Source organism: Podarcis erhardii (assembly GCF_964252035.2).
Source record: "Podarcis erhardii genome assembly, chromosome: 1".
Taxonomy (NCBI): Eukaryota; Metazoa; Chordata; class Lepidosauria; order Squamata; family Lacertidae; genus Podarcis; species Podarcis erhardii.
In genome coordinates this window covers 24,639,620-24,846,911 of record NC_138497.1, presented here as the reverse complement: position 1 = coordinate 24,846,911, position 207,292 = coordinate 24,639,620, and the positions used below count along the sequence as shown (strand labels likewise).

Genomic DNA, 207,292 nt, shown 5'->3' with positions numbered 1-207,292 from the left:
TTGCATGGTGGGCACTTGCCCCCTCCCCTGCCACCCAGTGCCATCCATGCTGGAGCCGTAGTCCAACAGCATACGGAGGACCACAAGTTCTGTGTGTCTACTTTTAAGGCATTGAAAGATGCTGTACAAGATGCACACTTCGTGGGAACACAGGCATAACACAGATTGGCGACAAACGACACCTGGCATCACTTGACGCAGTAGTTTCCAGAGGGCATTAGTCCATTGCAGCAAAAGCAGCCACAGAGCCTTAGGGCACTATAAAGCAGAGACAATGGACCCTGTGGCTCTCAAGGTGTAGTTGGACTCCCAGTTCCCATCTTCCCTGACCATTGGCCATGCTAGCTGGAGCTGACCAGGAGTTGGAGCCCAAGAGCTTCTGGAGGGCTGTAGTTCCCCCCACCTTTGGTAAAAGACTTGCAAATTTATTGTGGCATAAGGTTTTGTAGACTAAAGTCCACTGCGTCAGAGATATATGAAGTACTATCCTGGATTTACTCGTGATAATAACATACGGCATCTGATGGAGTGCACCCCAGCTTATGCCATAATAAATGTGTTAGTCTTTAAGGCAGCACAATACTCTGTTGTTTTACCATGACGGATGGGCTTTTGTTATGCCAGTGCTCCATAAATAAGTGTCAGTTTTTTTGGCAAGCAGCCTACACTTTCATCTTCCTTCCTTAGTTCTGAACAAAACAAGTTTAGCAATTCCTGGACATTTTTCTGTTTTTCTTTTTCTCAGTTAAGGGAGTTTCAGATTCCCTTCAATGCTTGTTGGTGCAGATAATTTTTGCTGGGATTATCGCACAGCATAACAATTCTCTCTGCCAGTTGCTTATTATTATTTCGGTATGTGTCAATAAAAGTGTATTTAGAGCATCAAGGGCTAAATCTATTTCAGTTATTTTAATCCCTTCCAATTCAAGCAAGCCTTCCAGACTGAATATAATTTATGCATACAGTTCTTGGAAATAATTTTTAAATGTGTCCTTGGGAATGTGTTTTTTTTAAAAAAAAAAAAAACACCAAACAAACAAACAGGGGTTGTGCAGAGTAACTGATGAATGAGCCTGGTTTAAAAATGCTTTAAATGGAGGGCACATCAACACACAACCATCCACAGGCTGGCTCAACCACAGCAAAATAACAATCTGGTTGTCTAGCAGCACTAAAATTCTCTGCAGGTTGTATTTCAGCTATGTTTTACTCACCCATTGAAGTTAATTGAGAACTTGAAAGCTCGCCACACTTTTGCAACATTTTGGCTGGTCCCAATAAAGGCATTGCCCAACTTTGGGGATTTGAAGTTTTTCTCATTCATATGATTAATACTGACACTTTCAAAGAGCTCACAACCCTGAAGGGTCTGAACTTCTCTTTGCAGAAGCCATGCTAACCCCTCAACAATTCTTCTTCTTTATACTTAATATAATCCGTGTTTAAACATGTTTCCTCCAATTTAGCTAGGAAAAAAGGTTAGCTTAACAAATATATTGGCTCACCCAGACTCTTTTTAAAAAAGGCATTAAGTTGGTTATTTTTTAACATGATATTTTAAACAGCATGCAAAAGGTAATGGGGGGGTGCATTCTCTGCTCCTCCCCATGTACTATGGAGGAAGACGCTGGAGTTTGCGGCTGTTGATGCATATCTCTGTGGTTGCCCTTGTTTCCTATCCTAGTCCTTTTGTTTTGGCTACTTGGCAAAGGAGCGTTTCCCCTCCCTGGGTGGAGTCTTATATTCTTGTCCCTGTGTGCACTCTCTGCCTGGGACAGGAAGTACTGGAGTCAGTGGTGACTGGGACACTGGGGTTGATGGATTTGGAGCACTGTGGTGTTTTGTGTGTTGTGATGGGGGGGGCACTGGGGGTCCCCTTTGGCACTGTGTGTGGACAGCAAGCAGTGGTGGTGTTGGCACAATCCCTGATCAGTGACATTTGGTTGCATTTCCAGAGGTGTTTGTCCGTCATTTTTATGCCGTTCATTTTCTTATTTACTCTCTTGTGTTTTCCCCTCACCATCCTGGGCTGAGCATGTATAGGACATGGAAGCTGTTCCACCGGCACAGTGGTGGCATCTTTCCTACCCCCTACCCAGCACCCTGATGTAATTGCAATATGAGATTGCTTTGCCCAACTACAGTAACATCAATTCAGGCGTACAGCATTTTCCACAGTGAATACCAATGCAAATAACTGGTTCAGCTTCTTTGCAGTCTCTGGATCCTCCTTTAGCAATCCTTTCATTCCTTTGTCAACAGGCAGTCCAACCGCCTCCCTGGCTGTTTTTCTGTTTCTGAAATAAAAAAGTGCCTTTTTATTCTCATTTGGGCAAGAAAAGAATCCTCCTTGCCATTTATGGTGTCTTTGGCTCCAATTGTTAACCCTGCTGGCACTTGGATCTGAAAATACTTTTCCTATTTTCCTGTATATATTCTAGTTGAGTGTCTATCTTTTTGATTTTAAATTACCTCCAAGCATCCTAGAGAGATTTAACCCTCTTCCAGGAATTACAGCATTTCTATTTCTATCAAAACAATCTTAGAACATGGTTACTGTTTCTCCTCATATCCTTATACTAAATGTATTTGTTTGCTTATTTGGTACATATATCTCCATGATACACATCCTCAAAAAAATAAGACAAAAGAGGCCATCAATCTGCATAAAATTTGCATGTACTAATTTATATGTATAGATGGATATCTAGAAATAATTCCTTTCATTTAAATAAAAATACATCTCTCCATCTTGTGGAAGTTTGGGACTAAGTGACCTGTTTGCCTGCTCATTCTGCTGTCCTCAGTGCTATTTTTCTAGAAAAAAAGAGAACCTCCCTTGTTATCTTATAATGGCAATGGTACCCAATGTGGGGATTCAGGGCACAGTCCTACAATGGCTGCGCTCTTTTCTTTCAAGTCGGAGACAGAGTGTGGCACTAGGGGAGGAGTTGTCGTCACGACACTCCTTGGTGTGTGGAGTGCCGCAGGGTGCAATCCTCTCCCCAATGCTTTTTAACATCCTTATGCGCCCCCTCACCCAACTTTTCCGGAGTTTCAGTTTGGGTTGCCACCAGTATGCTGATGAAACCCAACTTTATCTGTTGATGGGCAGCCATCCTGACTTAGCCCCAGACACACTGATCAGGTGCTTGGAAGCTGTGGCTGGATGGCTGCATGGGAGCTGGTTGAAGTTAAATCCTTCCAAGACAGTTACAGATAGGTAGCCGTGTTGGTCTGCCATAGTCAAAACAAAATAAAAAAATTCCTTCCAGTAGCACCTTAAAGACCAACTAAGTTAGTTCTTGGTATGCGCTTTCGTGTGCATGCACACTTCTTCAGATACACCTGAATATAGTGTATCTGAAGAAGTGTGCATGCACATGAAAGCTCATACCAAGAACTAACTTAGTTGGTCTTTAAGGTGCTACTGGAAGGAATTTTTTTATTTTGTTTTGCCTTCCAAGACAGATGTCCTTTGGCTGGGTCAGGACATGGGGCTGGGGGGGCAACTCCCATCTCTTGCAGGGGCTCAATTAGTGCCAGTGCCTTCTGTCAAGAGTCTGGGTGTAATCTTCAACGCCTCCCTTTCTATGGAAGCGCAGCCACAACAAAGGCAGCATTTTTCCATCTCCGCTGTGCTAAGCAGTTGGTCCCTTACCTCTCTCATCCTGATCTTGCCACTGTGATCCATGCAGCGGTCACCTCCAGGCTTGATTATTGTAATTCACTCTACGTGGGGCTGCCCTTGAAGCTGACCCAGAAACTCCAGCAGGTGCAGAATGCTGCAGCGAGACTCCTTATGGGGTTCTCGCCATGGGATCACATTCATCCAGTGCTATACCAGCTGCACTGACTCCTGGTGGGGTACAGGATCAGGTTTAAGGTGCTGGTTTTAACATTTAAAGCCCTATACAGCCTAGGACCCTTGTACCTGCAGGACCTCCACTCCTGGTATGCCCAATGGAGGACCTTACGGTCCGCAAACAATAACATCTTGGAGGTCCTGAGCCTCAAGATTAGACTGGCCTTGACCAGGGCCAAGGCCTTTTCGGCTATGGCCCCGGCCTGGTGGAACATTCTGTCACAAGAGATCAGGGCCCTGCGGGACTTGATATCTTTCCACAGGGCCTGCAAGACGGAGCTGTTCCTCCAGGCCTTCGGTCGGGCTTCAGTCTGACTCCCCCTCCCCTTTCATAAGAACTTGCATGAAAGTGGCCTCCCAATTCTTCTCACAGGTTCAAGTAAATTCAGCACAAACAGTTGGGCCTGGTGAGCATTTAAGGTCCCCAACCCTAATCTGTGGGGTTGCCATCTGATTGGATTTTATTCTGATCCTTATCTGATTTTAGGATGTATTTTAACTGATTGCCTGATTTTATGTGAATGTGTTATGCATTTGATGTTAGACACTCTGAGCCCGGTTTTGGCCAGGGAGGGCGGGGTATAAATAAAAATCATCATCATCATCATCATCATCATCATCATCATCATCGTCATTATTATTACCCACCTGAGATGTACCAGAACTGAGTTCTGGTGAGTTCCAGCTGAAAAAAGGCCTTGGCTGTCCTGGTGTTAACTGATAATGGGCACGTTATTACCTTACTGGATGAGACTCACAGTGGTTTAGTCACAACTCTTGGTATTTACATATCACCTTTACACAAACTCTTCAGACCATTTTACATAATTGCAAAGAATCTTTTCAATTACCTGGAAATGTAGGACAACGTTATTATTTCCAGAGAGCAGAGGAAGGCTGAGCACCATACTGACTTCATAGCTGAAGTGAGATCTTAACTAGACATTTCCTGTGGCATGGCTCGCAGCTCACACCCTTAGTGATTACACCGGTTCTCATTGTTTATGTGGGGCTCTAGGGGTTTGCAGTCCAGGAACTGGTCAGGCCCCAATCCGCTTATCTTTACATACAGTTTCTTTCTTGTGAATAGGTGCCACAGATTTCACTACAACATTATCATTAGTACACTTAGTTTTTATGGTATCAAGCAAACAGTCCACTATGTTTACACAGAAATGTCCTAGTTCTTTATAGGACTTTCCTTCTGAACTGCAGCCAAAGCTCCATTAAAATCAATGTGTGTATTCAGAAATGGAATTTGAGGAACTTTATGTTTAAGGTTTTGGAATATATGGGTTGTGGAGACATTTTTATGAAATGAGTTAAGGCAATATACACTGAACAATCAGCAAAATTTATAGTAATTAATATATTGACAGAGAATTGTGAAATAACAAGAGGAACTAGACAAGGTTGCCCACTGTCACCTTTATTGTTTGTAATAGTTTTAGAAGTTTTGGTGCAAAGAATCAGATGTAATCAAGAAATTAAAGGAATAAGGGTGGGACAGAGGCAATATAAATTAAAATATTTTGCAGACGATGTGGTGATATCTGTAGAAGAACTAATAAAGACAATTTCGAAAGCACTAGAAGAGATTAAAAAATTGGAGAAATAGCAGATCTTAAAATTAATAAAGATAAAACCCAACTCCTGGTAAGAAATATGGATGATGAGAGTAAAAATAAATTACAAAGTTTATCAGGCTTAAAGATAGGCTGCACCCCTATCTAGACAGGGACAGCCTAACTACTGTTGTCTATACTCTGGTTACCTCTAGTTTAGATTATGGCAACACATTATACAGGGGGCTGCCTCTGGGAAAAGTTTGGAAACTTAAGCTGCTGCAGAATTCAGGGCCAGGTTGCTCACCCTTTTTAAAAACAAACATTCTCCCCTATCAATGCCCCTTCTAGTTCCAGTCCCTTATAGTGACAATGCAGCCTGCTAGTTTAATGTCACTGTGAACACATGCCTCATATAGATGTTAAGTCAGAAACTTGGTGAATGTTGACATTTATAGGAGAATGTAAGCAGGGGAACCAACAGGAAATGTCAGAAATAGTTATGTGATGAACATTTGCACATCCTTGCAACGTTCTTGACATTTGCACTGTTGTGGGCTTCCTATCAGATGTCTGGGATTAGAGCTATCAGGATTGCCATAAAGCTCAGAGAGGTTGGGTGAGTAAAACAACACTCATGGCCTGGCAAATGCCATTTTCCTATAAAATGACCCTCTTACCATTTTCATCTGTAAATGTTGAAGATGAGGATAATATCTGGACATTTTTGTTAAGTCTTGACATTTACTGTTAAGTGTTCTGACATTCCCCTGAGCTTATTCACATCTCAAGACTTACTAGTAAATGTCAGCATCAGCACCTTTGAGACATTTACTGGTAACAAGGTTAGATAGGTCCCTTGTGTCTTCAATCTGTAACCAGAGCAGGTGGATTAAGAGTAGCAGAGAGGGAGGCTGCAGTACTCAGCTTATTGTCTAGCTTCCAATTTCTTTTAGAGACAACCTGAACCTTTTCTTCCTGTCCCTTCCTCTGAATGTCCTGCTGGTGTGGAATCCACATATTCCTCAGCTGGCACCTACTGTGCAACGGCATGGTGGAGTGGACAGCAGGCAATGTCTGGGATTTTATACTGGCTCTGTTGTGAAACAGAGCTCAGATCTAGTTGGAACAGAAATCACAGTCTCAAAAGATCAGATTTCACGTCTCTGTGTTTATTCCCCATTCGAGTCCAGGGGAAACCCTCAGGTTTCTCCTTCCTAGCAGAGCTGAGTTAGTTCAGCATTGTTGGAGTTGAGCTGCAATGGCAGGAGCCGTGGGGTCAGTGGTTCATAAAATAAGAGAGAGCCTGAGCTCACCCCCAGTGGAAAGGTCACTTGGGGACCAAACTAAAGCAGGAAAGTGGCAAGTGAGGCAGTGGCGTAGCATGGGGGTGCAGGGTGGCCAGCCGCACCGGGCGCAACATTGGGGGGGGGGGCGCTCGCACTCGCAGCTCTCTGCCCCTACCTGGCTCACTCACTCTCTCTCACTGCAGCGCTGGCTGTGCGAATCCGATCCGAGGGTGCCAGGCGTGCGGTGCAGTGCGGAGCGGAGAGAGAGCAAGGGAGGGACTATCTGGGGGAGGGACAGTGCAGCGGCCGCCCAGCGCAGTGCTGAGCGCAGGAGAGAACCACACCCGACCAGCCCAGGCAGCAGCAAGAAGAAGATGGCAGCGGCGGCAGGTTAGGGGTTAGGGGCGCAAATTACTTGCCTTGCCCTGGGTGCTGACAACCCACGCTACGCCGCTGAAGTGAGGAAAGGGTTATACTATGCCTCCTCCACAAAATCTTCTCCGGTCCTAACTACTCCTAACTGGAGTAGTGTTACATGCACTCACATGCAACATCGACTTTGGCACTCAGCCTCTTATGTGAAATGTGAAGGTCATAGGATGGTGAGCATCCTTGCAGGGCTGTTGTGCAAACACAGTGGGATGGTTCTAGAGTTGTATGAATGGGAGCATACACATGTAATGGGGCTTTTCTATGTATCCTTTCACACAGCACTCTCACTAAAGCATATCCAAGGATCCCAGGAAAAGCCTGGGGTGTGGCAAGGGAAGGGGAACTGGCAGAAACTAGGAAGATTCCCTGACTCTCAGGTGAGGCTTCTCAGAGGATATAGGGGGTGTTAATGAAAAGGAGGCAGGAAAGCCCCATTGAAGTGGGAGATGAAAGAAAATGAGCAACAGTAAGGCATGGGGAGCATAAAATTTTGCAACAGAATGGAGTAATTGGAAATGAATGGTGAAAGGGACTCACAAATGAATAATTTGAGGCCTGAAAACGTGACTTAGGAGCCATGAAGATGCTGTGTCCATTTTACTCATCTGAAAGACTATTGTGTGTGCTTGTAGTCATTACCTTAGAAAGTTGGAACGCCTAACGGGGAGAATGTCGGCAATGGGACAGCTGCTTCTTTGGCTAAAGGGACATTGCAGAAATACATATGGGGGAAACAAAAAATAACAGCTGATCAGTTCTTTTTCATTATATGGTCATTTATATTAAGCCTTTCCAATTAAAATCTCTCCAAGTCTTATTTTTATAACTCCCAGAAATATTATAATTAGGTTTACAGACAGTACAGATGAACCAAAGGGCATATTTTTAAACATTTGTGACCTGAAGCAAAAATACTTGTGATGCAGGAACTGATAACAGCATAAAGAAATCCAGCTGCTCTCTCAACTACAGACTTTTCACTACAGGGGATGGAAGGAGAAAAAATGCAGGGGGGGGGGGGAGAAGCAAATGCTGCTCTCTGTACATTAAGAAATGTTGTGCATTAGTTGTATGTGGCCATGAGAACCTCTAGCCTACTGGGACAATTTTCAGAAACCTCTTTACAACCTGCATTGTTACCACTGTTGCAAAGAGTATTAATTTTAAAAGGGTTCATGAATAATGAAAATACCCCAACACTGAAGGCAGAACATAGCCATTGTGGTTAGTACCTGTGGACAGCCTTGGTTTGTCTAACTCCCTTTTAATGCTAGCCAAACTGCTGACCATCACTGCCGCTTGCGGGAGGAAATCCCCTTGTTCCTACTATGCACTGTATGCTCTGAATCTTGCAGCATTCAGCTTCGTTGGATGCAGCAGTAGGAAAGAGGAAGCAAAGCATCTCCCTATCCACACCATCGACAATTTTTCATACACCTCAATCATTATTATTGCTGTTATTATATATTTATTTATACCCCATCTTTTTCCCAGACTCAAGGTGGCTTACAGATAAAAATCAGAAGAGAAATCGTACAGCGGCAGCAGGAGGTCCCATTAGCTAATGTGGTTAAGAATAGTTTCATGTTAAGAACAGAACTCCGGAATGAATTAAGTTCTTAACCCGAGGTACCACTGTATACACTTCCATAAGTAAACACACTACTTCTGGTAAATGAGCCACCATACCTTCGGGTAACATAACTTTTGGGTTGCGAACGCGGCAAACCCGGAAGTGTATACTTCCAGGTTTCACCCCACACGCATGCGCAGAAACACTCTCTCGTGTTGCACACGTGCGCAGAAGCAGTGCCTCTTGTTGCAGACTTTTCGGGTTGCACATGAACACCAGAACGAATCAAGTTCGTATCCGGAGGGTCCACTGTACTATCCAAAGCCAAAGGGGCACATTGGGCGCCAGTTGTGAAATATATTGGCATTATTTCCAGATCTCCTACCCCACGAGACAGGGCAGTGGTGCCTTGGGGCTCCTGGATGGGGCTTGCTGGAGGGAAGGTAAAGGTAAAGGACCCCTGGGTGGTTAATAATAACAATAATAATAAATATTATTTTATTTATACCCCGCCCTCCCCGGCCAGAGCTGGGCTCAGGGTGGCTAACACCAGTAAAATTACAATAGAAACATAATGGGGGGGGGAATCCTCCCAATTTAAAATACAGGTTAAAATGCAATTTAAAAAGCAGCCTCGTTTTAAAAGTAGCCCATAAATCAAAACCGTAAGGGGAGGGAAGACATAAGGGTCAGACTGAGTCCAAACCAAAGGCCAGGCGGAACAGCTCTGTCTTGCAGGCCCTGCGGAAAGATGTCAAGTCCCGCAGGGCCCTAGTCTCTTGTGGCAGAGCGTTCCACCAAGTCGGGGCCAGTACTGAAAAGGCCCTGGACCTAGTTGAGACCAACCTAACCACCTTGCAACTTGGGACCTCCAAGGTGTTGTCATTTGTGGACCTTAAGGTCCTCCGCGGGGCATACCAGGAGAGGCGGTCCCGTAGGTACGTGGGTCCTAGGCCGCATAGGGCTTTAAAGGTCAAAACCAGCACCTTAAACCTGACCCTGTACTCCACCAGGAGCCAGTGCAGTTGGTAAAGTACTGGATGAATGTGATCCCGCAGCAAGGCCCTCGTAAGGAGCTTCGCCGTGACATTCTGCACCCGCTGGAGTTTCTGGGTCAGCTTCAAGGGCAGCCCTGCATAGAGCGAGTTACAATAATCAAGCCAGATGACTATGGGGTTGCAGAGTTCCTCTCGCTTCTGATCAGCAAGCTCAAAGAGGCTCAGTGGTTCAGACCACAGTGCCACCCCTGGCAGTGGTGCGGTCTTAGATCTGCTCCATGCTGTCTCCTAAGCTCTGCCTTCCCCAGCTGGAGGCAGCAATGAATCCCAAAGCACAGGACGGGAGCTGTTTCTTGCACAAGGGCCCTGCTTGTTCAACCACTGTGAGAACAGCATGCTGGGCCTTGATGGGGCCACCAGCCTGACCCAGCCAGGCTCTGCTGTGCGGTTTTGCCAGCAGAAGGAGCCCCGCCCCGAAAGCCCCCGCTCTCTCCTCCCTCGGTTGGGGATTGAGCCTTCGCCTCCTCCAGGCAGCAGAGGGCGCTGCCGAGCCGAGCGGCCACTCCTCCCTCGCGGCCCAGCTCGCTCGCTTGCTCGCACCGACTCCGACTCTGGTCCAGGCCTGGGCCTAGCTCACTTGTTTGGTTTCCCTCACCACCACCACCACCCCCGCGCGCGGCAGGAGCGGGACGGCCGCCCGGTCGGAGGCCATGGAGATCGGCACCGAGATCAGCCGCAAGATCCGGGTGAGATGCGGAGCCGCGCGGGGGAGAAGGGCAGCCCGGAGGAGGAGGAGGGGGGGGGAAGGAAAAGAGGGTCCCGTGGGCCCAGAGTCGGAGCCCTGCCGGGAAACCCCATGGGTGATTTTGGAAAATTCAGTTGTTTCTTCTCCTGTCATGGCCGTGTTGTGATGGGAAACACTGCATGAGACCCCAAAAGGCAACACTTTTATTTTTGAGCGACTAGAAGTCGCTCCATCCTGCAATTTCTACAGAGATGCATCTGAACTCAGTAAACAAGCCCCAAAAATCAAGGGGGCAAGGTCTGGTTTAAAAATATTTATTTTATTTTACTCATTATTGATGTTATCCAGTATGGCCTGCCCACTGACAGAAGGACTTTTGTCCGCAGAACAGAGGAAAAAAGGCCCTTCCTCCTCACAAACTGGAGGCGGCGACGGCGAGGCTTCCCCCGCGACGCCCTTCGACCCGGAGTCGTCTCCTGCCCCCAGAGCTTGATGTGTGGCCCACAGGACAAATTCAAGCCCCCCGCCCCCCCCCAACGAGCTTGTGGGGTTGCTCTACCTATTTAGATATTTATTTAGATACCCCACGCACTTGTAGGGCAGAGAGATGTGGGAAGACTTGTGCCTGCCTGCCTGCCTGGATACAGTATTGCATCCCCCCCTTCTCCAAAAAAGAAGCTCATATAATACTATGGAAACACGCATCCTCTTATCCACTCCCCGCTGCAAAAGGCCAAAGCTTTATTGCTTTGTTTTCTCAGATCCTCGGCCGCCTCCTCCCCGTTTTCCTACGTAGCCAGCAAAACAACAACAAAGCCCGGGTTCAAGTTCTCCCCTAAGTACTGAAAGCCCATTGAGTAACTTTGGGCAAAGTCGCTATCTCTCCATCCCTATCATACTTAACATGCCTTACATGTTTTGAGGATGAAAAGGGCAGGGGAGAACCATGTAAATGTCACCTGAGCTCCATGGATGAAAGATGTGGGCTATGGCTATTAGGAGGTATTTGAATACAGTCTACGCTAGAAGAAATCTAATATCAGAATGGGAAATGGGCATTTTTTGTTATTTACCCGCTTAACCAAGCAGCCCCGATACCCCCCTATGTGTTTCAGAAGGTTGAAAGACCTTTGAGCAGATTTTGACGGAGTGGTGCGTGGGAATGATTGTAAATTGTTTTTTCCTCTGTTCTGCTGACAAAAGTCCTTCTGTCAGTGGGCAGGCCATACTGGATAACATCAATAATGAGTAAAATAAAATAAATATTTTTAAACCAGACCTTGCCCCCTTGATTTTTGGGGCTTGTTTACTGAGTTCAGATGCATCTCTGTAGAAATTGCAGGATGGAGCGACTTCTAGTCGCTCAAAAATAAAAGTGTTGCCTTTTGGGGTCTCATGCAGTGTTTCCCATCACAACACTGCCATGACAGGAGAAGAAACAACTGAATTTTCCAAAATCACCCAGTGTAATTTTATGCATTACACAATTCCTAAAGGTAGGGCAATCCTCCCAGGACCTGGACTTGTAGCTCAGTCACCATAGAAACCATAGCACAGAACAAAACATCCTTATGATTTGATTAGGCAGAAAGTAGTAGAGATGGCACAATACCTCAGAAATCCACATAAAGTGGTTCAATAATGCAGAATTTCTCATGTCCATTTGCAGAACAAATTTTGGAGACCTGCACTATTTCAACTGAAGTGTACCAAATCTGCAAATATATTAAGAGGAATAAATATTTCACAGAAAGCTAGTTCTTTCAACCTTCTTAGCCTGGAAAGTGATTTGAATATGTGTAAATCCCAACAGAATGTGTCATTATTTGGTAAATTTTCAATGATTTGCTTTGACTTGTGTGTTGGGCTTGTATGATTCCCTTGTAAAAATATTTTGCTGTGCATGGGTGAATTGTTTTTAAATCATGAATTTTGAGCCACCATGACTAATTTATTTTATTTAAGTAAAGTTTCTCAGTGTTTTTAGGGTGAATACCTAGAAGAAGGTATAAACATCTTTTAAATAAACAAATGGTGCTGGACATCTATTTCCTGAACAGTCATGCACACTTAACTGTAACAATTCAAACATACTGATTTTCAAATGCAAAGAGCCTTTATATAACCTTAGGAGTATGATCTAAAATATTTGAACATGTACCCATGCACTGCAAAATTATGTCTGTTTACAGACAAAATACTGATTTCTATATATACTGCCTTTCATCACAGAATTCAAGGTAGAATAAATAAATATTCAGAACTTCTACAATCAGTGATTAATAGTTACTTGGCAAAATAGTGTTTCTTCATGGAATGGAAGTGCAGTAAATGCCATGTTGTTTAGTAAGTAGAATTTCAAATATTTGTGATTTGAGAACAGAAATCACTGCAGAGATCAGGTTGTTGGAGAGATCAGTGGATGATCCTCGTGAAATGGAGGAGGATGTCTCCCAGAGTATAGCACATGTGGGACCTTGTTAGACCCTGGATTCAGTAGTAAGCACACAGTACACAACTTTGGGTCATGCCTGTCTTCAGAAGTCATATACTTCCCCCCTCCCCCACAAGGTTTTTCCTCTAGCATAGAAAAGCAACCTTTAATACCGTTAATTGCAAACCAGTTTTAAGATGTTATAAGTATAGGCTTTAACATGTTTTTATTCAGATTTCCCTTAAGACTTTTTAGTCAATAATAATTAATATGTTTATTTTTAGAAGCAATATATAATTTTTATCCACCTAGGTATAAAGCAAACGGTCCTTTCTCTATGCCACCTAGCTTTAAGGATACTCACAAAACAAACACACTGAACCTCCAAATCATCCTTTATTTTACAAAATGTTTGCCATGAGCCCAGTTGTCGAGGAGGGCAGGAATCTTTGTATTTAAAAGTTGCTTGCAAGTAAAATGTAAGTGTGCAGGATTGCAGTCTTAAAGCCTTAACTCTCCATGAAAGCTATAGCTAAATACAATCCTTTTTTATAATTTTGTATGGAAAGCCTCTGTATAATGATGAACTTATATTAGTAGCTTGTGTTTATATGATAACAATATGTTTACATTAGCCCACCTGGAGCACAGGAAGGAATATTATATTGGAGTCTACTGTCACTCCCTTAAACCTACCGAAATGCAATCTGAACCCATGTAACAGCTGCATATTGTATTCCTTTTTACGCCTGTTTCCATTTTTCAACTCTTTTTCAACTCCATTTTCCTCTTGATGTTGAATTTTAGATTATAAGATCCTCGGGACAGGGCGCTGCCTGCTGGAAGGTACCATGCCCGCTGATGGCACTGTCTGAATTAATAATGTTTTGCTACCATTTACATCAGGCAGTCCCTCAAGAACAAACTCATTTAAACCTTGGTTTTGAGTTTGAGACTTCTAGAGCAACTTTTGAATGCCTTTTGTTTGAAACTGTGCAATCCTAAATGGCTGCTCTTCTGTTCTTCATATAGAGTGCTATAAAAGGAAAGCTACAGGAACTGGGAGCATATGTGGGTAAGTTTATTGTGCCTTTAGTTGTAAAAATATAAAAACTATGCATTTTTACTCAGAAGTAAGTCCCATTGTATTCAGTGGGGCTTCCTGCCAGGTAAATGGGAATACGATTGCAGATCTAGTTTGGGGTTATTTTCTTACATGTATGTACAAAGACTGTTCACCATTTGTTATTACTACCAAGTATCCCATAATGGTTTATAATGTAAGCAGGTGGCACATTTCCCAGTACTATATCACCATGCTGAGGAAAACAGCACCTATTGAATTTCTGTCTGTTCCACCGTTGTTAAAGGCATTGAGCCAGGATAGGGAACCCATGGCTTTCCAGATGAACTCCTACTCCCATCCACCTCAGCCAGCATTGCCTATAGTAAGGGATTATGGGAGTTGTACTTCAGCAGCATCTGGAAGGCCACAGGTTTGTCAACTTTGGTATTGGCCTGCTACCATCTCTCAGCCTAATCCATTGGTAGGCAAACTAAGGCCTGGGGGCTGGATCCGGCCCAATCACCTTCTAAATGTGGCCTGCAGACGGTCTGGGAATCGGCATGTTTTTACATGAGTAGATTGTGTGCTTTTATTTAAAATGCATCTCTGGGTTATTTGTGAGGCATAGGAATTCGTCCCCCCCCCAAAAAAAAATATAGTCTGACCCCCCCCACAAGGTCTGAGGGACAGTGGACCAGCCTCCTGCTGAAAAAGTTTGCTGACCCCTGGCCTAACCTGTCTCACACTGTAGCCATCAAGATACAGGGGGAAAGGCTTTTATGCGACCCTAATAACCTTGGTGTGCATTTCTGTGTAACTCTCGTGTGTTTTGTTTTTAATTGTAAAGCGCCTGGTTGTAGGTGCTATAGAAATAATAATGAGCAAATATCCAAAGCAGATGTGCCTTGTTTTTCTTCATATATGGTTCCCCTTACTGGTGGGCTTGAAAATAAAATCAGGAAATAAGAAAAGAAAAAGGAAATTCCGTACCACAAACTTAGTAAAGAAAAACCCACAATAAAACATAGGCTGTATTCCAAAACAAGTTAAATTGGGAAAAAGAAAGACCAGGAAGGAAGGGAAGAAGACCCTTCCCAGAATTTCACATTAAGTATTCCTATGCACTTCCACTTGGAATTAAGTCCCACAGAATTCAATGGTGCTTAATCCCAACTAAAGCATGCATAGAATTGTGCTGCAGGGCCTTTTGCCATCAGGGCTACTGTTCACAACCAGCAACATCTATGTTCTAATAAAAGGTACCCCTGCCCGTACGGGCCAGTCGTGTCTGACTCTAGGGTTGCGCGCTCATCTCGCTCAAGAGGCCGGGAGCCAGCGCTGTCCGGAGACACTTCCGGGTCACATGGCCAGCGTGACTAAGCGGCATCTGGCGAGCCAGCACCAGCGCCGCACACGGAAACGCCGTTTACCTTCCCGCTATAAAGCGGTACCTATTTATCTACTTGCACTTAGGGGTGCTTTTGAACTGCTAGGTGGGCAGGAGCTGGGACCGAACGACAGGAGCTCACCCCGCCACGGGGATTCGAACCACTGACCTTGCGATCAGCAAGTCCTAGGCACTGAGGTTTTACCCACAGCACCACCCACGTCCCTCTATGTTCTAATAGCCCACCTTTAATCTGTACCCGTGGGAGTCTTAGTAAAGGTAAAGGGACCCCTGACCATTAGGTCCAATCGTGACCAGCTCTGGGGTTGCGGCGCTCATCTCGCTTTATTGGCCGAGGGAGCCGGCGTACAGCTTCCGGGTCATGTGGCCAGCATGACTAAGCCGCTTCTGGTGAACCAGAGCAGTGCACGGAAACAACGTTTACCTTCCTGCCACAGCAGTACCTATATATCTACTTGCACTTTGAGGTGCTTTCGAACTGCTAGGTTGGCAGGAGCAGGGACGAGCAATGGGAGCTCACCCCGTCGCGGGGATTCGAACCGCCGACCTTCTGATCGGCAAGTCCTAGGCTCTGTGGTTTAACCCACAGCGCCAATGGCCAAAATACATGGATTCTGTTTCTTTTCTTGTTCTATGCCTGGGATAATCTGAAAATTGCCCTCTCCCTTTTGTATGACTGTTTTGTAGTCAAACTCTACAGCTGCCCTTAAAACATTTAACAACCAGTTATATTTCCCTTTCTTTAAATCAGATGAAGAGCTGCCTGATTATATCATGGTCATGGTGGCCAACAAGAAGAGCCAGGAGCAGATGACGGAAGACCTTTCCCTTTTTCTAGGAAACAACACTGTGAGATTCACTGTATGGTATGTTTCTCATCCCTCTAATTCTTTGAACTATAATTCTTTTGTAGTCTGATCCTGAAACCTTCTCCACGACTAGATGAGTGCTTAGGCCAGGGCACATGAATAACCTTCACCTATGCAACATTGCAAAATAAAGCCATCCAAGGCAGATGAGCTCATGGAAATGGCCAGAACTAGGGGGTTCAGCTTATTTTTCAGGTGCTGAGCAAATGTGTTGTAGCATAAGAACTGGTTCCATTTCACAGAAGGAAGAATACTATGGTTTGACCATCTCCTTTTCCTGAATTTGAATGGTAAAACTGATGCATCTTAAAACTCATGACCTAGTTCTATGTACTGAGTCATTTTACGGTTGGCTTTTACCTTAGTTGTCATATGAAGTATAACATCCAGCTTGATGTTGCTGGGAAAACAACTCAGTTTTCCGAGTTTCCCCACCCACCCATTTCCTGGATCCTCCTTTGAAATGGGTCAGTGCATCTGCTGTTGCTACGTGTGATACATGTGCTGTTTGGTAGTCTTCCAATTTTGCACTGAAATGCTGAATTCAAAACACAAGAGGCAACTATGTGGATATGCCTTTAGCTGATGGGATTGATAAAAACGGGGGTCAGAAACAATAATAAAACTTTTTATTGATCCTGTTTATTCCTTTGGGTTGTATGTTACTTTTGCTGGGGTTGTGAATATGTGATGCAGAAGCTCAGTCAAGCAGTTAAGCTCACCACAGGAAACAGCCATGTAGTAGAGTTGTCTTTACTAAGCCAACATCAACACTCACCCATACTATTTACAGATGTTACATATGTCTTCTCTCTCTCTGAGCCCAGAGAGGGTATTTGATTCACACTCCTTGCTGAATGAAGTTCTAAGTCAATTTGCAGAGTCCTGCAACAGCTTAGAGTTCTGTGAGTCCTGAAATTTGGCCTTTCACTCAGACAAGCTCTTTACAAAGTCAAAATAAACAAAATAAACAAAATAAAAAAATTCCTTCCAGTAGCACCTTAGAGACCAACTAAGTTAGTTATTGGTATGCAGACGAAAGCTCATACCAATAACTAACTTAGTTGGTCTCTAAGGGGCTACTGGTAGGAATTTTTTTATTTTATTTTATTTATTTTGTTTTGTTTTGTTTCAACTACGACAGACCAACACGGCTACCTACCTGTAATCTTTACAAAGTGTTTGCACAACTCCACAGTGCTGCAACAGCCAACTTCCAACAACTCACACAGTATGTTTTAAGCTAAGCCCTTTTTTATATACACAAAGTTACTTGCCACAAATCTGCCCAGTAACACAGATAAGAGAGTCACAAGATGCCTGCAGGTGCATTGTGGGGAATGAGTAATCTCTGCTGACTCATGGATAATTAACTTAATAACTGCATTCCTTAACAAGTTTGAGAGCTGATGATTTGTTCTCATCAACCTAGAACTGTATTTCTCAAGCTTGGGTCTCCAGTTGTTGTTGAACTACAACTCCCACCATCCCTTACCACTGGTCCTGCCAGCTAGGGTTGATGGGAGTTGTAGTCCAACAACAGCTGGAGACCCAAGCTCAAGAAACACTGATCTAGAAAGTTTGATGGCAGAGCAGGATCTTGAATTTGGTTTCTAGTATGCCAATCCAGTGTGCTACACTGCATTGCACTTGCCTCCATGCTGATAACTTGCATTAAGAAAGTCATTTGCTCTTTATTCTAAATTTGATGACACTGGTCAACATAACAAAGTAAACTGCATTTGAAACAGATGTTAGCCATTAAAACGTTTTTCTTATTTTTCAGGCTTCATGGTGTGCTAGATAAGCTTCGGTCTGTAACTACAGGTAAGTAAAGGAAAGACAACCTGGCTTATTGTTTGGAAATTAAGCATCTTCAGGAAGGGATAATGTGCTTTCATTTACATTTTAGACATTAAAAATAATTATTGTTGTGTGTCGTTATTTAAGAGTTTAATTATTATGACTGTACAGAAATTAGAATTTTAAGAAACGTTCTCATGCAAACAGGGAAAATATTATTTTGAAAGCATAGATTACTCAATGTGAACTGAAGGAAGTGCATTTCTATCGAAATCTGCAGCGAAACATATTTTACAGTTGTGTGTAAATACTTCATTGAACTTTGCAATAAGATAAGGAATACCTGTATCTCCAGAACCTACCAACTTAAAATCTTCTGAATCGAACATCTTTGAGAGCAGTTTGCCTTCTGTCAAAAGCATTTCAAGTGGAAATGAGGAGAGAAGTGGGGAGGAAGTCCTACAGCCCCTTACAGTCTCAAGTTCTCGACCAGAAAGGAGTGACTCTCGAGTTTCAACCAGCTCCCAGGAACAGAAAATTGCTGCCTCCCGGTAAGGTTCTCACGTCTTAAAATCCGGTAACACATAGTGGTTATTCACTCATTTGTTCATTGCATTTACGTATTGCTTTTCTGCCAAGCCACCCAATTGCTATTTACGGTTTTGAAATGCTAAAATAAATACTATAGAACAGTAATACTGCCTTATTGGACATTATCTTTTGAACAGCACAATTGTAACACCACTTAGAAACACTGATGATTAAGTGGTGTGTGTGTGTGCATGCACCTTAATTAGCAACAACAACATTCTCATATGAAATAAAGCCTTGTGGGAGCCTTCGTAAATGTATTCCATAGGTTGTGCTTGCCTCTCACATTGATAGTTTGGTGCTGAAGCTGATCATCAAACTGGAGGACTTTTTGATTCTTTTGAAAGAGGTTAGGGACGTTGTGCCCCAGAAGTCTCAAGGGCAACCTGGAACAACACAAGCAGCAGCATAAAATCTGTGACGTGGGTTTTCTTGGAGCAGGCAGAAATAATTGTTTTGAATGGGAAAATTTGAATCTGAACATTTCGAATGAGGATAAGTTGCACTGGGAAATTTTCATTTGGTCTAGAGAATTATCTAAATCAGCATGCTTGTTTTACTTGAATTTAGTAAGCTGAGCTGAAAACTTTGAAATTACCAAGCTTGCCTGACTTTATTGGTATCAGTTCATTGTTATTAATTAACTTAGGAAATGCAAAAAAAAAATCCACCAAACATCATTGGCAGAGATCTTACTGTGAGCAGGGAATAGTGGTCAGCTAAAGTTCCTTGATTCAAGAGTTGCCATTAGGTCTGACCAGCTGCTTAGGTGAGGTTGCTGGTAACCATCTCCAGATGCAATTGGAGTCTCAGTGAACAAGTCAGATTAGAAAGTGTTATGCAAAATAATTACTGTAAAAAGAAAACAATTTTTCTTCATCATAGCAAAGTTTCTAACTGAGGGGAAGAGTTTCAACAATTCAAGTTTGAAAGGGGTGTGTATAAACCTGTATGGTACTATACAGTTTGTTGGGTTGTTAGAAGAAGTGAGTGTCTACTATGAAAATAGAAAAACAACAACTTTTTTCACCCTATATGCTATTTTCCGACATGAAATGGACTGAGTAGGTTCTAAACTAAACATGTAGGTTTCACAACTTAAAACAACAATTTGTGCAGTCACTGTGACCTCTAGTAGCCTATGTACATTGGTTTTTTTTTCTGGTCTTCTCAGTCATTCCAGTGGGGTTAGAATTGCCCCAAAGCGGCACAAGCAAAAACAGATTTTTCATTCAATTTAGGATTGGGTTGACCCTTAAAGCACCTTGTAGCAATTCACGCCTCCTCATAGGTGAGGACTACCAGGAACAGAGCTGTGAAAATTTGACAAACATGTTCTTATGCTCCCTTCTCAATTTGGAGGCTTCAAGCAAGCATTTTCTTGACATGAGGTGGAGGTAATATTTTCTCTTCTCATGCAGGCAGCCTCGCCAAGACACCTCCCCATCTCTCCTGATGTCAACTGTGAAACCTCTCAGGGAGCTGTCCCCCTTGGAAGCTGTGATCGACATTAAGCCTGAGCCGGATGACCTCATTGATGAAGACCTCAATTTTGTGCAGGAGAACCGGCTGCCCCGGAAGAAGCCTCTCGTGACGGTGACTTACGGTTCCTCCCGCCCATCTGCTGAAATCTACCGCCCACCAGCAAGCCGAGGTGCAGAAGGCAACATGCACTTTCAGAGAATGCCACAACAGAGTAGCATACAGACTGGCAAGCAGCTCGACATGCAGGGCGGCAGGTCACTGGAAGCCATCCAGCTCTGCGATCCAGACGTGTTTGGCAGCTTGGCTGAAAGTTACAGGCCCACTGCCAAAGGGAATGCTGATAAAATTAGCAGTGAGGTAAGTATGTAAGCCCAAGCTATGCCGGTAATTTAACATGTACTCAACAAACGGAGGTCACCATGGACACTTGGAGTCCCCTGTTCTAAACATAGCAAGAGTGGTCAAAAATATCTCACGCATGGCATCTAAACCTTGTGGCATCCAGATTCTAGTTGCTTTAGTGACTAGGGGGTGAAAAATGTGTGTGTATGGTGTTAGCCTTAAATAGGGTGAGTAGCAGTTGTAGCCCTCACCTGGGCATATCTGGGCCTTCCATGAGTGTTATGTGTCCATTTTTCTTAGGTTTGTTCATTGGCTAATACTAAATAAGAGGATTTCAAGTTTTCTGTCTTTGGGGATCTCTTGTCACACTGATGTGTCTGACTGGAACTCCTTCGTGTTGTAGAATATTCTGGAGAATGCTCCTGGGCAATAGTCTTCAATGTTTCCAGACCCAGGACCCGCCTTTAACCCAATGTAATGCATTTGCAGACCCATTTCTTAGTTTTTACTCAATATTTGTATGGTGCTGTTGAGACCCACCTTAGATCAGGCCACAACCTGATGGTTATTCCCAACCCTCCAGTTGAAGACCAATGGCCTAAGGTCTTCACTTACCCAGAGAGTCAGTGTAGTATAGTGATTAGAACGCCAAGACCTAGGTTCAAATTCCCACTCATCCATGAGCATGGCCTAGTCTCCATATCTAAGCCTAACCCTACCTCACAGGGTTGTTGTGCAGATAAAGTGGAAGGAACCTTGTATGGCACCTAAGTGCCTTGAAAAGAGAGAGGGGTAATAAATAGATAGGCACAGGCTGCAGCACTCTATGAGCTAAGAGTGCACCTGAGTTCACACCCAGCACTCTTGATGCATCAGCTGTCATTCAGAGAAGCTTGACTGCCTTTGCTGACCTTGTCACTGAGCATTTGCTAGGAAAACTGAGAGTTCCTTGGAATGAGGTTTGAAAATAATCGAACTAAGCTGAACTTGAGGGTAAAACTAACTATCTTGTTTATCTGGCTGCTGTTCTTAGAACCTTGCCTGTTCAAGTTGTGTGACTTTTGGTTTCCAGATCCCTGCATATTCTAGAGTCTGTCATTGAATCAGCCTGTGGTCAATCCCAGCATTAGCTCTCGGGTCTTTTGTAGAGCAAAGCACACTATAAGAAAGGAAATGGGATGAATGGATATGTGGCTATTTGCCCCATACTCTAATGGGACAGTATCCTTGTGACCACTTGTTCTATGCACTCGGCGGCTGCTTCCTCCACCCCAGATCTTTTAGAAGGGCATATAAGTATCATTGTTTGTTTTAAGTAATTGGCTTCAGTTTGGGATCCTCATGTCGGAAGCCTCTGGTTCAAATCAGGGGTGGGGAACCTCAGGCCCAGGGGCCATTTGGGTCCCTCCAGGCCTCTAGCCCTGAGATCCTCCCGAGGCCACACCCCCTTCTGAGGTCAAATGCTTCATCAACTCTTCTATGCACCCTCCTGCAGTGGGTGCTTGCTTGAATAGAGAGGACTGCATGAAGAAACTAGCCTACTGTACAAAGGTAATAGATTCATTTTTTGCTTTTTGTCAGCTTTTTCCTCTGGCCTTACCCACTTCTGGCATGGGGCCACTGGAAGATAACCTAGACAGCAATGTGGTCCGCTGACTTAAGTTGTCGTAGCCAATAGCCCCAAAGGAGAAAGAATTTTTGTATACATACTCTGTGTCTGGAAGTCTGAAAGTCGATGAGGGTGAACAAACTGAAACTCCAGACAAGACAGACATATGTATGCCTGTATGTATTCATTGTTAATCATATTTGTTAGACCCCCTTCATAAAGCAAGTTCTCTAGGCATTGTTTACAGTCAGTTAAAAACATAAGAATGATTCAGTAAAAAATAATAATTCAGTGACTCTTAAAAAAACTAACCTAAACTAACTAAAAACTAACCCAGCAAGAAACAGAAATACAGAAAGGCCAACAGAAATACAGAAAGGCCAACCCAATAAAAGAAAATACAGACCACATGAGCTGAAAACAGTGAGCAAAATACTGCAGTTAACACTATCAACTGTAGCACAGGGACTAAACTAATGAGATCTTTAAAAAGGCCTGGGAGAACAAAAAAAAGTCTTAGCCCAGTAGCAAAAGGATGACAAAGAAAGCTTCCTTAGAGATAGTACATCCTGCAAGATGGAGGCACTTCCAGTGGAGAGGGCACACTGAGAAGGGCCTCTGTAGATGACCTCAGGGTTTGGACAGGTCGTGCTGATGATCCTGGGTGAGGAGCTCAACTTGTTTGGATAAGGTTACCCTCCCCAGAAGCAGCAGGTTCACAGCTTGGGTGTGCTGCTAGAACTGTCTGTGCTCTTGCATGTGGAAGTGACAACAGTGCCCTGGATTGCCTTTGACCAACTCCATCTGATTTGCCAGCTGTGCTCTTTCCAGGACAAATCAAATCTAGCATGGTTATTTCCAGGTTGGATTACTCTAATGTGCCTTATGTGGAGCTGCAATCCAGGAATGTCAAGCGATTCAGAATGCTGGGGCCCGTAGGGTCTACCATTTTACGCCTGTTTTGTACAAGCTTCATTGCTACAAATTTGCTTTCAAGCTCAATTCCAGGCGCTGGCCTTGACCTTCAAAACTGGCGTGGGACCAAACCAATGTACCTTGTGGATCATCTTCTCCTCTCTGAACCTGCATGAGATCTTGGCTCAGTTTTTAAGGCCACTTTCACTGTCCTCCCATCAACAGAGCTGCAGTTGGTGTAGTGGTACCAGTACTTTGGAACAACCCCCTTAATGAGCACACACATCAAACTGTTTTAGACCAGCTGACCATTTTTAGTCAAGTGCCTTCAGATAATGTCTGCTGGTGTGTTTTATCGATGTTGTTGTTGTCGTTTCGAAGACTGTATTTTAAATTGTGTTGGTGTTGTATTTTTGAAAGGCATGGAACGGCAGGATATAAATATTTAAATGAATAAATAATAAAATACCGCCCCTTGTCATGTCTGCCTCTCCTTTTCCCATTGTCTCCTCCTCTGTCAAAAATTTGTAAAGCCTTTGGGACATTAAAACACCCTGACACGTCACTCCATATATCAGTGCATACAGTGATGGCGCTAAGCAGAACCACTAGTGGGAAGTGGGAGGCTTCTGAGTTGTGTGTAGTGTGTTATTTTAAACTTGAGTAGTGTGTTATTTTAAAAATAAACACATCAGTGGATTATTTTGGAGGGACCAGCACTAGCTTATTGCACACATGTTGTAGGTGCCCTTCTCAACAAATCCCCCACTCTTAACAGTTGATCATACAAAATTGATAATCCTGCTCTGGACCTGATCTTCTCAGTCACATCTAGCTAATCTCACCATATTTTGGGCTGTCATGATATTAGCTACTGGTTCCTTTCCTCCATGATGGATGTGGCTCTCCTGTCCTTTTTTGCTGTGTGTTAGTGTCTTCTGCACTCACCTATTGTGTAAAGGGGGCAGGATACTATCAATCATTACATTCTTAGGTATAGATGAGTAAGTGGCTGGGAGTAAAAATATAAATTTGTTTTCTTTAGAAGGCAGATTTCTAACTTCCCTGGTTGTGAATGTACATATTGATTTGTGGGGGTGGGGGGAGAGAGAATGCAAGAAGGACTTGCCAAATAACTTTTGTTATTTAGCAGGTGATAATTTATTTATCGTACATGAGTTTCTGGCTTTCCATCTTAGGGCTCATCCAGACATCCTTTCGTGCTGTGTTTCTAGGTACACATTTGTGTTTGAAAGTGCTGTGTCCAAGTCCCTTTTTTCTTTTTTTGCCCTGGCACTTTCCCTGCCCAAACCAGCTATTTACCCCTGAACCAGAGCAATCTGCAGAAAGCCCCTAATTGCTGTTTCTTCTGATCCAGCATTAAAAAGCAGGTTTTCACTGAAAAGGGCCAGGACATTAAAAAAACGCTTGGACACGGCACTTTAAAGATTGGATCTGTGCCTAAGCAGTGTGGAGCAAAAGGTTAGTGTGGATGAGCCCCTAGTGTTTGACCAGGCTCCTCTTCATGCATAATCACAAACACTCATTCTGTCTCTCACCGCTCTTCCTCCCTGTATTATCCTCCTCCCGCCTCGCTGCCTCTGATTTTTGCAGTAAGTCAGCCAATAAATCTGCACAAATTTTGCCCTAGCATCCATAATTCTTGGTGAATAATTTTAGAATTTGGATTCTTTTTAAAATGCAAGCTGCCTTGATGAAGGTGATTGCCTTTTTTTGTTCTTGTGTGTTTTGCTTTTAAAGCTGTATCCTGCATGCATTCTTTCCCTCCAGCTCTTCCTTTCGTGAGTTGCTGATGAAAGTGTCATGGATTTGAACAAAGGGGACTCAGATTGAAATTCCACGAAGCTCATTGGGCAACCGTAGTGATTGACACTCTGCTTTCCCTCCTTCACAGAGCTGTTGTGAGGGTAAAATGGAGAAACCACCCACCTGCTCTTGTGAGCTCCTTGAGGGGAAAGCAGGATGTGAATGTGATAAATAAAGGTTGAAAACCCAACCTGACTCCCCCCTTTGTGCTAAGAACCTCTTATTGCGGTGGGATCCTGAGGTTATCCTGAAAATGGGACAGGTTGGGGTAACGGGAAGAGAAACAAAACAAAACAAAATGAGCTCAGCTCCCCAAGAAAAAGTCAACTGAACACCTGCCATTGCTTTTAAATATAGTGTGGGGAGTTTGACTAATTGATCCACTGGGAACCATCCACCTCTGATTCCAAAACAACTTTCCGAAGCAAAATTGGAGGGGGCAGGTGGATGAGAAAGAAGCGAGGACTTGCTGTGGTAGATGTTGGCTTTGAGTGGTACAGCAGGGCAAATATGATCATCTGAATCACTCTTGGGGTGAAGGGAACTAAGGCCTGAATACGGGCATAGTACCTGTGAATCTGGGTGCTGTTTCTGGAATTTTAACAGCTTGTTCAGTACATTTTTTAAATTATTATTATTATTAATTATGTTGCACTTTAGAAAACGTCATGTTTCTTCAAAGATTAAGTACATGCTTTTGATCCATCCAGTTGTCCCAATTTGCATGTGTGTGTGTTTAAAGTTTTACACACACATAACCATACCTTTCTCTAATATATTCACCAACAAATGTAGATGATGTTTAGGAAATTCAACACAGCAAAACCCAGAGGGAGTCAGGAGCAAGCAGGGGTATAATTGTGATTACTTCAGTTATATGGTGTGGTTTTTTGGGGGTTTTTTGCCTGTTAACAGGCTTCACTCACCATCAGGCATGGAAAACACGTTGGACATGGACATTGGGAAAACCAGCCACTTTTTCTTTTTCAAAGCAAAATCAATTATAGTTACGTTGTCCTGGAAATGCCTGCCTTAAAGGGGATGCTACAAATTTCTCAAACAAAAACGTATAAAATAAATTATCGTATTTCTTGCAGGAAGAAAACTTGAGGAAGAGAAAACTCCCAGTTGTAAGCTCTGTAGTCCGAGTGAAACGGTTCAGCAACGATGGAGAGGAGGAGGAGGAAGAGGAAGACTGTGGACTCCGTCTGGGAGGCATCTCCAGCAGTGTATCTGTGCCTGCAAAACCTGAGAGAAGGTACCTAAGAATTGTGGGGATTGAATTAGGCCAAAGAAAGTAAGCATCAAGATAGATTGTCCTGAGTTCCTGATGTGCCTAAGCTGTTTCTGGGTGTTGGGCCACATTGCAAGATCAAATGATGCCATATACCCAAGAAAATACATTAGAAGTAATTTTGTTGCTTGATTATTTAAGGCCTGGCTTTTACAGTAAATGATTGCTTATGGAGGAGAAAACAAATGCAAGCCCTGGCAACCTGGGAGCAGCACGCTAGTAGGAACTGTTGCCATTGCTGCAGGGTGATCAAGTGGGGAGAGGAATTGCCAACTGAACCAGAAACTGATGGGTAGGAGATGCCTCGGTGAGTGCCGTGTGAACCCACAGTTGCTGGTTGTCCCAACAACCGGGGGGGGGGGGGACTTCCCTTCCATAGAATCATAGAATCATAGAGTTGGAAGAGACCACAAGGGCCATTGAGTCCAGGGGCCAAGCAGGAAACACCATCAGAGCACTCCTGACATATGGTTGTCAAGCCTCTGCTTAAAGACCTCCAAAAAAGGAGACTCCACCACACTCCTTGGCAGCAAATTCCACTGTCGAACAGCTCTTACTGTCAGGAAGTTCTTCCTAATGTTTAGGTGGAATCTTCTTTCTTGTAGTTTGGAACCATTGCTCCGTGTCCGCTTCTCTGGAGCAGCAGAAAACAACCTTTCTCCCTCCTCTATGTGACATCCTTTTATATATTTGAACATGGCTATCATATCACCCCTTAACCTCCTCTTCTCCAGGCTAAACATGCCCAGCTCCCTTAGCCGTTCCTCATAAGGCATCGTTTCCAGGCCTTTGACCATTTTGGTTGCCCTCCTCTGGACACGTTCCAGTTTGTCAGTGTCCTTCTTGAACTGTGGTGCCCAGAACTGGACACAGTACTCCAGGTGAGGTCTGACCAAAGCAGAATACAGTGGCACTATTACTTCCCTTGATCTAGATGCAATACTCCTATTGATGCAGCCCAGAAGTGCATTGGCTTTTTTAGCTGCCACGTCACACTGTTGGCTCATGTCAAGTTTGTTGTCAACCAAGACTCCTAGATCCTTTTCACATGTACTGCTCTCAAGCCAGGTGTCACCCATCTTGTATTTGTGCCTTCCACCTTAGCTTCCGCGCAGTGTTTTCCCAGCAGTGCCTCGCAGGCCAGTGCTGATCTCAAGATGTATTTTGCTGTGGATCCAAAAGTTGGATCCAACAGTTATTTCATTATGCTTGCAGAAAAGGGAATGGGGTCAGAGAGGACTACAGAAGATCAGGAGCGCATCCATATTGGCCTCTGCTGCCGCCACAGCAGAAGCGTGACTTCTGCAGTCGCTGGATGTATGGCAGGGGATTGCAGAATACTGAAGGGTGCCCTCTCTGTGGAGATGAATGCCAGGAGAAGAGAAATCAGTCCTATTTCAGTAATAGGATGCGTGGCTCACAGAGTAGCACAGAAGGTGGCAGATGCAATAGGGCAGCTGATGATCAAATAACTCCAAAAATTCTAATCTGTACACCTCGTGAAGATTTCAGCCAAGCTTTTGAAAACACAGCAATACTTCACTCTTCTATGGTTCTACAATGACAAATTAATTTCCTTGTATCTTTTTTTGTTCAATCCCTCCAGGCCTTCGCTGCCACCTAACAAACAGGCCAATAAGAATTTAATATTGAAAGCTATCTCTGAAGCCCAGGAATCTGTTACAAAGACAACAAATTATGCTGCAGGTAAGTGACTGTAGTTTGACAGGGACACGTGAGCTCCAAGCCCAGTTTAGTAAGCCCGAATGAATCGAGGCACAGGAAGATAAACCTAAACAGCAACATATCCAAAAGATCACTGCCGCCACCTGTGGCATGAGTCATAATGGTTTGCTATCTTACTTCAACTACAGGTGTTCTAAGTTAGCATGTTTGTTTTATCTTTGATTATTGCCATTAGGGTCATAGGAAGCTCCCTTCTACCGTGTCAGGCTATTGGTCCATTGTATTGTCAAACCTGATTGGCAGTGACTCTCCAGTGGCGCGAGACACAAGGGATTGAACTTAAGATCTGTTGTGAATGCTAACCGTGCTTATTTTGCATATGTTTAAGTTTTAACATCAGGCAATACACCGAGCATCTGATGAGGTGGACTTTAGTCCCTGAAAGATCCTGCCATCATTAAGGTGCCACTGTTTGTTGTTTTAACTGCAGTGGACTTAACATGGCTGCCCCTCTGGAAATGGTTTTTGGTTTGACACTGAAAACACCAGCCCCACAGATCAGTTTTCATTGCAAGATCACAAGTGAGATGTTTGCTGCAGAGCTGGCACCACATGGTGTTGTAAGTGAACAGAAGCCCCACTTGTTACGGAAAAGCTCCCACAGTCTCTCTTATGCCCTATCTATGCCCTGGACTAACAGCGCCATCCCAGACATGTCTATTTGCACATTTATTGAAGCTTATTCCCAGGGAAGTGCGGGTTGCAGGCTAAAGCTGGGATCCGTAGTGCTGTGAGGGAACTAGAAGTACCCAACACAGAATTTTCAGTACAATTAGCAGGATTCTTTGGGGGAAACCATGATGGTTAAGTGGGTATAAATCTTACTTTAAGCTTGATGTGCAGATCGGTCCTTAAGTCTCTGAAATATTTCTATATTTCCCTGATGGGATTTACATTCCACCTCTCCTAGCAGAAGGTTTTCAAGATTGCTTACAGCTTTAAGGACTACATTGCAATAGTAAAAACAACCCATGAAATGGAGCATTGAAACCACACATTAATGTTCTAGCATTGTAGCCTTGCTGAGAATCTAAAGCCCACTGTAATCTTCTGGCATTGGCAGGAAGGGCCTTCTGTGGCTCCCCCTCAAGTAAGAAAGGACTGTGAGAAGTGCTGGCAAATCTTCTTGCCCCCTAGATGATGATACTGTATTAGCAGCCAGATGGAAGCATCAGTGCAACCGGATAGCTTATCATTTCTCTGCTGGCTGTCTATCCAGTGTGTCAGCTAACATTTGACTGAGACAAATGTTCTCCAAACCAACACATTCTTTTTTTAAAGAAAAAATTTTTTTTTATTAATTTTCCAATATAAAAAACATACAAAACAAACATCTTATTTATCACCAACATCCTCTTTTTTTTTTACTCCTCTCAGCCTTTCTGATGATTCTCCATTCTATTTACTTCTTCCACATTTCTCAATATTGCACTACCTTAATATCTTAATTATCCCTTATTTTTTAAAAAACAATATTTCTACCTTACATTTTCACAGAACTTCCTGAAAACCTACAAACGTTATTTAATCATCACATAGTGTTTGTATATACTCTGTAAATTTAATCCAGTCTTCAGTGAATCTCTGGTCACGTCGATTCCGGATCCTTCCTGTTAATTTATCAAGTTCCGCGTAATCTGTCAATTTCATTCTCCATTCTTCAATCGTAGGCAATTCTTCTTGTTTCCATTTTTGGGCCAACAATATTCTTGCTGCTGTTACTGCATATAAAAACAACTTCCATTCTTTCTTATTAATTTCATTTCCTATTATTCCTAGTAAAAATGCTTCTGGTTTCTTAGTAAATGTATATTTCAACATTTTTTTCATCTCATTATATTGTTGTCGTTTAGTCGTGTCCGACTCTTTGTGACCCCATGGACCAGAGCACGCCAGGCACTCCTGTCTTCTACTGCCTCCCGCAGTTTGGTCAGACTCATGTTTGTAGCTTCGAGAACACTGTCCAGCCATCTCGTCTTCTGTCGTCCCAACATCAGGGTCTTTTCCAGGGAGTCTTCTCTTCTCATGAGGTGGCCAAAGTATTGGAGCCTCAGCTTCACGATCTGTCCTTCAAGTGAGCAGTCAGGGCTAATTCCCTTAAGAATGGATGCGTTTGATCTTCTTGCAGTCCATGGGACTCTCAAGAGTCTCCTCCAGCACCAGAATTCAAAAGCATCACTGGTGTAACATACCATCAGCTTCATCACATTTTCTTTTATTGTGGTACACGCAGTGAATTTCATTCCTTCCTTCCACAATTTTATCCAATCATTCAGTTGTATATTATATCCAAAATCTTTGGCCCAATCTATCATAACCGATTTCACCTCTTCATCCTTTGTATACCATTTCAATAATAATTTATACATTTTAGTTAAAGTTTTAACTTCATTTTTTTAATATTTTCCTTATCAGCAAAACCTCTTTGTACTATATCATTTTTAAACATTTCATTAATCTGAAAATAATGCAGCCAATCATTAACATATTCTTTAACCACCTCATATGGTTTCAATTTCCATTTACTTCCCACTTTCATTATTAAACTCTCGTCTGTCACCCAATTCCCCCTCATATTAATCTTCTTCACACTCAATACCTCCAATGGAGATAACCAATATGGGTTTTTTGGCTCCAATAGATTTTTATATCTATCCCAAACTTCAGTGAGAGATCTTTGAATTATATGATTTTCAAAACCCTTATGTACTTGCTTCTTATCCAACCACAAATATGCATGCCAACCAAATCTGTTGTCAAAACCTTCCAAATCTAACATTTCTATATTTTCTAATTTCATCCATTCTTTCAACCAACAGAGGCACGATGCTTCATAATATAATTTCAAGTCTGGCAGGACGAAGCCTCCTCTATCCTTTGCATCTGTCAATAACTTAAACTTTATTATCGGCTTCTTGCCCTTCCAGATGTACCTTGAAATTACTCTTTGCCACTCTTTAAATATTGCCGCCCCTTTGATTATCGGAATTGTTTGAAACAAAAACAACATTTTCGGTAACACACTCATCTTTATCGTAGCAATTCTTTCCCAAAATGACAACTTCATTCTTCCCCACACCAAACCAACACATTCAAATGAAAGCAGAAGTATAGACAAAAGACAAAAGCAGAAGGTTCGTGGAGCGATAAAGGGGTAGCTTATTAATTAATGTCTTTGAGGATATTTCACCCCTCCCATTGCAAGAATCTGCTGACAATGTTTCAGAAAGAAGGGGGCGGATTTTGCTCATCGCTTCTTCCGCTCCAGCCTGACTTCAAAGGGAGTCTGAGTGTTATCTGTATATAGATAAGGTGACTGCTCAAGCAGCTGTAACACTCATGCAGTCCAGCGTCTTCGATTAGTCTTTAGTTTTTTCAGTAGCTGTAGAGAATAAAAGAAGTTATACTTCAGAGCTGTCGTTCGTGTGGTTCATACTCTGCTGTGCTCCGCTGACTTTTGGAACTGAGTTTTGGTGCTCACAGCTCTAAGTTGTGAGTCCACAGCACTTAGACCTGCTCCCTGCAGTTGAAGGTCTCTGGGAGTGCTTTTCCAGCTCGCCTGGCCCAGTCGGGGCTGAAGAGGTTGAGCCCAGTCGTTGGCGCTGGCTCAAAGGCGAAGCTGACAGTCTTGAGTTAATTTCCTGCCAGAAATCCGTCTGAAAGCCACACTTTTATGAGGTTAGAAATTGCTGCTTCTTTTGGCCTATTTGTCTGGATTTCTAGAGAATGCAATTAACTCTTGTGATAATGAATCATTTGCTCTTTGCATATCAGCCTTTGATGATTTGTTTCATTTTTATTTGTGGAAAGTGCCAGCAAAGCAGACAGTTCCTGTGGCTCCCAGAACCCGGACATCTCAAGAGGAAACCTTTCTGGAAGTGATGCATGGCCAGAGCCGGCCGTCCAGAGGGAACTCCCAGATACAGGAAGAAGAGCCAAAGGAAGAAGCATTAGGGAGACTTCCAGGTGATACTGAATAAAGTGCTCTGTTCTCAAGGAGAGGTTAATTCTGTTCTCCAGCCCCAAAACATGTGTTATGCTGCAGGCACATGTAATTCTGTTGAATAGGAATCTCAACCCAATAAGCCTCAGATTCTTGTGTGCTCCTCTTTCATTTCCTCACTATAATGGAGGGGGCCCCCACATTTTCTGTTATTGGTGGTGAAGCCCACCAGCAAGGCATAAAGTCTCTTTTCCCACCAATCTGGTAACTGGAATTTAGTGGCATTCATTGCCTCTAAATGGAGATGTTCCAATTAGCTATTATGGGGTAGCCATCCAATTAGCCAAGGGTGGACCTATTTATCCATCTTAAATTTGCCTTAACCCCCTTTTAAAGGCATCCAAGGTAATGTTGATTTCATGAGATAAAACCAGCTACAGAGCAGGGAGGCAGTGCAGAAGCCCAAAGTCCACTTCCAGTCTCTCTAGGAATAATCCAAGAGTAAAGTATTGCTCAAATAGGTCCATAGAGGAAGAGGCAGAAATCTCCTAGCATTGTGCAGATGAGTAGAATAAGTGGAAGCTGATTGTAAGAGAATCCCGTGCCTTGTGGAGGGTGGGAGAGCACTTGTTAAGAATAGAGTTGCAGGAAGTGACTGCACAGCTGTCCATTAATTTGCGTTGCACAGGCAGTAAAATACTTTTTCATTCCACATTTATTTTAGGAACCCAGCAAAGGCAGCTCTTTTCCCGTCTCCAGATTGAACCGGCCGTTGGAGAAGCATTACAAAAGGCACAAGGTTAGCTGTGGTTGTTTAATAAAAAAGAAAAAGAAAGCAGGCTTCCCAAAGCCTCCTTACAGCCAAAACTCTGTATATTTTAGGTTTAAAACAGTGCCATTTAACTTTTATTAGGTTAAAGTCCAAATTGTATTTGAAAAAAAAAGTCCCTTCAGTGTTTTGCTAATGGGAAGGTACTTATTTTGTCACCTGCTGTCAAAGCCAATCCCAAGTGGACTTTGTGTTACTATGTCCGACGTTGATGCATTAATTTTGTGTTGAAGAAAGAAGCTTAAATTACTTTTATTTAAGATTGTAGCAAACTGTGGAGTTCTTTTGAAGGCCTTCATTTGACTGAGTGGTCTGAAGCACAGATCTGTTCATTCTGTTTGCCTTGAAAACCCTCGTGGGAGCTTCTCTGAGGAAAGTCCCATTTAAAGAGATGAAATCAAGCAGATGGATTATTGGACTAGCACCATTTATTTCAGGGAGACTTGCACAGGGGGAAATTCCTGATGGGTCACGTCAAAGGCATTCATTCTGACTGCACTGTAATAGCCACCTTTGTTCAAGCAATGAATCTTAGATAGCTTTACACACAACATCCCATGTACTTAAGAGATGCTTTTAATGCAGTCATGCAATGGCTTGCATGGGTTGGCCATCCCCCCTGTGCCCCCTATTTTGCTTGCTCTCTCTTTCCCCACCAATGCCACTCTTGCTCAATTAACATCCAATACTAGTTGCTTCTCCTGGCGCAGAGCTAGCAGCAGGGATAGGACCATACATGTGCATAGCTCTGTGCCACGTTTAACACTGTGTGCTGCAGCGGTTGCAAGCATGGTTTCTTGTGGCCACTCTTGTATCCATTAAAGGACCGCTGGGCCAGGAGTGACGAGAGCATATGAACTGAATTAGCAGCCTATCTAGTGCAGTGCCATCTTGACTTCAGTGGCTGCTTGTACAGGCAACTCCCCACTTACTCTGAGGTTACATTCTAAGCTCTCGCACACATAAGTGAAATGTGCGTTAGTGGGGAGCCCACTGCAGTAAGTGCAGCTTCCCATCTAACAGCTGTTGAGCAGGGTAGTGTGGCAGCAGTGAGAGCTCCTGTGTGCCATTTGGGGCCCTTGGAGTCTTTTCTTCTAGACTTTTGGCTCACTAGCATCCTATTTGGGCTCTTGGAGGGTCTCCTTACCAGCCACAAGGACTTTCCAGCTCTCCCATCATTTCAGGTTAGAATTGATTGATTGATTGATTGATTGATTGATTGATTGATTTCCTGGTTCCATGTGTATATGTGGTCGCACACAAGTGAGGGGATGCCTGTCCAGTTCTGTTGCTGCTGCAGTGGAAAATATGCCAGTTTAATGCTCAGCTGGGCAGGCTGCGTGACTTTGCTTATCCTCATTAAAGAGCTTCACACTTGTCCCCGTGCTTGGGTTACGACAGCCTGATTCGAACACTTCTGCCATTTTCTCTGGCTTAGATTACTATGACTTGGAATCGATGGTCCACACAGACACCAGATCGTTTATCTTGAAGAGGCCCAAGCTATCTGAGGAGATAATGGTGTCCCAGAATCTGGAAGTGGGTAAGAGGGCCTCGGAGGCCTTACAGGCACTCTCAGGACGGCTCATACAGACAAGGTAAAAAGTTGTTTCTTAAAAAATCAGTAAAAGGCTTAAGAAACTCAAGCTTACTTACCTAGTTGCAGCAACTGGCATACCTGAGTGGTGTGTTTTGGTGCTCAGTTGCATCATACATAGGGAAACGTCAAAGGGGTTGTGTGAATTAGGTCTCTTAGCTTTGAAGATGTGTTTACTCCTTTTCTAAAAAAGATAGCCATGGTGAATTGCTCTAGTTCCTCTCCTTGGCTTTTTTTTACCTGCCTTCAAATGGCTCATTAAATGACGGGGCTGCTTTAGTCCAATAATTCACAAACTGCTAGCACATTGCAACAAATCAGTTGATTGAATGAGCCCAAAGGACCCACCTACAAAAGCAGCTGAGGGAAGGCTTATTGGGTGCAATCAGATGGTAGGAAAATAGCCCTTTCTGGCTTGTTGTTCCTCGGAAACTGGTGTCCAGAGGCATGCTGCCTCCGATCATAAATACAGCTATTGTGACCAGTAGCCACTGACAATCTTAATTTTTCACGAACTTGTCTAATTCCTTCTTAAAACCATCTTAAACGGGTGACCATCACCCTGCCTTGTGGTAGCAAGAAGCCTACTTACTTGTGCCCCTGCCTAAGTCACAGTTCTGAAGGGGCCTTCTGATTGGAAGAGCAATGACTCATACAGATCCTTCGGGTCTCGTATCCTGCTTGGAGACCTCCCAAAGGCATCTGGATGGCCACTGAGAAAGACGATGCTCTGCTAGAGAGGCCTCTAGTCTGATCCATCAGGAATCTTACGTTCTCTTCTTACACAAACTGAGAAGGGAGCATCTTTTCTATTTTAGCTTAGAAAAAAATGCATATCTCAGTTATCAGAAGTTTAAGGAAAGTGGTTTAGAGATAAGAACGTATCTTTAAAAAAAACAAAGTTCAGTCTTTTGTCAACAGAAAACTTTCACAGATTGTCATGAATTGGGTGTGAATGTGTTGTATTGTCGCACATTTAGTCTGCTCTCTGTTTCAGTAGCTTTGACGTTCCTTCTGGGTTCCCCTCTCTCATCTCAGGGAGCAGCTTGTGCAGCCAGAGAAGCCTGCTAGTCCCAAGTTCATAGTCACCTTGGATGGAGTCCCCAGCCCGCCAGGATACTTGTCTGATCAAGAGGAGGAGGAAATGAGTCTCATGGAAGGAGTAAGGCCAGTTGCCCCCAAAGCAACAGCCAACAAGGGATTAAGAAGCCTTCGTGCGCAACAGATGCACATTATATCCAGACAGCTGGAGAGCACCGATGGTAACAGTCCATCCCCAGTGGATAAGCATCTTTTGTTAGCTTTGTTGCAAAGCTTCTTTATTTGCATTGCTTTCTTTGGGCAACTTGAGCTGAGCACAAGGCAGGGAGAAATGCAGTGACTGAACTGCAGGCTAAGTTCCCGTGGCAGGTTTCTTTTCTAACAGACCTCTCAACATTGGGAAGGACACAGCTCTGATCCCCACCCTCAACGTTGTCTAAGCATAATTAGCAAACAGCACAGGCCCTGGTTGGATGCACCACATTTAAGGCAGCGGTTGGGGAGTTGCGGTCCTGCAGATATTGCCAGATTACAACTCCCATCATCCCTGGCCATTGGCCATGCACCTGATGAGGCTTAGGATAGTTGGAGCACAACAACATCTGAAGGGATCACCACTTTTGCCAACCCTGCATTCCTGATTTATTGGAAGCTCATCTGGGACTGAAGCAGCAAACAGGAGACTCCTAAGTCCTGGGGGGTAGCCAGTTATGATCATCTCTACTGTTTGGGCCAGGAGCCTCAGGCTATACAGTTGCCTAGGACAGAAATGCTTCTGTCCCAGAGATGAAATCATGGGCCAGGAGCGATTTCCCCATGTCACATGTGTAACCGCAGCTGGTTGTGTATTGTATTTTTCAATCGCTGCTGCCTTATAATTATTGTTTTTTATTTTAAACAAATATTCTGTTTATTTTTCTTCTCTTGACTTGGAGGCCTAGGTGGGGCAGGAGTATTTTAAATAAATAGCACACCCCATCACATTTTGACACTTTGAGTCTCAAATTTGCATGGTTTTGATGTGGGTAAATAATCCCTGTGATGGAAACAGTCTTAAATTTGAACAGCCAAACCACTTGAGATCAACTGGAGCCTCTTTGCTTTCTCTCTGCAGTGGAGATGGAGGATGTTGGTGCCCTGCACAAAGCGGAAAAAGTACCCGAGCGCTGCAAGTATTGGCCCGCCTGCAAAAATGGAGACGAATGTGCCTTCCATCACCCCACATTGCCATGCAAGTTAGTGGTACAAATGCTTCTTGATGCAGTTGTCCCTCCTGGTCTTCAGGCACAGCGTACACAAAAATTAGCTTCTCCCCCTGTGCTCTCCTCTGTATTAGTCCTGAGCAAAAGCCTCCTCTGCACTGGAATGAAATTTCTGTGCCACGGGTTATGGCAATGGCCACTAGCTTAAAGGGCAAAAGGGGATTGGACAGGGGCAAGGAGGAGGAGAGGTCTGCCATTGGTTATTCATCATAATGCCTAATCGAAGTGCCAGGGTCAGGTCGGTTCGTTTCTGAAGACCAAGTAGAGGGAATATATTTGAAGGGCAATTGTCTTTCTGCCAGGCTTGTGTGTAAACAGGATGCTAGGCTAGATGGGGTCTGATTGAGCAGGCCGCTGCACAAAAGCTTCTGGGAGAGAAGGGAGGTGGGCCTGCTCATGGGTCTCCAGCTTTGCTTCCTAACAGCTGTGGAGTTGGTTGGCTTCTTGCATCACCACAGTAGAACAGGTGTAGCCAAACAGGGGTAGCATAGTCAGGGTTTCATGTACCCAACCGAGGCTAAAGTTGAAGGACCCTATGGCTCAAGGCAGCATGGCCAATGGTCAGGGGTGATGGGAGATGCAGGCTAACAACATCCAGAGGGACACAGGTTCCCAGTCCTCAAACTAGGGCCATCAAATTCCACACTAAAAAAAGTGTTTTCTGTCACCTGTGGGCATTCTGCAAATGGAGCATGTTCACTAGCTTGAATAATGTATTCTAATTTTGCTAGCCAAGGGAATGAGCACAGAGCTATGCCAGACCCTTGACGTTTAAGAATCTCTTCCTCACTTGAGCTCTGCAGTGCAGGGAGAATTTGGGGGAGAAGAGAGATCTCTCCCTTCACGATGGGCATTCAGAGGCAGGTCATCACTGGATCTGATTTACAGTTGTCATTGGCTTTCTATCTAGCAAGCACATTTATTGGACTCCTGTTACCCTTTTCTCCCTCCCTCTGTTAGGCCTCTACTGGGAATATTCAGATTGTCTACTCGTTTGGGGCAGTGACCTTTATTGATGATGCTACAGAGATCACAATTATTGTTATATTCTGGGGTACAAGAAGCCCTTCCTAAACTACAGCTGTTTGACTAGGGATGAGTGTCTGCAACAAAGGGGGACTAAGGGAGTTGAAACAAAGTCATCCGTTGTGCTAACACACTATTGGACCTTCCAGACAACAGTATTCTAAACATTGTGAAGAAAATAGCTGTGAGAAAAATACACTATAGAAGTACCGTATTTTTCACCCCATAGGACACGCCTAGTTTTTTGGGGGGGGAAATAAAGAAAAAAAAATATTTCCCCCCCAGGTGCAGGGCTGGGGCGGGGGAACCCCTCCCTTCAGTTCAGCATTGAGTATGTCCACTGACATCATTGGGATCCATTTTGGCTCTTTTTATGCCCATTTTAGAGTTTGGGGATTTCATTGGAAAAACCCAGACCTTACCAACTTGGCAGACCTTGATTTTGGCACACATGTAACTTTTTTTGTTGCCTTGAACTCTCTAGAATTAGCTTGCAGATTTCTGCCCGTTTATTATTTGAGCATGGAAAGCACTTGAAGCCAGAGGGTTTTTTGAAAAAACAGAATTGAGGTTTTCCTTTAGAATTTTAGCCCAAGAGCACCAATGTCTTGATTTAAGTAAAACTGTATTTGATGCCAGGGATGAGGACTGAGGTGTAAACATAGATGTTATTTTGAAAAAGTGAGTACATTCTAACAAGTTTACCCAGCAGCTTTCCTTTTCACATTCCAGAGTCTTTCCCAACTGCAAATTTGCGGACAAATGCTTGTTCATCCATCCAAATTGTAAATACGATGCCAAGTGCACCAAGCCAGATTGCCCCTACACTCATGCCAGTCGTCGGACCCCACTGCCACCTCCTAAACCAGGTAAAGATTTATTGCTATTCCAGGTTTTGATGTGAGCTTGCTGGGAAGAATGTGCTGGTGACAGCAGAATCTGATCTAGCGAAACCAAAGGCAGGTTGCTTGTGGGTTTCCCAGAGGCATCCAATTGGCCAAGTTGGGAAACAAGATACTGAACTAGATGGACCTTTGATTGGGTTCCTCCTGCCTCTGATAACAATTGGGTTAGTTGTTGATTCTGACCTCCACACACACACACAGACACACACACAGTCAGTCCCTGAGTTGAAACAATTGTTGAAAATGCAGCACAGCAGCACACCAAACTTGCCATTTGCTAACGACAAAAGAAAAGTCCAGCAGTGAATCCACTGTGCCAAACCATAACGTAAAAAGTTTGCAGTGCTCTTCAACAGCTCTGCCTTCCCCCTACCACCACCGCCAAAAAAAACCTAAAACAAAATATGCCAGGCCAACAACTCCACCAACCAGTGCGTTGCAAACAATGGTGAATACATAAGATAGAATCATGTTGCAGCTGTTGGTAGTTGTGACCATTGCAGTCTGCATGTTTCATAATATTTGGTTGCAGCAGTGCAGGCTGCTGAATGATAATTTAAAAGACATCACGAAGTTGTCTTTTTAACGTAAGAGGAGGCAGGCCCAGGTCTCTGAACTCAGCTCTATCCCACAAGGACTGACAACAGCTTGTGGGGTGATGGGAAGGCGCTCCCCTTCTTTGCCTGGCTCATTGCTGCTGCTTCCAGCAAATGTTATGGCTAGCCACTTCCTTGTCCTCCTTGGAGGACCCAAGATTCCCAGTCTCTGTTTCTCCTCCCCCCTCCCCCTGCATTTCAACTTGGAAACAACTTTGTGGTGCAACATGATTTGAGCTGTGTTTTCCCCTTTCACAGACCATGAAATTTTGCAGAAAGCTGTGTTTTGAACACAGATGGAAAAATGGTTATGTGTTTTCTTCAATGTTGCGTCTTTCTGAAGCAACCTGAATTTTTGTTTTGAACTGCTTATTTATCCATTATATTTATATTTGGTCTGTCATAATCTTATGGGATTTGCAGCAAATGGATCCTACAGTCTCCCATCCAGACACTGGCCAGATCCAGACCATCTTAGTGCAGCAAGGTGGTTGTCTCACTTGGCTCCAGAAACAATTTCCTGCAGTTGAACTTTAGGAATTGAAATTGCAGTCTTTTTATTGTTGTCAGTACACGTGAAACCATTCGCTGTTGTGTCTGGTATCAGTCACTTCTCTCCTCCATTAATGGGTTTTGCAGCTCCACCTCCAGCACCGCCAACATCTTCTAACAGCCAACTCTGTCGATTCTTCCCTGCTTGTAAGAAAATGGAGTGCCCTTTCTACCATCCCAAAGTAAGTACCATATTTTCATTTCCTCTGCAGGGGAAGTTTCAAAAAGTTGGGCTGAAGCTTTAAGTGGAACTCATTCTGTGCCCAGGGAATATGAAGTATTAGCCCAGCCCCGTTAAATAATCACTATTAATATTTCCAGCCTTCAAGAGTACCTTATGCTGTGCTTGACAACATCTGTGTGCGTGCATGCATGCACACACACACACATGCATTGTATATATGAACCTGGAAGGAGGGCTAGGCACAGATCTTGTTATACTCAAGAAGTAGTCCTAGTTTGCAATTTATATGCACCTTATTTTAGATTTTAACTATTGTCAAATCCAATTGTGTCCCCCTTTGGAGCAGGTCTGAGGGACAGCAGTAAGGGACACCAGAGGAAAGGGGGAAATAAGTGAAAATGGACTTCCCCTTCCATTGTAGGATTTGGTTGCCGTATGCATATTCATTCCTTGATGTATGCGACATCACATGGTGATATGCATCTGTGAATGAACAGTCGATAACAATCCAGATGGGAATTTCATATCACCTTATAAATACAATGTTTTTACATTGACTCAGTTCACATGTTCATCAGGTGCTATTCATCAAGTGAATTTTATTGAACTGGTCCTAGGATTTGTAGTAGTCAATCGACCACAGAAATCTTCCACCCTATGTTAAGATAACCCAAGTCATATATTTGAAAGGTTGTATTAAAGATATGCTGTAAATAGAAATGTGCAAGTAGTGTACACTCTATGGATTCGACTAAACAAGCAAAACTGAACTCCCTTGCCATTGCCTTTTCTCAGTCCCGTTATTTTCTTAGCATTGCAGGTTTAACACTCAGTGTACCAGAGTCGACTGTACGTTTTACCATCCTTCTGTTTCTGTACCACCACGTCATGCCTTAAAATGGACCCGAACCCAAACTAGGTAATGTATTTCTCTTACTCTGTTAAATTGCACATGCTCATCAAACATGAAAATGCATGATCATTCTGCTTAACAAGCTTGTTAGGCAAAAACTGTAAGAAACTTGAGCAGTTCTTCATCATATGTTGAAAACTCATTTTTCAGAGTTTTGCTCTCCCTAATTTTGAAATATAGGGGATTGGTGATTTTTAGGGCAGAACGATAATTATCATGACACATTTTCTAATTTTCTGTATTTATTTTTTTCAGTGAATAATTTGCACAACCCATAATTCATCATTGTACAATGATGGCGGCTAGTCACTGATGGAACAAGATGCTGTAAAAGCTATTGTATATGCCAGGCCTTGAATCTATATTGTTTCATAAAATGAAGTCGATTGCCTACTTGAAATGTGAAATTTTCAAAACTTGTATATTTAATAACTGGTTTTACATATTTTTACTGTAAAAATGTCAGTAGAGAAGAGGATTTTGCTTTAAGACTAATAAAAATGTCAAGGCACGGTTATTGTCCTACTTACGTTGGGCCAGTAAGTTTCTCCTTTTGCTCACAATTTAACAAATCTCCTTGGGACCATCCATTCCACGACTGGAAAAAATTACTTCATTACAAAGAAACTGTTTGTTTTGGGAAATCGTTGTTAAAGTAATATAACTCATATGTGCTTTAAAGAAACCATCATCTTCAGTATAGATTACCTCACCTTATTTTTTGCCATTTAAATTTCTTTTCTAGAAAATAGTAAGCAAGCTCTTAAAGGTAGGGAAATGTTACCAATTTAATAAAATCTAAAGTATGTGGATTATGATAGGTCTGGGACTGGTCAGTGCCTGAATGAGAGACCAACTGGGAAGAAAGGCAAGATATAAATGGAATAAATTAAATAGAACTATTTTGAATGGAAATCAGGCTGGTGGAGAGATATAACTGCAGGTCAGCTGTCAGCACCCCATCCCAACAGACTGAATTTCCCTCTCCCAGTTTATTCAAATTGGTAACGTGAAGGGGTTGGGCAGTTAGTACTGGTGTCAAAGCTTGCTACGGCTAGCATTTGAAACCAGATTTTAAAGTTTGACTGTAAACCTGGTTAGTCTGGCTAGCTGTTAAGTTATTGACGTATCCTTCAGCTTTGCTTTAGAGTTCACTCCTGGAAGGTAGTTTGTATGAGGGAAAGAGCATTCTGTCTTCTAACTGCTGTTTAGGGAAAGGCCTAAATTGTATCTGTTGCCTTCATTGCAGTTAGTCTGGATGGCTAGTCTCAGGAGCGAAGGAGTATGGACAGGCCTGCTAATAATCTGTGTATTGAAGTACTGGTTTTCCTTGAAACAGTACTCTGCTATAATTATACATAGGTATATCCTGGAATCTAAATGGCAGAAATGGGTGTTCTTCTGGGCTCCTTAGGGTATAATATAAAAGATTAAGCAGTAACATAAATGTATTTTTTATTAAATCTTTTGTATCTTTTGGGGAACTACATTTTCACAAAAATATACAAAAGATAATATTCTGTACAAATATTTACATTAGATATCGGAAAACAAAAGTTAACTCCACATTTTAAACTCAAGTTTGACCAATATATTCTTGAATTCTGAAATTTAACAACCGAGGAAATTATTTCAAAATCTTTGTTTTCGGATTTTTTTAAATAAAAAACTTGATTTATGCAAAAAAGGCTTAACTGATACACTTTTTAAATGACAAATTCTAAGATTATTTGATCATAGGGATTAGCTCTTTATGATGAAAACCCAAAAGAGAACACAATTTGCTACTGTAATAAAGGTCACAGTTAACATACACCTTTGGGTTATAGTTGGACGTAACATTTTGTTGCTGCTGTTAAAGCAAAATGGATCATCTGACAAACACGTTAGAGTGAGATATTGGGGACCTAGAAAATAAATTGTTCCAGGAATTTCAGTGAAATGTGGTAAAACAGACAGTGAAGGGCATAAAAAGTGTGTTGTGTTAAAAAAAATAGGAACCGTGATAGCATGGCATTTCTAGTTAAATGATGAATACTTCAGGGCTTTTGGAAATCGCATATTCAGATACTTATTTGTAACCTTGTTTATGGAAATACTTTCAATTTGCAGGAAGCTATTCCTGTTTCACTGAGGACAAAACTAGCCAGGAGCTGCCCTCACATGAGAAAAGGAGAGGCAACTGCTTCAAGCAGCGGAAACACAGAGGCAGCACATTCCATTGTATATATTTATTTTCCCTTTGTTTCTTATAGAGATCTCCTCTCACCCCTTCTTCCTTGGTAGGGAAGGAGGTGCCAATTTGTGGTCTGCCTCAGGTGCCAAAACGTCTTGGGCTGGCCCTCTTTGGCTGTGGCCTAAAATGGCTGGAAGCAGCCTGGCGATATTAAGCCCTTTGTGGCAGAAGCTGACCTTTAATACTGTGCAGCTTAACCTGCAGTTGCCAGCGCTCACTGGGAAAATCGAAAACAAGGTTCTGTTGACCCAATTCCCACCCACATCTTCTCCAATCTGGCTTCAGACAAACCAACCATCAATAAATCCCTCTAAACACACTTTCTGGTGCCTCTCAGCCTGAGATCCAAAACATTTATTTGGAAGCAAGTCCTGTTGATTTCAGGGCAACTTGATTCAAAATAAGTAGTACAAGGGACGTCAAGTAAGTGGGTAAGTTTAGGTTTCACCAGCATAGTGGGTCGGATAATGCATCCTCTGTTACTACTTGCAATGCACCCTGCAGATGTTTTGTTTGTTGTAATGCCAAAGTTTTCCAAACTTTGCATGTTTTGTATTAGTCCTGTAGAGATGGTCAAATCCAGCCCATCACCACCCACGTGCTAGGTGCTTGACAACTTTCCCCTACTTTGCGTGGTTCTTTGCTTTCCTGTGCAAGCAGAAAACTTAGTACTGTATATCAAATCTGTTGTGGGTCGCCAAACATAGCTGTTGGACTGGATTTGTTGGGGGTCAGATGTGGCACAGAGCTGTTCTCTAAATACAGAGTACTGTATAGGTCCATTTAAATACATAATTTGCCTTCCTTTGTACATCCTATGATTTTGGACCAATTTATTGAATGTTATCAAGTGGTTTAGGATCACAGGTCACTTTACCAGGTGCCAGCTGTTAAAACTGTATTCCCTATTAATTTCAAACACACACAGAGAGAGAGGAAGAGAGACAGACAGACACTGGATGAGTTCAAAAGGATGTCTGTTCAGTCCTACAATTATAAATTTTCAGTAAGCATCATTAGTCTATAGTTTTGCCCTTATTATCTTGAGTCACACTTACAAGAAAAAGCAACTAAAATGTTATATTGTTTGCAAATAAATCAATGTTTTCTAAGCCAAGGTTCTGTATTCAAGAACTCTGCAGCAAGGTGAAGCTTTACATTTAGCCGCACAATTGTTCTTTTAAATTACTTTAGATTCCCCAAGGCTCCAAAGCACAATCATAATGAAATATTTGCAATAAAATGAAAACAAAAACAAAAAAACCAGGTGTTATCATTATGGAAAAGCATTGAAAGCACCAAGATTTTTCAAAAGAAGTGAACCACAAAGTCATGTAGTTTGTGCAAGATTTCATGCATTTGGGGTTGGGGTTAAAATAATAATTTACAGAATTCTCAAAATATTCACCAGCCTTCATGGCCATAGCAGGATACAGTCTGGAGTTTAGAAACTAACATTCATGCACCTGAAATATGAATTCTACACTCAACACATTTTGCTTAAAAAAAATAGTGTTCTACATCAGACTCTTGAGAAATTTTAATTATGGAATTGTGTTTTTTATTCTAAATAATATTTTATTCAGGGGCAGGGAGTTATTAAAGGATGGTCTGTGGTAATTCCTATTTAGGAGAATCCATGAAAATTGAATTTCTAAAATGGCTACTTTTCACTAGATGCAAAGCAAAATACAGAATTAGTTAGGGGCCCATATCTTGCAAATGAATGAAATCAGTGTCCTCTCAGACTAAATGGTTATCCAAATCTCATGGTTCTTGGAAGTGTGAGGCTTGTGCCTCTAGGGGGCACAAACATTTGCCAGAGAGTTTCCCAAGTGCTGGATAGGAGGAACCTGAGAAGTAACAGGCTAGGAATCTGCAAATACAGAAAGCTGTTGTGTGCCACAACCTGTAGACTTTGCAGGGCTGGAGCTGCGCCAGCTTTAAGGCGGTGCAAATGGTTCCCCCGCACAGAGCACCAAGCCAAGAGGGCACAAATCTTAAGAAGATCCATAATCAAGAAGATCCACTTGGAGGCACTAAATTTTGGCCCTGCACAGGCCTTGCCATATTACAAAATATTACCAAAGTCCACCTTTGGCTGGCTATGTCTTTCTCATAAGTTTTTGTTTCACTCCTGGAGCCCCTTAAGTTGTGCGGCAGCTCCCTACTCATTCCCATTCCTATGTGGTTTTTCTGCGCCATTTTTGTTATGAGTTGCATACCTACGCAAGAACAAGTCTGTATGGACTTCTGGGTTTGGTACTATGCTAGAATTTGTCTCTCATTTTGCAACCATAATAGATAGAAAATGCTTGTGGGTAGGGGGGGATATGAATCCAGGGACAGCTGCCTATTTTGTATAACGGAGTAGCAGCCAGTTACAGACTTTGAAGCTCCCCCTACACTCCACAGGCTGTATTTTTGGAGCTCTTTAAGTGTGTTGTCTGTGAACTGCATTTGGCATTAGGGCCCTCCTTCCCAGAGGCCCAGAGATTTCACTATGTGCAAAGGTTATCATGCTGTAAAAAGCATTTGGGTGGTATTCAAAATTAGTTAAACTCAATATTTTTCATTGTTATTTATTTATTAAATTTGCATACCACCCTTTTCCCGACAATCACAGGATGGTTCACAACATAAAAATACAAAATGAGAACACAAAATGCATAATAAAAACAAACCAATAAACCCCCACCCACCCACAAAGACCTTTAGAAGTCCATAGAATGTTAATCAGCCCAAGGCCTGGTTATAGAGAAAGATTTTCACTTGGCGCCTGTCAGGGATGCAGCGGGAGCGCAGGGAGGGGAGGAGATGGAGAGCGAGGGGGAGCAATCCGAGGGCAGTGTAGGAGAAGATGACAGTAGCCCGAGAGATTCCATGAGCCTCTCCAGCGAATCGGAAGATTCACAGAAGGGGGCGCCGATGGCCAGGGCAAGGGGGGCCCCAAGGGGGACACCCCAGAAGCAAGGGGCCAGCGGGGACTCCCAGAGCAGCAGTTGGAAATCAGGGCCAGCTTCCCCACCAGAGCATAGTGGGGGGGAAGGGTCCCAGGTATCAGGGCCAGCGTATTCACCACCAGCGAGAGAAGATGAGTCAGGGTTGACCACGCCTCCGTCGGAGAGCGAGGGAACGGTCGAGAGGAAGGTTACCGGCTGGGCGCGCGCGCCAAGTTCAAATGTACAGGCGAGCGGCACAGCAGGTAGCCCAGATAGGGAACCAGGTCCTAAAGCCCGCCGGAAGGAGGGGCAAGAATCAGGGGGGTCAGCGTCAGAAGAGTCCAGAAAGGATGAAACCCCAGCGGGCAGGAGGGCCCAGAGGAGGAAGGAGCTAAGGAAGAGGTGGAGCAAGGCTAGAGTCTTAAACTGGTGTCAGGGGGGCGGAGACTCAGACGGGACTTCGCCGGTCTAGGCTTTAAGATGTAGAGTTGCACGCTGCGGCTTTGAAATGGAAACTGAACTTCAATAAAGACTTTTGTACATAACTACAGCCGGGCGTTGGTCCTTTGTGAGCTGGGACCTAGGGGCGGCTCTGACAGCGCCTAAAGTTAATGTAATGCAGGTGCCGGGTGAGCCTTCCTGGGGAGAGCATTCCACAAATGGGGAGCCACTGCAGAGAAGGCCTGTTTTCGTGTTGTCAAACTGGACCTCTCAAGGAGGCACACGATGAAGAGTCTCCGATGAGGATCTCAGGTAGGTTCATATGGAGAGAGGTGGTCCTTGAGCTATAGCGGTCCTGAGCTGTTTAAGGCTTTATATGTAGGTCAAAACCAGCACTTTGAATTGGGCCCAGAAGCTAATTGGCAGCTAGTGCAGTTGGGCCAGGAACTCAAACTGCCTTTCGCTGATGAGCAACCTGGCCTTGAATTCTGTACCAGATGAAGTTTCTGAACTGCTTTCAGAGGCAGCCCCACACATAACACATTGCAGTAATCTAACCTAGAGGTTACCACAGCATAGATGACATAGGTTAGGCCATCCCTTTCTAGGAGTGCAGCTAGGCCACCAGCCAAAGGCATTCTGTGCCAATGAAGCAATCTTAGCCTCAAGTGACAGCAAAGGACCCAGAAGTATCCCTAAGCTACATACCCGCTCCTTCAGAGGGCATGTAACCCCATGAAGAGCAAGCAACCTCACAGCCATCTGGTTTAGCAAACCGCCCACTAAGAGTGTTTCAGTCTTAGCTGGATTGAGCTTCAGTTTATTGGTTCTCATCCAGTCCATTACCAAGGCAAAACAATGGTCCAGTACATCCACTGCTACACCTGCAGGTATGTGTCATCAGCATACTGCTGATAGTGCACTGTAAAACGCTGGATAACCCCACTCAGAAGTTTTGTGTAGATGTTAAACAGCATAGGAGATTGTACCCTGAGGAACCACACATTGAAGATTCCACAGGGCCAATGAGCACTCCCCAAGCATCACCCTCTGGAAAAGACCATCCAAGACCAGAACCACCACAAAGCGGTGCCACCCACTCCTAGCTTGGACAGTTGCCCCAGAAGGATATCATGTCCAATGGTATCGAAAGCCAATTGACAAGGACACATTTTCCCTGTCTCTCTTCCAACAGTGGTTCCTTGCTTCCATCATACAAGGTGGCCAAAGCAGTTTCTGTGCCTAAACCAGACCTAAACCCTGATTGAAAGGGATCTAGAAAATCATTTTCCTCCAAGAGCTCCTGGATCTGGTACAGACCAACCCCTTCCTGCTTACCCATCCAGATCTGTAACACAGACCAGATCAGCCTCCTCATCCACAATCAAATCATGGTTGAGAGAGGTGTTATTCAAAGCTGGTTTGGCATTCAACAATAGCAGCCGCAGACCCAAAGGCTGGCTGAAAGGACAACCACAATTTCCCAGGTTTGAAGGAGGGCTGGCACATGGCACAGTCACTAACTGCCTGTGCCGTGTGCCCCTTACCAGGAGACCTGCTGAAATGGATGTATTCACAGAGTATGCAATTTATACATTACTATTTACTGCTGTAATAAAGATGGAGCCATTTCCTTTCTGGGCAAGGTGATCAGGAGGTTAGTAGTTGACCGGCTGCAGATATGCCTGGAGGAAGCAGGCCCAATATATGCCCATTTCAGTCTTGTTTCAGACCCAGTTTTTGCACTGAAACAGTCTTGATTGCCCTAAAGGGACTGTACCCCTATTCATTTTGCTTGATCTCTCAATGGCTTTTGACACCATTGACCATGGTGTCCTTCTGGAATGCCTCAGAAGCATGAGTTGGAGGCACCATATTATGGTGGTTTCACCCCTATTGGCAGAGACTATTGCTCAGCCTCACGGCTTTTGATCTGTGGGGTGCTGAAAGGGGCTATGCTGTCTCCTGCACTATTTAACATCTTTATGACATGGTTTGGAGCTGTCATCTATGAATCTGGAGCATCCCTAGTCTGCCATTACTAACCTCTCAAGAGGTTTCCATGGCTATGAGTGCTTATGCTCTGCTTAGCTGTTCCAGCACTGGATAGCCTGACCTCAGTTGTCCATGCTCTGGTGACCTCCTGCCTGAACTACAGTAATGAACTATACATGGGGCTGCACCTGAACATCATCTGAGGCTGCAGCTAGTGCAGAATGGCTGCTAGGTTGGATGGGACCATGCATCACCAGTCCTGAAAGCAGTTCTTAGGCTGTCAGAGCTACTAGGCTCAATTCAAGGTGCTAGTACTAGCACAAAACTCTGAACAGTGCCCAAAAGAGCACCTCCTCAAGCAACAACCATACAGGGCCCTGTGGGGTGTGAAACACAGAGCAATCAAATATAACATTCTTAGAGTGGACATAAAAAGGGGATGTCTGGACCAGCCAGTCGGAACTTCCTGTTTCCTCCTGGGCTGGGACAAACTTCCTCTACATGTGACCAGAGGTGGGCGTGTCCTCACCTGTGCAGGTAAAAAAATAGCACAGGGGAGGCAGCCATCTCTCTCTGACTCCATTCCTCGAAGAAGCAACATCTCCTTAGCCTGAGATGCTCTCTTGGCTTCCAGCCAAGAGAGGACAAAGGAACTATCTCCTTATGGGATAGATTCCACGTGTATATATTTTGTAACTTAAGTCTGCCTTCTGGGGTCCATCTGTGAACAGAATGTGAGTAAACTCTTTTATACTTTTATACAAGACTGTCGTGTCCATTCTTTTAAAGAGGGAATAAAGGGGAATTACCAGGAAACTTATTTTAAAGGCTTAAAAAAGCCTGGCAAAGACGTTATCCGCTATGTAAGTTTAAAAGGGGAATGTTACTCTGCTAAATTGTAGAACTTAATAACAAAAGTTGGGAAGGATATAATTAAACAATATATTCTCTCCTGAGTCCCTGAACATTCCCACAGGCCCTATGATCAGCAGGAGGGGTACTGTTGGTGCTGCTGCTACCCAGTTAGCCTTAACCTATGAAGTAACCTTGGTGGTTTCTTGTTTGTGGAATGCCGTCCCTGGTGAGATGCATCTGTCTCTCTCATTATGAACGTTCAGGAGGAACTTAAAAACATTCCTGTTCACCCAGGCATTTGACAGCTGAAAGGTACTGTTCCTGGAAGCCTTATAACTACAAGCTGTGAATGTGATTGTTTTAAAATGCTTTTAGACGTTTCAAAATGTTGTTGGATGTTATTGTTTTTAATGTTTGAATATGTTTGAATTTTATTTTTCATTGTATTAAGATGTATTAAGTTTGCTGCCATGGGCTCCTTATTGAGGAAGTGTGGGATAGAAAATAACAAGTTGTTTCTTGGGTGCCTAATATTTGTTCTTACATAATATAGAACCATCATTCACACATATATTTTGTGGTTTTTGAAATGCCTGCTTGGAAAAGGGGACTCATTTTTGTAACTGTTCAATTAGCTTGGCTTCCAGAACATCTCACCATAGTCTCTATATTACGCAAATGCTTATACTTGGAGAGTGGTATCAACAGTTAGTGTTTTCAAAATAAAGTGACACATTTGCGATTATTTCAGTCTGAGCTTTCAGCTTGCCGAATGCCTTTGAAACAACAGTTATTTACATATCCTTCCACCATGCTCATGAAACAAAATGTAGTGCAGGCCCAACTCATATGATCTTCTCTTCTCTTGATGGGGAAGAAATAAACACTTTGTTTAAGCACCTGTGTTACAACACTGTATGCAAATAGTGGAAATATGACATGTGCTCTTCCCTCCACCATGGAAAATAACATTGGCTGGGTAAGCATGCAGATAAACCCTAATTAGTCCATCCAAACATGGTCTCTCATTAAATCCCTTCTAATTTATGGGGTATTAAAAGTGCAAAGCCAAGGCATCTGGTAGAGGGTGGCTGGTAGACCTGCAGGCCTCCAGAGGTTGTTAGACTCCATCAGCCCCAGCCAATATGGCCAATGGCCAAGGATAATGGAATTTGGGGGCTTGTTCTATAAGGTCTAAAGTAACATAACCAGGAGAAGAATTTGGTTTGCTTGTATCACAGTGATTGGTGAGTGCATAGTAGGTTTAGCATGCTCACATGTTTATCCGCATTGTATGAATGTGGATGCTGGGAGGCAAAAAGCCAGAGGTTTTTCACAATGCTGCAGAGAGCCTCTGGCTTGCAGGCTTCCCCCTCCTTCTTCCTTTTCCTTCATAGCTGGGAGGTGGAATTTGAAAGCTTTCACTTCTCTTTGTTTTTTTAATTAACTGCAGCTCATCATTTTGTCCAAACCCCGCAAAACATGGTTTAAATAAGCCAACTTCAAAACATGGGTTATGGATGTTATCATGTATTTGATTATGAGAAGAGAGTTCTGACATGATATGTAATCAAACTGGCTTAAAAAAAAGATGTTACATTTCCTGGATTGCCGTGTATAATTACTGTACATGGAAAAATAATTCTAGACAATACTCAAGACAATTTTATGTTGTTTAGTTACCCCCAAATAAGTTAAACACTCTGCTGAATGGTAAATCAGCATAGTTATGTCAAAAGATGGATTTCCTCCTCCCCATCCACTTTCAAGCATGCTTTCAAGCATGCTTTGGGGTAAATCTGATGTTCACATTAGGGTTCGCGGAACACTAGAACATAATTTTGTGAATGTTGCAATGGGCAGAGTTAATTCTATTTTCACATCTCATTATATTGATGTCCCACAATGCACACATTGCCCTGATTTAGATAACCTGAACCCAGCAGAAGGCTGCATGATTGCTGGGATGCTGAATTCTCACTGTTCAGAGAAAGAGGGAATGGGCGTGCCTGGCCTCAAATTAGATCTAAAATGTTTCACACAGGAGTCAGGATGCTTCTCAGTACTAATCAGTGAGGGAAGTAAAAGAGGGGTGCCAAGACTGTGCATGCAGTTGAATGTGCCAGGGACACATACGTCACAGAAGTGATTCATTTGTCACCTGCAATTCTCATGTATATACCTGTACAGTACTAAGAAGCACAAACCAGTGTATTCAGAATGTATGCTTATTTTGATGCTTACATTTGGTTGTTAGAACCATTTCAAACATACAGGCACTTGCATTTCAAAAATCTAACTCGCCAACTTGCGTGTAATGTTTCCCTGTGTAGATACGATTTTGACACGGGGTTGCTTTGAGAAAAAATGATCCCTCATGTGCCTTCTGAGGTGGAATCTGTGGGTGCCTGTATGCATGAATGAATGGACTAGCTGTAAGATTATTAGCTGGAGAGCAAGAGATTCAATGAGTCTTACTCTGTGCATAATAATAATAATTGGTAAAATATATCTGAATTATCTATTCACTTTGAATTCTCTAAGCAATGCTGTGAAGATGCAATTAATAAATCCTATTGCATCTAATGGCACCCCACAGCTTCATAAATGTATAAACATTAACATGAGCAGCCTGGTCCTCATTTCCAGCACAGCTCTGCAAGCAAACACAGCGATTTATCTTTCATTGAGAACACTTTTATTCACAAGGCAAAAACCAGAGTTAGACTTTTAGGTTGTGGGCAAGGCACTCACAATGTGAGCAAATGTTATTCTGCTCACAGAACTAATTTAATGCTTGTGATACAAAAACACTAAATCAGCCTTGAAGAATGGGTTCACGCATGTCTACTAGCATTCACCAGACATGATTACAACCCAAGCCTTAAAACCAATATAATTCTGCAGGTCCTAGGAACAAACTTAATTCTTGGGACTTTTTTTGTGAACTAGATAAACCTTTTGCTGGTTTATCTCTTTTATTTTCTATTTTATTTTCACCCATTTAAAAAAATATTATAGTTTAAGAGCTGCAAGGTGGCTTTCATTTCAGTAATAAAATAAGGAGTCTTCTATTTGAGTGAGAGTCAATCCCCAGTACTTAAACATTCATGCTGAAAGTAAACACAGCAATGTACAGCACTAGGTCAGAAATAACATCTCTTGATTACAAATTCAGGATCTTATTGGGAAACTGTACACTGAGCCAAAACTCACTTCTTCCTTTCCATGTGTTTCAGCATCTGGCAGTGAGTGGGAAACAGATGTAGGATATCTGATACTGCAGTAATGTGACTAGACTCAATACATTTGCAGTGCTCCATCCTTCTGATAGACTCTAGTCAGTCAGGTGGACTGTTGTCTGTTTTTATCAGCACCATTTCTCGAAGCATGCTGGACACTGGAGAATGTCTCTTTGCAATTGTGGGGCACTAACGCCTCTTCAGTAGTGTCCTCTTTGGAAGGTCTCCATGTCTCTCAATGTGGCATATGTACACATTTCCAGACAAATATGCTGTATTTTCAAACAGAAAGAGAAGAAATAAAAGTTACAGCAAGTTGATAGATTTTAAAAGTAATTTCAATGTATATTTAAAGTTGTTATGCTTGGCTTTTTGCTAGTTCAACATGACTGCTTGTCTTTCAAGCATCTGAGTGTCGGGGTAATTGCCAGCAGGCAGGGCGGGCGACCAGGCAACGACATTATATGTGCCAGCCCATTACTCTTATCTGTGTGCCGCTCCTCAATCTTATTTCCCGATGAGATTCTGTGACTCATGTCCAGAGACACTGAGCACACATTAGCAGAGAAACAACATCAGCAGAAGCTAGGCTCTGGGGTGTGAGTACTAAGCTACTTTATTTATATACAAAATCAGGACAAAGGAAAACATGGCTCCTCTCCTTCTTGTTCTCAGAGAGAAGAGAGAACACAAAAGCAATACAGAATAGAACTTCCGTTCACAAGACTCCAGCAATCAGTGCTGGATGTAAAACACAGACATGTGATTAAAACATTCCCACACGTCTGCACAGCGAGGGAATGGAATACAAACACTGAGTCCCTTTTTAGAAAAAGCAGAAAATAATTTGCTTTTATCTGTTTTTTTTCTAGCATTTAGATAAAGATTTACATACCTGCTGTCATCTCCGCCAGCACTAACAACATATCTGTCCCCACTTGTAAAACGAATATTAGTCACGTGGGCTGAGTGACCTAAAAATCGTTTATGCTTTGCCTTTGAAATAAAACAAAATCTACATGTAATTTTCATTATTTTTAAAACGAGCCCCTAATCCCACAGTATGCATATGTAGAATTATTTTTAATCTATCTCGCCCACAACCTGCTGCTACCATCTACATTACTGCCACACTATCCCAATCTCTCCTGACCCTTTAGAAACAGAAGTGTGGTTCAGCGGCTGGATCGATTTAAAGTTTGCACTGATCCAGCTGCTGAACCACACTTCTGTTTCTATGTAGAGAACTGCAGAACAGTGATACTGCAGTTGCACATGCATTCTTTCATTTGTTCTCTCAGTGTTGTGCTCCTCCACTGGGGAACAGCACTCTGGGGCTAGGTTGAGTCCAGTCTGCTACTCAACTGTCTACAAAGGGCTGCAACTGCTACTTGTTGCAGGCAGCACCTGGGCATGCAAATCCGCTTGCATCTTAGAAGGTGGGACAGCAGTGCAGGCCGGCGCTGCCTTGCCCAATGTTTCCCGATGAGGGGCTGCTTCTGCTGGGGGAATATCAGATGACTGGGAACCAAAATGGCTCTCTGACGGCCAGGAAGACTACCTGCCAAATTAGCCAATGGCCATGTCAGACCTCTTACATCTGGAATCAATAAAGTTGTGGCCTTGAGTCTTGACTGGTTTCTTTACTGGGTCAGGTTGGCAGGGTTGCAGCACCTGGGCACGCAGCAGCTACTTGCAACAGGTTAGTGGCAAGTTGTATGAATGGGGTCAGGAATGTCCCATTGACTCAAACCACCAAGCAAGCAATGATACTTGTATCTTTCATTTTCAATCTTCAAAGGACTCCAGAGGTCCTGTTGAAGAAAACTAGGTGGTAAAGAAAAATATCCTGCAATTTTCCTTCTCCAATTTTACAGTGGTTCACCTTAGTAAAGGAGCTCTCATAATCTTCAATCAAAAGGTTCTTACAAATTTTTCTGGACAAGGGAAGTCGAACAGCTTGACCATGCCAAAGTCATCGCCTGTTACAAGGCTGATTCCCGAGTGAGAAACACAGGCACAATTTACATCGGCTTTCTCAGCATGCCTGGACCAGATTCCAACAACTTCATCTCCTAAAATGCTGAAGCAAAAGGTAGAAAATGGAGCCATTTAAAGAAACATATTTTGATCTAGAGGACTGATGTTAATTTATTTACTTATTTAAAGTGTTTACATAGATCATTTATTCTATTAAGAGTACAGGATGGTGCACAGCAATTATGTCACAGCACAAATAGTGTCAGAAAAACTACTTATACATCCATAAAACAGGAATTGCATAAATTTGGGCAGGAAATGATGTGGCATATTTTAAGAAAGCTTCAGTATGTCTGGATTTACCTGGTCCAACTGGCCCATGTTATTCTATCAATCACAGTTTGATCCAGGAGCTGTTTTCCTGAAGGCACTTCATAAACTTGCCTTTTGTAAGACCCAGTAGAGACCTATAAGAATTAGTATAGAGTGATACAATTGCAGATATTCTGATGATATTTTTGTCTTGAAATACGTTTCTGCTAAGGAACAAATAGGTCAACATATCAAGAGATACTAATCAATATAATTTTCAAAATCAACAGTAAAACTGTTGGTGTATGTACCTGATCCTATGCTATCCTGTCAACCATCCTATTCTTATTCGGCTTTGGTTTTCACTTGAGCCTTGTCATGGTAACAATACTTAACAGAATATTCTAGGAATATAAAAAGTAGTGCATTTCTACAACACAACACAAAAGCTGAATTGTCTTTAAACTGGTTCAGACATAATGACAGCTTCTAAGTGAATAACTTGGAGCCACTCTCAAGCTTACAGTGGCACCATTCATGAGAACCAGCACCTTTGCATGGAGGTTGCAAATGTGGGTGCTGGCTATTGGCATGATAACAATGGCTTGAAAAAGGGTTTACTAATTACACAGATCCTGGTGGCCTGGTAGACACATAGAGGCACTGGTGCTCACAAACAGAAGCTTTGCTTAACTGCGCTTCTATTTTGCAAGCCTATTTGCAGCACTGCGCCTTCCCAATGTGCTCTTTGTTATGTCTGAGCCTGTGTAACACATGAAACAAATAGGAGTTTTTAATTCCTGGACATAAACTAAACATCAGTTCCAAGATGTATTTCTACTTACATGTGAGAGACGATAAACAGAGTAAGATATTGGAAATAGTTATTATTAATTAAATATTTATACTGCCCTTCATCCAAAGATCACAGGGAAGTTTACAATATAAAAACAAAAAAAATTAGTAACAAACAAATTAGTAACAAACCTTAGTAACAAACAAATTAGTAACAAACCTTAGTAACAAACAAATTAATAAATTAATAAAAAAATACAGTAAAAGCTCCCAGTTATATTTACCTGAAGATAACAGCTATCTGCTGAAAAATCCATTTGAATTACAAAACTAGGAATGTCTTTGCAGTAGCTAGCTCGGTTAAGAGTAGGCCCCAATGTCAGGTCATAAAAATCCACTGCATTTTCACTGGAACCCACTGCTAAATAATGAGAATCTGGACTGAACCTATGTAGATAAACAGGTTAAATGAGTTCTTGCTGGTGACATTGTATTAAACAAATCTCAAAATATTTTTTTCATTTACTTTTTATGCCAGATATTTTGTAAAATGATTGTGGTATAAAATGGAGCAAAGATTTAAAGCATATGCTATATAAATATGAAATAAAAGACATTTCAATGCTGCAGTTCTACGTACATACATTTATCTTGGAGTAAGCCTCACTGAACACAGATTTACTTCTAAGTAACAATGTCATCAAACCATGCCTTTCTCATAGTATATATCAAGTGGAGTATTTCCCCCCCCCCTTTAATCACTAACTGAACCTCTCCAAATCAAACTTGGTCATTTCTTAACAATTTTCTCTGCCACAAAATGGTTTTATTCCATTTCAAACATTTTTTCCACATCAAATAGCATCCTTTACTCTACTTGTTATGCTATTCCTGTTTTGTTCTCTGTTCATCTGTACATAGCATGGTATTCAACTACATTTTTACTCATTTAGTCATGTTCATTAATTTCAGTGGGTCTACTCTGAATAAACCTTAGTTAAACAGCACCTCAAGTATAGACTCCACAAATACCACCACTGAAACTGTCAGTAATTTATGTTCTTGAAAACCTTGGGGTTTCACTAGGGCTTTGCAAAATCTGCATATTTTTTTTAAAAAATTCTCTTTCTGGCTTGCACATGCACCCACCAAACAGGTGTCTATTTATGTCAGCGGTGTGCAGTAGAGGTTAGCAGCACAGCACAGCATTGCTGAGCTGGCTTCACATACGTCGCTGCCGATTACCATGAGGGAGAATGGCAAAGCAGTGGGGAGCTCAGTGCAGTGGGCATGAAGCGGCAGAGCCAATCCAAGGCTCCTGCCACTTACACTGTGCCAAGTTCCCTGGTACCTTGCCCCTCCCCTTCAGATTGACTGGCAGAGATGTGCAGCATCGGGAACCCAGGTGAGCAACGCAGACCCACCCCACTGGCTGCTACTGGTTGTATGTCTTAAAGGGGCCTAAATCACTCTGTTCCCTTCAAAAAATGGTGACAGACAGTAGTGTGCACACAGTACATTCACTACCACAAGATCTTGTGATTGCCACCAGTTTGGATGGCCTTAAAAAGGAGTTTAGACAAATTCATGGAGGATAAGGCTATCAATAACTAGATCATGATGGCTGTGAATTTCCAGAATCATAGAATTGGAAGTGACCATAAAAGTCATCTAGTCCAACCCCCTGCAATACAGGAATGACCCATGACCCTGAGATTAATAGTTATTTGCTGGGGACATGACTGGACAGAGTGCTGTCACATTCATGTCTCCTTGCTGTCGCATTCATGTCCTTGTGGACTTCCCTTAGGCACCTGGTTGGCCACTGTGGGGAGTGATTGCTGGCATAAATGGGACTTTGGTCTAATCTAGCAGGGATACTCTTATGTTCTTAATGCTGCATCCTCATGCATGCACATCTACCATATCCAACAAGATGCGGATATAATTTTTAGAGAATCCAGAACCACAGCAGGTAAGGGAACATGATATCTCACCTGATGTCCTGAATGGCTGATCTTCTGTCCCTTTTCTTTCCCCATATTTTCAAAGAGTTCACTAACAAGATAATAAATTCTCCATTTTTCATGCCAATAGCCACCATGTCGCCCTCTGGACTATAAGACACAGTGCGTGCTGCGTGGCCCAAATTTACTTTGTTCACCATCTTCTGTGAGAATTGGTTTTTAAAAGGAAGCACAATTAAATGTTTCCATTTATGTACAATGAATATAGCATAGCAAGATTATGTCACGATTTATTTTTAGCTCTTACGTTTACTTAATTCCTGGAAATACATTTAAAAGAAAATATGTGCAAGTTTTCTCAGTGGATTTATTTTTAATGTATAATTTTTCTAAACAATTATATAGTCTTACTGTAATTTTTATACCTACTTTATCAGCAATATCCCAGAGTCTGACTGTCCCATCTTCTGCAGCAGAAAGGAAAACATCACGAGAAGGGTGTGTTGCTAGTCCCCAGATAGGCCCATCCATGTGACCATTAATTAGAATGTTACATGCTGCATTTTTCTCTCCAACTTCTATTATTTCAGCATTCTTTGTCCCAACAAGAATTTTCCCCTGGAACAATGTTCAGTTAATGAAAACTATTTTTTAAAATAGCATCTGTTGATGAGGGGTAACATGAATCTATGCATAGTAACTTAGAAATCATGAACATATTTCCACTAAAGGAATTGTTGAAATCATGAAAATATTAAATACTAGGGGAGCAGGATCCTTGCTCACTCTGATTGCCAACCTCCTACTATTTCCCCCATGTTAACCCCTGAGCTTCCCTTGCAATTACTAAGCTCCCTTTTCACCTTTCCAGCCCTATTTCTGAAACCCCTTTGTACTCCTATTTTCACCTTCATTCTCATTTCCATGCCTCTTCCTCCCTCCTTGTTTTTTACACCCCTTTGCACTGCCTGGTTTTCACCTCTACCTCCTTCCCCACCCACTTCTCCCACCTCTTTTCAAGTATCCCTTGCACACAGACCATCCCCATTTCCATGCCACCTCCTCCTGTCTTCTATTTTGCAGCCCGCTTCCCTTTGCACACACATTCTCATTTTAAACACTGAGAAAGATTTGAGTAGAGCAAGAAGGAAATTGGGAAAGACTGTGCTGTATCCATATTAGCTTTTTGGTGCTAGCTTGTGCTTCTGTGTTGTAGACACATTCGTTCTTTCTGCTTGTTAAAACTTAAAGAACAAAAAGATAACCCTCATTGTTCCTCCCTTTCCAATCTAATTAGATATCTCACATTGCTTTAAACCACCACTTTCTCTCTCTGTGTTCCTCCATCCCCTCTTTGCTCAAACCTCTCCTGTTGTGAAAACTGCCACTTTTCTCCTATCAGTGCTCCTCCTTTCTTTCTCTCCCTTCCTCAATACTTTCATGCACCAGAGAGGATCTCAATATTGCTAGAGTATTGCCCAAGTCAAGAAACAGCAGTGAAAGGTACAACAAAGAAACTAAATACCAAAAATGCCAACATGCGTATATGCTTCCTCAACATGTTGTGAAGGTCACCAATCTGAATGGCTTTAAATGGGGATTAGACAAAATTCATGGAGTAGTTACATGGAGTAGCTACTAATCCTGACGGCTATATGCTACCTCCACAGTCAGAGCACTGGACTACATAAGCCTTTTGTCTAACAAGCTCTTCTTATCTAATATTTGAATAGAATTTTAACAGCTAAAATTGAGAGTGGCCATGCTATGATGCTTAGAAACAGAAAAAATAGGTTGCTGACAAATAAGCAAAGATGATATAAAACCAATATGAATCAACATGATAGATGTTGTCATCTCTTTAAGGAGACCAGCACTTACTTTGCCTCTGCACACAGAGCGAACACAGTCAATTATCTGTCCTGTCTCTAATCTGAAGGCACGACACCGCCTTAGCTCCTGATCCCATAGTTTAACTGCTCCACCTTCTTTTGATCTAGTGAAAATAAAGAAACATTATAGAAAGAATAGATAAAATCGCTCAATGTAAAATGCATGTGTTCAAATCCCATATTCCATTCATTCAATGGATATCACAGTTGAGATTCACGAATGAATAATTAAAACCGCTATTTTAAAATTTAAAATATTATGTCAGTTTTGCTATCCACAAACTATTTTGCAATGGTTTTAGCTTACTTAAGAGTATGTAATTTTTAGATTTCCACATTTGTCATAGTTGTTAAGCACATGTTTACTATTTTGTAGACGCTTCTGTTATTTTAACTATTTCATGTCACATTGTAGTTAAGGCTAATATGCTCGCCAGTGAGAGCGTGACTGCTCAACTTTTCACTCCCTTGACTTGGGTATTCATTCCCCTAATCTTAGACATAATCTAGTACATGCTTAACTCTTTCCTATGTGAGAGAAAATGACTGAGGGTACTCCTTACTTTATAATACATTTTGTTGCAGTAAGAATATAGGAAAACATAAAAAATACAAGATTATTTCTTAAAGTCAGTCACTCACTTTGAAATGATTACTTTGCTGAAAGGCTTATTAGTATTATGCTAAAGAAGATTGAGTCTAGCAGCAAACCATGCAATACTAGTGGGAAACAGGTGAAATCATTCAAATCAGTTTCCTGTTTTACTCATTGTAAATAATTAGGTAGGGAATTTTTCTAACATTTAACAAGAGTTGCCATGGTTGCTGTGTCAGTAAAAGTCGCTACTTGCTCTCCTACAGCAAATAGAGATAAATAGGTTTAGGCTGTAAATTTACTTATGTACAAATAATGAATTGTATATACTTAAAAGTAGAACTACCACAGTGTAATTTACTTCAACACATTTATGCATTCATTAATATATTTGTAAAATGTATCTGTAAGAAAACCAGACTCACGGCCTCTCCTTGCCTCCTGTTACAATTAAGCCATCTCGTAGTGTTGTGTACATTGCAAATATAGGCCCATTGTGAGCTTTGCCTACAATTCGATTCAGTATATGTTCTTTCCAAACACACACATCTCCACTGATTGTACCTGTAAATGTCAAATTATTCTGAAAAGGAGGGAGGGAATGTGTTCATCACATGATTTCAAAAGGGGGGAAATGCATATATTTATAATGAAACTACAGATGGTGCAGAGCACAGTGGACAGAATACTAACTGTGGTTAACTGCTACAAGAATTTTATACCAGTTCAAAAGATCTTCAGCAAAACGATTTATGTTATCAGTTAAAAATATTGGTTTTACCGTTTCAATACTTTAATGGCCTGGAAACAAAGCACTACCTTCTCCCATAGAAACTTGCCTGCCAATTAAGATTGGCCCTTGTCCAGGTTTTCCTGTTCTCAAAGCCAGTTAAAATGTAATTTTCTCTGGTAGTATCAATATGGAATTCCCTCCCCAGAAAGGTTTGCCTTGCACCTTCTTAACATTTTTTTAGGTGTCAGGAGAAGTCTGTCCTGTTCTGTTGCACTTCAGTGGCTTTCTAATGGTATTGGAGATTTTCTTGTAAATTGAGTGCTCCTCAGAGGGCACATGTTGCAGTGAGATAATCAGGACTGACCTCACTGTTTGTGTGGGTGGGAGCGATTGGATAGCCACAGCAACCCTAATTGGTGGTCCCTCGGTTGCTGGGCAAATCTGGGGAATTTTGTGTATTAACTGAGGGACCTTTATATACCGCTGCACATTGCATCCTCTTTTCGCCTCCTGTACCGGATCACCCACCCACCCTCCCTATATTTAGGGTCTTGCTATGACCTTGCTATGCCGTCGTGGGTCGTCTGTTTTGGGACAGGGGCCTGGTAGGAATTTTCCCATTTGGTTGATTGGCTGGTGCCACTTGGGTTTCGCCTGCCACATAGCAAACTGTCACAATTTTGTAAGGTTTGGCAGTTAGGCATTGGTTCAAGGTGGTCCAGAGGTGGGGTTGGAATACCTGTCCCCTCCAATGCGCAAAGCTTTTCCATTAAAGGAATCCAGGGATTCACCATGCTTTTGTCAACCCCTTTCGGGGGGGGTAGGGCCACACAAGAGTCCCTGGGAGCATTTGGGGTGAGCTTGAGTCTGATTCTGGACCATTGCTCCCCCATGATGTTTACCTGTACTGACAATATGGTGGGGCCCAGTCGTCATTGCTGCCCTGCTGTGGTCATGTGCAGCTAGTTGGGAACCAATGCCTAAACAAACCCCTCACTATCTGTAATCAATAAGGTTGTGGCCAAAATTATGCCAATAACCTAAAAACTAAAATCCGTGTCAATTGTGTCTTTATTTTTTGGGAAGCTCCTGGGGATCTTAACATGCAATTACCGTTTATTCTGTTTTTTATGTGAGTTTTCTGCTGGTTCTGATTAGATTTTCTTGTATCTGTATTTAAAACTGCATTTGACCATTCTGGCAAGATTCAAACATCATTTAATAAATAAACAAACAAAGAAATAAATAATGTTCTGAGTTTATAATATAGAGGAAAAAATGTTCAGATCTGGTACTCAACCGAGGTTTCAATCAGATTCTAGCGAATTATGGATGCAGCACAATATTGGTAACTGCTCATAAAACATTTGCTCCAGAACTAGTTTTTATCAGAGAAGTCTGAATCACTACTAGAACTTTCCTCAATACCCTCAAATGTTTTTAAAAATATTTTTCTAAATAAATCAGTTTTTCTAAATATACAAAATATCTGCATTGGAAGGCGAAGTGTTTAAATACTATTCAACGGCTTCAAAATCTATAATGCAACTTATGTTTGAGCTGCTTAGTCTTTAAAGTAGTAAAGGCAGTCATAGTTTAATGAAATATGGAAACATCAACAGTAAAAAGAGTAACTGTAGTAAAGAGTATGTTTATTTACTTACAGCTCCAAATGCTACAGACAGCATAGTCTGCATTCGTGCATCTTCTATTGAACTTGTTTGTCCTTTTTTACTTAGAAGTGCTCTTCCAGCAAGTGTCCAGAACCTCACATGTTTTACTCCTACTGAAACAAATTGTGTGTCGGAGTCAGGCCTGAATTCTGCTACAAAAATACGCTGATTATGACCAGCTCTACTAGCGATTTTGGCACCTAATAGGAAGAATTAATTGTAATTCAAAGTCACATATAGACAATTGTATTGTACCAATAAGTAGTGATTAATGAACAAGATAAATGTGTTTTAGACAAACAAAATACCTTCCTACCTTCCTGCCATTTCCAAATGGTAATGGTATGTTCAGGATCCAGCCCTACAGACAGAAGAAGCTTGCCAGTGGCACTAAAACTGACTGAACAAACGCCTTTTGAATGGTAGCATCGCAATACAGACAATGTCTGCTTATTCATTGCATCCCATACGTGAATACAAGGTGCTGTAGCTGTACAAATATAAGAAGATCAGTAAATTATTTTGTTGGTTAAAGCTTGTAGGATTTGTAACACTTAAATAATTCAACTAACTTTAATTAAAAGAACAAAACCTGAAATTATAATCTTGCTTTCTGAAGCCAACACTGCAAAAAGTGCTCATTTGGGAAAGTATTACCCAAATCTAGAAAAGATACATCTAACAGCAGAACCTTCTTCTTCTTAAGTCTCATTCAGTTCCCCCTTAACACAAGAACAAAAAACTGAATTTTAAATTATCTATATAAAATTATACACACCCTTACATTTGTTTAATGACAAGGGAACAAAGCATGAATACAGACTGCAGTTCACAAGTTTACAATTTAGACTGCAATCCTAAGTGCACTTACTAGAGAGTAAGCCCCACAGAATTCAATAGGACTTACTTCCAAGAAGACAGAGTGAGGCCTGTACTGTTAATCTAATTTGTAATACATTGTAATACATTGCTTGAATTTGTAATACATTGTAATACATTGCTTGTAATGCATTGTATGAATGCCAGGTAGGAACCCAACAAGTCATCTGTGCAATAAAGTAAAGATATCTATATATGGTACAGGGGCATTCATGGGTGGCAAGAGTCTATAGAAGACTGAAATATATCAGGGAAATATGTTTTCCAGTGCATTTTTCAGCACTACACAATCCCAGGCCACACACTGCCAGTTCTGAAATGTGCTCGATGCTGTTTTGGAATGTGACAATGGTCAACAAGGACCACAGTGGAAATCTAAAAGGCTAGGCTTCTATCCTCATCACGTGTCCTAGGAGGAACATACTATGCTGATTGTGCACTATAGGCTACACAAGTGGCACAAGACATTATAATCAAGGGAATCACATAGATAAGAGTTCAGAAACAACAACAACTGCTCTACATAGGCAAGCATGTGCATTATCCTTTTCTGTCAGCTGTTTGATACACATCTATGTAATATGACTACCTATTCATGCAAGATGAAAACAACTATACAAGATCACAGCTGAGACTATGACTTTCAAAGGAACATAATGATATTTCACAAAATGGATTTGATAGCACTGATAAGCATTCTGGATGGCTGGTAAAAACTGCATGACAATACAGTAAATGAGAAAGATGATTTCTTTATTAACTCAGTCACCAAGGCCTCTTGAGTGAATAGCTAAACAAAATAATATTTATAACAGAAACATTTGTTGTCAGCCCCAATGATTTTCCAGAAACTGAATTAATTAAAAGTTATATAAATAAGAAAATAGGTTATAAAATGTTTTATCACTTATCAAAACACTGGGGTGGTTGTGGTGGGTATAATACAATAAACTTTAGAATGTGTTAAAATTATTCTTTGACTTCATCTAAAGGAAATCTTGCATATTTATATCTTGTTGAATTTTGTGTTTAGTGCTAATGTTGTAGCATTTGATATCATGGAAATATATTCAGTTAACCTACCTACAGTACTGTGCGTAATGTCAAAAAACCTAGTTATACCTGAAGGTGTTAAAATTTAGTTTCCCTTACCTGACATATCTGCTGTGTCTCCTGTAATGGAAAAGCAGCAGAAAAATAATTACAACCAGAATGAAAATAATAACTAAAATATATGTGGTATAAAGTACAAGCTTTGGTTTCAGAATTGTTGTCTAACAATATGAACCCTGTGGCAGGTATATTAAACGGGAACTTACTATCCATATATAATTAGTTGTTATTGCTTCCACTAACAGAATATACAGAGTGGCATGGAGATGCCTTTCCTTGAACAATGTTTAGTTAGAAATTAAACAAACTTGAGTGATGTTGAATTCTCAGTTGCATGGAGAGCAAAATTGTTTGGTTAGAGATGGTTTAAAATAATCTTTCTTTCAACAGTTGGGAAAAAATAGCAGAGGACTATGTGTAATGCCATGGTTTCACATTACACGAGTGAGCCTTGGACTCATCTACTTTCTTTTCCTTATCCCTCTTTCCCCTTCTGCATTAAGATTCAGTTAGTAATTTCTTATTTAAAATAGGTCATAGTTTGCTGAATGGTGGTTTACATTTGCCTTCTAATCCAGAATTGGTAAGCACAGTTTTTCGTTCAGACATGATGGCAAATTCTTTGTGCTAAACAGGACGTAAGTAATCAAACCTGAGCCTGCGGAGACATGGGGAGGAAGAATACAAGTCCACAGCATATTCCTGATCCTCCAATCCATGTTTTGTTAGATCTTAACCAACTCAATGTGTTTGTAAAAAGTATCAACATCCAAAAACGTAATAGATCCAGCAATGACCACTGTCATAATTGCCACTCTTAACATATTTTCTGTGATATTAAGTTCATAGTTCAGATCCAGATTCTACATGTGTTCTTGAATGCAGAAAGAGATCTCAAGGATGCAGGTTCAACACTCATTTAAATGAAACGAGCAGATCTACTTGTACATTCTTTTAAAGAAGCCTCCCTCTCTAGAATGAGAAGTATAGGGAATTCTGTGCATACATTGGTGCACCTACTCTCAGATTCAATTGCTGGATCATGACATCTACCTTAAACTTGTCATTTAAACCATATCATGTTTGGATGTGAGAATCTTCCAGACTGCAGTTCAAAATTCCATCTGTTCTGGCTAAATACTTTGTGTTCTGGTACATATTTAGCATCATTTTAAATCAAATTGCAGAAATACTTTCCTACCCCAAATTATATGATTAGCTTTTGGCAATGATTTTTGTACAAAAGGGACCACTTTCATCCCTGCACAACTTAAATCAACCCATTTGACAATTTGTTCTGATTACTGTGCGCTGGATTGTTTATGATCACGGCTTTTCAATTAGTGCACTTCTGATTTTTATTTTGTTACATATTTTGAAAGCTCAATCTTTTTATATTATCTCTGCTTCAAAAGTGTACTGTATATTTTTCTCTTCGTTTCTCCTAAATAAGTGAATGATCATCAATGTCTATTGAAAACAGTATAATGCTGCAACAGGCAATACTTTATCACATAGCTGCACTGGGTGCATGGTAGAAAAAAAATATATCCAGACCTTAGCACTTGGCAGGATGTTACAGAGGACCAAGTTATCCTAGGGTGGCAGAGTTTGCAGGATTGTTTACATGGGCTCAGTATTGATGTGAAGGTACAACCTACACTGCTGTAGCTTCTCAGTCTTCACAGAAGATATTGTGGAGTTTGTGCACAATGCATCTATCTGCAAAGCGCACAGACCTACTTTGCACCCCTAGGGGGTCCCTGCATTCCTTCGTCCATCTCATAGCAATGGGCATTTTGCTCTGTGTTGTGTATGCTGGACATGATAGTGTACATTGTGGCAGGTGTGGAATCAAAAAAGAAAATGTTTTGTGATTAAATGGGGCTCAATAGCTTTAAAAAATCATTTTGATAAATCTGCAATAAAATATAGCATTAGCATCCTTAAGCATCAATGTGTTTTTAAAATAATTTTCAGTGTTACAAGAAAAAATATAATTGGCACAGGTAACTGAGTAACATTCATACAAACAGAAGCAGCATAAGCAAATGCTTTCTTCTATCTATGAATTCACATGACTAACTGTTCATGCATATATATTAATTTCTTTTTTAAAAAATACAAACATACCTACTTGGCCAGTTGCCACAAGGTTGATAAACTTGGGGTGCTGATTTATAGTGAGGCACAAAATATCATCATTATGTTCCTGGTAAAAAGACTGAGAGCCTACAGAGACAAATACGGTATATTATTTAAAGTACAAATATCACATCTATGAGGGGAAAAGAAAAAAAGAGAGAAAATAAAAACACTGTATCAATGCCAGATGGAATCTACTGTATATGTTTCCTACCTGTTGCCACATTGTACAGAATTCCAACAGATGCAGTGTGATAAATTATATCAGCACCATCATTCAAATAGTGCACATTGTTCCTGCCATCTCTACCACGATAGCCAAACACCAGCTCCAGCACTAGATCCTAAGAAAACAGATTTATGATCACCACCAGCTTCCTTGTGAATAAAAGCAATTTCATGATTTCATCTTTGAACAGCACTGTACAAGCAGTTTAATGAATTTAATTTTTTTTCTTTTAATAGTGTTCCAAAGCATCAAGAAAAATCCTCTAACTCACTTCACCACATATATATTGGGGGTAAACAGGGAATATTCTGCTTGCAGTATTGACCAGCCCGCAAGTTTGCCCCCAAATTCCCCTTTTATTCTGCCAGTCTGTCTGGGCTATTGAAAGATCCCCTTAAATAGATGCAGAATAAATTATCATTTATTCTGCCTGTTTGTCCACAAGGCATTTGTTTACAAAAGCTGTTTAATTAAATTTCTATTACACCCCATATAGTTGGTTATAATGAAGTTTAAATGAGAATGTTAATAAGAATAGCACGTTTTCTTACCTCTATAGGTCTCTTTTTTTTGCCAACGTTATTTGTCTGAAGTTTTTCAGGCTGAGGCAATGCCCTACTAACTGGTGGTCTGAAACAAAGAACTGTGAATAAGAAAAGGTTGTCTGTCACCCATTCAGTACTAAAACAGCATCTTCTGAACTATCGCCTGGGTAGAGAAAGCTGTAAGATACTTTGCTAGGACAGCCTTATAAACAAACCCTGAAAGTTATTACCCTACAAAGAAATGATACCAGTCTGCTGGGGGCTGGCAAAGAAGGGACAGAGAGGTTCATTTCTATACTGATTGAGGAGGAAGAAGCTACCCTCCTCTAGCAGTCCCTTCGTTACTATGTTGGGTACAGTGAAGTCAACAGAGTACTTCATCCCTCTTCAACCAGCTCAGTTACTCACCTGCATGGGATTCCATTCACTCTTGTGTGTGCAATTCCTAGTCACCAATGGCCACCAGACAGACACGTGCTTAAAAACAAGGCTGTGCTTGTACCATAGGGACCATTTTATAAGCAGTTATTTTATTTTGTATATTTTATTACTTCTTTTGATCAATGTTGTATATTTCCATCATGTGGAAAGTAATAATCCAATGGCGCAGTGCACACATGATGGAATACATGATCTTACAAGTCATGGCTCGTAACGAACACACCCATCCATCCCCTTGTATTGTGCAAGAACACAAACCATGAGATTCACATGAAATGCTAAGCCAACACTGGTTTGTTTCCTACACTTGTTCACAGCAAAGCTATCTTTTCTGAAGGCAGCCCTGTTTAGGGAAGCTTTTAATGTTTGATTCATTACTGTATTTTATGTTTGATGTATTACTGTATTTTAATATTTTGTTGGAAGCCGCCCAGAGTGACTGGGGAAGCCCAGCCAGATGGGTGGGGTATAAATCATCATCATCATCATCATCATCATCATTAGCGGTTATTAGCTTTCTGTTGCTTTATAGCACTCATAGTTCCTCTGTTCCTAATCCCCTCATTGTTGTTCTATTATCTGGTCAGTACAGTTTTTATTGTATGCATGCACACCATACATTCATAATACATTTAAAGCACTTGGCATACCACAAAGAATCCTAGGAACTGTAATTTATCCCTCACAGATGTATAGTTTCCAGCACCTATTAAAAAAAACAACTAGTTCCCAATATTCTTTGTTTTAAATGTGCTTTAAATGTATGGTGTATATGCAACATTAAATAAATAAATAAATAAATAAATAAATAAATAATATTTGTGCCCCACCCGTTTGACTGGGTTGCCCCAGCCACCCAAAGACATCAAGGGCCCAACCAGAAAATCATGGTTGTATTTTATAATAGTTTAATGTTCAGTACCATCAAATTTTAAAACATTGCATGACATGCACTTTCCATTACTTTAATGACAAAAGCAAAGAATGAAGACAATTTGACAAACACAGGTTGGTGATGTAACACAGACCACTGATAAAGATCTCCAGTCTTACTGCACTACCTCTGAGATTGATGGCAGTGTATGGGGTAGAGCAATATGGAGGGGGCTGGACTCAGAGGACAAGGCATGGGCTTTGAGTGAAAGGATGGGATTTTGTATGCTATTACTAGGCTCCTGATAATGGAGCAGAGATCTTGGAGACCCCTCTGATCCTTGCTAAACATAAATGATATGATGACATGGCACAGGCAGTGAACATACTGTATATAACAGAGGGCTAAAAAGCACAATGTTGTGGAAGCCACTGCAAAATAAGAAAGGAATGTCTGCTAAGTTTGTGAAAGGAAATCAGTTTCCAAAAGAAGTACCTTTCCTGTGCTCAGGGTTGGTATAAAGTACAAGTTAGTAATTCCTATACTTAAATTGATTCCCGCCCCCCTTTTTCCTTCAATACTTAGGAATGGTAGTGGAAGTAAATAAGAGTTAAGCCTCCAAACCTGCATAACCATATGGCAACCCCTCCTGTTATGGCTAGCTGTAGATTTGTTCTCTAAAGTGTACTAGAATTCTAAGAAACTAGATGAACCAATTCACACAATTAAAACATTTCTAAAATGATACTAAATCTAAAGTTGTACAAATGAGGCTGCAGGTACAAACACATGTTTTATTCGGATATTGCAGAATTGATATCAAGGAAACCTCATTGAACAAGAAAATCAGTAACCCCTCACAAACTATAAAAAGTGAATGTTTATGGAAGTATGCCCTACTGTGTTCAGTGAGGCACACTTCCAGTAACTATGCAATCTTAAATAAGTTATCATCTGAAAAGAGTAGACTTTTTAGACTCAAGATTCATAGCTCTTGCTTTGAGATGGCTTTATTAAACTATGTTTTTTCAGAAAGACGGTTGTGGGGCAGGGGTGCATTGGACTTGCCTCGGGTTGACGGGGCATCTGCTGGGACTATGTATCTGCTTTGGGGGGGGGGAGAGGAACAGCTGTGGTCACTGTGGGAAAGGGGAGCAAGAAAAGGGGCTGCTTCTACGTTGCGCTCCCAGAACAGCAGGAGGAAGAGGAGGAGGAGGAGTGAGGCCTGTGAGGGAGGCTCCTCATCCCACAGCTTCCTCCTCCAGCGAGTGGCTCTGTGGTGGCGGCGCCTGCAGGGCCTCCAGCCAGGCCTGGGCCCATCGGCCGCTTAGGGAAGCAGAAGAAGAAGAAGAAGGGAGGCCCAACATGGCTCTTAACTTTGCAAGGGGGAGAAGTGGAGTCTGTTCAGCCAGCCAGAGGCCCATCAGAGTGATAGACAGACTGATTGCCTGCTCACTTAGTGTGCCCCCTCCCAAAAAACGGACATTTTTCAAAATTAAAAAAATCCACCTCGATGGTGATTTCACCTTTGGAATCCTGGGCATCTCTGGAGAAATCTGGAAGTATGGCAACCGTAGTTAACAGCAACTGGCATACTGGCATAGAGTTGCATTAGGCCGAAAGCTTTGTTTGGGCAATGACACAAACATGACACCCCTATGCCAACAATAACCCATGTGGATAAATATAAGGATGGATCTACACAGATATTTTAAAGAACTATGAAAAAAGACCGCTATAAAAGCTCCCAATGCAATTTACCATTCACTTTGGATTTTAGCTCTACAGCACCATCTGGTGCCACATTTTTATAATGCACATATAATGTTATACTTGACCTGTGTAGCTCAGTCCTAAATTTCAGCCAAGTAAATGATACAGCCTCATACTAAGGGAGGGAAAGGGGTCCCAAACTTACCATTATTTACTTCCCCAAGGTTTTTAAGGTGGTTCCACTTCCACTTAATATATTGGATTTATGCATACAGTTAAACTTCATTTGCTAAGAGCTGATTCAAGCATTGGTGAGGGCATGTGGTATAATCCCAAGCATGCAATCCTCCCACTTCCATATTGAGGTAGTACAGTCCTCATCCTACACCTTTAAACATACTCTATTAGTTTGGGAAGCATAGATGACAAGGAAACAAGTTACCAATTATTCCTTACAGCAGACTCAAGATTTGCCACTGAAACTGAAAATAATAGTGACATCTATCATCCTGATGCCATTTTAAGGTAGCAGCTGCACATGGTTTAAACGAAGAAGTCAAAACTGCTTCTGAAAACTGTGCTCTGTGACAGGAGAAATAACAGCTTCGGGACAGAAATAAGCGCCCATGTCAGTGAGGTAGACACAGAAAGACAATGTAAGAGAACAGAAAAGCAGAAGATTCACCAAAGCAGTGAGTGAGGTTCTGAAAAGCAGCAGATGATGGAGTAAACAGGTTCTAACAGATACTTCAGTACATGAAGGAAATAGTACTAATATCTCTTTGAAGAGCGTAATGCTAAACAGGTAACAAACCTATAGGCAAAGATAACTTCCTGCAGGTTTTTGTTTAGCCAACTACTAAATAAGGCTTCTCTCTAAATATGTTATGCTGTGAAAGTAAAATAGGCGGGAATAACCATGCACTCCATCTTAAGCTGGGATATGAATGTGCTAATAAACAAAATAATAACTAGATTCATAGGGGAAATTTCTATGGAAGCATACCATATGAAAATGTCCTTAAGATTTTCTTGAACTTGTAATTCTACTTTATTTTATTTATGTTTAGTATTTTAAAAATATTGTTAAATTGAGCAAATTTAATGAGGGTCAGGGTGAATAGAAGTGTTTACATTTGCAGAGTTCTATATATGTACAGAAAGTAGCATGACAGCAAGATGTTGAAGGCTGGTAGGAACATGTATATGTGTATTAGGGACACCAAAATGACAAGACAGCTTTGCGTGGAAATGGAAGATGGTGCTGAAATATGAAAAAGACATTAGCAAAGTAAAAGCATTACCTGGAACCTCTTTTCAGCAGCAGAAGGAAGAGAGAATGATTACTTATTCCAGTTTGGTTTAATGATGAATTGGTGAAAAGTGTGTTTTAAGATAAGAAAACCAAGCATCTAAATTTTATAGCAGAAAAGATATTATGTAGAATTGTGTTGAACTGATCCTCTGGCAATATCCAAGTGTAAGAGATTTTATTTTGTGGTTATGTTTTTTTGTTTACAAAGGTAATATTTACAGGTATAAGATGGAGAGGGATTTAAAAAAAAGTTGAGACATAATTTGCAAGAGAGGAGTAGTTTGGCAGCATAAAGAAAAGGAATAGGGAAGTGAAGGAGTGTTGGGAGAAGGAAGAGTCCATAGTGTAAGGAAAATGAGAAGGAATATATTACCTCTTTTGGGGCACAAAAGAGTAAGTTTGCTAACTATTTATTCAAGTTCCTCTATTTGGCAAAGAAGGCTCATCAAGCATGCTCCAACACCGCACAATAGAACAGTGATGCAGGAGAAGAACTTTTACAAGCTTTCAGGAAAATATCTAACTTGATATTCCGCAGGTTTCATTAAACAAAGGCAATATAATTGCAAATAAGACAGAAAATATTTGCTCATATAGCTTTTTAGTACAGAAAAGGATGGTTTTGGAAAACTCATTTTTTCATGCTTCTGCCTGCTTACCAAGTTTCTGGATCACATTATTGTGCGTATGCCTGGGGTGCTCCTCTAATCATTACACTAGTCACTAATTCTCATATCAAATTCTAATTACTTTTTCATAATTCTTCACCTGTTAACAATGAGGCAGCTTTGTAATTTTTTCACTCATATAGCTAATTGCAAGTACCCCAGGCGAAAACCCAAGCAGAAAACTGTACCCAAGACTCACAGGATACAATCACTCCTCCCCCTAGGTTTCGGAGGCTAGAAAAAGGGAAAGCAAAGCTGCACTTGTACCAGACTCAGCACTATCCAACAAAGGGCAGTACAGAGCCACATGCCGGGTTCAAGGCTCTTAGGTTGACATTGGGAAAAGCAGAATTGCATTCAGAATGACACTGGCAATGGGGAACTGAAGAAGTAGTGACCGAGAAAGTGAGTGGGGGAGGAGGTGTGTGATAATCCTCTAAATAAGTATTTACAGTGGTACCTCGGGTTAAGTACTTAATTTGTTCCGGAGGTCCGTACTTAACCTGAAACTGTTCTTAACCTGAAGCACCACTTTAGCTAATGGGGCCTCCTGCTGCTGCCGCACCGCTGGAGCCCGATTTCTGTTCTTATCCTGAAGCAAAGTTCTTAACCTGAAGCACTATTTCTGGCTTAGTGGAGTGTGTAACCTGAAGCGTATGTAACCTGAAGCATATGTAACCCGAGGTACCACTGTATTTACCAAGACATGACAGGGAAATAAATCAAAGTTTTACAGCAAAGACCATTTTTATCACAACCATTAGCAGGAACGGCTTGTACACATTGGGCCATATTCAAATAAATCACAGCAGCAGTGGAAAACACTGCAATGATGCTCACTAGTGCAATGAGGCTTCCTCCCCCTCTTCTCTACCCCCACTTCCCCAGAACCAGTTCTGGAGGATCAGCAGAACAGCACAAAAGGGGAGGAGAATAGACATAGTCACATCAGGCAAGCAGAAATGCTTGCACTGATGGAACGGCCTCCTTTGACTACAACTTTGAATACAACTCATAATAATGTAACTCTTGTATGAGTAATTTTGATGACCTGGTCCTGAGTCTATTTTCCCCTCTGCATTATATTACTATTTTATAAATCCTTTTCAAACAACTCATACAAATTCCAAAATACACAGAACAGATATATGACTTGAAAAGAGTTGTTCTGCTTTGTTGTTTATGCTTAGGTATAAATCACAACACTGTATTTGGAGACTGAAAAAAAATCAAAGTGCAAACTCATATAGAAATCTGAACATGTAATTCCTCAAGGTGTTGGTATTTTTTTTAAGATACCAGCTTTTATCAATAAATTGTCATTGTTCCTTCGCTGCTTTTGTGATGAAAATCACAATACTCTACAAATTTCTATTTGCTCTACACAGAAACTGCAATAGGCACCTATGGCAGATTCTTGATTAAAGTCAATATCAGTTGGAGAGAGTGATGTGATTTTCCAGAAACAGGCAGGGGGGAGTAATTAACCACCTTCCTTGTGTGCCAATATCCTAATGCAGATTGCACATGCACATTTTTTTAAAAAAGGTTAAAGATATATCATACATTTAACATCTAGTTTGGCTCTAGAATCAGCTCCTTAGACACTGAAGCTAGCAATTGAAAAAGAATGAAGGAAAGAAGAGTCAACTCCAGAATGCTGAAACTAATAGACATTGCTTATGACAAGTTTCCTGTCTGGTGCTGAGCTAGAAGCTATACCCTTTATGGCACACAGAAGATGTATAAGGTATGTATATTCATGGACACAAAAACTGCCATCAGAAGAATGTTTTTTATCAGCCTCATTTGACTGCTCTAGAAACTTTCCAATAGCAAAAAGGAAGTACCGTATTTTCCCATGTATAAGACTAGGTTTTTTCCCTAAAAAATAATGTCAAAAATTAGGGGGCGTCTTCTACACAGATACATTTTCTTAAATCTGAGTCCCCCAAAATAGGGGGTGTCTTATACATGGAAGAGTCTTATAGACAGAAGAATATGGTATATTCATTGCATCATTGTATTCCCTAGGATTTTATCTATATATGTATAACTTGACGCTTCTGTAGGTTATAATTTTCCAAATCAGATAAAATATACTTTATAGTGAATGTTTTATATATGTAAGTAAGATCTTACCTTACAACCCCTTGCCTTCACAGGAAGCATAAAAATTAAGCAGGAATATTAAAATATGAACAATATATATCAGAAATCTAGGATAAAGAAAACTGAAATTAATTCAATGGACCAAATATTTGTTAGCCAATTCTAAACTCACATTTCGTACATAGGCATTAATACCCAAGAACGAAATACAGTAAATGCATCAAGTCTAAAGGCATTTGTGTGTAAAATTCAGTGCATGTCTCTGTAAAATATTTGTAAGCAGAGGAATATTCTTTTCCGGGATGTCACTTCTGACTGTTTTCCAAAAGATGGATCTGGCATGCATGTTTGCTTCAGTTCAACCACAGTTCAAAATGTTAAGTGAAAATTTGCCCACAAATATTTAAAGCTGCAGAATTAAACATGCCCACTTAGATGCAAGGACTGAAGATGCCTCTTGCGTACACTTCGAAAATTATTTGGCAATTAATAAAATTATTGTTTAACCCTACCTACTTCTCAAAAATTCCATCCTTTCAAATCTTCAAATATCTCAGTGCCTGGCTGCCTGGCTGCAGTTCTGGTATACAGGTAACTCGGATCAAGGATTACATTCCGGGGAAGGCACATATACACAAAACTGGATATATTTGAACCAGCTTCTTTGAACTGCCCCTGCATGAGCAATATTACCTCCCAAAGCCAGTGCACCCAAATGGGTCTTAGCGTTCTTTGCCCAGCAAGGTAGGGAACTTACTGGGCTTGGGGAGGCTCTTGCCAAATTTGCAGGGTTGTCCAAGATTTCGCAAGAGCCTCCGAGAGCTCAGTAAGCAAGTCTGAGAGCTTAAAAGCTCTTCCCGCATGGGTAAAACCCTGCACAAAAGAGTTTTTAAGTTATCCTCCTTCCGTGCTTTTAATTTGCATTATTTAAACAATGAACATTGAATTTGCACATGTTAACTGTTGCCTGCATTTACACAAGATCACAGTATAGCGGGGAGGAGGGAGTACATCTAGCACTGTATGAGTGTTAGTGCTGTCAGCTTTAATAGCACTGATCACCCGATGGTGGTGGCAGTGAGGAAGTATTATTCCATGCACCCTTGTCCCAACAACAGAGGATCAAAGCTATCACTGACTATTTGTTTGCTACTACTGGTGTTCAGCAGCAGTGTATGTGTGTTATTTACTACTACATGTGAAAATCTTTTACTCTTGGCCAACATTCTTAGTCCATGAAAAGTTAAATGGAAATACTATCCAATACAGTGGTGCCCCGCAAGACGAATGCCTTACAAGACGAAAAACTCGCTAGACAAAAGAGTTTTCCGTCTTTTGAGGTGCTTCGCAAGACGAATTTCCCTATGGGCTTGCTTCGCAAGACGAAACGTCTTGTGAGTTCTTGCGAGTTTTTTCCCTTCCCCCCTTTTTCTAAGCTGCTAAGGCGCTAAGGCGCTAAGCCGCTAATAGCGCTAAGCCGCTAATAGCCGTGCTTCGCAAGACGAAAAAACCGCAAGACGAAGAGACTCGCGGAACGGATTAATTTCGTCTTGCGAGGCACCACTGTATTCAAGCACAATGGTTCAAAACCAAATAGAAAAAAAATATCAGCCCCTTTTACACACACATGCCCCTTAAAATTCTATCTATTACAGTATGCCATAAAATTTCACATTTCCTCCCCAAGTTACCTTTCATCAACTGAAGGCTCTTTTAGCTGCAGATGCGGCTTGATTCCAAACATAGGTCTGATGTTGGTTGATAAGGCTTTGATGGTGTAATTAATTTCATTTTCTCTTGTGACATCACTGTCATATCCTAGTAAAATATTTATAACCACAAGAACTATTGGAACTAAGAAGTAGGTGAATTATTTATTAATTTATTCTATTTGTATATAAGTGCACCAGAGACAACAAACAACAGTAGATAGGATCAAGACCAGCCCTTCAGTAAGTTGAAGGAGTACTTCAGTTCATGGGAAAGCACTTTGCAGAGCCTGCCCACTGATGAGGCAGGGTGAAGCACCCACCTGCCCCACTGCTTCCTCTTCCAGCAGAATGTCCCCCATCACCTCCTCCACCCACCCAGGGTACAGAAGACAAGCAGAAACACCTTGAGGAGTGCTCTGGTTCTTGCCGAGTTTGGCAAGAGGGGGGCACCTGGCAACAGTGGAGGGGTGCATGGCGAGAGGTCAGGGAATGGTACATTCCCATTTTGCCTCAGGTGGCAAAACGGGATGCCACCTGGCACTGAGTGTTTGCAGAAGTAGCTGCAATACTGTGAAAGTTCCTGCTGGTAGAAGTGTTAATTTTTGCCAGTTTCTTCACTGCATGCAGCACCTACACAATGTCCTACACTACTGGGGTGTAGATTTCTAGTGGGCACAAGAAATCAGAAATTTGCCTCCCCCACTTCCATGAGCACAGCTCTGTTAATGGATATTTGGATCCCAGCCAACATAACATAAAATTACAATAAATATAATTTACTTAGGATTTTTAAAGGCATTTAAAACAGTAAACTGGTTTTACTAAATATTTAATTTGCACACATACACACTTACACAAAAAAACCCCCTGGACCTTTCAAACTGACATTCAGATTATGGAAGTTGCATTTATAATGGGAAGAATTAAAACTGCTTTATAAGATTGAAGTTATCTTAAAATGGTTACTTACCCCCATCTTCCTCAGAATCTAGATCAGATTCTTCACTGTCACACTGCCTGCTTTCTCGATGGCCCTCCATCTCATGGGTCCACAGCATTAAAGAGGTGTCTCCACCTCCAACACTGACTAATAAACTGTCATCATGAGTCCAACGAACATTTGTTACATGTGTGCTATGAGCCACATACCTCTTAAACTTCCCATATTTTCCCTGAATATGAAATATACAAGGAATGTAGAAAATTTCATTCATTAGCATTTTTAGGCAAGCCTACAAAGCATCTATATATGAGTCAAAGTAACACTGAACAATATGCTGGGCAGTAGTGGAGGGCCTGGTGCATCTGTGTCATTTACTTAACCTCCCTTTGGCAGCAATGCTGCTGCATATCATAATGGGAAAAAGACAGTCCAGCATTCCTGTTGGCACTGTTGCAAAACAATCCTGGTATGCAACAGCAGTGCAGCTGAAGCAGTGGCGTAGCGTGGGGGGGTGCAGGGGGGGCCGGCCGCACCGGGCGCAACATCTGGGGGTTAGGGTTAGGGGTAGGGTTAGGGGGCGCAAATCCAGGGTTAGGGGGCGCAAATTACTTGCCTTGCCCCGGGTGCTGACAACCCACGCTACGCCACTGAGCTGAAGGGAGGTCAGCTGAGAGCACAGCCCTTCCTCACTATCCACTACTGCTATCCTACATATCTACATAGCTACTATTATTTCAATCAACATTTGATTATCTCCTTCTACCGGTCAACAATAGAAAGTGTCCTTTCATACTGCATCACGGTGTGATATGCTGGTTTGACATCATCTGATAGGAAGTGCCTACAGAGGGTGGTGAATACAGCACAAGATATTATGGGCTGTCCCGCGAATCCGCTGGATGAAATAGCGGGAAAACGCTGCCTCAGGAGAGTGAGGAAAATTCTCAGGGATGATTCATACCCTGGCCGGCACTTTCTTGATCTCCTGCCCTCAGGCAGAAGATATAGAAGCATGATTAGTTGCACCAACAGGGTAAAGAACAGCTTCTATCTATCTGTTAGGCTGCTGAATGAAAAGATAACAACAGGGCAACTGACTTTTGGGTTTGGTGGGTATGCGTCAGTAAACAAGGGGAATTAAGACTAAGAGAGCTGAGTGGGGGGTGCTCGTGTAATCTCACTGTATACAAGTTGTACAAGAGACAATAAAGTATTTCAATTATGGCCAGACAAAGACAAAGGGAGTGTTTAATTAAAGAATAGAACACACAATTTCTCAGAAACAGAATGGTTTGCCAAATTATCTCCAAATCAGATAAACTCAACAAAAGGAAACAACCACAGGGTAGTTACAGGCTGCAGTATTTGAAACATTAATACCCTTTTTTCAGTACCAGAATTACTCCAAACTCCAATGAATGACCCTTAACCACTGTCTCAGCTGCAGAGGTGTTATGGAATGTTTATGAACATTCCAACATATACATGGACGTCTGCTGCACAAATTAACCAGGAAGAGGGCCTTCTCAGCAGTGGTGCCCTTCCTGTAGAATGCCCTCCCATCAGATGCCAGGGAGATAAAAAATTACACGACATTTAGAAAACATTTGAAGGCACAGTCTGACACTGTTCCCCTTTGTCTAGCTTTGACTCCTTAAGATTGCTGGAGGCAAACCCAAGGGAAGAAATAGTCATCCACTTTTTTTTCTGTAGCCTTGCCTCCACAACTATGTGTTGCAATGTGATGCTAGAGGAATATCATTACTTGGGTTATGAGCTTGCATGGCCTGAGGAAGATGGCTAAAGATTTTACTGGAACACTTCATATTTTCATTCTCCCCCCCCCAAATTTTTTTTAAAAAAACAACTGTTAGAACAAAAATCCTGGAGCATTATGGGTGGGAAAAGCTGTGCAGTGGAAATGTGGTGTTAGATGTGTGATTTGAGTTGTTGGTATGTGAATGGGGGATTGTGTAGTATGAAGGGATGTCAATCATATTCTTCTTACATTTGTGTCTTTGTCCAGGAGCTAAGGAGTTCTTACTTGAGAGAGCTCCCATTTTATTTTCACAAAAACTCTGTGAGTTATGTAAGACTCAAAAAGAGTCCTTTGGGTACCAGCAGAGAAGGGCTTTCAACCCAGGTGTCTCTAGTCCAAGTCCAGGACACTAGCCTCTGATTTGATAAATACGTACATGTTCATAAATGAATCTCTTCAACCTGAAATAGCCACTAGGAGTGGGATACTAGAATCAACCAGTGGGCTGGAACCTTAGCTCTATAAACCTCCATGGACCAAGTTTGACAGGTGTTTCTATCTATCATCTAGAATCACAATGATGTCAAGTAAACCATTTTTGCCCATGCAGTATGAAATCAAACCAACTGGGCAAAAAAACTGTGCATAGTACTTTCCAAGTAGCATTTGCTGACTGGCAGTGCCTGCAAAGCCCTTTTCATTCAAGCCCTGTCATCATATACGACACCAGCTGTAGGACAGGTGGGAATGGCACAACTTGACTGTAACAGCCTGGCAGACCAAATGGAAAGATCTGTTAGACCTAGTTAGGGTGTGGGCCAGAAGTTCCCTACCCAAGGTTAAACAAAATCAAAATGGTGACAACTAAGGCCTGCTTCACATATGCATACACATCACTTGAAAATATACCCTATGTTGGACTTCCGATCTCTGCAAGATGGTGAACGGAGCATAGATCTGATTGCTCCAACAGATCTGAGCCCTGCATAGAGTCAGGGGGAAACGCCAAGACGTACCCCCCAAAAGTCTTGAGAGGGTTCTCAAGATGTCGAGGGGTCCAGCAGATTGCAAAGAGCTCTCCCGCAATTCCCAGACCCCTGCGCCAAAAGGCTCAGGAGAGTGGGGGAAAGAAGCAGGTTTGATTGCAGTCTTGGCAGCACGTTCCAGCCACCAGTAGAGATTTTCCGTAACCAACATTCAAGCCGACGGGAACGTAAAAAGATTAACTACTGAAATTAATTAAGCATAATTCGGCGCCAGACGAAGGATTAAAAAGGAAGTCTATTCTTTGTCTTCTGGGTAATTAAAAAAGTGCAGGTGGAAAACTATTATCTTATTTGATATTTACAGTCTGGGCCTGCTGATGGGAGAATTGAAAGTAATTGAAACCCATTCTTTATTGCTTGACATTGCTACAGGATTTTAAAGCTGGCCATGACTTGGTATTTGTGTATGGAAAAGGAAACGTGGTGCCAGGACTCTGACAACATCTGAAAGCCCTTACGCTGCCCTTCCAAAGCTTTTCCCCGGTTGCGGAGAGGAAAGGTTAAGGCAATTTAAATCTACTCTTCTTGGCTTGTTACTGATACTGGAGTATAAAAGTGGAAACTGGATTTTGAACTGCAGCCATCATTAAAACTGAACTCAGCAGAGGAGATTTGGATTAAGATAATTAAAGTACTCTGTTGGGGGAATATAATAAAGACTTATCTCAGCTGGAGGGATCTACAGAGCACTGAACTCAGTTTCCTGTATATAAATCAGAATTTTAAGGAGGGGGGAAAAAACTGGCAAGAGAGGTTGACATACCTATTTATAAGGATCTTCAGGTGCTGCAACTCTTCAATCCACCCTGAGACATTTCAGAAAATTGAGTACTGAATTTAGTACTGTCTCTCCTAGACAATTAAGTGGTAATTCTTATGGATATATTGTTTTGGTCTCTTTTTTTAAGGTAGATCTTCGTGCTTTCAAACTGCTAGGTTGGCAGGAGCAGGGACCGAGCAATGGGAGCTCACCCTGTCGCGGGGATTCGAACTGCCAACCTTCTGATCGGCAAGCCCTAGGCTCTGTGGTTTAGACCACAGCGCCACCCCCGCCCCCAAGTTTTGATTAATTATGTGTAATTATTAGAAAATTGGGTAAATGGAAATGTAAGAGAATGTTGTTTATATAAATAACCAGAAGAGGGGATGGAGAGATGTCTGGAGATTCCTAGAATCTTGAAGAAAAGGTTTTGAAAAGATATTTCTATACATAGGGATTGGGGTTAAAAATGTTCTTTTTTTATTGATGTTAATGTGGAATTAAATTGTTTAATACAATAAAAACATTATTTAACAGAAAATATACTCTATGTTGACTTACAGATGAGCATGTGAATTGTCTCCATTGAAATGCATTGTGTCTGAGAAAATGTGGTACAATATGAATGCTTGATCTGTAGTTTTGATCTGTGTTAAAGCTGATTCACATATACCAATGAGAGATAAGAATACAAGTGTATTTTCAATGATTGTAGGTATGAAAACAGTAGGACTTTGTTATTTAACCCTCATAAGACTCATTATGCAAACACTGCATATTTACTTACTTTGGCAGGGTATCGGAAAAGCTTTACAAATCCAAAATCATCTCCTGTTGCCAAAACTGTACTATCACTGGTGAGGCACGAAGCAGTTACATCTGTAACTTCTCCAATTATTGGCCAAATTCCTTCACAGCAGGAGCCTAGAACACTTGTCCAGGATGTCCAGGAAATCTTTTCTGCCTATAAAGATAGCCTGTTTGAGAAAGGATACTTATCCATAGTTATACATCTGATCTCAGAGCAAACACCATAATCCTAGAGGTATACGCTATTCGCATCTCCCACTGAAATAATTACGCATTACCTATGACAACTGCAGACAAAATGCTTTCAGTTTGAAGGAGGATCTTATGGGTGTTTTATGAGGATGTGTTATCACCCAGTATTTGAGAAAATTTATTCCAATTACATTTTAATCTTCTTACCTTCACATGTCTGACAATTAATATGACTATGGCCATTAATACTGTTTTGAACTATGATAGAACACTGTGTGAATGATACTTTCCCATTGTACAGCAGTACCTTAAATAAATTTATTTTTATCATTTGACAAGATACTTTGACTAATTAAAGGCTGAGAGCCAGCATGTGAATACCATAAATGCAAACAGGAATTTGCTACTGTTAGCTATGCAGAAAGTTTATTGTTTCCATATCTAACAGCAAGAACGGTTGCTTGCATGGTTTGCTTTAATGTCCTGAGGATAAACTGCGGGGAGAAGAATTTACACTACTTACAGCACAAGCCTATGCAAGTTTTCTAGGAAGTCAGCCCAGTTATGTTCAGAGGTTTTTCTTTCTCTCAGGTAAGTGTGCAAAGGACTGAAGCCTTAATGTGTTTGTGTTCTTTACTTCTATTTGTAGGACATAATTTGGGAAGGTTTTCTTTATATAAGGAAATCTTAAAGATTCCCTGACGTACCTTGACTTCCTGTGCCTTGCTGGTGATTAGTATAAACCACATTTGTAGCATTTGAATTTAATTCATATACGTGAGTTTCTTAATCTCCCTGAAAGTGCAACACAGTAATACTCACTATTCTAATCTATTCTGGTCTTGTAAATCTATTTCATTGCTTGTTCTTAGTTTCTAATAGTCTGATTCCAAGACTTGCTGTACCACCAAGATAACATTTCATTTGAGGAATACTGACCAGTGTACCACAACAATGCAACAAACCACAGCATTAAGCAGAGATACTAGCTTTTTTGGTGGTGGTGGTGGGGATATTGACAACAATTTCATTAAGAGAGGAAATACAATTATTTGGTGATAAAAAGCATTTTCAGATTTTGTAGGGGGGGAAGCTGGTATTGCAAATGAAGAATCTATCCTTAATGGCATCTGATAGGACATTTGTAAAATAGGTCTGCCTAGCAGGGTATTGGGATCTAGTAAAAATTTGCTGGTATTTAATTTTCAATTTAAATTTTGGATATCTTGAAAAGAGAAACTGCAGCATTTACTTTTGTGGCTAAGTCTTTGTCCTTCACTAAAGAAATTCCACAATTTCTTTTACATATTGACAAGGACCAAAACAACAAGTCTGAACCGTATATTCTGCCAAGGTCTCAAAACACTATCACAATTGGTAAGGCAGAATTTAGATGTCGCTCACTGAAGGGATTAGAGTTCCAGAAGCTTTGGAGTTTTAGAACAGCAACTTTTGCATTCTACCACTAGGTGGACCTCAAGTCCCACCTGATGTCATCTTACATGCACAAGCAAATAACATACAGGCAGAGACCACCACCCCCTTTACACACATTCAGTATGTGTGCAACCATGTACTGTACAGTATATGCGCATCACAACGAACCTAGAAGTGACCCAGAAACATCATAAATACATCACTGAAACATTACTAAAAGGTGGGGGCAGGGTGGTGACAGAATGGGTTGTCTGAAGGCTTTTTCAATAGGTTTCAATTATACACGATTTCACCAATGTGTGTGGTGCCTCGGGATGTAACCCCACGTAAATGTGGGGCTGCCTGTAGTGCCTTCAAAATTATGTGAATGACAAAAAGAAAATATATATATTATTTACAAAATTGTATTTGAATTGAATGGTAAATCTTCTTACCTCTGTACTGGGAATAATCTGTTTTTTCCCCCGAGGAGCTTCAAAAAACAACTGTTCCTTAGCACCAGTGTTGACTTGTAAAAGCTTGCCTAAAAAATGTTCAACAAATACAAAATCTCATTGAAGACTTTTTTGTTTGTAGTTTGTTTACACAATATTTATTAATTCACTTCCTATGAAAATTTGTGAGAAATTCATCACTATCATCTGGAAATGCTACACAAAATTCATGCATAGTTTACACTTTCCAAGCTACAGAAATATAGTCATTTTGAAGCAATTGTATTTCTTACCTCTTACATCCCAATCAATGTGTGTCACATAACTGGAAGAGCCCTTGCAGATTCCAACCCGCTTACTGCTCATTACATTGTAGATATCTACAAACGTATCATACGATGCTACAGATAAGTATTTTCCAGCGCCTAAAAGGCAATCATAAGGAGATGAATACTTTCCCAAGTAACCTGATTTTCTACAAAAATAAATGTGAATCACATAATCTTTGGAAATGTCTTATTTGTAGTTTTGAGGTATGGTTTATGTTTCATGCTGTCTTGTTAGCATTTGTTTGCAAATTATTGCAAACCTATGCCAAAGGGAGGGGGGAGCAGCCTGCAAGTAAAAAAAAGCAATTACATATGGAAAACATGTAAGAATAAATACTGAGGCAATAGATATCTCTAGATAAGCCTTATTATTGTAAATGTGTTGTTCAGACATTGTAAATATGTCACTGGGAAATATTTTACTTTTTTTAATGTATTTGATTTTCCCCAGGAAGAGCAGATCTTGATTAATGGGGAAGAGGGAATACAGGCTGGCATTTTGATACTAGCAATGTTATTGCATGCAAGAGGAGCACCCATCCCACAATAAATATCCATCTGGAAGAATACTATGAAGAACAAAATGTTACATGGACTGCAGATGCAGATACAACCTTAATTAATCTTCAGTTACTACCCAACCTAGAAGTAATTTATGATGGGTACAGACTAGAATGCCAAAAGCATTCTATTGCCAATCTCAGAAGGCAAATTCATACACTCTGAAAAGTGTTTAATGAATATAATGTTACGCGGGGTTGTTGTTGTTGTTTTTTTTTTGGGGGGGGGGGGTTCAGCCTTCATGGTGCCTTCATGATGCCCTTGTAATTACCGGGATCAGGGATCCAGCAAGGGTTAAAATCTAATGCACGTAAAATGTGGGCTTCCTTAAATTCCAATATATTCCAAGAGTTCTTTCCAAAAGTGCCAACATTTTCCAACATCCGCTTTCTTAAAGATCTCTTCTCTCCCTCAGCATTACAGTGTAAATGTAAGGAGCTTTCAAATTGTCCAATATTTATTTCCTCAAATTTTAAATGGCCTTATTACCTTCTCTCCCTCGCATCCCGCACTACTTTGTATTCTTTTCTTTGGTTCATTTTATTAACAGTTTTTTTAAAAAAAAATGTCTTTAACTGTGCATTTGTTGGGGAAAGGATACGGGTCAGTGGCAGAATGCATATTTTGCATGCAAGAAGTCTGAGGCTCAATTCCTGGCATCTTCACTTAGGGCCGGGGAACGCCCCTGTCTGAAACCTTGGGCAGCCACTGTCAGTTAGTATAGACTACACTGAGCTAGATAGTCTGACTCAGTATAATAGAGCTTCTTTTTGATATGTGAACCCAGCACTGGAGGACTCAACCAAGACAATTTCTCCCCAAAGTGGTGTGATTCAAGATTTCCAATTGTGTCCTGAAAATCCTCCAAGCATACAGCTACATGAACATTCAAATAAGTGCATGTGTGTTAGGTCTGCAACACTTTCCCAGCCAGCACCCTTACAGCATAGTAATCTTAATTCTGAAAAGGCCTTAAATTGACAGCAATTGAGTGGGAAAAATCTTGCCATAATGGCATTCTACAATTCTGAGTGACTTATCTGAAGCCGATTACAGGCAATTCTCAATTTGTGTGTGTTTGATGCATATATGATTACAACCACTGTGTTTGACACTGGAAGAGGGCAGGGTGGGCTTACACATGCTCCGCTGATGTGCATGATGACCCAGAATATAACCCCTATGTAAAAGGGGGGGGGGAGTTTGCTTGTACTTACCTGGAGAAAATCGTATATCTGAAATAACGTCCTTCCTATGATGAAAAGAAACAAGATCCTCCAGAGTGTCTGAATTTACTATTAAGAAACTTCCATCATTGAGACCTACTGCTAATGCCTTCCCATCAGGAGAAAAACAACAAGATCTTCCCCCTGCCAAATGCAAAGAGACATATTTTAGTTCTAACTGGAGGCCTGCAGGCATTATTTTGCTGAAAATGTGATGTATTATTATGTTGCACTTTCAAGTGTTCAAACTGTTACATGTACTTTCATTGATCCTTCATCTCTACAAGATAAGTCAGTATGGGGAGTAATAATAATAATAATAATAGCAGCAAACTTCACACAACTTGAATCTAAGTTTGGGTAACCTATTTCCATATTACATTTTCAAAAGTTTAAATCTTTTTTACATTTTATTGTTCTAATACTAATATTATTTAATGCAACGTCACTTAGATTCTAATATGAGTGAACGGCAAAATGTTTGCAAATTTTGATGAAAAGCACCATCATCTTACCCTTCTTCAGTTTTCTAACAGCAAGCATGCAATGGCTGGGGGACAGATCCCATATTCTTAAGGTTTTATCATCACTTACAGTGGCACAAATAGGTAAATGAGGATGGGTAGCTAAACCCCAAACTTCTCCTTCCATGTGACCCTATAACAAACAAAAACAATTCAATTTAATTTGCTATATTACAAACAAGAATTAAAAACTGATTTAAAAACAACAGAGGATGCAGCCAACTTATTAAATCACACTAGAAATTATTATGAGTTTGAGGACTATAAATTACTATATTTTATTGATTGTAAATAAAAAATCTGAACTTTTTTTCACAATGCTTCACAAGCCAATTGGTGGCCCATGGGAAGTGCTGCTCAAGGTGCTTTGAAGGCATTACCAATACCAGTAGCCTGCAAAGCCCCTTTCTGCAAGTTCCAGCTTTACCTGCCCCACACCTAGGCATGGCTAGACTAAAACAGCCTCATGGGCTTGGTGCAGGGGCAAACCTAGGCTTTAGTTCACCCAGGTCAAAGACCCAGTTCGGTGTGCACACACACCACACACATTTGCATACACACACACACAGAGACTGGGAGCATCAATGGCACTCCTCCGGAGGCTTCACCTGGGGCAAAAAACCTGGCTAACCCCCATCTCGTAGATACAGCACTAGCTTGGGAAAGCTAAAGGTTCTCCACTCCTGGCCACAGACATTACTATGTACCGTAACTGTTCTATATATTAAGAACTTGTACTTAAGCTTGCTTTTCCCTCCTCCCTCCCATTCCTTTTTCCTCATTATTATTATTATCATGTCTTTTTCATGGGAAGAGACCATCTTAGTAGTGATTTTTGTAAGCTGCTCTGAGAGCCTTTTAGGCTAAATGGCAGGTTATAAATGCCCCCAATAGGCAATCAAACAAACCCACCTCATCCCCATCCCCTGCACAGTTTTGCCAATCTTTTAAAATGGATTTTCTTCTTCTGAAGGTGATGAACATGGGGGAAAACAAGAGAGATGACTGGACCAGTATCCAAGTTGCCAATCAGTAAGTTTGTCAAATGCTGAAGGCAGGAGAAAGCCGGAAATGTTTGTTTGTACACAGCCACAGCCTTACCACATTGATCCTAAATTGGCATTTCACACCACCAATTATGAAACATTATTATAGCAGCTGTACTTTAACATTTCAAAACTAAAAATGTTTTTAAAAGAGAGAAATATATGGTTAATATTTACTGTACCTGAACAAGCAATGTTATTGGCCCACTTTTATCAACTTCCAGTATTTCACCATTCTTTGTGCCCACTAAAATATGACCATGTCCTAATGATATGGCACGTATAGAAGGGTTATCTTCTAAAAGGAGACCTAAATGAAAATATGTATATATATAAGAGCTCAATTTTTGATGAAATCACTATTTTAATTGGAAAGCTTATTATTTGCTTGTTTAATTTCTGACATAATCCTGGCTTGAACAGAAAATTCAGACTTCCCAGTCTCTCTCTCTTATCTTTGGCTTCTGTTATGCAATCCAGTGCACACTTACCTGGAAATAAGTCCAGTGGAATTCAGTAGAACTTATTTGGGAGTGGACATGTATGGGTTTTCTCTTTTCAATCCACTTTTAAACATCTTCCTTCTGACAGTTACAAAGGGCCATATTCTCCTCCCCCCAAGCCCCCCCCATCTGCTCTGGAGGTCCAGGAGAGCCCCCAGAACAGCACATGGGGGAAGGAAAGGGAAGATTGTTTTGTCAGAGATGCTTGCATTGATAGAACCATCTCCTTAGCATGAAAAAACCCCCCACACAAATAAACGGTGTCTTAGCTGAAACTTGTTTCCAATTTTGCCTTGACCCACATGATAATATACAGAAATCAATATATAGAACAGCAATCTAAGCTTTAACAAAAGTTCAGACGTATGATGAATGAACTAAATAAATAAATGTTACCTTTGGAGCCAGGGGCCAAGGCAGCCCTTTTGATGGCATATGTTTTGAGACACCGTTCAAAGGTGTCATCCCAAAGAGCCACAACTCCATCCTTGCCTCCAGTTACAAATCCCTGAAAACATTAGAAATATTAGAAAGTGAACAGCAGAAAAGTTCTGTGGTACAGTAAACTTTAGTATAATAATAATAATAATAATAATAATAATAATAATAATAATAATAATAAATTATTATTTATACCCCGCCCATCTGGCTGGGCCTCCCCAGCCACTCTGGGCGGCTTCCATGGAAACCAAAAATACAGTAAAATATCACACGTTAAAAACTTCCCTGAACAGGGCTGCCTTAAGATGTCTTCTGAATGTCAGGTAGTTGTTTATCGCTTTGACATCTGCTGGAAGGGCATTCCACAGGGCGGGCGCCACTACTGAGAAGGCCCTCTGCCTGGTTCCCTGTAGCTTTGCTTCTCGCAATGAGGGAACCGCCAGAAGGCCCTCGGCGCTGGACCTCAGTGTCCGGGCAGAATGATGGGGGTGGAGACGCTCCTTCAGGTATACTGGACCGAGGCCGTTTAGGGCTCTAAAGGTCAGCACCAACACTTTGAATTGTGCTCGGAAACGTACTGGGAGCCAATGTAGGTCTTTCAAGACCGGTGTTATATGGTCTCGGCGGCCGCCCCCAGTTACCAGTCTAGCTGCCGCATTCTGGATTAGTTGTAGTTTCCGAGTCACCTTCGTAGGGTGACTCGTAGGGTGACTCGTGGGGTGACTCGTTTCCGAGTCACCCCACGTAGAGTGCATTGCAGTAGTCCAAGTGGGAGATAACCAGAGCATGCACCACTCTGGCGAGACAGTCCGCAGGCAGATAGGGTCTCAGCCTACATACCAGATGGAGCTGGTAAACAGCTGCCCTGGACACAGATTTGACCTGTGCCTCCATGGACAGCTGTGAGTCCAAAATGACTCCCAGGCTGCGCACCTGGTCCTTCAGGGGCACAGTTACCCCATTCAGGACCAGGGAATCCTCCACACCCGCCCGCCTCCTGTCCCCCCAAAACAGTATGTTATTTAAATATGAATGCTGCTCATCAATCATCCCAGTACTGCAATCTTGGACAGCATATCTATAGCAATCCTCATTATCCATACTTCTGAAGTCATGTAGAACAGTAAATAAATATGAATATGGCCAAGATGTATATTATTTAACTCAGATTAGCAGGGGTGATATTTCAGAGATGATTCCAGCTTCATTCTAAAATGTGTTAGAAATTCTATTCAAATCACCAAAAAATAGATTTAACCTTAATTGTCCTGAGAGCAGTGGGACTACCTGTGTGCTTTCAATTTATTTGCACAAGTATTACTTTAAAGCAGGCTAGTTAATTTCTTCATTGTAAAAAACATCATCCATATTAGACTGTGCAGCATTAGGGGACACTAGAATGCTTTCAAAAGCACTTCATTATATGCCAGGTGGTTCTCTTGTTAAAAAAAAAAGAAGAAATCTTATTGGGCCTGACAAAACACCAAGGTGTGCCTAAAGCAGCTCTTTAGATATTGGCTATACATTTTTTAAAATACAATAAATTATTATTGATCCATTTTCAAGATAAGCTACTCACTTTTTCTAGTGCATGCATACTGAACACAGGGCCATCATGTGCTTTCACAGTTTTTATGAGGAAGAGATCTCTCCATATGCATACATCCCCCGTTGAAGTTCCAGAAAATGACATCTCTTCTGTCCAGCCATAAACTGCACACATCATTGTATCAATCTTCCCCATTGGACCTACATAGCCCTTTTTCCCAATCAGTCCACCACCTTAAATTAAAATTAAATAATAACAATAAAAATAATTATTCGGTATCTCTATGAACCTAACTATGTATCTGTATGGTGTAATTTTCTAAAAGACGATACAGGAACATTTTTAATGAAGTTTAATTTCTTTTTTGTGTGTGTCACTTTAATTTATTAAACATGCGATTTCTTTTGTTCCAAAATTGAGAGAAAATGTGTACATCAGCAAATGGACTTAGACAGCACAATAGCTCAGTTGGTAAAGCACGAGACTCTTAGAACTCAGCTAGATCAGTAAAGAAAAGGCAATTTATATGCATTGTATATGTGATATAACACTGTGCCACTAGATGTCTCTGTGGAGTTCCATTTTTCTCTACCTGTAAATTTACAACGTGTTTAACTGAAACACTTCTTTGATGTGTTTAGATCTAGCCTCAGGGTTGTGGGTTCAAGCCCAATGTTGTGCAAAAAGATTCTTTCATTGCAGAGAGTTGGACTAGATGACCCTCATGGTCTCTTCCAACTCTACAATTCTATGACTGTAGTCCTATGCACACTTAAGGATAAGATAAGAACATAAGAGCTCTGCTGGGTCAGACCAAAGCAACTTGTTTTCACAATGGCCAAACAGATGCCCATGGAAAGCCTGCAGGAGAGGAGCACAGGAGCACTCTCTCCATTTGTGCTCCCCAGCAACTGATATTGAGGCATACTGATAGTCTTCTCCACCATGAGTTTGCCTAATCCTCTGTTAAAGTCATCCATGTTTGTGGCCACTACTACAAGAGAGATGCAAATAATTAATTTGACTTGTCTTACCTGCTCTTCGCCAGAATTTTATGTGTTTCATTCCAGCTGTAAGAAGTTTATCAGGCATATAGGGGTTAATCTTGACAACAAATATCTTGTCTTTGCTCCCCCTAGAACAATATACAAAATATTTTGACTTTTGATTTGTGGGGAAAGCTTTCTCCGTGGCAATAAAGTTAAGGAAAACAAAAATCTTGGGTTGGACCAGATGAGCTTTGAGGTCCTTTCCAACTCTACCATTCTATGAATTGTTCACACTCAGTAGTGAATCGATGTGTTGGGGAAAATGGAAGAACTGTCTATTTTTTACTTTTAAAAACATGAAGATTGATCCAGCACAATGCAGTGTTTTTTTATTTATTTTATTGTATGCATGTGAATTAAATGGTTCACAACGATTATATTCAGTTATATTTCAATAACTTTTTCAAGAGGTTTGGATCATGTTTACAATACAGTTATGGTATGGTAGACTCTGAAATACTACTTTCACTAGCCTATATTCAGTATTAAGAATACCTCTGCTCTATTAACACTATATTTTTACTTTAAAAAGCCTAGTTCACAAACTCATGAATCAGAATACACAATCGTGTTGAGAAATAGCAGTATGAAGTAGTTTCTCAGCCTGCTAAGAAAGAGTTATCTATGTCTGCATTAAATGATGCATATAATACCTTCCTTTGTTAATAATAAAGGCTATAAGACTTCTGACCATCACAGTGGTGATGAGTTATGGTGGCTTCTAGTATCAGCCCTTTTATTCATATTATTTGCTCACTTTGTGGACTCCACCTTTTGGTCAGGGCCCAGATCCACAAGATGGCTATGTATCAGAGTGCAGATATGGTTATCTTCTTGCACTTATTGGAGTGGGGGCGCCAAAGTATGGCTCCCCACTGGGTACTCTTATCCTACATCTGGGAATGCAGGACTTTTGTGAGTGGGTCCAATGAACATACAGTCAAACCTCCATTGTTGAACGTAATCCGTTCCAGAAGACCGTTCGACTTCCAAAATGTTCGACAATCGAAGATCAAAGGGCAGTTGGCAAAATCAATGGAGAAAAAAATATAAAAAACCTCCCTGGAAGCTTTTTTGCTTCCAAAAATCATTTGAAAACCAGAGCAGTCACTTTCGGGTTTTCAGCATTTGGGAGATGAAACGTACAATAACGGAGACGTATGGGAATGGAGGTTTAACTGTATAATGTGCATATAAAGTCAAAATGCGCTTTCAATTCCTGGATTAAATGTAGGGTATCATTCATGCAATTCACACCTATGCCCTAGGCATGCTGTACAGGGGTCAGCAAACTTTTTAAGCAGGGGGCCGGTCCGCTGTTCCTCAGACCTTGTGGGGGGCTGGGCAATACTTTGAAAAAAAAAAATGAACAAATTCCTATGCCCCACAAATAACCCAGAGATGCATTTTAAATAAAAGGACACATTCTACTCATGTAAAAACACACTGATTCCTGGACTGTCCGCGGGCCGGATTTAGAAGGCGATTGGGCCAGATCCGGCCCCAGGCCTTAGTTTGCCTACCCATGTGCTATATCCGCACTTTGCTGTCCAGCGGCTCAAGAAGACACAACCTCACTTTCGCACTGTGTATAGGTGAAGGTCATTCAAACCTCCTCAAGAGTACTTGTACTTTTCATCCTGGCCACTTATGCCTTGATTTGTTTCCATAATTAAGCTAAGCTCTTACCTGACTGATGAAAGCTTCTCTCCTTTTCTCCAGTCCCAAAGAACAATAGTGTGATTGTCATCTATTCCAACGGAAGCTAACCGTTTGCCATCCGCTATAAAAGAAAATTATAAGAATGATGGGCATAATCATAATTCTGTAATCAGCAGGATGTGTTAATGTCTATGGAAATCTCCTTCATGTTCAAATCCTCATTCTCACTCATTTTTGTATCTAAGCAGGAGCTATGTTGATTAGGGTATACTCTGTATACCCATATTTATTCTTTTCATGACTTTTTCATGTTCATTAGGAATATCACTCATTACCACTTTCCCAGAGTCCCTCCAAAATTGGACGTTTGATTTTCCATTCCCTCCTTTCTAGGCTTTCTACATACTGATTAGCAGTCACTGGACACTATTAAAATATATATCAAAACATATATATAGGCCTTTGATCTGTATGGAGTCAACTGGTTCTGAATGGACTGTACTCTCCTAGAGTTAGGCAAATGAGTACCAAAGACAGGGACATTCCAGTGCTGGCCACAAATTTATGTAATATGACCCCCACCCCAACCTCAAAGGACACAGGGCACCTTTATTAGTGACTTTTACCACAATCATTTTTCTTCAAGCCTAAATCAGAATTTCTACAGCATAATGAGAGGAAACCCTGAAAATGAGGCTAATCTCCTCAAAGCAAAGAGCAAAATATTGCAGTTGTTCTTATAGCAATGTAATAGTGATCTATTCTTAGGACCTAAAAAGCTGTGTCACATTTCTAACAACTATAGTTTCCAAGTGAAAAGGTGATCAATCATAAATACCTGAAAAGTCAACAGCACAAACACCATATTGATGATAGCCCTTTAACACAGACAGTGGTTTGATTGTCTCTGTATCCCAAATATGGATTGAGCAATCACGACCAACCTTAAACAAAAGAGACTGAACACATTATGCAGAAAGAAAACTAACCAACTAAAAAAACTCCAAGAGGTATAATGCTTATTTGTCCATAACATGCATTTCATGTTTCTTTCACATGGTTATAACACTAATTTGGATACAAGAAATAAAATTATGGTTCACAGGTCTCAGACTATGTTCTTATTCTGAATGTTAGCTATGTGTATAAAGAAGCAGAAATATGCAGGACTATTAAAAGAGCACCCTTTTCACCTTTGTTTAATCAAATTGGGGTTAATTCAACTGAATTCAATCTTTTGCAAAATGTCACATTTTATCAGTATCTTCATCAAGCACATTCTATACTATAGCTACAAATATGAATGCTCCTATTTCAGATATTCTATAAACACTAGCCATTCTATACTTCAGTAGTTCCAGTGTCCACACGAGGGCACTAATGTACACGCAGCTGCTTTTGCATACTTTGATGTAAGTCATGTAATGAGGAATCTCCCAAAAGAGGAATACAGCATTCCTCTATATAGAAGAAAGCAGGAAAACTCTTGCAGGGAGAAGTATGCAGTAGTGCATGATGCAGGTATAAAGATTTTGCAGAGGGATAGTAGCCATGTTAGTCTCTTGCAGCAAAAACAAAAGATATTTTTGTTAGTCTTTAAAGTGCCACAAGACTTTGTTTCACACTTCCAGCATAAGCTCTTTCATAGTTGAATAAATCTATGCCTACTTGTTTTTACTCAAATAACCAAGCGGAAACCTGTCTTCTACAACTGTACTGCTTTCACATGCTTTTCATAGAGGCATATTCCACAGAATTATGAAATATAAATTTATAAGCTCACTAAAACAACACAGGATTTCTAGTTCTCCTAAACATGAATCCTACCTGGCCTGTTGCCACATAGTCCTTTAAGGGATGAATAGCAAGACACAGAATATCATCATCATGACCCAAATAAAAACGTTGTGTGTTCTGCTGCCGATTGTATACTACACCCACTGCTGCAACATGGTACACAATTTCTCCAGTCTGAGTGTAAAATAAATTACTGCGACAGTCATAGCCTCTGTAACTAATAAAACAGTTAGACATTTAGGCATCATGACACAGTACAATCAACTAAATATTTTAGTTTTTATAGTTACATACTGCAAAATGATTTTGATAGTTCCATCAAAAGTACTCCAAAAGAATAAAAATATCTCTAGTATGGGAGAACAGTAAATCAGGCAAGGTTACATCAACAATTTCCCCCTTCAAGTGATGATTGTAGGAGGCATAAAGAAATTTGAAAATAACTTGTATGGTTAAAAATATATTTCAATGTTTTTCTCTGTTTCTGGAGGATAAACTAAGAATATTATGTAGCTGGTCCTTTAAAATGTTTATTTATTTAATTAAATATTTAATAGTTATAATCTGCACTTTCATAAATTATAGTAAAAAAGCTTAAAACTTACAAAATGTAATAAAAGCAGTTCATAAATATCAATAAAACATAATTTTTAAAAAACACCAGTAGATACAGGTTGGTTGTAAAAAGAAATTGATGTTGTGAAGGCCTCTATGAGCAATACAGTTTTCATAAGATATCTGAAAGGAGGCAAAGGCAGTTCCTGCCAAACCTATACTGGTAAGGGGTACCACAGGGCCAGGCTGCCACTAAAGGCTCAGTGCCTAATGAAGGCCAATTGAACTTCAAGGGTGTGTTCTGCTTCTTTCTCCCATTTCTCATAGAACTAGTTACTCCAAATTAACCATTTACTAGAAGAATGTCCAGTTAACCCTTCCTTAACCCACAGAAATTAACCATTTACTAGAAGAATCCTTAATTTGTCCTAGTGATTCATTGAATCCAAGCATTAGACAAACAAAACTTTCACAAATCTAGCAAATTCTTTAGTTATGATATTCAGAAAGCTGCAACTGAATTTCTCTATCTTGTGCATAGGTTTTTGTTTTTTTTTAAGGATAAATATTACTGCATATGGGGAGGGTTTGAAATGACCTCATGGTTCTGGAAGAGAAAGGTTTAAAGTGTTCTACCCTGCATCATTTCCCCTAGTTATATCCCCTCCCCAAAAAACTGCTATTTACCCTCAGGGCAGATCAGGTATAATACATTTTCCCAGTATGGTCTTTCTATGTTTTCACCTGCAAGCAAATAGTATTTTTTTGGGGAAGGGGGAGATTTAAATCAGAAAAAAATGGAGTTTGAGGGAAGGAGACATACTTTCCCCTCAGCACTGTGGTCCCAATCCAAATGGCCCCATGAATGCTTTCGTGTTTTTCTAAAAATAAAAAGTGGCATATCCAATCACAGATCACATCTAGTTTGGCCCTTAAATGTCTAAATCCATGTAAAACAAAATAATCTGATTTGCTTGCTTTTAGGCAAAAAGATAAATTTACAAACCCATGAACAAAGTGTAATCTTATACTATTGATTGGAGCCCGTTCTCTTCTTTTTGAAGCTGCAGTTTTTCGTTTTTCTTTGCATTGCTCTTTAAGCTGAGGTAGATCTTCTTTGTAAACCTTAGCAGAGAATATAAAGTTCTCTGTAATTGTGCATATTTGAAAAGCAAATCTCTCTGAGGAATAGAGGTTGATAGATAATTTTCTTAGCTTCCTACGTGAACTGCATATGCCACATGGTTGCAATATTAGAACTGAAACTTTGATTTTTCTGTTACTATAATAGTATCAGAGTATTTGGACATAACATAATCAGAGTATTTGGACAATCTTTCTACTAGCTCCAGAGGTTTAAATGAGAGAGTTCATAAAACCCATTGGTAATATTGGACAGCATTAAGATGACCCACAGCTCTGCTGAAGCAATTCCGCTGCAGCAGCTGGACATACAGCCATGTCTCAGCAAACCTAAACGTAACAGGGAACCAGTATACTGCATGAAATATGAGTGGCGCAACAACTGCCAATGCTGGTTGCACCTGATTAGAGCAATTATAATAACACCTGGTGAAACAGGAAGCCATAGGATGCCGCTGTTGTTTTCTAATATCATTATTTGTTTATTGCTGTTTTCATATTAAACTCTGTAAAACAGCTTACAAAGTTTAAATTATAAGATGAAGTAATAAATTTTTAACATACCAGAAGCTGGCTCCTCTGCTTGCTTAACTTACCAACCCACCAGGCCCCTTCTAAACCCTTGCCAACCCTTCTCACTGTACCCTTGCCAGAGCTCTCCTCCCTGTACATCAGGGGTGGGGGACATTTTTGGCTCCTGGGCCGGATCTGGTTTATTTCAGCATTCGGCCCTCGGCCCTCATCTGCTTTTGGGAGCTTATGGTTCCAGGCCATCAGCTACGATAACTGTTCTGATCAGTTCTAATACAGTCTGTGAGTTTTGTGGTGTCAACATTCTATAATCCAGATATACACAGGGTTTGTTGCAGCAGGGTGCATTAGCATATTTATGTTTATAATGTAAGACAATACCTGTCGACGGTATGTGATTTGTGTCTCTTGTTCAATTTCAGAGTCCAGCTCTGGAACATCCGATTGATCAGAATCAGATTCTTCACTATTAGAGTCAACGAGGCTTTCTTTGATAGATAGAGAAATAAATAAATAAATAAATAAATGAGTAGGTATTGAAAACAGCAGATACAACGTAAAGGTAATAAAATTACTCAGTTAACTGCACAGTCCTAAGCATGGTTACTGAAAACAACTGTGATATATATGCCTAAATAAAAAAATAGTAATTTCCCACCACTTGTACTCAATGGTCCAGGACCAAAACAACAGAAAACAGAAAGTCAAACCAAAACTGAGAAAACATTGGAGTATTTACAGTCATCCAGATCCAGAAGCAGAAGTCCCAACCATCACTGTAAAACACCTATCACTAACAATATTTTAAATTATTTTCCAACTCGTATCAAATGATACATCACTCACCTTGTGGTGCTATGTGAAGAGCATCCTTCAGCTTCCTTTCAGGAACAAATTTCCACTGGAAAACAGAATGGTCTGCTCCACCAATAGAAATAACCCACTGATAATCATGTGACCATCTGACATTTGTCACGTGTGCTGAATGACCAAGGTATTTCTTAAATTTTGCCCCTATTAAAAAAAAATGGTTTTATTATGTGTCAAATTATGTATCAATTTAAAGAGTTGTTTTACACTATGGCTAACCAGTTGTGCCTTGCCCAAGGAGATCTATGCTTTTGGTTATGCAAGAGGTGAGTCCCAGTTTCTGCTAATGGTTCCTCCGCAGTTTCATTCCATCAATATTGTCCCTGAGGGGCACCTTAATTTTCAGGTTTTCCAGGCAAATGCACTGGGGTGGAGGAGGTAGAAAAACCTCATTGCACAAGTAAAAGTCTGCTCAAGGTTTGTAGTATCCCACTGAGTATATTGCAGAATATCTGACATGCCAGCCCAGTCAGTTACAACTGTGTTACTTTGTTAAACGAGAGCAACAAACTACCTTTATCAACCATTGCTGTTTTGTATATGAAACCCTTTTCAGCCAGTCAAGGATATTTGACTGTAACATCCCCCCCTCACTTCTACCATACCCTTTTACTATGTGGAAAACAGAACGTGACATCTGGACTTTGGGGGCTTATCTGACTGCAGCATCTCATTGACCCCAAAATCTCTTATCTGAAACATAAACAAGGGTCGCAAATGCTAACAGTCATTTGGATAAGAAAAAAATTCCACTATTATTTTAAAAGGTTTTTTTTTCCATTTAAAAGGCCAGATTCTAACTTACGAGAACTTTCCATCCTGGGTATTCTGTTATTTACATTCCAAGCACACACTAAATAATTACCTTTTCTTAAACAAGGATACCGAAACAATTTTACTATTCCATAGTCATCAGCTGTAACTAGAACTTGGCCCATAAAATTTGCATCTACAGAATTGATATCATTGATCTCTGAATATTTAGGCCATATTCCATTAACTTCAAGGCCTGCAACTGAAGTCCATGAAGCCCACTGGACACCTTTTAACTCATCCTTATTCATCACTTCTTTTCCACCTAGATATAGAAAGATACTTGTTTAATCATTCACTCGATTTATACGGGCAATTAACATATTAACTGGATTGTATTCAATATTGCACAAGGAGAAGGCTGCTTGTGCAACCAATTCTTCCCCCTCCCTTCCCTGCAGCCCATCATACCCCTGCCCCCATAAAAGCCTCTCTAGAGTGATATGTCTTATGGAAGTGCAGTAGGAGGAAGGAACTGGTCAAAATCAGTTATCTTCTGCAAGCAGTCTAAGATTCCTCTGCCCACTGATTAAAATTGTTTGGAGAGAAATGACTAGCTGCAGTCACTACAACTACTTTACCAGGAATGTGCTATGTTATAATAACATTAGGCAACCTAAGCACAGAACTCACTACCTATTTTCTTGAATAATTGTAATAGTAGTCGATTATCTCACCAGGCATCCTGTAAAAAAGCCTTTTTCCACTGCCATCATTGGTCTGCAAGTGTTTGCTGTCCAATGACCAATCCATATGAGTGATGAAACTTGTTGATCCAATACACTCTCCAACCTTTTTGTACCGCTGAACAACACCATAAATATCAACAGAACTGTCATTAGAGCCAACTGCAAGGAAATTTCCATCTGGTGAGTATTTTAATTCATGAATAGCTTCTTTCCTATCTTTAATATGAACAACCTCTGTCATATCTCTGTAACACAGAAAAAGAAAAATATATAGTTTAGTCATCGTCTGTGTACAAAGAAATCCATCTTTACTCCCATCAAGTGAAGAAAAGCCTTGCAAATGGAATATCTACTTAGCAGTGCAATATATAATATACAGCTGAGGCATCTACACATTAATAAGGAAGCCTCTATTTACATGTGGATACACATTTGCCCATCTGAGGACTCAGATTACAGCAGAATGCCTATGGGCTTGCATTAAAATATTGTTTGCACACCTTTCTTCAAATTATTGAACAACACCACAAAAATCAGATATCTTCAAAAGTGCCAGCCTTATGATCCACAGGGACACACGTGCATTCACAAACAAATGCATTACAAATAAGTCCAAATGGAAAAATTTATCTGGCACTGATGCCATGCTAGCAGGTGGCAGAATTTTACAATTCATTGTAAAAGCAACTTAATGGCAAAGTTTATCTTTGTTTAAATGTCTCCAATGCATAACCTACCTAACTCGAAGTACTGTGAAGGAACCGTCTTTCATTCCAAGTGCAAGATGAATTCCATCAGTGCTAACAGCTGCACAACGAATTGGCTCTTCCATATTGCACCGTGCAATCAATGCATGATCTATAAGGCTCCATATTCTGCAAAAATAAAGTATTCAGGGTAAACAAAATACAATTATCATACATGCAGAGAAAAATGTAGTGGGTTGTCTCATCTTTTTTTAAAAATACCCCCCCCCCAAAAAAAGCATGAGACTTATATTCATTAGCACCCTGTACTCCAAGACTGGATTGAGGCCCAGATCCAATTCACCAGATCCAATTCACACATGCCCAAAACATTTCTGAGTGTCACAGAGCATTCAGAACCTAATATGACTGGCTGTATGGCGAGGTGCCATCTAACTATTTTATCAGGCTGCAGAACCATTTTCATCTAGCACAGTCAACTGTTTTATTATATTGCCAAGGTCAGTCTCACTGCTATTTTAAGATACAGATAGGTAGCCGTGTTGGTCTGCCATGGTCAAAACAAAATAAAAAAATTCCTTCCAGTAGCACCTTAAAGACCAACTGAGTTAGTTCTAGGTATGAGCTTTCGTGTGCATGCACACTTCTTCAGATACCAAGTTATCTGAAGAAGTGTGCATGCATGCACACTTCTTCAGATACCAGTTATCTGAAGAAGTGTGCATGCACACGAAAGCTCATACCTAGAACTAACTCAGTTGGTCTTTAAGGTGCTACTGGAAGGAATTTTTTTATTTTGTTTTGCTATTTTAAGAGTTAAAATACAGTAACATTACTGAAGTCACACTGGCACCCCTGGGGCTTTAGCACAATTGTTTCCATAATTTGATGACAGGGCTATGCAGTTGTCTAAAATTTTCTTAAGTGGCCAGTCATTTTACTTATTTTTCTGTAATGATTTTAAAAGCTTTTTATCTTTCTGCACACAGTCCTGATGTTTTGTGAGGATCATATGTAAATACTTTGATGAATAAAATACATGTAATAATCATTTACTTAAATGTGATATCTAAAACTTAAGGTGCATATTTTATACCAAAGCAGCAGATTATAACTTATCACAAATGCAAAAAAATGGTTTTGTATTTTAGAATTAAAAGTATGTTTTACTGTAGATGCTCATGTGTCTTTTGAGAATCCATGGGAACTAACCTGACTGATCGATCATCACTTCCCGTCATAGCCAAAGGTTTTGTAGGATGAACTGCCAGGGCCCAAAGCTCCCCTTCACAGTGCCCTTGCATAATAAGAAAAGGCTTATTGCGTTCATGCACCACAATCTCAAAGATTTCACTGTCTTGTGTTCCAACTAGTATATGATCTCCTCGCCAACAAACACTTCTCACAGACAGACCTGTGGAAAGTAAGTATGCAGCTTTTACTATACATATGTTTAACAATGACCGCTCCCCACTTAAAACGGGGGGCGCCTTTTGCGTGGACGCGTGCAGCCCTGGATCTGGAGTGGCCCCATCAGCATAGGCTTTGCCTTCCCTCAGGTGGGATACCTGGAGGTCCCCGCCTACCCCAGTGAGTTGTCCAATCCCACCTGGGGGAAGCGTTGCCAGGGAAACCAGGCCAGGTAAGGGGAGGGATTACCTGCCCACACAATAGAGGGTGGATCTTAATTGTTAATCCTCACTTGGCTCCAGAGCTTCTCCCACCCTACCCACCCTCAGTTAATGTCTTCTTTTGCAGGTTAACTTTTCTTCATAGGTTTTGCAGGTTAACCTGTCTCCACAGGTATGCGGGCGCTGCTACGATAAGGTCACTGTTAAAGGGCCGGAAAGGAATTTCCCTGCATTGGCAGGTTTCGCCTTTCCCGTAGCAAAACGTCACAACTTTGGCGGTATCAGGCCTTGGGCGGAATCCTTTAGTCCATCTTCCTCTTTGCGGCGGCGATACCAGGGTTCCCCGTTAAAGGGGTTTTTGAAGGGAGGCTTTGGCCGTACGCCGAAAGGTCGTCATTGCTCTCCCCTGCGGCGGCGTAATGGGGGCGGCTATCTCTGCTTGAACATATGTTCTCCAGAGCCGGCCCATCCCCCCCACACACACTGGATAACCCTGATGCTCCCTAGGTCCCCGGCTGGGGACTAGGGAGGGAGAACGCCCAATGCCTGAGCCAAGGTCTACCCACATTTGAAATTTAATAAAGTTGTGGCCAATTTAATCCCATAGCACGTTGTCTAGAGTCGTTATTCCACATGACGGGGGGGACCACTCGGGATCTGGGGACTCCGCCTGTCCACGCAAAGAAAAAATTACTGTGAAATCATAAAATATTCCTGAATAATGTTCCTGAAAAAATGGAAGAAAGTTAATTAAATCACATAGTACACATTGAGGCAAGCCCCCTTTTACCCCAAATGACAAATTTTATTTTTACATTACAATAAATAAAAATTAGAGGCCTGCAGTAATGTTTTGGCTAGGACTACAGTGGTGCCTCGCAAGACGAAATTAATCTGTTCCGCGAGTCTCTTCGTCTTGCGGTTTTTTCGTCTTGCGAAGCACGGCTATTAGCGGCTTAGCGGCTTAGCGGCTATTAACGGCTAGCGGCTTTAAGAAAAAGGAAACAAACTCGCAAGAACTCGCAAGACTCCAGTATACCTGAAGGAGCGTCTCCACCCCCATCGTTCTGCCCGGACGCTGAGGTCCAGCGCCGAGGGCCTTCTGGCGGTTCCCTCATTACGAGAAGCAAAGCTACAGGGAACCAGGCAGAGGGCCTTCTCAGTAGTGGCGCCCGCCTTGTGGAACGCCCTCCCATCAGATGTCAAAGCGATAAATAACTACCTGACATTCAGAAGACATCTTAAGGCAGCCCTGTTCAGGGAAGTTTTTAATCTGTGATATTTTAGTGTATTTCTGGTTTTTATGGAAACCGCCCAGAGTGGCTGGGGAAACCCAGCCAGATGGGCGGGGTACAAATAATAAATTATTATTATATTATTATTATTGCGAAGCAAACCCATAGGGAAATTCGTCTTGCGAAGCACCTCAAAAAAAGGAAAACTCTTTCGTCTAGCGAGTTTTTCGTCTTGCGAGGCATTCGTCTTGCGGGGCACCACTGTACTTTGCTCATAAGTTAAGTCCAACTGTGTCAGGCCTGGTCGTTGTCCTCTTCAGATCACCACACGAACGCTTCTTGTTCTTTTATAACATTTTATTGATTATTAACAAAACAATCTTATAAACAGTTCTTAACTATTATTCCTCAGAGTCACTTCTTTCAGATACCTTCTGAGCTCTGCTTCTCCGTGACCAGCCACTCTCAAAATGGCGAACGCGCCCTTCCCTTCGCTTTCCCGCTCTTTTTTCTAACCTCCTGGCTAGAGCTGGCTTGTATTTCCCCTCCTCCGAATCTGAGCTAGAACTTAACCCTTGCCTTTCCTGTGAACAGCCAGTCCCTCCTTGTTGTTCCTCTTTCTCCCTTCTATTGATTCACTGCTCTCCTTCCCCCCTTGGGGAATGCTTTCTCCCTCTGATAAACTGAAAACTTCTAACTCTTCCCTGGCATCACCCCCTCCCCTAAGCCCCCTTTCCTCCTCCTCGCTCTCCTCTGTTTCTGAAGGACCGAACCCTATGAACTCTTCTTCCTCGCTATCTGTCTCTTCAAAAAATTCTTGAAGATGCCAGTTATGGGGTCTTGGCTTGTGGGGATATTTTCTATGAAATTCTCTCTGCAATTCTGGAACGTTAATTTTTTCTGCTGGTTCCCATGAGTTCTCAGACTCATCTAACCCTTTCCATGCAACCAAATACTGTAATTTCCTCCTACTTATTCTCGAGTCTAATATCTCTTCCACTTCGGTCTCCTCTTCCCCCATCATGGTGGGAAAAGGAGGTGGTTCCCTTGAAATTTGATACTTATGCGCTGGTACAAACACTGACAATAAAGATCTATGAAATACAGGGTGTTAATTTGAGCCTTTACTTGGAAAGGTCCCAATCTCCTTGGTTCTAGCTTTTTACACCTCCCTCGTATTGGTAGTCCCTTGGTAGACAGCCATACCCAGCTCCCTACTTGGATTTCTTCCCCAACTTGCCAGTGCCTGTCTGCAGCTCTCTTGTAAGCCTCTTTAGTTTCTTCCAAATCCTCTTTCAATATCTCATGAATGCACCTCAACTCCTCTATGATTTGTTCTGCTGCTGGTACTGCTAACTGCTCTTCTTGACCTGGGAATGCCCTTGGGTGCAAGCCATAGTTTGCCACAAATGGGGCTCTGCCCGTAGACACATGCATTGCATTATTATACGCAAACTCTGCTAGACTCAACTTCTCTAACCACCCACTCTGCTGATAACCAGCATAACACCTCAGATATTGTTGTAGTGTTGCATTCGTTCTTTCAGCTTCCCCATTGGTTTGCGGGTGTCTCGCCGACGTGAGGCTTAGCTCCACATCTAGTAACTGCATTAACCTCCTCCAGAATTGTGATGTAAATTGGGCCCCTCTATCTGAAATAATTTGTGATGGCATACCATGCAACCTAAAAATATTATCTAAAACCATTTTTGCAGTTTCCTGTGCGGTTGGAATTTTGGCACATGGTATGAAATGTGCCATCTTGGTTAGCATGTCAACCACCACAAAGATCACGGTTTGCCTATGCGATGAAGGTAGATCCGTTATAAAATCCATAGACACCACATCCCAAGGCCTTCCTGGCGTGGGCATAGGTTGCAACAACCCTGTGGGAGCTGCTCTGGGTGCCTTGGCTCGTTGACATACTTCACAACCTCTTACATATTGCGTTACCTCTTCCCTCAACTTTGGCCACTCTTGCTCTCTTCTATTAGATTCACTGCTCTCCTTCCCCCCTTGGGGAATGCTTTCTCCCTCTGATAAACTGGAAACTTCTAACTCTTCCCTGACAAACTGAATTTAACTTTATCTGCGCCTTGCACTTTGTTAAAAGGGAATGGAGGAGAAACTATAACTGCATCAACCCTCCTTCATCAGTCTATCCTATCCTCAGCTGTTGTCACAATCCTTACAAATAAACAATTTGTTGTTTATTTCAGAAGAAGCTTCAAGGTTGCTCATCCTAGAGTATGCAAGTTTCTTTACGATTCTACCACAACCATTTAGGACCATATTGACTGATGGGAGTGTGCTGTGGAAGCTTCTGCTCCTTTTTCTTTTATGGAGATCATGTATGAGCTGGGAGAAACTCATGATCCTATGGACAGTCATATGGGAGTAAGCTCAGTTGAATTCAGTAGAACTTATTTGAAGTAAACATGCACAGTAATTAAGAATCTCTCTCTTTCTTCGCCTGTTTCTTGCTGTCTCTTCCTCTTTCTGACACGTGCTATTTATAGCAGTACATGCAGGTCCTGCTTACTGAACACAATGAGTTCCCTGGAAATCATTTGTTAGGCGAGCATTCCTATGGGAACACATTGCCCGAAACTTACCCTGCAAGACCACTATAATAATAATAATAATAATAATAATAATAATAAAATTATTAACGCTGGCCACGTGACCCAGAAGTGTCTTCGGATGGCGCCAGCTCACGGCCTCTAGAGCGAGATGAGCATGCAACCCTAGAGTCGGATATGACTGGCCCGTACGGGCAGGGGTACCGTTACCTTTACCTTTTTACCCCCACCCACCTGGCTGGGTTTCTTCAGCCACTCTGGGCAGCTTCCACAGAGACCAAAAATACACTAAAATGTCACACATTAAAAACTTCCCTGAAGAGGGCTGCCTTAAGATGTCTTCTGAATGTCAGGTAGTTGTTTATCGCTTTGACATCTGGTGGGAGGGCATTCCACAGGGCAGGCACTACTACCAAGAAGGCCCTCTGCCTGGTTCCCTGTAGCTTTGCTTCTCACAATGAGGGAACCGCCAGAAGGCCCTCGGCGCTGGACCTCAGTGTCCGGGCAGAACGATGGAGGTGGAGACACTACTTTGGGTATTCTGGGCCGAGGCCGTTTAGGGCTTTAAAGGTCAACACCAACACTTTGAATTGTGCTCTAAACACTTTGAATTGTGCTCTAAATGCATGGGTCTTCTCACCACACAGTGCCACTACTGTGCAAAGAGAAGTTTTAACATTGCACTCCATACATAGACATCCATTAGACCCCTGCTCACATGACATACAACATCCATAATACTCAGAAAATCCACACCAGCGTTGCTGTTCTGGAGTAGGGCTATGACTCCTCAATTATGAGTAGGGCTATGAAGGACAATGGGCAATGAAAAAGGTATTCCTTTGATAATGTAATTAAAATACTGTTTTGTTTTGTTTTGTTTTGTTTTGTTTTGTTTTGTTTTGTTTTACCTTTATATCCCTGGTCTGTTTCCCTGAGATCAATCACAGTAATTGGTTTAAAATTTAAATCCCAAAGGCGAACACAGCCATCCCTGCCACCAGTAGCAAAGCCTTCTTCACAGGCATTCATGCTGAAAATTCCTGCCTAAAGAGGAGTAAAGAGCATATTTAAGTATGCACACAACTTGTATTAATATTTCTTTAAAAAAAATCACGAGACAAAATATTTTTCCTGTGTTTTCCTTTAGAATATGCTATGTGTTTATACAAATAACAGACTCTTGTCTTTAAAAAATAATAATCAGAATTTGAAAAGAACAACTACATAAAACTCTTATCTGCTTTTCTAAGAAAGCCTGCTTGTGAATGCAACTAGACCACACAACTGCAAAATATATCTGACAGTTTCACTTAATTGCTGTGTAGCTGAACGTAGCTGAACGATTATTCAAATTGTTGTCTGCACCTTCCAAATGCTGGTGTCTGACTGATCCAATATTATGACACATGACCTTCATGATCAGGTTATTTTTTTCTTTAATTAAATTAAATTCATATCAAGGCAATGCACCTCAAAAAAATTTATTCCCTTTAATCGCCATGACTGGAAAGAAGCTAATCACAGATCCACTAACACAACTACATGCAAACTCAGTGAAAAAAATACAACAATAGAAGTTAATATGTTATGCATATGAGTCCACACTTCTGTGAGTACCCAAGCCTGAGCCTTTCTCACCACTCTAGCTCTGTGAAAATGCTGCCCTTAAGAGTTGCTGCCAAAAAAGGCCCTCTGTAGTGTCCCTTTTAAGGAGTCTGAAACCAAGTCCAGAAACATAGTCACCATCACAGGGAGATCAGGCAGTCTGCTCTCTTCCCCATGTCATCCTCCTATCTGGATTGAGAATGTCCTTTAGGAACATAGTAAGTATAAGAAGACCCTGCTGCATCAAGCCAATGGCCCATGTAGTCCAACATCCTGTTCTCACAGTGGCCAACCAAATGCATGTGAGAAACCAACCCTTTCCCCTCCTTTGTTTTTCAGCAACCGGTATTAAGAAGCATTGCTGCCTCCAACTGTGGAGACAGAGGGTAGCAATCATGGCTAGTAGTCAGTGATAGCCCGCTCCTTGATGAATTTATCAAATCCTCTTTTAAAGCCTTCTAGGTTGCTAGCCATCACTGCCTCCTGTGGGAGATAGTTCCATAGTGTAACTATGCGCTGCATGAAGAAGTACTTTTATTTATTTGTCCTGAATCTCCCAAAATTCAGTTTCATTGGAAGTCCATGAGTTCCATTCTGGTTTACACTTGTAAAGAGAGACAGCAAAACAGTGGATGTTCTGTGTTGGCTCACAAGAGGGTTAAAGCACTCATTTAAGTTTGCTATATTGTTTCCACTTATATTTAATTAAAACTTGCCCAAGCAACATGGTGATGTTTTATACAGGGTGCCTGTTATCTGACCTCAGCTTTGGCTTCAATCCACACAACTTGAGTATTCACCTCTGTTAAAGAATACTGAAATAAATTATTCACCCACTAAGGAGGTGTAGTATATACATTCCTCATATAAAAGTCCTACCAAGTGTAACCATGCAAGACCAAGATCGTTATTGTTTACCTGTTTCCTGTTTTATATCCAGTTCCTGAAATGGATCCATTTTTAAAATTCTAAATCCAAAAGATTTCATATGTTGATATACAATACACTATTCTATAGCTTGGGAAGGTCACTCAATACTTTTGCATTTATTTCAGGTTACATTACTGCTCTAAAACAAAGCTGCCCTTGAAGACCATAGAGCAGTAAAGGTATATAAGTTTAAAGCATGCTACAACAGTGGTTCAATATATATATTTATATTTCCATCACAGGTTTGGCAGTGAATGCTTACAATGTTATCTTTCCCACAACTGCTTGGATTTTGGACCGTGTGTGTGTGTGTGTGTGTGTGTGTGTGTGTACACATACAACACAGACATAAATTCAAGTTTTTAAAGCCCACTTATTCCAGCTTTCATTTTGTTGGTAGTTTTAGGATGATGCAATGGCATTACTTTTAAATTTAAAGTGGTGAGACGTTTGCTTGTGAAACATTGAATGTTGGCCCATGTTTTTAAGACTTTTTGGCACCTCGTAAAATATTAAATGGGTTTCATGAAGTGGTGTTCCTCTTCCCATTGTTCTGAACCTATTTACAGGTTATGTGGAATGAAGAATGATGAAAAAGAACATCTTCCTCTCTCCTTTTTGCAGAAAAGACATATGCTAAGGTTCAAATACTGAAGAGGGCCCTATGCAGTGTCTGTATGAAATACTACATAACAGCCATATGCAAGCTACTCTGCTGTTTGCAAGGAAAACCAGGATATAAAATACAACCCATCAATGAAATGTCACCACACTATGCTTCCATAAATTGCACACAGGTGTTCAGATGAAAATTATATGGAATAACTCTCTCATTGGGAGTTGTGAATAGCTGTGCTCCTCAATTTGCACACAAATCCATCAGTCTTGCCTTTCCCCTACCGAGAGTGAAGCAATAACATCCTGGGAGTAGCACACAAGTCGTACAGATACAGCTGAAGATTCCTTCCTGAACACCAATGCACTTAGCCTTCAGATATCCCAGATAAATAACCCATAAACATCAATCTGCAAGATGAGGAAAGACTGCAAACTTGTCCTAATTTCTGCATTTTCTGGTATATTCAGCCAGAAACTTATGAAAGGGTCTGCCAGAAGTTAAATTGTGACACTCAACATCTGATAAAGTCCCCTGCATTTGTTAACCAAAATGCAATCCATTTAGAAATCTGTGTATGTCACACAAAATCTTAATTTATCGGTATTTCACTGGTCAATCAGTTTTCATATGAAAATGATACTTACAGCATGAGCTCCTTGTATGGTTCGGATAAGGTTGATTCCTTTCCATACATATATATCTCCATTAAGTGCACCAGAATACGTTATTTCATCTCTTGCACAGGCGAGGCACAATATAGTTTGGAGATCACCAGTCTTACCAAAAACACCACGCTTTGGTGTCAATGAATTGCCACATAAACTCCAGAACTGCAAGATAAAGTGATTTAATGTAAACCACACAGAGCATTTTAAACAATTACAACAAAAAGTTTTGTGATGTAACTATATGCAATTCCTAAATTTTCCACACCACAGACCACTTGAAAATTGCTGAGGTTCTTGATGGACAATCTAATTATTGGGAATCTGAGGTGAGATACCCACGCAGTGGAAGTTGGTCCCAGTACCAGTCACCACACAGAAGCAGCTTAAAGTACCAAAAGCTTACTGTTGCAGAAGAAAAGGCTCAGTAAAACAGTTCTGGATGTAGATACAGGTATTATAGATACATACAAAGTATCTTCGTTGCTCACACACTAACTACAGAGCTGACATTCATTAATCACAGATAAAGTCAGGGCACTGGGCTGTTACCATAATGGCTGGCTTGGCCGACCTTGCATCTGTGATTACCTCGTTCATGGGGTGATTTACACTCATGAAGGAAATCAACCCATTCACATGTCCAGTTACTCCAACAGACATTGCACTTCATGCTTCTGTTCCCCAACTCCACTTAATGGACAGCTGTTTGTGGAGGGAAGGCAAATTGAAGCATGATAATGTCACAATATAGTAGACATTATGAGGAAAGTTGAAAAAAGTAGTCACAAAGCTGCTATTATTGATAGTAGCTATGTGGGTCTAGTAACATCGATGTGTGCCCTGATGCTATGCAGCATTTGCCCCCTTGTTTCATAAGGAGCACAAAAAAGAGATTTACAACTTTATTCCAGTAGCAATTGGCAGAACAGGGGCATTTACCTGACCTTTCATCATCTGCATTGCTACAGCTTACTAGGAAGAAGAGGGATGATGTAGTGGTGAGGCTGGCATGATGCAGGAGTGGACTGGCTCTACTGGTGCATTTGCACCATGTCAACACTGCAGTGCCTTGCCCCTCCTTCGCTCCCTTCCAGTAAGCTGCAGAAGCAGCACTGATGGGAGCTTAGGTAAATGTCCCCACACCGCTGGCTACTATGGTGTGATCTGATGCAAGTTGCCTTAGCCTAGAAGATGAGCTCAATGTGATTTACAGTCAAATCAGGGATCATATAACTCCAGATGTAGGTTGCAATCCTAACTAACCGCATTTCCTGAAAATAACAAACTCTAGTTGTAAACTAACATGATTTGCTGGTCAGATTTACACCTTTGTTTAGGAAATGTATGTAGCAGTATCAATGAAAGTGTTGATTTAAACCTGCCTTTTTCTTGCTCTGAACTGAGAATTGACTTGCCCAAGGTCATCCAGTGAACTTCATACTTGATTGGGATAATAAATGCAAGCTTCATAGGGCAAATGGATACACTTCGTTTTATTATATTAGAAATGGAGAATTGCTACATCTGATCAGTACATAAAGGGCAGTCTTGCTAAATACTGTTATAGTTTGGGTGGGGAAAGACACCCCCATACACCCAGTAAATTGATGAATGTCATTATTTGGAGAATTGGAGGGAAGATTCCAGGTGAGTGGAAAAATACAAACTAAATTTCCTTACTAATGCCAGGACATTACCTGGTATAGAGGTGTTAACAAAAAGTGTTGATGGCCATATCAAAGGGGAATCCTTGAACCTGGGCGGACAGGAATTGCCAAGGTAACAGGAAGGGGGCAGGCTGTGCTCACAAGGAAAAATGTACTTCTAAAAAACTACGTTTGGGGTGAGGAGGAGTTGCTTGAAGCAGAGTTTGTGGAGGGAAATAAAGGGTAGAACCACATTGGCACTTGCTGGAGGAGGGTGCACCAAGAGACCAGGAGCTATGACTAACTGCTGCTTAGGCCCCAAGCTTGCTGAAGCTATGAGAAGGGTAATGAGAGACATTTTTGGGGCATAATGTTCTGCACACACCCCTTGGAAGACTTTAACTGTGTATAGGTGTAAAATAAGCCATATATCTTAAAGCGCTACAGCCTCCACTTTGACCTGAATTCCCATGGAAGCATGACTCTGGGTGAGTGACTGGAAACTCTGGAATTTTCTACCACTTGGCAGAGACTGGGGTAGCATGTAACAATACAATTTGTTATTAATATAACCGTAGATCAGTTTCTCCAGGATTAATTCAAACCCTTGCTACTGTGTTATGCTGTCATTAACCCCCCCCCCCAAAAAAAACCTATTAAAGACTCTCCTAAGCTATTCAGGGATGCCTCAAGAAAAAAAAGTAAATATGCATAACCAGAAATAGCCTGATTTAAATTCAGTCCTACCCGAAGGAAATCCATCTCTGTGTTACCGCTACCCAAAAGCCCTATTGTTATTAGATTTCATGGAACAGATAGATATTTGAAGCTGAACTTACCGCCCAAAATTCCATATTAAAACCTGTTTGGAAAGTCAGCAGTGGGTGCAGGAAATTTATGTAATTGCTTCTCCTGTCATTGCTTTGGCCTGTCTGAATTGCATGAAGGAGGCAACTTGGATACAAAGGACAGAACAAGACTTATTGTACTATCCCAGCAACATGGCCATTTTATGACAATCAGCATGGGATACATATGACTAGCAGATTACCCCCACTAGGAGAATGAAATCCATCACTGCAGTGAGTCCTAAAGACTGCCTAGGACCTGACAAGATAATCACTTTATTTTCTTCAAAGACATCAGGTTGCAATATGAGAGCCTATGAAGTATCATGTCCTGTCATTGCTACTCTATTTGCCATGACAAATCTTTATCACTGTTACCACAGTTTATCTTTGTTATAAAACAGACTAGACTGAGCTGCAGAATTTAGCAGGAATATATCCTTATTAACTCTAGATCTGCAGCATTAACCATTCATTACCATTTTGTATCTTGACTGCTAATATCAGGACAAGCCACAAGAGGGTTAATGGTCAGAAGTAACTAGGCTAAGTGGGGATGCATTTGTTGCTGACTACAGTCCAGAGTTAGTCAGTGATCCTTCCTGACCTCAATTAGTCTTTAGTACTCAATTTTCAAGAATGTTATCTCCAGACAGGATATATGTTATCTAATTGTTGTTTCTAGCTCCATGCATATTTCCAGTTTCTTGGTAACTTAGTTAGCATACCAATTTTTGACTAATTTGTAAGTACCAGAAGAACATACACTATAAAAGTGTTTTTTGCTAAAATTTTACACTTTTAATAACTTTCCAGTGCTTATCAGATTAACTCTCCTTAGCATTTCTAGTTATATTACTATTTCAAAACAGTATTCTCTCAAATAGTTGAAATATTCTACTGTTTTGGCCCCTTGACAAACTTCCTAAAATCATAGCATTTTACTGACTCTCGCAAGTATGGTATTTCTGCAAGTTATCCATAGCCCAATAAAAGCCTTTTCACCTAGAAAACTTAAACTACATCTCCACAATAATATATGGATCTTTTTCAGTTTGGTTTTCAATCTAGTTTGGGAAATAAAAGACCCTTAATCACTTTTGTCAAGGGATAGGCAGGGGAAGTACAGCCCTATTCATTCTCCTGGATCTCTCTGAAGATTTTGATACAGCAGCTGAAGTAACTTTCTGGACTGCTTTGCCAGGATGAGACTGGAGGAAAAGTTCTGATGTGGCTCCAGTCGTACCTGGGGGTGGAGAAGATCCAGAAAGTGATTTTGGGAGACTGCAGCTCTGCCCTGTGGATTTGTTTTATGACAGGTGTAGGGAGCCTTTTCCAACCAAGACCCCATGGGCCACCCATCTGTCAATCAAAGGGGCTTGCTATCAGCATTGATCAGCTGGCTGCTGCAAACATTGAGCCCCGCTGTCAATTCAAACCATGCCAGAAAATGGACATAATCCATTCACATCCAGAGATTTTTGATAGGGTATCAGGGCATAGATGGCACCCAGCCCTCTCTCATTTCCATCTACCAATCCTGGGGAGGCAGCGGAAGATCAGAGTCAGTGCTTGGCAGAAGTTTTAGACAGGATGAACCAAATTTGAACCTTAATCCAGACAAGATGAGGGTAATATTGCTTGGGGGTTCCGATGATCTTGGATTAGGTTTCAACCTCTTCTGGCTGAAGTTGCCACAGATTTACTGTTTGAGAGTTCTCCTGGACCTGCCAGGTGACAGCAGTGGCCTTGAGTATTTCCCCCCAATTCTGCCTTGTTACATCAACTGAGACATTTTCTACATTGAAAACTTGGCATACATGTAGATCTTCCAGCATTTAGTCAGTAGCTTATTGGTATGATTCATCAAATTCTGGGGTGTGATGAGAAATTTCCAGTTCAAAATTTTATGGAAAACCCACATAATCATAGACTGACATGTTAATGAGCTAATAACTGTTCACTGAAATTGCTATTCAATTTACAAAGTTGTTTGAAAAATTAATAAAACATATAGGGCAGGCATAGGCAAACTCAGCCCTGCAGATATTTTGGGACTACAATTCCCATCATCCCTGACCACTGGTCCTGTTAGCTAGGGATGATGGGAGTTGTAGTCCCAAAAACATCTGGAGGGCCAAGTTTGCCTATGCCTGATATAGGGCAATAGTCAACTAGGTTTCACTCAGAGTAGACCTACTGAAATTAAGGAATATAACTAAGTTTGGTCCAATATTTTTAATAGGTGAACTCTGAATAAAACAGTTGAATACCATTCAGGCAAAACATATTGTCTTACCTTAATGTGTTTTACACCACAGCTGACAAGTTTGTTTGGTTGGTACAAGTCCCAAGAAATATCAAATATCTACAGGAGGGAGAGAAGAAAATAATCAAAAGTTTGAAAATGTATTTCATTTAATCTGAAAATATCAATGAACAGAGAAAGGTGATCATTATATCTAATTTCACCATAGGTTTCCAATGACCTGTGCAATGTTAAAGTTTTTACATTATTTTCAGTGGTAACTGATCATCTTAAGGTAATTAATAATATATTAATATGAAGTATACTAATGTATACTTTTATTTAATAATTGTCTCCCCAGTTGCTCCCATGGTTTCTGTGCCCAGTAAGACATAGCATGGTCTTGCTTAAATTTGGACTCTGCCATGAAATTCACTATGTCATCTTGGGCAAGTCACTGTCTTTCAGCGTAACTAACATCACAGACTAACATATCTGTGAGACATAATTGTAATGGAAATAGGCAAACTTGCTTCATGCCACCAGTACTTTAAACGTCATAATAAAAATAAAATGTATAGATGATTAATTCAGGTATTTGCCATAACTAAATGAAATTCCAGGTACTGATGATTGTATACTTCTTAATACAAATTGATGTTAGAACCACCTTCACAACTTAATTGTGAGTGCTGAGAAGCATCTGGCTGACTACTATTGGAAACAGAACACTGGACTGAGTAGACCTTTATCTGATTGACAAATGAATCTCTTATACTCTGAAATCTGCAAAGCTAGAGATGAATAATCACAGACTGAATGTCATTTAAGATCCTAGTTAGAAAACCGACATGAAATCCAAGTTCCTTGTTTTGGATGTAACACGGAACTGTAGTTTAAGCTAACCAGGATTGTCACACTCATGAATAAAGGAGCATGGAGTGCCTGCGCAGTCCTGGTGCCCATTCCCAGACTGCTAATCTATGTTTTAGCAAACTGGTGGTTGTACTTCCAAACCTGGCCTATAAGATTTGTGTCGGCGCATGGGATCACTGGGTTGAGACATCCCAAACCAAGTGTGTGTGTGTGTGTGTGTGTGTGTGTGTGTGTGTGTAAACAAATAAAGAAGCAAGGGGTACAAATATATAACATTACAAAAATGCTATGATGAAATATTAAGGTGCTACTTATTTACTTTATTCCAAGAATACCAATATGTTTTGAGCAGCGAACTCAATTTGCCATTTCACTTTTAAAAAACAAAAAACAAACCACCCTCTGTGTTCTAGTATAGTCATCAAAATATGTTCTAACCAACATAAAGATACACCCAGAAAACAGATTCCTAAAATACATGCAAAAGTTTTGACAACCCAAAATTTGATACACACTCTTATTTTTAAAATTAAACTTACCCTGTCTGTATGACCAGGAGCCATAGACAACATCTTTCCTTTTCTCCAATCCCACACACAGATTGTATTTTTTGAATCCAAACCAACAGAAAGTAAACGCTGAACGTTTCCAAAATGTTAGAAGAGAATAAAAGAAGATATTAATTTAAAATAACAATGTGCTCTGTACTTTGTGAGTGGGAGAACTCAACCAAATTATAATCTAATGACACACATATTTGAAAAAGTCAGCCAGATACTACAAACTTCCTAAAGACAGAGGCTAGGATCCAAAGGGCCATAGGGTTGTTGTATTTGGGCTACAGAGCTTCCTCTCCACACCTGTCATTCTTCTCAACAAGGAGTTCATTTATAGCCTCTGATGAAAAACAAGAAGTTGAGAAGAAAAGAACCAGTAACAGGTTCAACAGGATTAAAAACATGTTTGAAAGCCTAAATATGGAATAAGCATTAACCAGTGTTAGCACTGATGCAGATATAACATAATACCACAGTTAAAGCAGATGAGGGTCAGGATAGTGAATTTGCTCTAGAGAGGAAGAAAGGAAGGAGGAGGGGATTGCAAGTTCCTGAGGTTGGCTTCTGGGATGCAAACCATGGTTTTCAGGAAGCTGGCAATCTAGATGGAAGCACTTGTGCATGGGTTCTTTGGATCCTACCCAAATGTATTATCTGACAGAAAGAAAGTGCCTATTTTAAAGCACAGAAAGAACATTTTCAATAATAAAGAGAGAAAATGAATTTCTGCAGCGGCTGTTTGAGCAATGCTCTCTCCAGGGAGGCTCACCTGGCACCTTCATTACATATTTTTAGGCATCAGTCAAGAATGTTCCTCTTTTCCCAAGCCCTCAGCTAATTAAGCAATCTATGGCATTTTAAATGTTTGTGTGGGGTTTCTTTTCCTTACTGTGTTATGTATTTTGTTTTTATTTTGTGTTTTATCTTGTAAACTGCCCTGTGATCTTCAGATGAAGGGCAATATACAAATGTAGCAGCAGCAGCAGCAGCAGCAGCAGCAGCAGCAGCAGCAGCAGCAGCAGTAGTAATAATAATAATAATAATAATAATAATAATAATAATAATATGATGCTTTGACATGTAGGCATGTTTTTAATTGGTGGTGAAAATAGACCACTGTAGATGTCTGCCCAGTTCTAGAGGAAAGTCTGTTCCTCAATGCCAGTGCCATTACAGAAAAGGTCCATTTTAGAATTGCCATAAAATGGGCTAATGTAGGCTGTGGCGCCACCAGGAAAGTTTTCTCTGAAGATAAACATTATGACAGTTTTGATTTATTTTATTACCCTCGCATTACAGTGTGGAGTTAGATGATACCATGCTGGCAACTGAGAACAGGCATGGTTCTGTTTTACATTCCCTTGCTTCTTAGCATTTTATTTGTCCTAATCTCGTGCCTAAATTAGGTGATGAAATCAGTTTGAACCCACAGTAGTTTGTGGAAGAAAGCATACCTTTTCAGGGTATGAAAATAATTCCTTACCTCATTGTTTCATTTCTTCATGAGCTTCTATGCCAGTCCAAATGTTTGTATATAGATCCTCCCTGCCAAGCAGATGGAAACAGTACACAAATCCTTTTGGGTAATATCATTGCCTGTATACAAAGGGCTTGCCAATTCTGTAAGCTCCCACAACATTTTGAAAACAGCCCATATTTCTTGTGAAAAATGACATCTTATTGAATTATCTTCACATATTTTATATGTAATTAATTTAAATTAATTCTATAAAGGTTATATTGATTCTATATAGAGGCTGGCATAGAGAATCTAAAAGAATAAAAATTAAGGGAAAGAAAAAATAATCCCATTTCCTTATTGATCCTCTAGGCCAGTCCAGAGGCTGACAAACTTCCAAAGCATCTTTCCATAGCACTAAACTGGGATTAGCATCTTCCAGTACTGTGCAGTGTGCTGTTCCTAAATTCTATCAAAGATTTATGTTCCTAGTAGTTAGGAAAGGCATGAAGCAATGACAACCAATTATTCATATATGCAAATTATCAGCAGTGATGTGCAAACTCAAAACTGTGCCAATAATTCTTATTTCTTTTAATATATTTCCAAGCATCTCCCTTTCATTTCTCTACATTATTCTCCAGATGACAATATCTGAGCTTACTGTGCAAGCAAGCCCTTTATGTACAGTACATGACACCAGACATCACTTTAAAGTATTTTGTACTATCCATTCTGCAGTTTAGGTTAACCCATAGCCAAATATCTGGACTGGCATAGAGGATCTCAGAGAATGACACACAAGCATCTAGAAATTTGAGAACCCTGTTCCATGAAACATTGAGTCCAGCTCTCTGTATCCCACAGTAGTCAGTTTGTTGCACCTGGAAAGCACACGAGGTGGACATTAAGGCAAAAGTCCTTTCCCACTGTTATTCCTTCTACTCCTGCCAATCAGTTTAACTAGATAGCCTTCAGGCCTAGTATTATGAGGGGCGAAAGGTTTACTAACTCTGCACACCATGCAAAAACATCAACCACATCCCACCCCCTTATTTACCCTTTTTCTATTCCAACAAGCCCCAAATGAAAGGAAAGGTTCTCAAGCAGCCAGATCATTTTGGTACCCTTTTCTACACATGTTCTACTCTACAATATTCTTTTAGAAATGTGGAAACCATAATTATGTACAGTATTCCAAGTGTGCCCACACCTGGCACTAAAATACAGAGAGTTTTATTTTGTGATTCCTTTTCTTTGAATTCTTATCATGGAACTTGCTTTTTTACCCTGCCACATGCTGCTAGATTGATTCTTTATTGCACTAGCCACCATTACCTCATGGGTTGTTTTTTTCTGGTGACTTGCCACCAGTTCCAATTCTGCCAGTGCATATGGGATGGTTTTTTTCACTCAACCCATTTTGGAGAGATCCTTCTGGGGCTCTTTGCAATCCTTTTTGTTTTTACCACCCTGAATAATTTGATGCCATTGGTCATCTTGCTGCTCATTCCTAACTCATTATTTATGAACAGATGAACAGATCATGAAGTGTCGGTGGGTTCAGGCATGACCCAAGACCAGATTTCAGCTCAAAAGGATTTATTGTAACACCAGGAACAAGAAGAACAAGAATGGCAAACAGGGGCACTCCCCTCCTATGAAAGGTCACCTTATGCTGTGACTGGCAATTCATAACACTGGCCCTATCTCAGCTGCCTGCCAGCTCCCAGCATATGTCATTGGAGGGTTTTAGAATCCTCTCTGTCTTTTGTTATGCAGATCAAGCTCCTGAGCTCCAGGAAGCATTGTGGCCTAGGCCTACAATGTCATGCATATAGCCTGGCTTCAGCCTACAATGCCTACATACATAACAGATCACACCTTATTCCTTTGATTCTGAGAACTATCTGTTCCTATTCTCTGTTCCCTATTCTTTAGCCAGTTACTGTTAGGACCCATCCTCTTATCCCACATCTGCTAAGTTTTTTCAGGAGTCTGTGGTGAGATGTTTGTAGAGATTCAAATATACAATGTCTATTGGATTGCACCTATCAACATGCTACTTTATGTTGTTCAGTTGTGTCCGACTCTTCGTGACCCCATGGAGAGCAACTTACCTTTGCAAAAAACATTTTATTTCTCCTTCAGCAAGACTTATTATTCTAATGCTCAAATTTAGGGAAATTTTGTCTTTGAAAATCCATACCAGAGTCCTGAAGCAGCAAGATCTTAGTGGGCCAAGTGAAGTTATAAAAATTAGGATTGTACTCATTCACCTCATTCAGAGGTTTGCAAACACTGAAAATACACAAGACTTCCTGTGTATCATTTAACTGTACCTTACTGATATCTTCAAAATGGTCTATTGAGAAAACGTATTCCCTTTCCTGACTCTCCTCCTTCCCACTTAAGTTTTTGGTTTTGTCCCTTAATCCAGTTCCTTGATTTTTATCTCATCTTGGCAATTTTTCTCTATAGCAATTAAATAGCAGCATTACCTGTACCACACAGATCAGCAGATGAGATGCTATGCAGAATCATGCCTGTGGGCAGGGGAGGGACAAGACTGCACATACTGTCCTGTTCCAACCTCTATGCATTGATTCTATCTTCTGATCAGAGCTCCATCTCGCACTCCTGCCCCAAGTAATGACGCTACATGTCACAAGTTTAGGCCTCCAAAATAGGAGGTACCTGGTGAAACTGTTTACATTTATTGCCCAAAGGGAGTAACAGAAATAGCAGCTGTCTTTTCTGCATCAGATTCTCAGTTCACAAAGGGAAAATAATGTTTACATACATTTCAATGATTGCTTAAAGGACTGCCTTTCAAAACAAAGTTTAGAAACTTATTATTATTATTATTATTATTAAGGTGTGGCTAACCTGTGGTCCTCCAGATTTTGTTAGATTCAAACTCTCTTAGCTCCAGGAAGCATGGCCAATATTTAGAGATGTTAGGAGCTTTAGTCTAGCAACATCTGGGGGAACAAAGTTTAGTCACCCCTACCAGAAACACACTAAACAAGCTGTACAAAATGCTCTTGATAGTTAGAGGTCTGTCTCAAATGAAAAATATTGCACTGTACCAGTAACAAATGTCTAACAGCACCACAAAGAAAAGAATATGAAAAGCCACTTTGGGGTGAGGGAATCAAAAAATGGTGTGTGAAATGTGTGGGTATGTGCTTGACCCTTCTTCTGCTTGCCATTTTTTTATTTAAAACCATCTTCCTTTCATTTCACTCCCTATCCTAGCCTGGAAGGGTTTCAAGTGCACATTGACTTTGAATATGTGCTTCCCAGTGACCACTGAATGTCAATGATAGGAGACTAACCATCATAAGGTTAATGTTTCTTTCATATACAGTGGTGCCCCGCAAGACGAATGCCTCGCAAGACGAAAAACTCGCTAGACGAAAGGGTTTTCCGTTTTTTGAGGTGCTTCGCAAGACGAATTTCCCTATGGGCTTGCTTCGCAAGACGAAAACGTCTTGCGAGTTTGCTTCCTTTTTCTTAAAGCCGTTAATACCCGGGGAATCCGCGCTCCGCAAGATGAAAAAAATCGCAAGACGAAGCAACTCGCGGAACGAATTCATTTCGTCTTGCGAGGCACCACTGTAAAAGCAAGAGTCTCAGTAAAAACCTATCAATTAATAACCCTGTCATAAACTCCCAAATATTGTGAACCTTAAATTAGGTTTGTAGAAAGTCATTTGTGTGCTTGCCTAAGTCGAGTAAGAATTTATTGCATGAGGCCAGACAGGAAAGTTTTTGTAAACTGCCAAGGGTTTCCTCCGTTTCTTTTCAAGCTGTCAATATGCCACAAATGACTAACATGAATTTGTGTGGGCAAACAGATCGAAAAAAATAATAACTAGAATCCACACATTTATTCCAATCTGTTTGCAAGGACATCCTAGCGACCATTCTGTCATCAGTTATACAGTTATGTAAAAGAGGATTGAAACCTCTTTTTTCCCCAGCTAGATTTTGTTGACTGCAGAAAACATGCCATAATGTGAATTCTTTCAGAAGCTTCAGGGTGCATTTGCATGGCTCTGGGTGATCAGTATACTTACAAAGTTCATTCTGAAAACACAAAAACAAACTCTACAGCACAGCAGAAAGCAGGCGAGCAATGCTGTACCACCTGTACCACCCCACTAACCACTACTGCAGTAAGCCATAGGTTGGCTTACCAGGTCACTCACATGCAATAACTTTGCTGCCTGTTTTTTAGAATGACGTAGGACCCATTTTAGCTGTGTAAATGTGCCTTAATTTGTCTCATGTCCATATTTTTAAACGTCTATAAAAGTAAGTAAAAAAAATGAGCATTTCAGTTAATTTGTCTCCCAAACTCAGTTTGTACAGCAGAATTTATAGCAAAATGACACATATAATGCACTCATTAAACCAGAAAACTAAACACATACACATACCTGACCATCTACGTCAAATGCCAAGCAAGCTATACCATGTGTATGAACATCTTTCATTACTGATATTGTCTGCACAGTGTACGAGTCCCAAACACAGATATACGGTTCTTTCCCAACTTGACCTGTTGCCACCAATACTCGTTCAGGATGCAAAGCAAGACTTGGAAAAAAGAAACATAGGGGAAAGTTGTTATTAAAATTTAAAATAGCTGTTCAGTGTTCTGAATGCAACAAAACTTTCTATACAGTTCTGATCTTTCATTCAAAGGTGTTACAGCTAATATGTCTAACCATCTTTTTCTATACCTGCGCTTTAAACAGGGATGGCCCACCCATGAGGCCAGGTGAGGCAACCACCTGGCATGATCCACAGGGCAGCAGATCCTGATCTCAATCTTTCTTCCCCCTTGTCCCTGATGTAGATTGTCTCTCACCCTGGCAGGGAAGGGGGTGCCATTTTGGGGTCCGCCACAGGTGCCAAATGGCTTGGGCTGGCCCTGTTTTTAAGATTAGTATTGAAGGCCCTGATTAATGGACTGTCTTTACATTTAGTTAGTTTTAGACTTTTTAAAACCACCTTTCAAACAGATTTTAACTGATGTGTTTTATTGGTCATGCTGTTGTTTTAATTATGTATCATTACTGTAGATATAAAAGTTATTTTTTTATTCTAGCTGAATATAACTTACTGAATTATGTTTTAATATATTGCTGAATGTTTGTACTTGTTTTAATTTTAATATTTTGTTATTGTGTTTTTATTGTTGAGTTTTGTTCCTCTCCTTGGGTGGATATGGTCCACATGCATGCACACACGTGCTCACGCACATACAGAGCAGGAAATTAGACATATTATATATATCTCTCTTTATTGTGGTCCATAGACCCACAAAAGTTTCAAAACATGATACAGTTAAAACAACCAAACAACAGGCGAAAGAGACCGAGGTAGTCATTTTGTTATGCTTAGAGCATGATGGTCTTTGTTTCTTGCGACATCCAAAAGAAACTGCCACAGTGAGTGTAATATCATTTGACCTATCCTACAGAAGGTATTTAATATGCGAGGCTTCAGATTTTCCCGGCAAATTTGACATATTTGAAGAATGGAAAAAAGAAGGAAGAGGGAACCAGGTCATTAGGCTCCGACAGCTTTATTTTTCATTTTCTTTTCTTCTTTTTCCCTGCCTGCAGTGCTAATAGTATCTAAATATAGAATGGAAAACTAATTGCAACTGGCTAAGATGACTGACTAATGAGAGAAAAATTGTGAGCAGTTAAATCCTCAGCTCAGGTGAATAATAATCTGTGTGGCTCAGCTAAGAATAAAAGAAAAAAGACCAACAGAAATGAACTAACCCCTATAATTAAAATATAACCAGAATATATGACCTAGTTTTAAGTACTTAGGCAGATGGTCTGTTTATAGCCTTTGGGCAAGATTAATTATTTGAAGAAAAGCTGTATATTATACATAAGACAAAAAAGGTCAAGCAGTCAGAGTAAGGTGGCATAGAAATAAGCACTGGTAATATATTATCAAGGAGATGGCTTATATACTATTACACAAAAAGGGCCCATTTCCCTCTCCTTCAGTTTAAAATGTTATTTTTAACATTGCAGCTTTCTTACATTTTAGTTAAATATTTGACTGTAGCTACAAAAGGCAATAGGGTAAGTGATTAGAATCATAGCGGCAAAGAAAAGTCCTCTTGTCCAGTTCCTCTAAGGCAAGATCCCCTGGACATAATTCCCTACAGATTAAATGCATGATAAACCACAATTTGCCACAAGCAAATAGCAAGAGAGAAGTTCAGTGAACAAGATGCAACATACTAGTGGTGTTTGAAGAAAAAATTAGATAGAATGAGTCAAGCGAGTCAACCATTGCACATTTCTGAATAAAAAGATACCCAGGGTCACTAACCAAAGTGACATGAGAGGAAATTGTTTTGTGACTACTCAAATCCCCATTAGACATTGGGTGTAATGTAATACCCACCCACTGAGACTTCCTTTAACAACACCACTTCCTTCTGCCAGGGCTGGTTCCCCATTTGGGCACAATGGTCTCAATGGGTCTACCTCCTCCGTGCTGTTGCTACTGCCTCTCCTTCTGGGCTCAAATCAGCACCACTTCCTGAAGGAAGAGGGAATAAAGCAGATACAGTGTACTGCTTCTTCTCATTATTCTCACATGGGCTCATTTACTGAGGACAGGAAAGCATCAAGGAGAAGCAGTGTCACCACCAGACACCAAGGATTGGTAGTGGGGCCTCTACTGGGGTGTGAGCCTTAGTACATACCCTATTATACCAACCCCTGATGCCAGCCCAACAGCTAATTCTCCCCTATAAAAACCCCATGTGTTACCACATTCACAATACCGCAGAAAACACAAGCTTGTAAACTCATGTTTACCATGTTTTATTGGAAAATATATTTTCCCATCTCAATTTCCTTACTGCAGCTGTGACAGCCCCTGATGCCGCAAAAGTGAGGAAGGACAAAGAATCTAACAAAATGCAAATTAAAGCAAGATGATTAAAGCAAGCAAACAAACAAGGCTGTGGGAGATTGTGCAGCCACCATCCCTTCTTGCCTTTCCTTCTCCAGTCCTCTTATACACCTTCCTCCTGTCCTCCTCCTACTTAGAAAATGGAACTCTAATATTGTTCAAAGGCAGGCAAGGGAAGAGGAGCCAGGTGAAAAATCAGATGAGAGGTACATGAGCCACACAATTTTCCACTGCATCATTCTGCAAGTTGTAATCTTGCACCCCTATCTGGTATGTCCTCAAGAAAGAAGCAAAGTCTTCATTAAAGGGCAAGATTCATCTAGTTAAGCTGCCTAGTGACAGCCTGGTGATCTTCCAGCTTATTAACTACCGGTATTTCTTGGTACACAACAATGGTAATAGGGAACATGTCATTGCACACAGACATTGCCTTTGACTCATACACACACATTCATTTTCTTGCTCTATTTCTACAATCATTAAGAATCATTATTTAGAAAATAATTCTGAATGGGGCAGGGGAGCACTGTCATAAGAATCAGTGCAGTGAGGAAAACATTTTAATTTCTGATCCCATTGTCACTTTGTGGAAGACACTGCTGGTACGGGCTGATATTCTCTATAGAAACCCAGACTATGGGACACTAGAGAATATATAACACAGGGTGGAACTCAAAATCACACTAAAAGAGACATGGAACTGCCACCACTATATGTCTCTTTCTCATCTAACATTTCATCTACTGTAGCACCACATACATTTTGCTGTGTGTTTCACCATGCCCACCTCACATCACGAGCTGTTGATATTCAAGGTACAGAAGCATATAGGGTGTAATTCAACATCATACTCTTCAGCTTGCCAGATGGAACAATCCCCGATCCCCCCACCTGTTCTGTGGGCTCTCCTGACCTCCCCAGAGCCAATTTCAGGGGTGCAGGGGGGTGGCTAAGCGGCATTGTGCAAGTGGAATCCCACCCATAGCATGTTGTGTTAAACTACACATTATTATTAGGAAAACAGGAGAGGGAAACACATGAAGTGACAGCAGCACTTTATTATTATTACACTCCTACCTTCCAATGAATTTGCTTCACTTAGGGAAGCTTACAGCAAATAAAAACAATAAAATCCAGTAACAGACTATTCTCTGGTAGAAAAAAATATCCCCACAACAAAAATCATACTCAAGGGAAGAAATTTGGAACTGCACTCCACAAATGAGAAATGGCTATCCATTTGTTGTGCTAAAACTGATTACCAAGGAAAGTTAATAGTGTCATTAAATAGAAAGAACAGCAACTCTCAATCAGTCATTTTATTACATCTGCAGGATCTTACCATGCTGTACACAGCAAACTATACAGTGGTACCTTGGGTTAAGTACTTAATTCGTTCCGGAGGGCTGTACTTAACCTGGAAATGTTCTTAACCCGAAGTACCACTTCAGTTAATGGGGCCTCCTGCTGCTGCCGCGCTGCCGGAGCACGATTTCTGTTCTCATCCTGAAGCAAAGTTCTTAACCTGAGGTACTATTTCTGGGTTAGCGGAGTCTGTAACCTGAAGCGTATGTAACCCGAGGTACCGCTATACATTGATGTTACCTAAGCCAAATAAAATAGATGAACAACTATTTACATTTATATTTTTTATAGGAATGAGTGTTGGAATTTCTCATCTTCAGATAACAGCAGCAGAACACAGTTTATACATCCTAATTTCTTGACATAATTGCTTTAGTGTTTATGGCAGCAGTTCTAAATTAGTCACATGACATTACATCCCGCTGATCTCTCAAAAATGTAAAGGTACTGTATATTATTAGGTGAATCTTGTAGATTAGTGCAGTCCAAAATTATATTTTCCATTGTCAAATGAGGACAAAAAATATTTCCACTAGATTTTCCTCATCTAAAACTTAAGATCTTTCTTTCTTTCTTTCTTTCTTTCTTTTTCATTCATTCATTCCCCTCCCTTTACAAGGTGGCTTACAACAAAATCAGACAAGATAAAAACAAAAAGTAAACCGCATGAAAACACCACCATCAATTATAGTAACACATAACAATTTATTAATAACAGCAGTGACAATCAATTTATCTAATCAGGTCTCTTCTACAAAAACCTGCCAAAACAGGTGCATTTTAACCAATTGTCTAAAATTATATAGAATTGAGACCAGGCATAGAGGAATGCCTGTGGGAGTTCAGGGCAATGGGCAAGCCTAGCCTTAAAGGTTGCAAAAGAAAAAGAGGAAATTCAGCAGATAAAACACACACAATCCCTCTAAATTTCCTCTCCCTTTTTCTTCTAAAGGCTCCCCCATGCCTTAGGAAACTGCCCATCAGAAATCCAGCTGCTATCTACTGGATAGTTTCCTCTTCCCCTGTGCCTCTCAAACATTTTTTTTACTAATTTCCTGCATTTTCTTCTTCACAGCTCTTTTCACTTCTATCCTCTTTGAACTTTGGTTTGAACTGGTGTTTTTAGCATAAAGATTGACCACTTTGTTCTATGTAGAAAGCAGAATGGTACTGCTTTCAGATGAGGGCATATATTGCACTGGAAGATAAGCCAGTGTATGATGTTATTAGGTCCTGTAATTTGTTTAGTCAAGCCTATCCAGATGCTCATAAAAGCTAGTGTGAATTTTAAACTGCTTTGGTATTTTAACTTCTTGTATTGCAAATTTTCCCTTATTTTATAGATTTACCTTTTTTGTAAACCACTTTGAGGTTTTCTATAATCAAATGGTGTATAAATTTTATGACCCTAGAGGTCCATGGACCACAGGTTAAAAACCCCTGTTGCAGTAGATAGTTCCTGGGTACCAGTCTGGGCCTGTCAATCAACATGTTCAGTTTATTTGGTGGATACTTGTGGTATATCAAATGCGCCTTTGAGGGGCCCATTTTCCTCTGATACTCGTCTGGTGTGGTCAAGGCAAGCCCAATACAGTTTGCCACCTGAGGCGAACCACAGATCCGCCCTCCCTGCTATGCTACGCTACTAGCACATTTTGCATGTTCATACAGCACCAAGCACTCACTAGCAATGATGATGATAGTAATATTTTTGAATTTCTACAGCACTGAGCACTTGGTAGCAATTATAACACAGAACAAAAAACATTCACATGGTTGTACAGCACCAAGCACTCACCCCCCCCCAGCCAGCATGACCAATGGTCAAGGATGACAGACCACTGAAGAGCCAGTATGGTGTAGTAGTTAGCGTGATGGATTTGGGCCCGGGAAGCCAGAATTCAAATTCCCACTCAGCCATGAAGCTTTTTCTCTCTGCCTAAGCCTACTTCAGTGGCATAGCGTGGGGGGTGCAGGGGGGGCCGGCCGCACCGGGTGCAACATCTGGGGGGGCACGCGCTCGCACTCGCAGCTCTCTGCCCCTACTAAAATCCATGGGTTAGGGGGCGCAAATTACTTGCCTTTCCCCGGGTGCTGACAACCCACGCTACGCCCCTGGCCTACTTCACAAAATTGTTTTGAGGATTAAATGGGTGGACCCATCTTGAGGGAATGCATGGCCAAGGGAGAAGAAGGTGGTGACAAGGTGGAAGAGGAAGATGCTGCCCCACTTCTGCTGCTTCACACGGCATAGTCGCTGTAGTCGCTGTGTAAAGTGGCAGCAGCAGAGGGGCAGTAGAGTGCCCTATAGGCTTGCTGCTATCTAGGCATTCAGCAAATAGGCTCTCATAATAGGCTGTGAAGCCACCCAGAGAGGTGTAGCATCTGGAGGAGAAGGAAGAGAAAGAGAAGCCACTGCCTTGCTGCCGCGGCTTTACACAGTTATGGCAACCCTGCCATGTAAAGCAGCAGCACGGCAGCAGCTTCCTCTTCCTCCTCAGGGTCACTTCTTTCAGGTACCGCTTAAGGCAGCTGTCTCACCCTTAGTTATTGGTGAGCTGGCTCTAGGTGTGGTCTAATCCCACTCGTTGTTCTAGCTCTGCTTGTGGACATGTAAGAATGAAGGAAAGGCTCTGTGAGCTGCTTGCCTAGTCGCAAGATAGTTATTTTTTAATGTGTTACACACGGTAGGGATGGGTGAATCTGTCCATTTTAGTTCCGCTCAATTTCTAATTTTTCAAATCTTAAATTGAAGGGGAAAGGCGGGATATAAATAAATATAATAATAACTACAAGCAATTTAGTGCAAATTTCTCTTAACACAATATGTTTGTATGAAATTCTGCAGACAAACGCCAGCTCTCTCAGGCTGAAGTGAGATGAATGCTGCATCCCATCGTCAAGTTTGACTGGACTCAACCATCCAGGGGTCCTTTACCCTTACCTTACCTCTTCCTAATATACTTTTCCCCAAAAAACAAATTCCTGTAATATAATGCATTTTTGTACATTGTTTTCACTCATATTACCTGGCTGGAGAACAACATTGCAAAATTCAGTGTGAATTTTGATTGAGGTCATGTTTCGGTTCTTGTGTTGTTTCAGAAAGTACAAATTAGGTAGGCTCACTTTTAAATGCAAACTGAATTAGTTTCTCCTCTATCCCTAGTTCCCAATAACCATTGTGTGGTTGCACAATAGTATGCAGAATGTGAATCTGCTGCATGGACTGGTCCATTCCTAGAAAGGAATGCTGTGATCACCAATAGTCAGCATGGATTTCTGAAAAATAAGTTATGTCAGACTAACCTGATCTCGTTTTTTGACAGAATTACAAGCCTGGTAGATGAAGGGAACGCAGTGGATGTAGCCTACCTTGATTTCAGCAAGGCATTTGACAAGGTGCCCCATGATATTCTTGTAAAGAAGCTGGTAAAATGCGGTCTTGACTATGCTACCACTCAGTGGATTTGTAACTGGCTGACTGACCGAACCCAAAGGGTGCTCATCAATGGTTCCTCTTCATCCTGGAGAAGAGTGACTAGTGGGGTGCCACAGGGTTCTGTCTTGGGCCCGGTCTTATTCAACATCTTTATCAACGACTTGGATGATGGACTCAAGGGCATCCTGATCAAATTTGCAGATGACACCAAACTGGGAGGGGTGGCTAACACCCCAGAGGACAGGATCACACTTCAAAACGACCTTGACAGATTAGAGAACTGGGCCAAAACAAACAAGATGAATTTTAATAGGGAGAAATGTAAAGTATTGCACTTGGGCAAAAAAAATGAGAGGCACAAATACAAGATGGGTGACACCTGGCTTGAGAGCAGTACATGTGAAAAGGATCTAGGAGTCTTGGTTGACCACAAACTTGACATGAGCCAACAGTGTGACGCGGCAGCTAAAAAAGCCAATGCAATTCTGGGCTGCATCAATAGGAGTATTGCATCTAGATCAAGGGAAGTAATAGTGCCACTGTATTCTGCTCTGGTCAGATCTCACCTGGAGTACTGTGTCCAGTTCTGGGCACCACAGTTCAAGAAGGACACGGACAAACTGGAACGTGTCCAGAGGAGGGCAACCAAAATGGTCAAAGGCCTGGAAACGATGCCTTATGAAGAACGGCTAAGGGAGCTGGGCATGTTTAGCCTGGAGAAGAGGAGGTTAAGGGGTGATATGATAGCCATGGTCAAATATATAAAAGGATGTCACATAGAGGAGGGGAAAAGGTTGTTTTCTGCTGCTCCAGAGAAGCGGACACGGAGCAATGGTTCCAAACTACAAGAAAAAAGATTCCACCTAAACATTAGGAAGAACTTCCTGACAGTAAGAGCTGTTCGACAGTGGAATTTGCTGCCAAGGAGTGTGGTGGAGTCTCCTTCTTTGGAGGTCTTTAAGCAGAGGCTTGACAACCATATGTCAGGAGTGCTCTGATGGTGTTTCCTGCTTGGCAGGGGGTTGGACTCGATGGCCCTTGTGGTCTCTTCCAACTCTATGATTCTATGATTCTATGATTCTAAGCTCAGAGTGCTGCTGGGTTGAATATTATTGGAAGTCCCAGGGGACTTTTTCAAGACCTTCCTACCTGTGGCCTAGATAATGTCATCAATCTTAGATAGATGAGATACCTTTGTGGATAGGAGCAGAGGAAGCATTGTTCTAGAAAAGCCATGAATATGTTGGCACACTGTGGAACCAAGCAGGAAAGCATAGCAGTGCTTTTGGCTTGAAAATGCGCTATATATTGTCCTTCTGATGTCCATTTACCAATGTGATATGTTTTAACATGCCAGGCAGATTCACCAGGAACAAAGTAGTACATGAACAGGCCTTTAGGAATATCCAGGCAGGCAAGGTTCTGGAGGTTAGATTGCCACAATAAAACTTATTTTCAGGACCATTTTAACACCAGATAAATGATCCAATAATATGGCTGAATTTCATATAAAAGTGTACAATTTCAAACTCTGGTTTTCAAATTCTCCTATTCTGGAGTCCTAAAAAGAAATCAAGCTTAAAAATTCACAGACTAATCTTAGTAAATCTTCATAAATCATCCAGATACTGTCTGAAACCTTGTGTTGATGAAAGATAAAGCATAATTCACCTTGCTTGTTCTTGCTGAGGGATTATAAACTGAGAACAAGGATTGACATAGTTCTAAAAGTCAGGAGGACATTTATTTTGTTGTCAGATAACTGCACTGTAAAATTAATCTATTCATCCTGTATGAATACTGTTGTAATAAAAGGAATATATCCAAATTAAAGTCTAATAATGAAATTCTAATGAAATTCCCTACAAGGTTTTCTTTAACTTTTTTATATAATATAAGTAAGAAATTACAATCTCTCTGATATATTTGAATTTCTTGTTAAAACTCAATTGTCAGGTTCCAGTGCATGCCCTTTCAATATATTAACTAGTACTCATTCTATTGTGTAAAGACACATAGTAAAAATATATGAGGAAGATTCCCCCATTTTTTCACAGGTTGTTCATGCCACTGTTTCATAAAACACCTAAAACAAATTAATGAATTTCAGTACATTATACTCAGGTTTTTCTTAGCCATTCATTTATATCTACCATATAATTGCCCATTTCATGCAGAAGGTAACACATTTCCAATCAATTAATACCGATGAAGGTTCACAGCATTTTTAACAGAAATAAAATGCACACAAAGATATAAGGGGGGGGGGAGATTGTGTTTTATTTTAAAATTAATTTAGGTGTCCCCCAGAAAAAAATAGTGCTCCAAGCTATGTAGTGCTAGCCTGCATTTATACAGAAGTTGTAGTGCATCCAATAGGACTGACACTGCAGCCCTAAGCAGAGTATACTCAGAAGTAAGTCCCACTGAGTTAAATGGTGCTTACTTCAGGGAAAAGTATATAGGATTCCATTGTTAATCAGCTTGATTAGTAGATTAATAAGTGTAACTCAATTTTAATCAAGAAGGGCAAATTTTAATTAGTGTGGCTGAGATTTAAAAATACTTGTTTCTTTTATCACATGGTTCTTGTTCTGGTCTATTACTATAATCTTTAAGTATTAAAGATGGCCACTCTGAGCAGTAGCTACTGCTTTTGTATAAATTATAAGCTTGGTCATGTTTTCTTCAATGTCTAAAATGAGCACGAGTACCAAAGTGTATAGTGCAATCCTATACTACTACTCTATGTATGCCACTCAGAAGAAAGTCCCATGGAATTCAATGGGGCTTACTGTGACTAACCGTGGAGGACTGCAGCCTTAGTTACTATGCAGAATGAACTAGTGATGAACCTACTCATTCAACTCAGAGAATATTCAGAGGCCCTGCTTCTTTTCCTTTCATTATCTGAGGTGTAGTGGACAATTTACACAAGACGAGGTTTTCAGCAGGAGTGAAGAGATTACAGAAGTTGGATTTGTCTGTCTTCTTCATTGATGGGTTTTAAGTAGCAAGTTGTCTCAACATTCTTGCACAGCCATCAGAAGAAATAGCTTTATATACTTGGTGTTTCTCATTACTTGCAAATTTTCAAGTTCTATGGTATTTCTTAGAGATGCAACTGAATAAATATAACTATACACAGTATTCCAAATGTGACATTGTTATGGTAAAGAGATCCTGGACAGCAGCCCTCTGTAATTCCTCACTATTTCCTTCCCCAAAGAGTCACACAAAGTGCAATCTTGTCATTGGATCCTGTTAAATTTGTACATGAAGCCACTGGCAGACATATTGTGAAAGTTACAATGATCATGACGTCCAGCTTGATGGAGCAGGTTGTAGCCTGCTCCATGAGAGAGAACGCAAGCGTACTGGCCAAACCAACCCCTCCATCTTGTTAACTGTATTGCTTCTATTTTTCTCTGTCTGCCTTCCTTCAACCTTCTGGGCTATCTGGCCCAACCATGGGTGGTAGTCCATCAGCTTAGTCAAAGGAATGCCTTTCCTTTGCTCTTTTCTCTGTGTTGAATTTTAGATGAAAAGTTCCTCGGGGCGGGGACCTGTCTTCTGCTGCAGATTTATGCATGTCTGCTTAGAAGTAATCCCCACTGACTTAGTCCCATGTAAGTGGCTACAGGACTAGAATCCTAAATAGAAGCCCCTTATTTTGCTGTTTCCTCCATGTGAAGTATTTATTTTAATTCCCTTGGGACAGATTTATTAAAGTGATCCCACTAGCTGAAGCCCACACAAGGACTTCTTCACCTACTGCAACAGAACAATCTCCTTAGTGCCATTTGTGTCCTCATTTGTGTAACAATTAGGGTAACCAGCAAAGTGTAGGGCTGTGCCTTCAACAAGTAGACCTAAACCAATGCTAACAAAATAGTCAGTTCCTCTCTAAATTTTCTCTTGGTAAAGGTAAGCATACAAAATGGAGTCCAAGAATTTGCCAGGGAGGAGGTGAGCAGTGAAAGGAGCCTGTTACCAGGATGAGTGAGAAAGGAGTGCAAGGACTGGAAAAGCATCAGCAAGAGTCACTTAGCATTGGGCACAGTTTTGTTTTCTAGCAACTCTTGCCTCATGAATCTGTAGTTGGATGAGCAGTTTTGGTCGAACACTAGAACTAACCATGATTAACCCAAGACTGCAGGTTCAGATGTAACAATAAACCATGGTTACCATTCATAAGCCAACTTCAAATCATGGCTTCATACAGAGATTTGTTGGGTTAATTATCATTAACTTGCCAGAACAGGCTCACATGTACAAACAAACTACATTTGAGCTAAACAATCCATGTCTTATTTATAAACATGGCCAATAACAGTAATTGTCAACTGCACTCCACTGGCCAACATAAAAACATGTACTAGGGCATGCATGATGTGTCAACAAGAGGATGAAATTAAGGTGGATAGTACCTACCTCCATCTACCAGCTTCTTATGCTGCTCTTTGGAGGGAAAGAAAAATAAATAACAGTGTACTCCTCCAGTTCCTTATAACTTAAACATAAAACCTTTAGCATAGCAGCATGACATAATGCTCCAACAAATCAAGATTTCTACTTCCTTCAATTTCAGTGCTTCACTTTTTTCCTTATGCATTGGTAGTCACACACTTTTATGGAAGAAAATAAAGGATTATACACTTATGTCTATTGTGGGGTGGTTAAACGTGCACTATACATCTGACATTTAAAGTGTTAAAGACTAACAGATCATGCCATTGGACTAGTCCTTATATCACAATAGTGCTTTGAAGGTCTGGGGTCAGTGTTTCTAATCTTTTTTACAAAAAGCAAGTGAAGTTTGCTCCAGTTTGGAATGGAGGAACCAAGCCTAGAAACTATGTACTTTGGAAATGAATTTGCTGTGGATCTAGATCAGGCGGTGGTTAATTAATGGCCCTCCAGATGTTGCTGGACAGTAACTCCCATAATCCCTGACCATTGGCCATATTAGCTGGGGCTAATGGGAGGTAGAGTCAAACAACTACAGGAGGGCCACAGATTAGCCATCCCTGCTCTAGATCATCCTCAAAGTGTGAGTTGGTCCTCTTAAAGTGGGTATGGGAAGTTGAAAGAGAAGTAGAAAGGCTAGCAAGGGAAGCACACAGTGGCTGCTGGAGGCAAATCAAGTCAGGCCAAAGCAGTCACAAGCAAGACCTTAGAGAGCTCCACAGGGGCCCTGCTGGCTGAAGTGTCCTGCTACTAAGGCATATATAGGAAGATGTTGTTTTTGTGGAGCTAGCCACCTGAAGTCTTCTAAAGGCTAATAAGATCTGAAGTGCAATTGGTTGGCAATGTGGTTAAATGACATTTGTCCTATTTTGCAGACTTTGATTTTGTGAGGCTGGGGATGATAAAAGTACTGCAGGGGACTCATCATATGAGTTGTGGTAGTTCTGATGGTTCTTCTGCCAGGGGAACAGCCTGAACCTTGTCCTTATCTGAGTGCTCTGCTGCACACTGCAAGTTCCTCAGGTTGAAAGTCATGATAAATAAACTCTTCCTTGACCCTTCCCACCTAAATGCTTACCAGTGCCTTTTTTGTAGCTCTCGCCATCAAAGGAATGGTAGCTAAAATATATTATCTCAACTACAAAACATTGTACCTGACAATAGATATCATCCTTTTAAATTTTTAAAAAAGATTGCAGCAAATTTGAGATTTTAAGTGTAGGTTCAGAGTTTCAAACAAGTCAGTTACGCAAAAAGTATCTACAGGTTTGTGCCCTTCAGCCCTATGACTATCAGTGTTATTACAATGTAATTCTATCCATCTTCTCTCAGGAGTAAGCTCCGGTGATTTCTACATAACTGTGCATAGAATCACACATATTACAGATATTGTAGCCTATTATTGTATATGAAGACACAGCCCATAAGCCAATACTTTTACTAAGCCTCATTTCCAACATGTATTGTTTCTAGAGCATGACATTTCAGACAAATGCAAGCTACAACTTTTCAAGCCCATGCAGAAAGACAAAGAAAGAAAAGAGCCCACAATGCCTTCTAGACTTTACACAGTAGGCATGATATAGGGTGGTACTTCATATATGAAACGAATACTAATAATGCCTCCTTGTTTAAATAATTTAGTTTTCACTCCACCAGCATAGCTAGCATTTTCTTACAGTGCAAAGAGCAATTCACAAACATAAAAAAATTCTTTATAAGTTTAAAATAAATTTAAACTTGATCCTGCACAATCTTCTCAGTCACCAGAAAGGAGACAACCAGGTTCAGGGCTGGCTTTTTCAGTAGTTGCTGCACCACTCCCTCCTTTAAAGTTGCAGCCCTCCTACCCATGTGAAGATGTGTTCACCACACTCTGGATCCACCTAATCAATTCCCCAGCTTGATTTTACTAGGGGTCAGGAGGGCACAAAGTTGAGCACATTCTTGCTAGCACTCCGTTGATGTCATCATAAACTGAAATTGATCCCATAAATTGAAAAAGACAAAGCATTTGACACCTCTGCTGGAACTGGAACCATAACTGTAGTATCTAAATTACAAAGTAGGTGCAATTATGCTCTCTAATCAGTGCTCAGTCAGCTTCAGAGTGAGATCTAAACCACTGGCACTCTAGCCATCATCCAGCCTGTTTCATCACTCATAGTGTCCTAGAATATCAGTACCTGCAGCACTGCACAGAATGCTCAGGAGCTAATGTGTCAGTAGCCCTCTGCATCTCACCACTCAACAATGTAACAAGAGCCTCTCCCCAAGTCCCCACAAGTATTCAGGAATCCATCAGGATCCATAAGTCTCTGGAGGCAGGCCATCATAACTGGTCCCATCACTGCAGAGCGGGATAGCTGCCTTGAGTCCAAACTTCATCAGAAAGTTGTCTAACCATAATAAAGGAGTCACAGAAATGCTACCCCCAATTTCTGACTCATCACACCTGTCACCACCTGGAGTAATGACCAAGGGTAATCTTCCTCTGTACATGGGAAGATTATAACAACCTAAAACAGACCCATGGTTGCCATGGAGGCCATGCAACTCTGTGCTGGTCCAATGGCAGCCTTGGCATGGGTGTTAAAGTCACCCAGTATTATGGTTTGAGATTCCTCTAACACCATGCTTGAGACCACCTCAGCCAGCTTTGTCAGGGAGGCTATTGGGCAACACAATACAACAACAACATCCCTAATCTAAGACTCAGTGTATGATACAGACCCTCTAGACCAGGCATAGGCAAACTCAGCCCTCCAGATGTTTTGAGACTACAATTCCCATCATCCCTGATGACTGGTCCTGTTAACTTAGGATGATGGGAGTCCCAAAACATCTGGAGGGCTGAGTTTGCCTATGCCTGCTCTAGACCCACGCCAAGGTAGAGAGGTATCCTGGTAAGGGAGAATGAACTCTGGTAACTCCACCTTCCTGGCTCTCTAAGCTAGCTTGGTGCTGCATTGAGTCCTCAGTGGGGCACAGCCATGAACGATCTGGCACACCTATCTCCCCCAACCAAGTCTCAGTAATGAATGCCAAGTCAGCACACTCTTCCATGATTAAAATACCAACCCAGTGTTTAAGAACTGTTCAGAAATTTAACATTCAAGTAAAAAATAAGAGACCAACAGAAGTTCAGAATTCAACAGGAAGCAATGCCTTTTTTGTAGTAGGGATCCACAACTGCCATATGTTGTGTATATAATATACAATATCAAGAAAAAATAACAAATTACTGTGGGAAATTCCATTGTCACCAGTCTAAAATAAATAAAATGCATAAGCAAACCAAAGCAAAACTGCTTCAAAATTTAGATTCAGTCTCATTTATTGTCACCCATAAGACTAAACAGATTTCAAAATTGATGCTTCTAATAATTGTTTGGCAATTCTACCAACTATGAGCACCAATACTAAATGTGTAAAACTGTGATTTCTAACAGCCGAACACAAATAAAGAAATATTTAAAGCTGCAGAAGTGGGTCACAGTTATGTAATTTACCAACAGTAAATATTTATGAATTTATTGACTTTAATAAATAAGAGAAAATCAAGAAAATCAGCTACCTACCTAGAGGTGAGATGTGGGTATATTGTACTGCAGTACTAGGTTTTGTTTTTGCTTTTGGCAAACTGGACAAATATAAACTGAATTTACACAGCGTACTTTACGGAAATGGAAATAATGTATACATGTCAGAATTCAAGCCTGTGTTTTAAGGGACGGAGTACACACTACTCCTCACCCACATAAGCCGCTCAGAAAAGATACTTGAAGACCTTACAATGCTCCAGAAAGATTTTATGCTTGGACTATTGCAAACTCCCAAGGAGAGGTAGTTTCATAATGAAGGGTGCAAGTAGCAGCCTGAGAACACCTCTCTATGTGCCTTTGGCTGAATGAAACAGGCAGGAGGTTAGTGCTGTTAAGAGGGCACCCTTAGTTGATCTCAGCAATCGCAACAGTACAGATCTCCGATAACAGATGTGTTTATGAGAAAGACAGAGTGGGGGCTGGGATATGAATACAGGAAATCCAATCTGTATTTATAAGGTAAAAATGTTGATTTCTGGGGTTTTCTGGAAGCAAGAAAGAGAAGGGAAGAAGGAAGATCGATCCTCAGGCATCAGCCTAACAAACTTTTCCGTTACTCCCGAGAGCAGAAGGAGATAACCGCCTATTAACAACTGCCCTTGACAACTAGAGAGAAGATTGGTACTGTATTTACTATTCGCCAGATCACAAAAGAGAGTGAAACTGCAGTGAACGCGGAAGAAGAACTGGCCGGCCCCATGGATAGTAAATAAATAATAATAAACACACACACACCCCCTCCTCGAATAGGGAAGAGAGATAATATTGCACAGGGAGGGGAGTGGGGGTGGGGGGAAATCCCAGATTAATACGGCGCTTCTGTAGACTGGGATCAAACGAGGACCCTGATGCCCTAAGGAGGGCGCCTGCCTGTCGCTGCTGTTTTTCGCAAGGCGGGAGGAAAGGCAGCGCTTGTCTGTGTCGCTCGAGCGCCTTCTCCTCCTCTGACAAGTCTTCCTGCAGAGACGGCGCTTAAAGGAGACCTGGGAATGGAAACGAGGGAGGGAGACGGGGAGAGAAGGAAGGAAGGAAAGGGCTTCCCGGCGGGGTTGGGTGGTGTCCCCTCCCCCCTACCTGATGATGTCGTCCTGATGCCCCAGGTAAAATTTCTGCCGGTGCTCCCGGGGGCTGTAGACCACCCCGACCCCCGCCACGAAATAGACGATCTCCTTGGCGGCCGTGTAGTAAAGGTTGTTGCGGCACTGGTGGCCCCGGTAGCCGTAAACCCACTCCAGCCTCAGGTGGCAGTTCGGGGGGCTCCGGTCAGCCATGGCCCGCCTTCCCCTTCCCGCCTGGAGGTCGGGGTCCTTCCTGCCGGAGCCCCGGAGCGGGGTGGGTGGGTAGGTGGGGGTGGAAAGAAAGGGTCCCCTCAAGCCCAGGGATCGGTGTCTTCCCCTCGCTCAGTCCCTGGCCGCCGGCATGGAGCCTTCCCCAACAGCCGCCAGTCCGCCCGTCCTCCTCACAGAAGGCGTCGCGGGACGCGCTGGGCTCGCCTCAGCCTGGCAGCGCTGCTGCTGCCGCCGCCGCCGCCGCCGCCGCCGCCGCCGTTCCCGCTAGACATGGCTGCGCGGCGGCTCGGCCTCGGCTCCTCCACTACCATCCACCTGCTGGGCCTCGAGGTCACCCCCTCGCAGCGGCTGAAAACTCCAGCCCGAGCCCGGCGACGGACCCGGAGCCCCTTCCGCGCCTCAGCAGCCCGGGCGCTCGGCGCTCCGACTTCTGCCTCCGTCGGCTCGAGATCCGCCTCGCGCGACGTCAATCCTCCGCCGCCGCCACACACTTTCCCCTGTACTCTGCGCCTGCGCAGTCTGTCCCCCTTCTTGCCGTCGTCGTCCTCTCCTCATGGCGCCCTTTCCATGAGCTGGAAGATGTCCCTTTCCCTTAACCCCCCCCCCCTTTCAGCTTCCCCCGCCCTTGAAAGTGGACTTTCAAGGCGTAATGGCCGTCCTTGTCCTCGCGGCTTCCTCGCGCCACCTGAGGAGAAAAGGGCGGGGAGGCAGCGTGGGGGAGGGGAAGCAGCCAGGAGGAGGCTAACCTGAGGGGAAAGGGGAGGCGGCTATGGGTCAAAATGTTAAGTTAGAGAGACCAAACGACGCTTTATTATTATTATTATTATTATTATTATTATTATTATTAATGAAATGCCCCCATCTGACTGGGCTGCCCCAGCCACTCTGCGCTGCTGCCACAAAAATATAGAAACACAATAAAACATCGAGCATTTAAAAGCTTCCCTTCAAGACTTCAAACACGACCTTCACCGCATGAGGAATGCAGCTGTCCCTCCTTCCCTGACCGAATAGTTTCCCTTGCTTAGTTATCTTACTCGAGACCTTATAAAACCGTCTCTTGTCGTTTAATTCAGTTGCCGGCTGGTGTGGTTCGAAAACCTTCTGCTCCGTTTCACCTCAGAGCCAGATTCAAATGAAAACATGCCCCAAACTTCATTTCGCCTGCTGCACTGTAAACCGAGTGCATGTCGACGTTCATTAGTATACCTTTCCAAAGCATTATTTTTTGTTTTGTTTTTAAAATCGAAACATCGAAACTCAAACAGGTCAAACACACAGAGAGAGATCTGGAGTGAACAACATTAATTCCGTTCAACTATTTCCCTTTCAGCATTCATTGCAGTGCAATTCTCATGAACGCGGCGTGATTCTGTATAACTCTCCATGGTGCTGAATTTATCCACAAACGGTTGTTAGCCTGACAAGTAGCCATTGGCTTCGTTTTGTAACATTTTAAAAGGGCCAGAAAGATGGTGTGTTGCAGTTAAATAAATGAGTAAAGTACCTACTCGGAGCCTTAGATTCTGTTCAGGTGCCCTTTTGGCAATTTTGGGGAGGCATGAGGTACTGGAGCACATTCCAAGCTACATTAAAATGTTGGATTTCTCCATTGATTGATATGGGTGACCCTCAATTCTGTCTCTTGCAATGTTTAAAAGTAGCTTCTCGGTCTAAACCAGGAAATGACATTTCCAGGCAAGGATTAGTTACTTCTACCCTTTATCAATTTGCATGTGTCCTCCTGCCACAGCTACTCCCCACCCAGTTACCTGGCCCCTGCCTTCCCTAGTCTCTCATTATTATGCATAACATGCATAACTCAGTCTGCTGATACTTCTGTCTTGTAATGGGTAATGCTGTTTTGGCAGCATAAGCAGGATCACTGGAAAACTTGGTGTTGATATTATTACAATTGGTTTGAGTATGGAGATGGGAGAAGCAGCAGTATAGGGTCTGAAAATGAAGAGCTTTATAGGCCAGAAATCAGTCTATGCTGATAGCCAATTAGAAAGGAAACTGGGCTGCTAGTATTATCTGCTCTCAGTGGTCCACTCTCATAAAGCAGACTAGCACATTCTGCACCAGCTTAGTTACCAAATAGCCACAAAGAAGCATCTTGTATCTCACCTCATAGTTACAGAGATGTAACTGTTGCAAAGTCCAACACCAAAAAACTTAGCAATTTACCGTACTATTTTGCCGGATGCCATCAAAACCTGGCTCTCCAATCTTAACAATAGATTCAGGAGCACTCCAAGAGCAAGCCTCATTGGTCAGCTTGCTCCTTAGAAGTGACATAGTGACATGACAGAATACTTGTCTATGTTCTGCCTCCATCAAAAACATTGGCACAAATTATCTTGGAGTGATTCTTATTTAGTGATTCACTGTATATTTACTTCTCACAGCTACTGTGTACGCTAGTAGTTTTGCTTGTTGTATGTTGCAGAGCACATTTTCTCAAGCAGCAGCTGGTAAAGATTTTGCCTTTTAAAACTCTTCCCTAATTGAGTTATGTTGGCAATTTGCATATGCATTTTCCAAGATCATTATAAAAAGCTATATTTGTTTCAAGAACATTGCTGGATTCCTTTAAACTGAGAAAAATAGGCTAAAATTGAATGAAATGAAACTGAAGATCCTGACAGAGTCAATAGGAATGTTATAATTTACATTGGTTGATAAAATCAGTTCTGAACTCTTAAATTTGAAGAAGATTTACAACAGAGTTTAGAATTTTGGTATCCATGATAGTGATCAGAATATGATGGTGATAATGATTATTTACCTGACCTTCTGCCTAAGGTCCCAGCATAGGTTACTACATTAAAACACAATATTATAAACAGTTTGAAACAACTTACAACCACAAAAATAAAGTGGATCCTAAAAATATGCACCTCAGATGTCAAAAACCAGAGTAAAGAAGTGCAGTGAGACAACATATGTGATGGAGCATATATTAGAGCTGATGTTTTATTCTTACATGGAAACAGGCTCTGATTATATTGTGTTGTGTTGAGGCACTGCTCTATTAGCTGAACATTGATCTGTGAAGTCTCATATCCACTTCTCTATGGTGCCACTGGAATGGAGTACCAATAATAGCTATTAATATTACCAATTAATACAGAAAAATTGTAATGCATATAAGAATATATATATTTTATAAGGCAAGTCATCTTGTGTGGGTCATACCCCTAAAGGCAGCCTATTAATACAGTTATTATGAAAGATATATAAACTTTGTGTTTTCACAGTCCACCGAAAATTAAGTTCTACATTATAAACATGATTACAACATCCTTTGCCTAAATATTTATTTATAACACCTGCTACTAATATCTAGCAGTGACAAGAGTCACCCAGTACTTTTCACATTTACCCATATGTGTGTGTGTGTGTATGTTTAGTCGTTTAGTCGTGTCCAACTCTTCGTGACCCCATGGACCAGAGCACGCCAGGCACTCCTGTCTTCCACTGCCTCCCACAGTTTGGTCAGATTCATGTTTGTAGCTTCGATAACACTGTCTAACCATCTCGTCCTCTGTCGTCTCCTTCTCCTTGTGCCCTCCATCTTTCCCAGCATCAGGGTCTTTTCCAGGGAGTCTTCTTTTCTCATGAGATGGCCAAAGTATTGGAGCCTCAGCTTCACGATTTGTCCTTCCAGTGAGCACTCAGGGCTGATTTCCTTAAGAATGGATACGTTTGATCTTCTTGCAGTCCATGGGACTCTCAAGAGTCTCCTCCAGCACCATAACTCAAAAGCATCAATTCTTCGGCGATCAGCCTTCTTTATGGTCCAGCTCTCACTTCCATACATCACTACTGGGAAAACCATGGCTTTAACTATATGGACCTTTGTTGGTAAGGTGATGTCTCTGCTTTTTAAGATGCTGTCTAGGTTTGCCATTGCCTTTCTCCCAAGGAGCAGGTGTCTTTTAATTTTGTGACTGCTGTCACCATCTGCAGTGATCATGGAGCCCAAGAAAGTAAAATCTCTCACTGCCTCCATTTCTTCCCCTTCTATTTGCCAGGAGGTGATGGGACTAGTGGCCATGATCTTCGTTTTTTTGATGTTGAGCTTCAGACCATATTTTGCGCTCTCCTCTTTCACCCTCATTAAAAGGTTCTTTAATTCCTCCTCACTTTCTGCCATCAAGGTTGTGTCATCTGCATATCTGAGGTTGATTTACCCATATAGCACACTTCAAATCACTAGGTGCACTAGATGCAAAAAGAATTTTGCCATATACATGTAGCATCCTTTTCATAATGCACAGTATGCTTTTTTTTAAAAAAAAGTGGATATAATCCATGTACAGTGGTATCTCGGGTTAAGAACTTAATTCGTTCCAGAGGTCTGTTCTTAACCTAAAACTGTTCTTAACCTGAAGCACCACTTTAGCTAATGGGGCCTCCTGCTGCTGCCACACCGCCGGAGCATGATTTCTGTTCTCATCCTGAAGCAAATTTCTTAACCCGAGGTAATATTTCTGGGTTAGCGGAGTCTGTAACCTGAAGCATATGTAACCCGAGGTACCACTGTAGTTGAAATAGATACTCTGTATTGAGCACCACTAACTTATACTGAACACAGTGTACATGAAAGCCTCAATGGCATAAATGAAACACACAAAAAATAGGCTGATTAAATTGCTTCATTTTCCTACAAATGTTCTTTCACTGAAAATTTGATTTCCATCTCTCAGCTTGATTTAATTTTGAACTGACAACAGAACTAAATATAGAACTCTTTAAAATTCTAGTTCTGTGACTGCAATTGCAGAACTGGTTATCTTATGATGTGTTCTAAAATGACATAAAGCAATACTTTATATGCATTTAAACACCATTTGCAGTGTTTTCCAGTATGGTTTTTAATATCTTTTTGTATAATTAGTGCAGGCTAATATTTTCATTTTTAAATGTTTGATTGATGCATATATATGCGCTACACCAGTATCTTATACTTTATAGAACATGACTGTAAAACAGCTTTACTGGACAACCAACATGAGATGCAAATCTATCAAGAAATACTATGGAGCGAACACAATGTGTAGTACTAAAGGATTATAGACAGAGGGCACAATCTACTGGATCTATGTCTTGGGCAAAAAGCATTGCAACAAGGAGTAAAAAAATTATGAAACAGGGTTTGTTCACCTGTAGTTCTATATGTATAGTGCAACATTTTGAATAACAGTTTTCAAAAGGCGTATAAAACAAGCCTAAAAAAAAATATCAATGTGCATGTCTGGGGCTATAATAAAAAAATAATCTAACCAATTGTGCATGGTATTTTATTTAAGGCTTTCCTCCATAGTGCTACAGCATGATCTTAGGAAGAGAAGAAGAAGAGTTTGGATTTGATATCCCACTTTATCACTACCCGAAGGAGTCTCAAAGCGGCTAACACTCTCCTTTCCCTTCCTCCCCCACAACAAACACTCTGTGAGGTGAGTGGGGCTGAGAGACTTCAGAGAAGTGTGACTGGCCCAAGGTCACCCAGCAGCTGCATGTGGAGGAGTGGAGACGCGAACCCGGTTCCCCAGATTACAAGCCTACCGCTCTTAACCACTACACCACACTGGCTCTCACACCACACTGGCTCTCAAGAGAGTTAATGTGAACAGGAAATGCAGATTGTTTCACTGTATTGGCTGTGGCTGGCTGATGACTGAATAGCAGCTGAGCATTTTTTAAAGTTTGCTCCCCTGTTCTCGCACATCTTTAAGCTGTAGATGGAGGGTTGCACAGTAGCACACAGATGGAACTAAGAATAATATAATGGAACAAATATGTCGTTTTGGGGGAAGGACACAGCACAGATGTGAGACAGAACATGTTTTTCATAGTTTATCACAGGTAATATATACTGAAGATGAGCATATTTAACATATTAAATAGCTGTTGCTTCCTCCTGTCATTTTTTATTTCGTGTGCTATCAACTCTCTGATTGCCCTGTACAGAACAGAATTAGGACTCTTGTGTTAGTTTACCAGTTATTTTTCAATGAATCCGGGGACACTTTTCAACTTCCTACTAAATAGATGGATTTTGTCAGGGGACTGATTTGTAAATCCGGGGACTGTCCCCAGGAAACGGGGACATCTGGTAACCTTACTCTTGTGACTACAAGCTGCAATCTTATATACAATTACCAAGAAGTAAGTCCCACTGAATTTAATTGTGAGTATGCACAGGATCACATCCCGCTTAAGACAGAAGAGAGAGGGAGGGCGCTGGGCTTGCTAATGGAGTAGCAGAGATGGGGATTTACTGGTAGTTAGCAAAGCAGAGGTCAGACTGACTTTATAGGAAAGGCTTTGCAAAGGAAGTGGATTATGATGAATGTATTTCATAGCACAAAATGGATTTTCTTTAGCTCCTAAGGACTTTATATACAGCACCACCCTGCTTTTACTATTTAAACCTTGCAACAGCAGTGGTAGCAAATAATAATAATACTATAATAATGAGACCTCACACAGTTTATTATTATTTGCTTCATATATTTATACCCCACCTTTAATCAAAGGAGCTCAAGGCAGCACATCTAAGACCATGGAGAGCTCTGTATGGAGTCAGGCCAATGGTTCATTTGGGTTTCAGAGAGGAGTTTTCTGTACTTGGAGCCCCTTTTTATCATCACAACAGCAGTGTGAGGTAGCTTAGGCTGAAAGATAGTAACTGGCTCAAGATCATCCAGTGAACTTCATGAGCAAGTGAGAAATTGAACCTAGGTCTCCTCAGTCCTAGTCCAACTTAGACCAGGCAAGAGGAACTTGTGGGCCTTCAGGGTGAAGGACAGGAAGTAAATAAAGAAATGATTCAGATAATTCTGGGACTACAACTCCCATTACTGCTGATTGTTGGTTAAAGGGATGGTCCAAGACACCTGTGGCAAACCACAAAATGGTGTCCCAGAAGAGCCACCTCCTAGGAGCCAAGGTCCCTCGAGCCCTCCCCAATAAAATATTTGAGGAAGGGAGGGCAGCCCCCCCCAGTTGATAGGCATTGTCATTTAAATAGTGTGTGTGTGTGCCACACATTGTGATCAACAGGGCTTTTTTTCATCCGCAACTCACTGGAACTCAGTTCTGGCACCTCTCAGGTGGGTGCCATTGCTGTTATAAGAGAACAAGGGAAGCGTTTATGGTGAGTTCCGGCACCTCTTTGTCTAGAAAAATAGCACTGGTGATCGATATTATGGGGTGGCGCTTACCTCCCCCTCAATATTTTATTCAAATTGGCACCCATGCCCACCAGGGGAAAAGGAGTGAGTGAAGATATACATCAGGAACAAGTGGGAGAATAAAGATCTACATTGGGAACAAGAGTGGGAGACGAGCAGCAACTCCTATTTGCCAAGAGGCTGCTGTAGCAGTGGCATTGGGAGGAGGCTGCCGAGGTGGCGGCAGATCCGGCTGTCACTGCCACTGCGGAAGCAGTAGCAGGCAATGCACTCCTCGGAGTCTGGATCTGCTGCCCTGGTGGATCCTGCATGCCCAAGGTGTTGGCTTCACCTTGCCTCATGGGTGTTTTCTCCTGCTTCTGAGGTCAGGACCTGAACCATTGGATTCAAGTCACAAGAAAGGAGATTTCGACTAAAGATCAGGAAAAACTTTCTGGTGGTAAGAGCTGTTCAACAGTAGAACAGACTACCTCAGAAGCTGGTGGACTTCATTTGCCATTTTTAGGCAGAGGTTGGATGGCCATCTGTCAGGGATCCTTTAGTTGAGATTCCTGCATTCCAGGGAGTTGGACTAGATGAGCCTCGGGGTCTCTTCCAACCTGGGGTGCCAACCTGAATAAAATATTGGAGGGCCCAGGTAAGCCCTGCCCCACACAACTGATCACATGATATGGTGCACATACACTGTCTGAATGGCAATGTTCATCAACTTGAGGGGAGGGAGGTTAGCTCTTATGCTTCCAACTCTACAATTTCACGATGCTATGAACATCTGGAGAGCCACAAGTTCCTCATTGCTGGACTCAGGCGAACCACCCCACCAGAATTGAGAAGTGAAAAGGACGTCCCTTCTTCTTCAGTCACGGCTAAATACAGGATTGCCCTCTCACTCCCCGGACAGAGCTCTTGAGCTTTTAAGCAGCTTCATTGCAGTCAAAACACACAAACAAAAACAGGCGAAACATTCCTGCTGCGAAAAGCTTGCCCTTTAAAAAAACACAAAAACATTTCTCGAAAATATAGTAGCACCAGGGGAAAGAACCCTGCCAGCAGCCTTAATTCCCTGCAAAGGAGAGGGGAAATAATACAAAAACAAAATAGAGCACAGCTTCTCACGCAAGGCGAGCGGGAAGGGCTGAGCAGCGAGGAGAGCTCAGGCTCCACTCGGTTGTTGTTTTTTCCCCTGCGCAGGCAGTTGCTTAGCCGACTACACGCTGGCGAGGACCCTGGCTGGAGCGTTGCTGGGCGAAGCTAAGTTGGGGCGCGGGGCCTAGGCAGAAGGCAGCGCGGCGACGCCGAAAGAGGCGCGCTGCTCCCGTCGTCGCCTCGCCGCGCCTGTGGCCCGCTATGGGGCTGGAAATGGACCCGCTGCTGCACGCCTTGAGTTACTTCAGGCGGAGGAAGTTCCAGCTCTGCTCGGATCTCTGCTCCCAGCTGCTGGAAAAGGAGCCCGGAGACCAGGTCAAGTCGGGTAGAGCCGGGGTGTGGGCGTGTGGGGTGCTGGGTCCCCGGGGGGGGGGGGAAGGACGTAAAATGGGGCCATGGGCAGGCAGATTAAAAAGATAAAAATGGCTCTTTGTGCATTTGGAGGTCTCCTCCCTTACCGTGCACACGCGCCGGCAGTGGAAGACTGCCTGTTGCCATAGCGGTCAACTTTCAGATTTGAAAATAAGGGATCAGCTGCCTCACCTGTCCCGGAGACAGTCTACGGGATATCTAACAATCCGGGATAGCAGCGGGAAACGGCGCTGAAATAAGGGAATTTCCAGCAAAAAAAAAAGGGAAGGTTGCACTTCTTGCTCTTGTTTGTTTGTGTACCTGTGTGCGCGCGTCAGCAATATGCACACCTTGACGAGAAGACTCCAGGCACCAGATACAAAGAGCTCTCTTTGCTCCATGGTGTCGTGAATGATGCGGTTCCACTTGTAGGCTGAAACTTAGACAAAGGATTTTAAACACATTTTATGGCTTAGTTGCCTGACTAATGCTGGAATGTCTTGTCAGCTAACAGGAGCAATTCACAAAACTTTTTTTTTTTTTTTTTAAGTGTATGGCTATCCCCTCTGTACTTTTATGCATTTCATTTCCCTCTGACCTTCCTTTTTACACACACACACACACACACACACACCTGCAACTCTGGATAATAAACAGTTGAAGTGCACAGAAGTTAGTGCCATAATAAATTTGTTGATCTTTAAGGTGCCACAGGGTTGTTTGTAGCTTTATAACAAAAGTGGTTAGTTTTGAAGTAGGGTAAAAGAAAAGGAGGGCATGGAAATGGAAGCTTCTTTCTTTTCATGGAAGCTTTCCTATTAGTTATTAACATAATTATTTACAAGTTCCTTAGCAACAACTGTGTCAACCTCTTCCCATGCATCTTTAAAGTAAGTAGACTGAACCTCTTTGACAAAGCAAACTTCGAAATACTGGAGAATGGAAAAGACCACAAAAACCTGAGACAAACTGGTTCTCTTTATAATCTATAAAATAAGTAATTTGTAAGATTTTATTTAGAACAAACTGCACCCAAACTACCTAGTATCCTTTGATAATTACTTTTGGTATAGGAGAACTTTTGACATAGTTCTGCATACAGTACTTTCTTCGCAACTATGTTTGAGAATTATGCTTTAGAAGGTGCTCTTGTAAGATGAGCAGAGAACTTTCTAAGAAACCAGTGCAAGATTAAATACTTTATGGTATGATGTTACATTGAAAATAAATATTCAGTAGCATTCAGAAAGGCTCTATTCTTGATCTGGTTTTGGAGGGAATAAGTTCAGTAATTATTTGGGTGAAGGAGACTGTTCACTTGTTAGATTTGCTAGCATTGTAAACTGGAAAAATTGGCAAGTATATCAGATGATAATTTAAAATGCATTCCTAACCCACTGATGAGAGAAAGTCACATTGAATTTAATAGGGCTCATCTCTGATTAAACATGGTTAAATTGGAAGGTTAGTTTGAGAGAATTCAAAAGAGAAATGTAAAATGTTAGCCATGAGAACAACGAACAAAGCCTACATACACCATGGGAGATGTCTAGCTAGGTAATAGCACTTGAAGACTTGAAGAGAGAATTATTGTTGAACATGAGCCAACAAGGTACATCTGGAATGTAAGAGAGAACAACAACAAGTACCACTTCAGGCTATATTATCATGAGCATTGTTTCCAAGATTTAGGAAGTAGCAGCGCCACTCTTTTCATTACAGTCATACCTCGGGTTAAATATGTTTCGAGTTGAGCGCGTTCGAGTTGCGCTCCTCGGCAACCCGGAAGTAATGGGGCGCGTTACTTCCGGGTTTTGCCGCTTGCGCATGCGCAGACGCTCAAAATGACATCATGCGCAGAAGCGGCGAAAAGCGACGCGCGCAGATGTGCCATTGCTAGTTACGTTTACCTCTAGATGCGAACGGGGCTCCGGAATGGATCCCGTTCGTATCTAGAGGTACCACTGTACTAATATAATTTGGTGTGTTGTGGTTTATTGTGTACTTACAGTTGAAGAAAGGTATCAACAAGATGGGAAGGATTCAGATAGAGGAGTGAGGATATTTTAATTTATTTTGAATACATTGCCTAAATGTCTGACATTGTGACAGCTAAGGAAGGGCTTTTGTATTGTAATCCATCCCCCCATATCTATCGGTGAAGGTCACACAGCATGTGCAGGAGTGGTCAAGTCTTGCCCATTTAACAGTGTTCCAAGTTGAAGATTGATAGTTTTTGTTCCAGGGAAATTGATGGAGACACCTTTGAGGACCAAGCCAGACCTTAACTGCATTATGTCTATGTGTGACAGCAGTGAACCCAGGAACTGGTTTTATATGACACAAACACAATGGTTTAATTCGGACAATCCTTCCAACTATAGGTTTAGATCCAGATATGCCCTTCCATGAACCAAAGGACTCCTCCTGTTCCTGGAAGGAACTTTGATCCAGCATAAACTCTTAATTGCGTGGAAAAGGGGAGGCAATTTTAACTGATTTCTCATTACCCTGTCAGACCCCAGCACCACCTCCCAGCTGTTCCAGATGGTTCCCAAATCATTTGGAGCAGTTTTATAGGGAGGAATGGATGAAAATGACCTTCACTGGGAATGTCGCATGAGTGAAACTACACTCATGGGAAGTCTGGATCCAGCCCATAGTTTGGAGATTCATGAAAAAGCCACAGTAAACTTAGGCCTTGTGTATTCCAATCTTCACATCACAGGAGGAGATTAGAAGCTTTCTGCTTCTATATTTTGCCAAAGTGAAGTACAAACAAACCATAGTTTCCAGTCCTGCCAGAGCTGTAGGATGTTCTGAACTGAGACATAAATTAATCTTAGGGCAGGTGATGGTAGATTTAAAACACAGATTTTAAACCTGTTAAAATTTGGTTAAAGCAACTAAAAGACCACATGCTAAAAGCCTCAGTTGCCTATTTGCTTAACTTAAATACTATTTCACATGCTTTCCATTGTGATCTGGCGGATCTTTAGGAAGCCACAACTCCAAAATTTTGGTACAAATTACTTAGAAAAGCTCAGCATTCTAGTTTTCCCTATTTAATCATCCAACTGTAACCTCAAGAAGGTATACACAACTCATAAATTATATTGGAACAGGATAGAAGTGGTTTCTTGTGTATTCTGGGTGAAAGTTGTTGTGTTCTTGAGAGATCAAAGAACAATTGTAACTCATTGTAGAATCTGGGACACTGCTGTAATATGCTCCCAGCATTCTCTCAGCCATATAATATGACATGATGCATGTAGAATCAGATCTGCAGACTCGTTGCAAGATTTGTAATACAATAAGCACTGAAATGATGCCCAGGATAAAGGTTTAATGCTATATATTGGCATTTTAAAATATAGCATATAAACCTGGGCTGCATGTAGGGATTCACCTTAAGAAAAAGCTGAAAGAGCAAACAAATAAAAGTTATTTAGTCCTTCGGGACTTAATGGGAAGTACAGTAAAGGTAAAGGGACCCCTGACCATTAGGCCCAGTTGTGACCGACTCTGGGGTTGCGGCGCTCATCTCACTTTATTGGCTGAGGGAGCCGGCGTACAGCTTCCGGGTCATGTGGCCAGCATGACTAAGCCGCTTCTGGCGAACCAGAGCAGCGCACGGAAACACCGTTTACCTTCCTGCCGGAGCGGTACCTATTTATCTACTTGCACTTCAAAACCAGTGAAGGCGGTGAAGGTCCTGTGTGAGTGCCTGGAGGCGGTTGGAGGTTGGATGACGGCTAACAGATTGAGGTTGAATCCTGACAAGACAGAAGTACTGTTCTTGGGGGACAGGAGGCGGGCAGGTGTGGAGGATTCCCTGGTCCTGAATGGGGTAACTGTGCCCCTGAAGGACCAGGTGTGCAGCCTGGGAGTCATTTTGGACTCGCAGCTGTCCATGGAGGCACAGGTTAAATCTGTGTCCAGGGCAGCTGTTTACCAGCTCCATCTGGTACGCAGGCTGAGACCCTATCTGCCTGCGGACTGTCTTGCCAGAGTGGTGCATGCTCTGGTTATCTCCCGCTTGGACTACTGCAATGCGCTCTACGTGGGGCTACCTTTGAAGGTGACCCGGAAACTACAAGTAATCCAGAACGCGGCAGCTAGACTGGTGACTGGGAGCGGCTGCCGAGACCACATAACACCGGTCTTAAAAGACCTTCATTGGCTCCCAGTACGTTTCCGAGCACAATTCAAAGTGTTGGTGCTGACCTTTAAAGCCCTAAATGGCCTCGGTCCAGTATACCTAAATGAGCGTCTCCACCCCCATCGTTCTGCCCGGACACTGAGATCCAGCACCGAGGGCCTTCTGGCGGTTCCCTCACTGCGAGAAGCCAAGTTACAGGGAACCAGGCAGAGGGCCTTCTCGGTAGTGTCGCCCTCCTTGTGGAACACCCTCCCACCAGATGTCAAGAGAACAACAACTACCAGGCTTTTAGAAGACATCTGAAGGCAGCCCTGTTTAGGGAAGCTTTTAATGTTTGATGTATTAGAGGATTTTAATATTTTTTTGGAAGCCACCCAGAGTGGCTGGGGAAGCCCAGCCAGATTGTCGGGGTACAAATAATAAATTATTATTATTATTATTATTATTATTATTATTATTATTATTATTGACGTGCTTTCGAACTGCTAGATTGGCAGGAGCAGGGACCGAGCAATGGGAGTTCACCCCATTGCGAGTATTCAAACCACCGACCTTCTGATCGGCAAGTCCTTGGCTCTGTGGTTTAACCCACAGTGCCACCCGCGTCCCTGGGAAGTACAGTACTGGTGTATAATTCAGTGTCATCACCATAATTTAAAGTAATTACTTTAAAATATATGCACTAGGATCAAATATATATGCTTCATTGAAGATAGAGTGGGACATGGGGACAAGGTTTATCTTTATGACATAGTTTTGTTCATAAGAATTTTATTTTATATTTCATAATAGATATACAGTGGTACCTTGGGTTCCAGAGGTCCGTTCTTAACCTGAAACTGTTCTTAACCTGAAGCACCACTTTAGCTAATGGGGCTTCCCGCTGCTGCTGCTGCGTCGCCGGAGCACAATTTCTGTTCTCATCCTGAAGCAAAGTTCTTAACCCGAGGTAATATTTCTTGGTTAGCGGAGTCTGTAACCTGAAGCGTATGTAACCCAAGGTACCACTGTATACTATTTAATTGTAGAAAAATCTCAGAGTGGTTTGCAAAAGGATAGAAGGATAAAATAATCACTAAAATAAAAATCACTGAAATCATGATTTAAAACAGGTTCAAACCGCAGTAAAATAGACTAAAACAAATTAACACTACAGACTTTCGTAACATCTGGGAAGGCTTGTCTAAATAATGTCTTCAGCAGGGCACTGAAAGGAATACAGTGAATAAATATTTATTTATTTAAGACATTTTTATACAGCTTAATTAGTCACGTTTCTATGTGGTGTACATAGAAACAATCCACAGTAAATAGGACAATGAAAAGATAACAATTTGTGAAACTTAAACACTACCTTAAAATTCCTACTGGAACAGGAGAGTCTTAGTTGTGTGCCTCAAGTTCAGCAAGGAGGGTGCCTGTCTAATCAATTAATCTATCAAGCACTTAAGCGTCTTGATGTCATCTTTTCTATAATATCCCTCTATCATCCATCCATAATAATAATAATACCGTATTTTTCGCCCTATAGGACGCACTTTTTCCCCTCCAAAAATGAAGGGGAAATGTGTGTGCGTCCTATGGGATGAATGCAGGCTTTCGCTGAAGTCTGGAGAGCGAGAGGGGTCGGTGTGCACCGACCCCTCTCGCTCTCCAGGCTTCGCGGACCTCTCCTCAAGCAGCGGGAGCGCTCCCGCTGCTTGCGGAGAGTTGCCTGCATGCCGAAGCCTGCGCGTGCTGAGTTCAGCGCTCCAGGCTTCGCGGACCTCTCTGCAAGCAGCGGGACCGCTCCCGCTGCTTGCGGAGAGTTGCCTGCATGCCGAAGCCTGCGCGCGCTGAGCTCAGCGCTCCAGGCTTCGCGGATCTCTCTGCAAGCAGCGGGAGCGCTCCCGCTGCTTGAGGAGAGTTGCCTGCATGCCGAAGCCTGCGCGCGCTGAGATCAGCGCGTCCAGGCTTCGCGGACCTCTCCGCAAGCAGCAGGAGCCAGCGCTGGGCTCCCACGGCTTGCAGAGAGCTGCCTGTTTGGGGACTGGGGTCGCCCCTTTATTTCCCCCCAAAAAAACTAGGTGCGCCTTATGGGACGGTGCGTCCTATAGGGCGAAAAATACGGTAATTTATTATTTGTACCCCGCCCATCTGGCTGGGTTTCCCCAGCCACTCTGGGCGGCTTCCAACAAAGATGAAAGATATACTAAAATGTCACATATTAAAAACTTCCCTGAACAGGGCTGCCTTCAGATGTCTTCTGAATGTCAGGTAGATGTTTATCGCTTTGACATCTGATGGGAGGGCGTTCCACAGGGCGGGTGCCACTACCGAGAAGGCCCTCTGCCTGGTTCCCTGTAACTTGGCCTCTCGCAGTGAGGGAACCGCCAGAAGGCCCTCGGAGCTGGACCTCAGTGTCCGGGCAGAATGGTGGGGGAGGAGACGCTCCTTCAGATATACTGGACCGAGGCCGTTTAGGGCTTTAAAGGTCAGCACCAACACTTTGAATTGTGCTCGGAAACGTACTGGGAGCCAATATAGGTCTTTCAAGACCGGTGTTATATGGTCTCGGCGGCCGCTCCCAGTCCCATCTATCTATTTATCTATCTCTATATATCACAAACCTTATTTATTGTATTGATACTACAGAAACTTGACATTTTGTAAAGAGCCTTTTATTTAAAACTGTTGAGTTCAAAATGGCATGACAGAAAACATAACTATTGTGATACCATGCTGGTGTCACAGGCCATATGCCCCATTTTAATTGCAATGCATTGTACTGTAAGTCGCAAGATCTGATTGTGAAGTGATTATTTGACAGACACAGACAAACTGGGGGGGCAGGAGAATTTTTCATGTAGTTTGTGTCCATGGGTCTAATCTACAAAATGTACAGTTTAAAACAGCAGCAGCGTTAACTTGCTGCCAGAACAATCGGTATTGTAGATTAAAAATTAAAGCTGCAATCCCACATTTAATAGGGAGTGCAACACATGTCATCCAGGGCACAGTCCTATACACACTTAGTGCTCCATTGAACTTAATGGGACTTACTTACGAGTGGACATGCCTAGGATTATGTTGTCATTGAAACTTCAAGTAAATGTACATCACTTTAAACAAGCATTTGAGAGAGGAACTAACTGCAATCTTGTGCTTGTCTACTGAAAAGTAAGTCCCCTTGATTTTAGTGGGGCTTACCCCCAGACAAGTGGATACAGGATTGCAGTCTGTCAGGTTCTGCTGCTGGAAATAACCTTTCATCATCAACCATAGGAAAAATATGTATATTGGGTTTCTTTGTTTTATAGCAGGAACATGCTTCTGTGCTGCTGTCGTGGTTGATCATCCTGATTAGTTGTCTAATCTGATTATTGTTCTTTGTGTACCATATGTCAATTTGAAGGCAAGGAACTAACACCAGTTTATAGTATTGGTTGACAAGAGAAAAGCAATTGTCAACTGTTGTTGAACTGTATAATAATTATATAATGTGTGCAAAAAAATATGTTTAGTATTTTGTTTGCCGGTGCTTAATGTTCCATGTTCATTAATTTCTTACTGCTGCCTCATACATGTTTCATCATTGATGCAAATTCTGTGCCTTCTGGATCAGTGGTGAAATAATAAGAGATGGAGTGGTGATGAAAACTTCTCAAAATATTTGCTAATAAAAAATAAATGTCTAAATTCACATCAGAGTGTAGTATAATAACTAATAGCTAATGCTAATAAGGATATGCCTGATTATAATTTCAACTCTCCAGAGTTTAAATTGTATAAACTCTCCAGATGACTTTAGGCACACTGCTTGATTTCATAGTCCCCTCTAGAATATGAGAATAAGAGATGTGGGAAGGGACATGTTCTCCTTTCACCTCTGAGGAGAAGCCACAGCAATCACTAGCAAAGCCATGGAGCTTGAGATGATGAGCAGAAACACCAGCCTGGTGAATGTGGCTGGGTTTCCTCACTTCAGCATGGTCCTGCTGTCCATCAGCACGTCCAGCAAGGTGTAGTGGTTAAGAGCAGTGGACTCGTAATCTGGTGAACCGGGTTTGCTTCCCCACTTCTCCACATGCAGCTGCTGGGTGACCTTGGGCTAGTCACACTTCTCTGAAGTCTCTCAGCCCCACTCGCCTCACAGAGTGTTTGTTGTGGGGGAGGAAGGGAAAGGAGATTGTTAGCCTCTTTGAGACTCCTTAGGGTAGTGATAAAGCGGGATATCAAATCCAGACTCCTCCTCCTCCTTCTTCTTTGACCGATTCTTCATATATGAAGTCATCTCCATCAAGTACACCCAGGACATTTGCAAGGAACTGCTAATCTCAAGTGGCTTCACTCTTTAAGGGCCTAGTTTAGTTGAAGGCTTGTCTCACCCCATATGTATCCACTTGACTGCTTTGATCTGTGGAAGTGTACTGCCACATAATGTTCATTCTGCTCTTAAAATGAATTGATTGTTTAATGTGGCAGTACTCCCTGCTCATTAATATGAGGCAGGCACCTTAGTTGTGTTGGTTTCAGCTCATGCTAAAGGCTTTTTTGCTTGTTTCAGTAAGCCTATCCAGGCATGCAATTTTAACAAGTAATTTTATTATGTACAGTTTATTTTGAGTTGCTGATTTTATTTATATTTGGTTTACATTTGTTACATTTGCAGATGTTAGGTTTAACTTTTTAAATATTCATTTTCACCACTATTTTAAAGGAATGTTTTATATTTTTCTTTGTGAACTGCTTAGAGTAAACGATACATAGGTTTTGTTAAATAAATAAAATAGTTTATTTATAAATGGAGTTCAGTGGGACTTACAGGGGCAGCTTTACTTACCTAGACATGTGTATGTATATTTTATCACACATGTTTAGCTGAAATGTTAATTTCAAGGGACTTGAGGGTGGGACGCAACCCAAAACGTAATCCAAGCTCTGTATATATCTTTTCCAGACTGTGAATTGCATAAAATTGTCCATAAAATCTGAAATAAGTAATATTTAAATTTTTGTTCTCTTAATCCTAGCAGCAGATGGGATGGGAAGGGGCCTGGTTGTGTGGTATTGATCCCAGCCAGATGGCGTGAATGAGGGCTTTGGCACTGCCATCTCCTGCCAAGCTACTGGAAAATAGGGGTTTAACTTAAACTACACTCTGGGGATTGTTGTCTGTAGTTTCTTACTTCTGACTGCTTAATGCTTTTAGAAGTCTTTTTCCATAAGCCTCTGTAAAATGTAAAATGTAGGACTATAGAAGGACATACTTCTCAGGCTACCAACATACCATATTTTTCGCTCTATAAGACGCACCAGACCACAAAACACACCTAGTTTTTGGAGGAGGAAAAAAAGAAAAAAAATATTCTGAATCTCAGAAGCCAGAACAGCAAGAGGGATTGCTGCGCAGTGAAAGCAGCAATCCCTCTTGCTGTTCTGGCTTCTGGGATAGCTGCGCAGCCTGCATTCGCTCCATCGGACGCACACACATTTCCCCTTACTTTTTAGGAGGGAAAAAGTGAGTCTTATAGAGCAAAAAATACGGTAGTCCCCATGGGCACTACAGCATCCACCGATCCTCCCTTCATGCCCACCAAGACCCCCTGTCCATCCCAATTTTGTTGTTGTTGTTGTTGTTAAAAAACCTGAAATGGAGGAGTTTTAAAAACTTACCGTGGTGGTTTCTTTAAGAAGGTTGCCTGTTTCTCCCCCTTTTTTCATTTGGTTTAGGCTGTACATAAATGCTTTTCTGTTAATGGAGATTCTGAGCCTTGCCATTTTTCTTCTGTAAAACAGGTATTTTGTGTTCCCCATAAAAGTTTATTAGATTTCTAAATGAGCACCCAGTACCAAAAAGCTTGGGGACACTTGGCATACTGAGAGCTTTGTTCAGTGGTTGCTAAAATGAGCAAGAGCAGTGTCTATAGGTGCTGGCCTGTTACAATCAAGACTGGTGTTTTTGCTGTATCGGCTTTAACTTATGGCATAATGAACTGGAGTCCATTATCATCAGATGCATAAATGGTATATGTGTGCACCTGAGAGAGGGGATTGTAAACAATATGGTCTGAGGGAAATGAGATAAAGTACAGACAGTGACAAAAGCTTAATGGTGAAACACTCTTGTTGAAAACACAAACATTCTGACATTGATAAGCTAATAAACTCATAGAAGATGATACAAAACCCATTATCCCAATTTAAGCCACAGGTGATAAGAGTTGAATCTATAAGAAATTGTTATTTAGTATTTTCCTGTTGTCGTCTCCCTTTGAAATTCCTTCATTCAAGAATAGCCACATTCAGGTAAGTGGCAGAGCATCCTGGGAGTTCAAATGTATTCATATTCAGAGCTGCTAAAATGATCCACTCAATTTGTTTGCTATGGCAAAAGACAGAGTAGATATATTCATGTCACGAGTTGCCTCAGATATTTTGCAGGAGGCAAGATATAAATTGTTAAAGAGGCACACAATTATGTTCATTTTTCTCAACAAAAAATGTCATTCAAACCAAAAACCTAAATTTCTCCTTGGTTTAATTAGTTGCTAAAAAGATTTGGTAGAGCATTCTTCATAGCTTCAATAGGGCATCAGATATATGGAAAGTTCTCTTGACTACTTGTTCCTTCTCTTCAGTAGCCAATTGTTAGGAGAAATCCATAAGTATTCAAGGGACTTAATACTAGATTAGTTGAATGCTAGGTTATGAGAGAGATAGAAAAACCTCTAGCTCTTCCTCCACACTGTGCATAAATTCATACATCTCTATCATGTTCCTGCTGTTCTCCCCCCCCCCCCCCCCGTAGCATTTCTCCCCCTAAATTTTGCCAGCTCTACAATACTCACTTTGAGGTGCAGCAACCAGAATGCTATCAGTTTGCATAACAATATTGGCAGTTTTATTTTCAGCTTGTTTTCCTAATGATCTCTAACATGGGATCTTCCAGACATTTTACTGTGATTATTGCAGCATGTAGGTTTTTTAAAGTATGGCTGAGCTGATTATATAACTTTCTCTTTACTTCCAGCTGCTAAACTGCCTTAAAGTACATCACTTTCTTTACATCTTGTTCATGGATGCCTTTGCCCTGGAGATTAATATATGAAACATTATTTTTTTCAGGGGGCGGGGTAGTCTGTATAAGAGAACTGGAAGTTTCTTGAAGCTATCCCTGTATTAAACTGTGGGCAGGCGGCTGCTAGGAAACCTCTTTGGCTTTGAAAAACCATGGGTTTTCTGTGATCTGGAAGGTTTCCTTTGATACTTGAAATGCTTGCTTTTCATCGTTTTTAGCATATGTCTGTGGTGAATAAAAAGCCTGATATTTACTTTGATTGCAAACCTTTGCCTGAGAAACAGATGGTGGTCTGTATTGGCAGTTCCACTTTACCATTTTAGCTTTTCCCCTTAACTTCAGTTAGCTCATTAGGTTTTTATTAAGTGACTGGGAGAATATGTAGAGATGGTGCACATCTCTCTTCCTTGCCCTCCCAAAAAAGAGTTGAGAGTTTTTCATCCCTTAGGAAGAAGCTACTTTTGGTACTTGTTCAATAAACTGACTGGTCTGCACAGAATACTTTACTTCAGGTTATTAGTAAGCACAAAAAAATTGTGTCAGTACACAACTAAAGCAGAGCCAATCACACACGCAGCAGAATATCAGCTCTGTGATTACTTTTATTTGGTTTGGGTGTTTTTTTCCAAACAGTGCTCCCCGCAAGGCTGAGGATTAATTGCATTTAAAGCGATATGTTCTCTGTGCCACAGTCTTCATCTTTTATCTTGCTATTCTTCCTTTGCTCAAATCTGCCGACAGACCTATTCCTGAGTTACTTCAATCATCTGTATTATCTGTATAATTTGATATTGCTTTGTCTTTTTGTAGATGTTTTGGCTTATTGAACCTTGGTTCCCCTCTTTATCATCTAGGCTGCTTGGTGCTTAAAAATACGAGCATTAACAGAAATGGTTTACGTGGATGAAATTGATGTGGATCAGGAAGGCATCGCTGAGATGATGCTTGACGAAAATGCTATTGCTCAAGTTGCACGTAAGCTATATCTATAGTTCCTTCAAAATGCCTTGGCCACACAATGACTCCTTTCCCAGTATTTCAAAATTACTTAACAATTCCCTTAAATAGTGTATTGTTCCCACAGACTATAGTGTGGCATAACTGAACACTTTCAGTTAATGCAATTATATGATGTAGTTGCTATTTTTGTTGTGTTTTTTTAAAATGAATATAACCTCACTGACTGTGGTAGTAGTTGCAGCGCTCTGTCATGCCCTGCTGAATTTAGGATTGCTCTGCAGGAAAACTTTCTGCCTCATGTTACTGTGTAGTTAGAAGGGTTAAAAAAATAAATGGTAAGAGATTTAGAGAGGTGAGATTGATCTATTGGTTACATTAAATAATGATAGTTCTTTTTGTTTGTAGGACCTGGTACTTCACTGAAAATCCCTGGAACTGGTCAGGGTGGAGGTCCTAGCCAAGCTGTGAGGTATTCAGTTCATTGATAAATTTAATTAGTCCATGTGTCTATGCACTACATATTGTTCACTGTTGCCCTTCACTAGTAAATGCTGTGCAGTGAGTAGTGTCTCCTAAATTTTTGATTTATCCATTCCTACACCCTCTGTGGCAGTTCTTCACACTTTAAGTTGTTCAGTTGCTTCTGTATTGCTGTTTATGCATTTCCTGCCCTCATTGACTCATAACCACAGACTGGTCATTGAATCAGATGATTCCTTCACCCCCACCCCCCACCCTGGTCTTCTCTTATGTAAGCAAACATGTGAAAGTATAATTGTGTTGGAATGTGAGCAAAAGCAGTGAGATTTGGAAGATGCTCAGAGCATGGAGAACAAGCACAGATGAGGTATTTAAATTGTGTGTATACATATATACATATGTGTGTTTATACACACACACACACACACACACCTAAAATGGTACTCTACAACACTTAAATCAAAGTAGTTAAATGATATGAGGGGTGTTATAAATTGTCTTTCCAAATAATCACATGGGGTTTTATGTTATGGTTAGTATTCCTTTAACTGGGAATTAATTTTCATGTAAACCCCAAAGAAGTGTAGAACTAACAGTAACAGAGTGCAACACAAACTTCAGAAGTTATTTGCAGATACAGCCAGTGGCATGTCTACTAAGGCAGACACATAGTGTCTTTCAATCTGTGGATCATTTCAGGCCAGTGACCCAGACAGGAAGACCCCTTACAGGATTTGTGCGACCCAGTACACAGGGTGGACGACCAGGTACAATTGAACAGGCCATAAGGACTCCAAGGACCGCTCACACTGCCCGCCCCATGACTAGCGCCTCAGGGCGATATGTCAGGCTTGGAACGGTAAGGAATGAGAAAGAACTGAGCATGCTATTAATAAGTATAACGCACACAGTATTTGAGACCTTGGAAATTTGAAGTGCATATGTGTGTATTAAAATAAGAAAACTTTCATCTTGCTAGTCCTTGGTGTTTTACCTGGCTACATTTTCTTCAATCTCTCCTATAGTAATCTAAAAACTGTATTTTCAAAATATTAGCACATGTAATGGAAAATTTGCATATCTTCCTTGGGTAAGAGAAGTTGGATAAGAGTGTTATGTGCTTTATATAAGAGCTGCTTTTTATGATGCCTTTGAACATTATATTTGATCAGCTGATTGTTGGTGGTTGAAGAGATTGCTGTGCAGCTGAAACCATGTCAGTCAGCTGGGACTGCCTACCCTGGGGAGTTCCCTTGCAGTCCCTGGTGCAGCTGAGAGGAGATGGAGGAAGTGGCTTGGATTCAAAATGCTTCCTGCAGCCCTAAAAACCCCAAGCTGCTTTTTAAGGAGGCCAAAGAAAGAAAGGCCAATTTTTAAAGGAACATCCTTCCCTCACCGAAAGCCGTTTGTATTCAAAGCATTCAAGGGAATGCTTTGAATACAAATGAGCATTAAAAATAATAATTCAGGGGAGCAGTTTGTTTTCAAAGTGCTTCCTATTGCTTTGAGTAGGAATTGCTTTTCTGTACAGAGAGGAAAAAGTTCAAACAATTGACTTCAAAGGTGCTCCCTATAACTGAAAATCAGTGGATTGTGAGTTACAGAGAGCCTTTTTTGAAGATGTACTCAAAAGTATGTCTTCACAGGAGGTTGCTGTAACTGCTGTTTGGTGGTTGCCTTTGGCACTTGTCAGAGTTCAGTCACCTGAGGACATTATGTCAATTTGATCCATGGCAGGGTGGGGGAGAATTTGGCAACCAAATTCAGTTGCCTGCTGTAGTAAGTTTGCATTGTTTCTTCAGATAATGGTTTGCTAGACGGTATTTTTTGCTGGTGATTATTTAAACATGCATGTTAAGCAGTTCTGTGGTATCTTTCCCCCTGCAGGCCTCTATGCTCACAAATCCTGATGGCCCGTTTATAAACGTGTCTAAACTCAACTTAAATAATTATGCACAGAAACCAAAGTTGGCAAAGGTGCGTTGTTTGCTTAAACGTAGTATTCTTGTATCTTTTAAAAATCCTTGTCATATATAAGCAAATGTTTAAGTATGAGGGGCAACTAATTTCCTGCTGATTTTGGTTAAATAGGTAGAAGAGTTTGGATTTGATATCCCGCCTTTCACTCCCTTTAAGGAGTCTCAAAGCAGCTAACATTCTCCTTCCCCTTCCTCCCCCACAACAAACACTCTGTGAGGTGAGTGGGGCTGAGAGACTTCAGAGAAGTGTAACTGGCCCAAGGTCACCCAGCAGCTGCATGTGGAGGAGCGGGGACGCGAACCCGGTTCCCCAGATTACGAGACTACTGCTCTTAACCACTACACCACACTGGCTCTCCCTATCTGTATCTGTATCAGGTATCTGTTTCTGCATTAGTTTTTGTTTAGGCATAACATTGCCAATCATTTAACAAGGTTAAGCAGTCAGAAGCAGACTGGAGGGTTGCCTGCCCTCTCCAGGCGTGAATGGAGCACAAATTTCTACCTTCAAAGGGAAGCAGTTGCATCAGCAGCAATGTTAGTAATTAAACCAAGGTTCTGAGCTAGTTTTGAATCCTGGTTGACCAGAAACCCTAGTTGGACTTAACTAGGTTTACGCTAGTAGCAACATTAATGAGGCATTTCAGGCGTATCACCAAACCATAGTTTGGTGTTACAAAAATGAGCAGGCTGTCATTCTTTCTTCCTTGAAATTAGAAGTTTCTGTTTATGGCTTGTGGCAGCCATCATCATTATTAATTAAATTTACATACCGCTCTATACCTGGGGCTCTCATAGCTTGGTGTTGTCTCTGAAGCCAATAAACTATGATATGCTGCAAACTGCAATCAGAAACTTTTCATCTTGGTGCTGAAGGGGACAAAGGAGCAGCAAACCTGAGACTTGTACCTGCTCATTCCCTTAATGCCAAACAATGTCTGAGTGGCCCCAGTGCTTAACCAGAATGGGTGTGGTAGAAAGGAACATGTAGTGCCAGAGTCTGCTAAAGGTTGCTTGGTTGTAGTTAAATATTATGCCAGACGAAGACCCAAGTAGCTAAAGACCAGTCATAGTTAGCCTTGTTTGCTTGGCCATACAGTGGCAATAAAGGGTTAAAAGAATACCTTCTATTCTTCTGTTGGAAGAGTCTGGTATTGAAAAGAACTTTTAAGAATTTATACCAGAGTTGGGGAGCTTGTGGTTCTCCAGATGTTGAGACTACAGCTCCAGTGATCACTCACCATTGACTGTGCTGACTGGAACTGATGGGGGCTGTTGTCTAACAACATCTGGAGGACTGCAGCTTCCAGATTTACACAAAAAGCCCATTGAAAACAAAATTAATGCTTTCATTGTATATTACACCAGAAAGTACAGTGATGTTATAGTTAAGAATTTTTCAGAGATGTAGAACCCATACTTCTAATCCGAATGTGAGTAAGCGGTAATGAGGTGCAATTTTGTTTTAGGTAATTTATATGGTTAAGAATATTTATACTCTCTTATTTCTTGCATTAGCCAGAAAACACCCTTCTAACCGTTTAATGTAGGCATTTCCTACAAAAGCCATAATTTGATGAAAGTAGGCCGCTTGCTAAGTTGAAAAGATGATGATAACCTTAGCTAATGGGTTTTTAAGCATACATGCAAGACGATAAAGCAGTGCAAATCTTTGGCTCAGAGCACCAACTTACATATGTGCTGCTGATCTAAAAATTCTCGTTGCACGGGATTTTTTCATTTTGATTTCAGGGTGGTAGCTGTAGTACATTTGCGCTATCTCCCTGCTCATTAAAATAAAGGTCTTTTTAAGATGCATGTTACATAATTGATATTCGAGGAAGCTAAAAGCCAACAAAAAAGGCAAACTTGTCCATTATCTCCCCATCCTGATGCCACCAAGATGTGTCTCAATCCCATCTAAGATACCATGAAAATTTTTATTGCTCCTACTTTCCCTTTGGGGACTTGAAAAGTGCTGGAAGGCAGGGCAGGGTTTGGTGGCTCGCTCAGCATTGAGGGAAATGTCAGAAAGGAGCTGGAAGTCATCACTCATTTGCTTGCTGCTACAGTCTACAGTGGTACCTCGGGTTACATATGCTTCGGGTTACAGACTCTGCTAACCCAGAAATAGTACCTCGGGTTAAGAACTTTGCTTCAGGATGAGAACAGAAATTGTGCTCCGGCGGCGCGATGGCAGCAGGAGGCCCCATTAGCTAAAGTGGTGCTTCAGGTTAAGAACAGTTTCAGGTTAAGAACAGACCTCTGGAACGAATTAAGTACTTAACCCGAGGTACCACTGTATTTAGATCTTTCCCATTCCCAGAGGGATTTCACCGAGGAGACCCATGGGACACACTTTCTCATGTCCCTATCACATTTCTTTCACCACTAGGAGAAGTGAAGGACTAAAGCAAGACATCCCGTGTGTCTTGAAATCATCCCTTTTCCTGGGAGAGCAACCTCCTGAGGTGATGCTGGTATTAGAAAGAAGCCAGGGTTAGAGGCCATCTTTGACATTTCTTGCAGTCTGATAATAGCTGTCAACTTTTCCCTTTTCTTGCGAGGAATCCTATTCGGAATAAGGGGATTTCCCTTAAAAAAAGGAAAACGTTGACCGCTATGAGTCTGATGAAAAGAAGCCTTCCACGTTTAAGTGGTCCTCAGTATTTCAGGATGGTCAGAGGGGGCCTTGCCTCCATTTTTGGAGAATATTTAGGAAGAGTACAAGGAAGGGGGGCATTATTCACAATTTGGGAGGGGGTTGGTGTCACATACACACCCCGTGCCCCAGGTACATGTGTAGAAGTGTTCAGGGATCTTTCACTGTCATCCAGTATAATGAAAAACTCCCCTGATTCAGATGTAAAATTAAGAATCCTTTCCTGACATGTGCTGATTTTCACAATGTAAATTCCTTTTTTTTTTTTTTTTTTTTTTCAATTTTCAGTTTTTTATTAATTTCATTCTAAATACAATATATCCGAAATACAGAACTTTCCATTCATTTTTGACTTCCTTCAGCGGCGTTGACATTCCTTCGAATTTGAGTCTTTGAAACACATTCCATCCTTACATATTGCCATACATATCTCCCTTTATACATTATTTCGATTTGAACAATACTTGTTAGTTCTTTACAGTGCCTCTTTAAAACCCACTAGCGTTGTATTTACAAAACATTTATTCTCCAGATAACCCACAAATTTCCCCCAATCTTCAATAAACTTTTGGTCTTTTAGGTATCTTAATTTCCCTGTCAATTTATCCAACTCAGCATACTCTGTCAGTTTTGCTCTCCACTCTGCAACTGTTGGCATTTCTTCCTGCTTCCACCTCTGGGCTATCACAATTCTGGCTGCTGTGACCGCGTACTGAAATAGTTTACAGTCCTTTCTCCTGATGTCCTTTCCCATAATACAAAGTAGAAAAGCTTCTGGTTTTTTTACAAAAGTGTAACCTAACATCTTTTTCAGTTCATTATATACGTCCTCCCAGAAGCTTTTAACTTTCTTGCACTCCCACCATTGATGATAAAACGTCCCCTCCATAAGTTTACACTTCCAACACTTATTGTCTATCTTATACATCTTAGCTAATTTTACAGGAGTCATATACCACCTGTATTGCATCTTCATAACATTTTCTTTTAGTAGTGTACAGGCTGTAAACTTTATATTCACTCTCCACAGCTTTTCCCAATCTTCCATTTGGATGTTATACCTTAAATCCCTTGCCCATTGTACCATCACTGACTTCACTTCCTCATCCTTCGTATTCCACTCCAGCAGTAGTTTATACATTTTGGAGAGGTTTTTGTAATCACTATTTATTATCTCTTTTTGGAATATTGATTCTTTTTCTACGTATCCTCTTTCCTTCACCTCTGTTTTAAACATCTCATTTATCTGGAAGTAATGCAGCCAACCTTGTGTGAGCATTTTGACCTGGTCGTATGGTTTAACTTTCCACTTCCCTCCTTCATAAACAACCATATCTTCATACTTCCCCCATTTTTCCTTCATGTTAACTTTTTTTACACCTATCATCTCCTGTGGGGACAACCAGTGTGGTGTTCTTGGTTCTAATATATTTTTATATCTGTCCCAAACCTCTATTAATGGTCCTTTAAAAATGTGGCTACCAAATCCCCTATGCACTTTCTTTTTATCCTTCCATAAGTACGCGTGCCACCCAAACCTGTTGTTGTACCCCTCCAAATCTAATAACTCTTTGTTCTCTAACTTTACCCATTCTTTTAACCAACACAGACATGATGCTTCGTAATAAAGTCTCATGTCTGGTAAGGCAAAGCCCCCTCTTTCTGTTACGTCTGTTAACAACTTAAATTTAATTCTTGGTTTCTTCCCCTCCCAGACATATCTAGAAATCGCTTTTTGCCATTCTTTGAAGTCCTTTGTTCCTTTTAAAATGGGCAGTGTTTGGAACAGGAACAACAACCTGGGTAGCAGCATCATCTTCACCATGGAGATTCTTCCCCAGAATGATAGTTTCATCCTGGTCCAGAGCGTCAGATCTTTTTTAATTTTATTCCACACCGGTACATAGTTATTTTGGTATAGGTCGATGTTTTTGTTGGTAATCCAGATACCTAAATATTTTATCTTTCTGACAACCTCAATTTCAGTTTGTTGTTGCAGTGTTGTGACCTTATCTTGCTCCATATTTTTAATAATCATCTTAGTCTTACTCTTATTCAACTTGAAACCTGCAAGGTTCCCGAATTGTTCGACCTCGTCCAGAAACGCCCTTATACTTTCTATAGGTTCTTCCACCGTTAAGACCACATCATCTGCATAGGCTTTAACCTTATACTCATTAAGGCCTAAAGTTACCCCTTTAATTTGTTTGTTTTGTCTGATTGCATTCAGTAACACCTCCAAAACCGTTATAAAGAGCAGAGGCGAGAGCGGGCAGCCCTGCCTCGTTCCTTTACATATTTTTATATCCTCAGTAATCACATTATTAATTATCAATCTCGCCTTCTGCTCTGTGTAAATTGCCTTTATCCCATTTAAGAACTTTTGTCCCACCTCCATAGCTTCCAAATTCTTTAACATAAATTCCCAAATTACATTATCGAAGGCTTTCTCCGCGTCTAAGAAAATTAAACTTGCTGGTTTGTCACATCTATCAGAAAGGTACTCAATGATGTTAACTATATTTCTCGTATTGTTTCTTATAAACCTTCCAGGGAGAAAGCCCGCTTGGTCTTCATGTATCAACTTTATTAATATCTTTTTTAATCTTTTAGCCAAAACTCCGGCGAATATTTTATAGTCCGTATTTAATAGGGAGATGGGTCTATAGTTCTTGATTTGAGTTAGGTCCGAGTCTTGTTTTGGGATGATTGTGATAAGGGCCTCTTTCCAGGAGCCAGGGATGTCTTTTCCTGTCAAGATGTTATTCATTACATCAGTTAGCGGCGTCATTAACGTATCTTTCATTTCTTTATAGTAACTTGAAGTAAACCCATCTGGGCCCGGGGCCTTTCCTCTTTTTAATTCTTTTATCACTTCTTCTACCTCTTCTCTACGGATTGGGACATTTAGCTGTTCTCTTTGATCTGATGACATCTTCTTCACCATCTTTTCTTTTAGGTATCTTTCTATTTTTCTCTTATTGTTCCTTTCCTTGAACCTATACAGTTGCTCATAGAAATCCTGAAATCCTTTTCTAATTTCTTTCGAATCAGTTGTTTCTTTTCCATTTATTATTATTTTACTAATTGTATTTTGCTCTTTCCTTTTTTTGACTTGCCACGCAAGCCATTTTCCTGACTTATTTGCATATTCAAAGTTTTTTTGTCTTAATCTTTTGATATTCCACTCAACCTCCTTATTAATTATCATTGCGAATTGCGTTTGAAGGGATTTTATTTCCTGCATTATCTTTTCGTTGTTTGGTTTTTTAATCAGTTTTTGTTCATAGTCCATAATCTGTCCCAAAATCTCTTTTGACCTCTTTTCCTTAATCTTGTTTTTCAATGCGTTTTGTTGGATGAAGAGGCCCCTCATTACAGCTTTACTTGCATCCCACACCGTACTTGTTTTCACCCCTTTATCTAAGTTATCCAAAAAGTATTCCGCTAATTTCTTCCGTATTCTTTCAGTAAATTTTTGATCATCCCATAAATTATCATTTAGTCTCCATCTGAAAGTCCGTTCTTCTACTCCCTTCATCTCCATTTCTATTGGGTTATGGTCTGATATAACTTTGGCCTGAATTTCAATTTTCTTTATTCTTGGTGTCAGCTCACTCGATATCCATATTTGGTCAAGTCTTGAAAACGACTGATTCGGTTCCGAATGATAAGTGAATTGTTTCTCTAGGGGGTGTTTCAACCTCCATATATCTATTAAGTTATAATTTTTAATCAACGTAAAAAAGGTCTTGGGAAGTTTTCCTTCATTGTTCTTTGATTTTCTTAATCTGTCCATTTCAGTAGAGGTCACATCATTCATGTCTCCCATTATAATAATTTTCTGGTCCGCATATTCAAATAACTTTTCTTCCAATGAGCTAAAAAATTGTGTCTTGTTTCCATTAGGAGCATAAATCCCTACTATTATCATTGTTTCACCTTGCCAGCGAATGCGCACCGCAATTATTCTCCCTTCCTCATCCTTAAATAGTTGGTGAGCTTCGATTTTATTTTTAATATAGAGTACTACTCCCCTTTTTTTCTCTTTATCTGAGGAGATAAATTCATTCCCTAGCCTCCTATTGATCAAAATTTTCCTGTGTTTCTTAGCCACATGTGTCTCTTGAAGACATATGACATCTAGGTTTTTTTTTTTTTAATATATGCTCAATACCGTTCCGTTTCTTCTTATCGTTCATCCCATTGATGTTCCAACTCCATAATTTTAGTGTCATTTTTTTTTTTTTTTTAAAGAGTTAACCACTAATTAGATTTGGGTTTAAGTTTAAGTTTTTAGCTAAAGCCTTTCTGTTTCTTCTTCTTCTTCCTCTTCTTCGTCTTCCTCCAACTTTCTTCTAATCTGTTCTTCCTCTTCTCCCAGCTCTGAGTCCTCCCTCTGTCTTGTTCCACCTTCAGCTCCTTTCAGTTCCTCCTCTCCTTGTTGAAGTTCTTTGTATCTTCTGGTAAACTTTCCTATTTCCTCTGGGCTTGTTAATCTTCTTTTGACTCCTTTATAGAAAAAAGAGACGCCCTCCGGAAATTCCCAGCGGAAATCTATCCTGTTTTTTTTAAGCAGTTGCACCAGTGGTTTATAAGATTCTCTCCGTTTCAAGAGTCTTATAGGTATATCTTTGAAAATAATTACGTAGTTCCCGTCAATGTACAGTCTCTTCTCTCTGTTCCTCTGTAGAATCAAATTTCTCATCTCTCTATCTTTAAATGTGATTAGGCAATCCCCAGGAAATCTCTTTACTTTACTTGACTTAATTTTCATCCTGTAGGCATTTTGTATTGTCTTTGCCACCTCCTCCTCCTCTAATTCCATCCATTGTGCTATCTCTTTTATTAATCTTTCCTTTATATTTTCATTTTGTAGTTCCGGGATCTGTCTAAATCTTAAGTTCACTTCTCTTTGTTTTAATTCATTCATCGCGATAGAATCTTTTAATTCTTCCTGTGTTTTACTTAAATCTGCTATTTCATTTTTCATTTTTTCTTCTTCTCTTTTCATTTCTTTCATTTCCTGTTTAGTCTTTTTAAATCCCTCGTCTACTCTTTTCGCAACTTCTTTAATCTGTCCTTTAAGCTCGCTTACTGTCTCCTCGATTTTCTTGTCCATTTTTCCAATTTTGTTGTCTACCTGTTCTAATTTTGTCTCTAAATTTTTCTCACTTTGCTTTATTTCTGCAAACATCCTCAATATTTCTGTTCTAAATTCTGTTTCTTGTTTTGATGCTCTCCTATCTGTTGGGGTTCCCCCCTCCGTCCCTTTTTTTTGATTGTATGACATTATCACTGGTCTCTGAATAACAAATATTCCTCTAAACTATACCTGTCTAATATTCTTATCCTTACTAATTACAAATACATTTGACCACCAATGAGCATATATCGAATCTCAAACATCTGCCATCATATGCCAATAATAGAGAACATAACTGCTAATAGTAAAAGTCAAAAAGAAAACCAAATCAGAAAAGCCAGAGCACGGGATAGTGCCTCCAGTTCCCCTCTATTTATAGTATTTGGTCTGTTATCTCTTGCCCCCCCCAATGTCAAGGCAAGTTATATGATCGCTGATTCTTAAAAATAGTCAATTTGTAGTCTTCTTGCCCCTATTCGGGCTAATCCAACCGGGGTCTTCTTGCCCCTATTCGGGCTAATCCAACCGGGGTCTTAATGACCGTGGACCTTCTTTATGGATTTATGAGTCCGTGCCAGTCCCAATAATGATGATAAAGAGCAATATGACGGCAGTACTTAAAGCTTCATATATAATCCAAATTTAGATATCAATTTTAATATATTAACTGTTTTCAAGTTACCTATTCTTTACTAATAAACATTCGTATTCAGAGATATTAGTCCAGCAAGTAAAGTGAGATTTCTGCAAAGCTATCGCTTTACCGGTAGTCCAAAAAAAAAAGAAAGTCCAGGAGAAACTCAGCTAGAAATTTCCTCAGTTATCAAATAAGGCAGTGCAGTGTTAAGCACCTACCTTCGTGATAGATGGTCTATTTTCGCCCCCGAGAGAGTTTCTTATTTAGCTTTCCGAACAAAAAAAAAAAAAAAAAAAAAAAAAGTGGAAGAAGAGTGGCCACACAGCAAACATAAGGTAGTAGGGTGAGGTAGCCCCCCAAAGCTAGGGGTTATTTTATGATGTTTTATACCCCCAAAGTTAAACGTTTTTCCTTTTTTTTAAAGCCACTTAGATATGGCGTCTGCAGCTCCGTTCCTTTTCTGCCTTCCTTTCCTCCGCAATTAATATGGCGTCGGAGAGTCTTCTCACTGTTTAACTTTTCCACAGGGTTCTAAACGTCGATCTTCTCTATGTTTTCCGGGGTCTCCTACACTCTAGAGACTGGGTTCCCCTCTATCACGCCTCTTCTCTGCTCCCTCTTGACTCCCCCCTTTCCTTTAGAAAGAAAGGGTTTCTTTTTAAACTTTTAACTTATAAGTCCTGAGGGAGACGGAAACAGTAACCGCTAGCGGCAACTTACTTTCTCTTTAGGCTCTGCTCGCCGCGCTGCGTCTTTTTAAATGAAGTCAAAACCACCGCCGAACTCGAATTTCCCTCCTATCACTCGGAAACTTCCTTGTTGACCCACTCGTTATTAATATAAATATCTATTTTACGAGTCCGAGTTTCTTTATATCGAGAGCGGAGCGCTATCCCACGCAGGCTCGGGGCTTCGCTGAGTCGCCGTTGAAATCGCCGCTGTAATGGCTGCTCAACTGCCTACCGCTCGTTCCGTCGCACTCTTCACCTTTTTCCAAAGGTTACCTGACGACCGGACGAACGGCTGCTTGGCACTGCCGAGCACCTGGACCTCTGGACACCCACCAGAGGCTTAAACGGGAGGTTTTGGCGCCCTAAAAACCTCCTATTTTAGGCGAAACAGCTAGGGTTTCCTCCGCAGAAAGAACCCTCGCCTGCGATCGGTTCCGCGCTCCACCGGAAGTCACAATGTAAATTCCTTATTGCCTGAAACAGTTTGTATAAAAGATGTTTGTGACTTTTAAACGGACAACTTAAGTGCTTGCTTTGATTAATTGCAAATAGCTTTTGTTCTTTTTCTTCAATTTGACAGAATATTGCAAATTGTTCTCCTTACAGGCATTGTTTGAATACATTTTTCACCATGAGAATGATGTCAAGAATGTAAGTCTTATTTATTTCTAACTTAAAGGGCTCTTTTCAGTTGAAATGTTACTTTTGAGTATGAGATAGAAGTAGAATTTTCTTCAACTGGTATACAGTAGTTTTAAGTGGGGCAAAGTTTCAACTTCTGGAAAGGCAAAAGAGAAACTAAACTCACAACTCAAGAAGGCCCCTTGTTTTAAATTTATTTATTGCATTTATATCCCACCTTTCGTCCAAGGAGCACAACGTGGCATTAATAATAATAATAACAATAATAAATAATACTTTTATTGTCAATGTAAAACCTGTGTACAGTGAAATTAACCAAGCCTCCCCCCCAAACACTCAATCTCATTGCACTCTGTGTGCTTCTCGCACAACACACCACCTTGCAAGTCAGTTGCGCTATGTTATTTTCTGTTCTCATCCTCATTTAATCCCCACAACAACTCTGTGAGGTAGGTTTGGCTAAGAGTGCAGGATTGGCCCCAAGGTCACCTGGCTTCCTGGGCCTAGATACATTCACTCTTTAGTGGCTTTTCTCTCTCAGTACTGTGGGTATGAAGATTGTTGCTTATTTCAGCACCTCCCATCATGTGGCGTACCAGGTTTTTCACCAGCTACATCCATATTTGATAAATTATTGTTTTCAGAGCAGAAGTATACTAGCCATATAAATCATCACAGAATTCCCTCTAGTTGAGATAAACAATGCTTTCATTTTTGATATGTCCATGTATGTTCTATGCACCGTAACAACCCGTTCTGGGCAAGGCGCTTTACACATATGCAAGCAACACAAATGTACTGCTTGTGTGAGGCTTTGTTCCCTCCAGTACTTTCTCCCTCCAAGCTACAAGCTGTCTTTTCAGCTAGAAGGAATGAATGAAAGAAAAAAAGCTTGAGTGTATATTTGCAGGAAACTGCTGGAGGGGAAAAGAGTCTAATAAAGAATGATGGGCACATGAGCTGATGCATGTGCATTGCCGAATTAAGACAGTTTTTCTTGAGTGGAACTTTTCCGCATTTAAATGGCTTAGGAATAGCAGGAATATATGTGATTTAAATATCCACTGATTTAAATTAAAACATTCCAAGTTCCATTTCTTCAACAATTATGTTGGTTTAACCAAGACTGGGAAGAACCAGGGGTCTTAAATCTTTTAAAGAATTTCCTTCTTAATAGAGCCCCCAGCCCCAGATTTTCCCCTTGAAACTGCTGATTGTTGAAAAACTGGGTATGATACAGAAGCTTATTAGGGAAATGCTATTGCACATACAGAATGCACATTGTGAGATCTGTGTACGCTTGACAAAGCTCCCCTCTGTGTGTCAGCCAGTGTTTCAAAATACTGTTCAATGGTGAAGAATTTAATGATTAGCTGGCTGCTACTGCCTTTTTTACAGCTCTCTAAACTCTACTCCCTCAGTCTCCAGCTTTATAAGCAGGCTAGTATGGTTTTGGGGAACTTGCACATTTTTTTGTATTAAATCTGCAAGCCCTGAAAGTGTTGATCCAATTAAAAGCAGATAATACTTGAGATGAGGAAGAGTCATGCTGCAGCACCTTAGCTATTAATTACATTTTTTGGCTTTGAGAGGTTTTTTAGATGCATTTATGAAATACATCTGTTAATTCTGCAAGTCCTTAAAACTGATGAGGTTATTACTTTCCTTTCTGGTTTTCACCTAATAGAGCATTTTAAAAACAGTCAAAACCCAGTATTTTTCTCTCGTGTTGCATTCTTTGCTTTAATCTTTTTTCTTTTATTTTTTTACACGTTACTAATCCGTGTGTGTGTATGTGTTTAAATCTCATAAGGGTTTTGTTTTTTAAGGCTTTAGATTTGGCAGCATATGCCACGCAACACGCTCAGTTCAAGGACTGGTGGTGGAAAGTTCAAATTGGGAAATGTTATTACAGGTAAAATATCTCACCCGTTCTTAAACCTGGGGCTCAGTCCAGTCTGCTCGACCCAGTGAATGTCCCAGAGGGAGATCCCCATAGGGCAGGGATAGCCAGCATGGTGTTCTTTGGGTATTGTTGGACTCCAGCTCTCATCAGCCCCAGTAAGCTTGGCAAATGATGAGAGATGACTGGAGTTGTATCCCAACAACATCTAGAGGACACCACATTGGCTGTCCCTGACATAGGACATAACAGAGGCCTGGTCCACACCTGTCAACCCTTTCCTTATCTCTGTCCAGCTTTCCCATCTATTTAGTTCAATCCAAGCAGAAAAAGACAGGCTGAGAGTTTCTTGTTCCCCTGCCATGGGCTATCTACTACTTTTGACAGGGTTTAGCAAGATCAATTCAAGGGGAGGTGGGGAAGACTAAAATTTTAATTTCCAATGTCCTATTTCCCCCTAATTTTTCCACGTTGATGGTGCTTTTTAATTTAGAATATTTATAAAAATGTAATCTCTCCCCTGCCATGTTTCTATAGTTTTGTCATACCTTTTATTGCGTTTTCCCTCAGGCTAGGATTATATCGTGAAGCAGAAACACAGTTTAAATCCGCTTTGAGACAACAGGATATGGTAGATACAGTACTGTATTTGGCAAAAGTAAGTTGGACTTTACAATGAAAAAATTAATCATTTCAGATTAAAAGTTTGAAACTGTAACCTGGAAGTGCGGTGATGGCAGTGCTGAAGCCCTTGAATTTGAATGTTTTCAAAATATCAATATTTTAACCTTTTTACAGGTTGGTCAAGGATTTTATCTGTTCTTGTTAATAAAATTGTTTGGCTTTGTTTTTCAGTTACTAATGCAGTTTTCTAGACCTCCTTTCTTTTTAGCTGCATGCATTTGGTTAGTTTTAATAACTCTCTAGGCTTAATAACTCTTAAGCCATCACTCTTACCGCAATTCTGGTACAGTGGTAGGGTAAAGGTAAAGGTAAAGGTACCCCTGCCCGTACGGGCCAGTCTTGACAGACTCTAGAGTTGTGCGCTCATCTCACTCTAGAGGCTGGGAGCCAGCGCTGTCCACAGACACTTCCGGGTCACGTGGCCAGCGTGACAAGCTGCATCTGGCTAGCCAGCGCAGCGCACGGAAACGCCGTTTACTTTCCCGCTGGTAAGCGGTCCCTATTTATCTACTTGCACCCAGGGGTGCTTTCCAACTGCTAGGTTGGCAGGCGCTGGGACCGAATGACGGGAGCGCACCCCGCCGTGGGGATTCGAACCGCCGACCATGCAATCGGCAAGTCCTAGGCGCTGAGGTTTTACCCACAGCGCTACCTGCGTCCGAGGTACAGTGGTACCTCGGGTTAAGTACTTAATTTGTTCCGGAGGTCCATTCTTAACCTGAAACTGTTCTTAACCTGAAGCACCACTTTAGCTAATGGGGCCTCCTGCTGCTGCTGCGCTGCCGGAGCATGATTTCTGTTCTCATCCTGAAGCAAAGTTCTTAACCTGAAGCACTATTTCTGGGTTAGCGGAGTCTGTAACCTGAAGCGTATGTAACCCGAAGTACCACTGTATCTGTAATATTCCTTGGTGCTGCAAGTAGCAAACTTGCACTGATTTCCTCGTCCATCACATGTATTGTCACCCCCTACCCTATTTATGCAAAAACCAGCATTTCTAATTAGCTATATGTACAATATTGTGGATAAAAGCAGAGCTGGCTTTTCGCCTTTAGTGGTGCGCACCACTGAAGGGACAGAACAGTTGAATTGCTTGCTTAGTTATGTGTGGCTTCAACTGAAACTTCTCTAGCTGTGTGAAACCCCCATCTCTCCCTTTCTCCTTTCTCTTTCCTCCTCTCCTCCCCCCAATATGTTGCTTTTCAGAATCAACAAGGTACCATGTAATCTTCCGTTATATGTAAATCTGTCACTGAATGTGTTTATATCAAGGGGAGCAATTATGGAAAGCTGTTGAAAGAGAAATAGGTTCAGGTGTTAAAGAACTGAGAAGAAACAAGACAAGCACAATGCAGACATTTAAAAAACTTTTTAATGCAGGTATTGCTGGGATTAATCCTTTGGGAGCTGCTATATATCTTATAAACAGACAGAAATTTACAGTGAAGACTGCTTTAGATGCAATATAAGACTGACGTATAGAAATGAGTGTTTCGGAGAGTCGATTGTTGTGGTTAAACTGCTTAAAATGACCTCCTTTATTGGTAATATCATTTTGAGATGGTCAGAGTCCAGCATGCCTTTTAATAAAAATGAACCTAGCCAATCTCATTTATTCCTTCTCTCCAGGAAGCAATTACTTCTGTTTGTCAATAGAAGAGACAGTAGGGAGTAGTTGGCAAATGAATGCAGTGATCCTGGTGTTCTTATTTCTATTGCTTTTTACAAAGACACATTTTCAAGATGTTCTGTATCCTGTTAGTCACATAATTCTTGCTGAAGGTGCCTTTTCAAAGGAGACGGTTGTCTTTCAGTGCAAAATTTGGGAGGATTTGCTATTGTAGTCATAGTAATTTGTTTCCTCGCGAAAAGAGTTGGGTACTGTTTGTACTACTTTGTGCTTTTGCTTTATTGCCTATTTCATTTAATGAGAACACCAGTGACAGTTGACTTTCTGTTCTTATGTATGCCGTGTCAGCAGTACATATTTTATCATGTTATTTCACTGGTATGCGTGACCTCAACAGGTTTTGCTCTCACAAAACAATATATTTACACCGTGCAGCTTGAAGAAATTGGTTGGGTATTGAGTTCACCTGCATAACAGGTTACCGTATTTTTCGTCCCATAGGATGCTCCGTCCCATAGGATGCACCTAGTTTTTTGGGGGGGAAATAAAGGAAAAAAAAATTTCCTTTATTTCCCCCCCAAAAGCAGGTCGGGGAAACCGAACCAGGTCGAGGAACGGCGCTGCGCCTCCCTGCTGTCCCCCGAGCTTGTGGGGCTGGCCGATGTCTGCCTCAGGCGGCAGGCTGCTATCCGCAGTGTGGGGAACCCTGCGGGGAACTCCTGCAGGGCTCCCCACGCTGCGGATGTCTGCCCGGCGCATGGGGCGCTCTGCTTCAGGGCGCCCCGCCTGCCGGGCGGCAGGCTGCTATCCGCAGCGTGGGGAGCCCTGCGGAGAACTCCCACAGGGCTGCCTAGGCTGCGGATGTGTTCCCGAAGCGCCGGGCGCTCTGCTTTCAGCGCGCCCGGCGTTCCAGGAAGCAGGCTGCTATCCGCAGCCTAGACAGCCCTGTGTGAACTCCCGCAGGGCTGCCTAGGCTGCGGATGTCTTCCTGAAGCCTGGAGAGCGAGAGGGGTCGGTGCGCATCGACCCCTCTCGCTCTCCAAGCTTCAGCGAAAGCCTGCATTCGCCCTATAGGACGCACCCAGATTTCCCCTTCATTTTTGGAGGGGAAAAAGTGCGTCCTATAGGGCGAAAAATACGGTATATGCCTATTCCTCTAGCTAAATCTGTTAGGGCCCAAGCAGAGGGAAACTTGGTGTTTTCCCTGTCAGCCATGAGCTTTTTCCACCATGTGACTCTCTGGCATACAACTGAAATGAGTCCTGGAAAGTGTAGAGAAGCAGTTTCCCACCCTTTTATATTATTCCTTGATGCTGCCTTGTTCAGAGACTTTTATGTAGCACCTATACAACAAACAGCTACTTGTCAGATGTTAGAATCATTCTAGCCATTGATGCAGATGCACCCATCATTTATTTGCTCAGGTGTATTCCCGCTTAGACCAGCCTCTGACAGCTTTAAATGTTTTCAAGCAAGGATTAGAACGGTTTCCTGGAGAAGTCTCCCTCATTTGTGGTATTGCCAGGATCCATGAGGTATGTAAAACAAGTTTCTATTGTAAACGAAGCAAAGTTACAGGGAACCAGGCAGAGGGCCTTCTCAGTAGTGGCGCCCGCCCTGTGGAACGTCCTCCCATCAGATGCCAAAGAAATAAACAATTATTTGACTTTTAGAAGACAACTGAAGGCAGCCCTGTTTAGGGAAATTTCTAATGTTTGAAGTTTTCTTCTGTTTTAATGCTTTGTTGAAAGCCACACAGAGTGGCTGGGGAAACCCAGCCAGATGGGTGGGGTATAAATTATTATTAAACAAAGATAAGTGTTCAGCGTGCCCATTTTTGTCCTCAAAAATTCACTGCACTAATTTCCAGCATGTTGTAATGCAAGTCACATTATTCAGTGCTTGACGTGGGAAGCTTGAACCAAGCCTACCCATTGTTGTTGTTATTGTTGTTTAGTCGTTTAGTCGTGTCCAACTCTTCGTGACCCCATGGACCAGAGCACGCCAGGCACTCCTGTCTTCCACTGCCTCCCGCAGTTTGGTCAGACTCCTGTTTGTAGCTTCGAGAACACTGTCCAACCATCTCGTCCTCTGCCGTCCCCTTCTCCTTGTGCCCTCCATCTTTCCCAACATCAGGGTCTTTTCCAGGGAGTCTTCTCTTCTCATGAGGTGGCCAAAGTATTGGAGCCTCAGCTTCACGATTTGTCCTTCCAGTGAGCCCTCAGGGCTAATTTCCTTCAGAATGGATAGGTTTGATCTTCTTGCAGTCCATGGGACTCTCAAGAGTCTCCTCCAGCACCATAATTCAAAAGCATCAATTCTTCGGCGATCAGCCTACCCATTATTGTAGTCTTATTCTGGAATATAGGAACATAGAAAGCTTTATGATACAGAAAGTCAAGTCACTGATCCATCTCACTCTGAAATGTTTTACACTGGCCAGAAGTGGTTCTCCACATTTTCAGACTGGAAGATGGTATAGATTGAACCTGGGGCTTTTTTGCATTCAGTGCACACCCCTTCTGAGTTCTGTTGCAATTTTCTTTCTAGCTTCAAACAACTTCAAAGGCAAATCTGCATTTAGTCCAGTGAGGCATTGCCTGCTATTGACCTTGCAGTCCTCTGTCTTCCTCTAGCATTTGTTGTTCACTTCAAACAGAAGAAACAAACGTCTGAGCGGGCAAAGAACCTGTCAGAAGGACTTTTCATAGACCGATACTGAGTTAATCAGTATTTGTCATTTGGGGATTCATTTATGCTAGTAAGAATTCCTGCAGTGAATCACTCCACTTCACTTTCAGCAGAGTGTATATTTTTCAGTATTTATTTATATAAATATGTACAAAATACTTTCTGTAAGCTCCTTGAAGGAGCTTACAGAATATAACATTCAATGAAGGAGTTCACAAAAGATAAACAAGTTGGGTGAATACAACTTAAAAACAAGATTAAAATACAACAATTAAAATATTGAAACATTAAAATATTAAAATGCAGCCTCATTACAGGAAGAGAAAGGAAAAAGAAAAAAGAAAGAGGGGGAGGTTATCAAATTGGCTCCAAGCCAAAGGCCAGGTGGAACAACTCTGTCTTACAGGCCCTGTGGAAAGAAAGCAGATCCTGCAGGGCCCTGGTCTCAAGAGGCAGAGCGTTCCACCAGGCTGGAGCCAGTGTTGAAAAGGCCCTGGCTCTGGTTGAAGCTAATCTAACTTCCTTAGGGCCCGGGACCACTAGGGTGTTGCTATTTATGGACCTTGAGGCTCTCCGTGGGGCATACCGGGATAGGCGGTCCCGTAGGTACGAGGGTCCTAGGCCGTGAAGGGCTTTAAAGGTCAAAACCAGCACCTTAAATCTGACCCTGTACTCTACCGGGAGCCAGTGCAGTGTGAAAAGCACTGGGTGAATATGCTCCCATGGCAGAGACCCCGTGAGGAGCCTCGCTGCAGCATTCTGCACCCGCTGGAGTTTCTGGGACAGCTTCAAGGGCAGCCCTGCGTAGAGCGAATTACAGTAGTTGCATGGATCACTGTGGCCAGGTCGGGGCGGGAAATAGTAATTAAGGTAACTATTCTAAAAAAGAGTTACTGGAGACTTATTTCTGAATAAACAATCCACACATAATAAACAGAATAGCTCAAGGTAAACTAAAAAAAGATAGCCACTGTCTTGAAAACAGTTATTTGCCAACTTGTAACATAACAGGAGCTAGAGAGGGAGGAGGATCATTCAGCAATATAAAATATAGTAGATGGGTGGAATGCAATGCATCTGTTTTTAAGATGAAAGCCTGTTAATGCTATTAAAGGGTTTGCAATGCTAATTTTATAATGAAGATACAGATGTTTTTGAATTCAAGATTTTTCAAGAGTTTTGTAGTTTTGTCTGATGTGTAACTTTGTCTTCATTTTGCTAGGCACTATTATATATTTATGCAGAGAACAGTTGTTTAACAACTACCATCTAACATTTACTGCAACATTGTTCCAGAAATGTGTGCATGCACACGAAAGCTCATACCAAGAACTGACTTAGTTGGTCTTTAAGGTGCTACTGGAAGGAATTTGTATTGTTCCAGAAAGAATTTGAAATGTTGTTTTGTTTACAATTTCCTTTAAAAAGAAAAAGCTCAGGGCAGCTATATCGTGAACATTCCACATTGTACTTTTTGTTCTCCCTTTTCTGTGGAATTGCTCTAATAGCAGAGGACTGGGAGAGTAGCTTGGCCTTTGATCAACCACTCCAATGTGAATGTGTCTACTCAGAAGTAAGCACCATTAAGTTCAATGGCACTTACATCAAGGTAAGTGGGCCTGTAGCCCCAGGGAGGCTTGCCAGTGCCTTACACTTTAACAACCAAGCTTTTAAGTGGCCCTTAAAAAAACTTTTGTCCATGATTGTTTACCTAACCTACTCTGTCAATCAGAAGAGTGTTTCCATGCTATAGGAAACTGATGCTACTATGCAGTACTGTTTACCTTGTTGCAGCCTATAAATAGCAGGAGAAACCCAATAGCATGCCTACTTACTGTGAGTAGGCTTGGAGAAAACATATGGAGTGCTATTTAAAATTATCGTTCTGCAGTATAGTTGCTCTTTGGCAATAAAGAGGTAGGTGGAGAAGAGGCAATTTGCAAGAAGGCATATAAACTTGGGGTGCTGTATACTGTCTAATAAAACTTGTATAATCTCTGTTCCGTTTTGTCTCTGCTTATTATTTGAAATATTACTGTTTATAGTTTTATGTATATATCAAAGCTACTCTTACAATGTGTCAATGCTCCCATCTGTAGGAAATGAACAACATTTCTGCTGCTGCAGAGTGCTATAAAGATGTCTTAAAACAAGACAACACCCATGTGGAAGCCATTGCATGCATTGGAAGTAATCACTTTTATTCTGACCAGCCGGAGATAGCATTGCGTTTTTACAGGTAGGATGTGCATGTACATTTATTCAAGTCTTATGTCAGCTGAAAAGGAAAACTAATGGCTGGTGTAGATCTGGGGATGGGGGCATGGCCAACTAAATGATATCTTTGCAAGAATCCTATTGTGATAGCCCTAGAAGGAACCTGTGTAGAATCTGTAGCCCTGTTTGTATAAAGCATCCTTAATAGGTTTCTATGCAACCTTTTCTCCAAAATGCACTAGAAGAATTAGTCCCTTATTTCTGAGCTGCTCTTATTAGTTCTACCTGCCTGTAGTATACAGCCATTAATTCACCACATATCCCCGAAGGCTGTGGCAAACATTTGTGTTCCTTTTTCTGTTAAGTGTTCTGAATGTTCTCAATGTTAAAATTGTTTTTCCTCTTATCCGGAACATAGATTTTCTGCCTAAATAATGCACTTGAGTTCCTTTTCTGGGCTTTCCCCAGCAGTTTCTGTGAGCCATTTGTAGCAATTATGACTCCACAGAACAAAGGGTGGCTTTGTTGTCTGATGAAAGCTCTTTGGCAGAAAGATGAGGTATAATTTTAAATGATAAATAAATAAAATTTCAAAGAGGTGTGTGCTTGAGTGCTGGACAGAATGAGCCTCCGCAGAAACCCAGAAACAAAGGGGAATGCTTTTTTTACCCTTTACTTTCTAGATATTGCAAAGGTATATTTGGTATTTGAAAGGTTATGCCATTAGAAATGTTTTGGACCTGATGAAACAACAGACTTTATGACAACAGAAGTGCTTTCTGGGGTTGCATTGTTTGACTGTTCTACTTAGAGGTGCTCCTCGTGGGAGATGATGATGATGGCTGAACAGTATTTAGAAAAGTCCCATCAAATTGTTTTGCTTTTGGGAGATAAGGGGGTGGTGTGGGGGGTAGAAATACATGAGTGCCAAAGAATAATTTCACCCATTTTAATATAAATTTTACAATAGTGTCACTTGATCATTTTAAGGCCAGCTTTCTATATTAGAAAGTGGGTGTTGAAGCTACTGTGAATGCTGAATTTGACTCTTGATCAAGACAGAGGCCCTGTGGATAGGCTATTTCCTTGTCTGGGAATTTGGGAAGCTGCCTCTTCTGGGTGGAGATGAACTCCCTCTGAAGTAGCAGGTGTGTAATCTGGGCATGCTCCAATACCCATCACTGCCAGTAGAGGTACAGGTGGACTCCATGCCAGCTGGAAAGAGTCCCATGTTGCAGTTCTTTCTCACTATCTTCTCTGATGCAGTTTTTTCAGGAGGGTTGGCAATAGTGTAGGAAGAACCGCTGGCTGTGTTTCTCCCGTGAGGTTTTGGTTTTCTGGTGTTGCTGAGTAGCGTGGAAAGAAATCATGCCACAGCAAAGGGTCAAATTACTATTTATACCTTCTTTCTCTTTTTCCCTAAAAATTATGTGAGTAGTGTTCATGCAATATATAAGTTGCTTTCATGATCCATACTACAAAAGAAAAACATTTATTTCCCCTCTTGAACTAGACGGCTCCTGCAGATGGGTATTTATAACAGCCAGCTCTTCAACAACCTGGGCCTCTGTTGTTTCTATGCCCAGCAGTATGACATGATTCTCAGCTCCTTTGAACGTGCCCTCTCTCTTGCTGAAAGTGAGGAGGAGGCTGCAGATGTGTGGTACAACTTGGGACATGTAGCTGTGGTAAGAGCCAGTACTAGTTAAGAATACTTCATTGAAACATTTGTATGGAAAGTTTCTGCTTGGACTAGGGATACAGACCTAGTTTTGAAGATCAAAAGGATGCAAAGAGGAGTGCTTTTGCTTTCTACATAGCAGAATCAATGTGAATGTTGGGGAAGACAGGAAAGGAAATAGGAGGGAATTGCAGCAAAAATAGATAAAGACACTTCAGAAGGCTGCTTAAAGTTGTCCCTTGCACTTAAAAGTCCCCCAGCCCAAGCCATATCAAAGTATTTCTGGACAAGCTTTTGTTCCTCTGTGGCAAAACACCCTGCACACACCTTTCAAGGGCACACTATTTCCTATGCTGCAATTGTAGCATTAAAAACTGCTCTGGTATTAAAGCCTGGCTCTGAATCAACCTAATGCAGTACAATGCTATGCCAGAGTAACTTCAAAAGACTTCCTCTTAACGTTGTCCACAACTCTGTGTATTAACAGATGTGCAATAATTGATTGAGATGCATACACACCACACACATAAATCAGTGCCCTTTGCCAGTCGCTGGGAGCAATTGTGGGATTCAGCAGCATACTGTCTGTAAGCCTAGAGTTTGCATGTAGCCAAGGACCAGAGCTCAGCGGTAGTAAAAGCGTTTTGCATTCAGAATTTCCCTGGTTTAAATCCTGATATCAGGGATGATGAGAGTTATAGTCCAACCACATCCTTACTCTTCCTCTAGAGCATGACAAAATGGTTAGTAGAATATGCCAGGCATGGTGATGGATGAGCTCATATGTGTATACACACACTACCCCCTCCCCAAGCAAGATCTCTGTGGGGGAAGGAGGCTGGCTCAACTTGTGTCTGAGCAGGTTTTCTCCCATTAATATTGCCCTCATGTGCAGCATAATCTTATCCATAGGAATCAATGGCCTCCCAAGGAAATAAGGGAAAATAAAGTGGTTCGGGTACTGTTCCAGGATCTAAGCGACTTGAGCTACATACATAGTCCTTCGATTGCTTCTGTTTCTTGGTTACGCTAAAGGGTGACAACGATGGCAACTTTTAAAAAAATATATGTTATTTTTGGCTTTTCCTCCTCAGGGAATAGGGGATATAAGCTTGGCTTATCAGTGCTTCAAACTTACCCTGGCCAACAACAATGATCACGCAGAAGCTTACAATAACTTGGCTGTGCTGGAGATGCAGAAAGGCCGCGTAGAGCAGGTTGGTATTCTGCTCTAAAGGAAAACAGTAGCTTACATATTGTTTCAGGGTAGTTGTTGCTTGAGATGAATGAAGGGTTAAGAGGCTTGGAAATCTCTGGACCTTTGGAAGTTCACATCTTTCCTGCTGATTTCATATTCTGATGTGTAATCTCCATTGTAAGAAGGAAGTGAGACACGGGCAACGTACACCCACCAGGAGCAACACCTCAATGCCTTCCATATGCGCTGTGTCAGAAAGATTGGGGGCATCATATGGCAGGACAGAGTCTCAAACAAATATGTGCTCTCCCGAGCCCACACGTTCACACTTCTGTCTCAGCGACATTTATGCTGGCTTGTTTGTGTATACAGAATGGAAGATGGCAGGATCCCCAAGGATTTGCTTTACGGGGAACTGGCTTCAGACACCAGGCCTGTTGGCAGACCAATTCTGTGTTACAAAGATGGCTGCAGATACGACATGAAGGCTGGCAACATTAACCCTGCTGTGTAGGTATCCCTTGCAGATACGACATGAAGGCTGGCAACATTAACCCTGCTGTGTAGGAATCCCTTGCAAACAACCACAGTGCCTAGAGACAGACAGGTGGTTTATCCGCAGCAGTGACCAGAGGAGACATGACTGCTGGGAGGAGCACAGACAGAAGAAGAAATGCCATGGTTCCTCTGTAACAGGGAAACCGACGGCTTCATTTGCCCCACCTGCAATAATGCATGTCTCTCCCATATTGGTCTCTACAACCACAGAAGGCGCTGTAACTCTCCAACAGTTTGACTTTACTCACAATGGCGCACTCTTCCATTGTTTCCCGAGAAAGACGGATGCAAAATAAAAATAAAAGTTCCATTGCAAGCACAGGTTTATTTACAGCATTCTTGCAGCATGCACTGTTTGAGAATTCTAAAGCTAGGAAACAGATCTGAAGATCGAGGTGAAAAGACCATAAACACCACCCTGAAACTGAGCATCAAAGTGGACTATATTTGTTGGTAGAGAGCAACAATAGAAATGCAGTGGGATCTTGCACCATTGGATTGTTGCACTAACCCAGAAATGGTACCTCGGGTTAATAACTTTGCTTCAGGATGAGAACAGAAATTGCGTGGTGGCAGCGGGAGGCCCCATTAGTGGTACCTCAGGTTAAGAACAGTTTCAGGTTAAGAACGGACCTCCAGAATGAATTACGTTCTTAACCCAAGGTACCACTGTATCTGTCATTACTCAAATTGCATGCACCTTTCTGAAAATGTCATCAATAGAGTGTGCCTTCGACTTGCCATTTGGTTGACTGTGAGCAAGATTGATGAATTTCTTAATTGAATAGTAAAATTGTTTAAGGGGGATTTAAATTTTCAGCAGATAAGCTACAGTACAATATGCAGTCCTTAGATCTCTGTTTCTAAGCAGCAAGTTGCTTTCAAGGCTACTATATAAATATTCTAGCAATTGCCATGGCAACATTCAAATGTACTCCTGCATTCCTTGTAGTGATAGATGAAGATCAGTTTTACAGAGCCATATTCAGTTGGCCTATGCTTGGGCTTCATTTGTAGCTTAAGGTATGATAACAGTGAAAGAAGAAGTGGCTTGTTGCAAGCTGTTTAAAAAACCATTGTCACTTGAGTTCAAGAAACTTTCAGTGCATTTGCAGTTCATGTGCTTGAGGTTTACCTCCTGAAGCTTAGAAATCACCACACTTTCCCCACTCAGCAACGACCTCTTCTTCATAATCAGGAGTACCTTTAAGTCAAGGGTAGCTGGACTGCAGCATACAAACAGCCTGCCAAGGGATTTTGGGGTGGCTTGCAAACCTCCCCCCAAAAAACAATTTTCAATGTTTAATTGCCTTCATTGGGCTTTCACAAGTGCCCTTAGATAAGTTTTGCTTCTTTTTAACTTAGTTGGGGCTTCTCAGAGCTATTTTTCTAGCAAAAGAGGTTCTGGAACTCACCATGAACACCTCCCTTGTTCTCTTAGAATGGCAATGGCGCCCTCCTCAGAGGTGCTGGAACTGAGTCCTGGGGATTTCCAGCTGAAGAAAAGCCCTGGGGCTTCTTAAAAAAAACCAAATGTCTAATCGATTATTTCCTGTTGCTGCTTCTAGGTGTGCTCTTAATAGCACTACTCCTTAAAAGCCCTTTCAATTTACTTCTATTAACTGCTGGTTGCATTATCCCTCCCACTGTGATGCCTGCAGCAGCTGATGATTAATGATCGTTCCCGAGTGCTGCCAAAGGCATCGAAGCAGGACAAACAGTGCAGCCAGCCAGCAATTAATAGAAGTGAAGTTAATAGAAACAGTTATAGATAGGTAGCCGTGTTGGTCTGCCATAGTCAAAACAAAATAAAAAAATTCCTTCCAGTAGCACCTTAAAGACCAACTAAGTTAGTTCTAGGTATGAGCTTTCATGTGCATGCACACTTCTTCAGATACACTGAAACAGAAGTCACCAGACCCTTCTAAATAGTGGGAAGGTGGGGAGGGGTATTACTCAGAAGGGTGGTGGGAATGGGTGATTGGCAGATAGCTGTGATGAGCCTGTTGACGACTCTTAACGACTGCAATAGGTCTTACAGGAAAAAGCAAGGGGTGAGAAGGTGAAAAATGGCTTTGTCATGTATAATGAGATAAGAATCCAATGTCTTTGTTCAGACCAGGTCTCTCAATGTCTTTGTTCAGACCAGGTCTCTCCAGGACACTGTTGGCATTTGATGGCATACACAATGTTAGACGATGAGCAATTAAATAGTCCCGAGATGGTATGTGTGATGTTGTTGGGGCCAGTAATGGTGTTGTCCGGGTGTATGTGGCAGCAAAGTTGGCATCTGGGTTTATTGCAGGCTCTGGTGCCAGTGTCCGTGTTAAGTCTGGTAGTAGAATTATTGTGGGTTAGGAGTTGTTTAAGATTGGGTGGCTGTCTGTAGGCAATGAAAGGTCTTCCTCCCAGAGCTTGAGAAAGAGAACTGTCATTGTCCAGGAGAGGTTGTAGATCTCTGATGATGCGTTGTACTGTTTTAACTTGGGAGCTGTATGTGATGACTAGAGGTGTTCTGTTATTTTCTTTTTTGGGTCTGTCTTGCAGCAAGTTCTCTCTGGGTATCAATCCTTGCTGTTACCTTGAATTAACTTCCCTGTTGCTGCTTAGAAACCAAAGTTGATGCGGTTAGAATCCTGAAGTAGCAGCTCTGTGACAACATTTATTAAAAAAACACATAAATCCATCACCCAATTCCACCCCATGTTTGCTTGATCCATGGCTTTCATAAATTGTACTTCTCAGAAGCAGATCACGATGCTGGCAATTTCTTTGCCGCTTAGGCTGGGCAACTGAGTGCTGTGCGAATTGGGGGTCAGGCTGCATATATGCACAGTGTATCATCCTTCATGTCTTCCTGTGACAGCCTGTTTTTCCGTGAGCCTCCGGGAAACACTAAGATAAGAATTCTGCTGTCCAAGCACTTCAAAGGACAGAACATTTGTCAATTCTAATCCTTCGTCATCCTGCAAGAATAAAGCTGGAGGGTGAGCAGATAGGGAGGGGAACTGCACATTTGCAGGGTTTGGGGGTAATGCTAATTTCAGAGTAGGCTGCATGTGTGTGGGTGCATATAATGTTTTATAAAATTATATAACATTGCATAACATATCTCCTGCTAACGCTGACAGTTGCTAATGTTGAGGAATGTTACAGCAGCCCCGCTTGAGAAATGGGCAGTAGATCAGTGGTAGAGAACTGTTTTGTATGCTGAACGCCCCCAGTTCATTCCCTAGCACCCTCTAGGCAGGGTTGGAAAGACCTTTGTCTGTGGGGGCCTGCAGCCAATCCATGTACCTAAACTGAGCTAGATGGACCCGTGTCTGAAACTGGAACCTTAATTTCCCCTGTGGATGAGAGGGTTATGACAGAATATGATGAGATGCTGAGATCAGCTTAGAAAATGTATTTAAACTACATCAGCAGAAGACCAGCGAATGTATTTCAGTTTATGAAGGATGCAAACCATAATAAATCAAAGGAAAATCAAAGTCACATTATAAAGAAGAGAGCCTTAGGGATTGAGAAATAGAGGGTGCAAAGTATGCAAGGGGAAAACTGGGATACAGCGATTTCATGTGAAAATAAAGTATGCAATAAAACTGTTTAAACATCAGGTAAAGTGGTGGTTACGCACAAGGATTACAGTATGCAAAATTAAAAGAAACTACAACTTTACCACCCAAACCCCACCAGCCCTCTAGTTAAAATGCACTATATTCTGACTGTCCCAACTGTATAACAAATGAAAAGTAGGAATATCTTGCCCTAGACAAATCTATAGGTCAGTTGTGTGTCTGCTTCTTGTTCTTCAGGCAAGAGTGTTTCTGCAGACTGCTGCACGGATAGCACCTCATATGTATGAGCCACACTTCAATTTTGCTGTACTGTCTGATAAGGTAACATCATTGCTTTATGCTTTCGTTCTCTCTCCAATAGGCACAGGAAGTGTACGGTCTTCTTTAGGTTATCAAGGGAAGTTCTGTATGGAGATTGTAGTTTTGGGAAAGCATTTTCAAACTTCCAGTGATGGGTTTCACAAGTGGTTTTCTTAAATGTACCATATGTTTTGTAGATTGTTTGAAAGTTTTGTTAATCCAGAGTACTTGGGCAAGCTCATGTTGGGTGTGGATATGCTTGAGATCTATTGCACCCAGGAAGTTTGGGACTCTAAAGCACTGCCAATTGAGCCCAAAAACAAATTGCAGAACACACAAAAAGTATGCATTTCCTACAAAAGAGACACAAGACTTTGATTCCTGAGTATGCTAAAGATATCCAATTTTAGAAGCATTGGGGAAGGCAGCAGTATTTTTTATCACTGGTTTTTATAGGCATTTCATTTCTACACGTTTTCCTCCTTCTTTGTATAAAAGATAAAAGAGTGGTGTTTTGAGATCTGATCTATTGACTCAAGTCAGAACTATTGGCATTCTGAAACAGTCTCCTGTTGAATGCATTACTGTAATCCATGGAAATAAATGAGGGTGTGAGTGACTGGAGCCAAGTCAGGATTCTGTCTTGGGAGTTGGAATCTATTAAAGAGACTGGGGTGTGACCAACCTAGTAAAAAAAAAAAAAGTGTTGATGACATCTTTTTTGCAGGCTGGAGATATCCAAAGGAGTTATGCATCCAGTCAGAAGTCTGAAGAAGCTTTTCCAGAGCACGTGGATACGAAGCAACTAATCAAACAGTTAAAACAGCACTTTGCCAGACTTCGGTGAAACACCTTTGTCCCTCAAAGCTACTGACTTGTGCAGTTTTGCAGAGTAGATGAGTTAATACTTGAATCCTCAGAATGTTATTTATAGTGAAGTATTGTTTGTGCAGACTAGAGGCAGAGCTGTTTCCTTAAGCAGAAAGTGCTAGTCTGTTTCCTTCAAGGAAATGTTTCCCCCTTTTATTCACCATCTGGTTATAGTAGTGGTGCTCCACCATTTTGAACAGTTAACATGAGCTGTCATGTTGCTTAAGTTGTTGCACCAGAGCAAGTCTAGCATATGATCCTTTTTTAAAAAGAAACAACCTATTTGTACAAGGCACACTAAAGGTTCGTCCTTGGGTCGCCAATCTCTTAAGTCTAAACTGATGCGTTCGGGTTCTAAAGATCTGTCCGTGCCACCCTTTTCCACACATTTCTGATGATTTGGGGGCCAATGTAGGTCACGCAGCAAGTGTAGCAGTTGGAGTCATACCTGAACCATCAGATTAGGGTTTAAGGCCCAAGCAAGAACGTAAGAAGCTGTTGCCTTTATTCCCCCAGAGAGAAGGTGTGTGTAAAGGCTGCTTGAGCATAAGTGGAACACTTTCCAACGAGAAGAAAAGGCAGACATAGCAGGCAGTTCGCATCTATGAAATGCGGTATTTAACGCTCCATAAGACACACCTAGTTTTTAGAGGAAGAAAGAGGGAAAGGCCCTTTGGGGGGGGGGATCAGCTCACAGTTGTGCAGCTTCTTTTGCAAAGGGGAAAAGCCCCCCTTTTTTGAGGATCAGCTCAAAGTTGTTGAGCTTACTTTGCAAAGGGAAAAAAATCCTGTTTTTATGGGGTTCAGCTCACAGTTCTGCAGCTTCTTTAGGAAAGGGAGCCATTTCTACAGTTTCCAGACAGATAATCTAATCAGCCAGTCACATGTCGCTGGGGAAACAGCCTCCGTCTGCAGAACATTCAACAATGGAGGCCTGGGCAAGGGGGTGGGGCCGGAAAGGGACCACAAATTCGCTCCATAAGGTGCACAGACATTTCCCCTTACTTTTTAGGAGGAAAAAAGTTTGTCTTACGGAGCAAAAAATACGGTACCTCCCCTCCATTACTTATCCTCCTTCCTAAACTGTAACATCCACTAAGAAGGTGATGGAGAGGTAGCTATTCCTTCCAACCAAAGAGATGTGAAAAGTCAGAAGATACTGCAGTTAAAAAATAAATAAATCTGTGCTGGTTTTGGATGGTTGGTGCTTGCAAACGTTTGGTGGATGCTGTTGTTTTTCCTTTTAGTATAAAAAAGCATTTTCTGGAATGTCTCCTAGTATTGTATTCAGAGAAGTATTGTTTTGCTTGTAACTCAAAAGGCAGCTGTCCCTTCAGTTGATTCTAATCAGATTGAATTTGGCTAACCTTCCCTACTTCTTGCCTTCCAGATGTTAGACTCAACCTACCATCAACCTCACCCATTGGTCAGGGATGATGGGAGCTCTGGTCCAACAACATCTGGAGGGCAGTAGGATAGAGAAGGCTGAACTAGGTCAAACATTTTTTGTGATATGCCGTGTCATTTTTTTGTTCTCCTTGTTAAAAATTGGAAGAGTTATTTCCATTAAGCTTGTCTCAGAAATGCTTTTTCAGAAGAATCTGGTTTAAAATTAAGTCAGTAAAACTAATAAATTGGGAGAAGTATCCCAAGCTATAATTTAGGGTACCTTGTGAGTTTAATCTTCTTCCACACAAGCCCCTTCAAAATGAGCAGGTATTACATAATATCAACACTTCTAAGATGGAAGATTGTGTCTATAGTTGGGAAACTAATGAGGAAGAGGAATAATTAGCCATTTTAAAATGGACTTTGTTTTTTAAAAGTACTTGGTTTTACACCTAAAGTTTAAAAGTATCAACAGAATATGTGCAACTGTAGGCCAATATATATTTAATGCTTCCTGCTTAGAGAAATTCATCATATAGCTTATCTTCCAAGCTAGGTTTGGCATGTTATGAAAGAATATCTCTTTACCAGTGCCAGTAAATAAAAGACTGCTACCAGTTTTCCCCATCATTCCTTTCCATAATCCAGTTGGTCACTCTTCTGCTCCAACTGCTTAAGTAATTTTACCCAATTCTAATTGCAGGGAGTGCAGCAATTTTAACTGTACAAGTTCAGTGGGAGAGGCAATTCTGATTCCTTTTAGGTTCAGCTTTACAGTAAAACATGGATCTCTGTTAATGTTACTTCCAATTTTTCACTGCATTCCACAGTGATTTATTATATTTCAGGCATTTAAACCTAAATTGTCATTTGTGAAGCTATTATGTATATTTAACTTTTAGTACTATTTATAATAAAGCGTAGTCTATAATTTATTGAGAGTCTGTTTTCTCTTTTCAATGGGTCACAAACTCTGAAAATTGAGGAATGGCTTACATTTTAGTCTCCCCCCCCCCCCCCGAAAATAATGTTGTAAACTGAACTTGCTCTTAAGTTTGCAAAAACCACTTTTGTGTCCTGCTTAACCTTCAGTCAGTTCATGTACAACTTTGTAGTTTGCAAACTTCAATTTATACAAAACACATTACCTTTATTTAAAGCATAGTCATTTGGAAAGGCTTGAGTTTTCAGGGGAACCTAGTTAGCTTTTGAAGTAAGTGAAAGATGACATCTCTGTCCTTAAGGGTCCCCAAAAAGGGAATAGAGAGGAAGCAAAGGCATAACCATTTTAAAATGAGAGATTTTAAAAAATAGTGATTTTGCTGCAGTTGTAATTAGCATCTTGAAACGAGTCTCTGAGAAGGAGTCAGCTAACTTGAATCCGCTTCCTTTCAATCCAATATAGATATTAACATTTTGGAATATAGAAGTACAAAGTTGGGTCAATTAAATTGTGTAGCGTTTTAACAAACATCAGCTTGAAGCCACTAATAATCAGTCTGGCTAGCTAGCTGCATGCTGGATTTGTTTGCTTAATAAGCTAGTTGCTGCTTGCTCTTTTTACCCTTTCCTTCCCTTAAGCAAGGGGATGCCAATATTTGCAGAGAGCTGGATGCATACTAATTAAAGCCAATGTGGAAATGAGAACACAGCAGCACTACCACAGGAACAGCAGATCCTCAGACCAGGCAGTTAGTCATGGAAGGATGTCTCGGTTTTCCTTTAATTTGCATGAGCACCAATAAGCAGGCAAATCGGCTGGCCCTGGAGCAAGCTGCCTTTAGTTAATTTGGTATGACATGGCATAACACAAAGCTTCAGAAATGGTATCCATCTCTCTGGGAGAATTCTGTTCAGACGATGTAACCTCTTCATACAGTTGCAGTGTCCCTAGAACACAGCAGTGCTTTGTGCATTTCCTATTTTAATTTGTAGCTCAAGAGAAACGGTGTTTCGCCTGTATCTTACAAGCTACTGCTGAGTAAATTGTCATAAAATTATTTAATTGATCTCTTCCCGTCAGGCATCCCCAAAGCAATTTACAATACAGATGTCCCCCTACTTACATTCATGTGTGATTGCATGTATGTGCAGTGCTGGGAAATAAATGAATAGATAGATAAAAACCAGGAAACGGCAAGGGAGAGTTGGAGAGTCCTCGTGGCTCATAAGAAGACCTTCCCTGGACCTTGAAGAGAACTTCAGTGAGGGTGGAGGAAGCCCCAAAGAGGCAATAGATGCAGCAGAGCTCTGTTTAGGCTGCTTAGCCTCCCTGCCTAGTAGCTGACACGTGTGGTAGCGCAGCAGCTGGAGATTTTTCCAGCCAATCCCAGAGCTTCAACTCAAGTGTGGAGAGAGAGAGAGAGCAGGAAAAAACACATGCTTAGAGGGTGCTCCCCACTTGCACGATTTTCACTTATGTGCACGGAAGTCTGGGACATAACTCCCACATAAGTGAGGGGGGGGGGACAACTGTGTAATAAAAACATATAAAACAGTTCCATAGATAAAAGCAGTTAAAAAATATAAAAGAAAAAAGAAAAAAAATTTAAGTGCATACGCACATACAGAAAGAGAGATTAAAGCAGCTCACACAATAAAATCAATGCTGATACCAACTGGAATAAAGAAGGCTTACTGAAGGAGAAATGTCTTTAGCATATGCTAAAACGGCATCTGTCTGATATATAATAGGAAGGAGTTCTAAAGGCTTGCAGGTGGCACTGTGGTCTAAACCACAGAACCTCTTGGGTTGCCGATCAGAAGGTTGGCGGTTTGAATCTCCATGACGGCGTGAGCTGCCGTTGCTCTGCCCCAGCTCCTGCCAACCTAGCAGTTTGAAAGCACACCAGTGCAAGTAGATAAATAGGTTCTACTGCGGCAGGAAGGTAAAGGGCGTTTCCTTGCACTCTGGATTCCGTCACGGTGTTCCATTGTGCCAGAAGCTGTTTAGTCATGCTGGCCACATGACCCGGAAAGCTGTCTGTGGACAAACACCGGTTCCCTCGGCCTGAAGCGAGATGAGCGCCGCAACTCCATAGTTGCCTTTGACTGGACTTAACCGTCCAGGCGTCCTTTACCTTTTTTTTAGGAGGGAGTTCCAAAGGGGAGGGCTGCCAAATTAAAGGCCCAATTCTGACGTCATGCCATACCTCTGATAGGGTGGTGTCTGCAGGATGCCCTCTCACAAAATGCACTGATCAAGTGCTGGTGTGTGGGGTTATGTACTGGATGAGATGATCTTTTAGGTATCCTGGTTCTAAATGGTATAGAGCAGGGTTTCCCAAACATGGGTCTCCAGCTGTTTTTGGACTACAACTCGCATCATCCCTAGATAGCAGGACCAGTGGGTAGGGATGCTGGGAACTCTAGTCCCCAAACAGCTGGAGACCCAAGTTTGCAAAACCCTGAAATGAAGCTTTGGACACCAATACCAGCATCTTGAACCGAGCCTGGTAGCTAAATAAAGAAAATCTAGTTCTCTTAAGTCTGTAGGGAAAATTGCAATTCCTATAACTAAAGCTGTGTGGTTGCATCTTGGTGAACCCCAAATCTTACAGCTGGACAAAAGCCTCAAAAGAGGACCTAGCCTTGGCACCTGCAACTGTTTCAGGGAGGACAGTCTTCTACAGTGGTACCTCGGGTTGAGTACTTAATTTGTTCCGGAGGTCCGTACTTAACCTGAAACTGTTCTTAACCTGAAGCACCACTTTAGCTAATGGGGCCTCCTGCTGTCGCCGCGCCGCCGGAGCACGATTTCTGTTCTCACCCTGAAGCAAAGTTCTTAACCTGAAGCACTATTTCTGGGTTAGCAGAGTCTGTAACCTGAAGCGCATGTAACCTGAAGCGCATGTAACCCGAGGTACCACTGTACTGAGATAAGACTCTCAGCAGTCAAACAAGTGCAACACACACACACACACACACACACAAAATCCAGTTTTGAAATAAGCCTAAAAGCCAAAACAAAAAACATAAGAGGGGCATGACAGCACTGCTTAAGAAAAGGGCTTCCAAGTAAGGGAACTTAAAAAACCTAATAACGTTACTCCCCCCACCACCACCACAAAACCACCCCAGACTAGAGCAGTCCTGCAGAACACAGACCAGACCTATACTGGCAAAAGCAACAGCCTGGATAATGAAGCAGTAAGCAAAGCTGCTTTTCCAGCAGGTGGTCAGGGTAAAAGAGAGACCGAGTCCACTTACCCCATTGTGTGACATTTTTATTAAACTGCAGGAATTCTGAACGCTGCTGCTTCCCTGCAGGCAACTTGTTTTGTTCTTGAGGTTTGCATCACATAATTTGTGCACTGAACTGTATTCTACCCTTCGCTTTGTGTGTGTGTGTCTCTCTCTCTCTGTGTGTGTGTGTGTGTGTGTGTGTGTCTGTGTGTGTGTGAGAGAGAGAGGGGGGGGGGGCAAAGCCATATTCGGTTTGCCTTTGAGCCAGTATGTGCATAGGAGTAGGAAAATGAGTTATGGATGACAACCTCTTCAGTTCTCCCAGATTCTGTTGTAATGTGAAAAGTGGGACTTGTCTACTGTACTACTTTGCCTGGAGCTCCCAGATTGACTCCTGCAGCTTTGAGGGATCTCACAGTAAATGAGTCCCAAAGTCCTACACATCACATTATGAAGTGTGACTTTTAGGCTCCCACTTTATCCAGCTCTATTTAACACAGCTGCCGCTAATGCCCAATTACCCATATTGAACATATATAACGGCAGAAGTCCAGTTTTGTGCCTCTTAATAAACAAGCAATGATTGCTTGATTCTTGTTGGAAATCAAATGCTACTATTCTGAGTGTATCAGATTTATTAAGGGCAATCTTGATTCCAGATGCAAGAGCAATGAAAGGAGACCAGCTTCCTGAAAGTGTTATAACTGGGGTGTATATACTGGGGTGTTAGGGGGGGAGGAGTACCTTTGGTGTAGACACACATTGCTCCTTCTGGAGTAGTTTGTCCACCTTTGATCCCCACCCTGCACTCAGCTCTCAGCTCTGGCTCCTAGAAGCTGTCACCATGCAACAGTGACCACACCCCAAGAATGACTGACCAGGTGAGGTTAGCCGATGGGTCTCAAACCTTCCGTGAGATAGGCATTTCCCCTGCGTGTGAAGACTGGCTCTAGTGGATTGAGCAGATGAGACTTATAGTGGATCCAACGGTTAAGAAGGTGGTTTTTACACATGCTGTAGAGGGAAGTGAAGGTCAGATGGGGCTTGTCAACCTGGGAAGGTAGCCCACCTAGGAGAAGGGAAACTCTTACACTAAACATCCCTGCCTTATGGAACACCTTTGGGAACAGAAAAGGCTAAGGAGTAAACCGTACACAAATCCAGAGCGGAGTCCCCAAGACAGTTGGATGGTGCCTTGTACTCCTCCTTCCAGTAACTCCTGCAGCCAAGCTAGTGCCAAACGTATTGCTCTGCTTTCCTTTGGACCACATCAGCGAGGCCAAGAGGGGAGTCTTGTCGTCTGGGCAGCCCAGGACCTCCATACACAATGCCCAGACTTGCTCCCCGCAGAGGTGCCTTCAGTGCTGCTAGTGCAGTGGTTTGACTCCACCTCCGGAGGTGTACTCCATTGTTTCTCAAGACAGATGGACGACAACAATACAGTCAAACCTCGGTTGTCGAACGTAATCCATTCTAGAAGCCTGTTGGGCTTCCAAAATGTTCAACAACCAAGGCGTGGCTTCTGATTGGCTGCAAGAGCCTCCTGCACTCAAAGCAGAAGCCACGTCGGACATTCAGCTTCTGAAAAACGTTCGAAAACCGGAGCATTTACTTCCAGGTTTTCAGCATTTGGGAGCCGAAACATTCCAAAATGGAGGCGTTCAGGAGCTGAGGTTTGACTGTATACTGTTGCTGCAATGTTCAGGTCTCAGTTTAATAAGCTTAGATGCAGAAAAAAGTATTACAGGGCTCTTACTTTGAAGCATGTCAAAAGAAGCTCTATGGCATTCATGTCTTCCACAGAAAGGGAAGCCCTGGCCCAATCATGATACCGCAGAAGCGGGCGGCGCTGTGGTCTAAACCACAGAGCCTCTTGGGCTTGCTGATCAGAAGGTTGGCGGTTTGAATCCTCGCAATGGGGTGAGCTCCTGTTCCTTTGTCCCACTTCTGCCAACTTAGCAGATTGGAAGCACGCCAGTGCAAGTAGATAAATAGGAACCCTTGCGGCTGGAAGGTAAACAGCGTTTCCATGTGCTCTGGATTCCATCATGGTGTTCTGTTGCACCAGAAGCAGTTTAGCCATGCTGGCCACATGACCCAGAAAGCTGTCTGTGGACAAATGCCGGCTCCCTTGGCCTGAAAGCGAGATGAGCGCCACAACCCCATAGTCACCTTTGACTGGACTTAACCGTCCAGGGGTCCTTTACCTTACCCTTTTACCTACCCACTTGTGAGGAGGAACTCTGTGCATGTATGTGGTATGTGCATACAGCCCCCCCAAACACACTTGTAGTGTACAGATAGTGCTTCCAGGTGCAGCACAAAGCAGGAGTTTGGGGCAAGCTCAGAAATGTTTTTCCTGCTCAATTACATGGCAGAAAGAGAGAGGAAAGGGAAGAGAAGAAACCTCACATCCTCCCTCACCAAAGGTAAAGGGGCAATAACCTGAGTCTAGCAATACAGCTCTGTGGTCTTTTTTCCCCTTCTTCTTTTCTTTAAATAATATTTATTGAATTTTACAAAAAAAGGTTTACAAAAACAGAAAAACACACAAACACAAAAAGCAAAAACAAAAATTTAAAAAGAAAAATTAAAAATCATTGTTTCAAATATCATGCCATTCATTAACTTACTTTCATGACTTCCTCACATCTCCCTATTTTGTATTCCATTTAGAAATTTAATCAGCGAATTCTTATCCTCTTATTTTACACTTAATTAATTGTCCTCTCGAATTTTAACTTCTAAACATATTTGCTAGAACCACTTCATTTCATTTCGACATCATTCGCATTCAAAAATTTTGCAGTGTTTCTGTATATACATTTTAAATTTCTTCCAATCTTCTTCCACCAACTCTTCTCCCTGGTCTCGGATTCTGCCAGTCATTTCCGCCATCTCCATATCACTTGCATCTGCCAATCTTCCAGAGTGGGTACATCCTGTGTCTTCCAATGCTTTGCAATAAGTATTCTCGCTGCTGCTGTTGCATACATAAAAAAAGTTCTGTCCTTCTTTAACACCAATTGGCCGACTATGCCCAGAAGAAAAGCCTCTGGTTTTTTAGGAAACGTGTACCTAAGTACCTTTTTCAGTTCGTTATATATCATCTCCCAGAAGGCCTTAATCCTTGGGCACGTCCACCAAAGGTGAAAGAATGTACCTTCAATTTCTTTACATTTCCAACATTTATTATCGGGCAAATGATAAATCTTTGCAAGCTTGACTGGGGTCATGTACCACCTGTACATCATTTTCATAATATTCTCTCTTAAGGCATTACATGCCGTAAATTTAATCCCAGTGGTCCATAACTTCTCCCAGTCTGCAAACATAATGTTATATCCTATATCTTGTGCCCATTTTATCATAGCAGATTTTACCGTTTCTTCCTCAGTATTCCATTTAAGCAGCAAATTATACATTTTTGACAATGTCTTAGCATTGGGTTCTAACAATTCTGTCTCTAACTTTGATTTTTCCACCTGGAAGCCCACTTTCTTATCCTGGTTATAAACCTCTCTTATTTGAAAATAATGTAACCAGTCTCGCACCTTATCTTTAAGTTTCTCATAACTCTGCAATTTCAATTTGTCACCTTCCTCTTCCAAAATTTCCCAATACTTTGGCCATTTGGTCTCCATATTAAGTTTTTTTTAACGCTTTAGCTTCCATAGGTGAGAGCCACCTTGGGGTTTTCCTTTCCAAAAGATCTTTATATCTCGACCATACATTAAACAATGCTTTTCTGACAATATGGTTTTTAAAAGCCTTATGTACCTTAGCCTTGCCATACCACAAATATGCATGCCATCCAAATGCTTTATCATAACCTTCAAGGTCTAAGATGTCTGTGTTTTCAAGAAGTAGCCATTCTTTCAACCAGCAAAAAAGCTGCTGATTCATAATAAAGCTTCAAGTCTGGCAGGGCAAATCCCCCTCTATCTTTAGCATCCGTAAGTATCTTAAATTTTATTCTGGGCTTTTTGCCCTGCCAGACAAATCTAGAAATATCTCTTTGCCACCTCTTGAAACAATCCATCTTGTCAATAATTTGTAATGATTGGAACAGAAACAACATTCTCGGCAGTACATTCATCTTAATAACAGAAATTCGGCCGAGCAAGGAAAGTTTCAAATTTGTCCATATTTCCAAATCTTTTTTCACTTCCGACCAACATTTTTCATAGTTATCTTTGAATAAATTCACATTCTTAGAGGTCATATTTACCCCTAGGTATTTTACCTTCTTTACCAATGTTAAATCTGTCTCTTTCTGAAACCTTTCTCTTTCAATCGGGGTCAAAAATTTTTCCAAAACCTTAGTTTTTGTCTTATTTAACTTAAATTCTGCCACTTGACCAAAGTCCTGGATTATTTCTAATGCCCTCTTGGTGCTAGCTATTGGCTCTTGTAATGTCAAAACAAGGTCATCTGCAAAAGCTTTAAGTTTGTAATGTTTAACTCCGACCTGAATGCCCTGTATCAAGCGGTCCCTTCTTATCATGTTAAGTAAGACTTCCAGGACTGAGATAAAAAGTAATGGGGAAATTGGGCAGCCTTGTCGTGTCCCTTTCTCTATTCTAAACTCTTCTGTCACCACATTATTGACTATCAATTTGGCCTTTTGTTCAGAGTAAATCGCACCTATACCATTTTCAAAGTTTTGTCCTACCCCCATCCCCTGAAGGTTTTTCTTCATAAAACTCCAAGAGATATTATCAAAGGCCTTCTCTGCATCCACAAATATCAAAACTGCTTCTGTATTGATGTTCACCTGTAACTTTTCTAGAATATTAATTATATTCCTCATATTGTCCGATAGATGTCTACCAGGGAGAAAGCCAGCCTGGTCTTTATGTATCATTTCAACTAAAACTTTCTTCAATCTTTTGGCCAGAATATCTGCAAAAATTTTATAATCCACATTTAAAAGGGATATGGGGCGGTAGTTCTTGAGTTGCGTCTTCTCAGTTTCATTTTTTGGTATAAGTGTGATATATGCTTCCTGCCACGACTCTGGCGCTTTTTCCCCCTCCATAATTTCATTACAAACCTCCCTTAGTGGTTGAATTAAGTAGTCTTTCAAAGTTCTATAATATTTGGAGGTTAGTCCATCAGGCCCTGGAGACTTGCCCAATTGCATACTCTGAATGGCACCTTCAATTTCTTGTTCTGTTATTTTGTAGTTCAAAAACAGTTTATTTTCTTGAGAAATTTTTTGCAGTCCATTAACTTTCAAAAATTGGTCAATTACAATCTCATTCTGTGGCCCTTGTGTGTAAAGTTGTTTAAAATATCTCTGAAAACAATTTCTTATCTCCTGTGGACTCTGAATGTTCTTTCCATCAACTTCAAGATTAGTAACAGTGTTTAATTTTTGTCTCTTCTTCAATTGCCACGCTAGCAACTTTCCACATTTGTTCGCTGAATCAAAAGTCTTTTGTCTCATCAGTTTAATTTTCCATTCTATCTCTTGATTTATCATTTTCATATATTGTACTTGATATAACTTAATTTCTCTTAGAATCTCTTGTGACTTCGGTTTAGATCTAAGTTTCCTCTCACCTTCTCTTATTTTCCCCAAAATCTTTCCTTTTTTCTCCTCTTGAGTTCTCTTTTTTATTGCATTTTGTTGAATCAAAAATCCTCTCATTACGGCTTTGCTAGTGTCCCAAATCACTCTTTTTTCCACAGAGGTCTTCAAATTTATCTCAAAATAGTCTTTCATAAGTTTTTGGGCCTTCTTTATAATTTCCTGGTCTCTAAACAAGGTGTCATTCATCCTCCATCTAAAGGAACCGGTCGATGTTACTTTCATTTCCATTCTCAGAGGGTTGTGGTCGGAGCAAGTTTTTGGGCAGATTTCCACCCTTCGAATCTTAGGAGCCAATCCTCTGGAAATCCAGATTTGGTCAATTCTTGTCCAGGTCTTTTGAGCTTCAGAAAAGAAAGTTCCCTCTGTGGTCTTAACCCCTTCATGCATCAACTAGCACTGCAATTCCCCACAGAAAGTGTGTGCATCTTTTTACAAACTGATTCTTAGAAAAGTATTGCTGAGCATGCTTCGCTCTTTCTGAGAGCATCTTTGCTCTATGTCTGCTTGACTCTGATTTTGGAAATGTTAAAATGAGCCTGACCTATATGTGAGTCTGACCGGCTTTTTATTAAGCCCACATGCCTGATGGATTATTGCATTGCCATGCATGGCTGGCTTCCACTGTATCTAATATTCTTTCCCCTTCTCCCTGTACTGTGCTGTTATGTAAACAGTCATTAGCAAAAACTTGCTTTTTTTAATTGATGCTGTCTCAAATGGCATCATTTGCCTATACAAATGGAAAAATATTAGGCTAAATTGTAACTATGTGCAACTCATCTACCCAGAAAGATATAATTAAATAATTGATTGCATAACTGTAAGACTGTAAGACCTGGATGATGCTATACCAAAGGCATTTCAGTTAATACTCTACTGCTTTATGAAGTGTATCAATAAGAATAAAAACATTGTCCCTGGAAACTTATCTACATGCAATGTGATGAAGCAGTGGGAAGCTGGGCAAACAATATTAAAAGGTCAATCTCATTAACTGGATGAAAAACCCACTTGGATATGCTTGTGAGCCAGAAAATATTTCTGTTCATTTTGGCTTATTAAAGTTAGATATTACTCCTACGAACTTGTTTACGTTATGACTTTTTAACACCTTCGGATTTTTACATAATTGCCAGCAACAATTGGCGACACCCACCTTGTGCTTGATTGGCTGTTCTGTGCCAGGGCAGCGAATCACAATGCAGGCCTCAGAAGCCTGGCCTGCATTGTTAACACAAACTCAAGCTCAGAGTAGAGGACACACTAAGGAACTTGCGTAACAGCCCTGCAAATGCAAACACTAACATAGCTTTCCATTAACTTCTTTTGGTTATTTCAACACCTGGTTCAGCTGCAAGCCCAAAACGGGTCTGTTGCGTCGAAAATTAGAAAGTTGCAACTCTGGCTATACTTACACCCCTCTCTTCCTCTAAAGAGCTCAGCCCAGCTTATGCCTGGTTTCCAGGCAGGCGGTCTTCCATTCAAGCAGCTTACAAGGTCAGACCTGCTTAGCTTCAGTAGTAGAACAGCATTACTTGCCTTCAGATCATTTTCTGGTAGATTTGTTTTTATTCTCCAAGCAAGCCAGGGACTGTAATTTTGTAGAAACCCTACAAGGTAGTAGGTTAAGTCAAGAGACAGCGAGACTTGCCCAAGTCTACTCAACAAACCTTATGGCAGAAAATCCAGCTCTCCTCCATCCAAATCTGACACGTTAACCACAGTGGATGCATTTAGTGTGGCAGCACCTACACTGTGGAACTCCCTGGCTATTGAAATCAAGAAGGCGCCTTCACTGTACTCTTTGTGGCGCCTGCTAAAAACATTATTGTTTTGGCAAGCTTAGAAAGTTGAGGTAATTGAAATCTGTTTTAGTATTTTAACTTTGGTATGTTTTTAAGTATGGTTGTATTCCCCCCCCCCCCCCGCCACCACCTTGGTTTCTTTATCTTTCTGTAAACTGCTCTGAGGTTTTTCACAATCAAGCAGTGTATACATTTTATGAAATAAACATAAATAAATGAAATGTTGCAGTGTGTGTTGAGTCTGACTACAGTGGTACCTCTGGATGCGAACGGGATCCGTTCTGGAGCCCTGTTCGCATCCTGAAGCAAACGCAACCTGGGTCAAGATTCACCGCTTCTGCGCATGCGTGTGACGTCATTTTGAGCGTCTGCGCATGCGTGAGTGACGAAACCCAGAAGTAACGTGCTCCATTACTTCTGGGTTGCTGCTGAGCACAACCTGAAAATGCTTAACCTGAAGCTACTTCAACCCGAGGTATGACTGTACTGCCCTAGGAGCCCCGTTCGCATCCCGAACAGAACGTAAGTGTCAGGGGCTCAGGAGCAGAAGCACAGGAGGGGGAGGAAATGGAGAGCGAGGGGGAGGAATCCGAGGGGAGCGTAGGAGATGACAGTGGCCCGAGGGATTCCATGAGCCTCTCCAGCGAATCGGAAGATTCACAGAAGGGGGCGCCAGTGGCCAGGGGTAGGGGGTTCCCAAGGGGAACGCCCCAGGAGCAAGGGGGCAGCAGGGACTCCCAGAGCAGTAGTGGGAAATCAGGACCAGCTTCCCCACCAGAGCAGAGTGGGGGGGAAGGGTCCCAAGTATCGGGGCCAGTGCATTCCCCACCAGGGAGAGAAGACGAGGCAGAGCTGACCACGCCTCCATCGGAGAGTCGGACAACGGAAGGGAGGTCAGATCCGGCCAGTATCCCGGAAGAGGGAAGCAGTGACAGAAGTAGTGTAACGGTTAGGAGAAAGGTCACTGGGTTGGCGCGAGAGGCAAGTTCAAATGTACAGGAGCGCGGGACAGCAGAGAATGAGGATTGGGAACCGGGTCCTAAAGCCCGCCGGAGGCAGGGGGAGGAGCTAAGCGACTCAGCGTCGGAAGAGTCCAGAAAGGGCAATGCCCCAGCGGGCAGGAGGACCCAGAGGAGGAGAGAGCAGCGGAAAAGGTGGAGCAGGGCTAGGATCTTAAACTGGTGTCAGAGGGGAGGAGACTCAGACGGGACTTCGCCGATCTAGGGTTTAAGACGTAGGGCTGCACGCTGCGGCTTTGAAATGGAAACTGAACTTCAATAAAGACTTTTGTACATTAAGACAGCCTAGCGTTGGTCCTCTGTGAGCTGGGACCTAGAGGCAGCTCTGACAGTAAGATGCGTCTGTGCGTGCGCGGGTCGCATTTTGCCGCTTCTGCGCATGCACGTGACATCATTTTGACCGTCTGCGCATGCGCGAGCGGTGAAACCCGGAAGTAACGTGCTCCGTTACTTCCGGGTCACCGTGGAGCGCAACCCAAAAGCACTCATCCTGAAGCATATTTATCCCGAGGTATGACTGTACACTTACAAATGACTAACTATGGTCTCATGTTACATCTCACAGGGGTGGGTGGAGAGAATTTCGTTGTTTCTGTTCTTATTTTTGTTGTGTATTGAGTCAAAGGATTTTATATCTGTATTATTATTGTCTGTATTTGCATTAGGGTAAAGTAACTGCCTTTTGGTTCCAGAGGGTACAGCTACTATTGGTTCATTTAAGCTGCTGTATTTGGATCCTCTGTCTTATTGGTTGCCTCCAAAAGGCAGGACTGTGATTGCCTGATATTGTTCCCTCCAAAATGTATCCCTTCTAACTAGTTCCCTGTCCCTATAAATGTAGCTCTCCCCTCCTCAAGTCTTAGTCTTGTTGCTTTAATAAAGAAGTGTTACTAGAGAACTGTCTCCAGCATATTATGTCAAGAGAGCTGCAATCACAAACCCCATGTCACAACAATTTTGATTATGTATTCTGTGTTTTTATATTGTGATTTTATCCTGCGAACTGCCCTGAGACCTGCGGGGTATACAGTGGAATAATAATAGTCAGCATCATCCATTCATTTAAAGCACATGGCTTTCGCCAAATAATCCAGTAATCGCCAATGATATTTTGTTAAGGGTGCTGGAAATTGCAGCTTTGTGAGGGGTATACTACAGTTCCCAGGACTGTTTGGAGAAGGTCATGTGCTTTAAATATATGGTGTGGAGGTAACCTGAATTTGGCGGATGAAAACATTTATTATACGTGAAATCTAGTAAGCCAATTATCACTTGTGCCTTGCTCTCCTTCTCAACGTGCAGTCCTGTGTCAACACTGAAGTAAGCCTCATTGAGTTCAATGGGGCTTACTCCCCGGTAAATTGAGCTAGAATTGCAGCTGCAGGCTAGTAAACTATTTGCCAAAGTATGACTCATGAAGCATGTGTACTATAGGGGTTTGCTTGTTTTGTTTTGCAGACGCTGTCCCCCCCCCCCCGATAAATTTGATTTAACTGCAGAATGTCATTGCTGACTTTCAGTTGTTTTTCCATTGGCTGGGTGGGGGGAGGGCAGCCATCTGTTGGCTGTGAAGCCTTTTCAGGCACAATTTCTGCAACGAGAAGGAGAACATATGCAAGTGCTAAACTAGGACCAAGAGGAAGCACCAAATGGGGATCAAATATTTTTAATAGGTAATCTTAATAAAAACATATTTTGTAAATGCCACGCTATGTTTTCATAGGCAAACATGCACCACTGCAGCAAATCGCAGACCACTTGATCTGCGCTTAAACCTATGCTAATTCACTCCTGTGCTGTGCTATAGAATGGTACCTCTTCGATGGAAAGGTGCCTTCCAGTGTAATAGTATTCAAGTTATTTATTCCAGAATGATGAAGCTGACAACCATAGGGCTGAGCTGGTTTTATGTAGATTGAGGATTTATGAGATGTGTTCAGGCTGTGAATGTCAACTGGTAGTTTATTTAGGTTAATGTAAAGCTAGATGTCTGCTTTGGCTTTCTAAAGGATACATCATGGACAGCAAAAACACCCCACCAGACCTCAGGCCATTTCCCAGGTTCCTGTCTGCACAGCAGGCAGAAATTCACCAGGTGAAGCACCCCTTAACTACATCCTCATCCTGCACCTGCTAATATTGTCAAGTCAGTGTCTGGTATTTGGGGTGGGGGTGGGCTGTGCAGCCGCTGACAACCCCACAGAACTGTTCTAGAGATAACAGTATCAATAAGGGTCTGAAAATCAAAGAAAGTTATGAGGTAATAAGATTTAATTGGATAAGCTTCGTATATGGAACAAAACGCCATGTTATTTGTCATTTCCATGAGTGGATAAATAGGGATTTTCTGCGTATTAAAAGGCAAAGCCACATTCTTTATAAATTTCTGTCAAGAGTACAGCTGCTCTGTAGTTTTTAATTTGGAGTGCACATTTTAAAAGGAACAGAGCCATGACTGGGACATTAACAGCTGCTTCATACACTGATATTTTATTTAGAAGGTTAGCCATGCTTTCCCTTCCTCCTTTCCCCCCATTTATTTTGTTCTATTCAACACAGGTTTCTATTCAACATAGGTTTATGCCACCACAAACACACCAAGCAAAATTCCTGATAGCTGGGGCAATAAATAAATAAGTAGATATTGGATGTGTTGAATGAAAACCATGTAGCTATGCATAAAAAAGTATGGCAAGAAGAAAGAAAGAAAGAAAGAAAGAAAGAAAGAAAGAAAGAAAGAAAGAAAGAAAGGTGAAAGTCATGTTAGGGTTATACATTGAATTAGGCCAATCAAATTGTCACAAAATAATGTTCAAGCTTTCAAGTTCTCCAGAGTTCTTCATCAGGATAGATACGCCTTTGCCAACCTGCTGTTACAGAACCTGCTGCTATTACAGAATCTACCCAGCTGCACTTTATTACAATGGAAATGGCTGTTGGGCTGACTCCATCTGCAGTAAAACAAAACTTGTTTTAGGGAGAATCAGTGTGGCATCATTTCAACCGCAGACAGAAAGCAGTCGCTTTTGTAAGTGCATTTCCACCCCTTCCCCCTTCTCAGCTTCTTTCTGTTTCTTCTCTTCCAAAGCTTCTGTTTTTCTGCTTCCTGCTTTGCTTTCCTCCAAAGCAGGGATTAGCTAGCAGCTCAGCCAAGGTTACAGTGCGCTACTGCAGCCTTTCATAATAGATTCCAAGCCGGGAAGACACAGACAAATAAATAATAGCTCCAAAAGGAATAACAATAAAGGCCAGAGAAGAGAAAAGCAGCTAGAAGACAAATGCAAACAAATTAAAAAGCAGAAGCAATAACTGGTTATATTAGTTCCTAAATTGCATACAGTATTGACAGCAATAATGGGCTTTGCTGAATGGCCCTTTCTGGCTGGGCAACTGTTCATATGGCGCAGGGTTAATTGTTTCTATCAACACGGCCCATGATACAGCACAGGGAGGTCAAAAGTTTACGTCCAGCTGTAGTGGTGCTGCCAGCACAGGCAGGCAGACACAGAGCCTGCTAACACGCATTTGTAAGGGAGCTTAGGCAAAGAATAGGAAAGGGAAGGTAGACAGGACAGGTTGCTGTAAGCAGAACCATGCGCTTGGTGGATATACCCAGCCAAAAATGGAGGCGGGCTGTAGATTTGTTCAGCGAAAGGAACCAGCTGGAGAAACATGCCTCTTGGAAAAAGGGAATCGAGAAGAGAAAAGAAGATAATTCCAGCTGATAAGCAGACTGATCCAGATGGAGTCGGATCAGATGTTGACTGGGTAGATGAAGTGATGATTGATCACTCAGGCAGCCAGAGAATTAAAAGGCCTGATTTTGTTTCATCGAGACTGGAAAACACCAACCAGATAGATACCGTACATACATACATACATACATACATACATACATACATTGTTTGATTCTTTCTGTAAACTACCCTAGGAATGTGATTGAAGCAAAAATTAATACCTATTGTATAAGAATCAATTTATAAGGTCTGGTCAATTAGAGCGGTGTTTTGTTGTTGTAAAAGGTTACGGGTGACACCCAGCTAAGTCAGATTAACTGCAATCAATGGGACTATTATGAGGGTGACTCAGTTCAGTGGTTCCAAAAATATTTTTCCCTGTGGAACATTTGAAAATTGCTGAAAGTCTTGATGGACCCATTAATGATTTTTCTGCTTGTTGTAGTAATTGTCATGTGCTGGCTAGTTGCTGTGTGGTTTTAATTGTGTTTGATTGCTTTTTTTGTTTCTTATATTGTATTTTATTGCAGTCCATAGAAATCAAATTGCAAAGACCCATTGAATGAAGGTTGTGGATCTGTGGTGGACTAAGGATCACCATTTGGGAACCCCTAACTTAGTTGGATATCACCCTGCATGTTTTAGTGATGTAGACTGGTGCACAAGGATGAGGGAAAGAGCACCTCAATTGAACCAAACAGGGGGGAAAAGGGGGGGGGAATTCTGGTGCTCACTGTTGTAAGAAATCTTAAATGTAGGTTTACATGTCTGGTGGGTACGACGACTCACTGAAGAACTATCTAGTTCTACAAATTCTGAAAGTAAATGATTCTTCAAACTTAACTAACTGCAGAAACAGCTTGGAACAATATCAGGACAAACCAAATTCATTTCTCTCTCCGCATCTAAATAAAATAAAAATTAAAGCAGGCAGGTGAGAGGAAAGCTGAGTAGTCTCTTTCTGAGCTGCTGTGCAAAAGAAATTACTGCCAAATAGAAATTGTTTGAACAGCTCTTTATCCTGGCCAGGGCTTCTAATTATTTTTTCTTAAGCTTTAATGTCAAGAAGCACTACCCTTGATTAACCTGCAATCAGTTTAAGATGAGATGAACAACTCACCCAACACTTGCCCTTGAAAACAAAAGGGCAACTTAATGTGTCATTTGCAAAAAGTGCAGGTGGGGTGAGGATGCATTGTACCCAAGATGCCCACATCTCAGAAATGTTTCTGTCAGTGCCATACTACTGGAAACTTCTGAACATTCAATCTGCCAGTAATACAAACCGTGCCTACGCATTAACAGCAAACTTTTACAGTTCTGAGGCAGGCTGCGGTGTTGACAGCACAGATGGTTATTGTGCCCTGGAGTGAGAATTTGCTATATGGAAACTGCTGGGGTTACTACTGTGAGGGTGGATGAACAAATTCATACCCGCTTCAATATTTTAATTTTTTTTTTAAAAAAGGAAAACAGGACAGAAATCCAATAAAGGAATAAATAAGTGGCAACAGAAAAGCCCAATCAATTCTGTCCACAAGAACCCTGCATTGTTGGTA

The 207,292-nt window shown here is 41.4% G+C and overlaps 3 protein-coding genes and 1 long non-coding RNA gene across 20 annotated transcripts; 3 read left to right on the top strand and 1 right to left on the bottom strand.

The window, feature by feature from the left end:
- The first annotated feature begins 10,288 nt into the window (after nt 1-10,288).
- ZC3H14 (zinc finger CCCH-type containing 14) lies at nt 10,289-41,216 on the top strand. Its single transcript, XM_081860899.1, has 17 exons — nt 10,289-10,468; nt 13,934-13,976; nt 16,127-16,241; nt 18,031-18,071; nt 18,403-18,598; nt 20,060-20,480; nt 25,914-26,074; nt 27,717-27,817; nt 31,667-31,822; nt 32,524-32,598; nt 34,067-34,226; nt 35,264-35,487; nt 36,381-36,501; nt 38,287-38,423; nt 39,695-39,789; nt 40,604-40,710; nt 40,960-41,216. Exons 1-17 carry the CDS (start codon nt 10,433-10,435, stop codon nt 40,964-40,966), a joined length of 2,196 nt encoding a protein of 731 aa, XP_081717025.1. The 5' UTR covers nt 10,289-10,432; the 3' UTR covers nt 40,967-41,216.
- Nucleotides 41,217-51,854: 10,638 nt separating this feature from the next.
- EML5 (EMAP like 5) lies at nt 51,855-138,614 on the bottom strand. Of its 15 annotated transcripts, none has more exons than XM_081857748.1 (43): nt 137,314-138,614; nt 120,840-120,999; nt 114,915-115,013; nt 113,551-113,619; nt 108,734-108,919; nt 105,844-105,979; nt 100,697-100,898; nt 99,515-99,652; nt 98,766-99,022; nt 98,141-98,353; nt 97,252-97,419; nt 96,787-96,893; nt 95,738-95,856; nt 94,207-94,393; nt 93,218-93,323; nt 92,407-92,500; nt 90,703-90,803; nt 89,699-89,901; nt 88,075-88,186; nt 87,358-87,485; nt 86,121-86,262; nt 85,597-85,749; nt 83,783-83,914; nt 83,490-83,578; nt 81,404-81,580; nt 77,079-77,280; nt 76,088-76,214; nt 74,427-74,441; nt 67,280-67,358; nt 66,714-66,843; nt 66,488-66,586; nt 64,394-64,414; nt 62,679-62,852; nt 62,354-62,562; nt 60,382-60,539; nt 59,351-59,465; nt 57,899-58,087; nt 57,500-57,669; nt 55,787-55,949; nt 54,759-54,862; nt 54,345-54,498; nt 53,311-53,411; nt 51,855-52,687 (listed from the first exon to the last, which is right to left on the bottom strand). In XM_081857748.1, exons 1-43 carry the CDS (start codon nt 137,508-137,510, stop codon nt 52,651-52,653), a joined length of 5,922 nt encoding a protein of 1,973 aa, XP_081713874.1. In that variant the 5' UTR covers nt 137,511-138,614; the 3' UTR covers nt 51,855-52,650. The 15 variants fall into 15 exon arrangements, 12 of the variants coding, with proteins under 12 accessions (XP_081713874.1, XP_081713869.1, XP_081713873.1 ...); XM_081857743.1 differs by having other exon boundaries at nt 57,500-57,672; nt 137,314-138,351; XM_081857747.1 differs by lacking the exon at nt 74,427-74,441 and having other exon boundaries at nt 57,500-57,672; nt 67,280-67,409.
- LOC309345659 lies at nt 136,278-138,763 on the top strand. The gene is made up of 2 exons (XR_014158339.1): nt 136,278-137,339; nt 138,605-138,763. It is a non-coding gene; the product is annotated as an uncharacterized lncRNA (long non-coding RNA).
- Nucleotides 138,764-145,935: 7,172 nt separating this feature from the next.
- Nucleotides 145,936-190,323, top strand: TTC8 (tetratricopeptide repeat domain 8). Of its 3 annotated transcripts, XM_081863311.1 has the most exons (14): nt 145,954-146,194; nt 158,307-158,427; nt 158,818-158,881; nt 159,592-159,751; nt 160,780-160,869; nt 170,654-170,698; nt 172,519-172,604; nt 173,163-173,250; nt 176,331-176,441; nt 179,697-179,836; nt 181,328-181,502; nt 182,590-182,712; nt 187,067-187,150; nt 187,857-190,323. In XM_081863311.1, the coding sequence occupies exons 1-14, from the start codon at nt 146,081-146,083 to the stop codon at nt 187,974-187,976; spliced, it is 1,521 nt and encodes a 506-aa protein (XP_081719437.1). In that variant the 5' UTR covers nt 145,954-146,080; the 3' UTR covers nt 187,977-190,323. The 3 variants fall into 3 exon arrangements, with proteins under 3 accessions (XP_081719435.1, XP_081719437.1, XP_081719436.1); XM_081863309.1 differs by lacking the exon at nt 176,331-176,441 and having other exon boundaries at nt 145,936-146,194; XM_081863310.1 differs by lacking the exons at nt 145,954-146,194; nt 158,307-158,427; nt 158,818-158,881; nt 159,592-159,751; nt 160,780-160,869 and adding an exon at nt 163,205-163,342.
- The last annotated feature ends 16,969 nt before the right edge of the window (nt 190,324-207,292 follow it).

Excerpts from the sequence above, each read along its gene's own strand:
- ZC3H14 (XM_081860899.1), top strand. The coding sequence starts at position 10,433 with ATGGAGATCGGCACCGAGATCAGCCGCAAGATCCGG. Across the intron at positions 16,242-18,030 it reads ACTGTGAGATTCACTGTATG|GCTTCATGGTGTGCTAGATA; the intron begins GTATGTTTCTCA and ends CTTATTTTTCAG. Across the intron at positions 26,075-27,716 it reads CCTGCAAAACCTGAGAGAAG|GCCTTCGCTGCCACCTAACA; the intron begins GTACCTAAGAAT and ends CAATCCCTCCAG.
- EML5 (XM_081857747.1), bottom strand. The coding sequence starts at position 137,510 with ATGGCTGACCGGAGCCCCCCGAACTGCCACCTGAGGCTGGAGTGGGTT. Across the intron at positions 76,215-77,078 it reads AGATTCTGAGGAAGATGGGG|GATATGACAGTGATGTCACA; the intron begins GTAAGTAACCAT and ends ATATTTTACTAG. Across the intron at positions 58,088-59,350 it reads GCTCTGTGTGCAGAGGCAAA|GGGAAAATTCTTGTTGGGAC; the intron begins GTAAGTGCTGGT and ends ACATTGTTCCAG.
- TTC8 (XM_081863311.1), top strand. The coding sequence starts at position 146,081 with ATGGGGCTGGAAATGGACCCGCTGCTGCACGCCTTGAGTTACTTCAGG. Across the intron at positions 179,837-181,327 it reads ATAGCATTGCGTTTTTACAG|ACGGCTCCTGCAGATGGGTA; the intron begins GTAGGATGTGCA and ends CTCTTGAACTAG. Across the intron at positions 181,503-182,589 it reads ACTTGGGACATGTAGCTGTG|GGAATAGGGGATATAAGCTT; the intron begins GTAAGAGCCAGT and ends TTTCCTCCTCAG.